The following is a 288,358-nucleotide window of genomic DNA, read 5'->3' as shown; positions in this document are numbered from 1 at the left end:
CACCTACTCAATTACAATATGTTTAAAACTGTTACGTATTAAATAAAACTCCTCAATGATATACGATACGTATGTTTGTGAGTACTGTAGTATATAAACTGTGTTTACATACATAATTTCAACGAATCTTACCTAATAACTAAGAGAATATAAAGGGTTTATGCTGTATAACTGTACGGGGAATAAATATAAACCATGTGGGAGAGTTTATAAGGACTTAAAATATATAAAAATAACCATATAAACATATGGTTTCTACTTCGCGGATTTTCTCACTTCGCGGGTTGCTCTGGAACGTAACCCCCGCGATGGAGGAGGGATTACTGTATATATATATACTAGTGAGAGTTTAGAACCCTTTTGAGACCCTCCCCAATGGGGTAACATGCCAAAACACGATTGATGCATCTGTCGAGGGCTGCTTGTCCGTTGCCAAGTCAACCACAAGCTCACAACGCCTAGTAGGTTTGCAGCATCACAGAGGCAACTGCATGCTCACTGCCTCTGCGCACAAAGCATCTGTTGCCCGATGGGTGATGCAGGGAACATTATAACTTGGCCACTGACCTGGCTCTGACACTGCCCTTTTGCTCAGTCCGTGTGCAGTAGAGTGGTAGCTCCCGCTACAATAAATAACCTTGCTATTCCTGTTTCAAGTAAATAGACTCAGCCTCATCTTTTGGGTGCAAGGCAGTGACTCAGCGTCACAATATATATATATAATGATCGCTGTCATCACCTGTTCGCAGTCTTAGATGGCAGCTGCTCCGCACTGACACTCACTTAAACAGTAAACCAATGGCAAATTAGCACAATTGTTCTTAGAAAACTCTTTCTTAAACAGTATTTCAATGGGAAACAAACACACTCTTTACTTGCCCTTTGCAAGTAATGCTTTCCGCGTAAAGTGCTCATTGCACAACGTTCAGAACATTTAAAGCTGAGCTATTACCTGCCCTGTTGCTCTTTCTCCTTCCCTCTCTTCTCTAGACTGTGTCTGCCCCAGTCGGTGCTTTCTAGCAGCTAAACCTGCTTGAGGAAGAAGGCTTTGTATTTTTTTAATCTGAAGAAGGGAGCTGAAGCAGGACGATTGCCTGCATCACTGCTCATATATTGTGCTTGTGTGCTGAAGAAAAAAACTCCTATTTGGAATAAAGTCTTGAGATTGTTTATGCATTCTTAACAATAAAGTTATTTTTTCTGGGTAAACTGGTTACTCCTTCCTGTCTCTTGTAAAACTCTGTGACCGAAGCTTGATAATTTTTTTATGTGTGTGTGTTTGTATGTGTAGTCATTTATGTTTTTATTGCTTTCATGTTTTAGATGCATGTCCTAAAATATTCGGAAGGTTTTTTTTATAGTTAGTGTAACAAACTGCTGACACATGGATTACAAGCTTTTATTTAGTAACTTCAAAAAAATGATTTAGCAACTTTGGTTTTGAAAATTTACATAAGATAATATATAGGTTAAACCATTGGCAATCACTGAGACACAAGACCAAATAGGCAATGTAGGTTTCTCAAGCATACCCTCCAGTACAATCACGTAATAATGAAGATTTGGTGACACACCTATATTGTGTTTAAAAGTCTAAATGCTAATAAGGTTTTGGCTAATATGTCAATCCTAATTTACGTTGTCTAAGTATAATACACCCTATTACTTATAATTGATTTAGTTTCCATATCATACTTGTGTATCTGTGAATTTCTATGAAATTTTGTATGAATAAAGTGTTACACCTTTGAAATTCAGTAACATTATTTATTGTGATTGTGATTGGGCTGAGGTGTGTTTTCAAGTTCCTTCAATAGCAAGTTACTCTTTAGCTCTTTCTAACTTGAGAGCCCAAAATTATGATTCAATTAAAAAGGAAGTCTAAACCATAGCCAGTTTTATAAGAAGTCTGTATTTCAAGATCACCAGTGACTGCATGCCTAGCGTCAGTTGTATATTTATTCTGCTTTGCTTGAAGTTTACTACTGTCGTACTGATTCAAATTACAGTATTTTATGCTAGCTATGAAAGTATTCAGGGAAAAATACACTTACAGTTCCTTAATAGACTGAATGCTATTTTTGTTTTAGCTATTTTTCTTTAGCTCATTTTCTCAGAATGCAGAATAAAAATGCCTGAGAATGAACCAATTGCTTTAAACTGAAGGGAGAAGTGGAAATATGCTAAACTACACCATCCAGTGGCTGATCTCCAAATTCAAGCAGCTTGCATCTCACCCTTTATTTAACATTGTTGTTAATAAATGAATGTAATTATTTCTGATCAAATGCACTTTGTGACTGTGCTGGACACTGTGTTGGCTGTAGTACAGGGCCTGACTCCCAACCTAATAATAAAATGTCTTCCTTACTCCCCTGTTTTGGGCTTTGAAGGGAGCCTTGTTGTTCCAGTGTTACTCATTCAGTAATATAGGATTAGTGGGCCACTGAAATGAAAAAGGATTACACATAAAAGCAATTGAATCATTAAAGAATTTTAAATGGATGTATTTTCAGCAGTAATTAAAGAGAAAGTTGAATATGCTAGACAATAGTAAAAGAAGGAGTGCATGTTAATCTAAATGTTTAGCTAAATATTACATAAAACACAAGAGCAAAAAGGCACTGCTCTAAATATATAACAAAAATATGAAAGTTAGTAGCACAAAATATTTCTTCTTTTAATGTACAACAAAATTAGTTATTGACTTTATATGTGATCTGCCATTTCCCTTTTCAGTTTCCTTTTTTATTTAATTTTTTACAGATGGTTCAATTTTCTGTTTTATGTAAATGAAACAGATATATACAGTTGTGTTTGCAAAGCAGACAACCAAGAAAAGCTAAAATAAGCATAACTGCTGTACCATATGGCATTCTATCAGAGCAGCTTCATAAAAGATCTATACAGTATTTTAAAAATTTGCTTACACAGACAACTCATTTTGCAAAGGCTAAAAGAAAAGCTTATGAGCCAGATTTTGAAATGTTGACAAACTCAGGCAAGGAAAAAAAATCCAGATGCAGCAAAGTACATTTTGTTCAAAGCACAGAATGAAGGTCCCTGCTGTTTCTATTCTACATACATTTTCTAAGTAAATTCTTTGAGTATTTATGAAATATTCATGTTAATTATATAGCATTAATGATTCCAAGAACTGCTTGTACACATGCTAACTTACCTCATCAAAGTGAAAAAACTGCTTAGCTTACCATAAATGGTTTATGAATCGTATAAAATTAATTGTTGTGTTGAGAACAGGAGGAAACAGTTCACATCTAATTAGGCTGATACAATGAAACTACCACTGCATGTGGCACATACTGTAACCTCTTTTCAAAAATATGAAGCAATGCATAAAAGGGAGACTGCAAAATCTAGCACTGAACTTGTAAGGTGCTGATAGAAATACACAACATTGGGCTGACTTAGCAACAGTCTCACTGAGTGAAAAAGTTGAATTGGTCAAGTGTGTATATATTGTGGCCCAGATACCTTTGAGGTCTCACACTCAAAGAAATAGATACAGTAATTTAGAATATTTGAGCCCAAAATCACATTCAAGAGGTGAGAACTCTGTTGTACTAGCCTTACAATTCTTTCTAGTAATTGTCACCATATAAAGATGTCCATTTCCAAGTAACCTCTTTGGTTTTCTTTCATCTGCAGCTGATGACTAGAACGCTTTATTTTAAGACCGGACTGTAATACCATACTTTAATAAAATAGATCAGAATTTTTATAATTTGGGATCTTTATAAATGTTTTATTGGCCTTCCTGGAGAACTTTGGTGGAATTTAAGAGATCCATATTAAGTTTTGAAACATGTAGACCCCATTTCCATAAACTGATTTCTCTTTGGAATTTATTTAAGTTAGTTGAATTATTTGTGCATCTTCTCTGGGGCCTCATTTTGTTTATCGTGGGGGCCACCATTTTCTGGAGTGGTCTCTATCACATGGCTAAGTAAACAGTCCAGAAATGCAAGTGATGTCACCAACCTGTTGGTATAAAGGTCATGCTGTGCACTTCCTACAGTAGAAAGATGCAAAGATTTGTGCACGTCTGTAGTTAGCGTTCTTGGCAAAACAAATTGAGTGCTATTGACTTTTTGACTATGATGTTGGGTTTTGAGTTTTGTTTTGACAATTGTCTTTCCTGACTTCACAGCTATGAATTCTTCCTCGGTTTTCTTGTTAGCATCTTGCCCTTTTTTGTAGTTTTTACATGAGAGGTTTTTGTAAGTACAACAAATGATGTCATTACCAACTTGTTAGCCGGAAGTTCCTTTCTCTGTTGTTCTTTTTCCGGCTTTCTACATTGATGGATGGAAGGCCAGATGTCCGCATGACCATCAGCATCTAATTCTTCCACGTGAAGCCTGAAAACCAGGAGGACTGACTTAGTTCATTTACGTGGCCTTGGAGCCCTTGCCAGCTTTGTTTTTATTTTCCAGCCCTCTGGAGTTTTTTTTTTTGATTCTATCAACCTGGCCATCAGACCTTAGTTTATTCTTTGTTACTTAGCATTGCCTAATCTTATTTTTATAATTTTCTTTTTTCTTCCTTCATCTTGTAAATCACTTTGAGCTACATCATTTGTAAGAAAATGTGCTATATAAATAAATGTTGTTGTTGTTGTAGTTCCTGAGTATCACCACTACAGTCACGCGACATGTCTTTGTAGAATGCCCAGGTTGGGCAGAACAGCCAAATGGCCTTGGCCATCAAACATGTGATTTAGTATGTTATTGCTGGCTGTGGACCAATCAGAGATTTATTTTTTTTCCCAGAACACTGTAAATATTTTGCTTCTGCCAGGGTTTCAACCCTGGCTTAAGCATACGTTTTCTTTGTTTGATCTTCTGGTTATCTTTTAATTATTACTTTGTATATTGTTCTACTGATTACATTTTCCTATATTAAATATATATTGTTTAATATTACTTTTTTAATGATTATTTTGCATTTATAAGGTAATATGTTTTAGTTTCCTCTGTTTTCCACGCTGCCCTTTTCATATGGCGTCTAAGGGCTACCTGGTGGTGTAGCTGATGGACTGCCGGCAGCAGTATAGAGATGTGCTTTGCTTGTTTTTTTATTTTTGTTTTGTGCTACTTTTTGCTGTTTGAAATTCCTGGCTTTTGATCCCTGCTTTTGCTTATAAGGTTTTGAATTAAGGTTTAGGTTTTGCCAGGCAACTTTTGACTTTTTAAAAACAAATCTTTTCATTTATAGGAGATCTCTCTGTGTGTCCTTGGAACAGATGTTCTCCTTTCCTTGATTTCTGGGCCTTTTGAAATTTTGATGGTTTTAAAGTCTTTGTCTGTACAGGTCAAAGCCCTGCCTTTTGAGTTTGTAGTTAGGCTTCCAAACCTGAGATCTTTTCAGTGTATTCTAATCTATGATGAGGGCAAGACTAATTTTTGGAGGGCCTGCATCTCATATTTGGGGAATGTGAAGTGAAAGGATCATAAGTGTGTTATGATTTGGATTTCCAAACAAGGCAAACGGGTGTGTGCGGCCTCCAAAAAACTCATAAAGCTGGCGAAAACCTTGTTCTGTCCAGCAGAGCCTTATATTAAACCAGCTAGGCCTCAAATACTACCTGCTGGTTTTAGCTGGAGCATGTACAAAAATGGGGAGATGGCAAAACACCTACAGAATAAATATCACAAAAATATAGCAAAAGCCCCACAAGATGAAGGATAACTGTCAATCTTCAGCTTTGACTAATAGCGCAAAAATAAATAAATAAATAAAGGAATGATACAAAAGAGGAACATAGGAGTTGTCTAAAAGGCAATGTGAAACAAACAAAGCCCCAAAACAAAATCTAGTAATCAGAAACCTTAATACAAACCAAGAAATAATCAGGAAACCATTAAACCCAAACAATAAAACTCACAAAAAACAGGCAAAACTCACAAACTCCAACAATAATCAAAATGCACTACTGCTAAATGTTGTTTCTTGCTGGAATATAAAGTTAAAAGGAGGTCCCAGCTGCTTTAACGTCAGAGTGGCCCCACCTCCTGAGGAGCCACTCACAAAGAACAAGGAACATTGGCACATTTAAAAGGATGGTACATAATAATAGACATACTATAAAATCCATAAAAATATGACATGTAATAACTCAAAAATGACAAAATAAAAATGTATTTGTATAATAAGAAACAGAAGGTTTTGTTTTCTGCATTTAAATTGTCAGCTGGTTATACTGTGGAACCTCGGTTTGCAAGTAACTTGGTTTACGAGTGTTTTGCAAGACAAGCAAAAATTTGTAATACATTTTGACTTGATAAACGAGCGAGGTCTTGCAGTACGAGTAGTATGTATACGCTTTGTCTGCTGAGCGTCATGTGATCACAACTGAGCTGATGGTTCTTCTCTCTCTCTCGCTGCGGGATTGTGGGCAATCGTCTCCTATTCTCCATCTGAGTCGGCATAGTCATAGTCACAGTCAACATCCGTACGAGCATATACTGTTTACTACAGTATTAGCATTGTGACTGTGTGTGCGCACGCGTGTATGTGTGTGTACACGCGCGCACTCGTGTGTGTGTGTGTGTGTGTGTGTGTGTGTGTGTGTGCTCGCGCGCACGTGTGTGCTGTGACATGCGAGTCCCCATCTTGCACTCTAAAACACGAAGCTGAGTCTCAGTACTTTAGCAACACCAGCTTTATTCAGCTTGAAACAGCAACAGCGCAGTTATTTATACACAGACACAGCAGTCAGGCAGGGCCCTGCACATTTATAATGTTCCTTGTTCCTTGTATTACTCATCGATGGCAGGCACTTATAGCATGTCCGCGATCTTTTCGGATTCGCTTTTACGGCGAACTGCTACAGTGCTGGGAGACTGCGATTGCTTTGTGACGCTCTTCCGCGTGTCGTCCCGTTAGGTGCAATCCCACAAGAGTTTAGAAACTCACTCACACCAGCCATGATTCTTTTCAAAGGTAAAGTGCAGGTTAATTTGTTTTATGTATTTTTACTTTATATTTTGTATTAATCATTTTTATATGAATAGTTTTGGGTTATGGAACAAATCATCTGAGTTTCCATTATTTCTTAAGGGAAAAATTCACTTTGATATACAAGTGCTTTGGACTACGAGCACGTTTCCGGAACGCATTATGCTCGCAAACCGAGGTTCCACTGTATCTTAGATATTATACTAATAGCACATTATGTTAATTTAGTTATGTTATCACTATTATTCATTATGGTTTAACCCTCTGTTTAACTTAATGAGATTATGTATGTAAATGTTGAGTGGCTTAATAATTTACTTTGTCACTGTTTTGTGTAGGTAGAGTAATATTTTACTTTACTTTCTCCTTTTGTATTATTAATATGTAGTCTTTGTCAGAATGCCTCAGATCTCACAGACTTACCACTGTTTATAAGGTATTATAGTATATATAACGTCTCCCCACCTTCCCTTCTACATGTATAACCTCAGGCAATTAGGTGTAGTAAAAGACAAGCAGGAGTTAAGTTACAATTTAAACAATATATTATTGATAATATTCATAAATAATAACAATATGCAAAGTACATTTGAATATTGGAAACCATACAACCTGATAAATGTTGATGTGTAGTTTCAGGCAGCACACAGACTTGTTAGTTACTTAAAATGTCTCTAGTTAAGGCATCATTTTGTAGTCAGCTTTATTCAGAACATGCAGCATGCCTGTCTCAATATGGCTGCCGAGCTGTGCTCTTCATTGTGTTGTTCTTTTCAGTTCATGATGTGTGATGGTCTTTCAAGCAAATTCACAGGTTTTCTGTCCAATCCCTAGAGCCAGAAGGACGTCATGGTACTTAAAGGCTTCTGATACAAGCCAGTTCCAATCAGCCATACTTCAGACCAATGGGGGAATAGAACATCTTAACACCTGCCCCCAAAACCATATGTTAAGGTAAAGCTTGGCAGTTAAGCAGCCTGGCCTTCCTGTGGGGGTTGAGAGAGAGACTTTAGCAGAGAAACACTTGCCAAACTGGTTTGAGGCACTTCCCCCCCAACCCTGTCGTAAAATTACACTAAAAGGAGGGAAGGAGTTCTTAAACCATCACACTATCGCTGTTATTGTCAATAATGTAACACTAATATTACATTGCTTTGTCTAAGTTACAAATAAAGACATACAAAATATTTATCAACTTGTATGCAAAATTGCACATCACAACAGTCACATCTTAGTTATAAATATGTACAAGCATTCTAAACTTGTAGAGGTGGCGCAGTGGTAGTGCTGCTGCTTTGCAGTAAGGAGACTGTGGAAGATTGTGGGTTCGCTTCCCGGTTCCTCCCTGTGTGGATAGCGCTTTGAGTACTGAGAAAAGCGCTATATAAATGTAATGAATTATTATTAAGACAACACTAAAATAAAGAACTGAATTTAGGTACTAGATATTTGTGTCCTAGGTTCAAGTCCTGTGCCAAAACATCAGCCAGGTAAAGTTTACATGTTCTTATTTCTGTTTTCAGCTTAATTGGTGATTCTAAATTAGTTATGTGCATATTTGGAGCAAACATAAACAGTTAAAACTAGTTATAAATAGCCAATAAACAGGTTACTTGCTCTTACGCAACTATTTATGAGGAAATGTGAGTATTATAATTTAAGACATTGATTTATTTATGCACATACAAAAAAAGACAAAGTATTGTAATTCCTGTTGTTATAGCAATATGGCTTAATAGTTGTAAAGAATTCAGACTTAGCATATTACTGCTAATAATCTGCTAATATACTGCTAATGCTTCTAACCTGTTTCAATAATTAAATTAATATTTTATCTTGTTATTTAAGCTAAAATGTGTAATAGCACAATACGTGTTTAGTATATTGCCATTTTTGTTCTACAAAGAAAACAGCCATAAACCTCAAATGCTTCGCTTCAATAACCCATTAAATGGATAGCTAATAAAGTAAAGGTACTGTGATAGTGATAGCATTATTATAAATTCCTGTTCATGTATTGCTTTAAACACTGACCTAATTTGTTATAATTTAATTGTTTGTAGTTTTTCATAGAGATACTACTTAGCTTGCTTTACAAGCTCATACAATGGATATCAAAACAAAAACAAAATTAATAGATGTAGGTGTACTAATGCAAATTATATATTTGTCTCATTTTGTGTGAATTCATACATATGTTAATTATTATAAGATCAAGCTGGTACCAAATTAGTCTTTTTCAAAGTTCAGTTGTGCTGAGGTAACCATATCTGGCATTAAGCTTTATTTCTTTATATATGCTGCTCAGCATTTCCAAAACTCCCAATAACTATACATACTATTTTAAAAGACAGGCAGACAGACCCTGTGTGCTATGTGGTGGTGTAAATCTGTCTTGTGCTTGATTTGTGATATATGCAGACATCTCCGCTTTGCAGAATTAATTTCAGGGAAATTTGGAGCAGGGATATGCATCTAGAAAAGGGACTGTGAGGACGTGAGCAGGGTTGATGTCCCCCTTGGGGTATCCAGTCCCATTGCCATCCTTGGTGGTTTGGGGGTTGGCATTTGGGATTTCCAGTCTGATGGGGATTCCAGGATGGATTTCTGAGAGACTGGGAATTGTTTTCTGAAGTCTGGAAGAAGACACAGTTTTCCAGGAGACTCCTAGAACTTCTAGATGACTTGGGATGTCTTTATGTGAAACCCGCCATTCTGAGGGGTTTAAAAATGTATTATGCTATGAACTCATAATTGCATTTTTGGATCCTAGTGGTACCACAACAGAGGGCATACATTAAGGTGCACCATTATGAAGTGCTCTCCAGTTACACTGAGACTGGTACCATATTAATGATACATATCACCTAGCAGTATTCAGTTCTTCTTTCAAGAAACAATACAGAGGATGGATAAACATGATATGGAGAGCTCTTAATAATGTTTACATCACACACACACAAACACACACACATATATATTTTCAGTACAGGTTATTAAACAACAAACAGGTATCACTAGTTACAAGATGTACATTTTTTATTTTATTTTCAAATGCAAAGTTAAATAATGTTATAAACAATGTTAACATTTATTTTTCTTAATATGTTCTGAGACTTAAATAATCAAATCTAATCAATCAAAATCTTTATCGTCATTATAGCAATGAGACATTGTACAACGAAATTTAGGTGCAATTTTCCAATGCAAAAATACTGTAAAATAAAAACAAAACAAAACAAAATAAAAACAAAACACAATTGCTCAAGTTAAAGCTAAAATTATCCATTCATACATACATCATATTGCACTTGTCCCATAGCCAATGTTGACTTATGGCTGTATTGTAAACATGAGAGTGTATTGTATTGTAAACATGAAGGTGCACTTGGTCAGATTGACCACTTAGCAGCAATCAGCATGGTGATGGCTGAAGGATAGAAACTGTTTCAGTCTATTTGTCTCAGTCTATGGATCTGAAATGTCTGCCTGAAGGCAAGCGTTCAAACAATGCATGCCCTGGGTGTGATGGGTCCTCAAGGATTTTCTTGATGTTCCTGAGACAACAGGAACTATGTATGGAATTTTGAAATGGAGAAATGGGAGATGGGAGAATGGGATTGAATAGTTACTACAGTCTTCTTCCAATTCAGTTATGATTTAATTATTCACAGGCAACATCACAAGTAAGCTTTTTTCATGGTGTGGGAGTTAATCCCATGATAAAAACAAATCTTCAATCCAGATAAAGGTTTGGGGACCGTCCCTATATATTGTCATAAAGACAATGCAAAAATAAACGGATCAAAGTCTTTCTCAAGTAAATTTGACAATTTTACTCAGGAAACATGGCATTTTTATATACAATGAATTATGGGAACAGGAAATGGTTGGCATGAAGTGACGTTGGAGACTGGAACCGGAACCAACGTCATTACGGTGAGACGGAAGTGGAGTAATCTGAGAGGGCCGGAAGTAACGTCATTATGGATCACCGGAAGTGACGTCGTCGCAGCCATTTTGGTTCCCGGAAGTGGAGGCAATTATTTTTCTTCTGGTTTTCTGTTGAAAGAAGAGATTCAGGTAAGTACCACGTGATAACCCTTTATCTCGAGATAGTTCACTCACCTTTAGGCTCTTTGACTGCCTCCTAATCGCACGTGTGTGACATGACCCCCCCTCAGCCCAGACCCATCGGGTCGCGGTCGAGCATCCGTGTTGGCCTGCAAGGAACCTCTACGATAAATAACACTAAAATGATAAGGTTGAAGATCCAAAAACCACCTAGTGACGCGGGGATTCGACTCCCAATGAAGGGACATCCACTGTAAAGCGGCATGATCCATCACCAGAGTAAATTCACGCCCCAATAGGTAGTACCTTAATAACGTGATAGCCCACTTAATTGCCAAGGCTTCCCGCTTCACCGCGGCATACTTGGTCTCCCGGTCCAGCAGTTTCCGGCTGAGGTACATAACGGGGTGTTCAGCACTGTCGACGCACTGGCTCAGCACGGCACCCAATCCTGTGGCCAATGCGTCAGTCTGGAGGATGAAAGGGATAGAAAAATCAGGAGATTTCAATACAGGTGCTGAAGTAAGGGCCAACTTTAAGTCACAGAATGCTTTATCAGCCGAATCATCCCATACCACTTTCAAAGATGCACGTTTCCTTGTTAAATTAGATAAGGGCGTAGCAATTTCGGAGAAATGCGGTACAAAACGGCGATAGTAACCCGCCAAACCCTACGAGATCAATTCCAACTTGTTCAAAAGGGATATCTATAAGGGGAAGGGGAACGAGAGGAGCTTGGGTCCGTCTCGGAATCTGGCGAAGTTGACACTCCGGACATAAAGTACAAAATCGTTGGACCTCCTCATTAATTCTCGGCCAATAAAATCGGAGTTTTATTCTCTCCAATGTTTTTTCGGAGCCTAAATGGGCTCCTAGAAGGTGAGCATGTGCTAATTCACACACTTGTCGCCGAAAAGTGCGTGGAATTAACAGCAACGCTCACACTTCACCCCCATGTTCTGCAACCCTATATAATAATTCGTTTTTAATTACAAAGAACGGCATCGGTGGCATGGGATTTGGGGTCATATAGCCCTCAGTAGATACTATTGCATTCCTTGCAAATTTTAAGGAATCATCGTTCCATTGTTCTCTTTTAAATGAAGAAGGTGTTAATAAGAATTGAGTAGATAAATTTTGTATCGGGTCTCTTTCGACCTTAATGGGAGGGGCTCTGCCTTCACGTCCTCTACGTTAACTGTACTAGCTCCCGCAGAGGACGATGGGACATCGATTTCTTAGCATTGGGTACCTGTATGGGTCCTTGCTACTGGGGAACACGGCGTGGAGGCAGTCAGAGCAGCATTCTCCAATACTAAGCCCAAATTCTTTTTAGGTACAGTTACGTTATTACTACTGTTAATTTTATTCCAGTCTCTTCCTAATATGACTGGAAAAGGGGGATCCGGTAATACAGCCATGGCCATTCCTGTTACGTTGTGGTTTATCAATACCACACATCTAGCTGTTTTATAATACTGGATGTCCCCATGAATACATTTCAGACTAGTTTTTATTGTTGTCCACTGTTGCAGTAAAACGAATCGGGCAGCAACAATAGAAATGTTACTCCTGGAATCAAACATTGCCCTTACTTTCCTGCCATTTATAATAACTGCACCTGTATATAGAAGAGACAAAGGGTTAATCACAATGGCACAATACCTTTCCCCCTTCACCAATGAACAATCCATGGGTTTGAAAGGACAGTTACGGGACAGATGTCCAATCTCCCCATACTTGAAACAGCGAGGGAGGTTGACCTGTCTGTCCCTTTTACGGACGGCAGGCTCGGGAGCTTGTCGGGTGGGCTCAGGAGCTGCCCCACGTGCCTGTTGGGTACGTCGAGAAAACCATTCTGATCGCCCTGATTTACAAGCCGCCCAGTGATGCTCAGCGATCTTGATTAGGGTGTCCATATCCTCAAAGTTTTGTTTCTGAACCTGCTGGGCGATATGGTCTTGGAGGGCATGAACGAACGCTTCACATGCCAGTAGCTCGGCCATCTTATGAGAATTATTAATGTTTGGCCGTAGCCAGTGACCAACTTTTCCCCAAGCCTTAAAGGCCTGGGTTCTCAATGGCCTCTCGGGATCGAACTGCCACTCCCTCCTTTCTCTCGCCTGCTGTTCCGGTGATATGCCGTAGCGTTTGAACACCTCTAGTTTCAGAGCATCATAATCAGCGGCCTGCTCCTTGGTCTTGGTTAAATCATAATAGGCTCTCTGCACCATCCCCTTCAGGTAGGGAGCCAGTAGGTACGCCCATTCCGACCTCGGCCATGCGTTCCGCAGAAAATAGGTCTCAATGGCATCATTCTCCGTAAGAGTGGTTAGTTGGGTTGGTAATGACCGAGCGGCCTCCGTCTGTACTGCGGCACCGGCACGAGCCTTGGTTTCTGCTATTTGTGTCCGGGTCTCGCCCATCTGTACTTTCAAAGTACATAGATCGCCCATAGTGGAATTGAGTACGGTGTTCAGGTCCTGTTCTTCCAACATTTTGAAAAAAGAAAAACAATCCTGCCGACTACACCAATTGTGGGAGTTAATCCCATGAAAAAAACAAATCTTCAAGCCAGATAAAGGTTTGGGGACTGTACCCATATATTGTCATAAAGACAATGCGGAAATAAATGGATCAATGTCTTTCTCAAGTACATTTGACAATTTTACTCAGGAAACATGGAATCTCTTATATATATTTCTCTTCTGGTTCGTCCTGCTTCCACTTCAAAACCGGTCCTGCCCACACGCAGCCGACATGACATTTCTCGATTCCTATTTGTCGTCTTCCATGTCATGCACTATACTGGCCTGCTGAGTGTAATATATCCAACAAGTACTCGAGGTGCTGCCACAACAGTAAAGTAGTTTTACCACCCTTGCGGGAGCCACCTGTGTCTTTACAACAGCTTCTTACACAGCAAACATCAGAAGCTAAAAATTATCGTGAACACATTAGAGAATACAACTCTTCTCTAGCGTTTGCTTCCACGGATGCACAGAAAACTCAACCTCCTGGCCACGGACCATACTGTTTTAAAATACACGGGCAAATTTATCACCAAATCTCTCCACTATACGCTAACACTTCTACCTCTCCAGGATATGGACAATTGTATGTTTTTGACACAGCGCAAGCTACTAAAGTACGCTTACAAAATAAAGCAAATTCTGCATGCAGCGAAAATGTACTTCTCCAGCTAGATTCCATGATCAGAAGCATCAACCCCTTCGCTAAATCATACAAACACATGCATGAAATCGCTCAGTCCAATCCAACAGCATCTGTACGAATGGTTTTCAAGGAAACCCCTAGGCAGGATTTACAATGATACAATGTCACACCAATGTTGCAGCGATTTTCATCGGAGAAGATGGCGAAACGCCTGCTGAAAGGGACATTTGCATCTATCCCATAGGCAACTCCTGTAAACAGATTTCCACACTCAATATGAATTGCAATCCTATGGTTTACCCACTTTTATTCCCTTACAGAGACATTGGCTGGCACAAAGATTTACAACATGTTCCTGATAAAAGAACCGCCAAGCGAATAAGGCTTACTCAATGCCAATTTTACGCGTATAGATTAGCAATGAGGAATACGTTTAGTATTTTGCACTCCAGCGGCAAACTATTCCAACAGTACGTCATAGATGCGTATGAAAAGCAGAGGGCGCGTGTCTCAACTATCTCAGATTACATCAATAAGATCTGCGCGTCGAAATATCAGACGCACTGCAAGCAAACGCTGAAAATAACAACGTTCACGTATGCAAAATGATCATATTACCGTCCACATTTCCAGGAAGTCCAAGATACATGCAGTAAAACTATCAGGATGCCATGGCCATAGTGCGTAAATTCGGAAAGCCTGATTTATTTATCACTTTCACATGTAATCCTGCTTGGCCGGAAATTCTATATGCACACTGCGTCTTTCAAGAAGTATTTATTTCTTCTTGATTTCTGAATTCCTTTCTCACTGTTTTCCGTTCCTATTCTTACACCGGCGTATGCTACGATGGGAGTCAGCTAATTTTTATGTACAATGAATTATGGGAACAGGAGATGGTTGGCATGAAGTGACTTTTGAGACAGGAACCGGAACCAACGTCATCACGGTGAGACAGAAGTGGAGTAATCTGAGAGGGCCGGAAGTGACGTCATCGCGGATCACCGGAAGTGGCGTCGTCGCGGCCATTTTGGTACCCGGAAGTGGAGGTGATTATTTTTCTTCTGGTTTTCTGTTGAAAGAAGAGATTCAGGTATGTACCACGTGATGACCCTTTATCTCACGATAGTTCACTCACCTTTAGGCTCTTATGACTACCTCCTAATCGCACGTGTGTGACAATGGACATATTGATATTGATTGTTGATTTTCACTGTTGATTCCTGTTGATGCCCATTGTATCAAAACATTTCTTATCTTCATTATCCATAGGAACATGAGATCAACAATTTATGTTCACAATTGATACAAACAACTAGTAACAAATAAAAATATAATTTTTGAATGGAGCATTCCTTTACTCATCCTGGAAATCATTTTTATTTCATTTTTATTATAGTCCCGCTGCTATTAAAAAGAAAGTTTGAAAACGAAATGATAGCAGAAATTTAATTGCCATTACAATAAAAATTGAATTTACAGTTTGTAATATAAAATTTTACAGTTTTGAAATAAAAGAGATTTTAATTTATGACCATTTTAAAACAGAATTTTCCATAAATTCACAACTCTTATATCAGATAATTTGTATTGCACTGAATATGTGAGAGACATAAAGCATATGAGGGAGGCGTGATGAGATTTAGATGAGGGTGTATGACAGCCTTTTATCAATGAATTGTTAAAATTCCTCCATTATGGTTGATGGGCTAATTTTATTTAGGAATTTTAGTTGGGAAAAAAGAAACGATAAAGCATGTTTGTCCTAAGGCACTGAAAACCTCCAAGTACATAATAAAGTAGGTAAAAAGGAAATAGAAGAAAGTTTAGTAGAAATGCCATGTTAGATTAGCCTTTTGTTGCTTAAGCTTGTGTTGGACATGTTAAATTATTCAGCTTAGAGAATGTTGGCTGGGTGTACAATATGTGGATGCTCTGCTGTAAGTTGCTGAAAATGGAGGAAATAACATATGTTGTACTTCATTTTCGTGGCCTCCCTTTCATTTCCAATGAAAAACATGAAATTATTTTTATTATTATTAGCTTTGTTGGAAAATATATTAAGAAAGTAATAATAGTAGTGTCGCATTTAAGTACTTCTTCCGGCTCAGTAATCAAAGCAAACTATTTCTCCCTAAGTCCAAAGTTGAGGGAACCCATCCCAGTAGCCGCAAGCTCAGAGTAGAAAGAACCCCAACAAAGAGCCAGTCCACTGCAATCTCCATGAATGGATTCACTCATACTCACATTCACATATGGCCAAATAGTATTATCAATTCACCTTTAAGGAGAGTCATCATTGAAAATCATGTCTAACACATTTTCAAACATGATCCAAACATACTCTATACGTAAGTGGCAAGTTTGTTACAATTAGTTGCATAGTTCCCCTTCTTTGAACTTAGCTTACAGCTTGTTGTTGATCCGTAACTGAGTCATCTCCTGTTGAAAGAACATCTCATCAAAACACAGCAATAGTCTTGACTTCAGCTTTGCACATTCTGGATACAGCAATAGAAAAAAAAATGTTTCGGATAGACAAGCACAATTTGTGCTCTGAAGATGTCAAACTGTATCTTGAAATACTTGGTGAGACAGATGAGCAGTACCTGCATTCTAAGTGCTGTCTCATTCACACCATTGACAACATCTTCAAAAAAGGAAAAGTCAGACAAATGTTCAAACACAATCTAGTTTTCAAATATATCTGTTTAACTAGCAAAATACCCGCGCTTCGCAGCGGAGAAGTAGTGTGTTAAAGAGGTTATGTAAACATATATATACATAAACATATATACATATATATACATATCTACACATACACATATCTACATATACATATATATACATATACACATCCACATATACATATATATATACATATACAAATTTACATAGCTACATATATATATATATATAGATATAAATATAGACATACATATATACATGCATACATTCACACATATATATATATATATATAAATATACTGTATATATACATATCTACTTATTGGCTCCTGTATTTAGGATATAGCGGGTTGGATAATGGATGGATGGACATCTGTATGCATAGCCCCATTTGCCTGTTTTCGTTTTTTTTCTTTCTTCAGTAATATTTCAGTAAACCCGGAGCTTGTCAGTTCAAATCCTGGTACTGACACCACTGTGTGACCCTGAGGAAGTCACTTCACCTGCCTGTGCTGCAAAAAACAAAAGTAATGTAACAAATTGTACCTCAGATGTTGCAAGTTGCTGGAATAAAGGCATAAGTAAAATAGATAAATATGTATTATACACATAGGAAGTATTCATTTATTTTCAGTTAAGTCATCTGCAGCAAACTTTTATAAATAAGGGTTTCTCATTTTTGGATAGCGCAAACTGTTTCTTCTTCATTGACGTTTTCTCTTGGAGAGGTTTTTTCATTTCATTGAAAATTAAAGCAGCAGCTGCCAAAATATGTAGCTTTCTTATTCATTTTTCAACATTGTGTAAAATAAATGTATAAAGTAACATAAAAGGTTTAAATACTGGTTATCCTTTTACACTAAAATATTACTAAAGAGATACAAAAAAAGTAAAATGGATATGTTCTTTTTCTTTAAGGAGATTAAATATTACTGAAGAAAGAAAAAAAATAAATAAAACAGCCAAATGGGGCTATGCATACGAACTTAAAAGGTTTAAATAAAACAGAAATATATATTTTATTTTTACTTGCTTAACTTGTGGAGGGTGTATCCTGTAGCAAAGGCCTAACTTTTTTCGTGAAAGCCCGTTTCAGTCAATAAGTCTTAAAAAAAGGTGTAAAGATATTGACAATAAGCTAAGCAAACCCAGGAAGACATGGAATCATTTAAATCAAGTATCATTACATCTTCCTTTCTTAAAGAAAAGTAAGGCAGTACTTATAAGCTTACATATTTATATATAGACATACATACATATATATATATATATATATATATATATATATATATATATATATATATATATATATATCTATATCCGAAGCCGTGCAGGCACACTGTTGAGAATGCAACGTATAGTTGTACAGAAGAAAAGCAATCTTGCCTCAAATGAATGGCAACCTTTTGTAGGTGTATGAACTTAATTTAAACTTTAGGTTTACATGGTGCTTTCTTTCCGAAGTACCTGCACTCATGAATATGTCTGTATGTGTCAGTCGGTCAAATCCGCACGCTTTGCACCGGCGAAGTACTGCTTTTAAATTTTTATTAAGAAGAAAAGAAAACCTTTTTAAAATGAGGGAAAATATACTAATAACCGTTTGTTAAGGATCTGTTTTTTTGTGAAGCTGCCTTCACTCGAGTGATCACTTCGACCTGACTTGCTGGCCAACTATAAGCGTTACCTGGTAGGTAACCACCCATACAATCAGATTGTGAATCAGACTACGAATGCCGTGAATGTAATTACCCCGATCTACATGTTGTCAAATAAACGAACCACACGCCGTGGCGTGGAATGTAATTACCCCGATCTACATGTTGTCAAATAAACGAACCACACGCCGTGGCGCAATTTTAGGGGCTTTGCCTGTAGCACTGACGTCCGAGGTTCGATTCCCGTAAGGGAGTGAAGTGAGTGGCTGGTTACCTACCAGGTAATGCTTATGGTTGGCCAGCAAGTGAGGTAACATCAGCCACGGTGCCTTCAGTTGTGAGAAGCAGATCATAGAATGGTTGAAAATAGTTTACTGTCAAATAATGCAAAGAGTACGCGACACGTCTTTCCCCCTTATTCTTGGCTCATCAGGCGTACACACTCACTGCACTTGCTTACGGTAATCGAACCTCGGACGTCAGCGCTAGAGGGGCTTAGGAGCGGTGAAGCATTGCTTTTAAATTTTAATTAAGAAGAAAAGAAAGCCTCAGAGGTTCGATTCCCGTAAAGGAGTGAAGTGAGTGGCTGGTTACCTACCAGGTAACGCTTATGGTTGGCCAGCAAGTGAGGTAACATCAGCCACGGTACCTTCAGTTGTGAGAAGCAGATCATAGAATGATTGAAAATAGTTTACTGTCAAATAATGCAAAGAGTACGCGACACGTCTTTCCCCCTTATTCTTGGCTCATCAGGCATACACACTCACTGCACTCGCTTACGGTAATCGAACCTCGGACATCAGCACTAGAGGGGCTTCGCAGCGGTGAAGTATTGCTTTTAAATTTTAATTAAGAAGAAAAGAAAACATTTTTAAATTAAGTCTTAAAAAGAGGTGTAAAGATATTGACAATAAGCTACGCAAACCCACCAAGAAATGCAGTCGTTTAAATCAAGGCGCGAGTCGAAAAACACCATCCCATAATATTAGTTAACGATTAACACATTTCTATATGTATTGTAAGCATACAATACAACTGATAATATGTTGCGCTTATTTATATGGTGTACCGACATTTTTGTGCGTTTAACGTCTGAAATCTAACGTGGTTTGTGCCCTTCAGAATGAAAACAGTTTCCATTTACCTTTTTAGTAAAAGGCGAGCTTTTAAGCCTGAGAAATCACCCCGTAAATGCACACGTTTAATTGCACGTGTTAATATGTATGCTTACACAGTATTAAAAGACAGTGAACAACGTCATTTACCTTTGTTCCCGCTTTTGATAAAAGGCGAGCTTTTAAGCCTGAGAAATCACCCCGTAAATGCACACGTTTAATTGCACATGTGTTAATATGTATGCTTACACAGTATTAAAAGACACTCAAAAATTAACGTCATTTATCTTCGTTCCCGCGTTTGATTCATGCTGTAAATCTCTTCCTTGTTTTCACGTCACGTGATTACGTAGGAGGCGTGATGACACGATACGTGACTCCGCCTCCTCCATTAGAGTATATGTACAAAAAACAGGTTCCAGTTATGACCATTACGCGTAGAATTTCGAAATGAAACCTGCCTAACTTTTGTAAGTAAGCTGTAAGGAATGAGCCTGCCAAATTTCAGCCTTCCACCTACACGGGAAGTTCGAGAATTAGTGATGAGTCAGTCAGTCAGTCAGTCAGTGAGTCAGTGAGGGCTTTGCCTTTTATTAATATGTATAGATTCATTAAAAAAGTAGAAATGCTATTTGAGAACTGTATTCTGTATTGAAGGCAGTTATATACTGTATGTCATTACTACTTGAAAATAAATTAGACTTCACGCTGCATTTTAAGATTTTAATATATAGTTTAATAGATATATTTAAGTGCTCATTGGTGGCCATTTTAAATTGTTGCATGGGCTGGACTTTGTAAAGTACCCATTTAATTGAATCACTGGAACAACTGCCAAGTCAGCCACATCTTTCTTAAATTTACTATTTACATATCCTTAGAGGAATTTTACTAAACAGTTTCAGCAAGGTGCATTGTCTCCCTTTCATCTACTTAAGGTCTTGTTACAACAGTTTTCATAGTTTGAAGTCCTGGCCTTTGACTGGCAAATTTCCTTGAATGTGTAGGATTATTTTCATGCTGGATTCATTCTTGCCTAAACTTAAACTAATTGACGGAGATTCTGACATTCTCATCTCAAACATGCTGACATGATTTCTGTTTCATAATTAGTTTATTGTCAGAAAGACAGCCCCAAATCACAATGCTCCCATCAGCATTTTTGAGAATAGGAGTGAAGCTATTTCTATCTTATGTTTTTCCTGTAAATACCATTTTGTGTTATGGTGGAAAAAAATGTTTCTTTGGACTTAAACACCTAAATATAATTTTTTTCAAATCTTTAGAACCATTTAGTTTATTTTTAACAGATGTAACATAAACAGCAATATTTTCTTTTGACAGCTGTGACAAGAAGAGACCCGAGACATTGTAAAGGTTTGGGGCAGCCACCCGAATAATGTGTTCCAGGCTGCAAAAAGTAAAAAGATTGGTAGCAAGTAAAGTTTATAAGACAGAGTCCAAAACAGAACTGAGTTCGAGAGGAAGGGAGTGAGGCTTTATAGGAAGTCTGGGGGAAGTGATGTCGTCCTCGGGGCTGGGACTGCAAGTGGCTTCTCCTGAGTTGAGGCAGTGGCTCCTGGTGGGATTTCCCGGGAAAGGTCTGCAGGGAACTTAGAAAGAACGTTAGTGCACCCCGCCACCCCCTGGGCAGATGTGTTACCATTATTCTCCAAGCCTTTCAGCGGCCTCCTATTTACACGTGTGTGACACAGCAAATATTTTCTATTGACTATTCACCCAAGAATACCACTGCTATACATTGTCTGTATAGAGCATGGTTACTGAGTGATCCCAGATGTTAACAATAGAACTTATAGTTGATGTTCTAAGTATGTTTTCAGCTTGTAAAAAGTCCTCTATAGATTGATGCTGCAACATAAAATTAATTTGTTGCAAGTAGAAGTCTTGTCCAAATGAGAATAAACATTGTGTGTCAGAGTGAATTTCATCATTTGTATAATTGACTCAGTGGGTAAATCATGTTGTTTAAGGACATCTCTGAGGATAAGAAACCACTTAATCAAAATTTTCTATAACATTAAGAAAAACACGTAAGGAGAGATCTAAGACTTCATCCTACTCCTTGGAAATGACAAGCAGGGTATGGTAAAGGCCTTAACCACTGCACCTCACTGCCTGGGGCTCACCATTCCACATACAGTACAATAAGAGTCTATATTACCTGCTCAGGTAGTTTTATACTCTCTTCTTTATCCTCTTCATCTTTTCCCACTTCTATGTGTGTTTGATATGCTTGATCAACCTCCTCCAAACAGCTTGGTCCTGCACCTCCTTGCCAGTCAAACCCTTGTCCTTCAGATCTTCTTCTTTATCCACTCACCTCTGATTTGGCCTCTTGCTTTCTCTTTCTCTGTACTTCCATTTCCCCCACTCTTTTGCCCACATATTCATTGTCTCTCCTCATCACATGTCCATACCACTTCAACCTACTTTCCTGTACTTTCTTAGATATCTCTCACCCTTTGTTGTACATCTGATTGTGTCACTTTTTATTCTGTCCTTTTTTGTAACTCATCCATTTCAACATTGTCATTTGTGACACATCAAACTTCTTCTCCTGTGCTCTTTTTACCGCCCATGTCTCAGCTCCATACATCATTACTGGTCTTACAACTGTCTTATAAACCTTACCTTTAACCTTTGCTTTAATACTTCAATCACACAATACCCCTGATACCTTCCTTCATTTGTTCCATCCTCACTGCATTCTGTGGGTTTTCTCTGCATCTAGTTTTCCATCTTGGGCTACAACTGATCCTAGATATTTAAATGTATCCATTCTTTTCAACAGCTGTCTCGGCAGGCTAACTTCTGAATCCTGATCATCATTAAATCTCATATATTCTGTACTCTTTATCTACTACCCTCTACCTTCCAAAGTTCTTCTTCGTTCTTCCAACTTCCCCTCCACACCTCATTGTGTGGTGTTACACCACACAATGTCATTGGCAAAAAGCATTCACCAGGGTAGTAGTCTTTTATCTCGTCACTCAGCACATCAATAGCCAGCTCAAAGAGGTAAGGACTTAAAGAAGACCATTGGTGCAGACCTACATAAACTGGGATCTTGTCTGTTACCCCACCACTGTAGTTCTGGTAGTGTCATACCCGAAACACTTTAAATGAAGTACGCTAAGAAGACTTGATTAAATGCCAGTGTTCTGCCTTATCAGCCTTATTATTAAAAAGGGATAAAGTTAGCACAGGATGGCATTTGGTTAAAAATGAATCAAAATCAAAACTCCAATCAAAACCTCTTAATTAAAATCAAACCTCAAGTGTCGCTGAAACTGAGTATGTGATGGACCATGCAATAACTACTTGAACATCACAGTGTCTCTAAAGCAGCTTGTGTTCATAACATGGACATTTGTTTAGTTTATTTTGGTTGATTTCTCCATTCAGTTTGGTCTTTGGTGTTTGCATAACTCCAAATTACTGTAATTACATCATTAGATATGCGCCAAATGTTATTGCTACAAAAACAGTGTGAACTGTGCATTGACTGATTACAGAAGGCAGGAAAAGACACTGTTCCTTCAATTAAAAAAGATTTAATTTTGTTTTAGGATTTAGCATCAGCTAACTAAAACTGTTCACTGACAACAGCAAGAAAAATGTTTGTTTTTGTCCAGTTGGCTGACTCAAAACCAAGGTAATGGCTGTTTTTTGCCCAATTCAACATTCTGTTCAGGAAAAGTAATGTTTGCCTTGTTTCAGTCCTACTAGCTGTTCAGAAAAGGCAGTTTTTATTAAGCCAAAGAAGATAGCCATCTTGTCAATCTGAAACTTGACCTTTAAGGCTGTTACTTTTCTAATTTAATAATTCTCTGTTCTCATCCAAGAACATCTTTAGATTTTATACTTATGGAATTCTCCCCGAATTTCACTATTAATGATTTGCTATTAGAGCTTTACTGCCTTTTTCAAAGAAGAACAGCAAGTGAAAAATACATACGGGGAAACAACGGGGAAGTCAGGTAAAAGGAAATAATAAATTGTAAATCTCAGGTATGTTTCTGTGCACATGACAGAGGTGTGAAACTCCTTTGATCAAGTGAGACACTTATCAGGCCCTACTTAGTAGGGAGGAAAACGATGGAAAAGAATTTGTGTTTGATTTTTGGGAAGGCCTGAATGACCATGATAAGTACATAGAGCTTTGATTATCTGGCATCAGTGATTGCTAATCCCTTTTAAAAGTGTTGGTTCTGCCCAATGCTAAGAGGATCTGATTATAATAATTAATATTTATGGATTTGTCTTCTTTGGCTGATGCTTTTCTTATAAGTCAATCTACTGTGTAAATTAACTCATTCTATTCAAAATTAAATATATGATCTAATGGTTATTAAGAAAACTTACATTATATTAACCAAATACTTTATAACATAAATATCAGAGAAGGAATGAAGAAACCCTAAGTATATAATGACTTTTGGCATATTAATTAGAATAAACCAAGACAACTGTATTTATAGAACAATTATTCATCAGTTATCCATGGAACCTAAAAGACAATGATGAGACATGTTACACAGAACAGGTTTTCCTGCTGATGCCAAGGTTTTACGAACATTTTCACCTGTAATGTTAACAAAACCAAGAAGCTGGTCATAGATTGCAAGAAGCTGATTGCAGACCACACATGTTTCTTTCTTTTTAGAGTGCAGTTGAGAGGATGAGTACTTTTAAATTTCTAGGAGTGACCATTATTGGTGAACTGATGTAGGCACAACACATTATGTCTCTTGTCAAAAAGGCTCACCAGAATGTCTACTTCTTCAGACATCTAAGGACAGCTCCGTTCTCACAAAACTCTACAGGTGCACAGAAGAGTCCATCCTCACTGGTCGCATCACTTCTTGGTATGGAACCTGTTCAGCTCAAGATCACAACGAGTGTGGTGAAGGAGGCATGTAATATTATATGCACTCAGATATATTCTCTTCAGGACTTATACAACACTTGCAGCCTTAGAAATCAAATAGTATAATTAAATACCTCAGCCATGCTGTTTAGTTGCTTTTCTCACTCTTCCCCTCTGGTATTCTCATCAATAAAAGGACAGTTTCCACATACAGCTAATAAGGTTTCCAGACAGCCAATCATAATAACAAATATTTTAACATAAAAAACACTAAGTATGTAAATATGTATCATAAATACTAGCAAACATGTATTACTATGTAATTACATTTTTATCCATAAACATGCTACAGCATTCTGAGCCTGCACTCTTTGAATAGCTCTTGTATACTATATATTCATGCATGTGTACTTTTTTGTCTGTGTATCTTAAGTGATAGTGTATTATTGTTAGCTCTTCTGAGAAGAGTGTTTAAAATAAGTGTTTTATTGTACTATGTGAACACAACAATAAACTTCAACTTGAATCAGGATACAGACATATGAAAAAGCCTGCATAACTTATAACAAAAAAGATAACAGTGTTATGTCTTTCATTTCCTAGGAATATCTGAGTACTGGGATTTTTAGTGAAGCAGTATTTAGTTGTATGAAATTAAATCAAATGTGAAAAACTGGCAGTGCAAAAATTTAGGTCCCCTTGTAATTTTGCTGATTTGAATGCATGTAACTGCTCAATACTGATTACTTGCAACACCAAATTGGTTGGATTAGCTCGTTAAGCCTTGAACTTCATAGACAGGTGTGTCCAATCATGAGAAAAGGTATTTAAGGTGGTCAACAGCAAGTTGTGCTTCCCTTTGACTCTCCTCTGAAGAGTGACAGCATGGGATCCTCAAAGCAACTCTAAAAAGATCTGAAAACAAAGATTGTTCAGTATCATGGTTTAGGGGAAGGCTACAAAATGCTATCTCAGAGGTTTAAACTGTCAGTTTCAACTGTAAGGAATGTAATCAGGAAATGGAACGCCACAGGCACAGTTGCTGTTAAACCCAGATCTGGCAGAACAAGAAAAATACAGGCGTGGCATATGCGCAGGATTGTGAGAATGGTTACAGATAACCCACAGATCACCTCCAAAGACCTGCAAGAACATCTTGCTGCAGATGGTGTATCTGTACATCGTTCTACAATTCAACACAATTTGCACAAAGAACAATTGTATGGCAGGGTAATGAGAAAGAAGCCCTTTCTGCACTCACACCACAAACAGATTCACTTGTTGTATGCAAATGCTCATTTAGACAAACCAGATTCATTTTGGAACAAAGTGCTTTGGACTGATGAGACAAAAATTGAGTTATTTGGTCATAACAAAAAGCACATTGCATGGCGGAAGAAGAACACCGCGTTCCAAGAAAAACACCTGCTACCTACTGTCAAATTTGGTGGAGGTTCCATCATGCTGTGGGGCTGTGTGGCTAGTTCAGGGACTGGGGCCCTTGTTAAAGATGAGGGTCAGATGAATTCAACCTAGTATCAACAAATTCTTCAGGATAATGTTCAAGCATCAGTCACAAAGTTGAAATTACGCAGGGGTTGGTTATTCCAACAAGACAATGACCCAAAACACAGATCGAAATCTACAAAGGCATTCATGCAGAGGGAGAAGTACAATGTTCTAGAGTGCCCGTCACAGTCCCCTGACTTGAATATCATCAAAAATCGATGATGATTTGAAGCAGGCTGTCCATGCTCGGCAGCCATAAAATTTAACTGAACTGGAGAGATTTTGTATGGAAGATTGGTCAAAAATACCTCCATCCAGAATACAGACACTCCTCAAAGGCTATAGGAGGCGTCTTGAGGCTGTTATATTTGCAAAAGGAGGCTCAACTAAGTATTGATGTAATATCTCTGTTGGGGTGCCCAAATTTATGCACCTGCTAATTTTGTTATGATGAATATTGCATATTTTCTGTTAATCCAATAAACTTAATGTCACTGCTGAAATACTACTGTTTCTATAAGGCGTGTCATATATTAAAAGGAAGTTGCTACTTTGAAAGCTCAGCCAATGATAAACAAAATTCCAAAGAATTAAGAGGGGTTTCCAAACTTTTTCATATGACTGTATAATACTGTTCTGCTATTTAAGATAAGGCCCCCTCTGTGTGAACCACGATGGGCCCTTGTTTTAATGAATAGTTTGGTATACTGTCCAACAGGAGATTAAACAAGATAGTAAGAATGGTGTTTTAGCCTCTTGTTAAAATGTTTCTGCCAGCCTGAAGAACCTTAAATCAGCTGTATATTCTTCTTCTCAGACAGCTGATAGGCTATGTTCTACGAACTTGCCTCCTCAGATTTCTCTTCTATTGTTAAGAGCATGCTACTTCTTTCCCCACTACAGTCTGTCCACCAGTGAAATTTGTACATGGCGAGAGAGCACAGTTAAGCCTCACATCATGCTGTATCACCAAACATTCTGTGTCTTGAGTAGCTAGGAGACCACTGACTGTATATCATATATGGATACTGCATATTGTTGTTTAGAAAATATAATTTTGCTTCATTTGTTATCTTTTATAATAGGTGCTGTATTACACATTCTAAATAGTATAAATGCACTTTTGTATCTTTTCTATTTATCATGGGTTCATAACTCCATTTACTTTTGTTGTGTTCCTTGATTTAATGTGTTCCAAACACACCAATGGTAAACTAAAATTGTAACTTAAATGATCCACTTGGGTATTTTGGAATCTAAAATTAGCTGCCTACTATGGGAGTCTACTAAAATCAGAGCTAAGAGTGCATTGGCAGAAGGAATGCAGCCAAGAGAGAACAGGTCACAGTGCGAGAGACATAGACATGGACAAGGCAAGTACATTGCACTTACAGATTGTAGGTAATTCAGTTTGGGCTGCAAGATATTCATTGTTAAATTTTTGTGTGACTTTTGCAATACCCTTAATCTTATATATAGTGAAAATAACCAGACTCAACACACTCAAAACGGTTTGGGATAGCCACCCGTATAATTTTCCAGGCTGCCAAAGGGTTTTGATGAATAGCACTGATGTGCATGGGTTGGAGTCCAACACTGAATTGATAAGTAAAGCCAAAGATGGCAGCTTTAAAGTGCTTTGCAGGAAGTGATGTCATTTAGGCCGGAACCAGAAGTGGTGTCTATCTTGGGGTAGGAACCGGAAGTGACATCTTTCTTGGGGCCAGAACCGGAAGTGTCATCTTTCTTGAGGCTGGAGCAGGAAGTGATGTTCATTTCTTGAGGGTCAGAACCGGAAGTGACGTCGTCAAGGCTGAATCAGGTAGAATTCCCCGTATGTGGTCTGCAGCTATAACAGAAGCAGGTTTAGTGCACCCTGCCACCCCCTGGCCTGGCATGGAATTACCTTCAATAGGTCCATTCAGCTTCCTCCTAAGCACACGTGTGTGACAATATATATTATTCAGTACTTGTATATGTTTATTGTTTAATACTGCTTGTTCTGGGCACTAACTGGTAATGAGCACACATTTTCAGATTTTAAAAATTACTTAAAACATTTCATTCGCCCTACCTTCTATTTTCTAAGTAATTTTTTCCCATTACATGATCAAAGAACATCAGGTGCAAACCAGGAACTAAAACTGAGCAAGGCAGTAGATATTGGCAGGGCCCACATACAAACCAGGTCAGTGTGCAGATACTCTTTAAAACAATGTGCACATGTCTGGAATTTAGGTAATGAAAATGAAATACATAAAGAAGACACAACAAAAACACAAACACAAACTCTGTACACACAAGAAGTGTGCTGGTAATTGCACACAGATTTCAGAAGCTGTTTAACAGTAAAGCTAACCACTACACCACAACACCTCCATAAAACATTTTCTTTTACAAATGTATAAAATTTACCATCAGAAACAAGTTTTTTTCACATCGTAATGAAGGAGTTATTTTACTCTGAAGTCTATAAAATGTGCACCATATAATATTTTCCTATTTAAAAATGAATTAGTATTATTTATTTTTTAAAACAGTGGGACCTGTAATGCACATGAAGGAAAGGGTGAAATGCATGATAAAGCTGTGACATGTATTCGTTTAACATATTGCCCTGAAGAGTCATCTACAATCGTATTATGAATATGCATGCTTATGTGAAATGGTTTGTTTGAGGGGAATGATTGTTTTATTTATATGAGCTTCACCAATTAACATTTCATGCATGTAAAGTATTCGTTTATCTATCATTTATCCATCAAAATAACTCACATAATACAATCAAAAACTACTTATACAATGTTCTCTAGACTAATGAAAGAACAAATGAAACAAAAAATGTGAAAAAGGTTTTGAGGAAAAGCATTCTGCAGGACAAATCTGAGGAAAAGATGCATTCATATGGCACAAGGCTGCTTATTTCTCAGGAGGCAGCATCCTCTCATTTACACTTCATCTAATTCTTTATTCCAATCAGAGAATGTGCTTCTAAGACATTTTACTTTCCAATGGGAATCTGTGTACAAATTTTAGCTACGTTTTTAATTGATTATATGTCACAGGATGATGTTAATATTAAGAGTCAGCATGTAGAGTTTTTAAAGAACAAAGTATGTCAAATAATATAGAAAGCTACTTTAAATAAACAAGGATAGTGTAATATGTGAATAAAAGAATGTACGAATCATTTCTCTTCACCCTCATATGAGCTAAAGACTTTAGAAATGATAGACTCTTCTCTGATGCTTAATTGGAAACAAAGCAATTTATGTTTTCTCATAGTAATAACTTCAGTGCTTTGGATATTGTAGCAAATGGAATTGCAGAATTACATTGTGTTCTCTTTGAAAGTTGCTATTAACATTTAACGTTTTTACCCCATTCTGATAGCAATATAGTAAAACACAATCATATTGTAATGTTGATGAAATAGGTTCTTTAAATCACAAGAACAAAGGCTTCATACAATCATTCCCACATATTAGTCCTGAATGATTACCGTGGATCACATCTGTTTAGCCAAATAGTGGAGGCTGTTCAATTTTAAAGAGCATCACTATCTTGTTTTCGTACTGTACGCATTCTGTGTTTTTTAAATAGGTTTGTAGTGTTATTAGCAAAAGCCATTTTATTTCTTAAAGGTCAGTTGTTACTCATTTCTGCTCTTCCAGCATTTTTTATTCACAGGCTGTTAATTTCATAGAATTGTATCACCTTTTTCCCTTTATATATTCATTTTAATGGGAAAGTCTAGCTAATTGAAAATGAAGCATCCTTTTCCCCTGGTGCAATTATAGCTGAATATGAAAGAAACAGATAAAATAATGTGGCTTACTTCCAGGCTAAGAAAAAAAAAATAGGTCATGTATAATGTACTGACAATTTGTAACTGAGTACAGTTGAAGGATCTCTTTGATGTTTTCCGAAAAGCTGCAGTCATATAAATAAAAACTTACTTTAAAGTCATAAATTAAATGGCAAACCACTAGGACTTGTATTTTTAATCTCATAAGGTACACATTTAGCAAACAGAGCAGGAAAATGGTACATTAATTTAATGAGAAACATTTTGCTTTATGTTATATAATAGATCCAGTGAATAGAAGCAAACAGATTAATCCATTTTTATTAACATTTTGGAAACTTTATCACCATGAGTTAGCATTTAAACATGTTGTAAAATCAATTGTAATGTTCGCTATTTACTACATAAAAAATGTAAATTAAACAATTATCATAGATTTCACATTTATTATGAATTTTTCATTAAGGAGAGGTTTAACAGAAATAATCGGCAACAGGCTACCATAAAAAGAGGCAACTCAGTTTTCATCTGAAGAGCTGCTGGGACAATGTAGCTATTATCCTTGAATTTGGCAAGCTTTTTCTATCCATTTTTCTGTCCAGCCTTGAAAAGATTTTTTAACAGAGAGACCTTAATTTTTACTTTCACATCCCAGCCTCTGCAAAAACCTCTTAACACCTATAAAACTAAAGTCAGAACCCATTTTTTATTTCTTCATCTCTGTACAGTAGTTATTTGCAAGGCCTTTATTACCTCCTTCTTGAATTACTATAACTTTCTCCTGAATGGTCTAGTATGAATCACCAGTAGTCTTCACCTGCTGCCAAATGCTAGTGTCAGTGCATTCTCATATACAGTAATTCAATGGCCATGCGGCATAACAGATTGCTCGACTATGTTGGCTTTTGACCAAATAATTTTAACATCCTGTTCATTTCATGCAATTCAATACACTTACTTTGTATATCACTTAACAACTGGCGCAAACTGATTATAGAGACCTTGACATAGCAATGCTTTTTTCCAGAAATATATACGGAAAACTCCATCTCAACCTGGTGGGAACTAAAGAACAAAGTTAAAAAAGAAATGCAATAACATTGCCTTATGTGAAACACATGATGATGATATCTACTGTAGATAATGTAAAAATGACCATAGAAAACCTAGTACAGTTTGTTTGAAGTTATGCATAGTCCATGATACAGTGGATTCAGAAAGCATTCAGACCTCTCCACTTTATTCATATTTTGCAGTGTTGCAGCCTTATGTTAAAATCATTTTCCTTCCACACTCAGTACCCCAGAATGACAGAGCGAAAACAGGATTTTAGATATTTTTGCAAATTCATTAAAAATAAAAAAATGAAATACCATATTGACATAAGTATTCATATCCTTTACTTGATACTTAGTTGAAGCACCTTTGGTAGTGATTACAGCTTGGAGTCTTCTTGGGTATGACACGACAGGCTTTAAACAGTGGAGATTTTCTGCCATTCTTCTTTGTAGATTGTCTCAAGCTCCGTAAGGTTGCATGGAGACCATCAATCTACAGCTATTTTCAGTTCTTTCCAAAGATGTTCAATTGATTTCAGTTCTGGGCTCTGGCTTGGCATCTCTGAGACATTCCCAGAGTTGTCCCTAAACCATTCCTGTGTTGTCTTGCCATTGTGCTTAAGGTCACTGTCCACTTGGAAGGTGAACCTACAGCTCTGTCTGAGGTCTGGAGTACTCTAGAGCAGGTTTTCATAAAGGAAATCTCTGTTCTTTGCTCCTATCAGCTTTCACTGACTAGTCTTCTGGATCCTACCTCTGAAAATCAACCCCACAACAAGATGCTGCCACCACCATGCTTCACATTTGGAATGGTATCACACAGGTGATAAACGGTGCCTGGTTTACTCCAGACGTGATGTTAATCTTGGTTTCATCACACCAGAAAATCTTGTTTCTCACCATCTGAGATTTCCTTAGGCTCCTTCTGCAAGCTCCAAGCAGGCTTCCATGAGCCTTTTACTGAGAGGAGGCTTCTGCCTGACCATGCTGTTATATAGTCCAAATTGGAGTGTTGCACTGATTGTTCTCACTCTGGCTGTGAAGATGGAAGGAACATCCAGAAGGACAACAAAGTTCCTTATTACCTCTCTTACCATTGCTCTTCTCCCACAATTGCTCAGTTTGACCAGGTGGCCAGCTCTAGGAAGAATTGTGGTTGTTTTAAACTTCTTCCACTTAAAAAATATAGAGGCCACTGTGCTCTTATGCACCTTCAGTGCTATGCTGCAGGAATTCTTTTGTTCTTTTGTCTTTTGTCCCCTGTCTTTAGGCTCTACAGGTAATTCCTTTGACCTCCTGGAGTTGTTTTTGCTCTGATACACATTGTCAGCTCTCGGACCTTCTATAGACAAGTGTGTGCCTTTCCTGATCATGTCTAGTCAATTAAACTGACCACAGGTGGGCTCCAGACAAGGTGTAGAAACATCTAAGTAATGAGCCAACAATAAAGTGCCATAGCTAAGGGTCTAAATACTTGTGTCAATGTAGCATTTCAGTTTTTAATTTTAATACATTTGCCAAAGATTACTGAAATCCTGTTTTTGCTTTGTCATTCTGGGGTACTGAGCATTGATCAATGTATTGTTTGATTAATTTAAAGGATTATAGTACAAGGCTGCAACATAACAAAATGTAAAAAAGTGAGGGGTCTAAATATTTTCTCAATCCATTGTACATGATTTTCTGTGAGTAATGTTACTTACTAAATGGGCAAAAAATATAATGCAGTATAGTGAAGGGGCAGGACAGCCTTCAAAATCAAAAGTGTATGAGGAAACTCTATTAGACAACATGGCCTTAGGTGGAAGGTGGCAGAGTGAAAATCTCAAGGATACTATTTCACTGATTCATTGTGTAATCCTGAGCAGCTCCCTTAATCTGCCAATAATCAAAACAAACTAAAAATAAATCAATAAAAGTTCTGAGTAACTTTGTATCATCTGCTAAAAATGTAAATATGTGGTAATCATATGTGATAGTTATGTTTCTTTATTTATTTTGTAATTTTCCCAATATTATTTTTCATGTAATGTTAAAACATGTGCTTTGGATTGATTTTGTATTATTGTATTGTGATTTTCATTAAGATTAAACTTAGTGATTATTTTGTATTATTGTATTTTACTTTTAATAAATGTTATTCTGTTTGTTGTCTGCCTTGTCTCCTTTATGTAGAGCCAAAAAAAAACTTTTCTTGCTCTGTTTTTCCTCCTTTGCCTCTCTTCTTTTAAATTAACTCTTAAAATATGTTTAAGCAAATTTGTTTTTGTTGACCTTGGGATTAGCTGTTTTACATTTTCCTTCTCATTCATTAAAAAAAAAAAAACGGTCAAAAGTCTAAGCCCTTTTTATAGGCAGTAGTAGGCAGAATGGGGGGAGGCCATTCCAGAAGGCCTAGATCTGAAATAAGGAAAACATGGTCTTTGTGTGTGTTTTTTGAAGGACTGTTGTGGCATGTATCAAAATAAATACGTGTTATAAAACATGAATCTTATACTTTCATAGGGATATAGAATTTATTCTGCACATACAAGATGTTCACAAAAGTGTCTAACTAGTGTGACTAGATGGGACTTTTCTAAGAAGCAGGGACAACACAACAGACGTTTTATTTATCCTGAAATGGAAGTGGTGTTTTATTTTATAAAATACTAATCTTAAATTTGTTGTTAACCATTTGTACTCTGACAGCAGAGGTTACATCTTTCTGACATCACACTTGGCAAATAGTAAAAACAGGAGAGCTTTCTTAGCCCCCTTTCTGGTTACCAACCCCAGTTTCCAAGTTCAGGAAACATTTCTCTTTAGCTTGGCCAAATTCAAATAAGCTGCAGCCTCTTACTTCTAGTGAATTGATTGTAGTACTACCTGTTCTCTTTTTATCCTCTTGATGTTACTTCAGGGTCTAATGGAACCTTTTTCAATTTGTGGTTGCCTTTTTGGCAGTGTTTCTTTCCATGAGCTTCTAGTGCTCTTCTGCAAAAAATCAGAGCAAGCGTTGATGCATCCTGACTTCCTCTAACTTCTGACTTCTCTATTTCCACAGATTCATCCTGTGTTCCTGTCTCAAATATTTAGAAGCACATTGAGTTTACCAGTGGCATACAGTTGAGCATTAAACATAAATAGGCACAGACTGAGGAGACATGTGTTTTAACAGAAAAAGAATTTATTATACATTGTATGTAGTGTACAAAAGGCTCTTTCCCTGAAATGGATTTAGTTGTGGAATAACCTCCAACCAAATTTGTTTTTAGATTAATAGGACAAACCCTTGATGCCTATTGAAGAACTCACAGTGTGTTGTTGGAAATAAATACTCTCTGTTTTAGGTTATGGCAAGTGTCAATAGTAACAGTTTTCTTTTTATAATAATGAAAAAAAAAATCTCAACATATTAAGTCATAAGTACTTTAAAAGTTCATGAGGAGAGTGGAATTAAGTGTATTTTCATGAAATGGTCTAATATTTTTTATGCTTTTTATTTCAACTGTTATAAAATGTTGAACATATAAATAGGAATGTCAAAAAGTGCCCTCTTTTAACATCATATGCACCATTTGGACATAAGGTTTTGTTCACCAGAACATTGCTATATAAAAGCAAGGATAAACCCTTTTATAAATATATCATTTGGGGCTAAAAATTAGCATTTTCGGAGAGAGAAAAACAACAAAGAAAAATTGACCTTTTAGTGGAAAAAGAAAAATATACAGTTTATAAGGAAAAGTATATAAAAGAAGTTTTGTATTTAGTGGAGGAAATGAATTGGTTAAAATTATACACTGACTTAGTATATGCATCTATAAGTCTGAAGAGGTAAAAATAAAACTATACTGGAAGTTCAAAAGCTAAACAATTCCTAATCCAAGATGCCCATAACTAGTTTCCCCTTCAGAGAGCTGCTGATGCTCAGTTATTCTCCAACTAATCGAGCAGTTAGGGTGGAGTTAGTTTTGACATACCTTTTGTCAGAATATTATCAGAGCCTCTTCTTGTTCAAACATCAAGTGTTCCCTTGTGCTGTCTGACAACAGAACACTGACAAAACAAGTTTAAGTGTCCCAAGAATCTGGCACATTCTTTTTGCTGACAAATGAACTGTAGCTAAAACTGAAACAGTTTGCTTCTTTCTCACTGCATGGCAACCTTCAATTGCCCTGCCATTAATTCTTTACTGATTGTGTTTGACTGAAAATTGCTCTTGAGAAGAGGAAGTGGTCAAGCAACATATCTATCAATACAATATTTATTTTGTTTTTGATTACTCTGTTTTGAGTATATTTTTTAAAACTTACATTTTTTTAAATATAGATGGTACTATTGTTGTGAAACATGGTCAAATTAAAATCAACATTGTACATCGCACAGATTTTTCTTGACCTGTCTTATCCAAAATGTACCTGGATTAAAGACCCTAGTTGTAAGCGATATTGGCAGTCTGAATGAGAATCAAGTTTTTGTAATCTCTGATACTCATATATGACGGGAATAAAATCTTGGATTTATAACAATTCATGATACTCTAATGACATTACCTGAGGCAATACCTGATGGAATTTCACTGCTTAATAAACCATCTGCTGTGATAATTTACACTATATTGCTAGCAAGTCACTTTATTTTGTTGATCTAAAGAATTCTAATGCAATGGGAAAGATAAGTCTTATTTTAATTGTAATTGAAAAAGATCAAATTAACTTTATGGCAAACAGTACAAAATCTCTGGAGATATGGCAGGTATTTATTAATGTTGTCCTCAGGTTAATTAACTTCTGCCAACCTTTTGGATGTCATGGTTTCACTGAGTGATTTCTTCCTATTCAGTATTCTTTCTTTGCTGTCTAGATGGGTAGCTGATGAGCTATCTGATCCTATTTGAATCTGATGTAGCACTGTATGCGTCACTAATTTGTAGCTTTCTCATTTTAATACAAACTTTCGTAAATGGAACCGAGCTAATGACACCCGTTATAACAAACAGAGAGGACATAGACAGCCCTGAATTAAATAAAGTAAAATAATAGAGAACTACCATTAGTACATTGTGAGTTCCCCAAGTCACCTGAGGGTACTGTGGAAAAGAAGCTCTAGGTAATCATCCCCAGGCTGTATATATAATATCTAGACCTCTGTAAGTGATTCTTGAAGAGTAACTCAGAGTAGTCACTGTCCAGGGCTTAAAGGTACCTTCTCTCAACTGTTTTATTCAGCGTAAAGTTAAAAAGTGAAGATCTAGTCAGGATTCAGCTGGTGGTAGGAAGAAACAACAGGGTGTAGAGAAGGAGCATACTGGTTGAAGGTATCAACAGACCAGGCATCCCATACTGCAGTTATTGATTATTACCTGTTCATAAAAGTCTTGTGAAGCATTAGATCTTTGAGCACGAGATAATTATACACACTAATCAAAGTGCCAGAGAGTGGTGATGTGCTTCATGTTGATTAACACATGCAAGTAAGAAATGTACTATACTCTGTACACGGGACAATAATGACCCTATAAATTACCCTGTTTTATCCTTTTGCCATAGTTTGTGTTATCATTGTTGTGTTTAACCATCCTTTAAAAAATGCATCCTTGTACTTTGAGCCTCTTTGCTTGTTATTTGGGTTCAGTATTAACTTGTGCATGTCCATTACATTCTCCACATCACAGTCAATAAAAACTAAGCAAAATTTTAAAGCAATTTTTCCAACATTGCAAACGAAATCCAAAAAAATAATGCACACAGGTTGATTACATCCTATGCAGAAGAGATAAAGGATATTGAAGACTGCAAAGTGGTGGCAGGGGAAAGTGTAGTTAAGCAGCATAGGATGGTGGTCTGTAGGATGAAGTTGGAGATCAGGAAGAGAGTGAGGGCAGAGCCAAGGATCAAATGGTGGAAGTTGAAAAAGGAAGACTGCAAGGCTGAGTTTAGGGAGGAGGTGAGACAGGCACTGGGTGGCAATGAAGAGTTACCAGACAGCTGGGTAACTACAGAAGATCTAGTAAGGGTGACAGCAAGAAGGGTGCTTGGTGTGACATCTGGAAAGAGGAAGGAGAAAAAGGAAACCTGGCGGTGGAATGAGGAAATACAGGAGAGTATATTGAGGAAGAGGATGGCAAAGAAGAAGTGGGATAGTAAGAGAGATGCAGAAAGTAGACAAGAGTACAAGGAGATAAGACGCAAGGTGAAGAGAGAGGTGGCGAAGGCTAAAGAAAAGGCGTATGATGAGTTGTATGAGAGGCTGGACACTAAGGAGGGAGAAAAGGACCTGTACTGATTGGCTAGACAGAGGGACCGAACTGGGAAAGATGTGCAGCAGGTTAGGGTGATAAAGGATAAAGATGGAAACGTACTCACAAGCGAGGAGAGTGTGTTGAGCAGATGGAAAGAGTACTTTGAGAGGCTGATGAATGAAGAGAACAAGAGAGAGAAGAGGTTGGTTGATGTGGAGATAGTGAATCAGGAAGTGCAACAGATTAGCAAGGAGGAAGTAAGGACAGCTATGAAGACGATGAAAAATGGAAAGGCCGTTGGTCCAGATGACATACCTATGGAAGCATGGAAGTGTTTAGGAGAGATGGCAGTAGAGTTTTTAACTAGATTGTTTAATGGAATCTTGGAAAGTGAGAGAATTCCTGAGGAATGGAGAAAAAGTGTACTGGTTCCGATATTTAAGAATAAGGGGGATGTGTAGGACTGCAGTAACTACAGGGGAATAAAATTTATGATCCACAGCATGAAGTTATGGGAAAGAGTAGTGGAAGCTAGGTTAAGAAGTGAGGTGATGATTAGTGAGCAGCAGTATGGTTTCATGCCAAGAAAGAGCACCACAGATGCAATGTTTGCTCTGAGGATGTTGATGGAGAAGTTTAGAGAAGGCCAGAAGGAGTTGCATTGCGTCTTTGTGGACCTGGATAAAGCATATGACAGGGTGCCTTGAGAGGAGCTGTGGCATTGTATGAGGAAGTCGGGAGTGACAGAGAAGTACGTAAGAGTTGTACAGGATATGTACGAGGGAAGTGTGACTGTGGTGAGGTCTGCGTTAGGAGTGATGGATGCATTCAAGGTGGAGGTGGGATTACATCAGGGATCGGCTCTGAGCCCTTTCTTATTTGCAATGGTGATGGACAGGAGTCCCCGTGGACTATGATGTTTGCTGATGACATTGTGATCTGTAGCGATAGTAGGGAGCAGGTTGAGGAGACCCTGGAGAGGTGGAGATATGCTCTAGAGAGGAGAGGAATGAAGGTCAGTAGGAACAAGACAGAATGTATGTGTGTAAATGAGAGGGAGGTCAGTGGAACTGTGAGGATGCAGGGAGTTGGCGAAGGTGATTGAGTTTAAATACTTGGGATCAACAGTAAAGAGTAATGGGGATTGTGGAAGAGAGGTGAAAAAGAGAGTGTAGGCAGAGTGGAATGGGTGGAGAAGAGTGTCAGGAGTAATTTGTGACAGACGGGTATCAGCAAGAATGAAAGGGAAGGTCTACAGGATGGCAGTGAGACCAGCTATGTTATATGGGTTGGAGATGGTGGCACTGACCAGAAAGCAGGAGACAGAGCTGGAGGTGGCAAAGTTAAAGATGCTAAGATTTGCACTGGGTGTGACGAGGATGGATAGGATTAGAAATGAGTACATTAGAGGGTCAGCTAAAGTTGGACGGTTGGGAGACAAAGTCAGAGAGGCGAGATTGTGTTGGTTTAGACATGTGCAGAGGAGAGATGCTGGGTATATTGGGAGAAGGATACTAAGGATAGAGCTGCCAGGGAAGAGGAAAAGAGGAAGGCCTAAGCGAAGGTTTATGGATGTGGTGAGAGAGGACATGCAGGTGATGGGTGTAACAGAACAAGATGCAGAGGACAGAAAGATATGGAAGAAGATGATTCGCTGTGGCAACCCCTAACGGGAGCAGCCAAAAGAAAAAGAGGATTACATTAATGCATGCTTATTTTTTATAATGCTGTATTTTGTACATTTTATTAAAATGTGTTTTGCTTGTTATGGTGTGATTTAAGTTTAATAAAATTTAAATAAAAAAATAAGTAGAAATAAATATTTTGCTCTGCAAACAAGAAAATAGATAGTGAATTAGTCACATTTTGTTAACAAATAGCCTTCATTCGAACATCTGATGAATCCACTTCAACTTCATATAGTATTTAGCATTGGTATATACTGCACTAGTGAGGTGAGCAGAGGAAGAGATGGATCAAAAGATAAAGACATAGTCAAGGAAGAAAGAAATGGTCCAATCTGTTCTACCACCAAGGGTAAACAGACAGAGCACATTGAGGACTGGAGAAGAAAGATGATAAAGTATCAAGGTGAGTATTGGGAGATCAACCTAGAGACTAAACTGGAGAAGGAGACAAAAGTAGTAGTAGGATCAAAAAAGGGTCTAAATCAAAAATTAGATTCAAGAAACACACAGTGAAAAAGATTCTGTAAGGTAACCATAAATTTGGACATTGGAATGAGGTAACTGGAAGGTATTTGTATGGTTGCCTCAATAACGCAACAAAGCATGACATCCAGGGGGTGAATCCTTGCAACCAGATATGGCGGACCCTATACTAAATAAAATGGTGCAGCGGTAAACTAAACTTGGCCAAGGATTCCTAATAATAAAAAAACATAGCGTGTTGTCACACACATGCGATTAGGAGGAACCTGAGTGGAGCAAGTGGATGTAATTGCCCACCAGGCCAGGGGGTGGCAGGGTGTGCTAAACCTACTTCTGTTGTCTCTGCAGGCCAAATATGGGAAAACCTATCTGATTTAACATCAACAATGGCACTTCCGGTTCTGGTGGCAAGACTGATGTTCTGATGTTCCGGTCCTGGCACCAAGAACAACACCACTTCCAGTTCCGAGCTCAAATGACATCACTTCCAGTTTTGGCTTTTAAAGCCGCCATCATTTCACAACTCAAATCAGTTCAGTCTAGAACTCAACCTATGCACATCAGTGCCTATTTCAAAACCCTTTTGCAGCTAGGAACAATATATGGGTGGCTTCTCCAAACCTTTTTCATGTTTTTTCACAGTGTCTTAACTTCTATAACAAAGATGTATTCTTTTCAGAATAAATTTAAAGTGACAATAACAACAAAAACAAAATGTATTTATATATAATTTTTTCATACAACAGGAAATCCATTCTGACATGCTTCAAACCAAAGTCAAATTTTAAAACGAGGGGTGATGTTAAATTTCTTTAGAAAACACAAGCATAATAAAAGGATATAAGATGTTTCCACAATCATGGACAAAGAGTCTGGTTAGTGATATTACTGTATATGACTTGAATTCCAGAGAGTGCAGCCTAGCAACCACTGCTTAAAATGTTAGTTGCCATAGAAAAGCCAAAATGGTGTCACAGGTATTCCAAAACATGACACTAAATAGAACAACACCTCTGAGTGTAAGTGATTCACAGAAAATAAAGTCACCATTAGATTCCCCGCATTTCAAAACAAAAGTAAAAAATTTAAATAAAATTAAGGAAAATACATTCAGCCCCACAATAAATTAAAGAAGCAAAAGCTAATGTAACACATTGAAAATTTAAATATCTCATGTTCATAGCATTAACAGTAAGAGGAGCAAACTCAGGATTTTGGCAGGTTTAGGGAATTGTTTTTTGTTTTATGTGTAGCGTGCGGCCAAGGCTCTTGCCCAGCTGGGACGCCTCCACACTGAGAAGACCGGGGGAGCAAGTGTGGCCAGAGCATTACCTCCCCCAGGATGCTAGATGGCAACCCCCCCTGGGTTGCAGCGGTGCCTCGGACTCCTGCAGGGCTGCATGGGAGTGGGAGTCTGGTGTAGCCCTGTTGGGATCCACAGGCGCCGCCAGGGGGTGCTGCAGCAGGAGCTGCTGAGCCCTTTATGGGCAGTTCTTCCACCACACCTGGAAGTGCTGCTGGAAACGAGTAATCAAGCACCTGGAGCATTACTGGGTGCATTATAAAAGGAGCTAGCAGCTACTACTTGGGGAACCAGAATCGGGAGGAGGAGCGACGAAGCTTGACCCGAGGAGTGAAGGTGGAGAAAGATAAAGAGAAGAGACGGATCGTATTGTAAGCTGTGCTTGTGCTGGGACTGTACTGTGTTGGGACTGTGTTATACTTGTGGGGAACGGGGAAGGCGTTTCCCACAAGGGAAAAAGGAAAAATAAAACCTGTTTGCCGTGAACTTGTGTCCCACGCGTGTCTGTGTTGGGCTCAGCTGGCATTGCCAGCTTGGTATATTATAATGACGTTTAGTATATGCTGTTTTATGATTTGCATACATGTTGTAGTTTGTAATATTGCGCATTAATGATTTTATCCACACTGTAGGTATACAATGGCCATGGGTGTTGTTGCTATATGTAAGTGCCAAAAAAGCATTCTTGCTAGCTCTTTTTTGTAATAAATTTAGAGCTGCTCCAACAAAAATTAAAGAAACATCCTTTTTGTTTTAAAAAGAAAAGAGAAAAGTCGATTTGTTAAGGAGAATAAAACAGAAAAACAAAAAGACTATTAGTTGTGTTTGAATAGAAGACTTTCAGGGCAAAAAAGTTTTGGATTTTTGTGCAATACTTTTAGCCACAATGATCTTTTTGCATGATTGCATGTAAGCACTATATTGAATTTTTCACCTGTTTTTGCTCTGTCAGTAATAAACTAAAGTTTAAAAAGTCTGAAATTGCTGAAGAAGCTGTGATGGCACAATAAGATGGTTGGATGTGCTTCGATGGTTTCTAATGAAATATCACATAGCATAAAATGTAAGAGGTTGAGTGATTTTGTGTTTACAATTGTGTTATCAGATAATGAAAAATTTGATAGTTGTTTTCATGTTGCTTGTCTGGCTTGGCATGTTTGTGTTAAGTTTATTAAACTTCAAAAAATAAAATTGTAGCAGGTGAAACACAATGTCCTTGTATTTTGATAATGTAAGTGCCTGCCATTGATTTTTCTACGAAGAATGAAGCCGTGGAGAAGGCTCATCTGGAAAATTGGTGTTAGTGAAGATACACCAGGCACAAAACACTGAGGAACACCAGCAGAGAGGTGTTGGAGTGAATCACATTTGTCACCAGAGATACCAGTTCACCTAGAGGGTGTAAAACAAACTTGTAAATGATAAAATAAAGGCAAAAAACAAAATATTGTATATTCAAATATTACAGCACATGTAAGCAAGACAAACATATACCAGACTCTTGTAAAAATAATACTAACAATTTAAAGTTATGCACCCTTTAATTTTTCTTTTTTATACTTTGCTGTTTAACAAAAGTGAGAATTGTTTTTTTTTCTGGGAAAACATATATAGAATGTGTTTTCATATTCCAAAAAGCATTTTTCTTATTTTTATCCTGCATACAGTCTTTGATTTTATGCTGAACTTTTCACCTGCAAAACTTCATGTATCACAGCTTCTTCTTTGATTAGCTTTAAAGAATGCATAGTAAATCATTAAACATTTCTAGAGTGGCAGAATAAAATACATTTAATTTTTTATTTGAACAAAACCCTCATTTATATTTATGAAACCTGATAAAAGCTTTAATCTTGCTCTGTCAAAAACCAAGAATAATCTCTAGTTTAAATGCATGTAGGGTAGAATAACCTAGCATAAACTGACATTTTAAATGGAAAGCAAAGTCTTTTTTTCTGGCACATTTAATCCACCTCCATGTTTAAGGTTGCTGCATCAAATGAAATATTCCACGGTAAGTAAGAACATATTTCAAATGAGAAATTGCAAATAGTGTTGCAGTTTCAAAACCAGCAATCATGCCTTAAACAATAAACTACATTTAATCTGAAGGTTCTTCCACATTCACCTTGGATTGTAACATTATAAAAAAGGAATTTCTAAATGTGATTGTAGGATAGGACACATTAAAAAGACATATTCTGAAATGTCCTCTGAAGTAACACTCGTGTATATTTTTTGTTGCTCTGCACTGAAATTTGGAACTAATAGGAAATAACTTTTTACTGAACAATTTCAATATTAACTGATATAGTAGTCAGTTACCAACAAGTCAAAATATCATAGGCTTCTTAGTTATGTGCAGAATAAACTGTACATTCAGTATATCAAACCACCAACTAATTTAATAGTTTATTTTTACCTTCTTTAATTATTTTCCTGTTTTGGTGCATTTATTGTAATTTTTTTGTCAGAAGCTGTCATACATGATTACGTGGGCATTGACCCAATAGTTTGCACTATTTAAAGGCAAAAATTGCAAATGTGAGATAGATAGTTGGGGGACACAGAAACATCAGCAGGGAAAAAATTCAAACATCTGCCTCACAAATGCACACTGAGCCCTTGTATATTTGTAAGCAGTAAAAAGTATTTACAAAGATATTTTAGTCTTCCCCAAAGGAATTCTTCCAAGGCCATTTGGTTCCACTATAGTAGGACGTCTTGAAGGTTTCAAAAGTGTTAAGTAAGACATGCAATGGAGATTGTGTGAGAACAGGAGTTAAGTAGCATGGGAAGAAAATGGTAAGGCCAAGTTCCAAGTCAAGTAATTTTATCATTCCACACTGGGAAACTAATTTTGCCACACTTAAATAAAACCTCAAATACCTGTATAATGCAAATGTAAATTTTATTTGGTCTAATTATCATTCCCTTCCTTGTCCAGCTAAGTTTGTAAGGGAGAGGATAAGCCAGAACATTAAGGATATTTGGATAATCATTAAATGCAACCATTACATTACTAAGATTATGTATGTTTTCAATTAAAAAAAAAGATCTTACCAAAGGACAGAACCCTCTTCAAAACAGATCCATATGGCATTTGTAAAATACACAAATTAACACTAAAAAGGTTTAGTTTATAAAAGAAAAATAATCTTTTTGTTAACTTATACTTAAGAGTACAAGGAGAAAATCTACACTTATGATGAAGCTGTATTTGGAAATATTTGTAGGATGCAACTCATCCAACTTTCTTTAATTTATTTGAATTGATCTCACTACTGTCTTTTCTTTCTATGACTGCTTGCATAGTTTTGTTTATTGGTTCCTCAAGAAAATTTTAAGAGCACAATTTAGTACAATTTCGTGCCTCATATCCTTTTACTGTAATTAAATGTTGGATATTAAAGACCCAGCTGTTATAGTTGTGAGAGACAGGTCCGAACACCACCAGACAGACACCAACACTTTATAAAACACACGTTTATTAAATAAAGTCCACACAACACACAGTGCTCCTGCACCAATCACTGTTAACACTGGCCATCTTCCCAATGTCCTTGGACCACCTTTCCTCTGCTCCCGAGAGCTTCGTCCTGCTCCCGCTCCCGACTCTAGCTCCCTGATTGTAGGAAGGCGGCCCCTTTTATTTCCTCCCGGATGTGCTCCAGGTGCTTGATGACGTTCTTCCGGCAGCACTTCCTGGTGTGGCCCTTGCACCTGGAAGCACTCCGGGCGTTCCTGGAAGGTCCTTCCTTCACCTTCCCAGGTGTGGTGGAAGTGTCGATTTCCCGGGCTCCACGACGCTCGGGGCGCCGCCTGTCGGTGGCCATGGGCCCCAGTGGGCTTGAGCCTCCTTGCTCCTTCCCTGTGGCCCCCTCAACATCCAGGGCGGTTGCCCCCTTGTAGCCTGGTTGACGTATAGACCACCTCCCGGTCCTTCCAGGTGTCCCGGCTGGTTCTGACCCCCAGCCTCCTGTGACATAGTATAATTTGAACACTTCAGATGTTATGAGTTAGAGATGAATATTTCCACTCGTTTGGATGCAAAAATGTGCAGTATTGGGGAGAAGACAAAACCTGGAAGGTCTCTTGTGCCATCTTTATACATGAAACTGTAAGGGATGTCTTTTTGTAGTGCAAAAACCTGTACAACCCCTGGCCTTTGAAGCTTGATCTTGAATCAACAGCTTATGTCATGACACACACATCACAACCCATGATTTTGCCAATTGGCTCTTGCCAACCCTGAATTTTGACTTTTAATCCTTCTCATGGCCTCCAAAAATGTGGCAGATCACATCCCCAGACTTGGCTGCATGCACACACAATGGAATCGCCGGTATCACTGACATGATCTCGACCCATGAGTTGAAGTTGTAGGCTGTGATTTAAGTCCTCAACTCAATATGCAACACACACACACCATTAATAAGAAAGGCCAATACTGCGCAATATGTCACATCACTGACAGAACAACTACGGTCAAGCGATTACACCATAGCTCTGATGTGAAAACAACCTCAGACACAAAACACCATTGCAGTAATCTTGGGAAAGTAACCAGGAGTGCTGTTTTTTGTGAGAAGTGTACGCACCACCTGTGTTACATAGGCTGGCAGTCCCTCTTCAGTGCTCGCATGAGTCTGGCATTTCTATATCTTAACAAAGTCCTTACCACCTTCCCCTCACAAACAAGGTGACGCCATCCTCCATAGTGAGACCTGGGCCTGTGTATCTCCTGACGGACATGTTTACAAACATTTGCTGTGAAGCACAGTACATAAGTATATCTTTTTGTCTCATGGTGGGTTGTGTTTAGCCAAATTGCATTTATAAAAGACACTTTCCCCCCTTTCTTTTCATCTGGACTATCTTCTGAGTCCCAAACTGATTTATGCCATGTTGCCTATCACTACCTTTTATGATGTACAGTTTACATAATCTATATAGTGACATTCGGTCCACCATCATGCAGTTAGCCAAGTGAGCAGTTCATTTTACTGCTTTTCAGTGAGTAAAATTTAAAACTTTGCTTTTTGTCTTTAAATGAATCAACTTCACCGTTATAATGTTCCCAAACTCTGCTATTTGAGATGTCCTATACTATCCCCTGTCCACTGTTTACTGATAGAGCACAAGTAAAAGAAGAATACAAACTAGAAACTAGTTAAAAAGTACTTCCTCAACGCTTTTACACAACACCAACACTGTTATAACACACAGTACTTTAAAGTATTTTGTTTAACGTTTCATTACATTCTTGCATTGTTTCATCATTTGTGTTTTCAATTCTCTTCTTTTCTTAATACATGCATTTCTTTTTGGATTGCACACATTATGCCGACCCTGAATACATTTTCCATTCCTTTTTATTTGAGAACTGGATGATCACATACACAGTATCAAGAACACCTTATCATTCTCATCCATGGGATTCTGTATTGATAATCCAGAAATAAAAAGTGGATTTTTACATTTCTTGTGATGTTTAACAACATCTTTGAATATGAAAAATAAGACACAGTTAAAACAGTTTGCTCCTTGATAGCCATGATGATTTGATTCTAAAAGCAATATTACCTCTGCAAAAAATGTGCTTTAGTTCTGTCAGGTCAAAGACATTTTATCATTTCTTACACAAAGTTGCGCAAAGACACAACATGCAGCTTGCCATCATGACTGTTTGACTGGCAACAGACCTAACAAACAATAAAGCTGTGGCTATCAAATAGTGTGAAACTGCTGGAAAATCTATAGCAAAATAATGCAAAAACATCAAAAATATAAAGTTGAAATTTTATTATCACCAGAAATGCACAATCAAATTGAACCAGAATAATTCAGAATTACAATTTATACCTGTTCAATATCTATTGACCATGAAAAAGTTTCTGGGAAGAATGACTTACCAGTACATGCTCTTAACATTTTACAACTAATTTTACCTGGACCATGGGCTATGTCAGGTTTTACACATGTAAAGTGTTATTGTGGAATGCCAACAGTTACTTTAATATCTCAGACAGCTATAATATCTTTTACTAGGTTACAGTCTTTGTCTGTTCTAAGAAAACATTCATATGTAACCATTTGCAGAAATTATAGATTATCAATTTACAAACAGACGTCGTATGCCAGTAAATAAAAAGAGCAGTAAGCTAGGACTCAATAGTGGTTCATTTGCTCTGAAAGTTAAACATCATTCATGATCTCACTGCCTGGAATTGGCAACTGCTGTGTTTGGTAATGTGTGGCCTAGCTGTGTATTTGCAGTATCTAATTTTTAAAGTCTCAAACAAAGCAATAAGGAATGATAAAGATTATAACTGAGTTCCAAACATCAACAGTTGATTTTGGATTGACCAAAAATGTTCTTATGGCTACCTTTAGGTAACAGCTATAAGAGGAGATCAAAGAGCTAGAAATCCTTAAAGTGGTATGTGAAGTGGAATACACTGTCAAATTTGCCTTTTTCTTCCCAAAGTAAATCACAAATAATATCTAATTGAAAAAGTTCTTCTTTATCTTGCTGAGTCAAAACATTTCTTTTCTTTTTTGAGTGGAAGATATTGATATTTAAGAGCTAGATAAAAGTTGTCAGAAATAGTTTTTTTGTTCTTTTTTATTTGTTTATTATTCCACAATTTGTGAGGCTTTTGTTTATGTGTAACATAAGGGTAACTTGTCTTAGGATGGTAATAAAAATGACCTGTCTGAGGTCTTTTTTTAAGGTGTCGGTTTCTTCCCTACTTTCAGTTTGGTTTCTAGAGGTTCCTGTGTCTCACGGTGCAGAGCCTATCCATTTTCTCATGAGTCCAGTTCTATTGAGCTAGATAAATGACTTTGCAGTATTTTTGCAATTTTTGCTAATAAGCATTTCACAATGCAGTGTTTTATGTTTTATCACTTGTTCTTGTTTGTCTGATGAGCATATAGATATAACACTCTAGCTACTGCTTCCTCAGTGTTTGCTGTGTGGGAACACCTCAGCCAACTGGCACTGCCTTATTCTGTTTTGTCTGCCCAGGCATCCAGCCACCAACATGTGTGATCATGGTAATTTTTCCTGTGTAAATGACCATCTTCCAACTGTTGGCATCTGCCTCATTGCTATTTATCTCCACAGTTGGCACGCCTACTCAGGTGTCAGCTGCTTTGTGTGTTTCCCCATCTGCTCTCTTGTACTCATAGTGATAGTCATTGTTTTGTTTAACTAGCTGATTTAACTAGTAGTGGCTGTCTTGATTGTGGGGTTTGACTAATTCTAAACCTGGCAAGTCCCATGAAACTGAGTGAAGCATATTTTCTTATCTTACTGTTTCTCTTCTCTTCTCTTCTCTCTTCTGCTGTTTTCTACCTATGTATTCTCCTAACACAGAGTCCTGTGTTTTTGCTGTTAAATAATATATGATCGTGAAAGAGCCATGGCAAAGATCCTTTGTTGGCTCCTGCCAACATTTTTGACTACTTTGTTCAAAACTAACCTCTATTATTTGAAAATCAATCAGCAATCCATTGGGTGTAAAAGAAAAAAAATGCTTGTGCTCCTTTTTTATTCAGTTGACCGCCTTGCAATACAATTATACAAATATGACCTATTTATATCATTTGGAGTTCTACACATAACCCAGCGTTTTTTTGATTTCATTAGCACATGTTTTATTTTGTAAATTTCTCATTATTGGCTCATTTATTTTATCTTTCCTTTAGTATGTGACTGTTCCTTTGAGGACATAAAATTAAACCAGACAAACATTTTCTTCGGTCATTTCGCTGGCTCCCAGTAGCAGCATACATCAGGTACAAGTCATTGATGCTTACCTACAGAACAGTCACTGGTTCAGCTCCTACTTATATGGAAACACTCATTTGTTGCTATTCTATTTCCTGCTCACTTAGTGCTAATGAACAGTGTCTAATGATACCACCTCCATGTAACATTAAATTTCAGTCCTGACTATTTTTGCACCTAGTCCATCTCTGGTGGAATGAGCTGCCTGCATTCATCTGATCTGCTGACCCCCTTAGTGTGTTCAAGAAGTGTTTAAAGACTTTGCTGTTTTGTGAATACATTTCTAGTTGATAATGGTTTTGATGCAAGGTTCTTTTTGTAGTTAGGATAAGGTTAACAAGTTTTATGCTTTGGTTTAATGGGTACCGCTTACTTATAAGGTCTAGAACAAGGTCTACAACACTTGCCACTTGTTTTGGTCAAAGTTTGTAACTTGTCACCTCACTCCTGCAGACAATGGTTACACGACCAGGCTCCTAAAAAGACTGGAGTAGCTCCTTACATGGGTGTAAATGAAGATCAAACCAGACTTTCTTGGAGCCTTTCGATCCAGAAAGGAGACAAAAATGACAGAATCTCATTCTCTGTTGATGGGGAGAAGATCCTGATGTTGGCAGAACAATCAGTGTTAAGTCTTGAGAGGCTATACACTGCTGATTTCTCAGACAGTAACAACAACAATTTGTATAGCCCAAAATCACACAAGGAATTCCTCAATGGGCTTTAACAAATCCTATTTTTTAACAGCCCACCAGCCTTAACTCCCAAAGAAGACAATAAAAAGCACCAAAAAAAACCCTAGTATGAAGAAAATGGAAGAAATCTAGTGAAAAGCAGAGAGAGAGAGACCCCCTTCCAGGTTGGTTGGGTGTGCAATGGCTATCAAAAATACAAATACACAAAATACACTACACAAAACAGAACACAAGTAATCCTCTTCACAAAACTAGATGTCCAATCCATCATTGCTACCCCAGAAATACAATACAATAGTACAAACAAGGCAAAATGCAAGAATATAACATATGAGGATACAGATTTATTCAAGTAAATCAAAAACAAAGTAGAAACTAATTAACATAAATGAAATACAATATTTGTCCATTAGTTAATTGTAAAGTGCCTGCCAGATTATAGAAAAGGAGTCAGACAAGGAAAACACAGTCAGAGTCATGGACACCTCGGCCATCAAGCTGCCTCCCCACAACTGGCCATACAGCTGATTCTATAATTATTAAGTATATGTGGGTCTAGGTCTCACCTTTTAAGTAACAGTTTGATAACTGACACTTTTGGTACATCAGAAACTGTGCCATACAATAATGAGCTACTAATAATGCTAAGAATAGGTGCTGCAAGAACATCCACTGAACTATTTACTAGTTTTGTTGTAACAAGTAATAGTTTTCATTTTCGAAATTAAAATTAAGATTTCCTTGTTCTGTGACAAAATAAAAAATTCTAAAGTGATGTATGCAAGGCGAGACAGCTATTGCCAAGCTAGTATTAGGTTTGCACCATGATGCTGATATCTGGGATCTTATATTTTCAGTTTTCTCATTAAATATATTCATAAACTCTATACTGCTAATTTCTGTTGGTCTTTTGCACTGAAGTTCTGAATTCCCTTTTATTAGATTATCCACTGTTCTAAACAGTATACAAGGATTATTATTGTTGTTATCTGTTATTTTATAATAGTAGTGTGGCTTTAAAGGAGTTTTTAATATTTTTTAACACTTGTGGCAGACGGCCAGGGATCTTGCCCCACCGGGACGCATGGAACCCGGAAGGACCGGGAGAGGGGCAATATATTGCCCTGGATGCAAGAGGGCAGCCTCCCTGGATTCCATCAGGGCCATGGATACAGAGCTGGGAAGCTGTTCCCTGTGGGGGTTCGTGACCACCACCAGGGGGCACCTAGATGGTTCCTCAGCCATTGATTGCAGCAGTTCCGCCAGACCAGGAAGTGCTGCCGGAACAGGAACCAGATACCCCCAGCGTGCTTCCGGGTGCAAGGGCAGCATTTCTGCCTCACCAGGAAGTGCTCCCGGAAGATCATCAGGGAACACCTGGAGCACATCCAGGTGGGCCATAAATTGAGCCGCCTCACTCCATTCGAGGAGCCAGAGTTGGGTGGAAGAGGACGGAGCTTGTGAGGAGTGGAGTGGAGGCGGTGATAGACTGAGGAGAAAAGGACTGTGAGCTGTGTTTAGGCTAATGTGTGTACTGTGTTTGTGCTGTGTAGTGTTGTGTAAATAAATGTGTGTGCTTTTGGACATCTGGCTGTCGCTGTGTCTGTCTGTGTCCGGGCATCATTCACACACTCTATGTCCATGCAATTTGAAAGACCTGCTGCTTTGTTGCTCTCCATTTATGCTCCAGTTTTTGAATATCCTTATTTAAGTGCTCTCAGACAAATACATGGCTTCCTCTGTCATGACATGGCTGTCTAGAAGTCTAGAGGTCTAGAAGTCCAAAGCCACCTCCTGGAGAAACTCAAGGTGTAATGCTATCAATTTACCTAGTACCAACAGCTGATGTCACCATTAAAATCGTGAGAAATCTCCTCACCAATAGTACTGAAAGTAGATTAAAATTTCAAAAATAACAATAACATTTGTAGATGGTTAGGTTTTTCTCGGTGCCCCTCCAATGCAGCCCTGTTCAGAAAAAACACATTAGCTAACACTGAAATCACATAACTTAGGCTACAGGCAGGAAAAGGTGAGCCTTGTTTTCAAGCTGAGAGGCTCAAATGACCCTTTTATACAGTTCATACAGGGCACAGATGGAGGGCAGAACAGCATTCGACCAGACTTTCAGGTGGAAGCACCAGGAGATAGTCAGGTGGTTGCAAGAAGGTAGGGCTGGGCTTGGGAGGGAACCAGCTCCCAGTATGTGGCCAAAGGTCACACTGAGAGAGAGGAAAGAATTGGTGGTTTCAGAAGAGATTGGAATGGAGGATAAGAGGTGCAGAATCAAAGCTGTAAGTCAATTGCAGCAAGGGAGGTGGACAAATTGGGAAGCAGTCACATGGGCCAACATGTGGAAGAGTCCTAAGGCAAGACTGAGCTTACTCATTAGGTCCACATATTTCACCCTCCCAAATCCCTAAAAAATACCTTTCTGGTATAGTACAGAGGAGAACTACTGTCTCTGTGACACCCAGCTTTCAGCACATTCTTTCAGGCTGCAAGGCAGTTTTGACCCTTGGCTGGTATGGAGTCCTGTGAAAAATGGCAGTTTTTGGCGGTATGCAGATGCAAAGTGAATAAGACCAGCCTGCCAAGATCCCAACGGTGGATACATTTCATCAGGCAAGGAGCAAGAGCATAAAACATCAACCAGAAGGAGTGTACCTCATGCAGAAATTGTGCAACAATTAAATTGTTGATTGGTGTATTCATGCAGAGGGCAATGCATCATACAGACTATTTAAGTTAATAAAGTAGGTGCTGGATCATTATGAAATTTGGTTTTCCATGTCATGTAAATATGTAATCAGCATTTTCACCTTGTGTCTGGAAAATGACAAAAAGAAAGAGCAATTCATAAAGAAATCAGGCTAATTTGTAAAGTAACATTTTCAATATGTAAAAGATTATGTAGAAGCAAAAAATAACAGAATATCCAATACAGCCTACTTCAAAAAGGAAATTACAAGGTCTCTTTTCTATCTATCTTTCAACACCACTATTTTAACTTTTTTTTCCAACTATACGTCTGAGAAAGATGAAAAAATGAGAGCTCTTAAAATAAACAATGAAGAATCAAATCTCAAAGCTGGTTCAAGAGAAATGTCATACTATGTGCTTCACTTGTAGTGATCTCTTATGAAAGAGTAAAGGCTGTTACTGTTATACTGCTGAGGTTCTTGATTGTTATCCTAAAACATTTGGCTGCCAACAGAATGAATGCATCTATAGTAATTTTATGTTTTTTTAATGTAGTTATTTTCAAGATTTCTTTTTAAACTCTTAATTACCTACAGAATAGTTTCCTTCTACTTAAGTGATGTTCATTATGCAGAGTAATTTTCATCTTACCTTTCCCTTCTCACCTAATGTATTCACAAAAAAAATTTAAAAAATGCTTCCCAGGTCCTCCCTGCGTGGAGTTTGCATGTTCTCCCCGTGTCTGCGTGGGTTTCCTTATGGTGCTCCGGTTTCCTCCCACAGTCCAAAGACATGCAGGTTAGGTGGATTGGCGATTCTAAATTGGCCCTAGCGTGTGCTTGGTGTGTGGGTGTGTTTGTGTGTGTCCTGCGGTGGGTTGGCACCCTGCCCGGGATTGGTTCCTGCCTTGTGCCCTGTGTTGGCTGGGATTGGCTCCAGCAGATCCCCGTGACCCTCTGTTTGGATTCAGTGGGTTGGAAAATGGATGGATGGAGGTAAAATGTAAAATCTGTGATTAGTATTAGTGATACATATAACCCTGATTTAACATACACAGTGTCATAATGAGTAAGCACATAAAACATGAACAAAAACGTATAGCACAAAATATGTCGCTGAGGTGACAAGAAAACATAAAAAACAGCATATGATGTACATCATTACCTTAAAAAAGTTTTCATCTCTCTCATAAAGTCATTGTAAGTGTTACCTCTGAGAGGTTGATTAGCATTAATGATGTTCCACAGATAACAGATAATTCTTACTGTATATAGAAATCAATGTTATGATGCTTTCCATGGTGGGAAGTGCATGTTCCTTTTGTGGCCAGTTGTTTTCAGACCTCTAAACTGCATGTTTTGAGGGGCTCCCCTGTATAGTATTTATATTACATTTAATGTCTAATATATACATTGTATTATTAAGAGAAACCAATCATTAAATGTGTTTCTAATTTTCTCAATACACATGTTATGAATAAATACATTTTGTGAATTGTTTATTTAGGAATGGAGTGGAAGAAAATATGTTTAGGAAAGATGCCTTTTGGCAGTTAAAGTATATCACACATCATTATTGTTTTCTGTAAAACAAAACACTTAAATCACACATTGGATCTCGCACAGACGAGCAGATACCAGTCCTGCTGCTGGGTGGATGCTCTTCTATGGCCTTTGTAACAAAGGCGCTATACCAGCACCTGACCTGCCACAGACAGATGCACGAGGCACACTAATAAATCAAATGTTTTATTTTTCTTTTCTTCTGCCTGTGGGTAACGCCTTCCCTGTTCCCACAGGCACAACACAGTCCCAACACAAGCACAATACCACACAATATTTTTATCCTTGTCTTTTTCTCCTCCACTCCTCCTCAACAAGCTTCGTCCTCCTCCTCCTGACTCTGGCCACCAGAGTAGTGGCTGCTGGCTCCTTTTATAATGCACCCAACAGGGCTGCACCAAACTCCAACTCCCATGAATCCCTGCGGGAGTCCGAGGCACCGCTGCAGCCCAGGGGGGTTGCCATCTAGTGTCCTTCCAGCGTGGAGGCGTCCCGGCCGGGCAAGGGCCCTGGCCGCACACTACACCCTGTCAAGCTGTCCTCGTGTAAATGTCCATCTCTGAGTATCTCTTCCATGCCATTGAGACTGAGCTGGGAGACACAGCAATCCTTCTTGCGACAGCATGTACGGATGTACCATTCTGGAGGAATTGGACTACCTGTGCAACCTGAATCAGCTACAGGTAGCACCTCATGCTACCAGTAAGGACAAGAACACAAGCAAAATGCAGAACTAGAGAAGAATCAGTCAGGAAGGATAAGGAGAGAGCAAATATCTGTAGTCACAACCTGCAAAACCATTCCCTTTTTTGGGGGTTGTCTTGCATTGGCCTCTATAGTGCACCTCTTGTCACTTTCATTTACACCAAAGCAGGTGAAATTGATTCACAATCGCTTATGCTTCCTAACTGGACAGATTGATATCCATGAAACTTAACTGACTTGGTGTTAGATTGTGATTATTAAGTGTTCCCTTGAATTTTTTGTGCAGTGTATTTATAGTCTCTAGATTTTGGGAAGTTCGTTAACAACAGTAATCCATGACAAATTACTAATTTGTTATCTGAAACTGTAATGGGTTTACCTTACCCATTTCTTCCTGGAAAACATAATGCAATGTTTTTATTAATTGCAAAGTGCAAGCATGTATATAAATTTTAGTAACATTTCTAATTAAATGACCTATATATGGCTATGGTTAACTTTTATTTACATAAAAATGATTAAGATCTGATAATATTTATTGGTAGACATTTGGTTGGAAAATTAAGAATATGCAAATATCACCAAACTTTTAATAAATCAGTCTTTTTTATGTTTCTTTACATACAATAACATTATACTTCAAGTAGTTTAGTTTGTAAGTGTTGTCTAACTTTGTTTCTGGTATATTTTTTTATCTAAATTATAAAAGGTAGAAATGTATATTTCAGAAAAACTGGACATTATAGTGTCTTATGCCTCCAGTGTCTGCTCTGTGTTCTGTTTTGTTCTGCTTCCTTTTCCTTTTGATGCTTGCCTAAAATTGTTGGCTGTCTGATTTTTCAGTTTACCTGTGATAGGTATTTGATAAGGAGAACCGGACTAAGGTAGTTTGCACATGTGGAGTGAAAAGGTGAAAAGTAGGAGAAGATTAGACCAAAAGGGAGGCTAAAGAAGTTGTGTTTTGAGCAGTAGTCGTGCCAGGATTTCAGAAAAGGGTGGGCCTAAATTTGTCATAATGTTACTTTTATTACTGTCAAGTATACATTCATGTTAAAAAAAACATTTTTGAAGTCGAGTCATACTAATGTGAAGGGTTTTTTTTGCAATGGTTTTTGTTAACAGTAATTTAAATCCATTTACAAATGGTGAAGAAAAATTCACCTTTTGGTGATACATAAAACATACCAACCCACTGCAAGGCACACATAGCCAAATAAAATCTGTAAAAATTTTGACCAGTATAGCATTATTAAACAAGAAACAGTCTGATTACCATTTTGCCATTCCCTAGAATTTGTCTGTCTGTGCAGAAGTGAATCTGTCTTCAAGTAGATTATTACAAAAAAGCTAAAAAATTCATCCTTTGATGTCCTTTATTCCAGCCATGCTCTGTTATCTGTTGTACCAGGGAGCCAAAAAGACATGCGGGCTAATGGCACTTACAGAAGTTGGACATTTTAATACCGATTAAGTTAATGGTTTGTGGATATCAGGAAAATCTGTGACCTGGATGATCCTTCTACTTTTGGCAGCTGTGGTGGTTGTAGATTTTCCAGCACACTCAGTAGTTGTGTTGGTAGCACATCCATCGCTAAAATTAACAAAGTTAGTGGTGAAGTTTCCACTCGCCATTGGGACATGTCAAAAATTTTCAGTTTCTCAAGACTTTATGTTTTCCTTTAAAAAGACTTAGCCCATCAGTAACTATTGGGAAAGGTGATTTGCGAACAATCCATTCTTTTTGAATGACTCTTTTCAGTGATTCATACGAATGGATTCAGTGGAGCTCAATGGAAGTGCTTCAGTAGTTTAGTAGTTGATAGCCTCCTGTTAATGTTACATGCTTTAAGTGGCTGTGATTGGCAACATTTTAAGTCAATCTTATTTTCTAAACCTTGTTATGCAGACTTGTGCTGCATCATTGCCACCCTTATATACACGTTCCACATACTTTTTAAGAGTTAACTTTATCACTGGAAAAGTTAATTTAACATTTTGCTGTGTAACTTTATAATCAATTAATATTTTAATCAAGGGAGAGATGTATTAAAATGCATACATGCAGTATAGGCTCATTTTAATTTGAGGAAGAAATAATTTTAAAAAGCTAGGCTATAGGCTGGGCCAATGAGAGTCCCACCCAGGCCCAATATTGGCCAGGAAAATATGATTAACAAGATCTAAATGCCTGCCCTTCAGGGATTTTAAAGAGCACTGCATTTTTATGTCAGCGCACAGACCAAGTCAGTAATTTCTATTTTTATATTTTGTATTGTGAACATAAAATACTGATTTAATCCTTGTGACTACAATCGACCCATTTATTACTTTATTGCAAGTGAATATTGTCCCTGAAGGAGTGAATTTCGTTCTACTCAGGAGTGCCATCTGTTTGAAGATGACCCTTTGTCTTATACCTGATATTTTTGGGATAATCCCCAGCTGTTCATTACACTATAATGGAAAAAGCATTCTTAGGAACAGGATATATTCATTTACCAAATGATGTGCTAGTCAGTGGAAAAAAATTGCTTTATAGCATGTGAGTTTTAGCTTGACTGAGCGGAGTTTGCCTGTGTGGAGTTAACATGTTTTCCTTATGTCTGTGGAGTTTTCCCGGGTATTCTAGTTTTTCTTCCACATTGTAAATATGGCTGTGTCAAGAAAACTATCCATGTATTAGTAAGTATGGCTGCTCAGATGGTGTACCTTATAATAGACTATGTAATCTTCGTGTATGTTCCTCATTGCAGATTAATTTTAGTCATTTCCTTATTTAATTGTTTTATTAGCTACAAGCTTTCATTATAATGCATGCATCACAGATTAATAAAAAATACAGTATACGAGGCTGCGGTGGGTTGGCGCCCTGCCCGGGATTGGTTCCCTGCCTTGCGCCCTGTGTTGGCTGGGATTGGCTCCAGCAGACCCCCGTGACCCTGTGTTCGGATTCAGCGGGTTGGAAAATGGATGGATGGTATACGAGGCATATTTAGAAATGAAATGATTTGATACATTTTATATCCATCCATCCATTTTCCAACCCGCTGAATCCGAACACAGGGTCACGGGGGTCTGCTGGAGCCAATCCCAGCCAACACAGGGCACAAGGCAGGGAACCAATCCTGGGCAGGGTGCCAACCCACCGCAGGACACATTTTATATCAGTAACATATTTATTTAATTGTATTGCATAAGATCTCAACATTTTGAAGTTCTGCAGCAGCTGTTACACATGTTGAATTATTCAATTGTGGATAATACTATAATAGCAAAACTATTCAACATGCTGTTGCATTATTCTCTGCTTACTTAAAAATCTGTTGTTTAAAATGACTATATATTACATTATATAATACCTATATATATATACAGTAATCCCTCCTCCATCGCGGGGGTTGCGTTCCAGAGCCACCCGCGAAATAAGAAAATCCGCGAAGTAGAAACCATATGTTTATATGGTTATTTTTAGAATGTCATGCTTGGGTCACAGATTTGCGCAGAAACACAGGAGGTTGTAGAGAGACAGGAACATTATTCAAACACTGCAAACAAACATTTGTCTCTTTTTCAAAAGTTTAAACTGTGCTCCATGACAAGACAGAGATGACAGTTCTGTCTCACAATTAAAAGAATGCAAACATATCTTCCTTTTCAAAGGAGTGCGCGTCAGGAGAGAGAGAACAAAGCAAGAAGTCAAAAAAAAAATCAATAGGGCTTTTTGGCTTTTAAGTATGCGAAGCACCGCGGCACAAAGCTGTTGAAGGCGGCAGCTCACACCCCCTCCGTCAGGAGCAGGAAGAGACAGAGAGAGCCACAGAAAAACAAAGTCAAAAATCAATACGTGCCCTTTGAGCTTTTAAGTATGCGAAGCACCGTGCAGCATATCCTTCAGGAAGCAGCTGCACACAGCCCCCCTGCTCACACCCCCCTACGTCAGCGCAAGAGAGAGAGAGAGAGAGAGAGAGAAAGTAAGCCGGGTAGCTTCTCAGCCATCTGCCAATAGCGTCACTTGTATGAAATCAACTGGGCAAACCAACTGAGGAAGCATGTACCAGAAATTAAAAGACCCAATGTCCGCAGAAATCCACGAAGCAGCGAAAAATCCGCAATATATATTTAAATATGCTTACATATAAAATCCGCGATGGAGTGAAGCCGCGAAAGGCGAAGCGCGATATAGCGAGGGATCACTTTATATATATATATATATATATATATATATATATATATATATATATATATATATATATACCTGTGCCACCACCACCTAATCAAAGCACCATTATGTTCCTACATTGATGGATTAAAAGCCAGAAGTCTACATGACCATCATCACCAAGTCCTTCCATGAGAACCCTAAATACAAAGAGGACTGTTCATTTATGTTAGGTAGAATGCCCAGAGGGGGCTGGGCGGTCTCATGGTCTGGGACCCCTGCAGATTTTATTTTTTTCTCCAGCCGTTTTTTTGTTTTTTCTGTCCTCCCTGGCCATTGGACCTTATTCTTATTGTATGTTAATTAGTGTTGTCTTATTTTAATTCTTACTTTGTCTTTTTTTCTCTTTTCTTCATCATGTAAGGCACTTTGAGCTACATTATTTGTATGAAAATGTGCTATATAAATAAATGTTGTTGTTGTTATTATCAAACATCCTTAATCCATTTCAGGATCATAGTAGGAACAAGGCAAGGCAGAAAACAGCCATATCACGGACCCACTCTTACACTTATCCACACTCACACTGACTCACATATCCCAGATGAAATTGTGTTGTAATCTAAGAAAGTTTATATATTTAGGTCATTTTTAGAAGTAAGACATTAATAAAAAAGTACATGTAATATCAAATTCCCTCATAATGTTATAGAAAATTCTGCTTTTGTTGATATTAAGGCTGAAATCAAAACAAATCATGTCAGATGTTTTAAAAAAGATCTTCTATCTAATATATATATATATATATATATATATATATATATATATATATATATATATATATATATATATATATATATATATACTGTATATATAATCACACTTTTTTGCTGATTTAATTGCAGTATATAATCATAAGACAAAATCATTAAATTTTCTATTAATTATCCTTTCCAAAAGTGTTGCCATAAATAAAAAAAAACCTGTAATGGATTTGTTCTTTGAGTTTTGCTCCTAGCCTTCAAAACTCTGACTTTATGACATGTTTTATTTATTTCTCATATACTGTTTCTTGTTTTAAATTATGCAGTACTTCTAATCATAAATAAGTTTTAAGAATCAATAATGGACGGATGGATGAAATATTGTTGTCATTTGTCTGGAAAATACACTGAGAAGAGTTTTCAATAAGCACAGCAAAATTTCTAAACTTTATAGCAAGAATATGTGATCTATGATATTAAAACCTGCATTTCAGTATAGGATTGTTGTGTGTTGTGACCCAGGCAAAGTCCAAAGCAAAATTATTTATACTTTATCTGTTTTAAAATGTGTTTTGAATTAAAATGCTAGAAATTGATCTAGGTTGATAGTGGAAGAAAATTTGAAATAGGTGTTGTGGCAAACGGCTGGGACCCTTGCCTGGCCAGGTCACTTCGATGATGGGAGGACCGGGGAAGAGGACATATCCACAATACCGTCGCAAGAGGGCAGCCTCCCTGGATTACATCAGGGCCATGAGCTTGGAGCTTGGAGGCTCAACCCTGCTGGGAACTGCTGGTCACTGCCACTGCCATCCTCTTCCGGCAGTACTTCTACGTGTGGCGGAAGTGCTGCAGTCCATGGCTCAGGGACTATCCAGGCACCCCCAGCGACCCTTACAGCACTTCCACCACACTCAGGAGTGCTGTCGAAGGAAGATTGGAGTGCACCTGGAGCACATTCCAGGAGCCGGTGTCAGGAGGTGGTGGACAGAGCTTGTATGGAGGAGTTTAGAAAGAGAGAGGAAGAAACTGAGGTTATTGGTGGTGATTTGTGCACTGTGTGCTAAGAAAAAGAAAATAAAAGGGTGTATTTTGCACTTGTGTCTTTGTGCCTGTGTGTTTCTGGGGCTGATACTCCACAGTGTATATTTTTTTCCAAATGACTGAATAGAGATTATGATTCTGCAGCAGTGAACTTACTATATGACTGGCATCTGTGTGGTGATAAGAATGAATCTGGCTAAATATTCACTTCAGATCATCTGTGGTTATATTTTCAATGTTGCAGTTAAAAATTTAAATGTATCACTAATGCAACATGTGATGCTGCAGTCGTCAAATAAAAAGGGAAATAAAAGGAATGTATTATACCAATATAATAATTAAGTTGAATATGGATTTTTAACATATAGGCTCTATGTCCCAGGGAAGTATCCAAACTGGTTCCCATGGATGACAAAGAAAGAGTTCTTGATACTGTGCACGTGTTTGTCCAGTCCTTAAATAAAAGGGAATGGAACTACCCAGATGCTGTGGAAGTCCAAGAAGAAAGAAATGGTTTATTGAAAAAAAAAAGAAAAGAGAATAGAAAACACAAAGATCAAGCAATGCAAGAATGTGATGAAACAATAAACCAAAAGCTTGAAGTACTGTGTGTGTTATAATGAAGTTGGTCTTGTGTAAAAGAATTGAGGATGAACTTTTTAACTTGTGGAAGCTGTATGGCATCTATCTGTAGTTGCAGTTTTTTATTCTTGTTTAACTTGTGTTCTAACTGTAAAGAATAGGATACATAGACTGAGGAAGTATCTACAGTATCGGGGCAGTACTGGACATTACCAATGGCAGTATTTGGAAACATTATAAAATTATAAAGATTTAAAGTCAATTCGTTTAAAGCCAAAAAGTGGTAAGAATCTTAGCATCAAAGTCTAAAATTAGTCCTCAGTAATTATGCAGTGGCTTTAAATAAACGTGTACCAAAAAAACAAATTACTTTTAGTCAATCAAAAGCACTGTCTTCCATTGGTCTGTTTCAAGGACATTCTGTAAAACAGAATTTCTATGAGCTTTACAAAAAAACCCTGGTTAATTCTGTTTCATTGTGACTTTTATTTTTAATTTTGTCTGTGTTTTTCTTACTTCAAAAAAGTGGCTAATACTTGTTATTGATTAATGGTTATATTCCAGGTGACAACGGTGTTAGCTTTTTCAAAAAAGTAAGGCTGTGCATTTCAGGTTTATTGTGTGGTGTACACAGTGAAATGAAGTGCATGTGTGACTAAGTGTATGACGGAGGGACGAATCTTGCTTAATAGATGATGTCAAATATAACATCATAATAGACAGTTATTGGCAAGGCTGCATAAATTACTCTTGGACTCATAAATTTCACAGATGGCCTAGATGAAAAAAAGGGGGCAAAATTGTCTTTTGCAGATGCAGTTTGGCTAAACACAACACACCATGAGACAGACTGATGTACTTGTGCACTGCATTTCACAGGCAGTGTTTGTGAATGTGGCCATCAGGAGGTATTGGAAACCATGTGACACTGTGGAGGGCGCAGTCACCTTGTCCATGAGCAAAAGGGTTTAGGACGTTGTTAGGGTGTAGAAATGTCAAACTCACATACAGTAAGCAATGAATAGCAGCAGCCAGCCTGTGTAATGCGGTTTGCCTCCAGCACTTTCTGGCATGTTTTTTTGTCCAGTCAGGAATGCGATATTAACAGAAGTACGATCAGGTGGTGCACACACCTCTACGAAAGCTACCACTCCCGGTCACTCTGCTGAGATTATTGTAATGATCTTCTGTTGCTGAGGTTGTTTTTGTGTCAGAGCTGCAGCATTATTGCTCGGCAGTAGTTGACAGGTCAGCTGGAATTCATGAGTTGTGTACATGTCAGACCAGCAGAGGGATCCATCGGCTATAATTGTGGTGTCAGCTATGTGGTAAGGCTTTCCTGACAGTGGTCCATGTGGCTGTGTTCAATTCATGCACACACCTACATTCTGTTTGTGCTCGTCCATGCATTTTCTGGCTGGGGATCACTGCTGTCGTGTCTTCAGTGGCCATGAGAAGGACTCACAACCAAATTTTAGGGCTGCCATGAGCTGGACCCCCAACTCAGGTGTTGCATAGCATGTGTAACTGCATTTGCTGTCGATTTAGACCAAGATCAGGCTTTTAAAGCCAGGGTTGTGTGAGGTTTTGTGGGAAAGACAGACAACCCTTAACAATTTATTACATAAACAGTAGGCTGTTAAAGGTGTATGCTAAAACAGGTAAATCTGTATTATTTGGCACTGTTACTTCTCAGCGCCAGGGACATGGGTTCCGGCCCTACCACTGCCCACATATGCTCTTTATATGTACACAAGTTTTTTCCAGTTACACAAGATTCCTCCCACATTCACATTCCAAAGATGCACAGGTTATTGGTGACTAGTGATGAGTGAAACAGCAGAGTATTGCATACAGTTTTGCTAAGTTCCTCCATAAATCAGTTTTGCATGTGCAATTGTGAAACACAAAACTCAACAAAAAAAAAAGGATTTGGGTTCTTTAAAGATTTTTTGGGGTAGAAATCAAGGAATATCTCTCCCTTATGGTCATTTCACTAACATCACTCATTGTAATTCATGTCAGAGGTGACACCTTTGGTGCTGACTTTCCCTTAAGTCCATAAGTGTTATAACTTGATTCGTAAAGCACAAATTTCCAAAAACATGTCCAAAAATGCCCACTAGAGGGAATTTTACCATCAAACCATGGTTAGATATAAAGGCAAACACAGGATTTTTATCAAATAAAAGATTTCTTTTTTTGAAAATAGAAAAAGATCATAGAGCACAAAAGTCATATATATATATATATACCCTGTGTATATATATATATATATATATATATATATATATATATATATATATATATATAGTGAAGGAAACCTGAGCATCAGCAAGTCCAAAGCCCACCACGAACACACAAGTACAGTCCCAGGTTTAAATGAATGTTGGTTTATTAACCAACTCCTATCAAATATATCACAACAAACACATAAAACACAGGTTTTTTTCTCCTCCCAATAATGTTCTCACCACCGCACTGCCCTCCTCCAGTCAGGTGTTGCCTCTCTACCTCCCAACTCACCTGGATAAGGGAGTGCAGTCCCTTTTATTACAGACCCAAGAGTACTTGGGGTGTCAGGGCGATTACCTGAACAAATTACTTCATGGGTGTCCCTACAGTGCCCTCTTGCAGTACCCCGTGACCCCAGCAGGGCTGTCCTACTGGACTACATTTCTTGGCATGCCCTGCTGACTTCTCACTGGGCCCCGGTAACCAGGGTTGCTGCCATCTAGTGTGCTGGGGGAATAAAAAAGCCCCAGTGATATTTTTTCTTTTTAATGGGTTGTCCGTCCACCCTTTCCCGCCCTTGCTTCCAGGTCTGCTCCTTCTCCTGACCAGGATGCCTGTCCAGCCCATGTGGCATCTACAATATATGTATATATGTATTTTCTATAACAATGTGGATGGCTTGCAGTAGATTTCAGTATTTCAAATGTTTTGCAAAAATATTTTTAAACTACCTACAGAACTCATTAACTACCCTTCCATTCAAAAAAAGTGTTTATACCATAAGTACATTAGAAACTTGTTTGATTCAGCACATCATTATTTAACTAAATATGCTCCTGCTCTTTTCATGCAAAAAAATATAAAAGAATATCACAACTTTGCTGGTGGCAGTTCAATAAACAGGTTTAAACAGCAAGAAATTATTCATGGGACTGTTCTCATCAGCCTTAATTCTAATTTGGGTTTACTTTTGTCTCAGTGCAACAGATGGTCCTATGGATTCTTTAGAGAATTTGCAATCTGTTGTGTGTGATACAAATGACCAATGGCCTCCTTTTCTGTTTGATTTAATGACTTTTTTAAGGACACAAACAGCTTACTATTTTCATTTTTGGAGCCAATAGTCAGGTTACTTTGATAGTATCTCTCAGTTTCCAAGTAGACATTAATGATTTAGCTTGGGAAATCATGTCATCTTCACTCAGATTTTTAAAACAGAAGCAATCCCTTACATATTTTATCAGGACCACTATTATATTAAGCTTGTGATATTTACTTAATGACTCTCAACTACATTTTTTGCTGTTTGTTGTTTAAGTTTGAAGGGAATGTAGGTAATATGTTACGTTTTCAGAACATAAATCAGTTTAAAAAGAAGCACAGATTTTTTACAGGTTTGAAATCCATCTGTCCATCCATTTTGTTATCCACTTAATTCAGTTCAGGGTTCAACAGAGCCAATCCCTTTTCCAGCAGCATTGGGCACATTTGTTTGCACCTACTTTAATGACTATACCTATCTTAATGACTATCGACCAGGCGCTCTCACCTCTGTTATCACAAAGTGCTTTGAATGACTGGTAATCACCCACATCAAAACCTCCATCCCAGTTGATCTAGACCAACACCAGTTTGCCTACCGGACAAACAGATCGACTGAGGACGCCATCTGTGTGGCTTTTCATATTTCCCTCTCACACCTACAAAAGCCCAACACCTATGTTAGGATGCTCTTCGTTGACTATAGCTTGGCATTTAACACCTTTATAGCTTACACTTGAACTTGCTCCCTCCATTTGCAACTGGTTACTGGATTTTCTCACCAACTGTGCCCAGTCTGTCAGGTTGGACAAACACACATCCTCCACCCTTGCCCTGAGCACCATTGTGCCACAAGGCTGTGTACTAAGTCTACCCTTCTAATCACTCTTCACCTATGATTGTCAACCCCATCCACAAATTAAACATTATTGTTAAATTTGTTGGTGATATGACTATCATTGGGCTCATATCAAACAACAATGAAGCTGCATATAGGGAAGAGTTTCAAAACCTGACAGCATGGTGTGACATCAACAACCTAGTCTTAAATACCAAAAAGAACAAAGAAGTTATGCTGGACTTTAGGACCATTAAAAAGACCAATCGTGGTCCAATAACAATCAATGCAGAGGCTGCGAAGTTTCCAGCTATAAATTTGTAAGAGTCACATTTTCAGAGGACCTCTCCTGGGCTGACAACACCTTGGTTGTAATAGGCAAAGCACAACAACACTTCTATTTTCTGTGGAAGCTAAGGAAAGCTAACCTCCCCCAGAAGCTGCTGGTCAATTTCTATACATGCACTATAGAGAACATCTCAAGTAACTGCATGACAGCCCTGGTACAACAGCTGCACCAAGGCTGATAAAGAAGCCCTGAAGCAGGTCGTAAAAACAGCATAGGTCATCATTGAACTCTGATATGAGACTTGCTGTGTGAGAAGGACCAAAAACATTGTCAAAGATAACACTCATCCTGGAAATTCTTTGTTTGAGCTCCTCCCATCAGTTAGATGCTTTAGATCAAACAGCTTTAGAAAAACAGCTTTTTCCCATCTTCCATAAACTTTCTGAACTCTGAATCTCCTCAGTCTGTGATAATTTTCAATAGAATATGTGCAACATGCTATATTGGTACTGTGCAATATACTAATATAATACAATATTTAATATGCAATATACTATTCATTAGCAGGTTCAATAATAATTTATTCTGCTGTACATTGGGCAATAATAATTTGCTCTGGTTACTTGATCACTTAACACTGTATATGACATATCTGAAAATATTTTACATTTTGTATGACTGTTCTATTTTCTCCTTTTTTGATTGAATTCTGTTTTTAAATGGTTACTTCTATTCTTTAAATGCACCTTTAGGGTTGTCCATCCATCCATTATCCAACCCGCTATATATCCTAACTACAGGGTCACGGGGGGTCTGCTGGAACCAATCCCAGCCAGCACAGGGCGCAAGGCAGGAAACAAACCCCGGGCAGGGTGCCAGCCCACTGCAGGGCGCACACACACACACCCACACCAAGCACAATTTAGAATCGCCAATGTACCTAACCTGCATGTCTTTGGTCTGTGGGAGGAAACCGGAGTACCCGGAAGAAACCCACGCAGACACAGGGAGAACATGCAAACTCCACGCAGGGCAGACCCGGGAAGCAAACCCGGGAACCTGGGATCGTGCCGCCCCCCTTTGGGGTTGTCATAAAAGTAATTTTGTTGTGTTACACAATGATAATAAAGAGCTTGACCTTGAATGTAGTATCACTTTGACTATCATAAATATGCTATTAATGTGTTAGTGGTGGTAAATGAAACAACAGAGTTTGGTTTGCATACTGTTTTGTGAAATCGCCCTTAACATTGGTTTTGCATGTGATCTTGCAATTGAAAGCATGAACTTCTCTAAAATAAAGCAAGTTTTTAGTATGTGTTTTGAGGTGGAAATCAAGGAACAGATCTTACTAAGGATCATTTTGAAGCCAAAGCTGTAGTCTGCTTTCTTGGGTTCAATCTAAAGCAGCCAACTGACTGGTCAGAGTGCCCATGCTGACTCCTATCCACCACCGAAAGTATTTACAGTGGGCACATGAGAGTCAGAACTGGACAATGGAGCAATTAAATAAGGTGGCCTGGTCTGATGAATCATGTTTTCTTTTAGATCATTTCGATGGCCAGGTGCACATGCATTGTTTACCTGGGGAAGAGATGACAGCAGTATGCACAATGAGAAGAAGGCAAGCAGGCAAGGGCAGTGTGATGCTCTGAACAATGTTCTTCTAAGAAACTTTGGGTCCTGGCATTCATGTGGATGTTACTTTGACACATACCACTACCTAAAGATTGTTGTAGACCACTTACAGACCTTCTTGGAAATTATATTCCCTGATGATAGTGGCCTCTTACAGCCTTACCACTCTGCAAAAATGATTCAGGAATGGTTTGAGGAAAATGACAAAGAGTTCAAATTATTCTGATCTCAATCCGATTGAGCATCTATGGCATATGCAGCAACTTAACCCTGCAACTTAAAGTTCTTAAGACTTAAGTATCTGCAGCTATTGTCTTATTGCCAGATACCACAGGACACCTTTAGAGTTTTTGTGGTGTCCATGTGTCAATAGGTCAGAGCTATTTTGGTAGCACAAGGGTGACCTGCACAGTATTAGGCAGGTGGTTTAAATCCTGTGGCTAATCGGTATATGCTTAATGCATCATTTTAACTGGGTTTAATAATTTTTTTTGCACTACAGCCTACCAAATTACATGCATCTCCCTGTATCTTACCTATACCTAGGCACAAATACCACAATATACCACATAATGTTACAACATGCGGTCACATTCACCAAAGAAAGTTATTTTGGAAATGAACGAATGTATTGTTTTTAAATTGCAGTCTATAGGACTTCTAAATGTAGTACTATGAATTGACTAAAAAGAAACAAAGTAAACTAAAAAAGAGAGAAAAAGAACAAATGGAAAAGTTCTGAATTGGCTGTCCCAGTCACAGTGATGCATTATGCAGACGCATTGCCGTTGGTATAAAGGAACCCCAGTAGTGTTTCTTCACACACTTCTGCTGAATAACTCATTGGTTGAAAGTCCTCTGTGTTAATGTGTTAAAAAGAGGACGTAAAGCATTGTTCATAATGGTACTCAGTTTTGTTTTAATTCTCTCCTTTTCTGCTACCTCCAGGGGTTCCAGACTGCATCCCATAACTGAGAATTTAATTAGCTTGTTAATGTGTTAGGCATCTCTTGACAAGATGTAACTGGCCTGGCCTGGTCACACTGGCCATCACAAATCTGTAGATGAATTAAAGGATATCAGTACCCACATTAAAGGAGCACAGTCTCCTAAGAAAAAGGAGCCTGCTCTGCCCTTTCTTATATGGTTCCTCTGTGTTACAAGACCAGATCAGCCTGTCATAGATGTGGTTCCCAAAGCACTTGTAGGAGTCCAACACCTCTACATCTACTCCCCGAATAGTGACTGGGCATAGATGCTCTTTGGTATGGCAGAAGTCAAAAATCAGTTCCTTGGTTTTGCACGTGTTCATTTGCACACTATTAGTTCTGCACCAAGAAACAAATTAATCCACCTGACTCCTATACTCTATCTCACTGTTTCTTAATGATACACCCAATAAGTGCAGAATCATCTGAAAATTGCTTTAGGTGGCATGACTTGCTGTTATATTTATAATCTGGGGTGTATAGAGCAAATAGGACTGTTTCTAGTGGTGCTCCAGTGTTGCTAACATCTGTACCAGAGGCACAGTTCTTGAGTCTCATAAATTGCGGTCTGCCTGACAGATAGTCCATTATCCAGGACACCACAGGCTCATCCACCTGCATATCTCTGAGCTTACCCCTTAACAGGGATGGCTGGATAGTACCAAAGGCACTGGAGAAATCAAAAAGTCATAATCTTCAAAATGCTGCCAGCTCTGTCCACGTGGGGTGGTAAGAGTTGTTAATGCAATAGGGATGGTGTCGAGGGACTGGTCATTGGTGGCAGTGGGATGTATAATCTATTAATGTGTTCAGGGCATTCATCTTGTTATTATCCCCTTTAAGCACTTGATCCCTGGATTGCATGAACCGATTAATTATGCCCAGTCCAGGCTTCCTTTATGTTATTTTGAGTGTTTGTTTTCATTTTAGGTTTGTAAGCTTCCATTTCTTAAATCAGCTTTTTCTTCAGTACTCCCTGGACGTTCTTCAGAACCTATTTCTCACCAGATTTGAATGGTCTCTTTTTCTCATTCAGGAGGATTTTTAGTTCCTTAGTAATCCATGGCTTATTGTTTGGAAAACAATACACTGTCTTTGAGGGTACCTCAGTTTCGACACATAAGGTAATCTAGTTTGTGATACAGTGACCGAGGCCCTCTACATCATCTCCATGTGTCTCACACATCATTTCCCAGTCTGTCATTTGGAAGCAATCTTTCAAAGCCATTTCAGCCTCCATGCTCCGCTTTCTCAATACCCTGGTGGTACCATGAGCTTGTAACTAGATAGGTTGAATCACATTATGGTCAGATTTGCCCAAAGGTGCAAGAAGCTTATACTTAAAGGCATCTTTAACATTTGAATAGAGTAGGTCCAGCTTGTTATTTTCTTCAGTGGAACAAGACACATACTGATGGAAGTTTTTCATTGTTCTTTCCAAAGTCAAATGGCTGAAGTCACTGTATATTATAACTGCCGGATCAGAATGAATTATCATTAACGTGCTGGTGGCAGAGTGAATCATTTCCATTGGTGAGTCCCTACTTGCAGAGGAAGGAATATAAACATTAATAAAGTTGACGTAATGCATCTCTCTGGGAAAATAACATAGAAAAATTCCAACAGCGAGAAATTCAATGTCTGAATTACAAACTGCATTTTTAGGTGTAATATACTCGCTTTTACACCATTCCCCATTCACAAAGACATAAGGTAGTCTTCCGGTCCTTTTTGCAACCCCCTCTCAAGTTTGCAGGCCAATCAAAAGGCAGTCGTGACAAGTCCGCACTTTGGTTTGTGTTGAGTGCAGATCATCAGTAAATTTAAAATCTTTTTAAAATCGATGTATCCAATTTCTACTGGCTACTGTTAGTGATAAGGCAGAAGGCAAGTCAAATCTAATCTGATTAAAAACTAGTAACTACTAGAACAAGTTTAGAAACAAAGAGAAAAACAGAGAGAGCTTCTGCACTGTTTGCACAGTGCCTAGACGTCATGATAATTACATTTGCTTATATTTCTGACCAAAGATTAATTAAAACGTTTAACAAAAAAGAAACGAAGCAAAAAAAACAGTGGTCATTTATCTCATATCACAAAATAAAATAAAAAAATCTCTCCCCTCAGTTCATTATTATTTTCCTTCTTATCACTTTAAACAACTTGCCAGTCTCATAGGAAAGTGCTATAGTATTTCTATGGCTAATCTGTTAATTATTTCAAAGGAAAGGATAATCCAGGATAAAATGTGGTTTGTGACCTTGAACATGTAACTCAGCATTTCTGTGCCAAATTGTTTCCAGTTGTTTCATCAAACTGAAACAGCACCCTACTAGAAATACAATGTTGCAACACAGCTGGGCTCTCTTGGGTAAAAAATTAAAATAATAATTTAAAGCAGCAGGGCAATTTTCCCAATGACAGATGCAATGTTCCTAACTAATTCTATAAAGACAATCGAGGTATAAAGAATTAATGCTCTTTTTTCCTTTATGTCATTGTATTGTCCCATCATTTTTTCAAACATTATTATAAATACATTACTAAATAATTTACACATATTTTTCAAGGTTGGTTTTTAAGGATTAAAAACAGCATGCTATCACAGCAGTGGTTGTTTTTTTTCCCCAAGAAGCACAGATATTCAGGAAAGTAGAGAACTGCTAGCTGCAGACTTGATAAATGGGTTTATAATAAACATCTATCATTAACTGTGTTTTCTCAACATGAAGGGCAACCACAACACTCCAGAGGACATTATGAATGAAAGAAATGACTGCATGTTCTGATAATAAGAGAGCTCAGATGCAAGGTGTAAATGTATTCTTTTTGCTTAATTTATTCAATACATTCCTTTTCATCATTTGCATCTTTCAGATAGGGAAAGCAGGGGTGCTTATAGAAATGACAGGGTGATAAGAAAACGTGTTTGAAAGAAAAGGCAGGGTGCTGCACCCTGCCACAAGGTATTAGCAGAAAAACATAAGTTGATCTAAGTTTAGATGCCTTACAAAGTGATAGATCAATATGACACATCCAAAGTAATCACAACAGAATTTCACGTCCTTCTGTTCTAAAAGCTTTATACATTTCATTTGGGACTGTTATCTTTCACTGGGATTCAGTCTGAATGCAAATTAGGTACGGCAGAAAACACAACAAGAAAAAAGGTTTGATTATATAATTTTATCAAAATACCTTGGGATCTCTGTGAACCCAGATGTCCTGACAGCTAGATTCAGCATCGATATGAATTGTTTCTATACCGACTCAAGCACAAATGACCCTTATGTTACAATCACTTCAGGCTTCAGGGGGATTTGAAAGATTTCAAAGAAATTTTTAATTTAAAGAGTTTTTTCTTTTTTAAAATAAAAATAAAGCTTGCAACTTATTTGACATTATCTCACCATTTGCCACCTCTTTGTTGGGTAATTTTATAATCCCATCAATTCTAGGTGTGTTCATTTAAAAAAAAATTACAACATACTGTAAGTAATAAGACATGACCACCAGAGAAGTTCTAGAATTATAAACAGGTAACCAAATATGTCAAAGTGGCTAAAAAATGTAAATGTTCTCTCAGGTGTTAAACTCTTGTACATTATGAGAAGCCTATGACGTCAAAACTTAAGGTGAACAGGAAAGATCTACTATTATCAGTAAATAATGCTGTATGAAGTCTATTGTAAGAAAATATTTTATTGAAAGAACATAACACAAACAGTAAGATACATTTTGGGAAAACATACATTTGTATACACAACACAGTAACAACAGAAATCTCTCTATTATATACTGTAAAAAAATCCTGAGATGAGATGAGACCTTTTAGCCTGGGACGACACGAGACTTTTTTTTTTTTTTTTTAATTTTATTTATTAATTTTATTGTAATCATTCCGTACAAATAGATCAATTTATAACAAAAAAAAAAAAAATTGAAGACAAATCAAACCCCACCCCTGAGAAGGAGAGCTTAGCCAAAGGAGAATTGCTTAGGGCTTTTTAATAAGGCAACAATAAACAAAAGAAAGGAAGAAATATATATAGGTAAATAAGAAATAGACAAGGAAAATAAATGCGGTAATAGTTATTTCTCTTATTCTAAAATAATATTCATTAGATCCTGCCAGGTTTTGAAAAAATTCTGTACAGATCCTCTAACTGAGAATTTGATTTTTTCCAATTTCAAATAATATAAAACATCGGTTTCCCACTGACTTATCAGAGGAGAGTTAGGATTCTTCCAATTTAACAAAATAAGTCTGCGTGCCAAAAGTTTAGTGAATGCAATCACCGTTTGCTTGTCCTTCTCCACTTCAAGTCCGTCTGGAAGAACACCGAACACAGCTGTTAATGGGTTAGGAGGGATTATGACCCCAAGGATGTCTGAAAGGCACTTAAAAATTTTGGTCCAAAATGATGTTAGTTTGGTGCAGGCCCAAAACATGTGACCCAGTAAGGCAGGAGCTTGGTTGCAGCGTTCGCAGGTTGGATCTTGCCCTGGAAACATGTTGGACAGTTTTAAGCGAGACAGATGAGCTCGATATATAATTTTTAGTTGAATAATTCTATGCTTTGCTACCTTCCACTCCTTTTCTGATATATTTATTGATTAAGAGATCTTCTTCCCAATGTCCTCTTGGGTCTTTGAAAGGTAGGAACTCTAATAAGATTTTATATAATGTGGAAATGGTGTTTAATTCCTCGAAATTGAGCAGTATTTTTTCCAGCATGGTGGAGGGTACGAGGTGAGGATAATCGGGCAGTTTCTGTTTAACAAAATTTCTAATTTGAAGATAGTGAAAGAAATGTGTAGCTGGGAGCTTGAATTTGGAACGTAATTGTTCAAAAGATGCAAATATGTTGTCTATATATAGATTTCTGAGCATTTTAATCCCAAAACTTTTCCAGGTATTAAAAACTGGATATGTTTCGAGGGTTGAAAGAGGTGGTTCTCTTGCAGAGATGCCGCAGATAAAAGTATATTTGCGATAACTTGCATTTATTGGAGCGCAGAACAGGGAGTATAAAGAAGTACTACAGGATTTTACTTCTATTGCGAGCCAAGCCTGTGTATGTTCATTTTTTTGTGTCCAGGTTTTTATGGCTTGTATGTTTGCTGCCCAGTAATAAAACTGAAAATTAGGTAAACCATGCCACCTTCTGCCTGAGGTCTTTGTAGGGTCGCTCTTCGGATACATGGGTGTTTTGAGTTCCAAATGAATGAGGTTATTGTTTAATCTAATTGCTTAAAAAATGATTTATTGATATATATTGGAATGTTTTGAAATAAAAAAAAAGAAGTTTAGGAAGGATATTCATCTTAACAACGTTAATTCTTCTGGCTAGAGTGAGATGAAGGGTTGACCATCTATGCAAGTCTTGCTTAATTTTTTCCATACAGACGCCAAAATTTTGTTGATAAAGAGCTTTATGTTTACTTGTGATATTTACCCCTAGGTATTTAAACTGATCTGCTATGGTAAAAGGTAGGGTGTCTAATCTAATATTATATGCTTGTGAATTCACTGGAAAGAGTATACTTTTATTCAGATTAATTCTGAGACCAGATATCTTTTGAAATTCTGTTAGTGCTGTTAGAACTGCAGGCACAGTGTTTTCTGCGTCTGATATATATAAAACCATATCATCTGCATATAGAGAAATGTTCTGTTCCAGTCCTTCTCTGATAATCCCCTTTATCTGATAAGAATTTCGACAGTGAACCGCCAGTGGTCCAATGGAGATTGCAAACAGCAGTGGTGACAAGGGACATCCTTGTCTGGTACCACGTTCTAGCTTAAAGTAGTCTGAGCAAATGTTGTTAATACAAACTGAAGCTTCTGGATTAGCATGCAGTAGTTTGATCCATGCACAAATATTCGGGCCAAACCCAAATTTCTCCAATGCAGTGAAAAGGTAGTTCCATTCAATCATCTCAAATGCTTTTTCTGTGTCTAATGGTAGTAATATCTCTGGGGTGTTTGATTTTGCTGGTGAATATATAACATTAAACAAGCGTCTGAGATTGGAAGATAGGTGTCGGCCTTTAATAAATCCAGTTTGATCCTGTGTTATTACCAAGGGCAGCACTTTCTCCATCCTTTGTAGCTAGAATTTGAGAGTATCTTAACATCATTATTCAGGAGTGATATTGGTCTGTATGATGCACATTGTAACAAGTCCTTATTTAGTTTAGGAAAGACAGTGATTAATGCTTGACGAAATGTTTGAGGTAGTATTTGGTTGTCTCTAGCTTCTGTAAATGTTGCCAATAAGAGGGGAGCTAGCTGAGTGGAGAATTTCTTATAAAATTCTACGGGGTAACCATCAGGGCCTGCTGATTTTTCGCTTTGAAGTGACTTTATAGCATCTAGTAATTCTGTTAGTGTCAGAGGTTTATCCAGTTCCTCAGCACTTAAAGCATCTATTTGTGGTGTCTGTAATGTATCCAGAAATGCATTAGATTGTGTGTTGTCTTCTTTGAACTCAGTAGAATATAAGGATTTATAATAATCTCTAAATGGTCAATGATTTCTTCTCCATTCATGTTGGTGATTACTGGTATTGCATTGCGAACTTCTTGTTTGTGAATTTGTTGAGCTAAAAGCTTATTAGCTTTTTCTCCGTGTTCATAGTAATGATGTCTTGACTTATAAATAAGTTGTTCAGTTTCTTTAGTTGTTAAGATGTTAAGTTCTGTATGCAGGGCCTGCCTTTTCCTGTGAAGAGCTTCACTTGGACGCCTGGCTTGTTCTTCATCTATTCTAGTAATTTCGCTTCTTAGCTCTGACACTTTCTTGGTTTCTAATTTATTTCTGTGGGAAAGATATGAAATAATCTGTCCTCTTAAGAAGGCCTTTAGAGTTTCCCAGAGTGTTCCTGCAGAAACCTCTGTGGACGTGTTTGTCCCTAGGAAGAAACTGATTTGTTTGGATATAAATTCTGTGCAGTTCTCGTCTGCCAATAGAAGAGGGTTAAGACGCCATCTGCGAGGTGAGTGTGAGGGGCTTAATGATTTTAGCTCCAAGACTAGAGGTGCATGGTCGGAGATAACAATTGTGTCGTATTTGCACGATTTAATCGTAGGCAGGAAATTATTATCTATAAAAAAATAATCAATTCTTGAGTAGCTATAATGCACTGGTGAGTAGAACGAATATGTTCTTGAGTTTGGGTTAAGAAACCTCCAGGGGTCTGATAAGTTGTGGTCATTTAAAAACTGTGTAATTGTCTTTGCAGTGTTAGATGTTGTCCCCCCGTCACAGGAGTCCTATCTAAGAGTGGATTTAAAACACAATTAAAGTCCCCAGACATTATAATTTTATGAGTGTTCACATTGGGAATGGATGCAAATAGATTTTGCATGAATTCCTTATCATCGACATTGGGTGCATAAACATTTATCAAAATCATTTTACTGTTAAATAAGTTGCCCATGACCATCATATATCTCCCTTCAGGGTCCGATACTACATCTGATGCTACAAATGGAACTGTTCTGTGTATGAGAATTCCCACCCCTCTAGTTTTTTTTATAAAGCTAGAATGGAACATTTGGCCAGTCCGGTCTTTTTGTAGTCTGAACTGATCCTTGCTTAGTAAGTGGGTCTCCTGTAAAAATACTATTTTAGCGTTTAAGCCTGTTAGGTGAGAGCATACTTTCTTTCTCTTTAATTTGTGATTCAGGCCTTTAACATTCCAGCTCACAAAGTTAACTGTCCCATCATGGAGACATTGATTCTGAGTTTTTAATGTCATTTTATAGTCTTAACTGGTAGTGAGGCAGTTTTAATTTTAATTTCAAAATTCCCCATGAGTTATTGCATTTTAGCCTATTGTTGCATTGATATTTATAGTTATAAGGATTAGAAGAATAGATTAGATATAGACAAGACTTTATCAGAGAGATACTTCAAGTCCCGCTAGACGAGACTTTGTGCCAAGAGATTTAACCACGCCTGGGGCCGGAGATAAAAGATAAAGAGTAGATGACAAAGTATAACGTAGCAAAGAATTAAAAAATGTTACACATACAGAGCAGGTTAGAGATAATGAAACTAGTAAAATTCCAAAGTCTCAAAAAAATGATAGTAAAGATCACATTAGCACGAACAAATGGAAATTATTACTCGGTGAAATAACGGAACTGTGAAAAGAGATCAAAAATATTGTTTGGATTTAAACTTTAAGTTGGAGACTTGTAGATTGTCTAATTCATGTTGCTATCAGGGAAAAGTAGTGTTTATTCTCAATGAAGAGGCGTATCCACGAGAATTAAAAGATTTGTTGTTTGCTGAAAGTGAAATACACATACGCGAGTGGTAGAGACACGAAGTGAGCAGGGGGGAAGAAGCCCCCAAGTTTGTTTAAAAAAAAATCTATCCAACTGACCCTTTCTTCCAACCCAATTTACACAGCTATATGATAAAAGAGGCCAGCCTGAAGTGGTTCCTCATATCAATTAAAACAACTGAAAAGGTTTGTTGTAGACTTAGTACATAATACAGTATTACAGAATTCTTGTCAAATTCTAAAAAAATCTTGAACCATTACTTGCAAACAAAAATGTTTTTTGTTTCTGTTTACTTTAAGATATAACATTGAGTTGCGGTTGGTAGATTAGGATCCTTGCAGTATAAACCAGTTAAGTGTTGAATACCACAATAGATTTTTTCTTTAATTGCATAATATCTATCTATCTATCTATCTATCTATCTATCTATCTATCTATCTATCTATCTATCTATCTATCTATCTATCTATCTATCTATCTAATATTATCCCAACTGGTCTTACTTTACATATTGCTGTTGCAGGATCGAGAGTGATTTGAGATCCAAGGATATCTGAATTTTGCAAAAACATGGACCCAAATGATATATGTGTAGACCATTCCCTAAACATATGACCTACTGAGGCATACACTTGAAAAAAAATGTTCACATTTTTGTATCTTATCCTGGACACATTTTAGACAGTTTTAAGCTAGATATATGTGAGCAATAGGCAATTTTAAGCTACATTAATGCATGAAGGTTTTTTACGAGATGAAAAGAATTTCCCTACCCAGTTCAGTGAGCTATATGACAAAAAAGCTCAATCTAAACTGGTTCTTCATACCTATTAAAATAATACAAAGGATCTGATAGACATCTAGCATATTGAATTCCATTCCTTCTCTAGCAGGTTATACTTGAAATTAAATTGTATCAATCAAATAAATGCTGTAGCTCCGTCAGATTATTCTGGGACTGTCTACTGATCTAGCAAGAGGAGACAAAAGAAACTGCACAAATAATTCTGCCACTATCATCACAAATCTCTTTGCCATATTCTACATGCTGTAGCCACATTATTGCTATGCCAAACAATTTAAAAAACTGGGCTTAGACTGGTATATTCAGATCATAAACCCTGGACTAATACAATTACCTGCATGTACTGGTATAAAATGTCATGAGGAACCTAACTAAAATTTCTGCTTTTAAATTTAAATAATTGCTAGTATTCATCTTTCAGCTTTCTTTGAATTAGAATTAGAATTATCAAACAAGGTTTACGGTATATTCTTATTAACTAATTATTAGAAAACTAAACATATAATTCATTGCATTTAAAACACTTTACACTGAAATTGTGCATTGGTACAGAGTAAATAAACAGCAAATCTCCAAAACAGTGTGTATAGAATAATATGTTGTTGTTTCTTAAGCATTTACAGAAAACACACTTAAGTTAATTACAGCTCCAATATAATGTTTTTTAAAAGATTTTGAATCTACAAAATACTACAAGATTAGCCACTGCAAATAAATTTACCATCATTTAAAAATACAACAAAAGGTCATAATTGTAAATATTATAACTGTATAATGTTTATTCAAAAATTATAATAATTCTTTAATAAATATAATACTCTAATGAACTTACCAAATGTAGCTCCTTTAATCAAAAATATATCAATAAAGAATACTTTTATTTAGGGCAGCACGGTGGCGCAGTAGTAGCGCTGCTGCCTTGCAGTAAGGAGACCCGGGTCTGCGTGGATTTCCTCCCAGTGCTCCGGTTTCCTCCCACTGTCCAAAGACATGCAGGTTAGATGCATTGCCGATCCTAAATTGTTCCTAGTGTGTGTTTGGTGTGTAGGTATGTGTGTCCTGTGGTGGACTGGTGCCCTGCCCAGGATTTGTTCCTGCCTTGCGGCCTGTGTTGGCTGGGATTGGCTCCAACAGACCCCCGTGACCCTGTGTTAGGATAAAGCAGGTTGGAAAATGACTGATGACTGACTTTTATTTAATGCACTGTTAATAGAATTTTGTTGGAATGTGTGCAATTGCAAAAACTTACTTTGTATTAATTATTTTTAAACAATGCTAGCTGCATAGGTTAGAGGAATAAACAATTACTTTTTGATATCACCACCATAGTCTTGATAACTATTCTTATATACATAGTCTGTTACCAGCACTTTAATGAGTACTCATTTGGACACAGAAGTTATAGTATTTGGTAAATTCAACCATGTGAATTTGGAAGGAACTGTGACAAATTTCCATCAGATTGTTTCTTCTTCAACTAGAAGAGCCTGCTCTATTCAAATGTTAAAGATGCTTTTAAATGTAAACTACTGGCACCTTTGCATCTGACCATAATCTGATTAATCTAATTCCTAGCTACAAGCATAGAACATTAAGATACAGAGGAAGTGGAGCCTGGAGACTGAAATGGCTCTGAATGACTGATAGATAGATAGATTCTTTATTAATTCCAAGGGGAAATTCACATACTCCAGCAGCGGCATACTGATAAAAAACAATATTAAATTCCATCCATCCATCCATTTTCCAACCCGCTGAATCCGAACACAGGGTCACGGGGGTCTGCTGGAGCCAATCCCAGCCAACACAGGGCGCAAGGCAGGGAACCAATCCCGGGCAGGGCGCCAACCCACCACACAATATTAAATTAAGGAGTGATAAAAATGCAGGTATAACAGACAATAATTTTGTATAATGTTAACGTTTACCCCCCCGGGTGGAATTGAAGAGTCGCATAGTGTGGGGGAGGAACGATCTCCTCAGTCTTTCAGTGGAGCAGGAAAGTGACAGCAGTCTGTCGCTGAAGCTGCTCCTCTGTCTGGAGATGATACTGTTCAGTGGATGCAGTGGATTTTCCATGATTGACAGAAGCCTGCTCAGTGCCTGTCACTCTGCCATGGATGTCAAACTGTCCATCTCCATGCCTACAATAGAGCCTGCCTTCCTCCAGTTTGTCCAGACGTGAGGCGTCCCTCTTCTTTATGCTGCCTCCCCAGCACACCACCGCATAGAAGAGGGCACTCGCCACAACCGTCTGATAGAACATCTGCAGCATCTTATTGCAGATGTTGAAAGACGCCAGCCTCCTAAGGAAGTAAAGGACTGCCTTCAAATGACAGACTAGGAAATGATATGTGAGTCACAGGTGGATGATACTTGGTTATTGTATCACAGAGTATATTAACTTTTGTGTCGACCCTGTGGTACCCTCAAATACAGTGCATTGCTTCCAAACAACAAACTCTGAATTACCAAGGAGCTAAAAGGTTTCCTGAATGAGAAAAAAATATATATATATATATATATATATATATATATATATATATATATATATATATATATATGCAGTATCTGATGCAGTATTTGTATTATTTGGCAGATACTGTATCACATATCTATGAGCTGCTTCTCACAACTGAGAAGACATGGAGGATGTCTGCCAAAAGCGTTACCTGGTAGGTAACCACCTAAATAATCAGATTGCGATTCAGAAATAGAAATGTAACACACCCTGTCAATTAAACAAACCAGCCACCATGGCGCAGCCTCAAAGGTTTCGCCTCAGGCATTGACATCCGAGGATGTATCCCTGTAACAGTATGCAAAAGTGCATACTCCTTTTCAAGCCCCAAGTAGGGTGAAACACATGTCATGTATTCTTTGTATTATTTGGCAGATACTGTATCATATACAGTATACATATATATTACATATATATGTTAATTCCTTTATGTGTACTTTTAACAGGTTAATATGCCATGATTTGTAGAAGGTCAAACCATTCACTAGAACAATATTTGAGCAAATAAATAGAAATCAGGTCATTTACTAATAAAAACATTATTACCCTGTCCTGTTTCATTTAACAACAAGTGAATTTTGAATCTGTCAAATTTTAAAATGTTCTAGTGCAGAGGACCTGGTTTTATATAGTTGGTACACTACTGTACATCCAACTTATGGAAATCTGACACACAATGTCTTTATCATTCCTTATTACACTGCATTGAATAAAATTTACTTCACTATCCTTATAACCTCTATGTGTAAGTACAACAATTCAGGAAGCTGTACTTCTACCCAATGTCATTCCTAAACGTTGTTTTCGCTGAATGCCATGCTAATATCAGATACTGTTGTAAATAAAACATCAGAAGGTTGAGCTGTCTTAATCCCCTAAATTCGTCAAAATTCCTACAATTGTCAACACTATTTTAAAGCTGCTGTGGTATTCTAGTAATGTTGTGATAACTATGGAATGCAAGGCACATGTAACACTTTGTACCATTTTATGATTCTAAGCATGATTGAAGTTAACTGATGAATTCACTTGTGTGCAAATGCACAAAACAACATGCATATTCAGATGTTCCTTTAAAGACTGTTAGAGGTTTTGATGTAATCTATTATATTAGATTTATTTCAGTGTTAAAAAGTGATATTAAAAATGCTTTTGCTACTTCTCTTATAATAGAAAAGGAATTAAAATTTTTATTGGCTAATACTTTCTAACCAGAAACAGTAGCTAGAGAAGATTTTTACAGTGGTGTTTGGGCAAAGAGAAAGCATCTTTTAGTTCAGGGAAATTGCTAGGTGCCCACTATTGTGCTGATGTTTTGTCAGCTTCCATAATCCTTTGTGCTTACCCTGTCTGCAGTAAAATGTCCATTTTATCACTCATTTCTTTCTGAAGGTGTATACACTCATTAACATCACAGACTGTCCTGTTGGATTTTATATGAAAGATGGCCATAGTGGCTCAGCTCAGAAAACATATATTTAACAGATCTAAGATGACCTCATCTCTGTAAGCAGAGTAATCCTTGATAGTTCCATAGAGTTTTGAATTAAAAACAAAATAACAAATGGACTTTTGAGTTTTGGTTTTATTTCATTTCCTGTCTCTGTAGGTATTCCTAATTATTTACTAATTGTTAATGTTTAAATCTCACATGTATGGCTTATTACATCATACCATATGTTTTTTGAAAAGACACTACAAAATCCATCCATCTGTCCTTTTTGTATATCATATCTCCATCAAGGATAACAAGTTTACAAAATCATTCATTTTATTAGTATTGGTATGCTACACAAAAAAATGTATTATTTAGGTGTACTTTCACCTGAGGCTCTATGTATAAAATTAATTCTAAGAAGAAGACACCAAGGCAACAAATTTTGTACTAACATGTCTACTAATGCTGTAACAGTTGCTTTTAGATCCTATCACAATTCAGAATGTTTGATAATGATTTGTTATACTGAGCTGTTGCAGGCTATGTTTTACTGTTATGTGATCTGTTTTTGTTTCACATCTTGCTGTTATTTCACGCTAAATATGATTCTGAAAGTGAAAATACTCAGTCATCAGTTGCTAATACCACATGTTCCTTCTTTGCACTCAATGCAGGAAATCATTTCACCATATCATTGCATATGTCAGGAAAATCAAGCATGCAAAACAATGTGTACAGATCTCCTTAGCCGTTTAGTTTTAGCAACAACAGGGTCAAAAAATGTAGAAGATGCACATGGTATGCAATACCAAAAATGCCTTATCACTCCTCTGAAAAAGAGCATTACAACTGCATAACTAGGTAGAGTTCAAAAGTGGTTTGTTTACCTTCTGTCTCTGTGTATTCAGCAGCACATGCAAGCTGTGGTTCAGCATAAAGCCTAAATGCTGCCAAGAATACCTGATGCCTTGTCAGAGTTTAACTTATTGACTCTTCAGGCTCAGCAATGGTTCCTGTTCAAAATCCTTTGTTATAGCAGATCTACAGGAAGACACCAAGCGATCCAATGTGCTCTTCTTGAACTTGAACTTTATTGGCAATTGATGAGAATTCCTCTTGGTGTTATATCCATACACATAACAAGGTAAATACAAATAAAGCAAGTCAACATACAATACATGACATATTTAAAATGCATAAACCTATAAAGACATATAAAATGACAGCCAGAAATTAATCATCTTATAAATTGTGGAAAGTTAACTACAATAGTTAGAAACTTAAAATAAACAACTATCACATTATTGAATCGGAACCATTTTATGGCAGCAATCCTCTGTCCTACAGAATGTAATGTATAAATATATACATATATATAGAAAAATATATTTTCTTCACTGCCTACACCCTCAAAAAGAACATGACACATACAAATTCACTTATAGGGAGAGGGGAACATACAAAATCCCTTGTTTAAATGAACATATATTTTATTAAATTAATAAAATAAAACACTTCAAATTTAAAATAAAGTGACACAAAAAAATGAAAAAATAGATCCAAATTCCACATGCTAAGTAGACAATGAAAGGCAATCTAAAAACAACCAAATCAAATCCCCAAAAAAATAAAACAGGAAATGAAGAACAAAATCAAAAATGAAGGCAAATTGAGAAAATGCAAATGATTATGGTACCAGCCAAAGCAGATATAAGGACAAACTAGTTTAGACTAGGCCAGGTGTGATAGGATGAATCTGTTTGGCCTTAGCCCGAACTAGATCATCCTGAAGTCAATGTAGAGCTCCCTGGACAAACTGATTTGGCCTAGTCTAAACTAGTTTGGTCTGCAGTTGTCTCTACAAACCAAAATGACCAACAATGCAACAAATGTAAGAAAAGAACAGACAAGGTAGTGGGAGAGGCTACAATTTTTTCTAAAAAATTAAAAACACTAAAAATCAAATAAACAATCCTAACACTGCATAAAAACTTATTAAACTACCTAAGCATTAAACAAAACATTGTTCTAAAGAATAAGAAAGGCACCAACCTTAAAAAAATAATTAAAGAGGCACACACAACTATATTTACAAAAACAAAGCCTGGCAATTCCAACTTATTAAAAGAGCAGACAACCTGTTATACTACACTTTCTCTGTGACTTTGATAGTGTCCCTAAATGACTTCCACAACCAAGAGGCAATGCTTAATTCATGTCACATGTTCAAAGCATGACCATGAAATCACGTCACGTGGACACACCTATGGACCATTAGGAGGTGGTGGCTATGTTGGTTCCCTGGAAATGATGAGTTTGCCAGCAAACAACACAACAGAAAACTAAAGAAAAATAAACCATAAAACAATGCAAAAATTGCTGTCACTCATCTGCAGAGCCTGCCAATATGTTGCAAAATAGAAAATAATATACCGATTTTTCTTTTGTTTTGGATTTTTATAGGTATATTAAAACAATAGATAGTTATTCTCAGCCAATATGTTTTTTTACCGTAAGATATTTTTGATATTTACTCTTTTTCCAGGTTAATTTCAGTTACTGGTCTTCTTTGAATTTGCCAAACACATTGCAATTACAAGGGTTTATACTCACCATATATAAGCAGAAATGATTTTGTTCTTTTCTCAACTAAAATACTTCCAGTTTTTTTGCAATAAAAGCATTGTCCTTTGCTTCATTGAATGGCTAATGTTCTTTAACATTTTTATTCTGCTTTACAACTGTAATAAAATTTTTAAAATGACCCTACGCTTCATGATTACTGGAGACAATTAGAAAAAAATGCACTGTTAGACTTGTTAAATATCTGACAACAGGCTCTTTCTTTAATCGTATTGATTCATCACAAGATCTTGACACAGCAGTACAATGCATACAGCTGCCTGACTGTGCTAATGAATGTGCTTTAAGGTCTCTTAAAAAGAGTTAGATTGATTTTTTTCCCTTATTGACTGAGTGACTTTAGAAAATATTTCTTTTTCATTGAGTTTTTATGGTCCTTTGGTTTTAGGGATGAATATAGTGTTATGGATTGTAACTATTTCTTCACTTTTGTTAGTGTGAAATTGCTTTGTTATCATTTCTAGAACAGCAACAATAAAGCTAACAATAAAATCTTGACCATGGATTAAGTAAACTTTATTACAATATACTGTACAATTTTCAACCATACAAAGAAATCAATTATTTTAATTAGTTTAAAATACTATATTCAACTCAGTAAGCCTGTTAACTTCAAACAGTCATGTACATATGCCCTAAAGGTAATTTAGAATGTAAGCAAATGGCTTGGTAAATCACTTAATCTTCTGTTTTATTACCTTTTCCCGTAAGTGCAAAACAGTGAGAAATGTTACTAACATTCCTTGGAAACAATAGACACTGCAGACACAAGTTATATTAATCTTAGGACAATATAGCAAGAACATCATAAATATACTGAATTAAAACATAAACATGCTACAAGAAGAAGGAAACACTGTCATATGCAGAAAACGTGTTTGCAGGTTTAAATAATTCTGATTCTGTGATATTTCCAAAACTTTTGTCTAATGTTGAGAAAATTAAGATTTTCTGAAAATGTATTCCCACAACCTGAGATATAATCTGCTTATTGCTACATTGTATTGCTCATATTTCAGATGGCATATAAACTCTATTCAGAATAAATGCTGTATTGGCTGCCTTGCAGCAATGTCCGCAGCATGGCAACACTTAAGACTGAGTGATGTCAGTCCAGCCATCCATCTATTTTCAAACCCACTTATCCTGAGCAAGGTCACAGGGAACCTGGAGCCTATGCCATCAACTGAAAATGCCGCAAATGCTAAAACACAAAATTGTCAATATAAATGCATAAGTCAAACCACTGGCTTGTTTTTCATGCTGCCTCCCTATGTGTTTTAGAATTCTCAAACTTTAATTTTCTGTGAGGCATATGACTATGCCAGTAAGATTCAAAGAGGTGCCAATTTCCATTGATGAAGGCCATGATAAGTTATGGAAGAGGACATTTCTGACAATTGGTTCTTTCCACAATCCATCAGCCTTGTCAAGGTGTCTTTTTCTTTGTTGCAAAGAAAGAAGAAACATTCCAGACATGTAGTGATTAACAGAAACTTATATATATTAAATAACTATACAAGATGACCCTAGCTTACAAACAACTGCATTAAGACAATTCAGGTACATGACTTTTAATATCCCTTTTTGACTTATAAACCACAATAAAGCAGAATTTTCATGGTTACATGGACCATGTCTCTGATCATTTTTAACCTCTCACATCTTTGGTCACAACAGGTAGGGTATTGGTGACATGCAATTGGAGCCGTAGTCATTCTCACGGCTGATGTTGCATTCACATGCTATGGGTCAGTCAAATTGTCACATGTGTTGCATGGGTTTCTTCTCACATTATATTGTGGATTGTGGCTACAAAAATAAAGTGAAGTGGTGAGGCTCTGTAGCTGGTACCAAAAGGTTGCCAGTGGACCCTTGAGCAAGGCCCTTCAAGGGCTGCTGTACAATGGTTAACCCATGCTCTGACCACCAAAGGTCAAGTAAAAACACTATTTCCCCTCGAGGATTAATAAAGTATATCCAAAAAAAAAAAAACGTTGGGAAAGCCCCAAACAATATTTAAAAAGTAATTCTTTTGAATGTGAAGTAAAAAGTGTAGGTAAACTACTTTATTAAACAATATTTAATGAATAGTAATGTCTAATTACGGTTTGTTTTGATGACTTTTATTATTATTAAACTATTTCTCCTCACCATTTATGTGTTCTGGTGTTATTTGAACAGAAATTTGGATACATTTTTGTGGCTTAGGAAAGGCTTCAATGTTCTTTTTTTAATTAATGGTCATTGTGTGTTCATGTCATAATTCACCTTATGAAGGGAAATTCACAAACAAAATAACAATGGCAATAGCAATAAAAGTCAGTATGTTGTAGAAATTATCCAGTGTGCTTATAATATGATTCAGATGAAAGAGGGGATTAAGTGGAAAAAATGGGTTTAATAAGGCCACTGACCACTTTAAGTACCCGGCCATCCTAATATTGCACCGGTAATTTTTCAGTTAATAGTAAGCAAAATTGTTCATAATATCTTAATGGTACTTGTGATAGAATATATTGATGACAATTTAATATATTCCCCTGTCTTCAGATCTCACATTTGTCATGTCAGTAAAGTCTTCAGAAGGCTTAGAGAAAAAGTCCATTTTCCAATTTAAACAAGTGCGTGTCGTTCACAAATGCTCAGTCCTATTTATGGGTTATGAATTTTCGAGCAGGGGATTTGTGAAGGATTTAGCTAAAGTTGAAGCAGGTAATTACACTGCCCCCTCATCAATAAAGTCAGAGCAGAGATTTGGAAGATCTTTCCTGAAGGTCTGCATTTCAGGCAACGGTGTGCGTATTCTGGCCAAAACTGAAGGAATGAAGACTGCTGAAAAATATTAAAACATTTTGATTCATCATGCAGTACTTTAGGACAAATTATTGCTAACGAAAGTATTGTTAAACATGATAATAACCCTAAACACACTACAAACAAAATTAAGAGCTACTGCAAAAACCTGCAGATACTAAACTGGTCACCTCAGAATCACTACAACATGATTCTTTAAATTTGACAGTGACTTGTCCAAAGCAGAGATATTTTTAGGTGCTATTTTCAAGTACGACCCTGGAGAAGGTGCACATTCAGTTTCCATGTCTCATGAGTGGGAAGCATTAGAACAAACTACCACATGAGCAGTGGAAGGCATGCTATTCTGATTTTATTCTTGAGTGATATACCAGGCGAGACACAAAAATAACCAGACTGGGCTTGGGGCTTTCCTCGAAAACCATCTGGAGGTCGGCTGGACATGAATCATAGAACTATATCCCCTCCTACACACCCTCTCAAACGGCAGGTATATCCTGTGAATAGCCCATTCAGTATTTGCACAACAATTGCTACACAAATTGCCGTAATAATTTCGGGTGAAAAAAATTGAACAGCAAGTCAACATCAAATTTCTTGCGAATCTTCTCTTTTTCTGTAAAGCAGTTTTTGATTGACAAAAACATTCCTGTCCTTGATCATCCTCCCTATTTGCCCGATATAGTTCCCTATGATTTTTACTTGTTCCCGAAAATCAAAAGTGACCTGAAGGGAACACATTTTTGTTCAATGGATGAAGTGAAGACAAAAACGGCAAGTCTGTTGAAGCGCCTCGAGAAAGAAGACTTCCAGCACTGTTTGAATCAATGGAAGATACGTATGGAGCGGTGTAGAGATCGGGAGGGGGAGTATATAGAAGGTGACAATGTTTAGAACACTGTAATTCATCAATAAATATATTTTTTTTTACAAATCTGGTTATTTTTGTGTCTCACCTCATATGTCATTGTATTGGATGTTTCTAAGTAACACTGAACTATAACCTAAGCTGACAACTCTCCTGATTGGTTTATTTTATAATAGTTTTGTCTGTGTAACAAGTAATGAGGACTTGCTGGAAAATATAAGTAAGAAGTATGTCTATTTGACCTAAAATGTAATGAGGTGCAAGTAAAAGTAGCACAAAATTAAATTTACTCAGGTACAAATAGTTGAAAAAAGTATATGTACCAAATGTACCAAAGCAGTTGTACTTTCTTATTTTGCACTTCAGTTGAAAAGTAATGCTTCTTATTATTGTACTTTGACAGCAGCACAAATTCTTTAAATTTTTTCTCACGCTTCTGCCTGAAGATCCACAGTAGCAACTGCAGGGAAGAATAATTAATATTCTGGTTGAGACCCTTGCATGGACTTAATGAGAACATAAGAAAAAGTTTGACGTGAGTAGGCCATTCAACCCTACATAGCTTGTCAATCCCTGTTCACTTAATTTATGCAATATACCAAGCTGAACTTTAAAAGTCCTAAAAGTATTATTATCTGCCACCAAATCTTGTATCTTATTCTACTTATTTATCGTCCTTTATGTGCAGAAAACATTTCTAACTTTCTTATGACTTGTGCAGATCCTTTATATCTCCTTCTGAATTCTCTGTTTAATTTCACTTGTATCCTGTCTCCCCATACCAGACTAGTTGCCAATTTGTGTACTTGCTGCTCTGGAAAGCTACCATTCTGCAATATGAGTTGAAATGTGGCAGGTCACTAGGACAATGAAAAAGTGACCAAGAGATAAATGTTTGTCAAAGTATGTAAAACACAAATTAAAAATCATAATTAAATAGAATCAGAGCCTTAGGTTAAAACACCAACAAGCTCAAATAATTTGAAATTATTTGTATCCACAATCTTGGACCACCAGAAACTGAACAGTGTTGAGCTTTATACCATTGTTACGTTTTCTGTTAGAGAATGGTGATGACCATAAAAACAAAATGTCTTTGCTTGTAAGACCTGATACTAATTTAGCATCAAAAATAAAAACTAATAGAAAAATCTGTATTATCACCTTAAAAAACCCTAATGCGAAACACTAAAATGGAATGTTTCATTCATTCCGCGCATTGTTAAACATGGAGTCATAATAGATGCCTTCAGGGCTTTATGTTTATACCGAATTTGAAAGTGTGTCTTCCCTCCGACCCATTCTGTCCTGGAATATTATTTTCAAAAATGTCTCATTTTCGTCCAAAAACCCTAGGCACCATCATATTCAATTTAATTTGTGTACTTGCTGTATCTTACACCCTATAAGGGTTATGGCATGAAACTAGCTACTGACTGTTAATGCAGCCTTTGTTCTTTTGGTGCCTCTGGAACATTTCTGTACATGTTTTAGTTCCTCATTTCTGACTCTATTTCCTCTATACTGAATTACCTCTCTCATCTACAGTATATCCTCCTAGACCTGGCCTGCCTCTCATGTTTGCTTGGCAGTGTTATTTCTTTCTGGACATTTGTTGCCAAGCTGACATGATTTAAAGATTGAATTAATTAAGGTTACATGATACTAGACTCAATAGTTTCACATGAGGTATGCTAAGCATGTGTAATGCAAACAAGGTCTCATCCATTGTGAAGATGGATGTCTAACAGTGCTCTGCTGGCAGGGCTGTTTATTTTACCTTTCATTTGTTTATTCAAGAATTTTTTTATTTAGTTAACCCCAGAGGAATCACCTACAAGTATATTAAAACATGAAAGGGAAACAAAAGAAGAAAAATACATTTAAAAGAAAGAAAAAGCAGCAAAAGATCATCCAAAGTCCTAATCTGGTCTCATGTTCAACTTCATGATACTGTCTACGACATACTGATCTTGAGGAGACAGGTGAAGGAATGGATCAGGCAGGACCTCATGATACAGCATCCACTGTGGTTGACAGCAAATGTGGGGGTGAAAATGGGAGTGAGGTGCCCAATTAAATTTTGCTGATTTCAAGGGGCATATCTGAACCAGGCAGGGCCTTGTCATTCTCGCTGTCAACTACTACCAACACTGCCTACAGGTCAATAGTATTAACTGTTTCAAGATATATAACTCCATCTTCTGTTCATGGACAAGATGACAACGTCTTGTCTGAAGTCAGGGTACTGAGAACTGCACTTGGGCTGAATATAATGGTTATAATGAAGCATATAAAGGGAATGCACTGCAGAATAGATAAGCTGAACTAGGATATTGAGGATCTGGAAGTATGTTTAAAGAAAAACGTTGATGTTAAGTTAAAAGAAAACCTAGCAAAAATGGACAGAAATATACAGGAATAAATAAACACTGTCTTGGGACCTATCTGGAAAATGTTTAAGACTTGCATCAAAGAAGTAGAACAACTGATATCCACTGATAATAAAAAAATAACTGCTGTAGGATCTGAATACAAATTGCTATGTGTTAAACTAGTAGTGCTTGAAGATAGATATAGAAGGATCAACATCAGAATTGAAGGAACTTCCTAAAAATGATGAAAGCCCTAACCCAGTGAGATTTGTAGATTAATTTTTTTTCTAGAATAATAGGAAAAGACTTTAAATCTGACACAGAGATCTCAACTACTTTATCACATATGTATACTGAATGCCTTAAAACCTAAAGGCCTGAATTGTCATGTTTGATAAAATATGGAATAAAGAAAGCTTGATGTCTTATCTCAGACAAAAGAAATATTTGAATGCGGACAAATTTGTATTTTTCCAGATATCTCTCATTCAGCCTTTGCAAAATGAGCTGCATTTTACAGCATTAAACAGCACTTACACAGAGCTGAAACATATAGCCCCTAGTTTCCGGCTAAACTGAAAATAACAGTTGATGGCCAATCATATTTCTTTAGCTCTCCTGGAGAAGCAGACAAGAGCTAAAATAAAGGATTCAAACATCCTTTAATTCCTGAAGATAAGTCATATCCTGTCTCTGTAATGGAAAAAATAATATGATTTCAACTTGATCCACTTTTAATATAACAAATTTACCACAAGTAACCTTTTTTTGGATATTTTCCACTCACAAAATTGTAGTTTACTCTATTCAATATATATATATATATATATATATATATATATATATATATATATATATATATATATATATATATATATTTGTGTGTGCGTGTGTGTGTGCGTTTGCATAACCTTTAATTAATTTTAATTGACAGTATTTTTAACACCAGTGTATATGGGGGTTTATATGTTTACATGCACAAGTATTTATATATTATCGTACAGACTTATTATGCTTAGTTGGAAAAATCCCAAACCACTTTTTGTAACTCAGTGGGTACCTGATGTTCTATATTATCTAAAATTGAAAATAAATCTAATTATCACTTAGACAATTTGTTTAAATCAAAGGTTTTGATTAAGCAGTCTACTTTTGGCTCTCCCCGTTTATCTTTTTCTGGGGTGAGGGCACAATTGTTGTTTTGTTTTTTGCACTTTTTTAGGGAAAAACAAGCACAAAATCACCTCAGCCACGTGAATAAGGGCATAGTAGGCAGAATATACAAGCAGAGCTCAAAATCTAAATGGCACAACTGAAATCTGTAATGATTACCACAGACAGAAATCAATTAAATTAAGGCTAAGTGTCAGTAAACTTTACGACCTAAAAAGACTGAGTCTTGATCCTACATCATATATATGGCATTAAGCAGACATGCCCGCTTGTTATGTCAGTTTAAACTTAACCTAGATTTATTAATAAAGATATCCTTATTACACTAGAGAAATTAATTAGGCAAAGATTTGGCAGGAATAGACATTGTTAACCAAATGTATAGATGTGAAATTTTGCAGTTTTTTCTTGTCTTCTTTGAGAGTCAAGGCTAGGGGGGCTGTCAAAAGGTAGGGCCTGTTAAATCCCATTGCAGTACTCCTTGTGTAATTTTGGGCTATACAAAAATAAATTGTATTGTATTTTATTGTAAATTGTGTTATTTGGTAGATCGAGGGTTAATTTTTACAATAATGTAGCTATATTAAAGTGTTAAAAATACTGCTGCATCCAGGGCAGGCACTAAGGCGATCACCTCATACTTGTGTTCATTTTCTTGATTCATATATACCAACATAGATGCTTGGAGGAAAGGGGAAGATCTGTAAGAAGATCAAATCAATGTCATACCACCTAAGTGCAAATTAATTTCTTTGAGTGGCACTAAAATGAAAGTAAGTCTCTAGTACCTCTGTATTTAACTCTCCAGTCTGTCAGGTAGCTTGCAGTGCTAACTGTCCTAATATAATGACAAAATTCAATGACATAGAAGTGTAATGATTATCCCTACCCATTATTCCAGTATTGCAGTATCTTTGCTAATTTATACAAAGAACACAACATAACCATGCAAATAATGCATGTTGTCAGCTTTTAGGTGAGATAGCTGCTACGGAGAACTTTTTGCATGCCAGAAGCAAAACTGTACATCAGGGTTTTCCAACTTTATTCTGTGGTGGCACACTTTTTCTAACCCTAAAAATCCCAAGGCATACCACAATTCTACAAACTACAAAAACATTAAATGTCATACACACTGTTTGAAGAGTCTTGACTACCGGAGACGATTTAAAAAAATCAGTTTGGAGATTGGCACCCACAGGCACAGCACTTAATGAGCACTCGTATGCCCACTATCCTTCAAATCTGCCAGAATCACTGGCAAACACGCACCCTAGCAGTTGGACCCCCAACACATCTCCTGGCTGCTACAGTGTACTCTAAGTGCTGTGTCTGCAAAACGGAGATCGCGGAGCTACTTCTGTGTCAGCTTCTCCAGGTAGTTGTGTCCTTATCAGACAGGTCTCCGCTACCTGCGGTGTGGGTTTCTCTCATGTCAGGACCCAAGGGCACTACACTGTTATTTCCCTAGTGTACCAGTTAAATTTTTGATGATGATGAACAATTGAGGATAGTATTTATGGAGTTTTAACACAATTTTAATGTTGCACATTTTGGAAATGCTTTTAATTAAATCAGTTTTTAGATTTTGAATTCACTGCTAAAGTCGTTTGGATCGTTTACAGTGAGTTTTATACTCTATGCCACTTTGAGAATTAACAAAAGATTTTTTTTTTGTTGTTATTTTTGTAGGTGCTTATAATATATTGGCCTCATTTTCTTATTGCCTTCTTTTCAACTTACCTTTTAGGAAGGCATTCAAATTCAGGTTGTAGTATTTTGTTAAAAGTTCAGGTTTAAGGTCATTGTTTAATTTTAAGCTATGCCATTACAGTTTTTAAATTCCTTTGTGTTCATTCTACATTACGTTTGTGATTCAGTGTGTATTTACTTCATAATTTAAGTATTTATTTTATGATTACATTTTTTAATATTAGATGCAATTAATCTCAATTAATTTCATTCCATGATGCAATTAAGAAGTACATTTTTTAGTCGATTTCCAGCCCTAGTGTTTGTGTAGTTCTCTTCTTAGAAGACTGACTCCAAGTATGTGCATATATTCACAAACATAAAAAACTGTAAGAAAAAGCAGTAACTAAACCTAACATACCTGGCAAGTGTGAATGTCATTATGTGATATGCTTGGAAGTTACCAGCTAAAATGTGACAGTAGAAAGAAATGTAAAATCGCAAGGGTTCTAACACATTTATTATGTGACCAACAGGGTATTCAAAAACTGTATTGTCAGTGAAATCTACATGGCAGGAAACTGTATGATATTATTTAGAAAAAGAAAGACCACTTTTGTGCTTTATGTCATAAATGGTTAATACAACATGGGAAGATGAGAAAAGCAGAGGTAAAGCTTAAAGCATTAGTGAAATGAAGGAACATAGGAGTTGTCATATGGCATTAGTATCACTACATAAACACTACCTAGGCATATATTTAATATAACAATTACTTTGTGCATACCTGGGAAAATAAACAATTCTGGAAAAGGTTAATTAGCATTACTTGCTCAGAGTGAGAGATATTGCTAGGACATTGTCATAACCAAAGACTGCCTCTGTGTTAGAAATACATGGACTTGGCAAATATAGTTGTTACCTCAATTTTGGAGAAGCCAGTGGTCAAGGACCATTGAATATAAATTAACAAAACCTTATATTATAGGACTTAAATCAGATAAACAACATGTGGCATGTATATACACATTTGTTGGGTTTAAAAATATAGGGGTGCCCCAGGCTCATTAAAATTAGGTCAGACATATATATGCATTATTCTTCACAGCCCCTGTGGTTAGCTAAATTCAAAACACTTCTTTCAGCAATTAAACAAAGAACTTTTCAAATAACATCTCAAATAATAATTCACAATCTCTCTGACAGTGGAACAAGCTTCTGACTATACAAAAAAGGAAATGTTTTTTGGATGTGCTTTTATGTGAATGATCAATAGAGAAAAATGATGAGATCATATATCATATGGGTCAGAGGGATTGGGGAAATGTTTCATTGCTGAAATACAGCCTGACATTTTTTTTTTAGCAGCAACAGCATTGTAGAACCCTAATACCCGAAGGGCACAGGATTTACAAAACTATCAATAATATTTATTACTTCTAATGCTTTTCTGAAAATGTATTTGCCAAACAGTTGTAACGTAACTCCACTGGATATTAAACACAACATTACAGTCACATTAAAGCCAGTTAATATATATGCAATTACTATTAGGGGTGGCACAGTGTTAGCAATACTGTCTCAGGATACCAGCATTATGGTTTTGAATTCTTCAGCTGTCCCAGACCTGCATCTCCCTGTGAGTTATCACATTCTCCCTATGTCTACATGGATTTTTCCTCTAGGTACACCCACTGTTCTCCCACATCGGCAAACAGGTAAGTGTTAGGCTAACTGGTGTCACGACAAAAAGACATTGCAAAGGTTTGGGGCAGCCACCCATATAATATTTCCTGGCTGCAAAAATGATTAGCACAAACAGACATGTTCACGCAACTGAGTCCAAAACAGAACTGATATACTGGAAGCAAAATGGCAGCTTTAAAGGCCAGTAAAGGAAGTGATGTCATCAGGTCCGGAACCGGAAGTGATGTCATTGACTGCCCCAGAAACTGGCGGGATTTCCATAGAATGGTCTGCAAGAGATTGAGAGAGAGATTTAGTACACTTCGCCACCCCCTGGCCCGGCATGGAATTGCATCTATTCAAGCTCTTTAGCTGTCTCCTAAACACGAGTGTGACAGGGCACCCCCCTCAGCCCAGCCGAGAGGCATGAACGCGAGAGAGAGCATTTGTGTTGGTATGGAGAGCGCCCTTCTGATGAATGAATGAGAACTTATAAGGTTGCAGATCAAGGAACCACCTGGTGACTTGAGGGTTGGACTCCTTGTGTAGGGCCATCCACTGTAAAGGTGCATAGTCTGTGACAAGTGTAAACTCCCGACCCAGGAGGTAGTACCCCAACTGTGTAATCATCGACTTGATCATAAGAGCCTCTCTCTCCACCGCCGCATACCTGGTCTCCCGATCCAGCAGTTTCCGGCTCAGGAACATGATGGAGTGTTCAGCACCATCAACGCTTTGGCTCAGCATTGCTCCTAGGCCTGTGTCTGAAGCATCCATCTGGAGGATAAAAGGAAGCGAAAAGTCAGGTGCTTTCCAAGCAGGTGCCGACGTCAGGGCCCTTTTTAAGTCACTGAATGCAGCTTCTGTCGTATTGGTCCATACCATAATGTTGGGAGCCCTTTTCTTTGTTAAATCACTCAAGGGCGCAGCTCTCTCTGAAAACCATGGTACAAACCGGCGGTAGTACCCGGCTAAACTGAGAAATGCTTGGACATACCGCTTGGTTCGTGGACAGGGCCATTTCAAAATGGCATCTACAGTAATCCCTCGCTATATCGCGCTTCGCCTTTCGCGGCTTCACTCTATCGCGGATTTTATATGTAAGCATATTTAAATATATATCGCGGATTTTTTGCTGGTTCGCGGATTTCTGCGGACAATGGGTCTTTTAATTTCTGGTACATGCTTCCTCAGTTGGTTTGCCCAGTTGATTTCATACAAAGGACGCTATTGGCAGATGGCTGAGAAGCTACCCAACTTACTTTTCTTCTCTCTCTCTCTCTCGCGCTGACATTCTCTGATCCTGACGTAGGGGGATTGAGCAGGGGGGCTGTTCGCACACCTAGACGATACGGATGCTCATCTAAAAATGCTGAAAGATTATCTTCACGTTGCTCCCTTCTGTGCAGCTGCTTCCTGAAGCGACATGCTGCACAGTGCTTTGCATACTTAAAAGCTCAAAGGGCACGTATTGATTTTTGATTGTTTGTTTTTCTCTGTCTCTCTCTCTCTCTCTCTTTCTCTGCTCCTGACGGAGGGGGTGTGAGCTGCCGCCTTCAACAGCTTTGTGCCGCGGTGCTTCGCATACTTAAAAGCCAAACAGCCCTATTGATTTGTTTGCTTTTCTCTCTCTTTCTGACAGTCTCTGCTCCTGATGTGCACTCCTTTGAAGAGGAAGATATGTTTGCATTCTTTCAATTGTGAGACGGAACTGTCATCTCTGTCTTGTCATGGAGCACAGTTTAAACTTTTGAAAAAGAGACAAATGTTTGTTTGCAGTGTTTGAATAAAGTTCCTGTCTCTCTACAACTTCCTGTGTTTCTGTGCAAATCTGTGACCCAAGCATGACAATATAAAAATAACCATATAAACATATGGTTTCTACTTCGCGGATTTTCACCTTTCGTGGGGGTTTCTGGAACGCAACCCCCGCGATGGAGGAGGGATTACTGTACTTTAGACCACTGTGGCTTCACAGTACCATGGCCTACCAGGTAGCCCAAATATTTGGCTTCTTTCAACTCAAAAAAACATTTTTTTGGATTTATCTGAAGACCGGCCTCACCTAACATCCGCAATACTGCTCAGACGTGCTGTACGTGTTCCTCCAGGTGCTGGTATAGATGACAACGTTATCTAGGTAGGCAACACTATACGTGTTAAGGGGTCGAAGCACTCTGTCCACCAGACGTTGGAAAGTCGCAAGAGCCCCATGTAACTTGAATGGAAGGACATGATACTGCCAGTGTCCACTAATAGTGCTAAAAGCACCTTTGCGGAATCTGTTAAAGGAACCTGCCAGTACCCCTTGGTCATGTCAAGTGTGGTCAAATATTCTGCCTGTCCAAGCCTCAAGGAGGTCGTCCACTCAAGGCATAGTCTAAAAAGCATCAAATTGGGAGACCTGATTAAGTCAATAGAAGTCATTGCAAAACCTCCAACTTTCGTTGGGCTTAGTAACCAAGACTATTGGACTGGACCAGGGACAATAACTCTCCTCTATGACTCCGTATGACGATAAGGGCGCTCTCGGACTATAACCCTTTGTTCGGTCACAATGTCCTGGGCGATCAGAGAGGTCCTTCTGGATTTTTCGTCTACCACCTCCGGGACGGACAAGATAACTGCTTTGAGTTCTCGCCTCTGTCAGAGATTCAAGTTGATTTTGCTTGTCTTTTACTTGCCTTTTCTGGATTGTAAGATTGCCCTCACTAATTAAAGCAACAGAAAGAATGCTGTTTATAATAATGGCATCCATGTAGATGCATGGAACAAATGGTGGAAGTTCTCTGATGATGCCTTTACAATATGATGAGAAGACCTTCAGAACACAAACAATAATGAAAAGAAGCTTAACACTAGAATTACCAGAGTCTATGAAAAAACTTGTAGATCCGTCCCACCTTAAATCGCTTCTTAAATCCGTTCGCAGCTCTCCGCCAGCATCTTTTGTCTTCTAAATGTGCAGATAAAGACAAGCTGCAACCAGCCAGCTATTCCATCCCCCCACCGACTTAGAACGTGCACAAACTTCTCCCAGCTCATGCCTTGATTGATTATCTGGGATTGAAGTGGAGTTTTAGAGTGGAAATAATAGATCGTTATTTGGAACACATGCATTTCATGTGTGTTCCATTTCTACAGTAATCTGTGTAAACACATTTTTAAAACAGAAACTTTTTTCATATTCTAGTAGTAAAAGAAAAAATGTAGGCATAAACTATATAATGTATGAAGCCTGAAGTCCAAATATCAAAGATACGCTTTCACAAAAGGTACAAATATAACAACAAGTGTACTTTTATTCAAAAATATAACTGCAGGAAAAAAAGCCGCCTTAGCATGCAACATTGACACATATTTATTATGACTGCTGCGGTGGCACAACAGTATCAGCTGCTGACTGGGAATCAAAAGGTCATGAGTTCGATCCTGCACAACTCCCAGTGAACTGCTCTTATTCTTACTATTTTAGAATAAAGACATATGTTTGATTTCAGTCTGTAACAGCCGGTGTAATTTATGATACTTGTAAAGGTTAGCTTTGTCTTTTTTTTATTTTATTTACTTTTCATTCTGTCAGTCGCATTCAGGATCCTTCCCCTCCCATCTCCATCTGGCACTGCTGCTTTCACATAAAGACACTATATAGCTCTGTAGTGTATCACGATACATACTACCGCTGTTTCTTTTGTACTCCAGGACATGCAGAGGAAAGCATAGTAAAGAGCAGTAACTTCAGCGCCATATGAAATCATCAGACACTCCCCATCTGACACTGCTGTTTTCACATAAAGACGCGCTATTATGCAATATTATTTTTTAAACGAACAGCGTCAGATTGGGTGTGAATTTATACTGCCGCTGTTAGAGTCAAATCAGAAGCTGAATAAGCTGAATAAGCCCCTGTTCTGACTCTAAGTAAAAAGCATGAATTAATCAACAGTAACAACCATGATCAACATTTTAAACTTAACGATTTACAGTGCATACCAATTTATAAATTTTATTTTCGTTTGAGGTTAAAAAGAAAAAAAAAACAACACTTTCTCCCCAGCTGGGAATCGAACTCAAGTCTCTGAGGCACAGTAGGGTTGCTGCGCTCTGAGTCAGCAAATCTTAACGTTACACCACGGAAGGTGCTGTATCGTTCTTGAACCTTTTGTGAAAGTGTTTATTTGATCTTTGGACTTCACGCTTCACACTATAGTTTATGCCTACATTTTGTAACATTTATTACTAAAATATGAAAAAGTTTCTGTTTTAACAATGTGTTCACACAGATTACTGTAGAAACAGAACACACATGAAATGCATGTGTTCCAAATAATGATCTATTATTTCCACTCTAAAACTCCAGCAGTTCAGTCACTCCCAGATAATCAAACAAGGCATGAGCTGGGAAAACTTAGTGAACATTCTGCAACGGTAGGGGATGGAATAGCCGGCTGCTTGCTGCTTGTCTTAATCAGCACATTTAGAAGACAAAAGACGCTGGCAGAGAGGTGAGAACGGTTATAAGGTGGGCCGGATCTACGAGTTTTTTCGTAGACTCTGGTAATTCTAGTGTTAACAAATCAAGAAAACGTACAAAAAGAATACAACCCTGTGATGTCCTTATAGTTAAGTTTTTCTTTTCTTTCAAAAGTCATGAAAATGTTTTTTTTCTAAATATTTGCTAGAAAAAAGGTTTAAAAAAATTGCATTCTTCTGCTGCTTTTGTATAAAGTGGCACACTTTCTAGTAATGCCGTTAAAATAACAAAATGTTTTCTGCTGTAAATTTGGAAAAACTTTTCTCCGTTTCCAAAGAAGTAATTCATGGAGATCAGATTAGAATGCAGAAAAATTCTTTATTTGCACATAGATAAGCACAATTGTCTCAGTTCATTGAGTCAGCAATCAATTCATTTGCTTTTCTGCTACCATTACCTCATCTAATACATCACGTCATCTGACTTCTAATATGCATAGCTTTATTATTTCATCCAATCATACAGTCCCACTAGTCCTTTCTAACTCCTTTTGACGTTTCCATTTACCTCAATGTTGTTTTGCTAATAGGGGTGATTTGAGGATTGTACTATTGATCTTAGCATTTCTTCATGGGAAGGGTATTTGGGTTTTCTCATTAGTTTATCCTCACTTTCTACAGGGGTGTTCATTACTCATTTATCACATTCTTACCCTGGAAAATCAAACTGGTGGTTTCTCTAAGATTAGACAGTCCTCACATGCTCAAGCTTTAAGCCACATTTACTTAACTGTTTAGTTACCTTCAGTCCTTTTTCCTTATGTTTTAATAGTTCATTGTTACAACTTCATTTAAGTATATGTTTGTAATAAATTGTAAAACATTATATATTAACTAAAATATCCATATATTTCCCCACTTTGTGGCTTCTTAAAGTCCCTCTAAAACTGTAAGATCTAGTTTCCTACTTTAACTCCATTACTAATTTATAAAACTTGTGTATATTAAATATGCCCACTTTGGGGCTAAAAAGAAGTAAAAGATCCAAAATCAATAGCAGTGAGCATGGAAAATCAAAGTGAAACATAACTTGTATTAAAGAACTTTTATTTCATCTGACTATGTTGGCCTTACATGCTTTCCTTTATAATGTTCAGATTTGTGTGCCATAACCTCATAACTTCTAAGTATGATAATAAAACATTGTAATCAACTACCTAATCAATATCAGAGTTTGCTTTCCCTAAATTAACGTTTTGATTTCTTTCTTGACAAATAAACTTTAACTATGTTAACTTATGAAAATGTACCAAACACTGAATTTTCTATAATCAGCGTAGAATGATCTTCATTTGGTCCTTTTAGCTGCCTCCCATGCGCACATGTATGATAATATATACCAAGAGAAAAGTATTCAATTGTCTCAAAATATTCAAACTGTTGGCGCACAACCTTTGCTGTTATGAAATAAAACTTTGAAAACTAAAATTAATCTAAAATTAATATCCTATAAAATATCATAATAATTATTATTTTATGTTTAGAGGAAATGTGGAGTTGGATGGTATCGGTCAGTAAGGACCCTGAAACTGATCCCATTAATATGACACCTTGACAAGAGACGAATATTATAATTCTACATACAGATAGAACAAATACGTTCAGAGACAAGAAACAACAACAAAAGACAAGAGAATGCAGAGTAAAAGTGTGGAGATTATAATTAGTTGAAGAGCCATGTTCTAATGAGGTTCCAGTAGAAAATATGAAAATTCTAGTTGATTATTCTAAAGTACAAATTTGTTTATCTTTATGTTCACTGTACCCTTTCCCTAAATGGACAGCAACAGAAAACCAGTGTCCTCCAGAGAATATCTATCAGTCAGCATAGCAGGCAGAAATCAAGAAATAAATTTCACACGCTGGACTGGTAAATTTCTAATTATTTTAGAAATAAGATCAAAATAACTCAAAACAGTTAAGCTCCACATGCCCTTCTACTATTTTTTAATTACAGAATATTATTCAAGTATATTCAGTCTTAGAATTTAAATCATTTACAAAAGAACTTTATATTTCACTATATAAGAATATCAGCGTAGTTCATATACAATTTAATCATTTTTCTACACAACATCTCTTAATTATTTTAAAGATTACTTAGATCAGTAGAGATAATTTAAAAACATCTATTTTCATCTCTCAACATTTAATCTTAAAGCTAAATAATTTCTTTATACATATCCTAGATATGTTTCTGTAAGCTAATATTTTACTAATTAAATTGACACTTGCATGGCTTCACAATTTTAGCAAAGTGTCCGGAATGTTTTATTAGAACATCAAATTATAGGAAATAAAGCTAAAAATTCTATCAGCTATGTAGTTATTCAAACAGTAACATTCTATTCTATTTCACATGTAAAGTATACAAGTTATTTCTAACACAAGAAGTGGATGGGGAAAAAAGAAATCAGTATATCTCATTGTATCAAATACCTTATAAATTAAAATCTATTTGTATTTAAAATGCTTTCAGGGTAGTTAGTGCATTACACCATTGCGTACAGTACTGTAGTATAAAAAAATATATATAATATTTAGCTATACTTAATAACATTGATTTCTTTTACCCATAACCTCCTACTAAAGGTAATTGTTCTTGCACACTCTTTGAGGATATCTTCTGTGATGTTTTTTGCATCTTTTCCAGAATGTTGATTCTGTAGAAAAAACATTTTTTTTGTTAGTTAACCCCCCACCCTTTGCTACAGCATATCTTGGTATGGAACACTGCCTAGACTGGAAGCCAGTACTCATCACCAGTTTCCTCACTGTTTTAAAGAATATGCCTACTTTTACTTTAAATTTAATTTTAAAATTACTAAAATAATCTCCTTCCATTTTAAGTGTGGCCAGTACTCAAAAGAAAGATCAAATCTAGAAACTTGTATTGGACCTAATCATACTGTTTGCAGTTTAAACTTAAAACATATACATTTACACACTTCTTCTTCAGAAATAGATTCCTTTGTATTTTGTAATTATTTAAAGAACATTTTTCCCTAAGCCTTTATCAGAGTCTGAAGGAAAGATGTTTTGCACATTTATAAATATTTTTATAAGCAAAAATTGAGACGTTTTCATTTTGCCAAATATTATACATATTCAAAACTCATTTTAACCCAATTTAACTCAGAACTCTTGAAATTTATATCAGATATTTCTAAATTTATGTGCACGATATATTTTCAGCAAACACTTTGAACAGTCAGTTTAATACTAGTACATTTCAAACAAAGAAGTCCCATTCGCACGTCACTTTTAGACACAGTATGACATTTTCAAACAATTTGTTCTTTTAACATGTTTAAAGCATTTTCATATTTTACACCTTTCATTCTTTTCATACATCCTCTCGGTCTTCTCTTACTATCTCGCTAAACTCTCTCCTCGCTTGCATGACTCCGCTGTGCATTCTGATTTTTTAAAGCGTCCATTTTAACCAATCACCCTGGGTTTCAAATCAACCTCCAAATGTATCGATTTCGCAAGCACTTCAATTAAACTTCTCTTCATTTTCCCGATCTATGTAAATGGTAGAGAACCTATACAAACACAAAGAGAACATGCAATCTTATTTTATTGTCTAAACCTGCACTCTCACTCTGGGCTCATGCATTTATTGTTCAATAATTACAGACAGTTATACTGTATCTATGACCTTTTCTTCTTTTTTTATTTTTTTTAAACTAAATCTAAACTCCTCCTTTGAGTGACCTATTATTTCTGCCCTCCCTAATTGGAAACGTCTTTGGTGTTTCACAAAGTGTCTCACATGGCACTGGTCTGCGGGTTAAGGTAACTCTGTGGTAAACTGAGTCAGCAACAATGAGGAAAAATATTCTGTGGTGATCCCATTCTGTGACAACAAGGAAATAATCCAACAATCAGAAAACCACATGTTTCTCACTAAGTGTCTCACCAATTTGGCTCTCCGCTAAGGCCATCCCCCTGGATTCTCCCTGGGACAACCCAGACCTTCGGTATTCAACAGGATTTCCACCTGCTCTTCACTCACTCACTCCAGTGGAACTACTTAGTGTAATTCATTGAGACGGCCTTCTACCTCAGCAACATTTGGATCTTTTCCACAGTGATTGGCTCAATATTACCTTACAACTATAAACCGACTGCCTGAGTAATCCAGTAGTATCAAACAGGAATTTTTGCCTCCAATTCAGTCCTCTACTATTTGTACTGGGAGAGTAGACTCATAGTGAAGTGGTATCTGAGGACTTTCCTAACATTATACTTATTTACAAACAAATTTACAACAATCCTCCAGTTTAATTGTTCAAAAAGAGAACTTTCTTTCCATGTCTCCTTTGGCAGGGCAAAATCCCCATGAAACTGACACAAACAGTTTAACAGCAAAAATGCCTACCTTGAAATAGTGTCACGTTTATGTCATTTCCCGGGGTCTTGCCCTGCTCTCTGGAGACTCCAGCCTCTTCTTTCTCCTGGCTGGCTCACCCAATTATGTTGTAATAAATTGTAAATGTTTATATGTTAACTAAAAATTCCATGCATGGTCATCTCAGCATACAGTAAGGGGGGTGGCATAAAACCAAAAGCAAATGTTGGCCCTCCAATCATGGAATAGAAATAAATGCAAGTTTGGTCATTGATAAACATGATTTATATGCTTTTAATAATCTCCAGTAGGCTCTGATTAATTAGTAAGTTTGAAGGCAGTAAATAACCAACAATGAATGACTAAAAACAACATAAAAGAAATAAAATTGTGTGTATTTGTGGCTGGGCGATGTATTTTAATAAAGCATCCATACTAGATATACTGTATTAAAACAAGTTGAAAGAAACATAGAACTGGGTTGGCTGGAGCTGCCTTAACATCCTCTTGAACCTGGGACATCAGTAAACATAACTGAGGATGAACTGAGCAATGAGGACACATAACATAGCTGAGGTAGGTGTAAAACAGTGCTTTGTGGTTTTTTTTTAACAATAAGGTGTTTTAAAGCAAAATGCAGTGCAGGTATACCATAAATAAATCAATACAAATCCATAAAAAATATAGAAATGGAGGATATAAAAAGTAATGAAATAAATATTCCAAAAATGGTAAAAATCCAGTTTAAAATGCAGATTGGATTGATCTTTAAAAACCAGCAAACATGACCCTTGGTGCACCACTCAAAAACTATGTCTCAGCTGCTCACCTGAGTGGTCTGCTCTATAGCAGAAGGTGACCGCCGATATGTGCAGTCAACCCATAACCTGACTCCTGTCCCTCGCTGTCATCCCTCTGTGTCTGCAGGAACCCTATGAGCCCTGCTCCTTTCTCCCGCCACCAACCTTGAGCCTTTGGCAAAAGCTGACTTGGAGCAGTCAGTCCAATGACAACGTGAAAAAAGTTTACTTGAGGTTTTTGCAAATTTATTTAAAATAAAAAAATTGAGAAAGCACATGTACATAAGTATTCACAGCCTTTGCCATGAACCTCGAAATTGAGCTCAGGTGCATCCTGTTTCCCCTGATCATCCTTGAGATGTTTCTGCAGCTTAATTGGAGTCCACCTGTGGTAAATTCAGTTGACTGGACATGATTTGGAAAGGCACACACCTGTTTATATAAGGTCCCACAGTTGACAGTTCATGTCAGATCACAAACCAAGCATGAAGTCAAAGGAATTGTCTGTAGACCTCCGAGACAGGATTGTCTAGAGGCACATATCTGGGGAAGGTTACAGGAAAATTTCTGCTGCTTTGAAGGTCCCAATGAGCACAGTGGCCTCCATCATCCGTAAGTGGAAGAAGTTTGAAACCACCAGGACTCTTCCTAGAGCTGGCCGGCCATCTAAACTGAGCGATCGGGGGAGAAGGGCCTTAGTCAGGGAGGTGACTAAGAACCCGATGGTCACTCTGTCAGAGCTCCAGAGGTCCTCTGTGGAGAGAGGAGAACCTTCCAGAACAACAACCATCTCTGCAGCAATCCACCAATCAGGCATGTATGGTAGAGTGGCCAGATGGAAGCCACTCCTTAGTAAGAGGCACATGGCAGCCCACCTGGAGTTTGCCAAAAGGCACCTGAAGGACTCTCAGACCATGAGAAAGAAAATTCTCGTGTTGGATGAGACAAAGATTGAACTCTTTGGTGTGAATGCTAGGCGTCATGTTTGGGGGAAACCTGGCACCATCCCTACAGTGAAGCATGGTGGTGGCAGCATCATGCTGTGGGGATGTTTTTCAGCGGCAGGAACTGGGAGACTAGTCAGGATAAAGGGAAAGATGACTTCAGCAATGTACAGAGACATCCTGGATGAAAACCTACTCCAGAGCGCTCTTGACCTCAGGCTGGGGCGACGGTTCATCTTTCAGCAGGACAATGACCCTAAGCACACAGCCAAGATATCAAAGGAGTGGCTTCAGGACAACTCTGTGAATGTCCTTGAATGGCCCAGCCAGAGCCCAGACTTGAATCCGATTGAACATCTCTGGAGAGATCTTAAAATGGCTGTGCACCGACGCTTCCCATCCAACCTGATGGAGCTTGAGAGGTGCTGCAAAGAGGAATGGGCGAAACTGGCCAAGGATAGGTGTGCCAAGCTTGTGGCATCATATTTAAAAAGACTTGAGGCTGTAATTGCTGCCAAAGGTGCATCGACAAAGTATTGAGCAAAGGCTGTGAATACTTATGTACATGTGATTTCTCAGTTTTTTTATTTTTAATAAATTTCCAAAAACCTCAAGTAAACTTTTTTCACGTTGTCATTATGGGGTGTTGTGTGCAGAATTCTGAGGAAGAAAATGAATTTAATCCATTTTGGAATAAGGCTGTAACATAACAAAATGTGGAAAAAGTGATGCGCTGTGAATACTTTCTGGATGCACTGTTATATATATATATATATATATATATATATATATATATATATATATATATATATATATATATATATTATTTTAAAACACTTTCAAGAAAAATAGGAAGATTTTCTTGTGCTGTGTTATGTCTCAGAATTGGTTAAAGCAACACATTTTAACATGTACAATAAAGTACACATGGCTGACGAAGGCATGTATAATATAAAAGAGCTATTGGTAAATGGATTGAACTTATAAAATGACCAAAATCAGTAAATGCACTGGAACAGAAACAGGAGAGTAGGGAGATTATGAGCTGCAAACAAGATAGGTGCCATCTAGTCTGAGGGTTATCAAAGACTATCAGCAAAACAGCATCTGTTTTGCCATTTATACTTTTCCTCTTCTATTTGGCTTCTGTTTTTGGACAGGTATGAAAAATGATCTGTGGACATGGTCATGTCCCTGAGAAGGACTGTAAACTGTACAAAGAGATATCTCTTTCTTTCCCTTTCTAATTAATATCTTTCTGGTATCTCCCTTGTGCTGAATGCGCTTCTTGGATAACCAGAAGCCAAATCATTTACTCTAACTGTATAGACGCTCCTGGCATAGATGTAAAAAAAAAAAAATAAAAATACACTATCATTGTTACAGCAAGTACAGAAAAATAATGTTCAGTTTCTCATCTTTAAAAAGCCTACTCATTTATTTTTTTCTAATATGTCTGGGCATAGAGAGTATTTATAATACTGCACTCTACAGCTTTTATTATAGATTAATGAATCTAAGTAAAACATTTCAAGGACATTCTGCAATGTTTGGATTTCAACTCCTTTTCCGCATCACCCTATACTCAATTGCTTAGCCCGTAGCACACGTTGCCTCAACTTACAGCAGTCTCACGCTTTAATGTCTTCTAAAGGGCAGTTCTTGCTCATTTTCACTTTATTGCTACAGGGGACCTTTTGAGCATGCAGCTGTTGGCTAATTTCACCTGACTAGTTTGTCACAAATAATTTTAATCCCTTACATTAATATAGTAAGGAACTATGCCCTAACCATAATATCATCTTCTTGTTTGAGTTTGTAGCTATTATGTGTATTTAATCAAAACAAAGCAAATAAATGATATGACAAAATTGTTGACTTGGGGGCAGGCAACACTATCTGACCAGCTTTCCAGAGCCAGGCACTTATGTATCCTAAAATATCCTGCCATTTGGCATTTAATTTCTCAATTTAACCTTTTGCTGCTGAGACTCATGCTGGTGTAACAACTCTTAAATGGGTTCCTTTTTGCCAGTTTAAGTGCTTGATTGTCATCTGAAACACTTAAGATATTCTACATCTCAAAATGTCCAAAAATGAAAGAGTGAACAAACCATCCATTTTCATAAATGCTTCTTCTAGTCACAGCGGAAATAGAATGCTGTAGAAGTTCTCATCTCATGATACTGGACACATTCTGCTGCTTGCACACAACAGTCTAATTTAGTAAGCAAAGTAAATAAGTAAATAAATTACAAAAAGTTCCAAATGGGTAGCACAGTGGCGCAATTGGCTATGCTTCTTCACAGCTCTAGGAACCCGAGTTTAATCCCCAGTCCAGTCACTATCTGTGCAGATAAGATATATGTATGCTGTGAAAATTTAAAATGTTCAGTGTTCCAAGATATGCTGAGTTGTCAAACCTGGTGATTTTTTACTCTGCTGCCTAGATATCTTGTCATTTTCTAGTGCAGATATATTTTATGTCTTATCTGCATTCCTTCTCACTTTTCTTAATAAGACTAGACATTTTTGAGCATATCTTGCAAGACAGTTTGTACAACTTACAGAGCATCATGTACTAAAGCTTGCTATCAATAAGTCTGATATATTCTTTTTCATATTGAAGGGCAGCACTGTGGTGCAGTGCCTCACAGGTCCAGTTTTATGGGTTCAAATCTTACCATCTGGTCCCTCTTTCTACATACTGTGTTAACTTCCTATGTTTTTTTCTTTCCACACACATCAAGACTTGAATGTTAGGGTAACTGGTGATTTCAGCTTGGTGCTAGATGGGTATGTGCAATGGGCTGCCTTTCTGTCTGGCACGGTTGTCCTGAATGTAGATTTGAGAATGTTATGTTATTTTCTCACACTGTGCATTAGCTCTCTACAATTCTGTTCAGAAAATGGCCAAGCAAAGTGCATTAACAATCATGCACTGTATAATCAAGTTTATTTTGCTGATGCCTTTAAAATAATTTAAACGTGCTGCAGCAACTACTCTTGGCACTACTTGCACTGCTTTTATAATTTTGTATCCTTCTGCAAATACATAACTTAATGAGCATTGGGCTTGTATTTTAACTTTCTTCATGAACACATTAAAGTACTGAGCAAATTATGTTTATGTAACTACTTTCTACTTTCAAAAATATATCAACCTCAGAAAAATACTTTCTGATTTCATTTATTGCCTTTATTTTTATAGTAAATCTACACCTGTCTTATACTTGAAGTATAAACATGGTAAATGCAAGGGATATAACAAGTAAGGAGTTTTAATGCCAAGGAAGTACCAAAATAAAGGTTTATTTTTACCAGATAAAAAAACACCATGTGTAGTGTTTGTGATCAAAGGAGTCATGTGAAGTACAGATATGTTCTTCTAGGTCTAGCTAAACAGGATTTATTACCCCACCAGAATAATTTTGTTTCCATATCTCCACACATTTTGTCATCATTTCTGGCCTCCCTTCTTTCCAATAGTTGAGGTCTTGTGCCAAAGCCCCAGCCCATCCCCAACACTCATACTCATTTATTGACTGACCAGAAGCTACTTTAGTAGTTTGGGAATAACTTCCAGGATTAAGATTAGCCTTTGCCCATTCTGCTAGAACTTTGTTAAAATCGCCAGCTTTAGCACAGAGATACTCATAAGATACTTATAACCTCTGGTGGCTCTCTGCTGTCACATCTTCTGCTGGAGAAATCAGTGCTCTGCTTATGTTCTCTAACTCTCCTGCTTTTCTGATTACTTAGTGGTAAACTCGGCTGTTGGAACACCCTAATAAATCTAGGACAGAAATGGAAAATTAACAATATTTGTGTATGTGTGGCACTATGGCTCAGTACTTAAAGCTGAAGTCTTGAATTCATATCATGTCCCATGCACTAGTTGTGTGGAGTTTGCATATTCTCCTCATGTCTCATGTGGATTTTCCTCCTGACACACTGACTATCCTCTTTCATCATAAAAACACAGGTTAGAAGAAATGGATAGTTTCCTCATGGCTGACAACCAAACACACCATTGAGTGCAACCAAAGCAGGTTAAATCAGGGAGACCAGAAAATGTGAATAAATCATGTCCCCATGCAGCACTTATTTTTACAGTGTCCCCTTGTTTTTCATATCTTTTGTCTGCATACTTTCTCTTTGCATTTATTTTGGTTTTATGCTAAAAAGTTTGATTGTATCCGATATAGTTCCCACCAAAGGAAATGGTGTAGACAACAATCTATCATAGGGCACACATGTACATATTGTGAGGTTTATAGGAACAACGGGTCGACAAGCCGAAGCACGATAGCCGCATCTGTGAAGGGCTGCTCGTCCATTGCCAAGGCAACCACAGGTTCGCAGCACAGCAGAAGAGCACTGCAGAAGCAACTACGAGTCGATCCCGGTCGCGGTTCAAGTGTTGTCATCAATGGGTGATGCAAGGGACATTATAAATGCAGGGAACAGTATAATTTGGCCACTAACCTGGCTACGACCCTGCCATTTGCTGTGTCTGTGTATAACCGTGCGGTTTTGCTAAAGTACTGAGACTCGGCCTGGTGTTTTGTGGTTCAAGACAGTGACTCAAGAATCACAATATATACTATATACATAGATTTGCCAATAATTCTGACAGCATTTTCTTTGCCTGTGGAAGAAGTGTGAAGCCTCATTTGAAGACCTATATCAATGCTTTTAGAACTTGCATACTTTACACATCAAGAAGCACAGACAGGAATTGAACCAGAGTCCAAACACTGTGAACAAATTAATTTTCTACATTGAGGCTTATATCACATCAAATGCACTCGGTTTTCACAGCTTCTTCAAAACGTTAACATTTCAGCAGCTGCTGAGCCTTTTATGAGACCATGGCAGTAAATAGAATTGAAGTGAAAGTGACCTTTTAAATAGCTGCACTAAAGGATAAGTGTTCCTTTAGGTCACTGAGCAATTTGCACATATCATTCTGAGAATGTAAAAAGTTGACTTTGACCAAGCTTTTGACATAAAGTATCCTTGAATTGCCAATGGAATAAAGGCTTCAGCAGCTTGCAAGCAAAGGCCTTTACTGCCTCTTTTCAGGTACACGTCTAGTCAGAAAGAATGGGTGCTCAGGTCACTTGGATAATCATACTTTTGCTCACTTTTTGATGAGTTACCTGGATGGTTATTAATAATTTTGAGATAATAACTACTCCCGATGAGAATGGATATACTGAACAAATCCCAGTTTCCAAAAAAAGAAAAAATAGTACTTTCTGCGGAACAAAAAATGAAATTCTAGCGACACCAAAGATCTGGCTTGAAGAACTAATATAATGTACTGTATGCACAGATTAATATTTAATATTTATGGGACCTTCCTAAAGCCCAAAAGGATCAGTCATTCAGGAAATTCTACTGAAAATGGCTCCAAATGTAATAATGTTTCACTAAAATTCCTCTAATAAGTTTTTAACTTGCCTCGAAACTCAAAAATAATGCATTTAATGAAATTAATGATAGCATAAAAGTTAGCCTTTCACAGGGCTGGTTATTTTAAGGGTTTAATTATTGTAACATGGAGATTTAGAATATACAGCTAACTGGAAAAATTAATTTAGAAATACAAATTTATGGATAGTAAGCAGTACTATTTCATAGTTCCAGGGACTCAGGTTCAATATCTAATTCATTCTAAATCTCTTTTTGTGGTATCTGCATGTTCTCCCCATGTGCAGGTGTTTCTTTTCCAACTACCAAAGATGACTGATGCTGTTTGGGTAGACTTTGAAACAGAAATAATGGTCTCAGAAAAAGGGTGAGTGAGAATTATGGCATTTGGCAAACATTTTAATTGACAAATATCCAACCATTCTAGGCCTGTTTAATGTGAGTTTGTAGTTGTCATAGCTTACCCCAACAGAATTCTTTCAGTTTAACAGTGAATCACATACTCAAGGACATCAGTGGAAATTAAGAGGAAGGGTATTTAGGACTGAAGCCAGGATGTACTGCTTTATGCAAAGAGTTATAGGACCCCCTTGACAAACTACAGAGACATGTAGTTGAAGCAGAATCCTTGACAACCTTCCAGAAGTATCTGAATAGCTATTAGCTAAACCAACAGGCTTAAGGGAATAAATGGGCTTCTCTCATATGTCAGATTTCTTATGTTCTGATCCCAGCACCATCAGGAACCAGCCCTGTGCAGGAGTCAATGTTTATGTCACATAATGCCTTTCTATAATGAACACTATGCCAAGGTGCTTTACAAGTTCAAATCTATAGTGCAATTATATCCATATCTAATAAAACCATTGGACCATCTCTTATCCGGTGAATGCAGATTAACAACCTTGTGCTTTAAGTCCAGTGACATAGCAAAAAAGGTGTTTCATTTCCAAGTGATAAGAATAATTTATACATCAGCGAATAATGATTGAATTTTTCCATGCATCATAACCATTCATATATCCTAGGTGACTGTTTGAACACAACCTGCTTTATTTTTTTTATTATTTTTTTCAGCTATAGTGATTAACTTATAGCTGATATATTCAGGCAACACAGTCAGGGGAAAAGTGTAACAGTTTTAGAAATATGGAATAGCTAATGCACTGCAAGGGTTTGACAGAAGTTGGTTTCTTGATCTCTTGGGAAATCTGAATGTAATATAATGTCTTTTTGGATTCATTGTATAATCCTGCAGGTCCCTAATGTAAAAGCTCAGTACTCTGTATGTAATTTATTTGCACCTTCGTTCATTAAAACCATACAAAACCACAATTAACTAATTTATCTTTTGCAGTTAAAATAAAGACATTATGAAGTTATATAGTTGCAATGCCATTTTTCTCTCAGATGTAAAACAGTGTGTTTGCTTTTTTAAAGTCTCCATGACTGAAGATACATTAATCTGACAAAATAAATCAAAGAGTATGAGCAAGAAAGGCATAGCTGTTTAATACGCAGAGACTTCATAGCAACCCCAAGGAGAAATGTGTTGCCTTTCATGACTTCAAGGTCATTTTATATGTTTTAGTTTTCAGGAAGGAGGGTTAATCCACCCATTTTCTTAACCTGGTTATCTATTACAGGGTAGTATGAACTGGAACATCATGGAAATATCTCTCTGTTTTGCTTTACTCAATGACATATCAAAGGCATGAAGGTATACATGGGACACTTGCTTTTCATGTAATCACTTTTCAGAAGGCATACAGAACTTTTTCAATGAGCTATACAGTAACTTATAAAATTGTCTGTATGTATATCAACACTAGATCATCTCATTCATGTACTGTTTTCCAAACTATTATCAGGTTGTCATGGGGACAATGGACCGCGTGTGTGTCTGCCTGGGGGGTTGCCAACCAGGATCCTGAGCTGTTTCGTCCTGTGGCGGGTACGACAATGCACTCTACCAGTACATGCCCCCCAACCTGACCTAACCTAATAGGGATCCAAAGTCCATTACAAGGGCAATGGGCACAAAGAACGGAGCCATACTGTATGGAACATCAGATTATCACACATATGCAAAACCATTTTCAAATTGACCCAAATTAGACTAAGTTAGTACCCCAAATTACTTTAAACAACATATCTTGGTATACAGCAGAGTATGCAATTTCTTATCATTATTACGGTAATAGCACTTAACTAAGATATTAACCACCCATTCATTATGAAACCTGCTTAATCTAGTTCAAGATCATGAGGAACTTGATTCTATTCTGGAAGCATTAACCACATGGCAGGAACCAGTCCAAGTAAGGGCATTGTTTCTGCCACATAAAATATGAAAAACGGGTGAAAGCTTCATAAAAACACAAACGTCAGACCTACACTGTAACATTGGTCTGTACCATAAGAACAGGACTTGCCACCAAAGACATCCAAGCTCCAACCTCAGCTGGCAGTCTTCCTGCCTGCACAGACCAAGAACTGGGCCAAAAGCTACAAGTTACAATTAGTCAAAGAAAGTGATGGAAAGCCATAACAATTGTAAACAAAGATGAATTAAGAACTAAACAAACCTCTTAACTTCCTTGGCATTAAGCCTGAATGTGACTCAGCTTGGAATTCTATGCAATTGCAAATAACCACAAGTCACACTTGGGCTGACTTATAATGATTCATTTTACATTTTTGAACGCAGATGTTCTTAAACTTTTTGATATGAGGACCCAAATAACCATGTCAGTATCATAATGGGGCCCAAGAAAAGGTTTATTACCATAATGACAACAAAGCCATCAACAGACAAAAAAAATAAATAACAGCAAACATTTTCATTTTAATTCAAATATATTTCACACAAAAAGAACACTAGAAGAGTAAAGTGGAAAGCAAATATATTATTAATAAAACAAAAATTCTCATTCAAAACTCATATGTTCCTGAGGTATATTACTGATAGTGTAAATGTATAACTCTTTCGAGGTGAATGTCGACATATAGCGACATGTAGGCATGCCTTCACATAGCTGCCGGCAACTACACAAATGTGTTCAGCAATATGATCAGCTAGGGAATGATTAGATGATGCTTTTTTTTTTTTTTTTCAATCTACAGATCACTTGCATCAAAATCAGAGTCCGATAAGTCAGAGTCTGATTCAGGAATAATATGCAAAACATTGTCCATGGAGTATTTTGCTTTGTGCATTCCCTTCACTCTATGATATGAGGATAATATTTTTCAAAGGGCAGTATGAATGGCCACTTAACTTAGTCACTTGACTCTTGGTGTTTGGCAAGAAATAAAGTACTCAAAATAATAATTAATCAATGCAGTTTTTTACCTTGTCTTGTATAACATTCTTTTTTTTAAATAACATTTTCAAATGTTATCAAAACATTCTTCTAAATGAGTTTGCAAATTGTTCAGCACATCCTTGTTATCTTTTAATGGAATACAAAAGTCATGTAGCTATATTGTTTCTAAAAAAATGTGCTATTTTATATGGGCATTAAATGTGCTGTTTTGTATGGGTATAAATCTTGATGAAGAATTTGGTGGACAATCCGGTTTGAAATATTAATACTGCAGATCCACAGTGTGGTAAATGTCAAGTAGTCCATTCTACATCTCGCCTCACTCATTTGATATGTTCTGTGGTTCTTACAGTTCTTAGTGGTCCAACAAACATGTCCTTCACAATACCAAGAGATTGATATTTATTAAAACCATTTCAAAACAGTGTAATAAGAAGGAATGCATCTTCCCCAAGGAATGTTAAGTTTAATACAAAATCTTCTTTCCATGTCTGTTACTGATTTGGATTCAATGTATGACGCAAAGCTGAACATGCAATGTGGCATTGACCAGTTGTTTGTGGCCAGTGAAACTGCATTTAGTATATACAGCACTAATATATACCCCCAGCATAATGACTCAACCTCACAACACCCCGAATATCATTGCATGCTTGTGCTTCACCCATTATGTTCATTTCAATATTTGACACTTCACCTCATACACATGTCTGTCTTTTTCTTTCATGTATCATCTTATTTTGATTGTTACACAGCTTGTGTGAGCAGGGTTGTTGTTATAGGGAATATCAATTAAATGTTTATAACATAAAAATGAAAGCTTTCTCTTATGTGTCAGCATTTTTTTATAAGCTAAGACTAAGACTGCATACAACCTCAGTAAATAGTGCTTCAAGAAGAATTCACTCTTGGACAAACTTGGTTAATCATGTGGTGACCCATCACAAACAAGTCAGTGACCCAAAATTTAAGAAATACTGCTGAAGAGAGTAGCGTGAGGAGGGCACAGGGCAAATGAAATCTAGCCAGTAATACTGCAGCCAGTGTCTTAAAAGTTCAGCCTCAATCAGCTTATCAGAATTTTTAAAGGGTATAAACTGTAGTGGCTAGTGGGGTGGCCAGAATTTTTTGTATGTAGGCTGTAGGCCACCCAATGCCACCTCTTGGATGCACCATTGTGTCCAGTTGCTGAGGATGACACAGGGTATCACAATTTATACGATTTGTTCATGTATGTCTTGTAGTATGTAAATAAAATATATTATTATTACCTTTTTTCTTTTATCTCAGTTTGTGTTGGTTGCTTTTACTGGGACCTGCTCAGGTTCCTTAGGTCTCAATGTCCCATGGTCAGGACTTTAAGAAGTATGTGTGCAGTTCATAATAGAGGGATCTTCTGCACCTAGGCAGAAATCACATTACCTGCCAGTTAATCAAGACAGTCAAGCAGTTCCAAGTGCTTCAATTATGGTTGTTCCTCATGCACTCAATCTCAAGGTCTTTGTATTTGCTGAGTTTTTCTACCTCTACTGTATGTCTGAGACGTTCACATCATCTTTAATGGCTACCTGGATTAATAGGGATTGCTTCTTGCTTCTGTAATGGAGAATGATATCCAATGATATGATCGGTGTTTACACCCATATCATACATAACGGTGATGTTCTCTGTCTCGATAACCTTTTCAGGCTGGTGATCATACCAATAATGAGTTACTGGGTGGCCAAGCTCACAGAGCATTGACCAGTTTAGGCAGCTAGCTATCCATTGATGAGTGTATTCTAGTGGTCGTAGCACTGAGTATATAGAAACAATATGGCTGATATGCTCTTCTTGTTGCTGGTAAATCCTACACTGATGATAGCATGTGTTAATTATTCAGATTATTATTATGATGTAGGAAGACATCCAGCCTGACTGCATATACGTTTTCCAAGAAACCTGCTGGTGAATTTAATTGGCAACTCTACATTTGCCTCAGTGGGAGTGAGTATCAGTGGGTGAATGTATGTGCCCTGCAAAAGACTTGTCCAGGACAGTTTCCCACCTTCTGACCAGTGCTGATGGAATAGGCTCCAGTCTACTCCAGCAAGTGAGACAAGGTATGTACTGTATGTAAATGTATATCACCATGGTAGTTTCTAAAGATTCTTCCAGTGCAAACACAAACAAAAATTAAAGCAGAAAATTAGAACAAAATAACAATCTAGAAGAGAACAGGCCATTCAGCCTAACAAAGCTCACCAGTCCTTCCAAAAAAAATGAAGTTGAGTTTTGAAAGTCCCCAACGTCTTACTGTCTACCACACTACTTTTTAGCTTATTCTAAGTGTCTGTCGTTCTTTGTGTAAAGAAAAACTTCCTAATGTTTGTGTGAAATTTATCCTTAACAAGTTTCCAACTGTGTCCCTGTGTTGTTGATGAACTCATTTTAAAATAACAGTCTCGATCCACTGTACTAATTCCCTTCATAATTTTAAACACTTCAATCATGTCACCTCTTAATCTTCTTTTGCTTAAACTATTATTTTGCAGTTATTACATTTATAGTATGTCTAGTTTATTTGTGCCTTAGCTTTACATTGTGATAAGTCATTTGAAGTCTAATTGAAGAACTGACAGTTGCAAACTATGCCTTACACAACACATTTTCTGGCGTCTTGAATGAATTATGTTAAGAATAATTAAGAAAATACAGTTGAAAGCAAAATACATATTATGCCCATTTACTTAAGACAATTGACAAACCGCCACAAAATTTGTATTATTTCTGGTTATCAAGGTGGCTTTTTTAAAGAAAGACAAAGTAAACAATTTGCAAAAATAAATAAGCAAAAGAAAATTGACACTTGTTCTTTATGACTTCATAATGCACTCCTTTTTCATATAAAGCTTTTCAGCAGACTAAAACAGATGATATTAAATGATATTGTTTAGCTGATATTATTAAGTGTCTTGTCTTTTCAAGGGATTACAGCTGCAGAAAAATACAATTAAAATAATTTTAAGGCTGATAAAGACTGTAATATATATTTATGCTTTTTGATTAACAGAGTCATAAATTAATCACTTATTACAAATGAGTTAACAAGGTTTTGAAGGTTTCTGCATAAAGGTTTAGTGCTGTACTATGCAAACAAGATATGGTATATTGACTTTTAAATACTTCATTACAAAAATACATTAGCTTAATTACCTGCAAAGGCATGAAATATTTTGTGGATCAGTTTTTAACATCCTCTTCTGTGCCCTCTGGTGGTTAATACTTTACTATTGCAATTTCTTATTTAAGAAATATATTGCAAACACAGGCAATTCCATGGCAATCAGTTTTATTTGTGGAACAAGGTCTTTTTTATTCTTTTTGTGCAATTATATGTCTTTGTTATATATGAGACAGGTGACCTCTTATATATATAACTGTTTTCCAGGCTAACCTCTGCACAATATTACAACAGCATGTCATGTGCCGTTCATCACACATCTACCTTCATCTGAATACTTCTGCATTCTCAGTCTTCACATCTGGGATTGTCCTAAAGTACCATACTGTTGCACGCCATATACTCATCCATCTGAGAGCTGCCCCAACAACTCTTTGTCCTTCTATGTATGCAATCAAGTCTTCCCTGTAAAAAAAAAGTGCAGTTCAAAATTCATAAAAGTTTAAAAAATAGGCAGTGCAGTATAAAAAGGTAAAAAAGACTCAATAAAAAAACAATAAAAGCAGCTAAAATCAATTTGTAAAAAATGAGAGGAAAACAGTTTTTTCAGCTGCTTCTCCAAGCCTTTTTTTATTTTCTTCTTTTTTTCTTTTCTCTAAATACAATTGAAAAGAATGCAGAATAAGAAACAAAATAATAAGGTAACCTAGCATTTGCAGTCCAACAACATAAACACTAAAGAATAGAGAAAGAAGCAGATGTGGCTATAGTGGGGTGTTAAGGGAGTCAACAACACCATATGACAGATGAATGTGTCTTAAAAACAATTTATAAAGACAGAAAACTTTCAAACAGCTTTCTAGAGAAAAAGAAGGAATGACAGTGACATATTCTAAGGGCGGGGGGTTTGGGTAGAGAAGTACTTAAGACTAGCAATTGGAGACCAAGAGGGAAATCAAGAACAGAGCTGTTAAGTGACATATCACAAAAGGGACATCAAGTTGACGGGTCATGGACTAAGATAAATGTTAAAATCAGATGCCTTGGCCTTGAAACTGTTGTTAATGAAGATGGTGTTTGTGAAAAGCCATTTAGCACTCAGGCAGGAATGAAACAAATGTAATAAGGCTGGGAAAAATCAAAATACATTTGCTTAAGTATTATTTACAAATATGTTTATCATGCTTAAAAACAACTGTATTGGATCAATATTCTCCTGAAAGTGTTCAACAACATCTCTCTTATTACTGACTCAGGTGGAGCTGCAGTCCTTGTCCTCCTTGACCTGTCCGCTACCTTTGACACCATTGACCATGAAATATTGCTGATGCAGCTTGAACATCTTGTTGGGCTTAAAGGGGCTGCTCTTAACTGGTTCAGGTCATATTTAACTGGTAGACACTTTTCAGTGACTATAAATTCCTCTTTTTCATCTACTGCTCCTCTTAAATATGGTGTTCCTCAGTGATCCATTTTGGGTCCTATTTTATTCTCTATATACCTTCACCCTATTGGAGCAATTTTTAGGAAATTTAACATTTCTTTTCACTGCTATGCTGATGATACACAGGTTTATATTTCCGTCTGTAACTCTGCAACAAATCAACTCCACAACTGTCTTTCTGAACTAAGATCCTGGATGGCTAATAATTTTCTTGATCTAAATCAAAATAAAACGGAGGTGCTTCTAGTGGGTCCATCAGCTAAAGCCCAAATTGGTCTTAGACTTCTCGGTTCTTTCTCTGTCTTTTCCAAACCTCAAGTCCGCAATCTAGGTGTTACCTTTGATAGTAACCTCTCTTTTGAAAAACAAGTAAATTGTGTAGTCAAGAGTTGCTTTTTCCAACTTCGTCTATTAGGTAAGATCAAGTCTTTTTTTATCTTCTCGGGATCTTGAGAAAGCTACTCATGCTTTTATTTTTTCTCGCCTCGATTGCTGCAACTCGCTGTATTCTGGGATTAGCAAATCCCTGATATGCAGGTTACAGTTAGTCCAAAATGCTGCTGCTTGCTTTCTGGTTGGGGCAAGAAAGTCTGACTCTGTTTCTCCTATTTTATCTTCTTTACACTGGCTGCCTGTCAGTTTTCAAATTGATTTTAAAATCTTGCTGCTAGTTTTTAAATCTTTACATGGGCTTGCTCCTGCCTATTTCTCTGAATTGTGTGTTTTACACCAGCCCTCCAGAGTGCTTAGATCTTCTGGTCAGTTGTCTCTGGTTGTCCTTCGCACCAAGTGTAAAACCAAGGGGGACAGGGCTTTTGTACCTGCTGCTCCTCGCCTGTGGAACTCTTTACCTCATTACATAAAGGAGTCATCTACAATTGAACTATTCAAAACAAGACTAAAGACTCATTTTTATTCACTTGCATTCCGTGACCTTCAGTAATACTGATGGTTTCCTCTTTGTGATTATATAACATTACTTCTATTTATTATGTATCTTATTTTATGTTCATATATTTTATTTCTATTTATGTTTTTTATGTTAATTGTTTTGTTTTTCTTTTATTCTATTATTGTAAAGCACTTTGGCCACAGCATTATTATGTTGTTTTAAATGTGCTATATAAATAAATTGACATTGACAATATTAGCAATTATGCCTTTTTAAATACATCATCAAAGTAATTCAGTGCAGCAGTTAGATTCTCAGAAGTAGATGCTTATAAATGTAATGGTGTCATCTTCTGGTGGTGAGTGTGATCTTTGCTTGTGGAAAATGTGTGAGGAGAAGCAAAATGCTGATGTAGAAAGGGAACATTTAAATATCAGCAATAGAGTTGCACTGGAGAAAGTAGGTAGGGTGGTTCTGCTACTTAGGTGACATGTTGAATGCAGATGGAGGTCTGGGCACAGCAGCGATAGTCAGGTGAGAGATGCACAGAAGAAATGACTAATTACAAATTCTAAAGTAGTATTTGTCATTGAAGGAAGAAGTTTTTGAAAGCTATGTGAGGAGTAGCATGCTCTCTGGAAATGTGGAACACAGCAGATTAATCTGGGACATAAAATAAAGTTGGATAAACAGAGATTAGAAGAATCAGATGGCTGTGTGGAGGAGAAACAGACTAAGGTTGTTTGGGCATGTGGAGTAAAACATGGAAGTGGAGGGTATGAAGCCAAGAGCAATGCTGAAGAATACATGCTTGAAGGTAGCTGCAGACAACAAGCGAAGAGTAAGTCTTACCCTAAAGATTGTCAAGGACTGTGGTGATCGGAGGAAAAAGGTTTGGGAGGCAAATGACTAACCTGGGCAAATTTGGAAATTAGCTGTAACTCAAGTAAAGATGATGGTACTTATGATAATGATTCTGTTTTAATTAATTTCTTTCCATAAAATGACTGTGATACACTGCAACATTTTTACTCAGCCACAAAAATTTCTTAGACATTGAACTGTGAGTCATATTTAAATTTTAGTTATTAGTTTTAATATTGATTTTAAACATATTTGATTTTTACATGATATTGATAAATGTTTTTAAGTTTTGCACAATATGTACGGCTCCTATTCGATGAAACTCACTGCCTACAGATAGGTGCCTCATAATATTCAAACCAAGGCTAAAAACTTGTGAATTTTAGAAATGATGTGTTTGTATTGGGATTGATGCTATAGTGGTTAACTCTGCAAGCTCTGTACTTGTAGTGTGTTTGATTCTGGACTGTCACAGGTGAAGGAAAATATAAGCATTCTACCATCAGTAACTAACATTCACTGGCCACTTTATTAGGTGCACCTGTTTAACGGCTTGCTAATATAAATATCTAATCAACCAATCACTTTGCAGTAACTCAATGCATTTCGGCATATAAATGTTGTCAAGACAACCTGCTGAATTTCAAACCGAGCATCAGAATAGGGAAGAAAAGTGATTTAAGTGACTTTGAATGTGGCATGGTTGTTGGTACCAGATGGGCTGGTCTGAGTATTTCAGAAACTGCTGATCAACTAGAATTTACATGCACAACCATCTATAGGATTTACAGAGAATGCTCTGAAAAAGGGATAATATCCAGTGAGCACCAGTTCTCTGGTCAAAATGCCTTGTTGATGCCAGAGGTCAGAAGACAATGGGTAGACTGGCTCGAGCTGATGAAAAGGCAACAGTGGCTCAAATAACCACTTGTTACTAACAAGGTATGCAGAAGAGCAACCCTGAACGCACAACATGTTGAACCTTGAAGCAGATGGGCTACAGTAGCAGGAGGCTACACCAGGTGTCACTCTTATCAGCTAAGAACAGGCAACTGAGGCTACAATTCTTATGGGCTCACCAAAAACTAGACAACAGAAGATTGGAAAAACGTTGAGTATCGATTTATGTTGCTACATTCAGATGGCAGGATCAGAATGTGGCGTCAACAACATGAAAACATGGATCATTCCCGCCTTATGGACTTTGCACCTGAGTCTCCTGTGTCTGACAAGGTTTTTTTCCACTTACATCCACTTCCGTCTTGCACCTCCACAGATGTGTGTTTTAGGTTGGCTTGTAATTCCTTACTTGGCCCGATATGAGTACAAGTGCGAGTGTGAGTTGGTTCTGCAATGGACGAACACTCTCCAGAGCCGTTTGTTTGCCATACACATAGAACTGCAATATAAGCTCTGCTCCCCAAAAACACTAAATTGGATTAAGTGAAGTTTATATACTGTATGTGATTCATTAAACTATGTTGAGAAACTGAGTAAAACAAAACGTATAAATCTTGATTTGAATGTTTCACAGGTAATGGTGGTATACTTTCATGCAACCAGCAGAGCATTAATACTTCATGTGTTGAAGAAGCCATTGTATTTCAAATTGCAGCAAGTATGTGCAGTTATGATCTTAAGTTTACATACCCTGGCACAATTTCTAAGATGTGTACCATACTTTAAAGAAAAGATGACTGATCTGGCAAAACACATTTCGTTTGCTTTTAATGGAATCCAAATTAAACTATAAGGCGTAACAGAATAGCATAACCATTAAACAAGAAATAGTAGTAAGGAAAATAATGAGAGGGTTCCTGTTCAAACGTTTGCATGCCCTTAGTTATTAATATTGTTTTTAGTATGCTTTAACATCAATGAATGCATTCATTGTTTTGTGACAGTTGTGAATGAGGCCCTTGATTTTCTCAGATGGTAGAACTGCCCATTTTTCTTGGCAAAAAGCCTCCAGGTCCTGTAAATTCTCAAGCCTACCTCCGGCCGATTCAACTAATAATATGGATGTGCGGGAGCTGGAAAAACTACTCTAGCCCATACATAGTTTATTTCAGGTAGCGACTTCAATCAAGAAGATCGTGGAGGAAATGGGAGCAGCGGCTGAAGCGCCTTTGAAACAGTTAAAAGAATACCTGAGGCGATTTGGTCGGGAGCCTCCCGTAATGGTTAATTTGGCAGTACAGGTAAGTGTTACTGGTACCGTACATGAAAGAGGGATGCAGAGTGAAATGGGCCCGCGATTAATTAATACCGGGTGCCAAGTAACCTCGAGCCCTACAAAAGAGTCTGGAGTGATGACCAGGTGTCCGATGGAAGGATCATTCGAGCCGGAGCAGCGGGATAGTGCTGCCTTCCGGAGCGAAGCAATCCTGAAGACATCGGAGCCGGTCATTCATAAATATAAAGGGGTGCAAACAGCAAAGGGTCTCTCTCTCACACATAGAGAGACCCAGACTGTGAGAAAGCCCCAGATTAAAAAGGAGATCCTGGAAGAGAAATGGTGGTCTCCTGATAATGTAGAGAGTGGAGCAATGAGCTCATGTGCGGCTGACGGCCCCTCCTTAGCTGCTAAAGGGACGGAGTCAGCATTCCCATCCTGTTTTCAGTCTCGCAGGGGGAGGCTATTGGGAGGTAGGCGGCTGTGCTATGACTGGCCAGGCTATATATGGAGAAATTGTCCATGGAGGACCGGGACAAGTAATAAGTACAATGTCTCCCCACGGTTCTCCTGTGATTGCTTTACAGGGCAAAACCACGGTCTGGCCACAGCCAATGGCACCTCCTGGAGGAAGACAACCCTCGCGGGGCTGGACACTGCATCCCACTGTGCTTCGCTAAGGGTGGGGAACTGTGAGAGATGGCCGGCAGTTTATCCCGGCCAACACCCCCAGGCTGCTAGATGGAGTCCTCCCTGCAACATGGAGGTGCCCCGGATTCCCGTAGGGCATCATGGAAAATGGAGTTCGGCTTCACAGCCCTGCTGGATACCGTGGGTGCCACCAGGGGACGCTGCAGGGAAGCACACGGATTGCTATTTTCCCTATAGCCTGGAAGTACTCCCTAGTCATGGGGACGGAAGAACTGAAGAAAAATAAGAGTTTCCATCTGACCCGGAAGTGCTATGGAATCACATGGACTGAAGGACAGAAGCACTTCCGGGTCACAGACTATATAAAGGACTGTGGGAAACCCAGAAGAGAGAGCCAGAGTTGGGAGGTAGTGTGACGGAGCTTCTGGGAGTGGAGGATTCATTTATTGTATTATTGTTGTGATTTATTGTATTAATTATTGAGTATTGTGGAGGTGGAGGTGCTTTGTGCACATTATCGAAATAATTAAAAATATTACTGGGACTTTTACCTGGTGTTTGGATGTGTTGTCTGTGGGTTTTACGGGGCAACAGCGACCCCTTGTGTCACAGTTGTCTCGGATGAACTGCACATTTGAGATCTCCCCAAAGTGGCTCAATGACACTGAAGTCATGAGACTGTGATGGCCACTCTAGCACCTTCACTTTTCTCTGCTGTAGCCACCGAAGGGTCAACTTGGCTTTGTGTTTTGGATTATTGTCATGTTGGTGCGTCCCATGTGCAACTTCTGGACTGATCAAAGCAACTTGTCCTTCAATATTTTCCAGTAACATAATGTATTCATCTTGCCATCTATTTTCACTAAGTTAGTTGTGCCACTGTAGCTCATACACCCCAAGAACATCAACGATCCATTTACATGCTTCACAGTTTGGATGGTGAACTTTTCGTCATGGGCCTTGTTGCATCCTTTCCAAACACAGAGTTTATGGTTGTGACCATTAAGTTCAATTTTGGTCTCATCACTCCAAAGGACTGTGTCCCAGAAGTTTTGAGGCTTGTCTAGATGCTGTTTGGCATATTGTAAGTGAACAGTTTTGTGGCGTTGGCACAGTAAAGGCTTTTTTCTTGCAGCTGATCCATGCAGCCTATTTTTGTTCAAGTACCTCCCTATTGTGTGTCTTGAAATAGCAACACCACTTATTTGCAGAGAAGCCTGTATTTCGGCAGAAATGGCTCGTGTGTTTTTCATGGCAGCTCGACAAAAGATCCTGGCATTTGGGTTTGAAATCTTTATTTGGTCTACCTGATCATGGCATGGTAACAACAGAACCTCTAACTTTCCACTTTTTTTATCAGAGTTTTAGAACACTACTGACATGCATTTCCAGATCCTTTTACTGATTTTTACAAATCAACAACATTTTCTCGCAGGTCCTTTGACAGTTCTTTAGCTTTCCCAATGGCTTGGTATTCAGTAAAGTCAGTGCAGCTCTGCCTGAATTTAATTTCACCATTTATACACAGACACTGATTACAATCAAAAAGGTTACAGAGGTCTGTTAATTACCTGTAATTTGAACCTGTGTGTGTCAACTTGTGTGTATATTATCAGCCCCAACATTCAAGGGTATGTAAACTTTTGATCAGGCCCATTTGAGTGATTTTAATATCATTATAATTTAAAAAGGGCACACACAATTTTGTGATAATAAATTGCTTTGTCTGAGCACACTCCCTAATTAAAAGAAAAGCTTTCTGGATGATTACTTATATTTTCCAAACAATGGCCAATAATTCACAACTTCCTGCCAGGGTATGAAAATATATGAGCACAACTGCATCTGCATCACTTGGATGTTTTTTTCTAAGTTATTTTTTGTAAACATCTTTAGTATATACAATGTTAAATCCAAACATAAGCAGCAATAAAAAACCTAAAAAAAAAATTATATTGCTCAAAAGGTTTATGTGTATGTTAGGAGCACAGAACCCCATTTGTTACTTGTTTAGATACTAAGAAATGGGTACTTGCAGAAGGTGTCACATTAGGAAGTAATGAAATGGACAAACAGGGTCAGTAACCTGTTATTGTACATTTCACACAAGATGGCTTTCTGCTGTGGTTCATGTAAGCCAAATGTGTTAGGTAATCATATTGCCAAATGTCTGTAGTTAGAAAATTGGATGACTGCTCCTCAATCTGTTGTATCATTCAGAAAATTTCAATTTATTGTAGCAAGAGAACATTGCAGCTCTTGAATGACTCTGGCAAAATATCATGTTCAGGAATTGTGATTCCAAATGTTATGATTTTCGTCAAACTGAAATAAAGCTTAAAAACCTTTGAGAAAACTTGTAGTAAAAATAATGCTACATAATCGCTGAGGACTGTTAAAACTTTGGCTTGTTTGAGTTTTGTATAGATCAGACTCTACAGTTCAAATAATATATTAGATATTAATATTAATGTATGCAGTTTATCAAGACCAGCTGGTTCCTAAAAAATATAGATTAAAAATATTCATAAATGTGTCATAGGCGACTAGGTTTATGGCAACAGCAAGGAGACAAAAAATATGGAAGACCAGCACATGGTGCAAAATCCTATCAAGGCTTAATGCTACCCTGAAAAACTGGAAGCCAATGGTTAAACTGCACTGAGCTCGCAAGATTCTATTGCAGTCAGCGTGGGCACCAGAGTATGAAAGTACCAGAAATTCTGAAAAATATAAGCAAAAAGCACAAGCACAAATGGAAAAAAGTGCTGAGAAAGATCAGAAGAGTCAAGATCTGACCATGTTTCTGACCATGCTTCATTTTTGACAACGAGAGGACAAATTAAAGTTGCCTGATCCCTGAAATGATTCTTCCAGGAAACTGTGGAAAAAATGAAGGTTCTGGAGAGAATCACAACTCCAGGTAGCTGGCGTGTTAGAATATAACAGATCTGTAAATTAAAGGAGATGCTCTTGTACCAACCTATCAACCCAGAATAATACCAAAAAGGCCAAAATATGAAAGTTAGTAATGTCAGTTACACATAAATAGGTATGGCAAATAAGAAATACACAATAGGATGTAGGTGAAAGGAACAAATAAAATAGTCAAAACAAACATCCTTCAAAGACTCTTGGGCAGGTCTATGTCTACTAGCGAGGTGTCTTGCTCACTAGGTGTATTACGCCAAATTCTGTCTAACTTCATTTTATATTTCTATATCTTTCTTTCACATACCTTCTACCTCAAATCAGATTCACACATGTCACTCTTCACCTCTTGACCCCTCATTTAACAAGCCAGTGGTCCATATTGCTTCTTAAATTGGAGTTTAGAGGGGCACACCATGACAGTAGCCAATAAAGTCTAGAAATACAATCCAATATCCCCCGGTTGCTGCCTAAAGTATTTTCAAATATAGCTACAGGAGATTAGGAAAGTTAGTTTCATTTGAAAAAGTTTGTTTAAAAGAAACAGTGTGTTGCAGAAAGTTGACATTTAAGTTGCAACTGATCAAAGGGTTCATACACATCATCAGTAAACATAATATAATGCTGTATTAGTAGTAGTATAGTAGTTTTGTCATATGTACAGAGTACATTGAAATTCTTTACTTGCTTGTCCAAACAATGCTAAACAATAATATGTTGGAAAAACAACACTCCATTAGGGGATATTTTAGCATATTTATTATTTACTATTCACTCCACTCACTGCTGCCTTTATTTTCTCTTTAGTCTCCTATTCAACCTGCTGGTTCCTTATTTTCTAGTGGCTCTCTGATCTTAACAGCTACTCTTCACCTTTCATCTTCTGTTTTTCTCTCTTGTCTGCTTGTCCCTGCTGTAAAATTCTGTGTTACTTCCATTGTCCAGGAATTAGCATTCTCTCGAGCTTCTATGGTCACTTTCATCCTTTGTAGTTAGTTTAGTTCCTGTGATTGCTCATTTATGTGTGTATTTATCATGTGGGTGGATTTTAAACAAAAGGATTGCAATTTTGAAACTCACTGAGTATATTCCAGTATATAAAGTGGTGTTTGAGTACAGTGGAACCTCGGGTCACAAACGTCTCGGACCACGTACAAATCGGGTTACGACCAAAAAGTTTGCCAAACTTTTGCATCTGTTCATGACCACACACTCGGGTGGCGAACAAGCCAGTTTCCCTTCTGGTTCATACGCGCCGATGATTTCCGCATGTGTTCAGTCTCTCCCTGTGCATTCCCTGTGCAGCAAGTGAGCGAGCGAGAGAGGAGAGAGAGAGAGCGTGAGAGAGACAGTTGGCCGCGTAAGGCTGAGAAGGCAGTTAAAGAATGGACCAAGCTTGTTTTTAAAGAGACTGCTTTCAGCATTGTTTTAACCTCGTTGTAATGACGACTTTTTTCTATTGGATTTTAACCTCCACTTCACTTCTGTTTTAATGGGATCATTTATTTATTGAAGGATTCTGAAAGCACTGCACTTTATTTCATTGGAATTTGTTTTTGATTGTTGTTTTTGTTGATTTTAATAAAAGCACTTGGCACTTTTTTGCACCATCCGATTGCTCCATTGTAGTGCCTCACTGTCGTGCTCATCGGTAACATTACTGACGGTGACAGGATGGGAGCATGCAGCAAACCCGCATCGTCACAGACTTGACCTCAAAACTGTAATCTCATCTTCACCCAGTTCCTCCTCACTTCCTTCATGCCAGAACTCAACTCATGCAAGGTTAGTTTATGGTTAGTTTTTGTATTATGAATTTTTGAAATGTTCATTTTTCGGTTCGTAGCGTGCATTGTTGCAATGTTACTTTTCTTGGTTGTTTATTAAATTACGGATTTTTCAAATGTTCATTTTTTTAACTATGCCTAAAACTCATTAAAAAAAGTGTTTACAGCGAGCGGTTCGTAAGGCTATAGCGTGAATTCTTGCAATGTTACCTTTCTCTCTCCAAGGTTTTCTCAGTGTTATTCAATGTTTTTACATTTAGTTTACTACGAGCTGTATATACCCGGCGTTGCCCGGGGCAGAAGTAACCTAATCGGTCAAACACTTACATATATACCAAAGTAAACCTAATCGGTTAAACAGCTTCATATATACAGAAGCGAACCTAATTGGTCAAACAGTTATGAATGTGCAGAATGATTTTACAAACATTATGCATGTTAACAATCATTAAAAAGAAAAGATTGAGGAACTGTTCTTCTATATGTGATGAAGCCACTAATAAGACAGATTTTTTTCAGGACCCAGCTGTTTCATAACTAAACTACAGCTACCCCAAAAGTAATGCCTAATAGTGGTTTTTTTGGGGTAGCTGTGGAATAAAAAGGGTGTTTTATTAGTCAGTAAGAATCTGACAGTACCCTTCAGTACGGGCTGAAGGGTGCCTATGTAAGGTTTTACATCCTTCCCGTATGGAAAAAAAAAACATACTAAACTTTTTTTTTCATCATTACAGATAATCTCAGTCAAATCGAAGTACGCATTCTCAATTTATTTTTATCTAATTTTTACTTTTTTCACAAAGCCATCCCATGCCAATTTGTATGAATAAACTTTTGCTAGAGAGTTAGCAAAAGTTTATTCATGCACATATTTTAATACAGATAATCTATCTCTAATGAAGGTTCTCATTTTCATTCTAATTTAAAATAATAATAGATACTCATTTTTTTCTTCTGTTTTAGAAAAACCAATCTATGCCACCTACGTCTTCGTCAAGTCAGCTTCATCCAGCTTCATCACATATAGAAGAAGAGTTCCTCAATCTTTTCTTTTTAATGATTGTTAACACGCATAATCTTTGTAAAATTATTCTGCACATGCATAACTGTTTGACCAATTAGGTTCGCTTCTGTATATATGAAGCTGTTTCATCGATTAGGTTTGCTTTTGTATTTATGTAACTGTTTTGACCAATTAGGTTTGCTTATGTATATAGATTAGCTGTTTGTCCGATTAGGTTCGCTTCTGTATATATGAAGCTGTTATTATTCCGATTAGGTTCGCTTTTTTTATATATGTAACTGTTTGACCGATTAGGTTTACTTTGGTATATATGTAAGTGTTTGACCGATTAGGTTACTTCTGCCCCGGGCAACGCCGGGTATATACAGCTCGTATATATATATATAGCAAAATACCCCGCGCTTCGCAGCGGAGAAGTAGTATGTTAAAGAGGTTATGAAAAAAAAAGGAAACATTTTAAAAATAACGTAACATGATTGTCAATGTAATTGTGTTGTCATTGTTATAACTGTTGCTGTCTTTTATATATATATATATATATATATATATATATATATATATATATATATATATTATATATATATATATATATATATATATATATATATATATATATATATACACACACACAATAAACATTTATATACATATACACTATATATACATATCTACATATACACATGTACATATATATACACACACATACACAAACACACACATAAGACTTACTGAGTGAAACGGGCTTTCATTGACAATCATGTTACTTTATTTTTAAAATGTTTCCTTTTTTTTTTCTTAACCTCTTTAACACACTACTTCTCCGCTGCGAAGCGCGGGTATTTTGCTAGTATATTATATATATATAATATACATATACACACATACATGCAGTTTTAATAACACAGAAATCAATATAAACATTAACATCATTATCATATGAGAATATGAAGTAATATAAAGAAGCACATTTCATATAAATATAAATTATTAAACAGTAAAATCTTCTTCTGTAATTTGCTACCGTGGCAATTTGTGTGTCTGTCCAGGATTTTAAATGACCTGTAGCTCGCAAACCGTTGCACATATACACTTGAAATGTGGTACACATATAGTACGTCACGTCTACTATCCGCTTTATGGGTGATGATTGTTTTAGTCTTTTATCTTTATTTTATTTTATTGTACAATCAAGTCCTATCTGCGCACAGCAGGGCAGCCGTGGGCGGGTGCGTATGGTGTATTCACTCGATGTTATCGTGCATTGCGCTGTCAGTGGTATTTTGATAAAAGAATTTGAACAACATATAAGAAGCGTATAAATTATTAAACAGTAAAAACATTAACATTTAAGAAGTAAAGTTACATTAAGTACTACTGCTGTGCCTTCGGGTATACCTCATTTTTTGTTTGCCCATTACATGCTTAAATGTATACATTTTTTGGTGCACCTACCCGAGAACACGCGACATATACCGAGCGTGGGAGAAGCATGGATTTTAACACGCGTTGAGTTGATGTGCTGGTCTCCCTCGTGAAATAACTGGTAATGTTTGACTAAAATCTACAGCGAGTAAAAACGACATTAGCTCCTATTTTTTTTTTTTACAATCTATGAGATGTTGCTTTTTTCGGTTCAAGGCTTCATAAGCTCTTTTATGTTGTATGGTGTACTTATCCCACACCGTCATCTTTGAATGTTGCAAGACTTTCGCCTTGTATGTAGATCGGGGTAATTACATTCATTGCATTCCTAGTCTGAATCACAATGTGATTGTATGGGTGGTTACCTGGCACTGTAGGGTTGCCACCCGTACCTTTAAAATACGGAATCGTGCCGCGTTTGAGAATGAAATTGCGCGTCCCGTTTTGAACCAATACTGGACGGGATTCATCCCGTATTTTTTTTATCATTTTTTTTTTTTAAAGCAGCGTCTCATGCAAATCATCCCACACGCATTTTATGAAGATGCCTCCTTTCCTACTTTTGATTGGGTAATACTTGATGTCATCGTTAGTTTTGATTGGTGTTTTTAACTGTCCAGTGAGTAGGGCGTGTCTTTCAACCGTAAGCAGATTTTTTTGCATTGGTATCACTGACCTCGACGACGGCGACGTTATAACGTCAAAATAAATTACGATAAATGGACGTTTTATAGCGATACTTTATTACGACGGCGGCTACATAGACACGATCAAATAAAAACAAAAAAATCAAATAATCATTCTACATTTTCAAAACGTCGAAAAAACGACGGAATGAAAAAAAGGCGCCCACCCGACGACCCACCATTCCATTTTTATATATATAGATTACGCTGTGCATTCTATGATGTAATTAACTATTTTTGTGCTTAATGTTTAAAAAAAATATATTTACATACAGTTCGTATGGTCTGGAACAGATTAATTGTATTTACATACAATCCTATGGGGAAAATTACTTCGGGTCATGACCAAATCGGGTTACGACCAGAGTTTTTGGAACGAATTACAGTCGTGACACGAGTTCCACTGTATATCTTTTAAATAAGAGACTGTTGGTGTGGGTTTCAGGATATATATATGTATTGTCACACATGTGGGCACGGGAGGGCAGCTAAAAGGATCAATAGAAGGTAATTCCATGCTAGGCCATGGAGTGGTGGGTTGCACTAAACCTTTCTCTGATATCCTCACAAATCAAACACAGGAAATTCTACCTGGTTCCATCACTTATGGTTCTGGCCCCGATGACGGTCAGTTCTGCCAACCAGCCATACAAGCCAGGCCACATCCTGCTTTTACTCAGTTTTGTTCTGGACTCAACTCTGTATACATCTGTACTTACCGTATATATACTCGCGGATAAGTTTCTTCCGTGGATAAGTCGGGACTTGATTTTACTGTATAATTTCTGGTAAGTCAAATGCAGAAAACTCATGCTATTGGTCCAAGAGATTATGATATACTAAAGCCCACATGAGAGAGTAACCACAGAGCACACTGCCTTTTTTTTCTATGTGGGTGCGGCAATGCGCTGCATCAGTGCATGTCCCTAACCTCTCTCTCTCGCTCTCTATTATGCCTACATGACCACACGATAATATCCAAACTATTCCGAAGCAATGTTTGTACTGATTTGTGTTTTTTTGTATCTCACACCTCTCATACACCTTTATCGTAAGAGCATCCCTTATCTACAATGGAGTGTTCGATCAGAAGAAAATATGAAGCTGGTATTAACTTAAACATTGTTGAAGTGGCAAAAGAAATGGAAACTGTGCTGCTGAAATAAAATTCAATGCATCTGAAAAACTAATGCGAGATTGACGGAGGCAAGAAGATGTAAAAAAAACAAAAAAAAATTAAGTGTACGCATTTTGAAGGGGGCGGTATAAGTCGGGACTCTCCTCACTCAGTCTCTCGAGCGCCCACGATCAGAACACTCCATTGACGCCGCGAAGATCACAACATCGTCAACAAAGTCAAGATCTGTGAACCTTTAGGCCTTTTTTTTGAGTAGGGGTATAAATACAGCAGTCTTAAGACAGTCTGGGAAGACCTGTGTATCTAATGATGAGTTTACTATGTCAAGAATACTGTCAATTAGCACACCCGGATACTTCTTTGAAAAAACTTGTTGGTAATGTGTCAAGGACACAGGTGGAGGGTCTCAGTTGAGAAATGATTTTATATAAATCAGGTAAATCTATCCTGGTGAAAGAAATTTATTTATAATTGAGTACTGGGGCTTAAGAGGATCAGTGTTGGGAGATGTACTATATTGTTTCTAATATCATAAATTTTTTGATTAAAAAATACAGCAATAGCTTTACAAGTTTCACTGGAAGTATTTTGGAGGCATTCCATTGAGTGACCTGGGTTTAGTAGCGGACGATCAATCGTAGAGAATAAGACTCTGGGATTACTAGTATTGTTATTTATAATTCTAGAGAAATAACAGCGCCTCTCAAGATAGGACTATGTTGTTGTATTCTGTTATTTTAACCTTCAATATCTCATTGTGGGATGGTTAGTTAGCTTTAGCCTTCTTCTCCATTTATGCTCAGCTTCCTGCATGTTCTCTTTAAATAGACCCCCACTCTTTGGGTCTTCAATGGTTATAACAATGCTAGAAGATTTTTTAACTGTCTTTTCTGGTACGACTATGTCAGCAGCAGCTCTCACCTTAGTATTAAAATTTTCCACCTTACTATTTACATTATTCTCGCTTTTGTAGTTAGCACTGCAAACGGATTAGTAGCTTAGAATGTTTGTAAATTTTTAAGCTGCTGTTGAATCAAAGAAGTGTTTTTTTAACAATATGCTTCTCGTGAATATTTTCTATCATTATTTCTATATTAAATAGTAAAAGAAAATGGTCTGATAGACCAATATCAACGATCTGCTTCACATCAACTTTTAGTCCTTTAGTAATTACTAAGTCTAACGTATGACCTGCTTTTTGTGTAGGCTGACTAATGTGCTGGCTCAAATCAAAAGAGTCCAGGAGGTTCATAAATTCTTTTACTTTTGGGTCACACCGATTATCGATATGAAAGTTAAAGTCACCAACTATTAGTAACGTGTCATAGTTCATAATTATAACTGATACCAAGTGTGAGAATTTCTCAAAGAAAGGCGCATTGTATTTAGGAGGTCTATACACGGATAAACAAATTACCTTAGCAATGTTTTCGGAGAGGACCCGGCTCTCCCGAATCTATTTGGATGCAGACCATCCCGCTTGAAGAAACGCAGCCTCTCCCAGTAGAGGTCCCAGTTTGTCTAAGAACCTGATGTTTTGGCTCTCGCAGAAGCCTTTCAGCCAGATGTTTAATCCCAGCAGACAACTGTAATACTCGTTTGATCTTCTAACGAGAGGTAGGGGACCCGAGATGATGATTCTTGCAGCCGGGGTCTTCTCCTTTGTGGCTTTGATTAGTGCTGTGAAGTCTGCCTTGCAGAATCTCCGACTGTCGGTATCTCACGTCGTTTACCCCAGCATGTATTACAATGGATCCCACTGTCCTGTTCTCGTGCCTCTCAAAGACTGTCGGCGCACGTTTCATAACATCTTGGACACGAGCACCGGGAAAACAAGAGACAAAAGATTTCTGATTAGGGCATGAGATGTTTAGGTTTCATATGATTGAATCTCCAATCACAAATACATCACCCGGGGTTGAAGGCAAACTGGGGGCACAGAGAGGGTCAAACCGGATCTGGATGGAGATGCTTGCCTGTGCCGATGGAGGTGTTCTAGCCTTAAACCCCCATCTGCATAGCTGAAACAAGCCGAGGTCTTCATCGTTGATGTCGTCACTCCGATGACAAGGCGCGGGGGTAAAGCACACTTGGCCTTGGAGGTGAGCGGCACATCGTGGCGTCGATGTTACTGGACCTCGATGTTGCTGCGTCGGTTTCAGATGTTGGGGATGATTTTTCCAGCAGATAAGCCTTCAAATCCCTCAGGTACCTCCGTCTGGACAGGAGTTTCTGGATCTGGAGTTCTTTGACGACGCGGTTCATCTCACTGTCGACCATTGTCTGTTTCCGCTTCGTGCACTAGGAAAGAATGAGAGAGAGAAGTTAGGTAATACTTGCCTTTTTGCACCCTGGATTCAAGTATACTGGTGGCTGCCCAAACGTTTTTCATGTGTTAAGGCTATTCATTTCACAGTATTTATATGTATATGTGTGTGTGTATATATATATATACAGTTCCCTCCGTAATGTCTGGAGCAAAGACACATTTTCTTGACTTGCTTCAATGCTCCTTAGTTTAAAATTGCCAATCAGACAATTCAGATGTGATTAAAGTGAACACTGCAGCCATTAATTTCTGGGTATTTGCATATGTTTTGGTCTCGCCATGTAGAAATGACAACAATTTTTATACATGGTCCCCCCCATTTAAGGGCACCATAATGTTTTGGACATAGCAATGGTATATTAAAGCAGTCATATTTAGTACATTGCTGCATATCCTTTGCATGCAATGATTGCTTGAAGTCTGTGATTCATAGACATCACCAGGGGCCTCATGCATAAACGGTGTGTACGCACAAAAATTTTGCGTAAGAACGTTTCCACGTTCAAATCACGATGTATAAAAATTAAACTTGGCGTAAAGCCACGCACATTTCCATGGTAGCTCATACCCTGTCGTAGACAAGTTCTCTGCTTGGTTTTGCAGACTGGAGGCACCCAGCATCAAAGCAGTGCTACTGTTCCTGTGTGGTTATCCTTTCTTTTTTAGATCCACATCCCTGACACAGCTTTATAAATACATTGAAATTAACCGCATATTGTTTAATAGTTTAATGCATCTGATTGTAATTAACCTGTAACAAAATAATGGTCCACAGAATCGTCAAACTATTCCAAATACCATAACTGTTTTAGCATTGTTACTCTCACTGCACCTTCTTCTTCTTCTTTCAGCTGCTCACATTGGATCATCTTTTTCCATATTACTCTCACTGCACCACTCGGAGTATTTATATCACTATATCTCAGTGTGAATCACAGCTGTACAGCAGCTGATCGGAAAGACAATTATCGGTATACAGCATCAAGTACACGCTGCCTCAGCCATGCTGTTTATTAAACTGCTCTCATATGACAAACACTTCAGAGACTTTCCTGTACTGACCTCGCAGTTCAGAAACAATTTCATCCCAAGAACTCTAAATGCACTCAATCAGTCCATCAAGTGCTCCTTGTAGAACTGTTTGTACTTATAAGTACAATTACCTCACTGTAAACTTGTGATACAGTTATAATATTGCACAACCTCAGCCACTTTATAAAGCGCGTATTTACATATGATGACAATATCATTTTTAAGATGAAATGCAGCAAAATATGTTTATTATATTATACAGATAAAACTTTAACTTTAACTACAGGGTGCAGCAGGGCTAGCGTTCACGGATTGTTCCTGCCTCGTGCTCTATTCTTGCTGGTGCTGACGCGACACTGGAAGGGTAGAAGGGTAGACTAATTAAACACGTACTATGAAGATATTTCGATGTTCCTTAAAAGTTTTGAAGAATCTGCGTTCTAAGCTTACAGATGGCTTAACGTCTATTACAGAGCTGATTGTGTGGCGATTGGATATTTGGAGAAAGAAAAGTAAGGACAGGAATTAGAGGTTAGTACGTTTGAAAGAGACAGTACTGCTACAATAAAGTATTTCATCGAAGGTCGTGCATGGCGCAGCAAGCATCTTGCGTGAGACATGAACAATCACTGCGCCACCATGTTCTCATGTTTAATAACACGCTTTAACTCCTATCATCATGAAAATGATATCACGTATACATCTCAGTATTTTAATTATTCAGAGAGCTGTTGTATTTCGAATGTAATGGATTCTGTGTCCTGTACGTAGTGATTCACATACATAGAGCACATAGAAGATCAAATACAAAACAAAGCATTTAACGTGCTACTTTAGGGATTGAGAGACTAGTAAATTAAACAATTTTAAGATGAAGTTTATAATGTTCTACTTCAATGACAAAATAAACTACATGAATAAAGTGGAAATTTAGAGATTAAAGTTGACATTTTATGCTTTTTTCCCACTGTGTGCCTTTTTTTTTCTCTGTACCCTAATAAGCTTTCATATGACACTCAGACGTTGGGCTATGACTCGCCTTTTTCACAGCAACTTTGATATGTGACAGCTTCTTTTTTATTTCGGGCACTGTGTGACTTTGTGAATGTGAGCTTTTGAGTTTCTCCTACACACTAAGTCACTCGATCAACTTCCTTTTGTTGATTATATCACTGTTTTAAACCAACAAATAGTATGTTTTTCGCTGAAATTCTTCTATTTTCCCTCTTGCTTTTGCCATTGCCTTTTCACAGAAGGCTGAGGTTAAGGGCTATTTATATTGATTTGCATATTCAAAGAGGGCGTAATTCTGGGAGGAGTTGGGGTGGGACAGAAGGCACGTGCATGTGTGTTACTTTTCACGCTGACCGGAATTGGTGGAACGGAAGAACATGGAAGGTTGGGGTTCGCACAGATTTATACTTCTGGATTTTTTTGTGCCGTAAGCACATTTCCGCTTTTGTGCTTATGTCATGTTATAGTGCGAATTCTACACACGGTGTTATGCATGAGGCCCCAGGTGTTGAGCATCTTGTCTGGTGATGCTCTGCCAAGCCTCTAATGCAGCCACCTTCAGTTTCTGATTGTTTCAGCGGCTTGTCCCATTAAGTTTTCTCTTCAGCATATGAAAGACATGCTCAATCAGATGACTGGCTTGGCAGTTCAAGAACTTTCAATTTTTTAGCTCTGAAAAACTCATGTGTTGCCTTAGCAATATGTTTAGGATAATCCTGTTGTAGGATGACGCACCATCCAATGAGTTTGGAAGCATTTATTTTTCTATGCACCTCAGAATTGACTGTGCCACTGCCACCAGCATTTCTAACTTCAATGAAGGTGAGTGTGTCAGTACCTATGGCAGCCATACATGCCCAGGCCATAACACCCCCAACTCCATGTTTAACAGAGGAGATGGTATGCTTTGAATCTTAGGCTGTTCATTTTCATCTCCACACTTTGCTTTTGCCATCACTCTGATACAAGTTCATTTTTGTCTTGCCCGTCCACAAGACCCTTTCCCAGAATTCTGCAGACTCTTTTAAGTCGTTTTTTTCGCATACTGTAGATTGGCCATCCTATTTTTGTAGATGGTTTGCACCTTGCAGTGTGAAATCTGTATTTCTGTTCATGGAGTTTTCTGTGGATGGTAGTCTCTAACTCATACATATCTGCCTCCTGAAAACTGTTTCTGATCTGTCAGACAGGCGTTTGGGGCTTTTTCTTTGCCATAGTCAGGATTCTTCTGTCATCAGCAGTGGAGGTCTTCCCTTTGCAATTACTAAACTCACCAGTGCGTTCTTTCTTCTTTATGTTATTTCAGACAGATGATTTAGGTAATCCTAAGGTTTTACCAATGCCTCTAATGGTTTTATTGTTGTTTTTTAGCCTCATAATATCTTCTTTGACTTTCATTGGCAGAGCTCTTCTCCTCATGTTGAACAATAGCAACTAGAGACTCCAAAGGTAGTCTGTAGGTAGAAGCAAGATTTGACCTACCTTATGCCGGCACTAATGAAACAATGAGACACACCTCAGGAATCACAAATACCTGTGGCCCAATTGTCCCAAACATTATGGTGTCCTGAGATGGAGGGGCCATGTAAAAAAAACATTGTAATTTCTACATGGTGTGAATGAAATGTATACAAATACCCTTAAATGAAAGTCTCTAATGTGCAGTTTAATCACGTCTGAATTGTCTGATTTGCAGTTTTATACTGTGGAGCAAAAGGGTATAGAAAAATGTGAAATTTCTCCCAAACATTTTGGAGGGCACTGTATATGCATGTTGCAAAATATGACTTAAATAGGCATGTCCAAAGATTATGTCTTTGTTTATCATTAAAGCATTACAGTTTTCTTCTTGTAGTTAGAATATGTTAAGTGAAGAGGGGAATATCTGAAGGTGTACAACTGAATGACATTCAGACATATATTTGGGCAAAGTGAGTTATTTTAGTTACTATAACAAACATAATATATAGAACATATACAAACATATGGCTTCATCTTAGTTACTTTAAAATATTTGTTATACTAAAATTATGTCTTCAGACTTATTTTAAATTTTCAGTCTAATTGGGCTTCTGTATTATTGCAAGGTAGATCCTATTAGTTTGGGAACCTTATAGCTAATGGCTTTGTCTCCTAAGACCACTTTTATTTAACTTGTGACTTTTAAGGACTCTTGAATCCTGAATTGCAATGTATACTCCATAGTAATGGTAAGATGATGGACGCAAACCATTTAAAACATTTTATTTGAGAAGGACAATTATTAATCAGCTCTAAATTTAATTGGAAATAAACAAAGTGATTTACGAATTGGTGTTATAATATATAGTCATACTACATGCTTTGAAGTATGCCAGTGAACCAACAATTCAAAGCGCTAACCACAAAGCATTACTTGTGTGCTAATTTAGTAAAACTGACGTTCATGTCCACTGAGTTAAAGACAGTACCTTATTACTGTCTGCAACACTGCCACCAATTAACAGAATTTTTGTTTTTTTTCCCTATATTTAATGACAAATAATTATTTTACATTCAATGAACCATCTCATTGAAGGAACTCTTTATTTGCTTAACAGGAGAAATTGCATTGCATGAAAGCCTAGTTGTGTATTATCCGTATATGAGTTTTTAAACTATATAACAGGGCCCTGAAGGACTCCATATCTACCCTAACTGCAGAATGTAATGACAGAGTGCTATCATCACATTTCTGTACATACTAAAATCGATTTTGTAAGTATGAACCAAACCATGCAGGAAAAGAGCCTAAGAGCCCAATATAATTTCAAGCCTGTGTAATACGTTACTGTGGTCAATAGTGCCAGAAGCAGCACTCAAATCAGTTTAATAATTGGAGAATTTCTTCCATTACAAAACTGTTTAAGTTATTTTACAATAAGAGCAAAAGGTGGAAAAGCCAGGATGAAATGTTTCAATTTAGTTGTAATGATTAGGGTATTAATGTGGAACTCTAATGTGGAGTCTATTGAGCAACTTTTTGAAATTAAATTATAACTACTGAACATATTATAGATCTAATCTCTTTACTAAATGCCTGAAAATAGTCACTTTTGTGCCGTTTTGTTACCTGTTAATGTTAAGAAAGGTTGCTGAAAGTGCAGGGACGGAATTTTCCCTAATTTTGTTGGCAATAGGACTATATGACAGGTCTTCATGTTTCATTTTTGTAATCAAAGTTAAAATTTCCTGTTCTTTTATGATCATTTGGAAATATTTAGAATATTATTATGTGAATACAAAATCATTTTGTAGCATAAAACAAATACCGTAATATCAAATAAGAATATACTGTATTGTATTTTATGTTGTTTTATATTATTGGATGTTATTTAAAGGAAATGTCATTATTTTTGAATATGTTACATAGTCAGTCTTCTAAAATAGCTAAAGAAAGAGTATCTTGCTGCATTGATTGAAGATAGCAGTTGAATGTTTTAGCTGTTAATGGATGTTTTTTGTCATTTATTGTTTTTAGCATTTCATCCTTTGTGCTCTGTGCATTAAGTGACTTACACTGGTCAAGATCTGAATAGGTTGAACTTGTTATAATGGAAGTTAAAAGGGTAGCGTGGAAACAGTTAATGGAGATGAGTTATAATGGGAGTTCAGGGGTTTATTGATCTGGCTAATGCAATGTACTGTAAGTGGAAGCTCCTCCCTTCATGCCCTCCTTAAATCCACTTCACCTCCCCACCTAATTTTTTTTTTGCATTTATATAGCGCTTTTCTCACTACTCAAAGTGCTTAGCGATTGCAGGTTAAGGGCCTTGCTCAAGGGCCCAACAGAGCAGAGTCCCTTTTGGCATTTTACGGGATTCGAACCGGCAACCTTCCGATTGCCAGTGCAGATCCCTAGCCTCAGAGCCACCTACATCTCTTACATATATTAATCCCCTCCCTATTTGAACTCAGACTAGCATTATGTGTTCGAAGTTTGGTAAGGAACTAAAAGACAAAGAGCAGCTTTGTCCAGAACGGATTCTGATTGCTGTGACTCTGCAGTGTTACGTATTAATCCAGTGGGTTGTCTTCATTACATAAGTATTAAATAAATATTTTAACAGAAATAGGTGGAAGGAGAACAACTCAGTAATCCACTTTAAGAATGAAAGCAATTCCGACCAATTAATCCAGAGGTTTGTCTACATTACATAACTATTAAATAAATATTTTAACAGAAATAAGTGGAAGGAGAGCAACTCAGTAATCCACTTTAAGAAAGAAAGCAATTCAGACCAATCCGAATACGCTTTGCAGAGTTGCCTTTACAAACAATTAGGATAATTTTAACATATTTTAACACAGATTCTATATGTAACAGAGAGAAAAAAGTGCCATCATTGATGTCTCCTTTTGTTATCCTTTGTTAAGTGTGTTACTCAGTGTTAAACCAAGAATCACTGTCGCCTTGTGGCGCTCCTAAGGATGTACATACAATGCATGGGCAAATTCAGCTCAGTTAGGGAAAAGACAGGAGCAGTTGTCCAATTACAGGCTTGCTTCCACAAATCCTGCATTAGGACATCCATCAGATTACAAGGTTTCTGTGCAGTAATAATGTTTTATTTATAAGCCATCCTATCCATCCTTTTTTGTAGGCACCTTTTTCCAAATGAACATTGGAAGGGCAACCCCCAGAGGTAAACACTAGTCCAGTGAAAAGCATACATCTATACACACCTAACCATATCTTGTGAATTTATAATCACCAATTAGTTACAATCCAATTTTATTCATTCATTCATTTTATGAAATGGCCGATTTCAATACAAGGCTGCAAAGGCGGCTAATGTTTTTAGACAAGAAATTAAATAGGGAGCTATAACGCAAAATGTTCTGTAATAAATTGTGTATTTTTATAAAGTATCAGTCATCAATAATCTTACTGCAGACCGGAAAGGAAACTATATCAAGATCAATTAAAACTGGGTTCAGAGTTAATGATCTACATCAGGGTAAGAGGTTACCAGAGGCAAGGGATAATTCTCACAAGAGTCCTCCAGGGCGTGCTTGCATTGCACCAGAAGTCCTACATATGCCAATGCAGCCAGATACCCTATATGCGTGATGAAGGTATTAGGAAAAGGCATACCATGTGACAGGGAGAATGTGTGATTTGGGCATGTAATGCTCTCACAGGCCACTAGAGGGCATGCATTATCAGAATAAAATATATGGCACTATTCTGTCTTTTTAATAGAGCAGGCAGTATAGCAGTTGACTGGGAGACCCGGTCCTTTAAGAGGAACACATGTTTTAGGGACACAAGGTGCCACTAGAGAGTGTTCCACACTTAGCATCCTGGAAAAGTTTAGGGCAATTCCTAATTCTGAAAGTAGTTCTCAGGGAAAAGTCAGAAGTGACCTTGTGATGAGGTTTAAAGCTGCCTCAAGGCTTCAGGAAATTTCATCCAGAAAAGAATGGAGGCCAAGACTGAGAGGTTTAACAGGTTTGGCATTTGACTGAGACTTCTGAGAAGGTCGTTCACTCAGTGCAACTTCCCAACATTGGTTTCCATTTGCACAACGGACAGGCAACAATGCAATTTCTCATCATGGTCAGGCAAGAGTGTGCACCAAAGTGAGGTTAATAAATAAGTACAGGTGGATGGGGAGCTATGGTAGCAGTAAGAAAAAAAAATAAACAAATCTGAACTGCAAAAACGATCAAAATTAGCAGGAGTTTAAAATATAAAACAACCTGCAAAGCTATCAAAATGTTGAAACAAAACACAAAATACATGATATAAGCAAACAGATCAAATGTATTTAAACACTAAACTCTAAATAGTATAAGCCAAACTCACAAGGCAAATATACACAACACTAAAGCAGAGACAGAAAGCCCAGCTCACTCTTTTATTTCTCTTTTGGTGCCAACACATGACTGCAGCACAGTCACCACTACCCAGAAAATGAGTCTGCTAGGTTGGATCAAGAGCAAACTGCGGGCTGGAGCCCAAACCTAATCCTGACTAAAGGAAAGTGACGGAAAAGATGCCTTCGGTGTGGGTGAGCCACTGCACCAGATACTGTAGATATCAGTTTTGAAACTATTGGGGAGGCCCAGAGAGATTTCAGACATGTTGTTTTACATTTGTTTATTTGTACTTTGTGCTCTCCCTTTTGTATAATCCAGTCTGTCAAACGTGTGAGCCTGTGTTATGGAGAGAACTTTAAGATCCCCAAAAAGAAGTGGAATATCAAATATGAAAGGTGATCTGTTTGTTAGCTTGATCAACAGAAGCAGTGTTACAACCTCAGATGAAGATGAGCAGTAACAGTTAACATGACTTCTCCAAATGAGGCACAGCTATAAAGGCATCACAGCCCTACCAGCAATTGTCTAACACTTTGGGAAAAAGTAGGAATAGACTTTGTTGAAAATGAAGCACAGCACTGAGAGAGTGTTTTGTTACAAACCAGCCATATAGGTCTTTAAGGTGGCTGCTTATCTGGACATCATTTTTGTAGATAAAATGTAACAAGTCTGGTACCTCAAACCTTTCCCTTATGTCTCCCCAGTTACCTGGCAATTTTATACCAGATGTCCTGTGGTGGGTTGGCACCCTGCCCGGGATTGGTTCCTGCCTTGTGCCCTGTGTTGGCTGGGATTGGCTCCAGCAGACCCCCGTGACCCTGTGTTCAGATTCAGCGGGTTGGAAAATGGATGGATGGATTTATGCCCGATTGGTCTGTGACAAATGCTGTAGAAGCAAAAATTACCTAAAAAGGAATAATTGATAATCAAAGCAACATTTAGAAGCAGAAGTGAAAGTGAAAGGAATAACTGTAAAGTTGCAATTATCAGGTCTTCAAAGAGTGGTCTGCTGGAAGTGGGGTATGAAAGAAGTATGCTAAATCTGGAGAAAAGTGGTCAGGAGGTGCCAAATTAGTCCTGCAGCTAGAAGTTTTGATGTGTATTGGGAGTGGGGGGTGTTGTTGTTTTTATTATATTTATTTATTTTGGACCTTCTGTAAAATTTTAATTTCCCCATGAGAACAAATGAAGAATAATATCAGCTAACCTAGGAGGAGTGATAGATTCCATCCATCCATCCATTTTCCAACCCGCTGAACCCGAACACAGGGTCACGGGGGTCTGCTGGAGCCAATCCCAGCCAACACAGGGCACAAGGCAAGGAACCAGTCTCGGGCAGGGCACCAACCCACCGCACAATGTTAAATTAAGGAGTGATAAAAATGCAGGTATAACAGACAATAATCTTGTATAATGTTAACGTTTAGCCCACGGGGTGGAATTGAAGAGTCTCCTAGTTTGAGGGAGCAACTCCTCAGTCTGTCAGTGGAGCAGGACATTGACAGCGGTCTGTCGCTGAAGCTGCTCTTCTGTCTGGAGATGACACTGTTTAATGAGATGTTCATGTAAGATGCTGTGGAACATGTTATCAGATCTGACTTTTACAGCTGCTTGTCTGTTACAAAACTAGTCATATTTCACCTTTGTGTAATCCAGTTACATACAGAAATAGCTACAAAAATGAACATGTATAGTAGTAGTATTAGTAGCAGTAGCAGTAGCAGTATTGCCATTTGTATATAGCAGAGTGAATTTCTTACTGGCATTTCCAACCATGCAAATTCTAAGCAGTGTACAGATACATAGTTATGACTTCAGTTTCATCCAAGGTTCAGTCATGACCTGGAAATGTATTACTGTTCATCTTGCAATTTCACACATCTATGCAATTGTTTTGTATATTTCATTCTTCTGTTTTGTAACAGACGTACGTAAGTGAAATATTGGTGACAAAATGGTGGCTTGACCTGAGACCAAATGAATTGCATACATTTCATTACTTTAAAAGGATTCTAAAGGATAAAAAATGTTTAATTAAAGTTAAGAAATAAAGTCATCGTAATATTTTAAAATTTAAATTAGAATGAAGCATATTTATAATGAAAACATTATTTCAAGATTAAAGAAATCTTGATTGTTTTATTTAATTAAATTAAAAATCAAGTACATTTGCAATATATTTAATTCAGTGTCGTGGAAGGGGTAAACAAAATTTTTTATTGTAGTATAAAAGCATACTGTACATAAACATTATGTAAGACTGAAATTGTGAATTTAAATTAAATTTATGAAATAATATCAAGGAATAGCTTGCTACATTATCCAAAAGAATTTAGCAAAATTCAGCTGTAACTTGTAAAACATCTCCACACATTTATTTGAAATAACACGCATGATTATTGCAAAACCACAAGGTTTTTAGAAATTGTAGTACTCAAAATTTCCATTAGATGGCATCATTAGGTTATTAAGGTTGCTGCAAGTAGCTGAAGACTTTTTTTCCACATATTTTACTTCCTTTTAGATTCAAGTTAAAAAAAAGTTTTAAAGTCTTATTTACCTGTACAATTTTTGTTTTATGGTTTTATTTTGAAAAACTGTGGATAATCAATACAAAAATATAAATGGTATTATTTATAACCACACAATCAAGTAGCAATAATCCTAACAAGATAGTCGGCAGTCTTCTGTTAAAAAAGCAGCAGCAACAGGTCAGAAACTGATATAAGCCACAAACAATTTTTTTTAACTAATCACTTTTATAGAATGTAATACAATGAATGCACTTGTATATATTTGGATTAGTAATATGTGTGCAAAATAAATACAGGCAATAATTTTTTTGAAAACTGAAAAGAAGACAATGGCACAATATATCATTAATGTTTAATCAGAGGGAGCAACATGCTTGCACAATAAGTTATTGATTATCCATTGATTTATGCATTACTGCTGAGACTTCAGTCAGTTCTGTAGGAAAGGGCGCAAAAGAAAAGGCATACAATGGGATGTCTGATGTTGCAAAATATGCTTCATTGCAATAATATAATTACAAACATATACTGTAAAATGATTTGTTTAAATCATTATCTGTAAAGGCATCTGCTAAATGCATTAATAGATAATAATACTAATAATATGCATATATTTTCTAAGTATATGTTTAATCAAAGCGGAGAGATGCAGGGTTGAAGCCTGTGTCAGAAGCACTGGATGGGCCTTTGGTTCCTTACAGAGTGCTCTCAGGTTCGCATCATCTCTTAGAAGGTCCAGTTTTGAGCCATCAATGAATTTATCATGCATGACTTTATAATGTGGCAGGAAAAGAAGAGCGCCCCATAAAATGGGAGCACATAGCGAGGGCTGGAGTCTTTTGGAGATCATGCCACCTTGAATTAACCTTTTTGGCACATGAAAATGTACGGTACCATTATAAAGAAAACTATGTGTTCTTCTTACTTTGTGGGTCTAAATATTTATTATTATTTACAGTAGATGACTCTCATTTACTTTAATTAAAGATGTATGTGCTTAACAAAAGAAAACACTGAAGACCAAAAATGGGAACTGAAAAATAATACATCAGTCTTGTATAAAATATAGTCTATCTCTAATAAAACAGTATTTCAAATACATTACAACCTGTTAGCCCTATGTTTATTTAACTATGTTGTGAGAAACAACTAAGGCTGCAGGTTTTTCTTCTAACCAATATCTTAATCAGATTTCATTATGTGCCTTAAGCTAAACCCTTTTTTTCCAAGTTCAGATAAACTGGTATAAAAAAAATGTCCATCCACCAATTTTTTGAAATTATGTTATCTATTACAGGATCAAAGATAGCATCAGTCTATCCTGGTAGCATCCGACACAAGTCAGGATCCAACCTTGAATAGAATGTCAGCTCATCACAGGACACATTAAATGAATGCACCAAGACACACTCATACAGAGATAAGTACATCAACAAATCATACAGTGTAGGTAACATGGTGGTACAGTGGTCTGTGATATGGCCTTCACAGTCACAGGAGACTGAGTTTAAATTCTAGGTACATGCATTGACTGTGCAGAGCACACATTGCCTATACACAATATCCCAGTCTCTCTGCATGGATTTGTCTAAGTATTATGGTTTTCATGTCACTTTCCAAGGATGAATGGGTAAAATTAACTGTCTATTCTAAAGTGGCCTAGTGTAAGAGTGTACATGACATGATCCTGTGACACAGGAGGAGTGCTGCCAGCTTTTTGTCCACTGCTACCAGAATGGGCGTCAACTCACACGTCCTCAACTAGGTAATTATAGAAATAAATTTTACTTCTCAACAAATCTTTGGAATATTAGAAGGAGCTAGATTACACAGAAAATACACTAGGGCACAGATAGGAAGTAAATGTGACCAACAGAAATCACATGATTGGTTTAGTGAGGTGAGGTGACTACAGAGATGACTGAAATAAGTTCAAGTTATTTTTCCAAAAACTATAATGGGGTTATTGCTGCAATGAAAGAATTGCACCTGATGGGTGGCAGTTGCTCCCATGTGTCATTTGAACTTCCCCTACTTATATCAGATGCCTTAAACTCATCCACCACCATTGCAAGACTACTATCATCCGGCATTTTAGACACCCTTGTTGCATTTTGACATATCTTCTTTACCCTTCAGCATGAATCACCAAAAATGATGATCCAATTTTTGTGTTTCCTAGCTGACTGAGACCATACCTTCACATCTGGCTGACAGGAGTGGGGCTCTTGAGCCACCATATCTGTTCCATGATAATGTCTGACACATTTGTATTGTGACATTCTTTTTTTAGCACTACAGAACTAGCCTATGGACTATAGCCATTCACATATAAACTCAGTCAATGTCACCCCCTTTCATCAACTGTGTATTTCTAACTAACTACAAGATATATAGGTATGGGAACGAATGGCAGGCTCACTGTTGGCTAAACTTTTTTGGAAGTGATTACACATCTATGGAAATCCCAGTTGGGTTTCATGTTTCTGATGCAATCATATCAGTACAGTATGTCTGGCACCCACTAACATGCAATTATGAAAAACAAAATTTAATCTGTCCTATTCTTGGAAAAACACATGATCTGTTGGTACCTGCTTTAAACAGAATTGTGATTCTTCTGAATTAGCAGTCATTTACAAGTGAAGGGTATGTTCAACTAATAAAATGGATGCTCAGCCCATTTATTACTTCAACATAACATTATTTGCTCTGTAAATCACCTTGATAATAACTCAGTATTTATTTACTACAGCACCATGAACAGCATGCACCATAAGAACACAACATTAAGTTTTCCAAAGACTACACCACTTACATGAATTCAATTTAAGTCAGAAGTGGGCCAGCACCAGCCATATTAACAGCCAAATGTCACTAGGCTGCTTTGTCACATCAATGACATGTAGTGAGGTCTGTGGCTGTAATTAACATCAGACTACCATAACAAATAAAATCTTGTTTTCCTTATTGTAAGAATTATCTATCCATCCATCCATTATCCAACCCGCTATATCCTAACTACAGGGTCACGGGGGTCTGCTGGAGCCAATCCCAGCCAACACTGGGCGCAAGGCTGGAAACAAACCCTGGGCAGGGCGCCAGCCCACCGCAGGGCACACATACACACACACGCACACACACACACACACACACACCAAGCACACACTAGGGACAATTTAGAATCGCCAATGCACCTAACCTGCATGTCTTTGGACTGTGGGAGGAAACCGGAGTACCCAGAGGAAACCCACGCAGACACAGGGAGAACATGCAAACTCCACGCAGGGTGGACCCGGGAAGCGAACCTGGGTGACTTAAAAAATGTATATTTATTTTAGCTTACTTTAAGAAATCTAAATAAAAGCAAAACAACTCCCATTTAATTTTTTTGTCTAGTTTTTGTATATGCATTTTTTGCAGTGTACACTGCAAAAACGCACATGTCAAAAAGTAGGACAAAAAAACTTGAAGGTGGGAGTTGTTTTGTTTAATGTGGTAAGGAAAATTTACTTGACAAAATAAGATAAACTAGCTGAGTGTGGTCTTCAGGACAAATAAACAACCCAAAGACTCCCTAGCAGTTTTATTATATTCGTGATCTTGGAGAGGTGTCAGCTTACTCTTAAGAATTACCCAGGACAGAGGACATGGACCTGCCTGTGCTTGCTGCCCCACTGGCTTTCGTAAGAAGACACTGGCGATGCCATATCTTAGCCGCATTGCTGTCATATGAGTCCTATTAATCTTTGTCTCAAGAAAATATCTCCAGATGGACAATGTTTTTAGTGAAAACTTCAAACCTTGCCCTCTGTTGCTGAGGTGTTCAACTTGCACGTTGTTTATTAGAGGCATTTACTTTATTTCGATGTTGTGTCTCTTCATCTGTGTCATTAACACAATGTTGTTGTTGCGTGGAAGCATCATTCCACGCAAGAAAAATAATCTTGACTCCTCTGCTTTTGAAAATTTTAGACCTATTTCTAACCTGCCTTTCTTAAATAAAATTCTTGAGAAGGCAGTCATTATGCAGCTTAATGATCACCTCAATAAACATGCTATTCTTGATAAGTTTCAGTCGGGTTTCAGAACAAATCACAGTACAGAAACTGCACTTGTTAAAGTAGTAAATGACTTGCAGGTAAATGCAGACAGAGGCCATTTATTTGTTCTCATCCTCTCACATCTGAGTGCCACATTTGATACCATTGATCATAATATTCTTAGAAATCGTCTTAGTCAATGGGTGGGCCTCTCTGGCAGTGTCTTAAATTGGTTTGAGTCCTACCTGGCAGGTAGAAAATTCTTTGTAAGTTGTGGTAATTATACTTCAAAGACCCATGATATTCTATATGGTGTTCCACAAGGCTCTATCATGGGTCCGCTGCTCTTTTCGACTTACATGCTTCCGTTAGGTCAGATTATCTCGGTGCATAATGTGAGCTACCACAGCTATGCTGATGATACACAACTGTATTTATCAATAGCACCTGACGACCCAGACTCTCTTGATTCACTGACACAATGTCTTACTTGTGTTTCTGAATGGATGAGTAGTAATTTTATCAAACTAAATAAAGAGAAAACAGAAATTTTAGTGATTGGCAATAATGGATATAATGAGGTTATTAGAAATAAACTTGATGCATTAGGATTAAAAGTCAAGATGGAGGTAAAGAATTTAGGGGTAACTATTGACTCTGACCTGAATTATAAATCACATATTAATCAGATCACTAGGACAGCATTTATCCACTTAAGAAATAGAGCAAAAGTTAGACCCCTTATAACATTGCAAGATGCTGAGAAATTAATCCACGCTTTTGTTTTCAGTCGACTGGATTACTGTAACGTTCTCCTCTCAGGACTACCCAAAAAAGACATAAATCGATTGCAACTAGTGCAGAATGCAGCTGCTAGAATCTTAACTAGGAAAAGAAAATCCAAGCACATCTCTCCAGTTTTGATGTCACTACATTGGTTACCTGTGTCATTTAGAATTGACTTTAAAATCCTGCTTATAGTTTACAAAGCCTTAAATAATCTCGCTCCCTCTTATATTTCGGAGTGTCTGACACTTTACACTCCAAATCATAACCTTAGATCTTCAAATGAGTGTCTGCTTAAAATTCCAAGAGCTAAACTTAAAAGAAGTGGTGAGGCGGCCTTCTGCTGTTATGCACCTAAAATCTGGAATAGCTTGCCAATAGGAATTCGCCAGGCTAATACAGTGGAGCATTTTAAAAAACTGCTGAAAACACATTACTTTAACATGGCTTTCTCATAGCTTCATCTTAGTTTAATCCTGATGCTCTGTATATTCAATTAATTACCATTATTATTCATGGTATTCGTATTCAAAATCCGTACTAACCCATACTTTCTCTTCTGTTCTTTTTCCGGTTTTCTGGGGTGGCGACCTGCGCCACCACCACCTGATCAAAGTATCGTGATGTCCCTACATTACTAGATTAAAGGCCAGAAGTCCACGTGACCATCATCATCAAGTTCTTCCATGAGAACCCTGAATACAATGAGGACTGATTGAGGTTCATTTATGTTAGGTAAAATGTCTAGAGGGGGCTGGGCGGTCTCGTGGCCTGGAACCCCTGCAGATTTTATTTTTTTCTCCAGCCGTCTGGAGTTTTTTTGTTTTTTCTGTCCTCCCTGGCCATCGGACCTTACTTTTATTCCTATGTTAATTAGTGTTCCCTTATTTTAATTCTTATTTATTTTGTCTTTTTTCTCTTTCTTCATCATGTAAAGCACTTTGAGCTGCATTATTTGTATGAAAATGTGCTATATAAATAAATGTTGTTGTTGCTGTAGTGAGAAGTGAGGTGCATGCAAGTGCCAAAACAAATTAAAAGTACATACATGCGTCATCTAGTGGCTGTGGTTATGCGTGAGCAGAGCAGACAACTCCATGCACACATAGGACTTTTGTTTATATATGTTTAGTAATTTTATATACAATTTTCTTGATAAGTCAATATTTCTTAAAATAAAGAAAACATGATGTAAGGGCTTGATATAAACACTTGCTTAGATTTAATTTTTTCAGTGTATTACTGTCACAGCTAGCTTTAATATTTCACAGGAAAACCCAAATGATGAACCCATGGCCATCAAAGAACATAATGGAATGAAACCACATCTCCAAAACCCTTGTTGCTATGTGCTGCTCTTTAGAAGCATTATCAGAAAGAAGAGCACTTATTGGCATTTGCAGTAATCCAGCAAGTGGTCAGACATCATTTTTATGAAAAGGTGATTACTTGTGCAAAACAAATTTTGAGTTGGTTTGTGTCAGTTATAAAAATCTTTCTCCATTAAAAGCCCATTCATTCACCCATTATGATCTTAAGCTACTACTTTTGTTTAGACCCTGCACATTCTGGAGGCATTCAAAGAAAATAAGAATACTATTCACCTCTACAGCATAGTGTTGTCACCTCTATTTTTTTAAACGACTGTAGTTCAAATGAATGGGAAAGCTTTTTCTCTAAAACGTTTACCTGGGAAAGTATGGTTGCAAGGCTTGAAGCAGTGAGTTATTGTTCCTTCTGCTTTTGAATCTGAAGTGATGCTGCAACTAATAAACAATCCAAGGATAGACTTTAACTTGCTGCTGGTACTACGCAGTTCAAACACATTCTCTTCTCTTTTTCTTGCTTGCTATAACGAGATCACTGCCAAGGCAAAACTGCTGGTGTCAACAGAAGGAGTGCTGTGGTTAGAGGCAAAGTTATCTGTCAGTTGGTTTTCAGATCATCCTGGTGATTTAGTGTTTAATGGATTTGTGGATAAATTTGGTATTCTGTCACTATGTTTGGATTAACTGGTCACTACAAAAAATGAATACAGTATGTTAACATATTGCATCTTTGTAACGCAGTTTATCTGCTATTCACTAGGGTGTGCCGCAGCTCCATTAGCACTTCTACTTTGTGCATCCTTGCATAACAAAGCAAATTATAGAACAGGCAAAATTATTATACAGTATGATATATAAAATGGCACAATACAATAAGGTCAGTGCAGGAAATGTAAAAGTAAATTAAAAAAAAATGCAACATCTACAAACACCGGGAAAAGCTTGGCAGTATGCCTGACATAGTTTAACACTAACTGTCAAGAGAGTTTTAAAAAATCAAACACAATTATGGTATTCACCTAATGGAAATGTCTGTGTGATTTTGTGTTTTAGATTTACAGCTTAAGACCACAGAAAGGTAACAACGCTACTGTGCTAAACCAGAGATGTTATGATAGCAAAATGTCTTAAATTTATTGAGAACAGAGGATTCTAATATTCCCAAATCCAACTCATCTGGAAAGATGGCTTATGGAAATGGCCTCAGGTCACATATTTTTAGTTACTTTATCCTCTATCTTGAAGTCAGTCTGAACAACAATAAAAAAATGAAAGGGCAGTGAAGCAGATCAAATTTTTCATAGCAGTAAATAAGGTCACGTTCTTCTCCATAAACAGAGAGAATGACTTTTATGTTACTGACTCGGTCATAAAAAAAACAACTTTAAGTGGATGACCAGTTGTTGGGGTCTGTGGAAATGGAAGGCTGTTTCTGTACTGCAAACCAAAGAAAAATCATGTAACTATGCTAATGAGATTTTATAGAACGTAATGCTGTTTATTTTTAATTTTATTTTCATAATGCATATACACATAAGTTTGTGTAGGTATTTTAGGTATTTTTAATATTTAAAATTTTGTCCATTTTCCAAACTGTTTTTTTTCTGTTCAATATAATGTGGATAACCTTGTAGCTATAACATTTGTTTTTATTACAAACTCAATTTAAGTAGTACTAGGGTGTTGTACCGTGTTAGCCATTATGAATGTAGAGAAAAGCCAAGCAAAATCTTGCCTGAAGAAGGGGCCTGAGTTGCCTCGAAAGCTTGCATATTGTAATCTTTTTAGTTAGCCAGTAAAAGGTGTAATTTTGCTTGGCTTTTCTCTAAACTCAATTTAAAAAAAAATTATTGTTGTTCCTTTTATTGGGTCTACATATACTATTAACCAGTGAAATGTAATCACTATTGTAATGCATTATTGTAATCAACTTAACTAACAATGGCCAGAATTGGTAGAAATACGGTATATACCACTAACATAATCTTCTAAATAAAAAATAAAAATAATTTGTTATTTTTTTTCCACATAACTTTCCTTTCCAGTTAACCTAAATCATTTAATAACCAGTAACGGCGCACTGCATGATAATGTGCAGTGAATACACTTGACTTGAGCATTCCTAGTTTTCATCCTCTTTCTCTGTACGTTTAGCATTCATTTGCTCAGAGGTTGGTGAGCATGCTGCTTCCTGAGCAGATCTTCTTTTCTCCACCCTAGTGGTCCTCTTCTTCTCTTCTTTCGTCTGCATCTTTTTACTTTAAAACTGATTAAGTCAGTGTTTGTGTTGCAATTACTTAATACACTTTCCTTAATTTTTCACTTAAGATGGCACTTAAGTCTTCAATCTGCCTCAAGAATGATTTAAGATATGAAGAGGTAAAGGAAGTGATGGTGAAGGTGGTAGGGACAAGGACATCGCCCGTATCCATGTACTGCACAGCCACCCTGCTGGTCCCTGCCGAGAGCTGATTCTACAATAAAAAAAAATAAAAATAAAAAGAGGAATAACCATGGAGGTCAATCATCACCCTGAAAGCACATACTAAATGTCATGTAGTATATGTGTACCAAATTTCAGGTCAATAGTTCAAAAGGTTTGCGAGCTACATGTGATTTAAAATCCTGGACAAACAAACGAACAGCCACGGTAGCGTATTATATAAGAAGATATGGTACTAAGATGTTAAGAGTGCCAATGGCAACAACAAGGAAGTATCTGGTTAGCATTAATCTAAATTCTGCAGCCCCCCTGCCATCACTCACATCATTGATTGGCTCTATTAACAAAGACTGCAAATGAAAAGTGATGATTGACGCATAATGAGAAATAAATGAATTCTGATGAGTGATATGTGATGAGCAAGAATTGAGTAGTGATGAGTGATGCATGACAAACAATAAGTGAGTAGTGAAGAATGATGAGCAAGTATTGACGAGTGATGTGTGATGAGCTACAAGTCAGTAATGATGCATGATGAGTAATTACTGATACATGGTATAGAGTAATACTGCTATTTGATAGCTGGAGAAGTGAAAAATGATGATGTTCTAAAATTGACACCATACTGCCTCAACATGTTGCGTAGGCTACATTAAGATGCACTTGGAATGACAGCTAGATGATCTGGTGTTAGCACCAGTGGTGCACATTTGACTCCATCCTTCCCAGATTCTTCATGTACAGTGGTACTTCTGGTCACGACCGTAATTCGTTACAAAACTCTGGACACGACCCGATTTGGTCGCGACACCTGAACATAATTTCCCCATAAGATTGCATGTAAATACAATTAATCCGTTCCAGACCGTACGAACTGTATGTAAATATATATATTTTTTAAGTACAGAAATAGTTAATTATATCATAGAATGCACAGTGTAATAGTAAACTGAATGTAAAAACATTGAATAACACTGAGAAAACCTTGAACAACAGAGAAAACTAACATTGTAAGAGTTTGCGCTAGACCCTTACGAACCGCTCGCTGTAAACACTTTTTTTATGAGTTTTAAGCACAGGGAAAAAAAATTAAATGCCACTTCTCTTGCAAAACTTTTCAAACCATCCTCTATTGGCTTTAAATTCCTCACCTTCGTCACTCGAAGAAGGATTTTTTTTTCAGCAAATCGCCATGAATCTTCCTGGCTTTCTCGCATATGATTTTCCTCACTTACACTATCCCCTGCAAGTTGCTTCTCGTTCAACCACACTAGCAACAGTTTTTCCACCTCTTCCAGCACTTGAGGCCTCTGCTTGTTTAACATTGTAACTCCTTTTGCAACATCAGCTGTTTTGTTAGGCTCTGTATATGCAAACAAAAAAAAAGGGAAACGGAGAATGGGAAATCATTGGTGCATACAAATGCGCATAGAGAAACTGGCCACCAGTGTTTTTGTTCGCCACCAGAGCGTGTGGTCACGAACAGATTCAAAATTTTGGCAAAACGTTCGTGACCAGAGGTTCTACTGTACATTAATTTTTAATAAACAGGGGAAACCCGTATTTCAGATAACTGAGTAGAGCTGAGTAGTGACAAGTGATGCATGACAAATGATAAGTGAGTAGTGAAGAATGAAGAGCAAGTAGTGATAAGTTATGTGCAACGACTGAGTAGTGATGAGTGATGTATGATGAGTGACTACTGGTGTCTGGATGTTTGAGGACAGGGGCCAGGAGACGGAGATATGAAATCCCAATCTATGTTATTTCCACTGCTGATGCCACTGCATTTAGACAGCGTTGTCACTGCATCTGTTTATCCAGAGAGAAGCTATAACGTATCCCAGCAAGCATCGGGCATAAGGCGGGAAAAATACTTAGACAAGGTGCCAGTCCATTGCATGGGATAGGATAAAAAAGGAACTATTAAAACAACCAATTGTTAATACAATAATTATAAAAAGTTTATGTTACAGGAATAATTATATTAGCACATGATTGTATCCACTATCTATATGTTGTTAAGATTTATGCTTGTGGTATGCAATTAAGTAAGCTTGCGCGAAATATCACAGTAACTGGCTAAACATCTAATTGTTTGTAGTAAGACTCTATTTCTTCATAACAGTCACATAGCATTTAAGACAATTTAATTGTAGGGATGGTTTGATGTTAGCTCTTTTTCTGACAGAATTAAACAAAACAATGACTGCATTTGTGAGTTGTTTATCTTTGTTGCCTTTAGCCAGTGGTGATTTACATCGGTGCAGATGAATAAGTGCGCCACAATCCAAATGAAGTCACTCTAAAGACTTGTGGTCAAAGTATGCCTGGAAAAACAATAGCTTGTGAATTCCTGATAAACAAAAATAAATAATACTGGGTTGGGGTAGTGCATTGCTTGTTTCCACAGTCTAACCTTGGCTGACAACAAGATCAGTTTAAAATTTGAAGAACAGACATAAAACATGCAAACATGGTGCAAGCCTTTACACTGGCAAATATAAGATGAACGAATCTACAAAAAGGTCAAAGTGAAACAGTTCACAGTAAATTGATATTTTTGGGAGAGTGTTAAAGCAAGCTGCCCAAATTTGCACAATGTGAGGAATTCTATTGCAAACTGCTACACATCCATCTTCTCCAAGATGAGAAAAATGATCACGCTGTTAAAGAAAAGTTTTACAAGTTTATTAAATGTAAATTTTAAGCATTCCATTTTCCAAAATAAAAGTAAAAAAATATATTTGTTTTTTTCAAAGATAGATAATTTTTCATAAAGCATTAGTCAAAAGTTATTTTATCTCAATTATGGTGTATGTTAATTCGTCACAGCAAATTGTGTTCTAATGTGAATATTTATTTATGAATTTCAAAAAATACACTCCCTGTGTTTGCATTTTAAAATGGAATCCAAAAAGCACAAATCCAAAGGTACAACAAAAGCCTTAAAATCTACTGAATACAAGCAGCCAAGTAGTTCAACTAAAACATCAGGGAACATACGCTCTTTATTGAGATGATGCTCAACAATAAAATAAGCATTATACAAATTCAAAACCTCTTTGATTTACTCGGCTATTTCTTAATTGTGAAGACCTAGCAAGTTAAGCAATTTTGAGCATATCACAAGTCATTTAAAGAAAATTCAATTAAAGGCCACTATTAAATGGATGAGTGCATGCTATGTGAATCAAAATATCTGAATTTAGAGTATGCATTTGCAGTATACAGTGTAAGACCTTTATTACAAAGTGCACATATTGTTAAGAATGAGTCAAGTCTTAAGCAGTGCCTCAGGAACACTGACACGTTACCTACAGCAATCTACTTCTTTTAAACCTGAGCTGCTGTTAACAGAATGCACACTCAGGCCTCACAATGGTGACACAACATAAACGCAGGGACAATAGGCAAGTAATTACAGAGCACAAACAATGCTGAGTAAACTAATAACTCAATAAAAGTAAATGAAGAATTTGGCTAACTCTGAAAAGTGAAACCATAAGTAAAATGTTTAGAAGGTTGAAAGTGTACAGTACTGCAGTTTGTACTTAAAGTGAAGTGGTGTTTATCCCATTCTTCATATTCTGAACAGTAAGATATGCCATGTTTTTTCTAAAATATAATTTCTGTGCAGAATGGGCCTCCTGCTCAATAATCTGTCTTACCGCAGTGGTTTCACAAATATTGCATTTATCTCTAATCATATGCAGTATGGTAGTATCAAGTATGATCACAATGAACTGGATGGACGAATGAAACTTTAACAATTTAAAGAAACAACATGCATAAAGACAGATACAGCTTCACACATATACGCAAAATGAGTCTCAAAGAAAGCCTGAAATGAACCTGTGATGGTGTGTGATGTTATTGATGCTAAATAAAACAAAAACTGATTGACTTGCTTTAGGGTCCTCATTGCCCAGACTAGGTTATGCAGGTCAGATAATGAACGGTGAAACCATGGTGAACTGAACGATGCTGTAGTAGTTTAATTTTCTTCACAATACAGAACACAATTTGCATTATGTTCTTCCATAATGTGGTTGTAGTCTGATTTCAAAAACTAAAAAGCCTTTTACAGCATCTAGTAGGTGACTCAAGCATTACGTTAAGCACATCTTACTCACATTGCACTCAGTTCAACAGGACAGATTTTTAAGCTATATGGGTTGGAGACGGTGGCACTGACTAGAAAGCAGGAGACAGAGCTGGAGGTATCAGAGTTAAAGATGCTAAGATTTGCACTGGGTGTGACGAGGATGGACAGGATTAGAAATGAGTACATTAGAGGGTCAGCTCAAGTTGGACGGTTGGGAGACAAAGTCAGAGAGGCGAGATTGCGTTGGTTTGGACATGTGCAGAGGAGAGATGCCTGGTATATTGGGAGAAGGATGCTAAGGACAGAGCTGCCAGGTAAGAGAAAAAGAAGGCCTAAGAGAAGGTTTATGGATGTGGTGAGCGAGGACATGCAGGTGATGATTGTAACAGAACAAGAGGACAGAAAGATATGGAAGAAGATGATCCGCTGTGGCGACCCCTAACAGGAGCAGCCGAAAGAAGAAGATAAAATATTCTTCTTCAAAATATGTAATGTACTGTAATTTTTGAAGTGCAAAAAAGTTAATTCCAATTTAGAATTCCATCCATCCGTCTTCTCAATTCACTTATCCAAAGGTGGGTTGTAGGGCAGCTGGAGTCTGTTCCAGCAAGAATCTGCCACAAGGCAAGAACAATACCTGGACAGGGCACTAGTCCAATGCAGGGTGAACACACACTAGGGCCAATTTAGCAACGTCAATTCACCTAACCTGCATGTCTTTGGACTGTGGGAGGAGACCCCCCAAAACACGGAAAACATGTAAACTCCACACAGGGTGCAAACTCTGGTCTCCTTATTGTGAGACAGCGACACTAATACTGCACCATCATGCTGCCCAAAGTTCAAACACTATGGTAGAATTTTTTTAGCTAATGATATAAAATGATCATGAGAATATGGAATTCTGAATACAACAATGATAAACCATATGACCAGTAATAAAAGGAGTTTGATCTTTATTATCACAGGATGAGCATTAAGTAACAGACCTTTAGTTTATGTATTTCACTGTGCTTATTGTATGTTACATGTTTAAAGTTGCAAAAAAATCATTTAATATGTATATGAAAATGAAAACAAACAGGAATTCAAAGCACAGTGTGCAGAAGTGTGTAAAATTGGCTTAAAAACAGTATGCGACGGATTATGGTACCAAGAACCTTTTATGAGTCAGGTGATGTTAAAAGTGGTAACCCTTAAGGATCAATGCTGGGTCTGATGTTCTTTTTCATTTACAGTATGTAAATCATCTAAATAAGAAGATCATAGTACTCTGCGCTAGTGACAGTAAACTTTGAGATTTATTTGAGCTTAAATAATCCTGTTGAATGTGCAGATGAAACTAAACTGGGTGGAATAGTGGATACATAGAGCCAGCAAGATCATTATAGTGGTATATGGAATTAAGTGTTTGGCAGAAACAGTATGTGGCAGATAAAGTTTATTGTAATGAAATCAGTGGTGGCAGAATTTTGTTTCTAATATATACATTTTTAAAATGAACAATAATTACTCATTTTAAGAAACTGTGTGTTTAAAATGTGCAATAACATGTAATATATAAATACTAATTATATTTGGGGGAACTTCATATTCATCCCCTTCCTCTCAATATCTTTTCTGGGGGACTGTGGACACTTTAAAAATTGCCCACTTATTGCAGCAGTGTAGTCAATCACTGATAAAAGATGCCCACATAGCAACATAAATTTACAAATCAACATCCTTAAATCCGATGCCTAAAGGGCGATTAATTTATTATTTGATGTTTTCCAGAATACAAACAAACTGTTATTGACAATGATGAGCGTGCGTAAATAAGATATGGGATTTCAGCCGTCTCCAAATTCAATAAGATCTCTTCTCCAAAATCCATTTTAGTGGAGAATTTTGGTGGTAAAACAACAAGTCAAAGAGCTTGGCCCTGATCAACCGGACATCAAAATCAAACAAAAGGCCAGCAAACAAGGTAAAACCTACTTGCGACATGCAGGCTTCTCCTGTAATTGGTACAACAGAAAGGCTTGGATATCTGGATGCAGTCATGTAAATGCCATATTTTGCTTCCTATACTTAATTTTTAAAATGGTGGGGACATATACAACATGGACTGTTTCAGGAGTTAGGCACATGGAATATTTATCTGAAAAGATTAAAAAAACATGAGTGTACACAGGCACACATGGAGAATACGGTCAAACTTGCCTTAGTAGGCAGAGTTAACATTGCTACTCAACTTAATGAAGGGCACAGGCATGGGGTGAAGAAACACAAAGAAGAGGTGGATAAGTACAGGCACATGTCTTTCAAGATAACAGACTGTGTTAAATTCTGCGGGGCCTTTCAGAAGGCCTTGCGCAGCCACAATGAGGCCAGAGTTTAGTTATCCTTGCTGCATCACTTGACAATGTGTTGAAGGAGCACCTTAAGACTGTTACTGTTTTCAATGGCACCTCAAAGACTGTACAAAACGAGCTTTTGGTCTGCATGCTGTCAGTTATTAAAGAGTGCATTCTTGAGGATATAAAAAATACAGATTGTCTTGCTATTCAGGCAGATGAGACAACTAACATTTCCACCCACTGTCAGTTGGTGCTTGTGCTATATTGACATCCATAACAATGTCCAAGAGTGTTTTTTTCGAGTTCATCCCTCTTCAGAATGTTGGAGAGGCTAAGCACTATCTTGTCTGAGGGTAAAGAGAGCAAACTAATCACTCAGGCCTATGACAGGTCTGCTGTGATGAGGGGAGACCCAGGTAGAGTGCAGCATAAGGTAAAGGATGTCTACGGAAGTGTAGAATACATCCACTGCTATGTGCATCAATTGAACCTCATCATGCAGAAAGTAACATCACACATACCCAGGATTATTTTTTTGAGACCTTGGTGGATTTGCTGCATTCTTCTCCCAGTCATTCAAGCAAACCACAATGCAGTGGATCAAGTAATGGCAGACAGACTTCCTGGCACTTCGACAACATTGTGTAACTTCCACAGTCGTGCAATTAACACTACGTATGAGTACAAGGATGACCTTATAATGTGTTTCCTGACCATCAGAAACTTTGGTAACTTTTATCCCCAAACTGTCAGAGAAGCCGGGAATGTTGAGAGAATGAACAAAATGTGAATTTCTGCTTTTTCCTGACACAGTTTAAAAAGATCATGCCACACTGATATACCTACACAATTATTGATATAACTACCCAAAAAAGATGAGACTCAGAACTCCTATTTACAATGAGATAGTAAACAGAATTGATTAAGAAGGCTAACAGGATGTTGATTTACACAGTGCACCGTATTGACTACCAGTCAAGGGAAGTTATGCTTATGTTTAAATTTACCAGTTATAAATCCAACTCCATCTCCTTTTGGTTATTGCTGGGCACCTTTTTATGGTGTAGGACCACTAACTGAGTCCTGGAAAATCATGCAATGGGTTACTCCCTCAATACTAGTAAAATGTGTTAGACTACCAAAAGAAATCTATTACTTAAAGTCAGCTGGCACTCAGAATATTTTAGATAACTGAGCTACACTCTTTCTTAACGTAAAGTGCTAGAGGAGCTTTATGAAAAAAAGTAACAAATACAGGAGCAATACAGCTATAGAGCTCACCCCATAGAATTCCATGAAACCGGGGTAAAAGTAGGTAGTCTGTGAGGGAAAAATGAATACATAAATCATGAGTGTAAATATACACTGAATCACAAAAGTGATGTAAAATCAACACAAATGAATTTTTAAAATATACTGTAATTGCATAGTTTAAACTTAATCAATGACCTGAAACCTTACCTTTTAACAAAATACTACTTGAGCAAGTACAACCTGAACACTGTCCTAAAAGACAAGTTGAAACAAAGGCAATAAGAAAATGAGGCCAATGTATTAATTCTCAGATTGGTATGGCAAATGAGACAGAGATGGGTCAAAGTAAAATGAAACAATCGAAATGACTGTAGAGCTTGAATGCACTGCTAAATTGCGAATTTCCCCTTGGAATTAAAAAAAGTATCTATCTATCTATCTATCTATCTATCTATCTATCTATCTATCTATCTATCTATCTATCTATCTATCTATCTATCTATCTATCTATCTATCTATCTATCTATCTATCTATCTATCTAAAAGCTGACTCAACTGACCTAAGCATCTCTTCAATGGGCATACATTAAAACTTGTGTTAAAACTTTGCAAATGCCTTCCTCAATTGTTCATCATCACCAAAGTCTTCATAATTATACTCTAATTTCAACTGGTGCACAATGAGAACTACCCAGGTGTGCTGTAAAGGACCACCTTTATGAACGGCAAAGGGATTAAAGAAGCTAGGAAAATGGGTCCAAAGTGCTCACCAAGTGCTGTACCTGTGAACGCCAAGCTTTTTGTTTTTTGCCAGCATCTCTGATAGTCTTAGCCCCCTTCGGACAGTTTAGCAAATGTATAGATTTCATGCTTTTGTGGTTGGTAGAATTGTGGTGTGCCTTGGGATTTTTTAGGTTACAATAAGTGTGCCACCACAGCAAAACAGTTGGAAAACACTGCTCTGCCTACACCTTTGCTCCTGGCACACTAAATAAAGTTCTTTTAGCAGCTATCTTGCTGAAAAACGGACATGGTGCATTACTTGGGAGGTTATGTTGAGCTCTTTGAATAAATTAACAAAGATATTTCAAACTGGAATAATGGATTGGGATAATCATTACACTTTTGTTTTGTAAAATGTTGTCATTATATTAAGACAGTAAGCACTGTGAGCTACCTGGCAGACTGGCAAGTTAAATACAGAGACTTATTTTGGATTTAGTGCCACTCAAAGAAATATTTTGCACGTATGTGATATGACATTAATTCAATATTTTTACTGAAAAATGACATGAAAAAAGAAAAGAGAGAGCATAATTTTTACCTTCGCTATTTTTCTTTAGTATTACTCCAGGACTACCATAAACCCCTCATCCTCCCACACCCCTGCACTGATGTCAGTTTGTTTAAATCAAGGTAATGAATACCGGTACCACATAGTGACACGTGGCAAGACGTTGTGAAACGTGTAATTTGAAACTTTTAAGTAAACTTTTATTTCTCAACATTTTTAAAGGTAGTATATGAATACGGTACTGGGTGTGTATGTAATTCTTTAGGCTCACACTTAACTTTTTTGTATTATTGTTTCATAATGTTAAAATAAAAAAAAATAATAATAAATGAAAATGCTTGCCTGACCAAAGCACTGCCTGACACAATGGCCTGGATGTGACAATATTTTTTAATATGTAAGATTCTGGTTTTTTTTGATAAAGTTCTAAACCTGATAATCCTCAAAATCCAAAACATGTTTTTAACCTTTAACCTCACATATCCTAAGAGACAAAACATCAAACGTCAGACAGAAATGACTTGTATGGCAAGTATGTAGTGAGCAGTGCCTTAAAGTCTGACTGAAGTTTTAGATCTCTGTAGCTGAATGTTGTCATTGATAGCGTGTAAACTTAAGTATAAAAATGTTTTCACACCTAGCAATTATTTTAAACTCTGGAGTAATTTCTCCCATAGTCCATGTCATTTAGGTAGATGTCTACACACCGATTGTACTCTGGTGCAGACCAAAACAACCATACACCAAGACGCTTTAGAAACAGCGATCTGTTCACATTACCATGCAAAACTTCGAAAAGTTAACATGTGAATGAACAAGAGACCAATTTAATTATAGAAAATGCTATGCATTATGGGTAACGTGTGCATACTATGCCATGCTATGTGTGACAGATGGCCGGGATCCATGCCTGGCTGGGACGCCCCTTCACCACATCTGCCAGGGGGACAAGGGTGGGAAGCCCATTATCTCCCCCTGGACGCTAGATGGCAGTGTCCCTGGGTTTCAGCGGTGCCTCTGACTCCCCCAGGGCTTCATGGGAGTTGGAGTTCTGTGCAGCTCTGCGGGGTTCCGCAGGCGCCGCCAGGGTGTGCTGCAACAAGAGCAGCTGGCCCCTTTTGGGCACTGGTTTCGCCTTACCCGGAAGTGCAGCTGGATGTCAACAATCAACCACCTGGAGCACTTCCGGGAACCCAATAAAAGGGAGCCAGTGACCAACCTCAGCAGCCAGAGTCGGGTGGAGGATGACAAAGCTTGCTGTGGAGGAGTGGTGGTGGAGGAGAGGAGAGAAAGTGCTTGGTGTACTGTGCACTGTGCTTTATTTGGGACTGTGTTGTGGCTGGAGGGATTACGGGGAAGACGTGCCCTCCAGCTGAATAAAATAAACAGTTTGTTTTATTTTACACGTGTCTCCCGTGTCCAATTTGTGTCGGGTGCAATATAGCACCTATTACCACATACGCTATTGCAATAATTAGGCAATCTCAGCATAAAAGTTAATACACTACTACACAGACACATTCAAATATATTCAAATGTAAAACAATTTTCATTAAACAGCTTTGTAGAAAATATCAGTTGATCTGGGCAAGTCTAGCATGTGATTAAGGCTCAAACCTCTCAATCTCTTTTGCAATCAGGCAGTAGTTGACCAGGTTAAAAAGAAGTGTAAATTCACTTGTGATCAGATTGATCAAACCACATATTGAGGTGGTGAGAAATGAAACGCAGTGCCCTTTACAACCTGCAACCAAAATCCCCTACCCCATATCCTTATACTGAAAGATTGATGCGCTCAAGTGGGATATCTTCTCAATCTGGTCGTTCTTTGAGCAAGTTGCAGACACTGGAGGCACATTAACTGTAACACTGTATTATGTAGCAAATAGTAAATCAAGCATTCCAAAATTTATTTTATTAACAAATATTTACATACCAAAAGAATGTAGACATGTGATTACGGGTCATTAATATAGGAAACATAAATAAATTAAACTTACTGATCTGTCTACTGTCTAAATGGCATTACATCACTGTATGCCCTTAGCAGAGCTTGAATTATCTGTAGGATCCCCCAAAAGAAACATGTTCTTTCTGTATCATGTAAAGTAACTCATAATGTTCATTTTCACTTTCAGCTATCAGATAATAGCTATACTGAACACAGACCTGTGTTTGATAAACAAACCACATCATTTTTTCTGAAACTGGAGGTGCACAAAGGCAGCTGTTATAGAACCTCATTGATGACTGTTCCTGGGATAAATTGTTTCTGCCTAATAAAAAGTCAAATACACGTCAATCGGGTGTTTATTGCTACTTCTGGTTCACTTGAAATGTTGCTTTGTGAAATTAAGATTAACTTAATTTAAGATTAAAACAAAGTAACTAATCATCTCCTGATTTGGCACAAAGTGTGTTCAATCCTTAAAGTATGATGATTGTAGCATTTTGTGAAGTACAGAAAATTAAGATTTGATTTACATTGTGAGTTTAAGGTGTTTACATGTATCACTACAGAGACGTGCCACAGAGTGGTGCTATCTGGCATAGTGACCACTAAACTTTATTGATTCCAAAGTTAAATTGCTGGATTACAGCAGCCAGCACATAAAAATCACACTGAAGTAAGACATGTAAAACCAAGCCAACAAATAAATAAATATCTGTAAATGTAACATATTAAAATGGCAGGAAACATACCCGTTGAAAACAGTTAGTTCGGGTCAGTTTTCCATGGCCTGATCTCTCATTCTCCCTTGTTGTGGAAACTCTCATTGTTCTTAAGCAACTCAAAGGTTATAACTTATCTCTCTATAATGCACTATATATGATAAACAATGATTGATTACATATAGAAATTTAAAGTTGATTATTACTTTTATAAAAATTATTAATTACTGACATACATTATTAGTAATATTTTTACATAATATATGTACTTATTTTTATCATATTAAAGCCATTGGATAAAAACATAGTAATGAATATTGAGCTTTGCCCAGTTACTGCTAATTATGTGTTAGTGATTTTGTTCTCAATAAATTATATCTATTTTTTATTTGATTTCAGAAAATAGGAAGAGGATAAAAAAAACATTTATAAATTTGAAATCCACACACCCCACCACGGAACTATATAAAAGAAAATAGAGTAGAATTAAATTAATAAAACGTACAGGTCACTGAAATTCCAAAGGCCCACACATCCGGCTGAGCAAAGGAAAATTGATGTATCAAATTGAATCATGGGCTCGCTGTCATCCATGATTTAATCAGGTAAATAGTGTCTTCAATTTACTGATAGTTTGAGCTGGTACCCCACTGATCTATGCGGCTGCCAGTTCTAACAGAACAAAGTTATAAAAAGAGGACTTCCAGACAGAGAAAGTAACAAGGTCATGGTAGTTCCATTGCGAAATTATAATAACTTTGGCTGCTACTGTAGCTATTGAAATAATGTGCTGGTAATGAACCAAGAGAGAAAGACTAGAGGAATCTAAAAGGATTAGAGTAATACGAGAGCAAGGAATAGAGATAGATAAAATGGAGGAGAGCTCATTAAGCAACTGAGGCCCAAAGAACAACAATAGTGGGACATTCCCAGAACATGTGGAGTAACATTGAGGGAGTACTGGTGAGTGAATCGGGAGCTAAACCTATCAGGAAACACTATCTAGGGTAATAATAAACTCTACAGACAATTTTATTTTGGATGTGTTAACAATTTGAATTTCTAGAGGAATTTTTTAAGTTTTTAAAAATTGTTTTTCCAACACAATGGCATTGACAGGGGTAGATCAGTGATCCATTTCTTAGTGGCTAGGACAGGTGTGATTATGAAATCACAAAGGTAGGCATACAAAGAGGAAATGTGTTTAGTGGAAAATAAAGACAAGAAAAAAACAGTCAAATAATGAATGGTTGGGAACAGGGGCAGAAAAACATCTTCCACATGTCGTGAGAACAGATTTAATGTGTAAATATAAAAAGAAAGAGGAGGACGGCTGGATCCGTCAAACAAATCGCTGAGAGTGCTGATACCTTGTGGAGCCCAAGTTGGATAGGAGATAGATGGGTTGCCCACCAATGTTTAGAGTGCTATTGTGAAACAGTGGTGTAAGGGAGTGTCAACGTGAAATGGAGGCAAGGTGTTTTTCTATCCTGTGCCAAACATACAGAACATAATTTATAAGAGGATTGAATTCATCTACTCGATTTCTTTATTTTAAACTTCATAAATGGTAACTTCTGCAAACAGTGATGGGAGACAAGGTTTGTTTCTATAAGTAGCCGGGAAGGAGGGGAAAGTGAAAGGTTTAACCATAAGCAAATCAGACATAGGTCATATACCGAATGGTACAGTTCAAAATCGGGAAGAGAAACAACTCTGCCTGTTCCGGCTCGAATCAAAATGGAGTGTCTGATAGCAGGTCTTTTAGCAGTCCATAAAAAAGAGCTAATGGCATGATGTAACAATAAATTATATCTTTATATTACTTTAAATATTATAGACCTCAGTTAAACTCTTTCAGGTGAAAGTTCCTGATAAACACTCAGTTCTTTAGAAAAGATTAAATAATTGATCTTAAGGCTTTGGACCTGGACTGTATGAAACAAAGGAATAACTTTGTTTCCTAGGCAATGTAACACCCCCTCAGATATAAAAGACACATATTCAAACCTACGACAGCAGTGCAATGTGCTGTACCAAAAAACACTAAGCAAGTGATTTGTAGATGTTCGCACTGTTTACACATTCACTGCAAAAAGAAGCAAAAGGCTGTGGAAAATCAGGTGGAGTTAAGCCATTTCCTTATTCTTACACTTATAAAAACAATTAATAGTCAGTGTTGTCATAGTTACAAGAGAGAGGTTATATCGTATTCTGTATATTATTGAACAGTTTGCTCACACAGAATTAACACTTTTCTATGCCACAGATTTCACTAGAATACATTTCCTAATATACGCTTGTGATGGCTTTAATTTGGGATTTTTTTGTTAATGATTACTAGGCAAGGAAGATGGAAAAGTTAACACTTAACTAGGATTCCAAGAAATTGCAGATGTCTATGTACAATATAAACAATCAGCTAACTAATGCCTTCTTGCTTTGTTGGTCAGTACATGCCATTTTTTAAATTGGTTTGCACTGCCAAGGCAACATGACGCAGAAAGACACTGATGGCTAATCATCATACATTCTACTATTTCCACATAAAAGTTCATAAACCTGCCTAGACCTTTGAACATACTATCTGCAAGATTGCACATTCTACCTCTCATCTCCTTGAGCGCATTAACAAACAGGCACAGATTTATTCAGAGGTGAAAAAAGTTACAAAGTGCTTAATTCAGTTAAGAGTTTGAGAAGCAGTGAGCCTTAAATTTCTCTTTCAAAAACAGCTGAAATGTTTTTTCAATCCTGTAAACTTTGATTTGATGTCAAATCCACAACTGAAACAATTGTGAGAACAGGCCATTCAGCCCATTAAGCTCATTCACCCTATTCACCTAGATTGTCCAAAATAACGTCAAGTTAATGTTTGAAGGTCCCTAAAATTTTACTCCCCACTGGGTCGCTTGGTAATTTATTCCCTGTGTTTGTGGTTTTTTGCATAAAGAAGAGCTTTCTAACATTTGTGTGAAATCTTCTCTTAACAAGTTTCTGACTGTGCCCCATGTTATTATAGAAGAATTTATTTTAATGTAACATCTGGGATCTCACTGTGTTAATTTCAAATATCTTGATCATGTGACCTCTTAATCTTCATTTGCTAAAACTGAAGAGGCTCAGCTCCTTCAATCTCTCCTCTTAGCTCATACCTCTTAGTCCCAGAATCGACCTAGTCACTCTCCTCTGGACTTTTTTGCAAAATGGAGGCAACACTCTACCCACTATTACAGGTGAGGCCTCACTAATGCATTAAATACTTTAAGCATAATGTTCTTTGACTTGTACTGCACACATTGTGATGTATAACCTAAAATCCTATTAGCTTTCTGGACTGTTTCTGTACACTGTCTGAATGTTGATAGTGACAAGTCCACTGTAAATGTTATGTCCTGATGATCTGTTAAATTTCAGTCTACAATTTTTAAATCACTAAGTACCACCTTAGTATTCCCTGTTACTGTTGGGAGGTTTGCTATCTTCATAACACTTAAACTTCAGAAAAATGCAAGTTCAAAGCTGTTCCAAGTTTCAGTTTCACTGTTTGTTTATGGTTGACACTTTTACCTAATACTCTTTACCTTCACATTGACCATTCTTGTAACTACTAAAATATTGAAAGAATCTCTTTGGTCATCTCTCTCTTGTTCTGCAATGTTTCTCCAACTCTCTTTTAGCTTTCCCAACCTCATTTTGAACTACTGATGTCATATGCCCTTTTGTTGAGAAACCAGATTAGCCTGGCCCATGAGTGAAAGCTCAGCCTTAAAATTGGGCCAGAAATGAACAGGAAAGACTCAGATAATAAAATACTAAAATTGATTTGTGAAAATGTGGCTGTTAGTTTGGAATAATGAATGATAAGCTGAGCATGAGGGTTAGAAAAGTTAACTACAAACCACAGTTTTTAAAGTACCACACAAAGAACTGATGTTTTTATTTGTAAATCATTTGTCAAGTCCAGGGTGGGACAACAGTTAACCAAGAATTACAACAATCTGGGTAACCGTGGACAAACATTTCTTATATAAATAATCAGATTTGTAATGAAGTACAGATCATTCTGAAGACTGAGAGGAAGGTTTGATTCTGTGTCATCACTGGTGAACTGGTATAAAAATATTTTTGATATTATTTTTGTTTTGTGTATTTGATTGGTTTGAAATGAAGTAATGTACTTTTATACCGGTGTTATGCAAATTATCCTCAGTCTTTATCAATTCAAGCTCACCCACATTTGTTAGGATTTGTCACAATGAACTAATCTATTCAAATAGGGCTGCTCCTGTGTAGTGGGAATGTGACGTCAGACTACACTTCGTATATGTTGTAGTTCATGGACCAAACAGGATCAGGGGAGAGAGGGGACACAGACATACTGTAAATGTTGGCAGAAACAATTGTGAAATTTATTTATAGAGTGTTGTACAACAAGAAACAAACCTGTCTCGTGCTGGCTTTTTTACACAGTCCTTCAACAATGACACACAAATAAAAATAAATGGAAAAAAGGACAAAGACAAAAATAATGAATATTATTGTACAGTGCACTCAATACTAAGGTTTAATGGAAAAAAACACACACACACACAAACACAAAGGCCATCTTCCTCTGTAAACATAGTTCAGGAACCCCTTTTGAAGAACAATATGTACACTGAAAAAAGTATAACATTGATGTTGTTCATTCAACGTAAATTTTCTCTTTCAAGCAACTTAAGATTAGTCATTTAGTGTTGCAGCTTGAAATATTTGGTTTCAGATCTCAATCAAAGTAAAAAGATTTGTTTGTACCAAATTAAGTTATGGTGGAGGGAATAAACATAAAAATCCTATTTCAGTTAACTTAATATTTTAGGTTGTTCATGTGCTGTGTTTGAGGGGCCGTTTGTATATTCTTTCGGTCGAACTTTCCAGTTTGATGACTTTCCAACTGCCAAAAAGAAGAACAACTTAAAAAATAGATTTACTTCAGTAACAAGACAAGTGAATTGCACCCAATCACTCTAAATGATTTTCCTTAACTTAAAAATTGTGAGATCAATAAGCTAAAAAGAATTATATTGGTTCAGATTGAAAATATTAACTATGAATCATCACATTTTTTTTTTCAGTGTACAGGACAAAAATATAGTGTGTGTATATACTGTATACAAAAACAAAACAATTGCACCAAAAAAAAATCCTACTATACCTGTATATATATATTTGTTTTTTCTAGGATACTTTTATAATATAATATAATATAATATAATATAATATAATATAATATAATATAATATAATATACTGTGGTGGGCTGGCACCCTGCTCAGGGTTTGTTTCCTGCCTTGCACCCTGTGTTGGCTGGGATTGGCTCCAGCAGACCCCCGTGTCCCTGTAGTTAGGATATAGTGGGTTGGATAAAGGATGGATGGATAATATAATATAATATAATATAATATAATATAATATAATATAATATAATATAATATAATATAATATAATATATATTTAGTGATGGACGGTACAAATGAATGGTCTTGGACAGGAACAATACTGGCCAGGAAGCCAGAGAGTGATGGAAGGACAGGGGGAGACAAAATGTTAGAGCTAATTGCCCCCCCCCCCCCCCCAACATGGTAGGTAATAGCATCCCTGGGTGACATTATCTGGATGGACACCCACAAAGCTTGCTACAGGTATTGAACCTACGCTGAACAAAGGTTCAATGGGTAAGTCTAGTTCTTCTGCAATCTCTGCTATTCTTTTTGTCATTTAATTATGTTATGATATGTTAAATACAAGGCTTAAAACAGACAAGGTTCTGTTCTGTTTGTGATTTTCAAAATACTCCCTTGTTCTTCGTCACTACAGTCTATGCATTACACTTGTGGATGAGCATTCATTGGTTGTCAGCTCTCACACACACAGAGCCCACCCCTAAGACTAAAGTCAAAACCAATTTGATTTTATCATGATGAGTCATAGGCTAGTTGGAGTAAGTTTCTGGGCAAGCATGTCAAAAACACGGGAGCACACCGCTGACTACTTCTGACTGGCATAAATTATGAAATGAAGACTCTGAAAATTGCTGTAAATGTTGCAAAATGTGAAAAAGCCTTAAGAAGTTGCTCTTATCATACTTGATGAAAGTGCTTATCTGTTTTCTGTATTACATTTGAACCATTCAGGTCATTATGTACTCTTTCGTTATCCAGAATTAACTAGTCCACATTGTTTACTATTTTTATACTTGTCTGGTTTCTGAAGGAAAATGATCTTCCAATTTGAAATTGCTATACAAATGTATTATGTGAGTGAAAAAAAATTATAATGACACTATACTTTAATTGTTGTAAAACTTGCCAAAGCGCATACGAAACTGACTGTCTTTTTTATAACTAAAACGGGGCTCCACAACTGCCAGTCTGCCAGCTAGAGGATGTAGAAGTTGAGGGTCAAAACACCTAATGAAAGCTGTGTTCCACCTGAAGACATCTTCTTCTGGCCAAGACACCAGTTACAAAAGATGAGTGGGACTGAGTGCACCAGATGGTGTATTGCAAAGGTGCATCAAATATAACAATTTTAAAAGAACACATTACCATGGAGCATACACCCTTTGGCTGAATACACCCTGTTTGGTCATTGCATATACCCGCACCCTACTCTTACCATCGTTGAGGTGCATGTTGGGAGCACAGGTGAAGAAAGGAAGTTGAAAATTATAACTGCCTTCCAGCCTGTTCTGCTTGTTTTAGGAGGACACAGGAATAGTCATTTGACAACCCCCTGTCAAAACAAAATATATAAAGGTGACAGAAGGACGGATCAATTACTTACAGAGCAGTAATTTAACTCAAATCCTTAAGGTGCCACAGAAGCTGCTGGTTTTCATTCAAAACACATGTCTAAATAAAAAGAAAAAGTTGCAGGTCTAAGGAATATTAATATAGATTTTGGGCCACAAGACATGTTAATGGTGGTCTCAGTAAAATCAACAGTTTTAGAAACGTTTGGTGTGGCAGATTGAGACCACTAATAAGCCATAGAATGAAATGTGTTGCATTAAGAGTTAGAAGTGGCTGCTATCTGAGAAATTGATTATAGCAAAAATAGTAGTCTTCCAGGAATTGAGTTTGACACCTCTGGGTAAGCTGTTGGCTCCCTTTGCATCTCATTATTGTTTGGCTAGTAGTTAAGAAAAAGAGAAACATTTATGAGCTCTGAATCTTAAAAAAGCAAGATCATTAAAATTAAGTCAAAAGAAGTATCATTCATTAGCAGGAGTAATTGGTTACTATTATTAAAGTGACTGGAATGAGTGGCTGGAAAGGCCACCATTATGATTAAAAATAGGCAAACTTGTCTTCTAACTGCAATGAGCTGTGTATACTTTTAAGTTCTTTTTCTTAGCTGTCTCTGTTAATTGAGGAAAAATGAAATGAAAAAGAGATTGGTGTTTGGGCTTTGCTTTAAAAAGGAACATCTTTGTCTTTTAAAAAATTAAAAATCATGCCGCAATCCAGAAAGTCACCTGGAAAATGGAAGATGTTTGAACTGTACTAATAGAAATTCTATTACTGTAACAATGGTTGCAATAAATACAATAAATTTAACAAATGTATTAATAATAGATCATAAAGTTTATACAGATTAGTCAACTTTTAGGCCAAGGTTTTAGTCTGGTAGTTGTGGATATTAGTTATTGAGATTCAGTAAAAGGCTAGAGTGTGGAAGAAGTGCAAAAAAATATTTTTGATTAGGAAAAAGTAAAGGATTTTTTTTGTATCTGGTGGGAATACAAGCATTGTTGATTGATGGGGAAATTTAGGAGATTTTATAGAATAAATTAGCTCGAATGAATGAAGCATACTGAGACTTGAGCCTGGCTTTAGCATGTGTAGAAGACATTAATCTGGGTGTGTGTAGCGTACACTATGCTCTGGTGTGATAAATGCCAAATAAGTTTATGAAAATAGATACCTGAATTACTTGGAATGGGGAACAGGGTTAGAGAATGTTTTATGTTTTTGGGAAAGCTGACTTGACTTGAGGGTTTGGGCCCTCTTTACTCAGACAATGGTTCACTGACTCTGGCCTTTGTCTGCTTCTAACTAACCTCATTGGCGTTAACCCCGAGCATGACATTAGCTTGGAATTCTAGGTAATTATGGTTAAAACCTGAGTCAGTTAAACTGGGGTATGTGTAATGAAGCCAGAATAACTCTCATGGTAGTGTTCTGCATCTAGTGAATGAAATAACATTATGATGCAAAAAAAATAAAATTTGTCTGCCACTTTATGGTAACTCATCGATATTCATTAGTGGAGCCTCCAAAGAAAAACACAATAGCGAATGAAAAACAAAAGGCTTTTTTAGAATGAACTGAAACTGAGCCATAGCTCAAATCGAGTGAAACTGATGCATGATATGGGACGGTACAAATGCACCACTCCATGATATGCCTTTTGAATTTGGTTGCGTGAAGCTTTATCATGATTACACTAGCTGTGCAATAAAAAGGCAAAAAAATGTGATCAAGTGCGAGGACAAAGAAAACGTTAACCCCCTAAGCACTGTTCACAATGCAGCAACTGTTAATGTTCGTGTCAGGGGAAATATGGAAGTCACTAAGCCTTGCACTGTGACAGCCTTGAATATCACAAGGGGTACATCAATCATGCAGATCAAGCAGTGACATTCTATCTTCTTATGTGCAAGCAACAGAAAAATCATTATAAGTGTGCAAAGAAACATGCTTCTACTGTAATGTTTGCAAAAGTGGGCTGTGTGTTGGTGACTATCTCAAAACATGTCACATGAAGGACGTCTACTAAATCTGCATCACTATGGCAGTTGATTCTAGACAAACCTTTCCTACTACATTTATGTTGACATTTTGGTATTTACATGTTTCTGTTACATGTAATAAACTTTTTTCTTGTTCAAAAAAATTCAATGTTTTTGGTTTGTTTTTTTCTGGCAGAAACATAATGTTAAGGAGGCTAAGACATAAGCACAAAGTAATTCTAAAAGTATACATTATACCTTAACAAGATGAAAAATTAATAGTTAATCCAACTTCTCAGTTGAAATCAAGAAATAGCATAAATATAATTTTCCACAGATAGAATTGTCACATTTTAACTGCAAGAAAAAATTGTCTACCAGATCACTGATCACTGGATCCATTCACTTTGGAACAGTTCTTGTATTATTGAGTGTTTAAACAAATCTGTGTCTTTATGTTTACTCATTATGTAATTAGTAATCTGTAAAGTTTATAATTGTATCTCACCTGTAATTATCATACAGTGCTCTGAGCTTGCACTTAGTGAATAGTGCTATACAAAAATAAACTGAATTTAACTTAATATAAATAAATACCTGGACAATAGGCAAAATCGTAAACGTGATATTACAAATAGCAAAACACAAATAAAACAAATAACAAATGTCCAAAACAAAAACAATACACAGTCAAAATTTACAAAAATAATTTCTAATTCCCTAATATCTTGAGAACAACCATTCAGTAAGGTTTTGATTATAGGATAACATAAAATAACATTTGCAAATAATGTTACCCAATTCAGGGCCATGGATTGCCAGAAAATCTCCAGGCTCCAGTGGTACATTAAACAGGACATTAGTCCATCTGAATGCCCATGTCAGAAGCAGAAATTTATCTAATACTAACAATTGTCTTCGGGACTGTGAGAGAGTCTATATAAATAAAATGTATTATTATTCTACCTCTATATGAACTTGGCAGATAGCGGCAAAGTGATCAAAAAATTAAAAAGGATAAGTTTAAAGTAAAAATGGGTAATGGTCAAAAGCCATAAATACAAACAAAATTGAAGCACCAAAACCCAAAACACTAATCAGAAATCAAAGTGCAAAGTTCCTGCTAAGTTTTCTTTTAATTCTCTTAAACGATGCCTAGCACGATAAAGATCTTTTAAGCACACATTCAAAATCTTGGATATCAGGAATCACCACTTCTGGGAGTCACATGGTAGTGCTAGCAAAGTGTTGCTAATAGCAGCAAAACCAAACTTCACAGGGTAACACTAAACTTGATATCATTAAACAAAAGATAATTCAAAACCAGATAAAACTATGTAATTTTGCTTAAGCTTCAAGTCCCTTGCAATGCTTACCTTTATTTTCAAAAAGTTTAGTCACCCTTTAAACCACAACAATATTTTATATTCTATGGCTGTTATAAAATCAAACATTATATAACACATGTATTACGTGTCTAGTGCCAAAATGGCAATGATCATGGCATCCACTGTCATTGGGCTATATGGGTGTTGCTTTGAGTTTTGTTTTGTATCTACTTGAACTTGAACTGATGTTTAAATTTTGTTCATTTGCTTTCCTACTGTTGTTTCCTTTTATGGTTTATATTTGTGAAAAAACCTTTAGCATAATTTTGGACGTTGTATAATTATGTGTTTATTTTTCTTGTTGGACATCGTTTTGATAATGTTATTATATTTTTTTTGTGCTGCCATTTTGTATGTATCAGTATTTAGATAATAGCCAGCACAACTTTGTTTTTGTTTTTTTTTTTGACTGTGGTAGATTTTTTAGTTAATATATCCATTGACATGACTAATGCTATTGCTCCCTGCCTATATAAGATAGTGGCACCTTATTTTCTGTATCCAAGTTTCTGGATTCTAAAATTACTTTCTTTGTTGTGGTTTATTATTACAGATTCTATAGAAGGAATCAATATTTTTGTTTGTTTCTTCTCAGTACAAGTTTGTCTGTACTTTGGCACTGGTAGTTTGATACTCTTCAACTTTTGACTCCGACTCCAGTCTGATTATTTGTCAAAAGTAGCTTTCTCATTTCCTGATCTAGATGCATATGTTTAGTCTTTTTTTCTGCCTTTTCCCTATTGTTATTAGTTTAATTATTTTTCCTTATATTCTCATAATTATGTATTTTTTTTTAATATTTCTGATGCTAGCAGGCCAAAGTTATTTTTGCTCACTCTTTGAGTGGATTAGCATTCGATTCTGTCAATGTTCTTGCTGTCTTCTCATTTTTATCTCAAAACACAAGGTGAACTACTACAGCAATGCAGATGAGACACAGCTTTATTTATCTATACCATCTGATGATCCTGACACTGTTGGCTCTCTGATCCAATGTCTTACTGTATTTCTGAATGGAGGAGTAGTAACTTTATCAAACTGAATAAGGAAATAACAGAAAACTTAATGACTGGCAAAAATGGAAATTGTTGAGGGTATTAGAAATAAACTTGATTCCTTACCATTAAAAGTCAATGTGGAGGTAAAGAATTTAAGTGTAATCATGGACTCTGACGTACACTTTAAATTGTACATTAATCAGATTACTAGAACTGCATTTTTTTAAGGATTTTTTAAGGATTATTGCAAAAGTTAGACTTCTTATAACACTGCAAGACACTGAAAAAGTAATTTACTCTTGTTTTTAGCTGACTAGATTACTCCAATGCACTCCTCCATCCATCCATCCATCCATCCTCTTCAGCTTATCTGAGATCGGGTCACGGGGGCAGCAGAGATGCCCAGACTTCCCTCTCCCCGGCCACTTCTTCTAGCTCTTCCGGGAGAATCCCAAGGCGTTCCCAGGCCATCTGAGAGACATAGTCCCTCCAGCGTGTCTTGGGTCTTCCCCGGGGCCTCCTCCCGGTTAGATGTGCCCAGAACACCTCACCAGGGAGGTGTCCTGGAGACATCCTGATCAGATGCCCGAGCCACCTCATCTGACTCCTCTCGATGCGGAGGAGCAGCGGCTCTACTCTGAGCCCCTCTCGGATGACTGAGCTTCTCACCCTATCTTTAAGGGAAAGCCCAAACACCCTGCGGAGGAAACTCATTTCAGCCGCTTGTATTCGCGATCTCGTTCTTTCGGTCACTACCCATAGCTCATGACCATAGGTGAGGGTAGGAACGTAGATCAACTGGTAAATTGAGAGCTTTGCCTCGCGGCTCAGCTCCTTTTTCACCACGACAGACTGATGCAGAGCCCGCATCACTGCAGACGCTGCACTGATCCGCCTGTCGATCTCACGCTCCATTCTTCCCTCACTCATCAACAAGATCCCGAGATACTTGAACTCGTCCACTTGGGGCAGGATCTCGCTCCCAACCCTGAGAGGGCATTCCACCCTTTTTCAGCTGAGGACCATGGTCTCGGATTTGGAGGTGCTGATTCCCATCCCAGCCGCTTCACACTCGGCTGCGAACGGATCTAGAGAGAGCTGAAGATCACGGCCTGATGAAGCAAACAGGACAACATCATCTGCAAAAAGCAGTGACCCAATCCTGAGTCCACCAAACCGGACCCTCTCAACGCCCTGGCTGCACCTAGAAATTCTGTCCATAAAAGTTATGAACAGAATTGGTGACAAAGGGCAGCCCTGGCAGAGTCCAACTCTCACTAGAAATGGGTTCGACTTACTGCCGGCAATACGGACCAAGCTCTGACACCGATCGTACACGGACCGAACAGCCCTTATCAGGGGGTCCAGTACCCCATACTCTTGGAATACCCCCCACAGGATTCCCTGAGGGACACGGTCGAACGCCTTTTCCAAGTCCACAAAACACATGTAGACTGGTTGGGCAAACTCCCATGCACCCTCCAAGACCCTGCTAAGGGTGTAGAGCTGGTCCGCTGTTCCACGACCAGGACGAAAACCACACTGTTCCTCCTGAATCTGAGGTTCGACTATCCGATGGACCCTCCTCTCCAAGACCCCCGAATAGACTTTTCCAGGGAGGCTGAGGAGTGTGATCCCTCTGTAGTTGGAACACACCCTCCGGTCCCCCTTCTTAAAGAGGGGGACCACCACACCAGTCTACCAATTCAGAGGCACGGTCCCCAATGTCCATGCGATGTTGCAGAGACGTGTCAACCAGGACAGTCCTACAACATCCAGAGCCTTGAGGAACTCTGGGCGTATCTCATCCACCCCCGGGGCCCTGCCACCAAGGAGTTTTTTGACCACCTCGGTGACCTCAGTCCCAGAGATGGGGGAGCCCACCTCCGAGTCCCCAGGCTCTGCTTCCTCATTGGAAGGCATGTTACTGGGATTGAGGAGGTCTTCGAAGTACTCTCCTCACCGACCCACAACATCCTGAGTCGAGGTCAGCAGCGCACCATCCCCACCCATATACAGTGTTGACACTGCACTGCTTCCCCCTCCTGAGACTCCGGATGGTGGACCAGAATCTCCTCAAAGCCGTCCGAAAGTCGTTCTCCATGGCCTCCCCAAACTCCTCCCACACCTGAGTTTTTGCCTCAGCAACCATCAAAGCCGCATTCCGCTTGGCCTACCGGTACCTTTCAGCTGCCTCCAGAGTCCCACAGGACAAAAAGGTCCTGTAGGACTCCTTCTTCAGCTTGACGGCATCCCTCACCGCCGGTGTCCACCAATGGGTTCTGGGATTGCCGCCACGACAGGCACTGACTACCTTACGGCCACAGCTCCGGTCAGCCGCCTCAACAATAGAGGCATGGAACATGGCCCATTCGGACTCAATGTCCCCCACCTCCCTCGGGATGTGGTCGAAGTTCTGCCGGAGGTGGGAGTTGAAGCTACTTCTGACAGGGGACTCTGCCAGACGTTCCCAGCAGACCCTCACAACACGTTTGGGCCTACCAGGCCTGACCGGCATCCTCCCCCACCATCGAAGCCCACTCACCACCAGGTGGTGATCAGTTGACAGCTCCGCTCCTCTCTTCACCCGAGTGTCCAAGACATGTGGCCGCAGGTCTGACGACACGACCACAAAGTCGATCATCGAACTGAGGCCTAGGTTGTCCTGGTGCCAAGTGCACATATGAACACCCCTATGCTTGAACATGGTGTTCGTTATGGACAATCCGTGACGATTACAGAAGTCCAATAACAAAACACCGCTCGGGTTCAGATCGGGGGGGCCATTCCTCCCAATCACGCCCTTCCAGGTCTCACTGTCATTGCCCACGTGAGCATTGAAGTCTCCCAGCAGAACGAGGGAGTCTCCAGAAGGTATGCCCTCTAGCACCTCCTCCAGGGACTCCAAAAAGGGTGGGTACTCCAAACTGCTGTTCAGCGCATATGCACAAACAACAGTTAGGACCCGTCCCCCCACCCAAAGGCGGAGGGAGGCTACCCTCTTGTCCACCGGTGTAAACCTCAATGAACAGGCTCCAAGTCGGGGGGCAATAAGTATGCCCACACCTGCTCGGTGCCCCTCACCAGAGGCAACTCCAGAGTGGTAGAGAGTCCAGCCCCTCTCAAGGAGATTGATTCCAGAGTCCAAACTGTGCGTCGAGGTGAGCCCGACTATATCTAGCTGGAACCTCTCGACCTCACGCATTAGCTCAGGCTCCTTCCCCTTCAGAGAGGTGACATTCCATGTCCCAAGAACCAGTTTCTGTAGCCGAGGATCAGACTGCCAAGGTCCCTGCCTTCGGCCACCACCCAACTCACACTGCACCTGACCTCCTTGGCCCCTCCCAAAGGTGGTGAGCCCATGGGAAGGGGGACCCATGTTACCTCTTCGGGCTGTGCCCGGCGAAGCCCCATGGGTGCAGGCCTGGCCACCAGGCGTTCGCCATTGAGCCCCACCTCCAGGCCTGGCTCCAGATGGGGGCCCCGGTGACCCGTGTCCGGGAAAGGGAAAACATTGTCCAATGGTTTGATTCATCATTGGAGGTTTGTTGAACTGCTCTTTGTCTCATCCCTCACCTAGGACTAGTTTGCCTTGGGTGGCCCTACCAGGGGCATAAAGCCCCGGACAACAGAGCTCCTAGGATCATTGGGACACGCAAACCCCTCCACCACAATAAGGTGGCAGTTCAAGGAGGGGCCAATGCAATCCTAACAGGACTAAATAAGAAAGACATCAATCAGTTACAATTAAAGCAGAATGAATCTTAACTAGGAAAAGAATATAAGAAAACAATTGTTACTTTGTTAGAATTAACTTTAAAATACTACTAATGGGGCACGGTGGCGCAGTGGGTAGCGCTGCTGCCTCACAGTTGGGAGACCTGGGGACCCGGGTTCGCTTCCCGGGTCCTCCCTGCATGGAGTTTGCATGTTATCCCCGTGTCTGTGTGGGTTTCCTCCCACAGTCCAAAGACATGCAGGTTAGGTGGATTGGTGATTCTAAATTGGCCCTAGTGTGTGCTTGGGGTTTGTGTGTGTCCTGCGGTGGATTGGCACCCTGCCCAGGATTAGTTCCTGCCTTGTGCCCTGTGTTGGCTGGGATTGGCTCCAGCAGACCCCCGTGACCCTGTGTTCGGATTCAGCGGGTTGGAAAATGGATGGATGGATACTACTAATGGTGTGCAAGGCCTTAAATAATTTTGCTCCTTCCTATATTTTGGAGTGCCTGTCGCCCTACACTTCAAGTCGTAACCATAGGTCTTATAATGGTGGTCTGCTTATAAATCCAACAGCCAAGCTTAAAAGAAGCATTGAGGCAGCCTTTTCCTCTTATGCATCAAAAATCAGAAATACTTTACCAACAGAGATTCACTAGGCAATTGCTGTGGAACATTTTCGAAAACTGCTACAACCCATTTTGTATTTGACTTTGTCATAGATACAATTTATTTTTTCTCTTAATAGACTAAATAGGCATAGAATTATATTCTTCAATGATCTGCAGTCTTTACTAATCACTACTTTTCTCTGTTTTCTTTTATGGTTCTTCTGTGGTGACATTTTTGCAACACCTCCACCTGATAAAAGTCCTGTGCAGCTGCCTGTGATGCTGGAATAAAGGTGATTGCCCCAGCTGTCCACAAGACCCACTACATTGAATTCTCTGGGACAAAGCTAGGAAATAATGAGGAATGATTTAAGCAACATGTGAGGTAGAATGTCCAGTAGGGGCTGGGTGGTCTTTTGGCCTTGGAATCCCTGCAGATTCTGCTTTTTTTTCTGCAGGTTAACTGCAGTTTTTTTTTTTTGTTGTTCTCCCAGCCATCTAACTTTATCACCGGACTCATCTTTAGAGACTTGCAATATGATATTGCAGATAAAGACAAAGATAAAAGGTTTTATAAGATTGTACAGATTTGTGTATTCTGCGGTGGGTTGACGCCCTGCCCGGGGTTTGTTTCCTGCCTTGCGCCCTGTGTTGGCTGGGATTGGCTCCAGCAGACCCCCGTGATCCTGTAGTTAGGATATAGTGTGTTGGATAATGGATGGATGGATTTGTGTATTTTTATTTATTTTTTTTTCTTTCTACCTTATTTATTATTATTCTTACCTAAACTTTTTTTTTTCTTGTAACTCTCTCTTAGATATCTTGTAAAGGTCTTTGAACTACATTATTTGCATGAAAATGTTCTATAGAAATAAATGTTGTTGTTGTTTTAACTATTTTGCAGTTTGTTGATCGTTAAAATTGCTTTTTGATTCATTATTTGACTTTTGCTTTGTTTATGGCCTCAGTTAAGGAATGTGATTGTTAATGGTTTTCTTTCTTTAGTAGGGTAATTTAGTGATTATGTATTTTTGAATTTGGTATTATTTTAATTTTTTAAATTATTTACAACAAATCCAGAAAATCTTACTGAGTGTTCACAGTATTGCTCACAAACGTTTGTCAAGGTCATCTAATAAAAAATGTACTCAGTCTTTGAGCCATTAGAGAGGAAATTTGTGCCCATTAAATGACTATTGAGTATGTCTTGATGTTCATTTTCAAAATTCAAGAATCTTTCAGAAAAGGTGATCTGATAAGAGGATACTATAACGTTTATTTTCAAAAAAAGTGTTTGTAGATTTGAGAGGAAATTAACCCAGCCACAGGGGATGCACAAACCAGTGTGTTTCTTCGTGCTGGTCCCAAGCCCAGATAAATAGGGAGGGTTACGTCAAGAAGAGCATCCAGTGTAAAATTTTGCGAAATCAATATGCGGACAATACAAATTTCCATACCGGATCGGTCGAGCCCCGGGTTAACAACGACTGCCACCAGTACTGTTAGCCATTATTTTTATTTGCAATGGTGATGGACAGGTTGACAGATGAGATTAGACAGGAGTCCCTGTGGACTATGATGTTTGCTGATGACATTGTGATCTGTAGCGAGAGTAGGGAGCAGGTTAAGAAGACCCTGGAGAGGTGGAGATATGCTCTAGAGAGGAGAGGAATGAAGGTCAGTAAGAACAAGACAGAATACATGTGTGTAAATGAGAGGGAGGTCAGTGGAATGGTGAGGATGCAGGGAGTAGAGTTGGCGAAGGTGGATGAGTTTAAATACTTGGGATCAACAGTACAGAGTAATGGGGATCGTGGAAGAGAGGTGAAAAAGAGAGCGCAGGCAGGGTAGAATGGGTGGAGAAGAGTGTAAGGAGTAATTTGTGACAGACGGGTATCAGCAAGAGTGAAAGGGAAGGTTTACAGAACGGTAGTGAGACCAGCTATGTTATAAGGGTTGGAGACGGTGGCACTGACCAGAAAGCAGGAGACAGAGCTGGAGGTAGCAGAGTTAAGATGCTAAGATTTGCACTGGGTGTGACGAGAATGGATAGGATTAGAAATGAGTCCATTAGAGGGTCAGCTCAAGTTGGACGGTTGGGAGACAAAGTCAGAGAGGCGAGATTGCGTTGGTTTGGACATGTGCAGAGGAGAGATGCTGGGTATATTGGGAGAAGCATGTTAAGGACAGAGCTGCCAGGGAAGAGGAAAAGAGGAAGACCTAAGTGAAGGTTTATGGATGCGGTGAGAGAGAACATTGAGGTGATGAGTGTAACAGAACAAGATGCAGAGGACAGAAAGATATAGAAGAAGATGATCCGCTGTGGCAACTCCTAACGGGAGCAGCCAAAAGAAGAAGAAGATGATTTGAGAGGAAATTGCCATATGACATATTAAGGGAAATTATACAGCTAGTCCCAAATATAAGTACTAGCCTCGAGCAGCTAAACCTTATGTTCAATCCAAAGCTCACATTGTCTCAGAGTTGATAAGTTATTGATTTTGATAAATAGTCTCCAGTGGAATAATGAATGCTGTGCTGAACCCTCCATAAACTGGTACAGTGTTTGGTGATCCTCATACATGTGTTTGTTGCCTGACTGTGGTTTTAGAGGCAGTCCCTTCTCAATATGCCTTCCCATCCACAAATTTCCAGATAAACAACTTGTACTGCTAGAATGGTAAGTAAAGTGGCATCCCATTAAACCTACTAGGTTGCACATGTTTTTATGAAAGCTCAGATCTGGATTAACTAAAAACTGAAAAGCCATATTAAACTGGTAAAAGAATACTGATATTTGCTGAGCCACCACACTGCTCTTCAGTTGACTACCTCTGCTCACACGAAGCACATTTGCTCTACTGTGTAGATCGATCGATCAATCACCGTCTTTATAAAAAGAAAGCTCTTTCTTGCTCACCTTTCCTACCTCATATTCTGAGCGGTACCAAACGACAAAGTGGGAAACAGCTTATTGTTTTTACATTTCCCACAGTACTGGAGCTCTTGAAACAAAACATAAAGACACACAAGTTCCAGAAAAAGCACTAATTAAAGCGTTGAACTGAAACTGGAATTCCTGAAGCCCTTGCTTCATCCCAAGCCAATCAAAGCTAGTCCATCCATCAGCCTGCTGACACTTGGCCACGGCACCAGCTCACTTTAAACTTAGGTAAGGTTATCTATACACATACATATGCAAAAACCTGTTCAGTCTAGAAATGGCTTGGATGCATACAGACTGCCTGTAAGTAAAAAGTACACTGTAAATTAGATACTAAATAATAGTACTAGGGTGTTGTACCCTTTTAGCCATTATGAATGTAGTGAGAAGTAAAGCAAAATGACACCTTTTATTGTCTAACTAAAAAGATTACAATATGCAAGCTTTTAAGGCAAATCAGTCCTCTTCTTCAGGCAAGTGCTCGACAAGAATACAAAAACCTTAGCTCTTTGGAAAAGTTGTATGTTGCTTGCCAAAGTCATTATTTCCTAAACAATACAGTATAACAACTGTTTACATAACAGTTACATTGTATTAGGTAATGTAAGTAATCTAGAGATGATTTAAATCATATGGCAGGATGTGCACAGGTTATATGAAAATATTATGGCATTTTATATAAGGGACTTGAGCATCTGTGGATTTTGGTAATTGCAAGTGGTCCTGAAACTAATCCCATAGAGTCACAGATGGCAAGGTCAGGTTGGCATCTTGGGTGGGATGGATGGTGGTTCCTATTCTGGGTAGGAGGTCTTTATAACAGAATGACATCCTCCCAGAGATGTGTTTACCCACTACCCATTTGTGCACCCACAGGGCAGCATGGGAACTGTAGTCCTGTTGGGGTACTTGTGTACCACCAGGGGGAGCTGCTAGAATGACTCAGTGCTATTCTAGGGAAGTTCCACCGGACCCAGATGTGGTTGTTGGTGGCAATGTTGTTGCACCAGAATTACTCCCTGGTTTATGTTGAAGAGGAGTTTCCCACCTGTGAGGGGTGGAGGGGAAAGAGAAAGGAGAAGAGAAGGAATTATTTAAGAAGGAGGAAGATTGTTTGTGAAGACCCAGTGAAAAAGTATTTTCCAAAGTAAAAAGTTTATTTGAACCTAGGGAAGTGTATTTGAAGTTGTGTTAAAGGTTTGGGACGTTCAGATGCTCCAAAATGGTCACAGCATTTTCAAAATTCTCAGACATAAAATCAAGCAAATGTAATCCAAAAGGACACTAGATAAAAATTCAGTCCAAAAATGTCAATGTCAATTTATTTATATAGCATATTTAAAACAACATAGGAATGTTGTGGCCAAAGAGCTTTACAATAATAGAAGAAAAAAACATACAATTAACATAAATAACATAAATAGAAATAAAATAAATAATAAATAGAAGTAATGTTATATAATCACAATGAGGAAAACATTAGTATTACTGAAGGTCACGGAATGCAAGTGAATAGAAATGAGTCTTTAATCTTGTTTTGAACAGTTCAATTGTAGACGACTCCTTTATGTAATGAGGTAAAGAGTACCACAGGCGAGAAGCAGCAGCTGCAAAAGCCCTGTCCCCCTTAGTTTTATACTTGGTACGAGGGACAACAAGAGACAACTGACCAGAAGATCTAAGCACTCTAGATGGCTGGTGTAAAGCACACAATTCAGATAAATAGTTAGGAGCAAGCCAGTGTAAAGATTTAAAAACTAGCAACAAGATTTTAAAATTTATTCAAAAACTGACAGGCAGCCAGTGTAAAGAAGCTAATATTGGAGAAAAACACACAAAATGCCATAAAGTATAGCAAGGTAGACAAGTATTAAGTATGGAAGGAACTTAACTGTGGGCTTTTGCTAAGACACTCCTGCACACTGCCCTAAAGACAAGGCACCAGTTGATTTCCCCCATTTATTTTATCTCTGAATGCAACATAATTAGAGTTGCCTAACAACAGACATAGATTCTAGGGGCCAAGGGTAAAAGCAGGCAAATGAGAGGGATTGGGACAGAATCTTTGCCAACATCTAGCAGGCAGAGAAGAGATATAATGATTTAAGACACAGAACTGTGTGGCTGTACAGTAACTCACCCATTGCAAATTGTACTAGGTATGCTCAGTGATGTAGACTGCTTGGCTATGGAATAGAACTCAGACATGGAGCAAACAGAATGATTCTTTTATGGGCACATTTTTTTTGTTATCTTAGACAGGTTGGGAGCATGCACTGACGGTGCATTGCCGCACCCACCACACAACAAAACAGCTGGATTGGGACCCGAGTGCAGAGGGTGACACCTCAGCACCACACTGGAACAGTGTGAGGTTTTATACAGTGGCTGGAGTGCCAATCCTGCCACCAACCCCCAAGTTTTCCCTTTAAGATGGAGGTTCTGCTTCCAGGGCTGGATGCTGATTAACGTCATACCCAGGACATAGCAATTGTAGGTTAAGGGCCTTGCTCAAGGGACCAATAGAGCAGAGTCGCTTCTAAACAGTGCAAAAGAATTTGTGGAAAAATATTATGCAATAGATATGAAACATCCATAGCATGCTTGTTTTTCTCTGTAGGAGGATTTATGTCAATATTGATGGAGTAGATTCATGGTGAGATCTACCATCAGGATGACTTGGGTGTTCACTCTGGGACCTTGATCACAAGGGGACATTACTATATGCAAGAAAAAAAAAAGTAACAGGAAAATTTCAAAGTTTTCGCCCACAGTACAGGCACATACAGCAATCCGCTATGCAGCAGTTACCCTAAGTATTCACAATTATAAATCTATTGAATCAGATGTAAATAAAAAGATTTTAAATAAAAGATTTGAGTCCTGATTGCTTGATATGGGCATGGTATGATCTGAGAATGTGTCTAATAGGACACCTTTTATGAGATCAAACATTTAATCTGTTACTGTGCTGTAAAAGAAAAAATGGAAGTTCATTCAAAGTGAGAGCCCAGTGGTGAAGCAAAAAGTAAAATAAAAAAATGAGAATGAGACAGAGGCAAAAGACCCTGTTTTGATGAAAAATATACCTGACATTTTCAAAAATTAAACAAAAATACTAATGAGAGTGACCTTACAGATAGTAAAGAAATGCCTAAAATCGTCACTTCTGGAAGAAGTATCAGCCCAATTCTGCGACATCCCATAACAACGGCATAGAGGTGAGCAACAGTGTGGCAGGTAACAAGGCCACTGCAGGAGACAAGGCAAACGAAATGTGAAGGAATTGTCTTTTATTTTATTTGTTGCAAATATACAAACCCAAAATGCTCAGTTACACATCATCTTTTTACCACAAAGTGTCACAATCATTTTAGAAATTTAAGATATTTATTAAGTGTACTATCAGAAGAAAGTTGATTTCCTTTCATTGATTTTTCATTCATTGAAATACACTGCACAATTGAACAAAAAAGGAATACGAACTTGACCCAGTAAAAAATTGGGGAATCTCTTTCTACTTCAAATCCTTAGCAGTAGACTGTTGTACCGTGTTAGCCTTAGATTGATATAGGAGAAAGTAGGGTGAAATGACAACTTTTATTGGCTAACTAAATAGATTACAAATGCAAGCTTTTGAGGCAGCTAAGGCCCCTTCATCAGGGTTACACCTTGCCTGATGAAGGGGCCTTAGCTGCCTCGAAAGCTTGCATTTTTAATCTATTTAGTTAGCCAGTAAAAGGTGTAATTTCACCTTTCACCAATTGGCTGTTTAACCAATAGAAACTGAATTTTCTCTCCTGTGTAGGCTTTACTCACAAAACAAACAATAAGAAGAGTTGAGTTCATGCATTTCTGGTTAGCACCACCTCCTAGCCTAATATTAGCTTATTTTGGTACATTGTATTACTCCCCGAGGGGAAGTTGTCTTTTCGCATTAACTTTGGAAGTATTGTAATCCTCAGCAAGAGTAATACAACAGGGAAAATTTGATTGAGGTTATTTGAGTTTTGGAATGTGATTTGTAGTTCCATGTGTATGACTTTTGTAGTCCTGACTTTTGTGCCTAATCGTGTCAATGATGGTGGTGTGTGAAACCCTAAAGTTCCAGTAAAATTTATAGTGTGGTGAGGAACACCATTTAAGCACCTTTTCTTTGTTTTTTTGGAAACCAACGATTGCTAACCTGGCAATGAGCTAGATGGCAATGATCTTGTGCCTCTGCTAAGCCCACAGATGACTATGCTTCTATTCATTGATGTTACTCCTCACAACAATCATTCTTCAATATCTGTTTATTGTTTGCAGGTGATCAACAGTCAATTATTGGACAACTTCCTTTGTCCTGGTTACCTACTGAGCTGACTGCATGCCTCAGCATCAGCTGGCTTTTTTATATCCTGGCTGCCTGTCTTCTCTTTGGTGGGACATTAGTGCTGGAACAATCTGTAAATGTAGGTTTTGACTGATCTTGTCCTAAATAATATTTTGGTTTCTGCCCTTACTGCAGAAGCCTTGATTTATATGTTGAAGGATTATTATAGTTCTTACATGACTCTCACTTCTTCAACACTTTGACGCTGCTATATTATTTGATTCTGGAATGGAGTGGATGTTATTAGATGTTTTCCATTCAAAAAATAACAGAAGTACTCCAAGCAAGCATCAGATAGGAAATTATTGTTCTAGTTTTTGTTCACAACTTTGGATGTTTCCATATGTACATTTTTAATGTGGATTTTTCAAAAATCGCTGCATACTGTAGTAATATAATGAATAATAACTGTTCTCTAGCAAATCTAATCTAATGTTATATATATTAAAAAGTGTTTGGGCTAACCAAGTTAGCATACCATTTACCTTAAGAAAACTAATGGAAGCAATGTGAAAAGACAAGATAGAGAACTACCTTTCAAGAGCAGGTTTGTTAAAGGACAGTCAACATTTATGACAAAAGAATTGAATCTTTCTTTTACACTGTCCTTTATATACTAATAATTCTGTAGAGTGACTAGAAGGGGTGGATAGCCAGTTGGCTCAGGTCATCAGAACTGTGCCTGTGACGTTATCTGTTATATTTGAACAAGAAGCCAAATAAATTTATTTTTCCTTTCCTTTGTTGTCATTTGGCTATTTCTCAGGTTAAGAGCACACACTGATAGAGCACATTGCTGCACCCACCACATGACAAATCAACTCAGGATCCCAGATTAGGACCTGAGTGCAGCCATGCAATGGGTGACACCTCAGCACCACAGTTATAACATTCATTTAAATGTATATAGTCATGCTACATCTAAATGTTCTTTAATGTAATTTGGGTGTTCATATATGTAAATGTTCTATGGTTTAGCAATTTGCATTTGCGTTGTGGATTTGTGCAGTCACAAGTCAGAACTTATACTTAATAAAAGAAAGCCATACAAATTTAATTGCATTAAGTAGGTTCAGAACAGTACATTACACAAATAAGAAGAAAGTTCTCAGTTAACACGCAATTGTGAATGAAAGGTGAAGTAAGATATGTAGTACTACAGGTAGTCACTGTCAGGTACATGGTGACTTTCTGCACCAACAGATGAAAGCAGGCAGGGAGCCACCGGGCAATGCACCAGAGAGAACAGACTACTGTGTACACTCAGAACTGAATGAAGATCCAAGAGAGGCCACGGTAACACAGTTAAGCAGACATATTAAAGGTAATAATATATATTTGACATCTAAGCCAGGAAAAAAGAAACCACTCAGAAGTAGAGCTGTAGATAAGCTTTTAAAGGAATAAAAGGAATAAAAGGTACCACTCAAGCAGAAGGATTATATGAGTTACCCCACTTTCAGTTTTCTGTTGTATAGCAACAGGCACAGATAAGAGGCATCAAGAGCTATAGGTACATTGGCCAAAGAAAGGACTAGAGGCAGATCCCCTATAGAGTAATGGTAAATGTCCCATGGGTTTGTGCCTCAAAGTCAGATTTAAACTGAGGAACTGTTGGAGGTTAGTAACACATTTATGGTCATTGTCAAGAACAATGACAGCTCATCTAATGAGATTTTCTGTCAGGAGAGATTGGGCAAAATCTGTGTTGTCTCAATCTGTTGGGAAGGAGCATAGCCATACCTCAAAGACAGAATTATAATGATAAATTAATCCCTTACCAGCTAATGGTTGCCTTTCAGACCTTTCTGTGCATTCCAGCCATAACAATAGGTTGATCAGAATTTGTTACAGAATGCACCTGGGAAAGATCATTTTGTAGCAATTGCGCAACGCCAATAGTAAGACTGAGCTATGTCATCTGGGAGTTGAGGAAGTACTGTACATTTAGTATGTAAGACTTTTTTCTTTGGACTGTGTCATGGCTGGGAATTCCAAAGCAAGTAAGGCCCAAAAGCACTTCCAAAAATGACCACTAGAGGGGAAATACCAAAGAGATGAAAACCTGTCTAGACATGAAAAGGGCCTTGTAGAATCTTTACAAAATGAAATATTTATTCTTCGCAAAAACTTCTCTGTAATACTGTGAAGTTCTCAAGAGCACAAAATTCATACAATGCTTGTTAAAGGTAATTCCAAAAGCAAAGTCCCAATACAGAATTCAAGGAGAGTTCAAAAGAACAGAGCAGAATGCCAAACAATTTAATAATATCAAAAAAGCACTAAGTACAACAAAACTCAAGGACACTCACCAATTCCAGAGCACACTCCCATTGAACAGCAAGGACCTGTGGAAGACCCTCCAGATTCATAGGGCAGAGGACAGTCCCTTGAGGTGACTGGTGCCTTTAGGTGAACCACTCGCAAAACAAATTGACCATAACACAGACAGTTTACATACATAGACAAAAGCAAAAATAAACAATGATGCACATAATCAACCTAAATAAAAATTTAATTATTAATAAAAGAGACATAAAAAATTAATTTGAACGCCAGTCAGGCTGCTTCTTATTATCAGAACACTAAAGGTAAAGAACACTTCAGCTAAATACAGATACATATTTTAAACCACCAATATGGTGAGAGTTTCATGCAACTATTGTAGCACTTAATATAAATAGCTGTATGTTTGAGTTTTTATTTGTATTGTAACTGATTTATATGTTTTCATTCTTGTTTGCACATTTGTCCGACAACTGTTCTTTTTATTACCTCTCAAAATCACATCCTCTACAAGCTTTTGATCGTCAATGTCCAGTGGAAGCAAACAAATCCATTAATGTGTCATAACTGAGACCCAGGCAACATGCCTTAAATGCCAAAATACTCAGAATGCAAGAAACATTTACGGCAGCACTATTCTTTTTGTTGAAACATAGACATGTAAATGTATTTATATGGTTAAAGCAAGAAAAGCATCACTGCGCCAAGATGGTCAAAGAACCCAAAAGAAGAGTAAAAGGATCATGAAATGAAATATCCAAATGTGTAAAAGGCAAAGACAAAGAGAAGTAAAAAAAAAAACAAATCAGGGGTCTGAAGTCAAACAGAACAATACTTTCAGCCTCCAAAATCAAAACGTTAAGCAAAATACTAAAAAGCAGGTTGAAGAGGTCAAAATGGTTGCTAGAAAAAGTTTCCCTGACCAAGTGAAAAACAACAGTAATTCCTTAAGATTCTCACTTTATCCCAAATCTAGGATAGTGGTTGCTGTGCACCCCTGTCTTAAATAGGGGAAGGCCAATAACGTCAATAACGTCATGAACCTTTCCCATGTGACAATTATGGATGTCATATCTATAAAAAATGTTCTGGAGCTCCTGCCACAACACAGGAAAATGGTGTCACCAATGAAAACTAACGGGTGACATGATATCACCACAAAAATATTCATTTTAACCAAAATATCTTGTCAAAAAGCATTATACACAACAGGTACAATGCACTGCACAGCATAAAAGTAACTTCAACTGAAGATAACAAATTGCTCACAAAGCTTTAATTCACATTATTTCCCACAGCATATGCCTTGAAGTCTTGCTGCCCTGTCCAGGATTTCTTCTTTTCTTTTGTATCTTGCTGTGGAGATAGAATTGATAGAATATTGCCGGTATTTATTGTTATTGAGTTTTGTAGTACATACAGTAGTGCATTTCAGAGGAGGTGCCACTCTTTTAAAACAAGTTAAAAGCATGTCCATCACATGTGCATACCAAGAGGTCACTGGTGGTTCATGCAGCTGATACAAAAAAAAAACATAGAATGTACAAGTTCAAGTATAACAAGCAGGATAACAAATATAGTGGATTTGCAAATCAATACAATCACTACAATAGTATATTCAGAAACTATCACTGGTGAGAAATCACTCAGGGTTCTTCCCCTCTTTATTTCAAATCTTTACACAGACAGACTGGCCAGAAACTCTGGGCTTCTGAGTGTCATCATTTTTACTTTATTTGCATGTCTATACTCGCTTTCAGATGTATTTTGTTGGTTTTGTCCCATTTACTTTGGTTATTATGTGAAACGTGTGCTGTCATTTTGTGATTTTACTTACTTTTGTTTTTGATGCCACTTTGTGTTTTGAAAATAGCAGCTGCTTGCTGTGGACATGGTACAGCACAGTACTCATGTGATCACCGTGTTTTGTGTGATGTCATCAATGAGTGCCTGTATAATATGGCACTGCAAGTTTATTATATGATTTGTGGGAAAATCATTATAAATGACTTCCTTGCATTTTGTTTTTCCTAAATAATTTTCTGGGTTTCTGACTTCTTCTTGTGCTATTTAACCTCGCTTTGTGCTTTCCATGTTGGGTTAAACCAGGGTGGGTAATGTCGGTCCTGGAGAGCTGCAGTGGCTGCAGGTTTTTGTTCCAACCCAGTTTCTTAATGAGAAGTCAATTATTGCCTATGAAACACTTATTGCTTAAGTGACATTTTGATGCTTCATTTTTGTGGTCTCGCTTGTTAAGGTTCCCCACCCTTGTTTGCTTATTTCAATCTTAAACAGCTGCATTCATTGTTTTAATGGCTCCTTATTAGCAATAAAATGTCCAGGACCAACATTGCCCACCCTTGAGTTAGGCCATTTTAGTTTACATTTAAGTCTTCTTAGACTTTGACTTTAGGTATGCTGCCATCCCCTGGTCTGATTATTCCTAACTGACAATAAGATAAAGCGCCAGCTTACATGACTGAGCTAAAGCTTCACAGAGACGTGGCTTAGAGCTTAAACTCTGGAGTCCGTAGTTGCACTGGATGAAATTAAACTCATATAGACAGACAAGATTAGATGTGAAAGTAAGTGGAAGAAAGGAGTTCGACTAGCTCTTTTTGTATATGAAAAATGGTGCAACCTTGGACACATAACAATTAAAACATAGGTATGTAATCCACACGTTGAGCTATTAGTGGTGGGTTTACAGCTGTATTGCATGCCAATAGATCAGGGGTGGGCAAATTCATTCCTGGATGGCTGCAGTGGCTGTAGGTTTTTGTTCCAACCCAGTTGCTTAATAAGAAGCACTTATTGCTCAAGTAACACTTCTGCTTCACTTTAGTTGTCTCGGTCGTTAAGATTTTCAACCCTTATTGCTTATTTTAGTCTTAAACAGCTGTTTTCTTAGTTTTAATGGCTCCTTATTAGCAATAAGATGCAATGACAAAAGAAACCAGCATTTCTCCTTTTAGCTTGTAATACCCTTTACACCTGTGTGTATTTATCGTGCACTATTTGCTCTAATTAAATACTTGGAAGGAAAGTGAAGAGAAAAAAGTGAAAGACTGAGTCCATGTTAGACTTCAAATCATTTGGATGATATCCTTAGAAAAGAAAAAAAATCTAGGAAACGAGAATGGCCTGACATGGCAGAGTTAAAGCACTAACAAGCCAGGAAATTTAATTATTGGCAAGGATTGTATTCTAATTAAGCAACTGGGTTGGAGCAAAAACCTGCAACCACTGCGGCCCTCCAGGACTGATTTTGCCCACCCCTGCGATAGAGTTTTCAAATGCCATTGTGCTGGCATTTTACATCCCTTAACAGATGCAGCAATCACAATAGACTTAATTTTTACCAGTTTGTGAACTGCATAACAAGGGCAAACAGGACCCCGTACTTATTATATGCCAATGTTAAAGAGGTACTGTATATAACACTGTGGCTTTGCCACCTTTGGGCAGATCTGACCATAATGTGGTGTGCCTTATACTCACACATAAACCCACTGTCCAGCAGCTGCCAGTCACCAACAGGACCAAGCAGGAATTGACATTAAAGGCTGAGATGGCTATGAAGGATGTGTTTGTGAGAACTGACTGGTGCATACTTTGTGTGTCACACGGTGAGGACAATGAGGGCCCACTGTACCACAGACTACTGTACATCAAGTTTTGTGTCGATAACACCATTTCCACAAAGCTGTGTGATGGTTTTCCAATGGCAAACCAAGGATCACAAAAGACATGAAAGCCGTAAGAAGAAGGCCTTCAGATCTGGAGATAAGGTGGAGATTAAGTGGTGCAGTAAAAACTGAGCAAGCAGCTCCGTGAGGGGAAAGAGCATTGCTGAGACAAATTTGAGCATAAGTTACTGCAGAACAATGTAAAGAAAGTATGAAAAATGATGAGGACTATTAATGGTTACAAGCAGGCTATAAAACCTGCAAAGGAAGGGAAGAAGAAAAGAGCTAATGAACTGAATCAAAAGGCTTGACTTATTCTTGTCAGTTCAGTCCTCCCCCAACACTGCAAGCCTCTGTGTGCTAGCTGAAAAGGTTCCAGAATCCCAATTGCCATCTCTACCACGCAAGACCTTCCCCTACAATGACATCACAGCTGTGGTCTTCAGCAGCCTTCAACCACCAAGACCACCTGCCTCTGTTGATCAAGTGAGAAGAGAGCTGGGAAAAGTGTGCCCAAACATGACTGCAGGGGTGGAAGGAATTGGTCCCAGACAGCATTTTGTGAGGCTGAGGGACTGTACATCAGAAATTGAGGTGTTCAATACTGGAACACCTCAGGGTTCTGTGTTTCTTTCTTGTTTACCCTCTACATAACAAGCCTCCAGTATAATACCAGCACTTGCCATCTACAGAAGGTCTCAGATGATATCTCCATCATAGGCTTTATTAATAATGGAGACAAGTTGGAGTACAGGAGGCTTGTGGAGGAGGTTACCTTGTGGTGCAGGGAGAACCACCTGCAACTCAATATCAGCAAGACAAAACAGTTGGTGGTTGACTTCAGGCATGCCAAACAGCCTTTAAGACCAGTCACTGTTCATGAGGAGCACATGGAAGAGGTTCAGAGCTACAAGTACCTGGAGGGGTCACATAAACAGTAAACTGGACTGGTCTGACAATCCAGTGATGATGCATAAGAAGGGTCAGCGCAAACTGAAGAGAGTCAGGTCTTTTGATGTATGCAGCAAGCAGCTGGAAATGTTCTACCAGGCAATAGTAGCTAGTGCATGGTTCTACACTATGGTTTTCTAGTGAAGCAACTTAAGTTCAAAAGACACACAATGCCTGAAAAAACCTATCACGAAAGGCAGCACAATCACAGGTCTAACCTTGGACACACTAAAAGCTGTTGTGAAAAAGAGGATGGTTGCCATATTGGATGCCATCATGAGAAATCCTATCCACCGTCTCATCTCTTTATTAATTGGCTGTTAATATTTGTCATGTGAGTCTGTATCTTATTTTTTATGTTTCTGCTTGTTGTGATGTGAAATTTTGCAAACAAGTTGATAAATATTTTGTATGTCTTTATTTGTAACTTAGGCAAAGCCATGTAATATTAGTGTTACATTAGTGAGAAGCATTCATGTTTACACCCCCTTTTAGGAATGGGTGTCTTTGAATTTTACGACAGGATTTGGAGGAAGTGCATCAAACCAGTTTGGCAAGTGTTTCTCTGCTAAAGTCTCTCTCTCAACCCCCGCAGGAAAGCCAGACTGCCTACTGGCAAGCTTTACCTCAACAAATGGTTTTGGGGGATGGCAGGTGTGAAGATGTTTTCTGTTTCCCCATTGGTCTGAAGTATGGCTGTTTGGAACTGGCTTGTATCAGAAGCCTTTAGGGCTTCCATGACACCCTATTGGCTCTAGGGGTGTGGACAGAGAATCTATAAATTTGCTCAACCCCTCACTCTCTCTCTCTTACCAAACTGATGAATGACCATCTCACACACCATGAGTTAGGATTCTTCCAGTTGAGCAAAATAAGTCTATGTGCCACTAGTGAAATAAAGGCAATTACAGTTTGTTTGTCCTTCTCCACTTTAAGCCCATCTGTAAGTACACCAAACACAGCTGTTAGTGGGCTGTCTGAAAGGCATTTAAAGATTTTGGTCTTGAATGATGTTAATTTGGTGCAGGACCAAAATATATGGCCCAATGAGGCTGGAAATTGATTGCAACGTTCACAGGTTGGATCTTGATTTTAAGTTGAATGATTGTATGCTTTGCACATATGGAGCTAGAGTGAATTCTCTGCATTGCTGCCTTCCATTCCTTCTCCGAAATGTTGAGTGAGAGATCCTTTCCCCAATGTTGTCTGGGATCTTTAAAAGGAAGGGACTTTAAAATGTTTTACATGTTACAGAAATGCTGTCTGAGTCCTCGAGACTGATCAATATTTTTTCCGGCATAGAAGTAGGTGGGAGGTGAGGAAAGTTGGGCAGGTTTTGTTTAACAAAGTTTCTAATTTGGAGCTAGTGAAAGAAATGTGTTGCTGGAAAGTTAAATTTGGAGTGTAATTGTTCATAGGATGCAAAGATGTTGTCTATGTACAGATCTCTAATTGATTTAATTAGGTAGAGCCATGCCACCTTCTGCCTTAGGTCTTTGTAGGGTCGCCCTTTGGATGCGTGGATGTTTTGAATTCTAAATAAATTAGATCATAATTGAATCTAACTTCTTAAAAATGATTTGTTGATGTGTATTGGAATGCTTTGAAATAGAAATAGAAGCTTAGGAAGGATATTCATCTTAACAATGTTAATTCTTCCAGCTAAAGTGAGGTGAAGGGTGGACCATCTATGCAGGTCTTGCTTAAGTTTTTCCAAGCAGACAGCGAAATTTTGTTGATAAAGAGCTTTATGTTTACTTGTGATATTTACCCCTAGGTATTTAAACTGATCTGCAATGATAAAAGGGAAGGTGTCCTATCTAATATTGTATGCTTGAGAATTCACTGGAAAGAGCACACTTTTATTCAAATTAATTCTGAGACCAGAAATCTTTTGAAATTCTGTTAGTGCTGTTAGGACTACAGGCACAGTATTTTCTAGATCTGATATATATAGTACCATTTTATCTGCATATAGTGAAATTTTCTGTTGAAGTCCTTCTCTGATAAACCCCTTTATCTCATAAGCATTTCAACAGTGAACTGCCAATGAATCTATGGCGATTGCAAAAAGCAGTGGTGACAAGTGTCATCCTTGTCTGGTACCACGTTCTAGTTTGAAGTAGTCTGAAATAATGTTGTTAATACAAACTGAAGCTTCTGGACTGGTATACAGCAGATTAATCCATGCACATATGTTCGGGCCAAACCCAAATTTTTCCAATGTGGTGAAAAGGTAGTTCCATTCAACCATATCAAATGCTTTTTCTGCATCTAACGATAATATCATCTCTGGGGAGTTAGACTTTGTGGGAGAATATATTACATTAAACAGGCGATGAAGTTTGAAAAACTAAGTGTCTGCCTTTAATAAATCCAGTTTGGTCTTGTGATGTTATCAAAGAAAGAACTTTCTCAATCCTACTGGCAAGGACTTTGGAGAGTATCTTAACATCATTATTCAAGGGTGAGACTGGTCTGTATGATGTGCATTGTAATAAGTCCTTGTATTGCTTAAATAAAATGGTAATTAATGCTTGGCGAAAAGTTTGAGGTAGAATTTTATTGTCTCTAGCTTCTGTAAATGTTGCTAATAAAAGTGGAGCTGGCTTAATGGAGATTTTTTATAAAATTCGTTAGGGTAACCATCAGGGCCTGCTGCTTTCCCGCTCTGAAGTGAGTTCATAGCATCTAGTAATTCTGATAGTGCCAGAGGTTTGTCCAATTCTTCTGCACTGAGAGTATCTAGTTGTGGTATCTGTAATGCATCCAAAAACACATTAGATTGTGTCTTGTCTTCTTTAATCTGAGTACAATATAAGGCCTTATAGTACTCTCTAAATGTGTGCATTATGTTTTTATGGTCAATGACTTAGTCTCCATCTGTGTTGGTTATTGCTGGGATTGCATTGCGAACTTCCTGCTTGTGGATTTGTTGAGCTAAGATCTTGTTAGCTTTCTCTCCATGTTCATAGTAATGATATCGTGATTTAAAAAATGAGTTGTTCTGTTTCTTTTGTTGTCAAGAGGTTGAGTTCTGAATGCAAAGCCTGTCTTTTTCTGTGAAGTTCCTCATTTGGACAGCTGGCATGTTCTTGATCTATTCTGGTGATTTCACTGATTAGCAGGTTTCCGATTTATTTTTGTGGAACAGATATGAATTAATCTGTCCTTTTAAGAAAGCCTTCAGAGTTTCCCAGAGGATTCCTGCAGAGATCTCTGAGGATGTAATCATCTCTAAAAAAAAATCAATTTGCTTGGGCATAAACTCTGTATAATTCTCGTCTGCTAATAACAGTGGGTTAAGGTCTTTAACAAGCATTGTATGAATTTTGTGCTCTTACGAGCATCAGAATATAACAGAGAAGTTTTTGTGAAGAATAAGTATTTCATTTTGTAAAGATTCTACAATTCCCTTTTTATTTCTAGTCTGTTTTTTGGTATTTCCCCTCTAGTGGTCACTTTTGGAAGTGCTTTTGGACCTTACTTGCTTTGGAATTCCCAGCCAGGACACAGTCCAAAGAAAAAAGTCTTACACACTAAATGTACAGTACTTCCTCAACTCCTTGATGGCATAGCTCAGTTTTAGTACAGGCATTGAGCAACTGCTCAATGATCTTTCCCAGGTGCATTCTATAACAAATTCTGATCAACCTATTGTTATGGTTGGAATTCAGAGAAAGGTCTGAAAGGCAACCATCAACTGGTAGGGGATTTATTTCTCATTTTAATTCTGTCTTTGAGGTATATCTATGCTCCTTCCCAACAGATTGAGACAAAACAGATTGTTTCCATTTTCTGCTGACAGAAAATCTCATTAGATGAGCTGTCATTGTTTTTGACAATGACCATCAATGTGTTAATTTAAATTTAACTTTGAGACAAGCATAAAACCATTGCCATGAGACATTTACCATTAGTAAAAAATGAGAACTACTCCATAGGGGATCTGCCTCTAGTCCTTCCTTTGGCCAGTGTATGTATAGCTCTTGGTGCCTCTTATCTGTGCCATTTGCTATACAACACACATAGTGCAGAAGTCACTTGTTGGAGGAAAGAGAAATGAAACTGGGGTAGCTCATATAGTCCTTCTGTTTGAGTGGTGCCTTTTATTCCTTTGCAAAAGCTTACCTAGAGCTCTACTTGTGAGTGGTTTCTTTTTTCCTGGCTTAGGTGTCAAATATATATTACAGTAATCCCTCCTCCATCGCGGGGGTTGCGTTCCAGACCCCCCCCCCGCGAAAGGTGAAAATCCGCGAAGTAGAAACCATATGTTTATATGGTTATTTTTATATTGTCATGCTTGGGTCACAGATTTGCACAGAAACACAAGAAGTTGTAGAGAGACAGGAACTTTATTCAAACACTGCAAACAAACATTTGTCTCTTTTTCAAAAGTTTAAACTGTGCTCCATGACAAGACAGAGATGACAGTTCCGTCTCACAATTAAAAGAATGCAAACATTTCTTCCTCTTCAAAGGAGTGCGCGGCAGGAGCAGATAATGTCAGAGAGATAGAGAAAAGCAAACAAATCAATAGGGCTGTTTGGCTTTTAAGTATGCGAAGCACCGTGGCACAAAGCTGTTGAAGGTGGCAGCTCACACCCCCTCCGTCAGGATCAGAGAAAGAGAGAGAGACAGATAAAAACAAACAATCAAAAATCAATACGTGCCCTTCGTGCTTTTAAGTATGCGAAGCACCGTGCAGCATGTCGCTTCACGAAGCAGCTGCACAGAAGGGAGCAAAGTGAAGATAATCTTTCAGCATTTTTAGACGAGCGTCCGTATCGTCTAGGTGTGCGAACAGCCCCCCTGCTCAATCCCCCTACGTCAGGATTAGAGAATGTCAGCGCAAGAGAGAGAGAGAGAAAAGTAAGTTGGGTAGCTTCTCAGCCATCTGCCAATAGCGTCCCTTGTATGAAATCAACTGGGCAAACCAACTGAGGAAGCATGTACCAGAAATTAAAAGAGCCATTGTCCGCAGAAATCCGCGAACCAGCAAAAAATCCGTGATATATATTTAAATATGCTTACATATAAAATCCGCGATAGAGTGAAGCCGCGAAAGGCGAAGGGATAGCGAGGGATTACTGTATTACCTTTAATATGTCTGCTTGACTGTTTCACTGTGGCCTTTCTGGGATCTGAATGTGCATAATAATCTGTTCTCTTTGGTGCATTGCCCGGTGGGTCCCTGCCTGCTTTCATCTGTTGGTGCAGAAAGTCACCATGTACCTGATAGTGACTGCCTGTAGTACTACATGCCTTACTTCACATTTTGTGCACTATTGTGTGTTAACTGTGTATTTTCTTAATGCAATTAAATGTGTACAGTTTTCTTTATTGAGTATAAGTTCTGACTGCACAAATCCACAATGCAAATGCAAATTACGAAATCATTCAACTTTTGCATATATGAACACCCAAATTACTTTAAAGAACATTAAGATGTAGCATGACTATATATAGTTAAATTAATGTTATAACTGAGATATATCCAACTGATGACAAAGGAAAGGAGAACTAAATTCCTTGGGCTCCTTGTTCACATATAACAGATAACGTCACAGGCACAATTCTGATGACCTGAGCCAACTGGCTATCCACCCCTTCTCGTCACTTTACAGAATAATTAGTATATAAAGGACAGTGTAAAGGAAATAGTCAACTCTTTTGTCATAAATGCTGACAGTCGTTTCACACACCTGCTCTTGAAAACTAGTTCTCCATCTTGTATTTTTACATTGCTTCAATTTAACTGGTCTGCAGAGAAGTGAGATAAAGAGTCAGTGCACTCTGCCACCCCCTAGTCTGGTGTGGAATTACTCTCATTCAGGCCCTTTAGCTACCTCCCATGCACACATGTGTGACAATGTAAAAAGCCAGTTTCCCCTCGGGGAGTACTATAATGTACCAAAATAAGCTAATATTAAGGCTAGGAAGTTGTGCTAACCAAAAATGCATGAACTCAACCACTCTTCAATATTTGCTTTAGAAGTAAAGCCTATGCAGGAGAGAAAATTCAGTTTCTATTGATTAAACAGCCAAAGACCCCCACGGGCCCCTGGGTTTTGAAGCTGAAAAGGACCCTTTGACGTCATCTCATCACCCCACTCATCACCCCACTTGGCATATGTATGTACTCACATTTTATGAACAGCATATCTGTCAATAATAAATTAGATACAGGATTTGAAGTAGAAAGAGACTCCCCAATTTTCTACTGGGTTAACTTCGTATTCCTTTTTTGTTCACTTGTGCACTGTATTTCAATGAATGGAAATCAATGAAAGGAAATCAACTTTCTTCTGATAGTACACCTACATTATCTTGCATTTCTTACAGTTCTAAAAGGCCTGTGTTACTTTGCGGTACAAAGATGACTGATGAAAGAGTGATGGTTTATAAAAAGACGTTTATAAAAATTTGACAAATAAAGGAGGGTAAATGTTCCGCTTTTTCAAAATTTGGAGAGTGTGCCAGGCTGATAAGAGGGAGCCACACTGGCACAAAGAGAAGCCCTGCTGTGAAGGAACCAAGGTATCAACAAGCCCCAGACTCTGAACATGAATACACAAAGAGTCCCGGGTTCAAATAAAGGATAGGTTTATTTACCACTTGTCGCACAAGCACAAACACAGGTTTTTCTCTCCACAATACTTTCTTCTTACCACGGCCCTACCCTCCTCCAGTCAAGTGTTGCTCTATTTCCTCCCAGCTCCATGTTCCCTGGATAAGGGTGTGTGGTCCCTTTTATTAAGGACCCAGGAGTACTTCTGGTGCCAGGGTTCCTGCCCGATGGAGTATTTTGGGATGGTGATCTCCCTGCAGTGCTGCTTCTCCGGTATTCCTTGTTGGATACTGAAGGGGTACCGACAGGGAGGGTTGCTGCCATCTAGCACCTAGGGGAAATGAACGTTCTCCAGGGACAGTCCTTCCTTGTCCTCTTCTTTCATGGCGAGGGAAGGTATTAAATCCAACTGGGGTGCTTTTATGTTCCCTCAGGGCCTCCCACCCAGGAATAGTGTTTTTAATAATCTGTAACTGGTGATTACATATTATAAGCAACTTCTGCAAATTTGATGACTTTTTAAGATTTCTTTCAAAGGTTTTTAACAAACTCAGGGGCTAACATCATACTTATCATTGTAAATGAATAACGTATATATCAAATTAACACTTGCTTCTAATACACTTTTATGATTTCGTATATGTTTATTTTTATTTGTTAGATTTTCATATTAGTGAGGCAGACAGCAGCTTGATAAAATTGTTGAATTCTCATGTAATAATTAACAGAAATTCATGGCTGTTTGTGGTTGTGGCAGGCAATTTTAAGTAAATGTTCATGATTACAAACCCCTTTCCTTTGAACCTAGAAATAACCATTTAACGGACAGCCGGGACGTCTACCTGGCTAGGATGCCTTCATAAGGAATTTACCAGGGAAAGAGCTTGCATGTGGCAGTTCCTCCTCTGGGACAACAGGGATCAGTCATCTTGGCTTGCTATGGTGCCACAGGTTTGGAGCATGGAAGCACAACCTTGTTGGGGCCCGTGGCCACCACCAGGGAACTCATCAGGAACAGCGGAGCCCTTCTCTGCAGGACTGCTGCCACAACTGAAAGTATGCTCAGAAGGAGATCATGGGACACTTGGAGCATTTCTGGGTGTTCTATAAAAGGGATTCACCTCACTCCGTGCCGGGAGCCAGAGTTGGGAGGTTGAAAACAAAGCTTGCTAGATGAGAAGTGGAGGCGGAAGGTGACAGAAAGAAGGCAAAGTACTGTGTTGGTTATTGGTGCTTACTGAATACTGTATACTGTGTATTGCTTGGAAACTGTTGGGAACCACCATTGAATGTGTGTTGCTGGACTTGTGCCTGTGTCTGCTGGGTGTTGGGTGTGGGGAAGCTGGAGCTTGTTATGCAGATGTTTTTATATTACTTACAGCATAAAGGAATATATGGAATTAGTCAATGGCTGTAGCAACATGCCTCTGCAAAAGAAAAAATTGGTAGAAGTTATTTAAAACCTGAACAATGAAATAAACTAGATTAGGGACACAATGTTTTAGCCATATTTTGCTTTTGCTGAGTCTGGGCAATGCTTTTTTAATGTCTCAATAATGGTATGCTAAGAGCTATGCAGCTGAAGAAGATTTTATGCTACAGTGAATTTAACTAGAATCATATTGTGCTTTGCTAGATGAACCTGGTAATACCATACCAGTGCTTACAAATCCAAAATGTGCATTAACATCACCCAGAAAGTGATGTGGCAGGGATAAGTATGTAGTCTTAATTTTAAAACTTTAAATTTCAGTGAATATTTAAATAAAAGCAATTCTCTCTTTTTTGTGAATTTTATGAAAAATGTTTAAACTTGGAAAACCATGAATTGCTATCTGGAAGTTAAACAATTGGTATGGCATAGTGGTTCTACTGTACAAAAATGTACATCAAGTACATTAACTTATGTAATCTTTATTATGTACACATAAAATGTAGAGTAAAATGAGCAGGATATTGAATCAAGTAAACTTTTTCAATAATGTTTAATTTGAAACAAAACACTGTCACACACGTGTGATTGGGAGGCAGGTAATAGTAGTACCACGCGAGACCAGGGGGTGGTGAGCTGTATAAACTCTCTCTCTCCATCCTTTGCAGACAATCTCCAGGAAATCCCACTAGGTGGCGCCGCTATTGATGACATTAATTCCGGTACCGGTGCTATTGATGACATCAGTTCCAGCACCAGCGCCATGGATGATGTCATTTCCAGTCCCAAAGACGTAACTTCCAGTTCTGGCACTATGGATGATGTCACTTCCGGTCTCAATGAAATCACTTCTTGGTCCAGTTTCAATGACATCACTTCCTGTCATGGCCTTTAAAGCCGCCATCCTGTCAAACCAAAATCGGTTCTGTTTTGGACTTCAACCTGAACACAACTCATAAAAATTAACATTTTGCAGTCTGGGCACAATATATGGGTGGCTGCCCCAAACCTTTTTTGATGTGCCCATGTCTTTCTTATAACAACACATTGGGTCAAATGAAGTAAACAAGCTGCACAGATAACAGATTGGTACAGGGGTGACTTAATGCCTCTATGCATGTCAGCCTTTACAGATCTAGATGTGTGTGTGGGTATGTGTGTTCCTTTCTTTCTGCTCAGCATCCACCATGTACACTGGTAGGAAAAACTAGCTGTACACTATCTATACTTATATGGTAAATTTCTTTGCTTGTGCCTCTGTGTGCATACACATATATTTAAATGAACCATGTATCTCAAAAATTACTCATACAGAATTTTGAACATCAACAGGCCTGGTTCCACGACTAAGTGACTGCAAAAAAACTCTGATAAATGCAACAATTTCTACAGCACTTATCAATGGACATAGGTCACAGGGCCGTCTTAATGCATGGGCACAATGGGCAGTTGATCGAGGGCCCCATGAGCATAGGGGCCCCATGCTAATCTATGTATGTTGTGACTTGCTGTCAATAAATAAATACTATACTAAACTATACATATTTGTTATTGTGTTACAAGTTTACATTGGCATTCGCCTCTGATTTAGTATCATGGTCACCTCTATAACCTCATGTGCATGTATGTGTACGGATCTCGTGCACTACATAACGTAAAAGCGTATATATTAACATCACTTCAACTCAATTCTCTGCAAATAAATTTCGTGAATATTTGTGTTGAACACTTGATTAATAATAAATACAGGTAAAATTCCATTACAACAAACTGCCAGGGACCTAAAAAATATTTTGTTGTAATGAAAATTTTGTTGTAATGAGATTCTGTATTTGTTGCTATAGTGCTTTCTTTAACTTGCATCCAGGCGTTTGCAATCATTTCAATAGCTTCTTTTGCGTTAATTTTAATCTTCTCCTGTCTACAAGTTATGCTGAAAAGAATTTTTCTCAGCATTTCCTTGTGATAATACACTTTCAGGGTGCGAATGATGCCCAAACCCAATGGCTGAAGCACTGCTGTGCAACTGAGTGGAAGGAATTCAACGCAAACATTATCTAAATACGGAAGCATGTTGTGGGCAGCACAACTATCAATCAGAAGCTGAATCATCCTTTTCTTCTTCTTCATATTGAAAGGTTTCTGAAATCTTTTGGGATCCCCCCAACCCAATGGGAACGTCATGCTGAAGTGCGTCCCGAAGTGTGATTGCCGCTTCTGTGGAAGATTGTTTGACCGTTACCGGGGCAGGGCTACAGCAGGCTCACAGCACTGCAGTGAAGTGCCACAGAAGGAATCCTAAAAGATCGTGGGTGCATTATAAGTCCCTGCCTTACACCCCAAAACACGAGGCTGAGTCTCAGTACTTTAGCAAAACCAGCTTTATTCAGCTTGAAACAGGAAAGGCACGGTTATTTATTGTAGCGTGATCTGCCACTCTCCTATACTCAGAAACAGCAGTCAGGCAGGGTCGTGGCCAGGTTAGTGGCCAAGTAATCCTGTTCCCTGCATTTACAATGTTCTTTGAATCACCCATCAAGATCTCCTCTGTGTGCTTCAGTGCCGAGCCGCATCAGAGCTGTGAGCCTGCTGTTGCCCCGGCAACAGATAAACAGTCTTCCACAGACGCAGTGATCGCACTTTGGGACACTCTTCGGTGTGTTGTCCAGTTAGGGGAGGTCCATAGAGAGTTTAGAAACCTCACATTTTCTTGAATGAGTGCCGCATTAATAGAAATGTTGAACAAGCATCACTGAACCACATAAAAATGGCTTTTTCGGCATCTTTAAATGCAGCACTTTGCATACATTTGCAACCCGAGATTTTTCTTCTTTTTTTGCTCGGTTTTTCAAGAAAGTTGACAGTGTCAATGGTGAAATTCCAAATTCACTGGCAACATCTTTTTTCGTTTTGCCGAAATCAAGAGCTGCAAAAATGTAAAGTTTTTTTTTCTAATATGAACTGTTATCGTTTTTTCGTGTCTGCTGTTTCTATAGGAGGATGACAATGAATTAAATTCCAATGGATGTTTTTCAAATGTTGACAAGCAATAAGCAAAAGTTATCGCTGAGAACCACCAAAAACAAAAACAGCAAAAAACAGGAAAGTGAGAAGAAAGACATTTTTTTACAATGTTTCTGTTTGGGGATCGTTGTGCACAACTGAACTGCGACCACAGAACTAACTGCTCTGTGGATGATTCATTCAAGCATTTCAAGGTCATTTGGGCACTTCATTGTAATGAAAGTATCTGCTGAATGTACTTCGTAGTAACAAGATTTCTATAGACTCGTGTCATATGGGAAAACTGTCGGGACCATCAAAATACTTTGTTGTAATGAAAATGTTGTTGTAAAGCTATTCATTGTAACAGAATTTTACCTGTAATTCATAGTAATTTCATACTGTGCCATCTCTGTCAGTGTGGTTTACCAATTGAGCATCAGTTATATGTTGAAATTTTTGTGTCTTTTAAAGCTCATGTTATATTGTTCAAACGTTTTTGTTGATTAATCTTTGCTGTACAGCATGTTTTTTTAATGTTTAAACACTGATTTTGCTAGAAGTACCAATACAATAAACATATGTTTAATTTTATCGACCGTTTGCATATTTATTCCAGTGAGTGATTGTGTAGGTAGGGGCCCCAGTGCACTGCTTTGCCCGGGAGCCTATAATGCTGTTAAGATGTCTGATAGGTCAGACAGTTTTTGAAGGATATGGGGAACTGTAAGAAGGCAAACACAATACAACTTTTTTTGAAGAAGATAGATCAATATTTTCAGAACTTATCATTATACATAGGCCTCAGCATTCATGGTGGATATCTCAGAAACTGTTTGTTCTAAATTTGTGCATTTTTAGAATATAATAATCCATTCTACACAACACAAGAAATGCATAGTTTTCCATTGAAAAATGTAATTTCCATTTTCCATTGACACACATACAGAAGCCATGAATCTGAATTTAACTCAATAGGAAATTTGTAAAATCCATCACCAAACTTTCATTTAAATGGAAGTACCGTATATACCCGAATATAAGCCGAGTTTTTCAGCACCCAAAATGTGCTGAAAAATGTCACCCTCGGCTTATATTCGAGTCAGGTCCTGCTGCCACCGTCAACCCGACAGATAGCTGGAGTTTACAGTACACACACACATGCACGCGTGCACGCGCCAGAGAGAGACACACACACACACACGGGCGAGAGAGAGAGAGACACGCGTGCGCAAGAGAGACACACACACACGAGAGAGAGCGAGCAAGAGAGATACCATATTGTTTTTGTTGACCCCCTTATCCACTTACAGAGCTAGTTTACTGTTTTTCTTTGAAATAAATACTCAAAAACATTTAACCTATTGATGCCTCAATTAATGTATGGTAATTTTATTGGTATTTATTTTGATTATTGAAACTTACCAGTAGCTGCTGCATTTCCCACCCTAGGCTTATACTCGAGTCAATAAGTTTTTCCAGTTTTTGTAGGTAAAATTAGGTACCTCGGCTTATATTCAGGTCGGCTTATACTCGAGTATATACAGTAAACTGCAAAAATAAAAAACAAGTTCAATTTTGGAAGTATGATATGTAAACGACAATCATTCTTCCAAGTCAGCAAGGTAAGACTGTGCACTTAAATGTTAGGAACAGCATGAATGGATGGTTGTATGGAGGATTATTAGACCCTGCAGAAGAAAGTGAATTCAAGGTAGTAATTCTATAAGATGGCAGCATGATGGCACAGTGTTTCTCCTTCACAGATCCAACATCCTTGGTTTCAGTCCTAAGCTTGGTCATTCTCTGTTTTATGTGTCCAAAGATTTGTAATTTAGGTTATCTGACATTTATAAACTGAACCAACATGAGTGTAGATGTGTGTGGATATGTCGTGAGAGAAAGGCTCTGCCAAGGATTGGTTGGTGTCTTGTCATATGTCTGATGTTGTCAGGAAAGTGTCTGATATGTATTAGATAAAGTGGGTTTGAAAATATTACATACTGATTAGTAAGTCTGCTGCACAGAAAGGAATTCTTTATTCTAATACATTTTTGTTTATCATAGCACCATAGATTGGTGAAGTGTTGCGAGTTGGTTGGACATGTAAGAACTTCACTCAAGTCAGAACACATAACAGCACTACTACTACTAAAATTGCTCTATGTGGTTTAAAAAACTGCATTTTTAAAGAATTACATCTGTCAAAATAAAGTTAAGCCAGTATCTCTTTTCCAAGTTTCCGTTCCTTCCCTTATGACACATAAACAATATAAAATAGACTTTCCATTTTACCACAAACAAGATACACAATCACAAGGTTATTTTCTAAGCTGGTAAGATGACCAGACAATTTGAATTCTTCTTTGTGGATTTCTACATTCTGTATGTGGGGATTTGCTTTGGAAGTTTCAGTTTCATGTCCGCAGTCAGGAGGAGAGGAGGAAGGTAGAGAGACTGGAACTGAGGATAGGAACTTTGAATGTTGGCAGTATGACTGGTAAAGGGAGAGAGTTAACAGATATGATGGAGAGAAGAAAGGTTGATATATTGTGCATGCAAGAAACTAAATGGAAGGGGAGTAAAGTCAGGTGGATTGGAGGTGTATTCAAATTGTTCTATCATGGTGTGGATAGGAGGAGAAATGGAGTAGGGGTTATTCTGAAGGAACAGTAGGTCAAGAGTGTTTTGGAGGTGAAAAGAGTGTCAGACAGAGTAATGATTATGAAGCTGGAAATTGGAGATGTGATGATGAATGTTTTTAGTGCATATGCCCCGCAAGTTGGGTGTGCAATGGATGAGAAAGAAGATTTCTGGAGTGAGTTGGATGAAGTGATGAATAGTGTACTCAAGGGACAGACAATGGTGATTGGAGCAGATTTCAATGGACATTTTGGTGAAGAGAACAGAGGAGACGAGGAGGTGATGGCTAAGTATGGTGTCAATGAGAGGAATGAAGGAGGTCAGATGATAGTGGATTTTGCCAAAAGGATGGACATGGTTGTGGTGAATATGTATTTTAAGAAGAGGGAGGAACATAGGGTGACGTCCAAGAGTGGAGGAAGATGCACACAGGTAGATTACATCCTATGCAGAAGAGTCAATCTGAAGGAGATTGAAGACTGCAAAGTGGTGGCAGGGTAAAGCATAGTTAGACAGCATTGGATGGTAGTACGTAGGATGACGTTGGAAATCAAGAAGAGGAGTGAGGGCAGAGTCAAGGATCAAATGGTGGAAGTTGAAAAAGGAAGACTGCAAGGTTGAGTTTAGGGAGGAGGTGAGACAGGCAGTGGGTGGCAGTGAAGAGTTACCAGACAGCTGGACAAGTACAGCAGATATAGTAAGGGTGACAGCAAGAAGGGTGCTTGGCATGACATCTGGACAGAGGAAGGAGGAAAAGGAAATCTGGTGATGGAATGGGGAAGTACAGAAGAGTATACAAAGAAAGAGGATGGCGAAGAAGAAGTGGGATAGTGAGAGAGATGCAGAAAGAAAAAAAGAGTGCTAGGAGATAAGGCACAAGGTGAAAAGAGAGGTTGTGAAGGCTAAAGAAAAGGTGTATAATGAGTTGTATGAGAGGTTGAACACTAAGGAGGGAGAAAAGGACCTGTACCAATTGGCTAGACAGGGGGACCAAGCTGGGAAAGTTGTGCAACAGGTTAGGATAAAGGATAAAGATGGAAACGTTCTCACAAGCGAGGAGAGTGTGTTGAGCAGATGGAAATGGTACTTTGAGAGGCTGATGAATGAAGAGAACAAGAGAGAGTAGAGGTTGGATGATGTGGAGATAGTGAATCAGGAAGTGCAACGGATTAGCAAGGAGGAAGTAAGGACAGCTATGAAGAGGATGAAAAATAGAAAGGTCCAGATGACATACCTGTGGAAGTATGGAGGTGTTTTGGAGAGATGGCAGTGGAGTTTTTAAACAAATTGTTTAATGGAATATTGGAAAGTGAGAGGATGCCAGAGGAGTGGAGAAGAAGTGTAATGGTGCTGATTTTTAACAATAAGAAGGATGTGCAAAGCTGTAGTAACTACAGGGGGATAAAATTGATGAGCCACAGCATGAAGTTATTGGAAAGAGTAGTGGAAGTTAGGTTAAGAAGTGAGTTGATGATTAGTGGGCAGCAGTATGGTTTCATGCATAGAAAGAGCACCACAGATGCGATGTTTGCTCTGAGGATGTTGATGGAAAAGTATAGAGAAGGCCAGAAGGAGTTGCATTGCGTCTTTTTGGACATGGAAAAAGGATATGACAGGGTGCCTTGAGAGGAGCTGTGGCATTGTATGAGGAAGTCGGGAGTGGCAGAGAAGTATGCAAGACTTGTATAGGATATGTACAAGGGAAGTGTGACAGTGATGAGGTCTGCAGTAAGAGTGATGGATGCATTCGATAAGGAGGTGGGATTACATTAGGGATTGGCTCTGAGTCCTTTCTTATTTAGAATGGTGATGGACAGGTTGACAGATGAGGTTATACAGGAGTCCCCTTGGACTATGATATTTGCTGATGACATTGTGATCTGTAGCGAGAGAAGGGAGCAGGATGAAAAGACCCTGGAGAGTTGGAGATATGCTCTGGAGAGGAGAGGAATGAAGATCAGTAGGAACAGGACAGAATACACGTTTGTAAATGAGAGGAAGGTCAGTGGAATGGTGGGGATGCAAGGAGTAGAGCTGGAGAAGGTGGATGAGTTTAAATACTTGAGATCTACAGTACAGAATAATGAGGATTGTGGAAGAGAGGTAAAAAAGAGAGTGCAGGCAGGGTGGAATGGGTGGAGAAGAATGTCAGGAGTAATTTGTGACAGACGGGTATCAGCAAGAGTGAAAGGGAAGGTCTACAGGACGGTAATGAAACCAGCTATGTTATATGGGTTGGAGATGGTGGCACTGACCAGAAAGAAGAAGACAGAGCTGGAGATAGCAGAGTCAAAGATGCTAAGATTTGCATTGGGTGTGACGAGGATGGACAGGATTAGAAATGAGTACATTAGAGGGTCAGCTCAGGTTGGACGGTTGGGAGACAAAGGCAGAGAGGTGAGATTGTGTTGGTTTAGATATGTGCAGAGGAGAGATACTGAATATATTTGGAGAAGGATGTTAAGGATAGAGCTGTCAGGGAAGAGGTAAAGAGGAAGGCCTAAGAGAAGGTTTATGGATGTGGTGAGAGAGGACAATGCAGGTGATGGGTGTAACAGAACAAGATGCAGAGGACAGAAAGATATGGAAAAAGATGATCCGCTGTGGCAACCCCTAACAGGAGCAGCTGAAAGAAGAAGAAGAATTCACTTTACAGCCTGGTACTGTTGATTTAGAGTAGATTGTAGTGGTAGTAATGGTAGAAGAAAACATAGTAGTAGTAGATCTGTTTTAATTTGCACAAGAGGATTGTATTTCATAATTTTAATGAGTGGTCATTACTTTTTGCATAAAAAATTAATTTTTTTAGATTGTTTACTTTAAAGTTAGGAATATTTCTGGAGAAGGGGGTCCATAGCTTTCATCAGATTCTTAAAGGAGTCCGTGACTCAAAAAAGGTTAAGAATTACTGTTTTATGTTTTTCTTTTAGCAAAAAACATATTCTGGGGAGAAAGAGTTGGTCCTCATTTGATCATTATATGACACAACATAGGCATTTCATACAAACAGCTGAACATGGATGTTATTCTACCACCTGTACTTAATGTGAGCATCCTCTTGAGGCAATGGCACACCTACAGCTCTTAAAATCTGATAAAATCATAGAACAATGCTGTCTTTACCATTTTCAGTCTTTTAATAACATGTATTTGTAACAAAGGCAAAAGAAAGTTTCTTCTGGAAATTCTGTATATATCAAATAAAAATATGGACTTTTAGTAGTAGTAGAACTATATCACTGAAAGTCAAGGCTGCTGTGAAGAATAACAACACTTTATGGCTACCTACAATAAAAAAAATGAGTACATGTAAGTGATACCCTTGTGGTTCCCTCCTTGTGTCTGGTATTACTAGCTTCGGCTCTGGTCCTTGAAGTCCTGAACTGGTCCATTATTTAACTGATGCTCTGCACTGATGTGAATTCAAAATGACTTCATATTATTCATCAACAAGGAGCATCCATGAATATTCAAGCAATACCATTGTATCAACCAATCCAACCTCACTTTCTGTCATTTTCAGGTGGTGTAATTCAAGTGCTGAAAGTAAGCACAATGGTTGAGGAACAAAATGTGCTAGATGAACTGATGTAAGCAACAAGAAGAGGCTGTATGTAACTTTTGTAAGTTTAAGAGCCCAATATAAGTGATAATCTGAGAATCTGCATAAGGAAATGAAAACCATAAGGAAATGAGAACCATCACATTTGTAAAAGTAAAGTAAGTAGGAAACAAGAAGGAAGAGTGTGATTCTAGAATGTGGTCAAGAATGGAAAACTTCCTTCTGTGAGAAGAAGCATGACGTATGAGGAGAATGAAGATGTGGAAAATACAAGAGCAGTGAGACTATGCAGAGTGAGTGTGGAGGAGCTTAAACTCAGTTTAAAAAAGAATGTAGAGATGCTGTAGATGATCCAACTTGAAACTAGTTTTTTGGTTTGTTCTCCGGTTTTAACAAATACTTTAGTGTAATAGATGTTAATGCTTGCCTAGATTACTGGAGATAAGTGGAACTGTTCTGAACATTAGACTGTTTTCACTGCTAAAAAATACAACATGTGTAAATAGCAGCTGTTCTTTACATGTGTGTGTGATCAGCTAAGAACAACCATGAAATAGTTTGAGTCAAGCTTCTAGCGCATCAGGGCTTCTGTAAAACATAGTAAGTAGCCAATTATGACTGCAGTAAGAGTAAACATGAATGTTGAAGGTAGAGATCTGCCTTGGCACAGATTGGAGGTCAAAATATATATAAGTGTATAGACACCTGTGTCCTTTTAGAGAGAGAGAAGCCAACGGGAACAATACGAAAGTCATAGCTATAATTATGCTACAGGCAAGGCAAGGATTTACAGACCACAATGTATATGAGTGTTCAAAAACATCAAGGCAGTGCATAATCCAGGTAAATGGTGCCTTCTTTAATAAGGGCTCAGATGGAAATCAGGTGACTGAAAATGACATCAACAAAATAGAGAAAATACCAGAAAAAATAAAGAAGTGGCATCTGCATCACACATGCACTGACACAACTAGAAATCCTCTTTTCAATCCACGTAATTGCTTGTATCTGCAATGTTGAAGGACACTGGCGTCCCCAGGGGAACCTTATAGACTCCACATAGAAGGCACTGCAGATAAGAGTTGAACCATGGACTGCATCACTGCACCAGCCCAAAGCTTGTAAGTAGCGTATTGTATTAACTAGGAAAAAAAGAAATTTTAAGACTACTATGAAGAAAATGCATGGTATATGTGTAAAAATAGAAATTGTCTTATATTTACTTTTGAATTACCCTAATAAATATAATGCAGCACAAAACATCTGGATATTAGAAATATAGGGAAAGCAAATAAAATGTACAGTATTGTTAATAATAGATATTCAGTGTTTGTAGTATTCTGTAAAATCAACATTAAAATATTTTTTCTACTGCTCATTTATTGTATTAAGTTTATATGTCAAACCTCCACAATACTATATAATGTGTATATACTGTATATATATATATATATATATATATATATATATATATATATATATATATATATAATATAACAGTATATACATATATAATATGTGTGTGCACATTTGTATTTTATATGCAAATGTATATTTATACTTAATGTTACAGGTATATTCAGCTAGGTAGTCTACTTTTAGGCTCTCAATTAATTTATTCTTTACTGATGCCCATTAGTTAGGAATTCCATGTAGAGAGTGTGGTTTTCTCCCTTCACTGTAGGATCTCCTTTTGACAGCTGACTGTTAGGCACTTTCTATTTTTATCCCAGTGGCGCTGTTTCTCATCTTACAACAATCTTTGATTACATGCAGGAATAAAACAGATCAAGGACTCTCTTTTTTGCGTTCTTTAGGTGCCTTAATATAGCATTCGAAATCGTGATCAGCCTGCCCTTGAAGGCTGTGTATAGCAAAAATCAGTTGGGGGATTATGGATTGTTACAAATAGTCACCCTCGCCATCCTTGCTTTGGCTGAATTAATGTGTTACTATTTTTAGATACCCAGTGTTTCCAGGGGAAACCTAATGACGCAATGACGTCAATGCAGGTCAATAGCAGACTGGAGGAATTGAGTGCTTCCATTAGATTTTGCAGTATTTTCAGAAACGGGGGTAAAGGATAAAATGGATGTGTTTTAAATCCACTAAGAAAAAACAAGAAAATATGTTTAAATAGTAATGTTAATATATAATTACCAGGAGAGACATAGTTATTATATTGGGCTGAGATTTCTGTTTGAGTACTTATTTATTTATTTAATTGTTGTATAGATCAGTGTTCGGACCACTGTTTGCAAGGAGAAATGAAGATTTATTTATGTGCTGTATTTCAAAATCTTCAGCGCAGCCTGCTGCGAATGCACTGCTTCTGCTTTTGAAAAGGTATGTAAGGTTGTGCAGTCAATGCTATTTGCGCGTGTATGATGCTTTAAAAAGCGCGAGTGGGTTCACTAACACATTTTCCCCCATTTTAAAAAGGCAGCTAGCTATTCGCCATAAACGCGTCTTGTATTTTATACGAGTAAAAGTTGCTTAGCTATTCTATGCATTTTCATCTGAGGAATACTACGATGTGTTAAAGTGAAACGTATTGTAATGCAATGCACGTGCGCTTTTCTAAGCGTATATCACAGCTTCATATGGGCATAATTGTTACGAGATATGGCAAGGTATGGTTGGAATCTTACTGTCAGGCTGAAGGTGGCATAAATATGACAGTGCCACTCTCCATTTTCTTATATGTTGAAAAGTTATGTATTTTTTAAATCAGATTTAAAATGTTATATTTCTAACGTGTAATCAATAATTAATAATATGTTTATTCATACTTTTGTCAACAGTGAAAATATGTCTAAAATGTTTAAAGGATTGCCTAATCTTTTAATTTTTTTTACTTATTTTGTTGCTTTTCTTATACATGGTAGTGTGGGAAAAGAAGGGATTTTGGAAACTGAAGCGTTGTCGAGGGGATTTTCCAACTTGATCGTTAAAGATGCTACACTAAAGTCCTTATGACGAAGTCCTACAGTCAATAATGCAAACAATAAACTAATAGAATTAATTTCTTTGTCGAAGAACATTTACAGTTTGTCGTATTGGTGCTTGCCTATTAATATATTAGCTTTTATTTTAATATTTAGATCGAACCTGTCTTAAGAAACGAACAGAATTTTCTGCTGGAGGGCGTTCACCAGCGTCTGCGAGAGTTAATTTCAGCACCACAGACAGCTCATTCTCATTTTTCCTCTGCTCTGTAGTCCAGCTGCTGCAGATACTTCTTCTTTCAGAGAATCTTACGTCATTTAAACAAAAACACCTAGTGAGAGGTGTATATATATATATATATATATATATATATATATATATATATATATATATATATATATATATATATAGTGTGTTTGTGTATTTGTATACCACAAGCTGAAAGATGTTAAAATTGCAGTGACTTCACCAGTGTTACCAGTGATGGAATCTTGTGACTGGGGCAGTAAGAATGAGACAGAGAGGTGAAGAGTGACTAATGAAAGGTACATAGTCAAGGTGTGACTAATTATAGAAAGAGACACAGACAGACACAGGACGGTGACAGACTTTGAAGTGTAATGATGATATGATTTCCAATTAAGCCCAGTACTGTCTGCGGCAAAATACATTAGTAAGATAAGCATACAAAATGCACACACACACACACACACAAATGCATTCTTTTAGCATGGTAGGTGTATAGATATTGTATTTTTTTAAAACAAATTCCAGTGTTAACTACACCAACATTTGCTAACAATTGAATTATATATCACATTTTAATAGATTTGTGAGACATCACTCTTCACAATAAGGAAGTAAGAACAAAAAAGTATACAGATGGAAAATATTAAGACTTAACAAAGTAACATTATAAAGCTTTTTTATCCTTAATTTCAAAAGACAGGTTGGAGGCTTAGAATTGTCCAGATATAAACAAAATATTAGTGGTTGGTCACTAAGGTAAATGTAATGATGTTTGTGTAATTTAAGAGGGCTTTATATATTTTGATAGAGTGTTTTATTGTTTATAAAGCCATGTATTTCATACGTATAAATGAATCAGTTAAAGATGCAGGTATAAAAAGCACATTTTGATGAAAAACAAAACTTGTGAATGAGCATAAAATTTGTGAAATTTAATATGATATGACTGAAAGGTTGACTTTACCACAAGCTGCACTATTTTTTACAGATTAACAATATATGGTCTTATAAATGCTGTGCTGGAGACATTTTAGTGTGTTGTTTTAACAAATTCAAACAGTAAAAAATAATGTTCGAAGGATTTATGCACAATATTTGTTAAATAAAAGTACTTTTGCATTAAAGGAATACTGTACACACCCTTTTTAAATGATTGAAAGGGTAAACAGCTTAGGTTTAAAACACTACCTATGTGAAGTTCACACATTCCTCCCATTTCTGCATGTTTTTTTGTTTTGTCATTTTTTCCTCCCACATCCCAAAACTGTTCATGCTAGGTGTAATTTGTGGCTCGAACTGGCCAGTTATAATTGATGGTGAGATTGTGTGTAAGTGTGCCTTGAGACTGTCTGGCACTGCACCTAAATTTTGATTCTGCCTTGCATGTAGGCTCTGGTTCTACTTCACTGTGAAGAAGGAAATGGGTGGATGGATTAACTTTTAGTTTTAATAAGTTATAATAAAGTTACAAATACATAATTATATAGAATTGGATGTAGGTGTTATTAATTCATTACAATCTGCAGCACACAACATTCTGTTACTACTCATCACACACCACCCAGTTTTTGATTTCACTTTTGCCAATACATGGCTACAGGGATTCATAAACAACTTTGTTTAAATGATGCCCATCAATCTATGTCAATACCTACTGTACTGTATCCTACACAATCAAATCTATTCAAGAATAAAAAATAAGAATATATTTTGAAAGATATTTCACATACGTGACGTATATTAAATAATACAATTTTTAATCAAAGGTCAATGCAGTACAAACCAAAGCACCTGAGCAAAGAAGTACATGTACTTTTGATTATTTTCTAATGATTTTATGAATAATTATTATTCCAAATCAAGTTGTTTAATTTACCTGTAGTGAAAAATTTTAGCAACTAAAGATTGCCATTATATTTGAATTTTCTTTTCATTTTATTGACCAACTCTACATTTCATCTAGTAGTATTCTGATATTTCTATATTTAATTTTAATTTATAAATACATCTACATACTTCAAACCTGTTGAGCCCAGATATGAAGAAATAATGCACCCATTCTGTAACAACATAGATGTAAAATGAAGTGTAAACAGATGCTCAAGTAAGAGGATCACCACATAAGGTGTAAGTAAGTAAGTAAGTAACGCTTATAATATGTGTGACATTATGAATTCTCCTATTATCTAAGAAATTAATTTTAACACTTATTTGAGCAAATAAGCTGCCTAACAGAAATTAGGAAAATTCTAGCTTCTAAACCCCAAGCAATAGCAGATATCATACCACACCTCTTACTGAGGGCGCTGTATCAGTGCAGAGGTGTCCAGCAGTGGTCCTAAAGAACAACAAAGTCTACACTTTCAATCTGTAGGTTGTACCAAACCTCAGAGTACAGCAAACTTCCTAGTTAATAAAGGCCATATTACCTTGTACTTTGTTTTATTGGGTTTTTACTAAGTAATTAATCATTATGTGATTCTCTTTCTGACTAATACATTCAGATTTTTTGGTCTTTCTATGCAAAGGTGCTCTGTAAAAGAGACACAAGGGCTTATAGCAGTGTATTGTGAAGAAGAGAAGAAAGCTTGTTGCTAATTGTGTTAAAGTCAGTTCTTTACAAATAACCACATTTTTAGATGCAGCTTCATAAATAGAAAGTGCAGCTGAATTTTTTAAAGAAATTTGGATGTGAATGGTGTCCAAAGAAAACAAATGGCAGGGTACAGCTCATCTGCAAAGCAGAGGGACAGATCAGGTAAAAGTGCTAAGGAATTCAGCAAAAAGTAGAAATAAATGTAGTCACAGAAATCTTTAAGTAAAGAGGTAAAATATTGATAATGTTAACATATTTAAGGAATTTATGTGACAATGCAATTATTATTATCTGTTAATAATAACATTGTGAGAGCAGGATTCTCAAACTGAGCTGCTTGAGGGCATTACTGACCTCTGGCTGCTTCTCCACCCTAACATTTGAGCTTTATTGTGCTTAGACATCACATGATACAACTGCATTTTCCTAAAATGCAATCAGTATAATATTAACAAACAATTATGATTCAAATTAATTCATACTTAAGACTTAATACCCTTCATCTACACGATTCAGAGAGCTATGTGAACAGAGAACCCATTATGACATAGTTCCTCAGGTATATGGAAAAAAAGAGAAGGTTGACTAGAGGCCCAGCAAGCTTATTTTAAAACATCAAAAATTAATTATTGATAAATTCTAAATAAAAAAAAAACCAAGAAGCTTTAGACCTTTCCTTGCAAAGAAATTATGAAATTATGGAGGGTGGGATAAGATTCTTCAATTTGAGTAAGAAAAGTCAACGCACAAGTAATGTAGTGTAGAATATGAAAACTGAGTTTAATTATATCATCTTATCCATCCGTGTTACTCCAAAAAGTGATATTAAAGGATGAAGAGCAATCAAACTTTTACTTGAAATCTTTCATTGGAAAACTGCAAGCAGGTCGAGGAAACACCTCTTGTTGTTTATTATAAATGCACAGTTCTTCAAAATATTTCAATTAGTAGAACACAATTGATGAGAAAATACTTAATGAAGGACTGAAATGGACTAAGATGTTTCAGAAACTTAGTGGATATATTTAGGGCCGGCAGCAGCAATTTTGCTACCCTAGGTGAAGCTGTAAATGATGCCTAATGGCAAATCATATGACCCCGTCTGTAACTTTAAAGTGTCATTAATGTAGGATTATTTCAGTTTTACCCTGTCAGACTATGATTATTATCATGAACTAATTTGTGCATTCACATGCATCTATGTAAAGTATTTTATGTAGGCAGTAAGTATGTATTTGTTTTAATGAATGTCACAATTCATGGTAAATGATGCCACAGAAAACTTGCAGTTTACAGATACTGGGTAAATCAATGCAAGTTTGACTTAGCATTTTAGAGTATATTTTATTTACTAAATGTGTATAAACAAATAAAGTAAACAAATATAACAATATACAATAATAATAAAGAGTTTAGTCATTTACAAACAGACCACCCATTAGAAAAAGTAAGTAATGATATTGTTTAATTAAAGTTATTGACAATGATAATCTATCTATCTATCTATCTATCTAAAAAAATTTAAATTGCTGAAACTCAAAGCTGCTTTTTAATTGTCTTCATCTTTAGAATAGTAGAACAATTGTTATGTGAGCAGGCCAACAAGCTCACCAATCTTAGACTCTCCAAAATACCATTAAGTTGAGATTTAAAGGTCCCAATAGTCTTCTCTCCATCACACTACTTGGTAGTTCATCTCATTTGTCTTTGGTTCTTTGTGAACTTTTACTTTTAAATCCATTATATGGTATGTTCAACCCTTTGCTGATAAGGCTTCTGAGAATTACATGAATCATAAGGACGTGTGTGTGTGTGTGCACCACTGTATATATAAACCATAGAAATGGCCACTGCTTTAAATGATAGAGTTTTTCTCAAATTCTCGCTAATTTCACAAACTATTCATGATAAAGCTAATGTAGAATAATAATAAAAATAGTTAATTAAAATAGGTATGATATATATAATGGGCGGCACGGTGGCGCAGTGGTAGCGCTGCTGCCTCACAGTTAGGAGACCTGGGTTTGCTTCCCGGGTCCTCCCTGCGTGGAGTTTGCATTATCTCCCCGTGTCTGCGTGGGTTTCCTCCGGGCGCTCCGGTTTCCTCCCACAGTCCAAAGACATGCAGGTTAGGTGCGTTGGCGATTCTAAATTGGCCCTAGTGTGTGCTTGGTGTGTGGATGTGTTTGTGTGTGTCCTGCGGTGGGTTGGCACCCTGCCCGGGATTGGTTCCTGCCTTGTGCCCTGTGTTGGTTGGGATTGGCTCCAGCAGACCCCCGTGACCCTGTGTTCGGATTCAGCGGGTTGGAAAATGGATGGATGGATGATATACATAGCATTAAATATAAAATTCAAAAAATGCCATGGCTTTATGCTGACCAGTTCAGAGATTAAGCAAAAGTGCATCCTTGGAGGATTTTTGTTCCTCATCTGGTGATGCTAAATATTGTGAGAATTCATTACAGTCACAAAAAAAGTCCTTCTAAAGCCACTTGTAATTGCAATGCACAGTGCTTGCAAAAAAAAAGAAAGACAAGGAATGAAAAATGTGTGTATGTATCCAAAATTGGCATCAAACACATATCAAAGAAAGAATGGAAAATAAAACAAAGAACAAACTTGCTGAAATAGAAACAGCCGTAAAGCAAAAGTAAAACTTTAAGCTTGCATCTGAAAAAAATAAAGAAGGACAGCAAAAGGTGAGCCCCTGTAAAGATGAGTGAGCTGCATCCTGACATGGAAGACCACTTTGCAAAGGGCTCTTGTAGGTTGCCAGACATTAGGTCCATACATTGCTAATATGGATCACTTTGACTATGACTCCATGATGACAGAAAAAAGAGACTTAAATTAAGATTTACTTTATTCATTTTACCTGTTTTAATTTAATAAGGTTTTGTATATATTTAAAGCTATATCAGATAGTTCATGCTGTTATTTTCACAATATAAATTAAAGACTAATAGTGGAAGAAAGGCTAATTTTTTTTTATCTTCTAGGAGATGGCAGCCTTTGGTAATTATGGAAAAACATAAATACAGTATATAGTAAGCAGGTCATGTCACTGTACAATTTTATTTTAGACACTTACTCATAGACAAACTAATGTATTCATTGTGCAAAGGATTTAAGAGTTAAGTTAGACTGGGAGGGCCTAAGCTTTGTTCATGGAAGTTTGTTGTGTCAGCCATAGGCCTGAACTCTGCCTATAGCTGCACCTTGTATGTACAGTATATTTATTCCTGGCCCTGTCCAAGTTCATCTGTTGTCAGACAATTTTATTTAATTTGTCACCTGATGGGTTTGGTAAGAGAAATAAAGTGGTCCGATTTAAAAGATTTTGCTTCAGCATTAAGTTTTTTTGAGGTTGTGCAACTGCCTTTCCTGCTTTCTTGATACTTTTGCCTATTATTGTCTATTTTGTTTTAGCATGTTTTCCTAGTCTGGTCATTTTTTGGTCTTTGTGGTTTTTTTTTTTAAATTGGTATATTGCTGATTTTAACAAAATACACCTTCAGTTCTATTTGCTGTCATGACTCATCTTCTTGTTACATACCTAAATCAAAACATTCACTCCAGTCGCCAGTTCCAGTCGAGTGTATTTGTGTGCTTAGCTACACATTGTTTCTTTTTCATATGGTGGCAGCTGGTCTTGTATTTTCATACAGCCCCTGAGGATGGGCTTGAATGGAGGATGCAACAAGAATATAAACAAGCAGGTGATATTCATTCCATGTAAAGATGGTGCACAAGTCTCCTAACCTGTAGCTTGACATAACTGGTCAATAGAATACAATAAGAGGCCTCAAAGTTACTAATATTATGGAGTTTGTCTATGATGCCCTCAGTGCATGTGTGATAGCATGCACCAAGTTTCTCTTAATACCTTACGTTCAGCTCAGTTATGGTTGCAGTACTAATTAAGGTGTGGGCTCAGTGTATAAGAGACTCAATTGTAATTCCTGTAGTGGGAAGGATATTTCTCTCAGTGAGCTTCTGTTGCCAGTTGTTTGTATGAAGAAGTTCATCAACTTAAGAAAAAGTTCCAGGAAATTAAACCAAATGAAGTAGGAGGAGAAAATTGGCACTATTACCAAACCACTTGGATCCTAGCTGTGCCATATGATCAATGGGAACAAATCAAATTTTTCTGCGTAACGTTTCTCTAAGCTTTACATAACTAGTACCTTTGAGTTCAGTAGGATGGAATGTTGTGAAGATGGGAGTGACAAAAGTAGTGAAAAGGTGTTTTAAAAAGACATCCCACATCTTCAGTACATGACTCCTATTTAGGCTCCTTGGTTTCTCTCTTTCTGAAATAATATCTTTGAAATTGTTTTGAATCCACATTTCATTTTAGTATACAGATCTGTATTCTCTTCAGTGATCTTTTCCTAAAGAGACAAGTCATTTACTTCTGATTAAGTTCTGCCATTTGTAATAATACATCTACTGTAGTGTCCAGTGTTCAGACACAAGTTCACAGGACAAAACAACCCGAATATCTGCAGCTAAAGTGATGTAGACTGTGTGTTTAAGCTAGAGTGTCAATTTGATTTTAGAAACTGACCCTAAAAACAAGCTCAAGAGGAACAGAAACCAGCACCCAGTGCAGGAGTTGTGTTTGAGACTGTTTATTTAAATTAATGAAACAGATATCGGATAATAATGAGAGTTTTTTTAAGTAGAATATACCTTGTATTTTCTTTACAATTTCGTTCAGTATCTCAATTTGATAAAAATCAGAATGGATCTGCAAATAATAATGAACAGTTAATGTACTGATACATACAGTATATATACAAAATACAAAATTTATATAAAACATATTATTAATAATAATATAATAATATTATTATATTATATATTTTTATATAAAATATAAAAAATACAAAACTCATCTTATTTCAATAAAGTGCATTTTAACTGAAAGCCCACCATGCCACTGTATACACTGATTTGCTCCTGACATTGTGTTGTGTCTGTGCACAAAGCTCTCGGTTTACCAAGAAGCCAAAATGAAGTCCTTGCATTGGGTTACTGGGCTCTGTGGCAGTATGGCAGGATGGTGGAACAGAAATTATATTTTTTAGGATCGAGAGGAACTGGATGATGTTGTTTTTGGCATGTACTGTACTCAGGATGCCCAAAGTAAGTGGTCGACCCAGGCCATCCTGGAAGAATTATACCCCACATTTGTCTTGGAAAGCAGTTGGGTATTCCCCAGGAAAGCCAAAAGAAAGTTGCTGGGGAAAGGGAAGCTTGATCAGCCGAGCTCTGCATGTTGCCACTGTAACCTCCACTAAGAAAAGCACATCTTAAGGAAAATGATGATGGTGACTCTAGTGTACTCTACTTTTCTTGTTTATTGCTTATAACAAAGAAGTACTTCATATTCGATATTCCCAATCTCAGTTATTTGTCTGTTGATATTTGTCACCCCTACATTGGTTAATAAGTAGCTAGTGCCATCAGTTAATTCCCATATTTATTTCATTTCTCAGTTGTTTCTGCACTCATTCATTATTGTCATAAATACTTATCAATGCGAGATTCACATTTTTAGTTAATTGTGAAAAATATTAGTTGTCATAGATTAAAGCACACGCAAACTTTCACACTCTTTGTTATTTATGTTTTTTTGATTGTAGTTTCAGTGTTGCTCTTATATCTTTTAAAAAAGCACAGATCAGTGGCAAATACTTTTGCAGTCTAAAGAGAAGTGTCCTTCTTCTTACTATTTTTATCTGATTCGTTTCAGATTTTAAAAGACATAATAGACAATACACACTTATTCAGAAAACCTGAAAAGCAAAATAATACTTGTTGCCCTGTTTCAATTAGTCATGTAGCAAGTGGAAATTTTTCGCATAAATACGTCAAAATGTGCACCAGAACATAGTTTTGAGAGTTTAGGTTTATAGGGTCACTATTGTCACATGTACAGAGTACAGTAAAATTCTTACATGTACATCCAAATCACCACTGAAAAGGATAAGCTTAAAAATGTGTTTTAAATCATAATGAAACTCTGATTATTTTTTTCATTTGTTTACTCATATTTTTATTTTACAAGGGCTGTACAGCACAGGAACCTCAAGGCTAAGAGAATATTTCTGATAGAATCCTTTGTCCTTAATGTTTTAATATGGTAATTACTTAACAATAAAAAAATTGTTTTAGGTAATGCATGTTTGAGCAGTACTAAATACGACATGCAAAATTGTTAATTATGTTTTCCCAAAAACGTGCAATACATTATTTTGTAAAAGTATAGCTTTTGGAAGTAAGATATCTCACTTCTGGACACTTTTATATACCTTTTTCAGTCCACCTTTCTAATACTTGCATGCTCAAGACAATTGTTTTGAAATGCTTGGCTCCCTTTTTACAATACAAAGGAGAAATTCATGAATTTTCAGAGCAATGTAAACTGTTTAGTATCCATTGCTAAATGTCCAGTTAGCATAAAAGGATTAATTTATTTAGAGGAAGACAGATTCATTTTACTGGAGATCACTAATATTTGTCCAAAGCTGATTCCAACCCTGTACCCTTTTTTACCCCTTACTTAATTCAAAAGATAGATGGAGTTTTGAAAACAAATCAGTGGATGGGTCTGTTATGTGCTAAACCTAAAGAGGATGCTCCTTGATGTTGGGAGGTCTAATGTTAGAAGTCACTATGGATAATCAGTTTCCACTGCGTTGTAGTAACCTCCAGTGTATAGATGGCACCCTAGAATACAATAACATGAGAATACCAAATCAGGGATGTGAGGTTCTGTTCTTCTAGATGGCTTCCCATAGTTCATGTGGTAAAATACTGTTGAAGCAAAGCAACTCAAGTTCCAACTTGGATGCCAGGAATTTTAAAAGCAAGACAGGGGTCCAGAGAAAACAGGCTTGAGAAGTGACTCTGAGCTATCCTGAAATAAGTTGTGGTTTTGGTATAAATGGCTTTCTATTTGGAGGAGTACTTCTGCCTGGAATGTGGAGGTGAATGGACGAGCAAGCTTTACTGATAGGAAGATAGTTTAGGCTGCATTGGACATTTAGAAAGGAGAAAAGGGAATAACTCAGGGATTTGTTTGGAGGACAGCTAACAGAAAAGCCATGCGACCAGTCAGTAATTTGGTGGAAACTTAAGTCTATTGGGGCAGGTGAGATTTTTGTTTCTACTTATTTATACTCAGTTACATCATTTCGACATCCCTGTGTAATTTGTAATGTTTATGAAAACCTTTCCACATTTGTAGTATTAGCTGAGGGTGCTACAGTACCTGCCTTACATATGTGATGTGGTTGTGTAAGCAAAATTATTTTTTAGTGGAACTTGATGGCAATTTAAAGACAACAGGCCACGCCATTCAGTTTAGCTCAGTATAGCTTCTCAATCCCTCTTCACCTAAATTCTGCAAAATATCATTTAGATTTGAAATTCACCTAAGGATTACTATCTACCACGTTCCTTGGTAATTTACTCCATTTGTCAAGTACAAAAACCCTTTTGTAGTGTTTCTGCAAAATTTATCCTTAAGCAGTTTTCCTCTGTGTCCCCATTTTAAAGTAATAGCTGGCATCATTTTTACTAATTCCCTTCATAATCTTTGAATACAGTGAGACTATATTTACCTTCACAAGTCTTCAAACATGAGTAATAATAAAATGGCTACAAGATAGTGAAATAAAAAAAATATCTCTCAGTAATGCTCCCAGTAAATCAACAGCATTCTCAGTTAAACGTGTCTAAATATTAAAGAAGTAAGCTTCTAAAACACATAATAACAACTGGTATATTTATGTTATGCCTATTTAAGGAACAAATAAGTTTTGAAGGTAAAATTGATTAAAGTGTAAAATTAAGTGATTACCTGCGGTGGGCTGGCACCCTGCCCGGGGTTTGTTTCCTGCCTTGTGCCCTGTGTTGGCTGGGATTGGCCCCAGCAGACCCCCATGACCCTGTAGTTAGGATATAGTGGGTTGGCAAATGGATGGCTGGATGGATTAAGTGATTATTTGCTCACCATTGACCATCTTACATATACTGTACTCTGACATTAATGCCAAAAATATCTTGTAATGGCGTGTTTATACTAATGCATTTTAAATGTTTATGTGATTATTATTCAGTAAAATTGCTAGTCAGACATGGAGCTTCTTAAGCATATCTTGGGCGACATAGTCAACAATGCCCTGCATGACTATCATAATAAGCTTGACTATCTGTTTTATTTAATTATTAATATCACATGTTTATGTTCAGTTGTTTTCTCTTCATATATTAATTTGTTAAATGAATTAATGCAACTATTTTTCAGAAATGCAGAAAGCACAGTGCTCCTCTTAGGGTCTTTACTCTTCAATCAGACCTCAAGGGCAATAAGGTGTAGAAAGCCACGGAGTAATCATTCAAACAATCATGGAGAGAACAGGCCATTCATCCCAACAAGCCTGTTCATCCTATTTGCCTACTAGATTGCCCAAAATAACATCAAGTTGAGATTTGAAGGTCTCTAAAATCCAACACTACACCACACTACTTTTTATTTATTTATCCTGCGTATTTAAGGTTCTTTGCATGAAAAAAAATCTTAGAAACATTTCTGTGTAATCTCCCCTTCTCAAGTTTCCAACCATAGCCCCTGTGTTACTGTTAGAGAATTTATTTTAAAGTAACAGCTGGGATCAACTGTACTAATTATCTTCATAATTCTGAACACTTCCATCATGTCACCTATTAATCTCTATTTTCTTAGCTTCCCGGGTCCTCCCTGCGTGGAGTTTGCATGTTCTCCCCGTGTCTGCGTGGGTTTCCTCCGGGCGCTCCGGTTTCCTCCCACAGTCCAAAGACATGCAGGTTAGGTGGACTGGCGATTCTAAATTGGCCCTAGTGTGTGCTTGGTGTGTGGGTGTGTTTGTGTGTGTCCTGCGGTGGGTTGGCACCCTGCCCGGGATTGGTGCCTGCCTTGTGCTCTGTGTTGGCTGGGATTGGCTCCAGCAGACCCCCATGACCCTGTGTTCGGATTCAGCGGGTTGGAAAATGGATGGATGGATGGATGAAAAGGTTATTCTCCTTTAGTCTCTCCACACCCTTTTCACCCTTTAATACAAGGTCAATAGGATCTTATCTTTATTGTGCTTTTTAAGGCATACAGATAGTTTATATTTAATTGGTTATACTGTTAAAGAGGTGCATGTAATAATTTGTGGAAGAAATTATACTTTAAAATTGTCCTCAACTTGCTATGCTCTAATAACATTCAGACCAATGGGTCTTACTGCAAGTGCACCGCCTTACGATGTAGCAGACAAGAAGCTACAGCCACATATGTAGGACTCATCTGAGCAAAATGCATTGCTCTCCAGTCGATTTACACTTTGAAATCAATATGGTGTGAATAAGTGTTGTTGTACCCTAGTACGTCACGCGTAAACAAAAAGATCAAAATTACCAATGGTAGTGTGGTCTGTCGAACACTATAAAGGAGCACTGCTCCATGAGATGCTGAAGAAACATCTAAAAAGAGCCAGAAGAATGTGTTGTTTTGGAAGGCAAGGACCAGTAGCATTAGGCTGATTTCTAATGTCAGAAGAGGACTCTCTTTAGTTGTTCCAAATCCAGAATGAACATCAAAGAGGCTGAAATTACATATAAAATTATTTTATTAGTTAATATTACAAATGAGGAGTTAAATGAGGAAAAACTTGAATATGTCAAAAACGAAAATACTGAAAACAACCTGATACCCCTCTGGGTTTACCCACACAGATTATTGACCCCCAAGCTTATTTGAGAGGTGTCTAGTGCAACTGCACACTCCACACACCACAGAATGCTGTACTATCTCACCTTCCATACCTTCCTTAGACTCTCTGATTCTTTTCCTCCTGCCAGTCAAGTGGTTATCATTTGTTCTTCTCCCAACACCACACTCCAATTGAGACTGTTTAGATGGAGATTTTAAGCCTGCATCTTAAAAATAATGGTTCCTTAATGACACTTGATATGTGTTTCTTTGTAGAACATTTCCTTGGAAAAGAATCATTTAATTTTGGGAAGGGTTATTTGCATATCAGATTGCTTCTTTGGGCTTTGAAATGGTTTTTCATAGTGGACAAAACAAAAATCTTTAATATATAGTAGGCTACCTAGCAGAATATGAACAGATCAAGAAACTCAAACTTAGCTTGTACTGTGGTTTACAGCAAGAGTCCTTTTAAAATCACAAGTCCATTGGTACAGTATTTCACAACTTTGTTACTATCTATTTATGATTATTTATGGAATGTGTTGTGGATCTAAATAAATATAGGTTCTTTCTAGAACCTTCATGTGAATGGTTCTTTTTGGAACCAAAAATGGTTCCTCTGTGGCACCACTCTGAAGAACTGCTCTTGCACCTTTATTTTTAAGAGTGTTGGCTAAATAGAACTTCTAGGTAAGCCTCAAAATGTGCCTCTAGGGTCATATAAGCTGTGCTGAAACCCCAGATCTCCCTCTCTTATGCTCGGTTTGTATCAAATGAACTGTAGGTGTTTCAATCAGTTTGCATATACACTGGTAGCCTGAAGAAAACTCAGAGGAGCCAGTAACAAAAATCAGAGCAATTGACTTGCCAAAGGAAAAACAAAAAAATGAATTCAAGTCAGAAACAAATGCTGAAGTCAAAGTTTTAAAATTTTCTTAAGTTAGAAATGAATTTGCAAGTTTCCTTTGAATCAACCAAAGTGTGAACCCCTCCTAAATGGAAGACACCACAATACATACAAATTATGTGGTCAGCCATGGGCACTGAGCCCAGAAACCAAATGTTGGCATCCCTAGATAACCAACAGACAAATCTCTTTTATGTCTTTTATAAGAAAAATACTGTATATTGCTCAAATTCATGAAAACCTCTGCTGGCCACAGGTGTTCCTACTCTTCTGAGTTCCATCATTCTATTAAAGGTTTGGGCAAATACCGTTTCCAATGATGGAGCCTTCTGTAGGAGACAGTAGCACCATGTTGTCACCCACTGAACTGTACTAACATGTCACTCTATCTGGTTTTGAAACTGCATTGTGGGCAATAATGACTCTTTGCCGTGGCAATCTATGTTCATCATTCCATAACTTGTAGCACCAGCTTGGACCAGGTCCCCTGTCTTCTAGTATGTAAAAAAATAACACGACAATTAAGTCTATCCTAATATAGCAAATTACCTGACTTCACAATAAGATTGTAACAAAAGTTAAGAAATAATGCCTGCATAACATGTCATGTTTTAATATACTGTCAGGTAGTGTTCTAAACAGCTAAAACATTGCCTATTAAGCTGTGAGACTATCTGTTATGAAACTAGATATATCATTTCATTTGTGTCTTAACCAATGAACCATTCTGCTTATTTTGTAAACAAAAGCCACAAGTACCTGTGAAGTAACCCACCAATATAAACATATGTGTTAAAGTTATCTGCCTTAATACAACTTTGAATGTCATGCGCTCAGCACTTACTGTATTTTCTATTGATAGAGCTAAATGCATTTCCAAAGAACTCTTCTATTTTAAAACTTTTATTATTGTTTAAACACACTGTTCTCACATACATTGAACATGGACATGGACTCGAGAATCAAACCTGATAACTTTGGACTCAAGTTGAAAAAATGAAAAAGACTTGCAGCTCAACTTAGACTTGAACATCAATGACTTCAGCTTTCACTTTGTGACTCGGGAAGACTTGATGTCGCAAGCCAAATTTGTTTGCGCGCCAATGAAGGCAGGCAGAAAGGCCTAGAAGTGTACTCCCAAGGATCATCTCCTTTTGTTACTAAAACAATAGTGGTGTCAACAGGAGAAGAATTGTAAGGTGCTAAACATTTGGGATAAAAATCCCCCTTGAATTTCTTTGCTATTTGAGGCTACACAAAGAACAGAAAGTTTGGTTTATGTAATAAGTAGGATTAGTGAATCAAGGATATGAAATGTACAGTATGTTAGCTACACTATAAGCTGGTAATTGTTAAATAATAGCCAGTTTAACTTTAGAGATTCCTACTATTGATTTGATGCTTTTCTTACATTTGCATCTGCTACATGCACTGGACTGTGTGACTGTTAAGGAACAACTAGTTGGGGAGAGAGCGTGTCTGAGTATCATCAAAGAAATTCTCAAACCAAAAAGGTTGGTTTTATGAAAATTGACAAAGATGTGCACAATCAACAGCAATATCATGGCACTGTGGCGACTCATGAAAAATAACTTGTCAGAAAATAGATTGAGTCCAAAAAAATTGTTACACAATTAGCTGATAAAGGAAGCCACAGTATGTATATATTTTATATATATATATATATATATATATATATATATATATATATATATATATATATATATATATATATATATATACTGTATACAGTATATATATATATACTGTATATATACACACACACTATATATATATGTATATATATATATATATATATATATATATATATATATATATATATATATATAAAACCCACTGTACTTGTCTGAAGTTGGTCATTTTTTAATTTCTTACACCACTTGTAAATACTCAATTATATTTAATATATTTTTCATACTTTATTTTTTACTTTAACTTCAAATTTCATACACCTGCATATAAAAAATATTAAATATACTGTATATATATTTTGTATAATATATTAAGTTCATATACTGTATATACGTATATAATTGTTATATTTAATGTATGTTTTGTCCTTAAATATTTTCACTGTATATGTTTTCTCTGTTGCAAATATCTATCAGTTTTGGTTGTGATGTAACTGTGAACTTTTTCATTATTTTAAAAATATTTTGTGATTGCTTATATTGTTTTCTTTCTTCTTGGCATATTATTCCTTTACATTTACTGTATATGTGTTGTCTGTAATAATTAATATATCTTATTCTTTTTTGTTTCACTGCTTTTATTTTAATTAATTGTTACACTTTACAGTTTTGTTATGATGCAACTAGCCAAGAATGATTTATTATTATGATTTATTATTCCTTATAATTGTAATTTCCTTTGTGTTACTTTCAATCATTACCTCTATCCATGACCGGCACAGTTGGTACAGTGGTGGTGCTGCTGCCTTTCAGCATGGAGACTAGGGCTCAAATCACAGGTGCTCCTTGTGTTGAGCTTGCATGTTCTACCTGAGTCAAAAAGACATGAAAGGTTATGTGATTTGGTATTGTTGAATTTGGCCTTTGTGTGCGTTCACCTTGTGATGGACTGGTAGCCGGCCCAGATGTTGTTCCTCCTTCGTGCAAAATATTACTGCGATAGACTCTAGGTTCCTTGCAGCCTTGCCCTGGATAAATGAGTTAAGGAAATGGATGAATGGATTGCTCTTTTGTCTCATCACACATGTAATTTGAGTTATTTATGACATACATATAGAAATACTGTATATTTATGTTAACACAGTTATAGTTTTCTTTTTGTTAAAAATAGTACGTGTTTCTTGGGGTGGGGGTGTCTTGTTACACTCATATTTTTTGAAAATAAATATTTTTAATTTCATGGGAAATAGATAGGCCTGCTAATTTGTTTGCAGTACTTTGTATTGTTACATTCAGTGGCATTTTGAGAATTGTTTCTCATTATATATATTTTTTTAACTAATTTTTCCTTCTTTGTTCATTCATGTATTGACATGGAGTTAATAGTTTGCAAATGTAATAATACATGTAATAAATGTTTAGAAACCATTTATGATTCCTTTAAATTTAAGAAATAGCACTCAATTTGGTGGAAATGCATTATGACTTATTTGGGACTTGAAGTTTAAGACTTGAGACTTGCCCATCTTGACTTGGGACTTCAATTGGACTTGGGTGTAAATACTTGATACTTACTTGTTGCTTGAAAAACAGCCTTTCACTACATTTTTAATAAAAGAATGACAGTTAGTCTCAGGGCACACTTATGAACACACCAACACACAATTAAACAGAATAATTTGGAAATGAATAAAATAGAATTCCCGAAGAAAACTCAGAGACACCTCAGCATTATGCAAACCACAAAGGCAGTGACTGAGGTGGGCAATTAATCCAGGGGTCCAGTGCTGGGATGAGTCTCTGTGTCATCATGTCACCTAGAGAAGGAAGTTAAAGTGTTTTTAACAGTCTTGTTAGGGGATACTATACAAAGGTGAGAATAGAACAGGCAAAAGTAAAGCCCCTGTCAAGGATTTCCTGCTGACAGAAATCAATTAATTTAGACCTTCTGCAAAGTGAGTCTAAAGACATTGTTATTTCCTAACTTATCTAAGCAGAATTTTTTTTTTACCAGATATGTTTCTGCTTGAGCAACAGGTTAAATATGAACATTCATCATTCATCCATCCATCTGTTTTGCTGAAAATGCACAGTCCATTTTGGAGTGTTATACTGTATGCTGTCTGAATGTATCTTGGCAGCATTGGGTAATCAGTCTTTATTTTAAAATATCATCAGTATGACCCATCATAATGTATGTTACAGTAAATGCAAGGATATAATACAGTACAAAAGTGACAAGAATAGTAATACCATTAAAACAATAAAAATGCAGCATTTTCAGATACTAGGGGGTTGTTTGGAAGTGTACCTGGCAAATGGTATTAAAAGCAGCATTACCATCACATACAGTCACAATTTAAAAGTGACAACACAGTGGAACAGGACTAAGTTACAGTATGAGTACAAAGATGAAGGAATATTAAGTTAGCATCATATCAAGTGTGGCATTGAAAGTATCATTCTTCTCATTCATGGACTGAATGGTCTCCTCTAGTTTGTGAAACTTCATTTGGTCTTATGCTAAACATTACTAAAACTAAAGTGAAGCAAGATATCAGTTAAAACAACACAGCCAGCTCCACAGAGTGAAATTACCATTAAAGAATATCAAGCTTCCTAAGCAGGGGTTACGATGATGTTTATACGGATCTAAACCTAAGCTATACCTCTGCATTCATTTCAGGTTCTTTAATTTAGAAATGTAATGGTTGATAACCAAAAGTACACAAATCCTTTTCTGAAAATTTAAAATCTGTTCCTTAAGTTGAATTTCCAACTTGGAAACTTGGGGCCGGTCTGTCAAGTCTGAGTTTGTCCGACTTCAGATCATGACGTCAATCCAAAATAGTGATGTGCATAGTAAGCTTTAGTGAAAGTTGTAGTATTTACTGCATATTAACAATTCTGTTTATTTGTGTTTCTTTAAGTCACTCGTATACACAGTACTGCCCAATGTCAATCTGTGGGCATGTTGCTAAGGGGTTTGGATATGCAGAATACTACGTAATGCATTATCAACTGGTATTTATTCCGATGGAGCAAGCACAACAAAGATTTTCCTGCGCGCGTCAATATAGTTTTCCAAATGTCTTACTGGAACGTGGTCAATTTGGGTGTGACGTAATTCCCAGCTCTGCCATCCAACTACCGAGATAAATGGAACACAGCAAAAGTAACATACATTTACCAACATTAGCAACTGTTGAATAAATGTTTCCTCTATATTCAGCACACAAACAACAGCATGAGCATTTCTTCTCTAAGGCATAGGTTAGTAAAATTCTAACTGGCCCTTGCTTATTCTAAATTTGTATATCAATTTTAAGATGAAAGAACACAAAATGCCAAAAAAGGACACTTTTGTAAATTTGAAATACAGTATACAGTAAATCCATCCAGCTATTATCAAATCTGCTTAATCCAGTTCAGCATTGCTGGGGGCCAAATATCATGGCAGTCATATGAAAAGCTAAGTACACCGTTTTTTTCATTTGTAATCCAAAAAGTATCTATTGCAATAGCCATGTTTGTGTGTCTGCATGAAACAATGTGGCTCCTGTTGGACAGATTTTGTTGAAATTTGGTATGCTTATTCTTCAAGAAAATTTGCAAGAACAGTTCAATTTTTGTTGAGATATATCTAATACAGCATATATTTTTGAAATTTCTAAAGCATTTGAAAAGCATTGGCGAATTTGCAAACTTGTCAATTCTAAGCGATTTCTACGAGGGAAATTCAAAAAGTTTCCGCACTTTTTTTTAACTCTATTTATTAGGAATTTAAAAAACAAATTACAGTACTTTTCTAGAGAAAAGCCAAGCAAAATGACACCTTTTATTGGCTAACTAGAAAGATTACAATATGCAAGCTTTCGAGGCAACTCAGGCCCCTTCTTCAGGCAAGATGTAATCTGATTACATCTTGCCTGAAGAAGGGGCCTGAGTTGCCTCGAAAGCTTGCATATTGTAATCTTTCTAGTTAGCCAATAAAAGGTGTCATTTTGCTTGGCTTTTCTCTACATTCATAATGGCTAACACGGTACAACACTCTAGTACTACAGTACTTTTCTACATAGTCACCTTCATTTGCGATGCAATTTTCCCAGCGTCGTACCAACTTTTTAATGCCCAGTTACTACTCCTCCCATCTTCACCATTTCCAATGAAAATATGAAAGTGCCTCGTACTACAAATTAGTTTACTGTTTCAATTTTACCTTGACAGCGGTTATTTATTTTTTTTTATATTTACTGTTTTTTTTTTGCTTGTTTGGCAGCCTTTCCTGATGAGAACACAGTGACACACCTGCAGTTGTGTGTACTGAATCAAGTCCACCTTGAAGCAGCACGCAAGATGGGGCAGATGCAGGAGGGTATGGATGACCGAAATTACCATAAAATGAAGGTACGGCATCACACAACTATTTCTTCATTTTGCTAATGATGATTTTTTTTTTATTCAATACGGTAGTAATGATATTGATAATTTACTCATCACTTTACAAGGTAAGTACCATCATTTACTGTACTAGAGTGCAGGACTAAGTCTTGTCATATGCTAATAGTCTGGCTTCTGCACTCGTATGTGAGGCTGCACGGAGTTTTGTGCAAACCTCAGTAACAGCAGCTCACTTCTCCTTGAAACTGAAGCAGGTAAGTGATATAATGTCCATGTCTGTAAAAGTAAAAAATGCTAGCAACTTATATGGAAATGCATGAAAGATGCTTCTATGACACCTTATTCTACAGTCTCTAAACATGTACTCAATATTTCCATTATGCTAAAATCAACCTCATGGCTGCACCATCTAAAGATATTAATGACTTTGTAATTTATCAGTAATGCCCCACAATGATCTGCAATATCTCCATCAGGTACTTATTTGAACAAATTTACGTTTAAGAGATTTGAACTACCCTGTGATGAACTTTAGAGAAGACGCAAAGTGGTTGGTTCATAGCGCAGGTGGGGGGATGTGGTGGGCAAGCAAAGAGTGTAGGGGCAAAGCCCCCTAATTAGTTAAAAGGATAATTACAGCCTGGTGCTGCTAACAAACTGTTCTTGATAAGCTGATGATTAGGAAGTGATAATCCCTTTAAATAAAATTAAAAAAAAACCTTTTGGCTGAAATATATTTTTAATATTTATATTAATTGTCAGTTATTAAATAAAACCCAGAAAAAGGATATAACCACAAACATCCAGCTGAAATCTGCCTGCAATCATTTGGATTTTAAAAACAAAGAAATATGAAAACTACATATTTCCCATCATGAATAATACCTGGGGGCATAATGTCTTCAGAAAGGCTTGTAATACTCCATGTTTCACTCCTTTGGTCAGCATGGTTTTCTCTGTGAAATCCATTTTCTCTCACTATACAAATGCATGCAGTCATGCTGAATGACAAATTTGTGTACCTTGTGACTGAGTAACGTTCGGTTCGGTTATTTCCTGCCTTGAGTCTAATAGTTCCACAGACCTTGTGGTAAATAATGTGGTCCAGAAACCAATATCAATATGATAAAATCAACAAAGGAAGAATTTGACAGTTTGCAGTGTTTAATTAATTTTATTGCATACCAAAAACTGTGGCAGATGCAATATGATGTTTCAAAATGTTTTAAAAACTTCTGTGACCCACATGGAAAATCATCAATTTTAACGTCATTGTCTTATCTTCTGTCTTTTTCAAGTTTACATTATTATGGTCTTGCAAAGTGTTAGGAATCCTGCTATTTAAAGTAATTTATGTTGTGATGCTCTATGCTAGGGGCAGCACAGCACCACAGGGGGTTAGTATGCCTGCCTTATGTATACCCCTTTCTGAGCTCAAGTCTTGTACTCACCCATTGTATGTGTGGATTTAAGTTAACTGCTGATACTACATTGTCCTCTTGTCATCTTCTGGTCTGACATCTGCCTTGCATCTGATGCTGCCTGGATAGACTTGGACCCCCTGCAACCCTTGTTTGGGATAAGAGAGTTTGAGAATGTTATGTAAAGATTTAAACAAATTGCATGGCACATGCCAGTATGTAACTTAAGGTACCATCTCAGATTCATCAAAATATACAAATGAGAACATTTAAATTGTATTTGTACTTGAGAGATTCATTCATTTTTTTGTGAGCTATACATAGGTACATGATTTAGACATAAAAATTGTACATTTCGATGAAGGTACAATAAATGAAACATATTGTACTCAAAATGTTAACGCAAAGTAAAGCTGTTACATTAATATTTACATTTATAATTATTTGCTTGACAGACGCTTTTATCCAAAGCAACTTACAAAAGAGGTAAACACGATCAAGTAACATAAGGCTATGTTGGCATGTTTCTTCAGCAAGTGCAGTAAGCCAAGTAATAAAAGTTGATAGCCACAAGTGAAAATACATAACAACTAATACATTTATAATCATAGATTAACCACCAATATGAAAGATCACAGAACAAAGTTTTTTTTTCAGTCAGTTAGACAGATATTCACAGAATTTTCAATCACTTCTTAAATACACTGAGGGAGTCCGCAGTTTAAATGTAGGTGAATAGCTCATTCCACCAACTAGGAACTACACAGGAAAAGAGTCTGGATTGAGACTTGATTCCACAGAGAGGCGGGATCACCAGACACTGTTCAATGGCAAACCTGAGTGGTTGAGAAGGATCATAGCACCTCACCAGTGTCTTCATATACTCACGTGGTGACCAACTAACTTCTCTGTAGGTAAGCATCTGGGATCTGAACTTAATGTGTGCTGCTTCAGGGAGTGACCTGAAAAGAGGATTGACATGAGTCCGTCTTCACTGGTTAAATACAAGATGGGCTGCTGCATTCTGGACTATCTGCAATGGCTTGATAGCACATGCAGGTAATCTAGTAGTCCAGACGTGACAAGACCAAAGCCTGGACTAGAGGTTATGCTGCATATTCCGTTATATAAGGCCTGATCTTGCAGATGTTGTACACTGTGAACCAGCATGAATGAGACACAGTAGAAATGTGGTCAGAAAAAGATAGCTGCTCATCAATCACCCAGTGCACAGTGACTTGGCAGGTGATGGGGTGTTGAACAGACTGGCTAGCCAGGATCACAAGAAGCATGGTTTTTTCCAGGTTGAGCTGTCGGTGGGAGTCTTTCGTCCAGGTCGAGATATCAGTAAGACCATGTAGAGACTCTAGCTTATACTGTGTTTTCCTCAGGAGGGAACAACAGGTATATGACAGGTGTGTATCATCAGCATAGTACTGATAAAAGAACCCATGGGATTGGATGATGGAGCCCAATAAGGTGCTTTACTGAGAGGACAGTAGAAGACCCAGCACCGATCCTTGGGGCACCTCTGTGCATGTCCTCGCCAGGACACACTGTAGGATCTTCCCAAGATGTAGGAGTCAAACTATTTGAGAGCAGTCCCAGTGATGCCAAGGTCAAAGAAGGTGGCAAGAAAGATGTTGTGGTTGACTGTGTCAAAGGCAGAAAAGAGATCTAGAAGGATCAGTACTGATGATATGTTGGTAGCTCTAGCCAATTGTTGGTGGTTGACCACAGTCAGTAGGGCAGTCTCAGTTGAGTGGTTCCTCTTGAAGCCGGACTAGTTGGTATTGAGCAATCCAAATCTGTACAAGGAAGGAACATACCTGGTTAGAAACAGCACATTCAAGTGTTTTGGAAAAAAGGGAAAGGAGAGAGACAGACATGTAATTGTTTATTTGAGATGGATCAAGTACAGGTTTTTTGAGAAGAGGGGTTATCAGAACATGTTTGAAGATGGTAAAAAATGTGCCTGAGCTGAGTGAGATGTTAATGATTTGTATAACTGCAGAGGTGAGTGAGGGAGAGAAGGCCTGAAGGAAATGTGAGGGGATAGGATCAAGTGGACAGGTAGTGGGGGTGATTGGCGATAAGGTCGGAAACATCAGTGGCAGTGAATGGAGAGAATGTGGAGAATGTTGGGTGATGCTTGGGAGGAGGTATAATGGGTGGCAGTGAGGGTTAGAACTTATCCTTAAAAAAGGTGGCAAAGTCATCAGGAGACAAGGAGGATGAGGGAGAAGGTGGAGGAGAGTTATAAAAGGGTGGTTAACATGGAGAACAGCGAGTGTGTGTCAGTGGTGCTGTTAATTCTGGTCTGGTAGAATCTTACCTTAGCGTTGATGGTGGCAGATGAATAGGATGCAAGGAGAGACTGATATTTAGACAGGTCTGCCTGAGCCTTTGATTTCCTCCTTTCCTTTCAGTTATCCTGTGCTCAGTCTGTTGATTGTGGAGTGCTTCAGAAAAACAGGGACAGGAGGGTCTTTTGCATGCAGGCCTGGAAGAGAGAGGACAAACACTGTCAAGACAGAAGGGCAGAGTACAGCATAGGGTGTCTCTGTCAGTATTGGTGTCAAGAGAGGAGAAGTGGTCAGGAGGAGGAAGAGCAGATGGAAGAAAAATGGGTGGGAGAGAGGGAGCGGAGGTGACACTAGAAGGATACAATAGGTGGTGGGGAGAAGGGTGAGAAGAGCGAAGCAACAGAGAGGACTGAATGAAAAAGTGGTCAGATGTGTGTAGCGAAGTGACAGTTGTATTTGTGGGAGTGCAGTTGCGTGAGAGAATGAGGTCAAGCAGTTTGCCAGTCTTGTAAGTCTGTGGAGCTGTGCGACTTTGAAAAAGGAAAGAAGAGTGAGAAAGTCATAAGCAGGAGGACTGTCCAGGTAGATATTCAGGTCCCCAACAATTAGAAGTGGGCTGCCATAATCAGGGAGGGAGAAGAGCAGTCCATCCAGCTCACTAAGGTGATAAACAACAAAATATTTTCATGTTATTTGGAAAGGAGATTGTAATAGCATGGTACTCAAAAGTAGTGAAAATCCTAAAAAAAAGTAATATACTCCATGCACACTCATGTCAGCATTTGTTAAGTAAAAATTCAAATGTGACATGAATTGCTTTTTAAGCCCGTTACACATGCTTTGTGTTGGGATAGCTGTAGTTTAGTGAGATGTTTTTACTGCAAGGCACCACCTTTTCAATGAAGTGCTCGGAAACTGAGCTTCAGTCAGTATTATCCACCTCTCAGGGATTTGAGTTTTCTTGTCAGTGATCATTATGGTATCAGCCACAACATTGTGGAATAATAGCTTGAATGCATTAAAAGGCTAACCATTGTAGTCCTTGCATTTCTACGGACAGCTCTGTGGCTTGCCTAAGCTTCAGTGGCCCTCTCACTGGAGAAGAGTTAGTTGGGATCCAATTCATGTCTTTTTAACTTTACTAGAGGCTCTAGTCTAAAATACATGAAAGTAACATAAACTGAAAGTTAAATCATTAGCAGCTTTAATGCGTTCAACAGAAATAAAAAAAACACTGTATATGGTACACAGGTTGGACTGGTGCCACTGGTGCCTTGCACTGACTGCAGTCGGGGTAGGCTGTGGTGGTCCAAAGACAGGTAATAGAATAATTAAGAAATATTTGCTGTTTTTTGCCCTATGCATACTTTCAGCTATTTCCTCTGTATTTGCGTGTGTCTGAACTTCTCTTTACAGGCACTCCCTAAACTCTTCAGCGAGCTCCCATGAAACCTGCTTCTAAGACTCTGTTGGTATTTTCGAGTTGCTTTTCTCGCTTCCTGTCCTGTTTTATACTTTCTGTCTTTAAAGTGACTCTCTCAGCATGTGCCTTTACTAGTCTCACACTTGCACTTCTTCTTTCATTGTGATATCAATGCCAAATTGACCAATCAGATTGCTCTGAGGGACTGGACACACAGACTTCAGTGTTTATTATATAATAGATAAATTGCATTTGTATGTTATGTAATAATTCACCTTAGATTCTTTGTGTGTGCAGTCACAAATATCTTAAATGAACAGGGTTCTTTGCTTTGTCTACCAGGGGTGATTGTTCTCCCTTTTCTTACTTTTTCTATACCAGAAAAAAATACTTCATCTCTCATCCAGGCTTTGTCTTTATGTCTTTTACAGATTAATATCCAGTTTACTGTAAAAATGTCTTTTTAGCATTAACTTAGTAATTGAATTCCTGACCTGGTGCTTGTTGGATCTGTTTATGTTGGCTAGTACAGCTGTCTGGTAGGGTGTGATGGTGGACAGTAACATGCTCACTTAGTATGCTGCTCAAAAAAATAAGTGAACACTTAATCATCACAGTCTATACACCAAGTCAATTAAGCTTCAGGAATATCAATCTGTCCAGTTAGCAAGCATGACCAATTGTGAATTAACTTCACCTGCTTTGGTGTAAATGAAAGTGACAACAGGTGCACTGGAGAGGCCACAGCAAGAGAACCCCAAAAAAGGGAATAGTTTTGAAGGTGGTAGCTGCAGTCAATTGCTCTGTCCTTATCTTTCCTAAGTGATTCTTCCCTAATTTTGCATTTTGCTAGTATTTTTGTCACTACTGGTTGCATGAGGCAGTACCTACAGCCGATTCACATTGCACAGGTAGTCCAGGATTGCACAGGTAGTAAAGTCCACCAGGATTGAACATGTCGCAAGTAGGTTTGGTGTGTCTCCCAGCAAAGTCTCAAGAGCATAGAGGAAATACCAGGAGATGGGCCGCTACACAAGGAGAGCTGGACTGGGCCATAGAAGGGCATCAACCCAGAAGCAGGACCAATATCTGCTCCTTTGTGCGAGGATGAACAGGAGGAGCACTGCCAGAGCCCTACAAAATGATCTCCAGCTGGCTACTGGTGTGCATGTTTCTGACCAAACTGTCATAAACAAACTCCATGAGGGTGGTATGAGCACCCAAAGTCCTCTACTCGGACCTGTGGTCATAGCCCTTCGCCCTGCAGCTTGATTGGCATTCGCTAGAGAATACCACAATTGGCAGCTGTGCCATTGGCAACCCATTCTCTTCACAGATGAGAGCAGGTTCACACTGAGCACATGTGGCAGACATGAAAGAGTTTGGAGACGCTGTGGTAAACATTATGCAGCCTGCAACATCATCCACCATGTCTGGTTTGGTGATGGATCAGTGATGGTCTGGGGAGGCATATCCCTGGAGGGTCACACAGACCTCAACATGCTTGGCAATGGTACCCTGACTGCTGTTGGGTACCAGGATGAAATCCTCAGAGCCATTATCAGATCTTATGCTGGTGTAGTGGGTCCTGTATTCTCTCTGGTGCAAGACAATGCCCGTCCTCATGAGGCCAGAGTGTGTAGGTAGTTCCTAGATGATGAAGGCATTGATGCCATTGACTAGCCTGCACGTTCTCCAGACCTGAATCCAATTGAGAACCTCTGGGACATTACAGTATGTATTCGTGAATCTGACACTACCAAATAGTGCCGCGGACCGTCCAGGAGCTCTCTGATGCCCTGATCCAGGTCTGGGAGGAGATCCCTAGGACAGCATCCACCGTCTCATTAGGAGCATGTTCAGACTTTGTCGGGAGTGCATACAGGCATGCGGGGGCCGTACACACTACTGCGTCACATTATGAATTGCTATGATGAAATTCACCCAAGTTAGATCAGCCTGTGTTTTCAATTTTTGACTTTGATTTTCGTTGTGATGTTGAATCCGGACCTTAATGGGTTGTTGATTTTGGATTCCACTGACCATTGTTACATCATTTTGTTCTCAATAAATTACACAGTATTACTCAGTAAAGATTTTCCACTTGAATATTTTGTTCATCGAGATCTGATTTGTTATTTAAGTGTTCCCTTAATTTTTTAGCAGTGTATATCTATGTGTCAGCAAGACAATTTGATATAACTCTTTAATATAAACATATGTATGTACAAGAATATGATGAAATAATTTTGTGTGAAACTGGCCACATCATTTGCCATTATGATAAAACTGTAGATAGGGAGGCACATTCACATTCTTTTGTAAATTCTATACTTGCAATTGCTGTTTTAATCAACTATGCATTGCAGATTCTATGCTTGCTTCAACATGTAAAACAGCAATGATAATGAGCCGTTTCTGAACACACAAAACTAAAGACAATTAAATTTGGTAAAAAAAAAGTGTGCAATGTTTGGCAAGTATCATTTGTGGGTGGTCATGCATAATTTCAGCACAGAAAATCTACTTTTCACTAGATGGTGATATTTTTATTGCAAGGATTTCTTTTTTCCTCCTACATTTTATAAGGTGGGCTTTTCTGCAAGATGAACTCCGGAGTCTGTCTATAGAGTCTTAGTTGTCTAATGCTGACCTACCTATGAAACCATTCACGGTTTGTGTAAGTACCTGCTGCCTGACTTTTAGTTGAAGATGGTTTTTACATCTATGCTGTGATTTGCGTTTTGGTTCTTATTTATATATTTAATTGTTTGTTTGTTTGATTGCTATTTTTGCTTTGCCAATTTCCAAAGCAACCTTCTTAATGGAGCCAAACTCACATGTTCATTGTCACATTTCTGCAATTTCACTAGCTAAAAGCCAGTTCAATACATTCCTTTCTCATGAAAACCATTATGATTATTTTTTAATTTTATAATGGTGAAATCAAATATTAAAATATCGTAGTAATACAAATAAAGAAAGGTGTGCAAAAGCACCCTTGGCTATTGATATAATTTTTACTGCTCTGTCAGACAGGTGCATGCTCCTGTAAAGTCATTGTCATAAAGACAACATAGATATATTAATGTTAGATATCAAGTATGTGCAGTGGCCACATATAAATGCTCACAATTTCACAGATCCCGGCCTCCTGTCACATCATTAACCCTTACCTTAATTACTTATATATTGGAGTGTGGGTTATAGCAAGTGATCAGGCTTCTGAAGGAAGTACTGGGGGTGGGTGTGTGAGTGAGAGTGTTAGAGAAAAGAATAAAATTTCACCTGGCAAATGGGAAAGTAGCTGCATTTTCTGTTTGCAGATCTGTAGGTAGCATTTGACATAGATGGTGAGGTGGGCATTGAGAAAGTTATTTATGAATGAATTGTTGGTGTCTACAGTGACGTCAATGTGAAAGGAGGTATGACAGTGGTCAAGACAGAAGGGCAGAATTGATGGAGTTTTAAGGTACAAGTGAGTGGGAGCTCTTCTACACCATAATCTCTATTGATGTGAAAAGGTGTAGTGGAACTAAGGAAGAATACACTGAAATGGAGAGCTAGTTTGAAAGTGAAAGGCTTCAAGGTACTGCAGAAAGAGCCAAGGTGATGGTGGTACACAAGAAGGCATGGAAGAGGTGGGTGCGGGGACATAACATGTGTGCGGTAAAGTTGCTGGGAGAAACTGATTCCAATTCATGGGTTTTTGGTGGTTAGTGTAAAAGATAAAGTGGTGTGATGAGCAGTCTGTAGGTGGCAAGTGCAAACATTGTTTGTACAAAGTGTTACATGGGTTCAGAATGCTTATATAGTAAGAGTAAATTTAAGTATCTGAGAAAGCTGGGAAAGTACAGAAAGTTCTACTACTTAGGTGACATATCCAGTTCAGACAGATATGCAGCACAGCAGCGATAGTCAGGGTGAGATGTATATGAAAGAAATTCCAGGAGGCGTTGAAAGGAAAACTTTATGAAAGATGTGTACGGAGTGATATGCTTTGTAGGAGTGAGACATGGCCAATGAAAGTGGAAAATGAAGCGAAGGTACAAAGAACCAAGATGAGAATAATCAGGTGGTTGTGTGGAGGGTCATTCAGTGACAGAAAGACAAATGTGTTGTCCTAAGGAGAAACAGACTAATGTGGCTTGGGCATGTGTAGCAAAAGGCAGAAGATGATTGGATGAGTCATGATCTGAGACTGCATGATTTCAGTCTGTTATAAGAAATATACAGTGGAACCTCGGTTCACGAATGTCTTGGTACACGTACAAATTGGTTTACGAACAAAAAGTTTGCCAAACTTTTGCCTCGGTTCACGACCACACATTCGGTATACGAACAAGCCAGTTTCCCTTTCGGTTTGTACATGTTCAGTCTCTCCCTGTGCATTTCCTGTGCAGCTAGCTAGAGAGAGAGCGAGAGAGCATGACACACACACACACACACACAGGCAGCGCGAGAGAGCTGCGCACATACACAGGCAGCTCAAGAGAGAGCCGCACACACACACAGGCAGCGCCAGAGAGAGAGAGAGAGACGCACTCACAGGCAGAGCGAGAGAGAGAGCTGGACGCATAGGGTAGGAAGGCAGTTAAAGAATGCACTGGGCTTGATTTTGCTTTCACTTCTGTTTACAGCGATCGGTTCGTAGCGTGCATTGTTGCAATGTTACTTTTCTTGGTGGTTTATTAAATTACGTTTTTTTTCAAATGTTCATTTTTTTCCCTGTGCTTAAAACTCATTAAAAAAAAAGTGTTTATAGCTAGCGGTTGGTAGCGCTATAGTGCGAACTATTGCAGTGTTAGTTTTCTCTGTTGTTCAAGGTTTTCTCAGTGTTATTCAATGTTTTTACATTTAGTTTACTATTACGCTGTGCATTCTATGGTTTATTTAACTATATTTGTGCTTAAAAACTTAAAAAAAATATATTTACATACAGTTTGTATGGTCTGGAACAGATTAATTGTATTTACATACAATCCTATGGGGGAAATTGCTTTGGTTCACGACCAAATCGGTTTACGATTAGAGTTTTGGAACGAATTATGGTCGTGAACTGAGGTTCCACTGTATATGGTATTAGATAGGAAAGGTTTTTCATTTGATAATTTTTGTACTGATCTATAACATATATAGCATATTGAACTGCTTGTGTCAATAATACGGGTGAAGAGATGCATGAAGATGGAGTTGGAGGGGATAAATCCAGAGGGAGGCTGAAGAAGTGGGCCTGAAATGTCCAGATGCTTTGATAAGATCTGGGCAGCTGACTAGCCTGGATAAACTTGGAAAATGGCCTATAAACTGTTGATGATGATGGTGATTATGATGATAGTTGGTTTGAGCATCCAGGCTTCTTCCTAACTCCAAATGAATCCACTATGGAAAAAAGTAAATACATAGAATGTATTAGGTTTACTGCAGGTTGGTGGGAAACAGAAAGCTGATTTTTACCAAACATTTATGTAAAGAGAGTTTTTTCATTTTTCAGAATATTAGAATATAATATTCAAATGCATGAAGGCATGGCTTCTCACAACTACTGCTTGCTATTACGTTTTAGATTAGATTAGATTAGATTACATTAGAATAGATAAACTTCATTAATCCCATGGGAAAATTCAGATGCATACAGCAGTAGAAACACAAAAACAAAGACAAATAATAACCAATCAAACAAAAATGTTATTTCAATAAATATAAACAAATAAATGTGCATTGTTCAGATATGTCAAAAATGTGCCCTAGGAAGAAGCATTGAATATTGCATTTATATACAGATGACCCCCGAAATTCACGGGGGTTACATTTCTAGAGCACCTGCAAATTGTGAAAAACCGCAAATTTTGGATGTGGTCAAAAAATGCCTATAGATGCCTATTTTTAGAGTTTAAACCCTAAATATGCCCCCAAAACATTTTAATTTCATTTCAAACTCGTCTTAATACATTACCCTAAAAAAAAGAATGTAAAGGTAGACCCGTATACTGTACACTGCTATGTCTCCTGCACTGCTAGAATGTAAAATACTGATGTTACCCCTATATGTACTGTAATTCATGCAAGCACGTTTTCTTTGGTATGTGCTGTTGTTTTCTTTGGTATAAGAAAGGTAAATGCATAATAATTTAATAAAAATACAGTAAAATGTATGGGTACTCACCAATAATGAATGATATTGATTGAAGATGATGATGAATTAGCTGTACAGTACGATGAATTTATGTAATGAAGATAATGACTGCACAGCAAAGCAGAGGATTTATAGCTCCTCGGGTGGTGCCTCTTCTTCAGGTACTTCAGGAGGAGTCGTATCTTCTGACGGGTCTTCTTCTGGTGGGGTTTCGTGCTGGCTTTTTCTTGATAGGTTTGAGGAACATTGTAATGGGATGTTGCAGCATAACTTTTTAGTTTCCAGAGCAAATCCAGTAGTTCAACCTTCTACTGGAGTGTCTTAAACTTCTTCTGCCGTTTAGATTCATTGAAGCCTTAGAAGGTGCAGAGTATTTGGGCGACATCTTACGGCTATAGAAGAACAAAATGAAAAACACGAGAACACTCAGCGAAACACTCGAGATAGCTACACGCAGTAACCTGTTATGATACGGGAATGCTGGGCTGCATTTGTCGGAGATGTGCCACAGAGCAGCAGCCAATCAGAAGGAAGATTGAAATGAATAACGCTCTCGGATTGGCTACTTTCACCATCCTAAGGCATGTTTTCCTCTACGGTTGCTTTGTGTTCTCTCTACAGTTCAGTATTGCCACTAAAAAGACAGAAAAATTACGGAGGATATTTGCTGTTTCCGGTAACAATTATTAGTTAGGTTCTAAGGAAAAATCCACAAACGACTGAAGCCACAAACTCTGAACTGTGACTTTGCGGGGGTCTACTGTACTTTATAAAGTATCTGTTCCTGGTGAGATCTATGAATGGCATTATATGAAACAAAATATGATTGTTATAGTCAGCATAATCTATAACTTTGTAAAGAACCACCAGACTGATAAGGAGTAATCCTTTTTTTTACTACTGAATCGACATGGCCCCAAGTATGATGTGATATTTTACATGTGGTGGCATTAGCTGGATGCATTATTTATTCATTCACTTATTTATTTATTCTTGATCATTGTGCAGTGTGCCAGCCCGATGTCCTCCATATTTTCTTGTATCACTGCAGTGGTTGTTGGGATCTTCTGTGAGGTTTGAACCCAATGCTGGCGTGTGACGTTTAAAGGGGATTTATAGCAGGTGTGTTGTCAGCTTTTTCCACATTGCTTGCATGGTACTGCTAGGTTTTATCTTAATAACATTTGCTGTGTTTTTTTCTGAATGATACTGGGTTTTTTTTTGTCTTTTTGTCTTTTACTTTCTACTTCTATTTTTTGCTTTACTCCTTCCATTTTTACTGATTTTTCAGTACAATTTTTTTTGTCTACTCTTTGGAGTAATTTTGTGTTAAGGCCATATATTCCTTCATAGAGCTGTAGGAGCAAAGAAGACTCTTGCTACTCACTTTACAGAGTCTGGCCACCCCCTCCTCTACAAAGAAAAGAGACCTGCAGAGAAACATTTATTTACATGTCACTTAAATGACAATCACAAGCTTTCACAGAGAAAAAAAGACATAGAAATCTACTATGCAGATATTAAAAACAGGCAAAAAATGCTTTAAGAAAAATTATTGTTCCATCTATCCATTTACTGAAGTCACTGGAGGATATCCTAGCAGCATGAAGTGAAAGGCAAGAACCAACCTTGAACCTACTAGCAGATGGGAATGTATCTTAAATGATTTATGGAAGATATGATAACAATTAAAATACATGCAATAAAAGTACTATAAACACACTTTAATAACACATAATATACCTATATATTCTGAACATGTCCGTATGTATTCTGTACATTTAATATGGACATACTGCTGCTACTGCATGTGAACAGGACTGAAGCACATTGCCTAGCTTTGTTGTATGACAGCTCTAAGGACATGAGCATAAATCTTGGCCTTGTAATTATTTATCTATACAGATTTCATGCTCTCCCCACACCTAAAGTGGTTTGCTTTAGGACTCAGAATTAGCAAAGTTTGAGTGAGTGTGTAGATGAATGTGAAGGTGATGGGCTCTTGTCCTACCCAGGTTTGATTTCTGCCTGGAGGCTGAAGCTGGTGGAAAAAATATGTAACCTGTAAATAGGTACAAATGTAATTTTATGCGGTTCAATTTTCATGAATATGCTTAGAATATAGGGTTGCCAGATTAGAAAATTAGAAATACAAGACATTCTGAAAATCTCTCTCTATATTACTATATATACTGTATAAATTTAAATCCACTCTTAGATAGGACTCCTGCCACGGGGGGATGACATCTAACACTGCAAAGACAATTACACAGTTTGTAACCGACCACAACTTATCAGACCCCTGGAGGTTTCTAAACCCAAACTCAAGAACATATGTGTTCTACTTACCAGTGCATCACAGCTACTCAAGAACTGATTATTTCTTTATAGATAATAATTTCTTGCCTATGATTAAATCTTGTAAATACGACACAATTGTTATCTACGACCATGCACCTATAGTTTTGGAGCTAAAATCATTATAGTGCTGAGGAACTGGATAAACCTCTGACCCTATCAGAATTACAAGATGCTATAAAGTCACTTCAAGGCGGGAAATCAGCAGGCCCTGATGGCTATCCTATAGAATTTTATAAGAAATTCTCCACTCAGCTAGCTCCCCTCTTATTGGCAACATTTACAGAAGCTAGAGACAATCAAAATCTACCTCAAACCTTTCATCAAGCATTAATCACCGTCTTTCCTAAACAAAATAAGGACTTGTTACAATGTACATCATACAGACCAATTTCACTTCTAAATAATGATGTTAAGATACTCTCAAAAATTATAGCTAGAAGGATGGAGAAAGTGCTGCCTTCGGTAATATCACAGGATCAAACTGGATTTATTAAAGGCCGACACTTATCTTCCAATCTTCAACACCTGTTCAATGTAATATATTCACCAGCAAAGTCAAACACCTCAGAGATATTATTATCATTGGATGAAGAAAAAGCATTTGATATGATTGAATGGAACTACCTTTTCACTGCATTGGAGAAATTTGGGTTTGGCCCGAATATTTGTGCATGTATCAAACTACTGTATACCAATCCAGAAGCTTCAGTTTGTATTAACAACATTTGTTCAGACTACTTTGAACTAGAACGTGGCAAGGATGCCCCTTGTCACCACTGCTGTTTGCAATCGCCATTGAACCACTGGCGGTCCACTGTCGAAATTCTTATCAGATAAAGGGGATTATCCGAGAAGGACTGGAACAGAAAATTTCTCTATATGCAGATGATATGGTTTTATATATATCAGACCCAGAAAACACTGTGCCTGCAGTTTTAACAGCACTTTCAGATTTTTCAGAATTAATTTGAACAAAAGTATACTCTTTCCAGTGAATTCACAAGCATATAATATCAGATTGGACACCCTACCTTTTACCATAGCAGATCAGTTTAAATACCTAGGGGTAAATATCACAAGTAAACATAAAAATATTTATCAACAAAATTTCACCATCTGTATGGAAAAAATTAAGCAAAACTTGCATAGATGGTCAACCCTTCATCTCACTCTAGCCGCAAGAATTAACATGGTTAAGATGAATTTCCTTCCTAAGCTTTTTTTATTTCAAAACATCCCAATATATATCAATAAATCATTTTTTAAGCAATTAGATTCAACCATAACCTCATTTATTTGGAACTCAAAACATTCACATATCCGAAAAGCGACCCTATAGAGACCTCAGGCAGAAGGTGGCATGGCTCTACCTAATTTTCAGTTTTATTACTGGGCAGCAAACATACGAGGCATAAAAACCTGGACACAAATAAATAAACATACACAGGCCTGGTCCGCAATAGAAGTAAAATCCTGCAGCATATATATTCTTTATATTTCCTGCTCTGCGCTCCAATAAATGCAAGTTATCACAAATATACTAATAACCCAATTGTGCTTCACTCACTCAGAACATGGAAACAATTTAGAAAGCAATTTAAGATGGAAAAATCTTCTATCTGTGGCACCCCTGCAAGAGAACCACCTCTTTCAAGAGGATATTCAAGTTTGTCATTTTAACAAGGGTATATTTCTTGTCTGAAAACAGCGAGAGTTAAAGTGGCCCGATTTTGGATTTAACTCTTTAGATGCACATTAAATCCCACAGTTCATTGGTGTAGAAAAGCGATCGAGTGTGCCAGGTTTACCAGTGCATTAAAATAGTGAACCCACATTGGACTGCATAAACTTCACATGTACTCAATACGTGAAATATGAATTCCTTTCGTAACTTGTGTGAATAAGAAGCTGCAAGCTAGTAAGTAGATGGCTAACTAATGTCATTTCCTTTTACTATAAATTAGTGCAGTGGTTAGTGGTGCTGCTTCGTGGATTTAACGATTTGGGCTTGAATGCATAGCCTGCTTTTATAAACTTGCCAATATCCATTTCTGTGGACTGTAACTGTGTGAGGAAAACATCAGACTGTTCAGTGATATGTCCTGTTTCCAGAAAATGATGTACAGTAGCACGCAATGGCATTTGGTGCTCATCTGAATGTATGAGGAGCACACGCAGTATTGGCCGGTGCGACCTTAAACCACCTGGTGCACAGGCTATGGTACAGTGGTGGGCACGATATATATACATGGTGGGCATGAGATAGTAAGTTGTACGCACTAAATTGTTTCCCAGGTAGAAAAAAACACCATATCTCCTCAGGTGCTCCGTACGAGTGAGCAGACGAATATCTGTAAACAAAGCACGTACACAAACCCTTACCCCTCCACAAGCCTAATCTTAACCATAGTGTAACGGGGTATGCGATGGGCATTTCGTGACTAATGTTCTGGGCAGTACCTGACATACGTCACAGGTATTGCAAGCTGCAGTTAAACCCATCTCCTACCATCCCACACTCCTTTAATAAATAAAAGCCCAGCCGTCTGCTTTATTATATCACCGCGCTACAAGACCTGGAAGTGACGTCAAACTGAAGCGCCAAAGCCTTGGTAAAGGCATAATTAGGTAGCCCCGAAGCACATTTTTGTAATATTTTAATGTAACTTTATCTCGTACATACGTGAAAACATGTCGTACGTACGTGAAAGTATTTCGTACGTACGTGAAAAAATGTCGTACGTACGTGAAAGTATCTCGTACGTACGTGAAAACATCTCATACGTACATGAAAGTATCTTGTACGAACGTGAAAGTATCTCGTACGTACAAGATATTTTCACGTACGTACGAGATAAGGGTTGTCCCAAATTTTTTTTTACTGTGCAGTTCAGAGTTTCTGTATGATTGCAAGCTTGTCCTAGGGTAGGCATGTATTAAATAGGGCTAGTGGCCTCGCGTGTGACGGAGTACGAGCGCGAGCTTGAGCGCAGCCCGATGCGCTCCCATTGGACGAGCCAGTTACGTTCCTATTACAGTAAGTTACCTTTCTTGAGGATCATATTCTCACACTAAGGCATGCACAAAGTTATGTAAACGCTTCGCAGCTTTTCCTTTCCTAACGGCAGGCAGCTAAAAAGAAACGCTCGACCTGATAACGGGGTACGCTTGCTCCCTCCAGCAGGCCTGACCTGGGGGTGCGCTCGACCCGTTGCCGGCGTCCCACTGCGTGTACCGCAACCTGCACTTTAACGACTTAAACAGGTAAGTGCTTTAACTTTTATTTTGCAATAAAAATCGACTTTTGTTTAAACTGGTAATGCTTAGCAGGTACTATGTCAACCGATCAACCACGTCCTTTTGTCAAAACCGGTAGTGCTTCTAAAAATAAGAATGGGCATTCTTATTCATTCTATTAATCCAGTCAGTCATTTAGTCATTTTCCAACCCACTATATCCTAACACAGGGTCACGGGGGTCTGCTGGAGCCAATCCCAGCCAACACAGGGCACAAGGCAGGAACAAACCCCGGGCAGGGTGCCAACCCACCGTAGGACACACACACACACACACACGCACACACACACACACCAAGCAGACACCAGGGACAATTTAGTATCGCCAATGCACCTAACCTGCATGTCTTTGGACAGTGGGACGAAACTGGAGCACCCGGAGGAAACCCACACAAACAACATGCAAACTCCACGCAGGGAGGACCCGGGTCTCCTTACTATGAGGCAGCAGTGCCACCGTGCCGCCTTTCTATTAATTCAATATTCCTTTTTTGTAATGTTGATTGGATATAAAGAATATACATGTTTTTCTCATTCATTTACTTGTTCATTAATTCATTTCGGTTCATCTAAAAATTAGCTATTTAAAGGGACTGTTTCTCTCACTGTGTTGCATGTGCATTTTCATGTGGTTAAAAATAAACTCCGACTGTCTCCCTTCTTTATTTTCTAAAAAATTTCTTTTAATTGGTTTGTCTACTTTTCTCACTAGAAAAACACACATTATTCAAACAGAAAAATGCAGATAACGTGGAGTTTCTGTTGAATTATATTGTTATAAATTGTATAATTTGAACCAATTCTGGCCCTGCATTTATAGAGCTCTTTGGTCACAATGATTTACACATTTAATCTTCAAATCATGACCCAAGAAAAGTGCTATCTATCTATCTATCTATCTAATGTTGCAAAAGAGCATAAATCACAAAATACACTAAAAACATCTGAAATTAAATTCCACACTTTTTCACACTTTTCTTTCAAAGTTATTAATTGTCTTAATTAGATTAAAAAAATAAACTACTGTAATAATATTATATTCATATTACACAAACAAGCAGCTTCCTGGTACCAATGACAATGTCACTGACCTTAAAAATTGTTATCAGTGGATGCTCAGCATCCTCTTACACATCTTCAATATGGCACAGCTATGTAGCACAAGAATGAAACTGGACTGAGTGTGAATTTTCCGCCTGTTCAGTAGCAATGAATATAAAAACCCGTTCATTCTTATTCAATTTCTTTTTGAAGCACTAATTGCTACTGTTTGTTTTTCTTACCACTATCACTATGGCAAAATTAGATTTGAGCTTCATAATGAATATTAACACAGTATAAAGGACTGTAGCAGCATGTACCATACTGCATGTTTGCAATACATCCAGCCCTTGTACATCACTAAAAGGAGCAGCTCAGCTAGAGGAAGAAATGCTTGGGTGGTCATTTTGTATTTTATTTTAAGGAATCTGCAAATATACCAGTTGTAATTCCAACTGAACTGAACAGCTAATGACATGACCAGGATAGAAAAGAGTAAAATATAAGTAAACATAACAGAATTATTAATAATAAATATGAAAGCATTCAAAAGCTATATACTTCTCAATAAGTAACATTATTGACCAAAATGCTGATATCATTATTTTATTTCCTAATAAAGGAAAACCGGTTCTTTTGTAGAGTAACTGAAAGAATTGTCAGCTTTATCTTGAACTTTTAAAAATTTTTATTCATCGTTTTGCATTCTTTAAAGGTAGAGGCTATCATAAATTTGCACATATCCTTTTGACTAAAAGTCTATTTAGATATGAAATGTGTGCTTAGTGTAGTGGTCCATCTATCCCTTTAAAGACCATGATTAATTATATAATGGATGCAGCCATGGAAATCATTGGGGTCCACCACTACCTCCCCAGTTCTTCCCATGTTCTGCGCAGTGAAGATCAGCTGTTACATTCATGGAGAAGGTTTGGAGTTATATACTGTAGATTAAAGTGTTATAAGTTGTCATTAAATGTCATAATGCTAACAAGTGTTAGAGCCAGGCTATAACAGATAATATATGTCATTGCATATTAATATATGTGTTTGTTTTGTCAAATGTTCTGTTTTGTATGACAATATATTTTGTTATGAGGTATATTTTTGGCCAATGATACACTTTGTCCAAAAAAAAAATGATATGAACTTTGTCTTATGTTATAATATTTTAACATTAGATCAATTTGTTTAATAGGCAGATTTACTTCAGTCCTTTACGTTATTCACATTATTTTCTTTATTTAAAGCTTTCGATAATAGTTTTCATTGCAAATGATAGCTTTATTAATCCATTCCATTCATTTACTGAACCTATGTAATCAAATGATAGTGTTAGATTTAGCCTTAAGGCAGGAACCAACTTTGAACAGTATGCCATTCCATCACAGGATACACAGCCACAAAGTTAATGACTAGGCCGTGACTTGAACCAAGGTCCCTGACACTCTGGAGAAGCAGCACTAATTACCTGTTCATGGACACTGAACACATGTAAAGGTGGGAAAAAGCAAGAATTTCAGCAGCAATAACAGCATATTTACCATGTATTTTAGGATTTCAACCAAGTCTTTGGCAACTATGAGGAACTATCGGGTAGTGCAACATTTGCCCTATCCTTATTTGAGTTATTGAACATCTGTACCATGAAGTCCTCTGCAATAGCTTGATTCACAACTGGTTCATAATGATTGTTGAATTCCAGAATAAATGTCTACTTCAACCCAATTTCTTCAGCATGTTTTTAGAGAATATTATGAATGACTCACAATGAAAAACCACTGAGGATCAGTCAGTGTAGGATGTTGAATGACCAATCTCTATATTGACAATACCATTGATTGCCTGGCTAGAGAAAAAAAATAGCTTGGTTGAACATCTGGACACGACATCAAGACCATAATGTATGGAATTCTTTGCAGAAAAGAACAAAGTGATGACCAGTAACACCAACTACATCAAAGTCAATGAACAGACACTTGAAACAGCTTCAAGTATCTGGAGAAATCATCTCAATATGAAGTTTCATTGCCAGAAATTCTTGCAAGGATAGCAAAAAAACTGAAGCACTACCCTTAGACAAATGAGGCCCCTTGGTATGTCAGTATACAGTATTTACATGTTTTGTGAAATGAGGACCCTTACAGCAAACCTGTAGAGAAGAATTTAACCATATCACCAGATCATCAGACCTTGCAAAGACCATCATACAATACACAGTGCCAAGAGGCAGAAGTGTGGCAGACAAAAGCAGAGTTATGGGAATAATGTCAAAGTGTGGATGGACAGGCACTTTGACTCCCTGGTAGCTGTGTTGAACAGGGAGAGATGAAGAGAAATACTGTCCCAATGACCCACTTGTGGGTTAAGGGATATTTGATGTGATGAAGTACTCTACATAATGTGTTTGTAAAGTCATATTTATACGTTTTTACATAAATGTCATAGATACAAATTTAAGATCATTTACAGTAGTTGCAGTCTGTGTGGTAATGTGGTGAGGTGGTTAGAGTTGCAGGTTATGAAATGAGGCTTGTGGCCTGACTTGCTCACTTTATGTGGTATTTGCATGTTCATTCCAGCCTGTATAGGTTTCTGAAGATCCCCTGGTTTCCTTTTATATCAGAGTCATGCAGGTTAGGTTAAATATAATCTTGAAACTGAACTGTGTGCCCTGTGGTGGACTTATATCTGATTTTAGGACTGATTTAAGCAGGATTGGAACTCCAGCCTCTGTTAAAAAACCTCATACTGTTCAGTGTGGAGCTGAGGTGTCACCTGTTGCACGGCTGCACATGGATCTCAATCCGGGTGGTACGCTGTGTGGTGGATGCGGCAATGCACTGTAATCAGCATATGCTCTCAACCTCTCTCTAAGCCTTTCACTAAACATCATGAAGAATCACAAAATGTTTGTGAACTTTGCTGAACTCATCAAAATGCATTGAGGTCAAAGGGGAAAGAGGAACTCAACTAATTCTGAGTGGATTATAGCACAATGTTCCTGAGGGTTAAGGAAGTGTCTGTCGACTAAGGATGGGCACAGTGGCAAGTGAGAGACATAAAATAGATCTTTCAAAGAAAGGGACAAAATTGTACAAAAGTTAAATGTGCAAATGTGAAAGTCAACAAATTAAACAACTCAGATAAATCATTAAAATGTTCCAACTAATTCAAAGAATGGTTGACATTCAGGTAAGGTGTAAAACCACAAATTAAACGTCTTTTTAAAATCAACTAAACTTACCACATAATTATTATCATAAAGAATCTTTCCAGTTTTGCTCCATTTTCTACCTTCATCAGCCATATTTGAACTCCACACACAAGCTGCCTAAAATGTGTCAATCACAGTGGCTCTTTTGGAAGGCTGGAGCATAACTTCTCTACTTTTTCTAATACATTTCCATTTCTGATATAAACTTTCATTTACAATAAAGGGAATAAATACACACAGATAAGTGCTAATACAACTACCCGTAATTATTTATTTTACATTGATATAAATACCATAAAGTTGCATATAAACAAAGGAATCAGCATAACGGATATATGTATGCTGGTGTTTTGGTATTAATAATAATAATAATAATTCATTACATTTATATAGCGCTTTTCTCAGTACTCAAAGCGCTATCCACACAGGGAGGAAGCGGGAAGCGAAACCCACAATCTTCCACAGTCTCCTTACTGCAAAGCAGCAGCACTACCACTGCGCCACCTCTGAGGATTATTACTTATAGGCACAGCTAGACCTCCGATGTACTTAGTACATCTCCTCTATCCTCTCTTTCACTTTTACTAGAAATACCCAGAAGATGGTGCAGAAAAGAAACAAAATCAGAAAGAGAAAGCCAATGTAATAAATGTGACTCTTCTGATATATGACTGCCTACCTATCAATTGCTTTGACTACACTGCAGTGTAACGAGTGGCAATGCCACCTCACAGCACCTTTGAAACCAATCAGTTACCCAGGTTTGTGACTCTAAATTAGCTTGGTATGAATGTGTATTTCCCTTAGACAGATTTGGTGTTTCTTTTTCTGCAGTGCTGCATCAGGTAGGTTCCAGCTCTCCGTGACCTTAAATTACAAAAACATTTTCGAAAACGCATGGAGGGAGCCTCTCTATACCGGTGTCAGCCACAGAGGTGGTATTTGTAATTGTGACTTTAAAGTCACAGTGTAAAAGGCATTAACCAATATAGGATCGTACCTGAATTGTGTCATGGAATGGAAGCAATGTATTCATAAACAACAACTTTTACTTTGAAGGAAGAGGAGGGACAGCTTAACTATTAGCTAAATAAACTGAGCTGAATTGTTTCCTGTTGCTTATCAAATTTCTTATGTTTCTAAGAGTATGTGCTGTAATATATGACAGGGGATTGTTTATAATTTTAGACAGTAACTTAAGACACACACCTGACAAATGTTTTAATCAGTTAAATGAAAATAGTCAGAATTATAAGGTAAGAGAACATTTGGATTAATAAGGAAAGAAAAGAAAGGATCATTTGTCTAGAACCTATTAGAAACACAGTAGAATGGCAGAGTTTCTAATTTTACACTACACACTGTACACATTATTTAAATAAATTAAAAGCAAACTTTGTATATGTTTTGATAGACTATCTTGTGGGATATATTTAAAGAACAACTACAGAGACAACTCCATGGATGGGTGGAAGAGCGAGAGACATCCATTTGATTTCCTGTTCTCTCTTAGTTCAACTCAGGGACACAGTGAGCCACTGCATACCCCAGCAGCATCAGATGCAAACCAGGACCTAACCTTAAATGGGGTGCCAATCCCTCATAGAGCACAATTATACCTATGCCAGCACTCAGTTCTTCATACAGTTGTCAATTTTGAAATTTTAAAAGAAAAGCCAGAGTCCTCAGGGTAACCTCCGTTTCTCTTGTAGAATGTACCACACATAAAGTAACTCAGCCATTTTAAAACTTCATCTCCTGAAGCTACAAAGGAGCAGCATTTACTTCTGTGCCATTGTGCCATTCTTTCCTAGTTATTCATAGTGTTAAACCACCAACTTTGGGACTGTGGAGGATTCAGAAAAAAAGTCAAGAGACTGCTTCTTCTGAACAACAACTAACAAACTTTATTTACTGTACTATTTACTCTAGCCTTTTTATAGCAAACACAGCAGAATAATATGTGCACATATACCTGACACAAAAGTTCACAGCTTCCATCCATCCATCCATCCATTATCCAACCTGCTATATCCTAACGACAGGGTCATGGGGGTCTGCTGGAGCCAATCCCAGCCAACACAGGGCGCAAGGCAGGAAACAAACCCCTGGCAGGGTGCCAGCCCACCGCGGGTTCACAGCTTCATTTTCTAAAGAAGTGTAAGCAGGTTAAGTGATTTGCTCAAGAGTATATAGTCATAGTCGCGGACTGAACTGACAAGACTGTGGTTTTGCATTGACTTTAAGAGCCATTACCTGCAATGAGTGGGGTGTCCAGGCTTTTAAACCATTTTGCTTGTTTCACGCCCCCTTGGTATTATTTTTAATTCTAATATTTGGTTGTGATTGGTTAGAATATCATTAATCTTTGCATTTTGGAATATAGTGTTTTTACCCTAATTATAAAGTAATACAATTCCTTAATTCTTGCATTTCTGTTTATATGGTATTTTAGAAAAACATTGTTTATTAATAAAATGAATTAATACAGTATAGAACAACTATCTCTTTGCCATATACTTATCAATGTTCTGGACCTGCTTTTCATCCACACAATACCAGCCACTTATAGGGCAACACACACTGTGGAAATTCTGATTTAATTATTTAAATTATATACATCTTTTTTGAGGAAAGTGTAATCCACACAAAAAAATCTACACAGGCATGGGGACAATAAGTACAGTCCATACAGATAGCAAATGGGCAGGGAATAAAGCTAATGTCTCTGGTATTGGGATGCAGAAGAACCATTTTGCCCCCAAATGCGAAACATCGGAGAAATTTGATCAAAAAAAAAAGAAATGAAAAACATTTCACTGAATATTTTGCTCTTGCATAAAGCATTCATTCAATTATCATAAAATTAATTTAGTAAGAAATAAATAATGTAGCTCAGACTAACTACCCATCCAGCCATCTTTTTTCTAACACATTTTGCCATTTTGGGGATGTGGGGAATTGACAACTGATCCCAGTTAGAAATTTTGGAACTGACATTGCATGGAGTGCCAGTCCAGCACAGGTCTAAGTAACGATCTCAATGAAATTAGGACATTCTGCAGACTTAATGACAATATGAGAGCACTCACCTCCTTCTGCACTGTCTTAAGATATTACTTTACTTGAGAACCGTACATTGGATTAGGTCACAAGTTTTACATATAATAATTTAATATATTAATTTTTTTGGGTGCATCTAGTTTTACATTTACATCATTTAGCAGACGCTCTTATCCAGAGCGACTTACAACAGTGTTTGTTAGTTTTTTCGCATACCCCTTGGGGTCAGAGCGCAGGGTCAGCCATTGTACAGCGCCCCCTGGAGCAATTACAGGTTAAGGGCCCTGCTCAAGGGCCCAGCAGAGTAGGATCTCTTTTGGCACTGACGGGGATTCGAACCGGCAACCTTCGGGATACCAGCGCAGATCCTTAGCCTCAGAGCCAGTTTTAACCTCTGAATGAATCTCTGTTATATATCTTGTATATTGTGTACTGTTTAGACCCTAAATACATGCATGTGAGGTGGCCAGATCTTCTAAGGTAACGTAACTTGGTAAAAACAGAATGTGGACCAGAAGTTGCCATTGTTATGAATACTTTAAATAAAATCTTGGAACAGCATGACTCTCACTGTACTGGTGATTGAAGTAAATGTTGATATTTGATGATAAAGTCAGACAAAGAATGGTCAAAAATAAGGAAGTGAACAGTAGAATTACAAGGAAATAATAGGAAGACATCATTTAAAGGTATTGCGAAAAATATTTTAAAAGTTGCAATGTTTTCGTTACATTTTGCCTCTCATAAACCAGCAATGCAGATGGCACCAGTCTTTGTCCATTTTAATTGTAACACTTGTTAACCACCAAATACTTGCAGGCAGTTCATTTTAGTGTGTTTTGGGTAACACTCCAGGAATATGCAATTGATTTAAAATGTACTTGTCACTGTCACAGTTATAGCAAGGCAAGTACATTAACAGATACTGCGAGAAAGATAGGTATGATTAATGCCTGCAGTCACTTCTGAATAATTGTTCAGTCAGATAATGCCGTGCTGGCTATGAAATTTATTATCACATTCTGCATATTGAACAACAAATTTTGTGGAAACCTGGGCATCCTGATGAATATGAAATGCCTGAGCATCTGGAAGTACTACCAGAAATGAGTTTATAATGTTTCACTAGAAACAGAAAATGATTAAATCATGTGTCTTATTGGTCATTAACAGAAACAGTTAAAGTGCACCCCATGATAAAGAGGTTGACATTTTGGAACAATGGTCAGTTCTTGTGTCTCACAGTTCCAGGGTATGGGGGTCAAATTCTGACCAAATTATGTTTCATGTGGAGTTTGCATATTCATTCTTAGTCTATGTGGCCTTTTTCAGGCACTCCAGCTTTCCTCCCATATCTTAAAGATAATAGGCTGAGTGATTTGCACATTTAAATTGGCCCACTTTTTAGTATTTGTATTTAGTATTTTTAGTATTGACTGATGCCACATCTTTTTTCATTCTTGCATTTTGTTTAACACGTCTATAGTATAGTATTAACTACATCTATACTTTTTCTATCCTTGTCACATTAAAATTGGGTTAATATATTATATTTACGTTTTTAGGTAGTGTGACAGTTTGACTAACTATCAGATATCAGGGACAGAAGGGATGAGTTCAACAATACACCAGAGGCAGGTATGGCAGGATACATGCAGTATTTCAAAAGAGAAGCCATCACTGGGAAATGACAGTGTGAATACAATGCCTTCAGGAACAGTGAACAAGTGCCCCAGATATTGTTACTCAGGGAGTACCAAATAAAATGAAAAGTCAAGGGGAACAGCAAGATGCCAAAAACGTTATCTTAAACAACAATGAGCTGCCTCATGGTCCATGAGGACAGATCATCTATAGAAGGTGGAATGGTGACATAATGGTTAGTACTGCCTCCACACATCTACAGGAACCTGGATGTAGATCCCAAACCAATCACTGTCTGTTTGAAGTTTGCTTGCTGTGCCAACATTCCTGTTAGCTTCTTTTGGGTAAACAGTGTCCTCCATCATCCCAAAAATGTTGGGTGAATTGCCATCTCTAAAATAGTTCATCGAAAATGGGTGCGGAACAGTCATTCTGTCCAGGTTTGATGATGTTTTGTGCTGAAATTGTCTGTGGCTATCTGAAAATTACTAGATATTGTTAACTATCCTGAAACCTATGGTTCTGTATACTCATATAACCAAATTCAGGTACAAAACAAACCACTTCTTTGTAGTTTGTGTTTGCCTACACTGGCAGGTAAGAACCTGTTAACCAGTGTGGGCCTCTCACTTTTTATTACAAATACAAAATTAAGGCTTTGCAGTTTGAAATCAAAGTATCAAAGTAATACATCATTTACACCATCTACTGTTTATTTCCAAATATCCCAAGACTTTAGTGAAGCAAAATGTTATGTTGTCCAAGGTACAAATGCTTGATATGTTCTGATGGGGTCAACAATAAGTTTCCTAGTTTCATTTGGTTTTTGGTGCAGCCTTATATTTTCTTACACACCTCTTATTCAGTAAATTACTAAGAAAATTCGAAGCAAAACATATATCATTAGCTAGCACCTTCCAAATATTCTAGGTTCTTAGAATTATTAATTAATTAAGGATAGGTAGAAAATGTTATGCCCCGAGAGCATAAGTGAGTTTGGACTTGGTTAGACATGGCATGTAAAATGAAAGTTCTATATTTTGTTAACTGCATTTTGGCTACATAACCTTTATTTAGACCAAGGCTTTATTTAGACTGGAATTGTTTAGCACTTTCCCATATTCCAAAATTATGTATGTTGCAGATTTGTTTCATGCCATCAATGTAAACTGTTCTCTACAACAGTCATAAAGTTCAAAAGGAATGGTCTGTTTCTCAGAGCTATTTGTAAAGTCACCCATCACAAGTCATAGGTACTGAAAATATAGTAGTACAGTGGAAACCCCTATACATCTGACATTTTGGAACATTTATGCTTCCCAGCTGTACATGGAGGCACTAGGTTTAATCATTACTGTGATTCAGAATAAAGCTCTGACTAGTTAGATGTCCCGATACTGTGATGATTATGCCTCTTTCAATCTGTCCGCTGGTCAAGTAGCTTGCTATAGTTAAATATTCATTCTGAGAAAGGTAAGGACTACAGCATTCAAACAGATAGCGAGCTGTTGGCACCTGTCCATGACACGGTCACTTATATTGGGGAGTGATTTATATACTAGTACATTTTTAGAATTTCTGGTTAGTGGTGTGTGTCCTTATTCTAATTTTTGCTATTGTTAGTTTGGTGTGCATAATGTGTTGTCTATGGAACATTAATAACATAGCATGTATGATCTGAGTAGCTTATAGGAACTTGCTCTATTTCTGTGATGTTGTGTTATATGTGAGTAATTGAAAGATAAATGTATTTTAAAACTGGCATCATAAAACAGGCAGAGAATTAGAAACTGAAAAAATGTAATTATTCTGAATCACTATAAGCTACCCAACTGTAACTATATAATATTTGCATTTATTTATTTGGCCGACACCTTTATCTGTGGTGACTTACAACATTTATGACACAACTGGTTACATTTCTTTTTGGTTTTCCAATTGGTGCACAGTCTGTTCAAGTGACTCGCTCGTGGTCACGCAGTGTCAGTAGTGGGGATTGAATCCACAACCTCAGGGTTTGAAATCCAAAGCCTTAACCACTACACCACATTGCTTGCAAAATTTAAGCTGTGACTCCAATAAAGAACTTACCAAAAAGATCCACAAACAGACTACTATGTTACAACAGCTAAATACAACACCAAACGTGAAACAGTATTTACAAGGATAGACTGTAAATTGTCTTTCAGAGGCTGTTGAGTGTATGTGCCCTAATAAAAATGACATGAGCACTTACATATTTAAACAAACATGCCTATGTTGTCTTGCTTTGATTTGCCATATTAACATGTAGTATTCCACAGGACACTGAAAAGGGCCAAAAGTAGAGCGCCCTGTAAACTGTTGATTGAGCTGCCAATGTTTTGTCATAGTTTTTACTTGAAATAACGATTGCTTATTCTGAATGGACTGGTTTACTACATACAAGTAAGGTATTTGCAATTTAGTAATTTAAGGTTTGATAAAACTTTTTATTTTTATTTAACTTTTGTGATTTATTCTGACATGAGCTTTTTGTACGGGGCACATGGATATACTGTAACACCATCATTTGGCCTTTGAATTCCCTTGTAAGTTGCATCCTGGCCTACTAGGCCAGAAACTTGTATAGACAAACACTAGGGATTTACTGTGTTGTTTTGTATGTTGTCATTCATGTTTAATGTGCATGAATTTTACTACTTGTCTTCAGGAGTTAGTGCTGTGAGCAATTCAGTCTGGAGAGCAGGGACTGTTTCCAAGTTGCATGTGGGTGGATTGGGATTTGGGAAAGCATATGTTATGTTTCCATTTCTATTTTGTGATTTGCTATGGATAGAATATTAAGGCACACCCAAGGATTAGAGAATCTGGTTATTAAAGGCGGCATGTCTGCGTGTTCCAGAAGATGTTTTCCATCTGGCCTCAAACAACTCTGAGAAAAAGTTGAGGTACTGGAAACTGAATGCGACGTGATCTTTAAACGTTATGATAAAGGTTGGTTGTTCTCTTCTGTTGAACTGAAGGCACAGCTGTTCTCAACAGAAGTGTTTATGAGAAGATCCTGGAGTGTTATTCATAAATGCAGTATGTGTGTGGAGGTAGATCATGACATGGAAATTGGAATTAATTATGTTTATCTACAATTTGATGAGGTAATGTTTGAGGTAATGAAAATGAGAAAATAATGATTACAATTGACCAAAAACAGGTTTAGAATTGCTGGATGTAGTCTTCATAATTATTTGTTTAACTTTGAAATTCAGAAGTTCTTAGATGTTGTTTCTTCTTATCATGAAAAAAAAGTTTAAAAAGCTAAAGCATCAGGTGCAGATGCCAACTCAGAGTCTGCGATTGAAGGTGTAGCAAGCATGGGTAACTAAAGAAAGATCTGAAGAAGCATGGAAAATGATGAAGGGATAATATGTTATGATTAGCCTAAGTACTGCATGTCTAGAAATCTCCATAAAGAATCCTGGGGCTGTTAGTGCAGAAAGGAATATCTTGACTATTCCATGCATGATGCTTTCAATGCAATCCATACTAGCATAACCAGCACTAGACAGTGGATGGGAACAAGTTTTTTTTTCCTTTTCTGAGTTCTACTTGGAGGAAACATTAGAAGTCAACATCTTCTGTGCTTTGGAAGTTCTAGGAATTATGATCTGATATTCTATGGCCCAGTAAAAAAATAATAAAACTCTCAATCCTGCTTAATCCAGTTTGGCAAATTGGAACTTTCAATTATCTAATCTGTATGTCTTTAGTGATATGGAGGGAAAACACAAAAGGAAAACATACAAGCTCCAGATAGTCAACCACCAGGGGAAGGAATTAAAGCCAGAACACTACATTTGTGAAACACCACCTAACTCTGTTCTCTAATTCTGGCTGGTCAAGGCAAGGAAGAATCAATAAAAACACAGTTGTAAGGGAAGTATGCAAATCTTCCACAAAATGGCACTTTACATAAAGGAAAAATTGTATCAGTGACAAATAGAAGTAATAATAGCAATGTGAAGTGACTCATATGAGGCAAGCTAAAAATCACCTGGTGATAGTAAAGGCAAAATCGTACTGTAATTATAAAAATACTTTACTTATTTTATGCATTTACTTAATATTTAAGAATAGAGTAGAATGAGGTACAGTGGTTAGCAATGCTGCCTTTCAGTTCTTACGGACAGGCTTGAAGCAGGCCACTGTCTGTGTTTAGTCTGCACAAACTCATCATATCTGAGTGAGTTCTCTCCATCTACTTCGGCTTCCTCCATAATCCCACAAACAAGAAGGTCACACCTAAATTGTGAAAAGGTGGGCACCCCCATATATGAACTTAACAATGTCCTGCCCACAGTTAGTTCCTCATTAGTGCACAACACTCTGTGTGACCCCGCAGTGGGATAAGTGGGTTTGAAAAATGAATGAGAGAATGCATATTTATAAACAGTGCCGTTCATATCGACATTTTATAAAAATAAAGCTGTTTTAAGAAAAAAAAGATACTTGAAATGTGTAATTCTACAGGACTAGAAACTAAATGTATACACTGTAATTTGTGACCATTTTTATTTTAATTAAATACATTTTTTGTTTAGTATATAATTGTGTGAAGTCTATATTTACCTTGCCTTCCATATCACTGTTTAATATTTTTTAGTTATCTGAGAGGAGTTCTTGTGGGAGGCTGGATTCCTTTAAGTGCTTTTCAGATCTTTTTGCGGTCTGGGCTTGCTGTTCCTAGATAGTGTAGTCAGGAAGCCCTTACCCCAAAAAGTATTTGCAAAGTACACGGTCAACGAACCTGGGCTTTTGTACATGTGGATTGAAAAGTAAGTTTCATTTAATGTTATGCGTTTATCTTTTTATATAGTTTACAATTAGCTGTATTTTTAGTGAACTTTTTACTATATAGTTTTATAGTTAAATGGCTATAATTTCTACCTCTGTATCTTTAAAACTCATTGTTATCACTAAAGCTTAATAATTTAGAAAGTGCAGGTTTATTCATTCCCATCACTCAATTCAATGAAACTACTTCCTGAATTGCAGAGTTGTGGGCAGTCACCGTTTATCCTGGCAGCACTTAGCACAAGGCCGAAGCCTATGGAAGTCCATCACAGGATGCCTTCATCCGAGTAACACAATCGCTCATACCACAGTTGCTAACTCACCATGCATGTGTTTCTAATGTTAGACACTACAGGGCTACTGAGAGAAATCCATAAAGACACTTGGAGAATATGAGGACTGTACAAATACATTAACAGGTTCTGGCAGTTCAACCCATCTCAAAAGAGGTGTTATTCCAATCACAAGAAATATGAAAGCCTGCAACATCGGTGCCTACTGTTTGTCACAATGTTATACGAAACTGATTGGGAGATATGCTTTTACCACAAAAGCAAAATACAGATATTTTTTTCAAAGACTGAGCAATACAATCCAAGACAAAAGAAAATCTATTTTTTATGACCAAAGGGCTTAACTATGATTGTAGCCAGAACAGAATTACAAAAGTCGTTCACCAAGAAATCCTATTAAATAACCAAAATCCAATTTGAGACAAATGGGGAGAGTCTAAACTAGAATGTCAAATACTAAACTATCCCCGAGCACTAGCTCACTGATTGAGCCCATATATTGGACAAAGCAGCTGATATCGCTGCATCATAATTTATCAGCTAATATGGTGGGGGGAGGGGGGGGTCTCTAGCATATAGGCAAGGTTGCAGCTCATGGCTTGCTTGCGGTGGTTTTCAAAGTGAGCATCCATCTATCCATCCATTTTCCAACCAACTGAATCCAAACACAGGGTCACGGGGGTCTGCTGGAGCCAAACCCAGCCAACACAGGGCACAAGGCAGGAACCAATCCCAGGCAGGGTGCCAACCCACCGCAGGACACACACAAACACACCCACACACCAAGCACACACTACGGCCAATTTAGAATCGCCAATCCACCTAACCTGCATGTCTTTGGACTGTGGGAGGAAACTGGAGCGCCCGGAGGAAACCAAAGTGATCATGTGAAATGAAATTAAAAACATATTCACACAAAGAAATAAAATTAAGCATAATGAATGAAAGTTTAAAAATATAAAATTTGCATAAAGTAAAACAAAAATTTTTCAGAGCACAAAAGAAAATTTTAAACACATAAGACAGGTATCCCTGTTGTCAAGAGAAGGTGCGAGGCAGTAGCATGAACCACTTTTGCCTTCATAATGCCCAACTTACTGTTTTTCTTTAACTAAATTAAATAAAAGACATGTGAAACATCTTAACCTGATAAACGTTATTGGAAATTTGGACTGTACATTATTAATGTATTCATCTTTTAAATTAGATTAGCACCACTAAGCATCAGGGTAGAGAGGTTAGTGCTTCTGTTTCATGGAATCAACATCCTATGTTTGAGTCCCCATGGTCAGATATTCTCTGTTTTAAGAGAACAGATAGACTACGATAAAGAGTTGGGGCACCACCCTGGCACCCCCCGTATATCTGGAATGTACCAATGCAAAAGAGAACAAGCAATAATTTTTAAAAAGTCCTTCTGGGCTCGGGTTCCAAAGTGAACTGTTTCAAGATGGAGGATCTTCTGGTCTTAAGTCTTTCTGGCAGGAAGTTCAAGCAGAAGGATAAAAGAAGTGATGTCAGAAGTGTTACACCTGTCAATCTTTCAGTCTGCATGGGGAAGGAGGAGAAAAGGCATTAGAACTCACTGCCAACCCCTGAAGCGGTGGAGAATTACAATCATCAGAGCTCCTAGATGGTCCCCTATGCATACACACGTGACACTGTGTTATAAACTAGACCGTTCTAAGCCCTAACTCCCAAAAAAATCCCAAAAGTGTCCACTAGAGGGGTGAAAAACGTAAAATCCTGGCTCATTACAAATAGGGTAATTAAGAATCTTTGTAAATAAAAAGAATTATTTTAATAAAAAGCAGTGTTCAATATAAATACGCTCAGAGGAGCAACAATTGTGCAAATCAGGAGCAAAGTCCCAGTACACTGCACAGCGAATGATAAAAAGAAAAACAGAGCAGAAGAGGTAAAAAATTTAGTAATCACAAAAATAATAAAAAAGAGTAATAAACACAAAAGAACTCACTGACCACCTAGTACATTCAATGAACAACAAGAAACTGTGGGTTTTCCTCAGACCAACAGTCTCCTTTGTTGATGAGCAGGTGGACCTACTTCTTGAGGAACCACTCACAAGACACATGGAACATTATGATACATAAACATAAAGACACCATATGATTGACAAAATAGTGATAAAATAGGCATTTGAACCCTAGCTGGGTTGGTGGCCTGAGTGAAACACAACAGTCTGTGTGGAGTTTGCAGCTTCTTCATGTGTCTGCATGGGTTTTCCGCCATATACCCAAAATTGTGGGATTTAGCCTAACTAGCAACTCTGTTGCAGCTCTATGTGAGTGTAATTGTGCTTATAACTGGGCTCTGCTATAAACTTTTGTGCTGTCCAATGCTGTTTCATACCTTGCTCCTCATAAGCCTACATTGGACTAAGCAGGTATGAGAATGAGATGAGATTGCAATGCATCTGATATGTAGAGCTATAATGTGCTGTAATTTCTTGAAAATATAAATAGATCAATAAAAATGAATATTATGTCAGAACAGAGTGTTCTGCATACATTTGAAGTGACACTGAAATGTGAATAATTTATGATTAATAAATTGTGGTCGGTTTCAGTGTGTACTTCGGGCAGGGTCTTAAATCCTTTGTGAGCAACAACTCGGTCAGATAAACAGTCAGTTTGAAGTACTAAAAAATCTCCGACTCATAACATTACTCTCTCCTGGTGACCACAAAAGCATTACAACAGCCTTCCATGTGGAACACTTTGTGCATCATAGATCTGCCTATTACATATCATATATACAAGAACAACATGCAAGCCAGCTTATTTTTTATGGCTTTAAATAATTTATCACATACAGTGTGGCCTACTTTGATTGATTCTGTATAGTTAGTTACTGCAAACCATAAGGTTGCCAATTCAATTGCAACCAACTGGCAGATAAAATATTTGCATTTATCAGCTAATTGTTCACTTTTAAAAATATATACTGTCTGGTTTTTGATGACTACTTCTTGTGAGCAAATGGTGTTTTGTCTAAAGTCAATTATTACTTCTTCAGTTTTTGTAACATGATGTTGTAGAAAAGACTTACTATACCAATTAATAAAAACACTACAGGCCCATAACTCATTTCATTCTCAATAATAAGGCATAAAATCAGCCAATTTTGAGAATGTTTCAAATGTCCAACAATGCCCAGTACCGCACAGAATATACAAAAGATGCAAAAGAACACAACCTACAAGAAATCCTGTTTATGAGGGCAGACTGTCTGAATAACAACCCTTTACTAAATCTTTGAGTCCAGCCATTCTTATCAATTTGAAGTCCAAATTAAAATCTTTAATAACCTCTTCTGCACTGTAAAGCTGCATGATACTTAATGCCAAAGTTTGCATATAGCCTTGTATGAGTCTTGACATGCTCAAGGTCATTATTCAAAATAACAGTTAGACCATTAGACTGGTAGGCAAACTGAAAGAGGTCTAACAAATACTAAGTTTTTAAAGTCAACTTCATTTGTATAAGTTTTTCAATTGATTTAATTCCTAGTGATATAGATACTTTCGTTTATAGCCATTTAAAGTATGGTTGTTTTTGCTTTTAGCTACAGGAATTACTATAGCCTATTTTTCCAGCTTTGGGGGCTTCTGCTATTTTAATGACAAACTTAAAATAAGAATTTAAAAAAATAATGTCCTCAGTACCTATTTGATCAAAAATATTTTACCTTAACAGAAACCATCTGCTTGATGTACTACACTGGCTTAATAAAATCTCAAATCTAAAGCAAAAAGCATTAAATCCATTAGATAAATCAAAATTAGTATTAAAATTAGAAGCACTTTCATGATTACTACTTTTTGACCAAAGCAGGCCAGCACAACAGTTTCAGTGGCATAACTCATGTTACATGGTGACAATTTCTATTCCATTTTTTTTTGTTATAATCAAGTTTAGATATTTCTGTTCCAAGTTTTAAATCCCTCTGTCTGTGCCTCATTAGGAAAACCTTGTTTAAAAGCCATTTTCTTTTTATTTAATAATAACATTATGGAATTGACGACCTGAGGTTTGTTGTAAGGACAGATGTTAATGCTTTTATGCAACTGGCATATCTTTACAAAATCTAATATAAATATTGGCAACAACAGAAGGTTCATCTAAATCTGTGCTTGTTTTTTGAAAAATATCCCAATCAGTATATTGAATGCATCTTTGATTGCAAAGAATAGAATCTCCAGATGAGAGTTTAACTGTTTTTGTCTACTTTTCATTTCTTTTCAAGGCAGCCTTGTAAATGGGGAGAAGATAAATAATGGTGGCCAGCACAGCCTAGCAATGGTTTGGCTATGAATTTGTATGGTCTATGGAAAGATCAACAGTTTTATTGTTTATTTTTGGGCAAGTAATATATTGATAGAAGTTTGTCAGAGATTTCTTCAGGATGCAGTGGTTGAAATCCTAAAGTACAAAATGTAGACTATATGGCAAGAGTACTGGCAAACATTGTACTACATTTATAATCATATAATCATATCATTAGCCACATCCATATCTGCCCATTTACACATCTTACATTTAAAGATTAAAATGGTTATGAGCCAGAGTCTCATCCCTGACTTAAGTGTGTTTTTCACTTTGTTTAATTTTAATTTTATTCTTAAATTTTTGTATTTTTTTCATTTTGTTTAATTTTTAATTTTATTTTAAAATTTTATGTATATTGTGTTTGTGATTGTTTTTTTAATTCGATCTGCATTTCATGTATAAAATATTGTGTTGTTTATTCATTATTTTGCAGTTCTCTATTATGTTATTAATGTTTGTATTTGTGTCTCATGGGTTCTGTCCTATCCCCTTTATTTTGAGCCTGAGGGGATGGGGCCACCTAATGCTGCAGGTATGACACTGTCCTTGAAGCATCTAAGAAGGAGCAGCCATTAAAATGACTTCCTTGAGACAAGTGTATTTAATCTGAGATCCATTATGAAACACAGATGAACTCCATTGAAATAATGATGTTACTGTAATTCTAAAGATAATTAATTGACTGCAGCACCAGCCTCAATTTAAGTGTGTTATAGCACAGAGATACATTTCTGTTTTCACACAGTTAAGTCATAAAGGTTAGCAAAATTTTGTTTTCATAAAGTTTGTGTTGTACAGTTATAAGAGATGTGATCATCCAACAGTTTCTGAAACAATCAAAAAATCAATGGAATGTAAAATTGATGGCAGGAGACAGGAAACAAAAGAAACACCACACAAGATATATATTTAGTGTGCATAAAGAATGAATACTGCAGAGTCTGTAAAGAACACTGTGAACTATATAGGATATGTGTCGTGTTTGAACCCTGGCTTGTGTTTAAATTCCTTTATCATGTTTGAATCTTTTGCTTATGTTAATATAAGTATTGTATTGTTATGTTGTTTATTTTCATAATTCTGTATTTTTCATTAGTTTTGTGTATTATTTAGTTTCGATGTATTCATGCTTCTTCCATGTTCCATGTATTTTATGAGTGGTTCCCCAAGAAGCGGGGCCATCTGTCCATCACCATAAAGGAACTGACTTCAAACGTATAAAATCTTAGAGAACGCACAGTCAGTTGGAGTACATTGCATGCACTAGGAGTTGGTGAGTTCTCTTGGAGTTTTGCTGTGCTCATAGTTGCCAGATTGGGTGGTTTTGCAATCCTTGGGGCTATTTTTAAATCAGTTGTGCATGGGTGCAACTCCTCATTTTGGGCTATTTTTGTTGAAATTATGTGCAATTCAGTAGTAGTATATAGTATCTAGTTGTATTTTCATGCCTCTTTATCCTATGAAACCACTTCTTTTTCTTTACAACCTAATGACAGTGACATGTCACACAACCTCCTTTGTTTAAACTGTAAAATGTATGAATTTCAAAGACAGTTAAAGTTCATTCAACCAATGACCTGCCAGTCCCAGCTACTGCTACCCAATTATTGGTAAAGTTGAGCAATGCAGTGAGAATCAACCAATTACGGCTGATGAAACAGTCCGTCTAAAAAAGTAAAGCACAAATGGGTGTTGAAAACAGGAATGCAGAGGTGGAATAACTCCAGTAAAAAAAAAGTATTTTCACAGTAACTCAACAAATGTCAGATCACATTTTGTAAACACATTTTAGGAAAAATTTTAAATATTTTTTTAAAATAGAAAAAACTATATATTTGAAGGCGATTTAAAATAATTTATCACTTCTGTTCTTTGAAACAATATGAAAGTTAAATCTTACGGCTTTGTTTGTAAGGAATTCTTATTCGACTGCAACATTTATAATAAACCATTAAATTGGTTAAAAACAATTATGCATTAGGCAGCATACTTTTTAAAAAGACTAAAAGTGCTAAGGGGAAAAAGACTGTATAAGTAAAATATGTGTCTCTAGCAATTTACCATAAAATTGTCAGCTAGCAAAAAGATACAGAAATACATGCCCAAAATTTTAAAACAAAAAGAAACAAAAATTTTTGTTACACTTTATATTGACAACCCATTTAATAATTCCAAAACACTGAAGCAGTGGCTTGTAGCACTGAGATTAAATGTTAACAGACTAACTGAAGAAGAGTGGTGTGCTGATCTACAAGTTTGTAGCACCCACGTCTATCAGAATTATGGTTTATTGACTTATTAATAACAAAAGACTCTCCTGATGCCTGCTTCAGTTTAAAATATTGCCTATATAACTTATTGTAGTATAGTAATGGAGCTGGTGAAGAATGCAGTGTTATTAACTGGTGATGTAAACACAGACAAAAGACTGGCATATGGCTGTTGTGGCCAAGCATGAACAGGTGGGAACTACCACATGCCAAATTTAAGACAAGTGTAGTATGAAATATCATAGAAGCTAGTAGTAGTAGTATTATTCGCTGTCCTAGGTCCTGTTTATTATTGGGAAGAAGCATTGCCTTACTATTTCGTGCCCTTCATTTTCTTTCATTTTTAATTCTTTAATTGTTAAAATTGTTATTGTTTATGTTAATATTGGTATTTATGTTTTTTCTTTATTTGATTTTTTTCTTCAGTTTTGTTAATTGTTTGGTTTCTGTGTGTGAAACTTTATTGTCCCTTGTTTTTTGTGGGTGGTTCCTAAAGAGGTGGAGCCAACTGTCAGTCTCCATGGAGAGACTACTCCTAGTCCTATAAAGGCTCATCAGAACTGCAATCATAGTTGCCAAATTAGAAGGTCTCATGCCCAGTTAGGCTATTTTTAAATCTGTTGTGTGTGGAAAAAAACACTTGGATGGAATTTTGACAGTGATTGGGCTATAAAGTGCCTGTCAAATCTGGCAACCCTGTTTGCAGTCCCTCTGTGGTACATTGTATGTGCTTGGTGGTTGGTGAGTGTTTCTATTTTGTTATTGCTTTTTATTTCTTCTGGATTTTTGACCATTTTGTGTACTAGGACTCTGTTTGTGACTGGATTACCTTTCTGCTCTTTTAGCTTTCTTTTGTATTTTTAAAATAAATATTTTATTTATAAGGATTCTCCTAGGCAAGTGTTTATGGTCATAAGAATATACATTTGGTCTTTGTGTAGGTTGAAGCAAGCCAGTCTTGTTACATCTCAGGATATCTTTGTCTGTTCCCCCTTTGAGCATACCAGTGGAGTGTCTGGCCTGCTTTCCTGGCCATTTTGGAGGCCTCATGTCACTTTGGCCGCTTTGAATAAGTGGATAACTATACACGTGCTCAAGCTTGACTCCAGCATGGAGTTTATACAGTCTTTCCATGTTATGTGGGTTGAGCAGGGCATGTGTGTAAGTGTGTCCAATGATAGACTGGCATGCCCCAGTGCTGGTTTCTGTCTTGCACCTTATTGACAGATAAGATTCACTGGTGACTGTAAAATGTGAGTGGAAATGTCTGTATGACTGTGTTTCATGATGCACTAGTGCTTCTTCCATGTTAGGTTCCTAGCTTGTGCTGATCAATTTTCTGTGTCCTTGTAATGTAAATAATGATATAAAAATCAAAACATATATTATTTATAATTAATGCATGCAGTCTAAATTAAATAAACAAGAATCTGAGACCTGATTATTAAGTTGAATCCATCAGTGGAAAATAAGTTGCATAAATAAAAGTTTCTTGAGGATCATTTTTAGATCATGCACATCAATACAGTATAATGTTAGACTATTTTCTTTAGTAAGAAAGAAAGAAAAAATGCATATACCTATAAATTTTATGTAAGAATGTTGTAGCATTGTGTTTGTGCCTAGCCATCATGGCTCTTCCTGCAATGATGCAGTAGAACAAATGTATTTGGATACATACTCACAGCAATAGCCTCAATGATAATAGAGGTCGAAACAGAAAATATAACAGAACATTACATTAAAGTTTAATTTTGCCTGAATTTATACAGCTTGTAATTTATTACAAATATCTGACAAATTAAAGGGATTATCAAGTGTAACACAATTATGTTTTAGATTCACAGTTAACCGTTAAAACAACAATTTATGTATTAAAGTATAAACTGAGAGATTTTCAATGTAAAGAGTATTTACTTTTAAGAATGATTCATGTACTAAAAATCACCTAAAGACCTTGTCATATTAACAGAAAAGTGTAAAGCATGTAGTTCAAAGAAAAAACAAACCCAGAGCAGAGTACCAGGGCTACATTAGAAATAAACAGGGAAACCCACATGCCATTACCTTAACTTCTTCTTCTTTCTGCTGCTCCCGTTAGGAGTTGCTACAGCGGATTATCTTCTTTCATATCTTCCTGTCCTCTGCTTGTTCTGTTACACCCATCACCTGCATGTCCTCTGTCACCACATCCATAAACCTCCTCTTAGGCCTTCATCTTTTCCTTTTGCCTGGCAGCTCAATCCTTAATATCCTTCTCCCAATATACCCAGCATCTCTCCTGTGCACATGTCCAAACCAATGCAATGTGCCATTACCTTAACTAAAATGATTAAATCTAAATTTTTGATTCCTCTTGGCTCAAGGTCTCTAAGTATTCTAGTAGGGATCAGACAAGTGGACATAGGTTAAAGTTACCTTCCTCTTGTGCCACAGAAGTCAACCATATTCCTGTACTTAAGTGGCACAGAATTCACATGTACTGTCTGGTTGCCTTGCATATATAGTAACCAGCATGCATCTGGGTACTCACTGATCTTTAATGTACCTTGGTACTCATAAATAATATACTTACTTACATTTCAATAAACAGTGAATAGGTGGCCCCATGCTTCCCATCGTTGCAGTGAAGCTTTCTTGTACCTGTGTAACAAGACATAATAGAGTATTAAGAGTAATTTTCAATGAAGGTTTGCTTAGACTTTTTCTTAATATAGAGTGCTGTAAGGCCTTATGTACTGGCATCTCTACACACATTCAGACTCCAGGCATCAGTAAGGTACCCAAACAGACCAGTGGTGTAAACATGGCAGCTCAGACTCCAGAGAAAAAAATGTTAAAAAAAAAAAAACAAAAGAAAAAAAAATGCTGTTTATTACAGTGCCAGAAAACAAATCCAGTGTCATACACTTTGGAATAAATATAGTCCTCTTAATATATTTAAAAAAATAGACTAAAAGAAGTGATGGTGAATTATTTAAAATATGTACAATGGTTCTCAAAAAGAAAGGCGATGAAAAAACAAACAAACATTTCTTCTTTATCTTCCTTTATGCACAAGACCAAAATCAGCAGGGACAAAAAAGATCAGTTATCAAAATCAAAAGTGAAGACAAACAGTGCAGGCTCAAAACACACAAAAAAAATCAGTAGAAACTCTATACATACAGGAATGCTTTACAAAGGATTGCACCATGCTCTCTCTACAATAGCTTTCTCTCCCTAATGCCAACCGGTCAAAAGACAAGTCCTGCCCTGCTGGGCTTCTCTCAGTTTTATATGCTGGACTCATTCATCTGATCAATTACTAATGATGGCCCAGAATTACCAAATCAATGATGCTGTGACAACTTTCAAACCACTTAGCCTCATTTTAGGCAGAGGTCTCCTATTTTTCAGGCGTCTCTACTTGTGCTTGTCCGTTGCTGCAGTCATAAAAACATGCACGCGACCACTTTCAGGTAACTTCCTGACATTTCTCTTTCTCTGTGATTTTAACTCTTACGACTCCCTGCATTGCCAGCAGACATGCACTTATTCAAGCTGGAACCTTCCATAACACATATGGACTTAATTGGACATCCTTCCCAGCAGGCACAAAGTAACGCTGAGCTGTTGGCAAATTGACGCTTGAAAGTTTAAGACGAGTGACAGGTCTCCTTGCTCAGAACTGAAGCTCCCAGCAATGCGTGCCACCATGCTGCTGCCTGCCCAATGCCTCCTTACACCTACCACACAAGTAAGTACACCTCTTATAACTAATCATTCAAGGAAAAAGTTAGTTATTTCCCATAACAAAATGATTTCTGTGATACAGCTTTTCACAGGCCTTCATGTATAGAGTAAAAAACAACTTCATTTTGTTTGTTAATTTAAATATTTCTAGTATAAGTACATGGTTACATTAAGGATTTTTTTCATTCCCAGTTTATCAGTGTTATCAATTACCAATATCAATATTAAATTTTATTTAGTCATATGGTTTCACTTTGTACAGTTATTTGTTAATATTACTGTCTAATAACTAATTTGAACTGTTAGTCTACTCTTCTCCTAAACTCATTATCTGTCCTCCCAAAAACATTTTAACTGTAAAGACTAACCTACACCTAACCCTAAACGCTAATCACTCTTGAAAATGTATCATTTGACATTCAGGAACACTCCAGGGTAGACTCTAACCACCACAACCCTGAATAGTGTACATGTGGACAGAGAATGGGTGGATGGCTGTTTCCAAAATACAATTCATTTTTACCTTAAAACCAATGAATATCAGATCTGTGCACACATATTGTGGCAATGTTGTTACTGTTAATGGGCATGCCTTAAATACCCATAGTAAACATTCTCCCTTTTGATGTCATCCAGGTGATGAGTTATCATCCTGGTGTATCCAAGCATGACAGATTACTCCAAGATCTCGATTGAAAAAACGTTATTTTCTTGACTTTCTGGCTTTTGTTTTTAACTCCGAGTTTTTGATTGTGCTATTGTCTTTGAAGGAAGATCTGTTGGATTCCCTGTTTTGACTTTGGCCCATTCCTTGACTACATATCTCTTGGTCATTTCTCTTTTTTTCGTATTACTGTTGCTATTATTTGCTATTATATATGGTTGCTATTACTGTTGCTAATGTTCACTACTGTGAGTCAGCATAAAAAGTTTCAGCCTTCCATGGGTGGCTCAAAGTCACGATGATTGGTCATAGCTGCACAGCTGACTCAAATTTCATAAAGTGGAAATTATTTTTTTGGCTTAGTTTTTTGTGCCTTTCAGTTTTGTTTTGTACACTGTTCTTTGACGGACAATCTAGCTTATTTCCTTGTTTTTGACTTTTGCTGTTGCTCTGACTATTCCCTAATTTGTCTCTTCGACATTTCCTGGTATACTAATTAAAGTCTTCAGCACAATCAATCATTCAATTAAAAAAAATTTTTAATTGTGCTTGGGCGGTTTTAACATCCTGTTCAATTTGAAGGAGTATTTCATGCTAGAACATTTTTAATTCAAGTAGATTGAATGTAAAATGATGGTTTATATAACATACTTTTCCAAGTAGGACCAAACAATGAAATCCATTGCACATACAGTATCTTAAAAATGATTTTTTTACCCCTTTCACAATGATGGCCCAAACAAAGCCTTCTAATAAGACATAATTTTAAAAGCATTTCTTGCATGTTGCTGGCTATGTCTATTTTTTTTCAGTGTGTTTGAATCCAGGAATTCAGCTTAACACCACGTATCATCTACAAAGCAGAGACCTTTGTGTTAAAAAGACCCTGCTCCATCTGGGTGGGCAATAAAGGAAGGACTCTCTCTGCGCTGCAAATGGGACAACTTCTAAGAAATAATTCTTGTTACTCATAATAAATAACTAACTTAAAATAACCCAAATTTATCATCTACTCATTTATCGTCTACTCATATTTTCTTAACTAGTTTAAGCTGGATCTGTCATTGTAACGTTACTCTAACCACATCAAAATTAACTATTAAAGAACAGCCATTTACCTTCAGTTAGTCAGCCTCTGATATCATAAAACAGGAACTGCACGAAAAGGCATGCAAAATCTCCCAGTACTCTCTGTTTCTCACTCTCATCTCATTCATCTTCTACATATGTTCAGCGGGGTGAGTGAGGCCCTGGGGAATGTGGTCCACTACCGATTCCTGTCCCTGTCACCTAACCTCTGTGTCACCTGAGATACCCTGAGCCCAACTCCATTTTACCTCAGCCTTCATTGGTGTACATAGTGTTCCCTAGAATCCTTCAATCACTTCTGCTTTCACTGTGCAGCAGGAGCGATCAGTCTACAACTGGAACACCTCTCACTATGCTCCTCCGTGGGTTTTCTCTGACTGCTTCACCACCTTCTCGCACCACACTGGCCCCAATTCGATTCCTTTCTCTTTTTCTTCACCAAACTTGCCCAATTTTTTTTCTTTCTTTTCATTCCCCTCTATCTTTCCTACTCAATCCCTTTATACCTTGTGGGTGCAGAAGCTTTGCTTAATAACCCATGAAGTGCCAACAAGGAAACTGGCCAGGTTGAGCATGTTTGCATCTGTACGCATGATTAGCCAATTTCCCTATTGAACATTCTGGGGTGCAGGACACTTGCAGCAGCACACACTCACTAGCCTGAGACACACTGAGTTTTATACTGCCACTGAACCTTTACTCACTTCACCTCAGGCCTTAATAACATACTTTTACAAGCATTTTCAAGTAGTAGCAATTATTTATACAAGCCAAAATACTAGTTTTAGTGGAGAGAGAGAAAGTTGTACAGTACTTGTGATGTACAGAAGATAAACCTGAACTCAAGTATAAGGAGCACTGAGATTCTAGTCAGTTTAAAGATGTAAGAAGTGGAGTACATTTGAATTTCTTCCTTTAAACCTAAATAATCATTCTCAAATTCATTTTCAGATTACTCATTAATCATTTTCAGATTGACAGCCTCTCTTAATTAACCCCGTTGAAACTTCTATTTGCGCCTTTCTCAAGCATTTACCTCTTTCACCCTCTTAATTGATTTGACAGAAACTCTCAGGGTTCAGGATAACTTGATTACAGTCCAGTTGTACCAAGATTTTCTCATTTTCCATGAAATCTCAACTTCAGTTTTATCATAAATCATTTTTATTTTAGATTAGGTGAACTACTGATGCGTTATGATGGATTGGTGCGCGATCCTAGATTAGGTCCTGCCTTGTACCTGATGCTGTTTTTAACCAAATGGGATCAGAAAATATATGAATGAATGAACCTCTGCATAGTTTTGGCTTGCATATCTCTGGATACACACAAAGATCGTTGAAAAAAAGAGTAAATATAAAGATCAAGACCGAATATGAATGACAACATCACCTAAATGGGTTTACCTATTACTTAATGATATGCCATTTTCTTTATAGCATCTAACTTATCCCTCTTTACATTTTTTCTTTCACTTTTCATTGTCTTTGCCACCTTCTATGCTTATTCCTTTTAGTACATATCTCCTGCCCATGGGTGGGTTTTCATTATTATCAGCTGGAATCAAGATGTGTAGGGAGCCCATCGCAATCTACTTAATACTGCCTGTTATTCTTCATCCAGTTAATATGCCAAGGCAGGTCTGGTATCTTTTCTGTCTTTCACATCTTAGTTGCCACTTATTTAAAAAGTATATTCTTCTCCTTCATAAAACAGCAGTACAAAGTGAAAGAGTTCTTCATTTGATATACACATAAACTTGTAAATGTCCACAATATTGTGTGTGTGCAAATATACTGTATTTATGTATCTGTCTATTTCAAAATTTCCCCCTGTAGAAAAATAATCTATTTATCTATCTATCTGAAATACAAACCTGTTTAATCTGTTTTAAGGCCATCTCACCTTTGTCAACCTCAGTTCTCTCACCTATAAACAATACAAAATTATCAATTATATAATTCAGCTCTGTAGTCAGTATTTGCCATATCAAAATGATTTCAGATGACAAAGTAATACTGCCTTTAGACATTTGTTTTCAATTGTGTCCTGCCTAGTCAAAGAATAAAAAATAAGCCCATTGAACCTCTAAATATATTTATTGATAGAGGAAATAAAGACCATTGAATTCAGCCCTGACTTCTAGGTAATGTACTGCACAATTAAATCAAAGGAAACACAGTTTTACATTTGCTATTATATAACTAACAATTCAGTATTGTAGTTTGAGCAACAAAGCTACAAGACTTGATCATCCTGTTGTTCATCTTTCAAATGCAATTATTGTCAGGGACTGTCAGTCCATCTTGCATAAATATGAAAGGAAGCAAATACTATTGCAAATATAATTAATACTTTATATAGTATTTTTGAATGAAGTAAAACCCAACAACCTAATAGTGTTTACCTTCAAGAAATGTGCAACATTTTATATTTTCAGTTTTGGTATAGCCTTACTGTAATTCATACACAGGTAAGATGCAATACTGTAGACAGGCTGGTAATAGATTAGTTATGCTAAGAGAAAGAATTACATAGCAGCAGCATGAACCATCACTGAAAAGAAATCTCTTGTTAAGCCAAAAACAGAAATAAAACAGAAGCACATTAATCAAACAAGAAAAATCAGAAGACAAATGAAAAACTAAAGAGGTAAAACATAAGGTTAGCCATGACTCAGGCAACTTGCCCAGAATGAGAGGTACAACACAAATGGATCTGAACTGCTTAAATATGGAAGCCTCTTGTATCATGTACAGCTTGATAATTAATTTAACCAAGGAGAAGGGTCAGGCCAAAGACAGAAATAAGAAGGTGGGCACGGCCAGAATGTAAGAGGCAAGCGACTAGAGGCAGAACTACGGTAGCATGTCTAATACTGTGCTTTATCAAATACATTTTGTGAAATTGTAGAAACATATTGTCACATACATTAATTTATTGAGGATAGTGAAAGTATGAGTAGTTCACATTTTTCTTTTCAGTTTATTTAGAGAATGGGTTAAAAAATTGAATACTTTGAAAATGTATAATTCTTAGAATTCTTAGATTTTTTTAACAATTTTTAGTTAATGTTTTAACTGAATGAAAGGTTTTATCCAAATTACAACAAATGTGGCATGAATGATTGCTTATAACTTCAGCCAAAATCTTGAAAACATGAAAGGAGGCAAAAATGTTACAGATATTTTTTGTCTCATTTCATAATGCTTTTAAACATTATGACCTTGATTCTGTATTTAAAAAAATCATGTCTGTCCAAATTTTTGATAGTTCTCAAATTAGATAGCCTAGCTCAAAGCCAGTTTCTCCAGGTTGTTTCTTATGCACACATTTTAACAGGGTTAGCAATACTGCTGTCATCTTCACCATAGACATTGTAGACCAGCAACATGTATGGGTAGCTTCTTAGTGTGACATGCTTATTCTGTGTATGTTTTATTCTCATCAGACCTAAAGCCTGTGTTGCCCTCCATTTGAGGACATTGCATACATAACTAACTGCAAGTGGGGTATTCAATCAAGCAATATTTATCTAACTAAATATTAGATATTCACTTTTTCTTTGATACTTTATGTTACTTTTCCTTGTTATTTAAAGTACTCAAGGGGCTGAATCAAGGGGACATTCTATTACAGTAGTTACATCTTAATTCTTTTTCAAAGCATTTTTAAATAAGACAGTACTATGTTCATGCATAACTTTAGGAGAAAACCAATTTCCTAATTGTTCCACGAAGACTAATTTCTGGATAATGCAGCTACAATATACCATAGTAAAAGTTATTGTGCAATGGGATTATATTTTTTATATGGGAGAAAAGTGTTGTGTATTGTACTGTAAATACTTCAGACATTTTCATATTTTATATTTTTTTATTGTGCATTTTCATTTTTTATTTTGATTGCTTCAAAACTTAATGCATCATATAAATATAAAGGTATTGACAAAGTAATTCAAATATTTTAGTTGATATAGGACAGAAAGTATTATGAAAGAAGGTTTTCGAGCTTTTGAGTTATTCAAGCAATTCACTTTTTTTTAAGAATGCTTAGTGTATTATGAAATTAAATGCTGATCAGGACAAGTTACAAAGTATTCTCTCTAGCTTAAGAAAAGATCACCTCATAGAATCACAAGCTTAGCAAAAGGAAGATCCTTGCATGCCCCAGATTCAGGAACCACTCTGTGGGAGCAAACTGTATGAATGGACAGTTACTGAGTTATTGAGCTTCTGCTATCAAACAGTTAGATGACAGGCAGAGATCAAAGGTCTTTCTTTTATGTGCTCTTCCACAAGAAAGTCCAGAATGTTTGCTAATGTTGAAACACAACAGTTATTAGATCAATGGTCAGGGTTTAAAGGGAAAAGTCAAAAATTTAAATTAGCAACCAGACACACAAAATGTGATTGAGTCCAGAAACACAAAATGGCAGCACCAATGCAAGCAAGCACAAAATGGCAGTACATATGAAAGCAAACACATAAAATGTTTATAAAATGGTGCCCCCAAAATTATAATAAAATATAATAAGCAAATAAAAATGACAATTATCTATCCATGAAAACAAAATCAGATATTATAAGCAGATTAATAACATGTTCTTGACAGGATTTATTAGGACAAATGCAGAATCTGCAAAGACTATTTTGTTCTTACATGGACATGTCAAATGTTGTGTTGTGTCGAGTTTGCCCAACACGTTTTCATGTGGTTTATAGTACCTGAGATAATTTACAGTATTACTACATACCTGTTGTCCAAGAGCCCAACTAATTGTTAGTCTTCATATGAGCTGGGCTTCTGTAAGCTGAGAACTTAGACACTTAATCAACAATTTCAAATTAACTCATATAATACTTGGAAACTAATACTCAACAAGCACAATTGTCCCATATGTACAGTATATCTACATTTAACTTGATCTCTCTGGATTTTATTTAATTTAAGGGATTACACTTTCCAGTGTCATTATTACTAGGGTGTTGGACCGTGTTAGCTATTATGGATGCCTGAGTTGCCTCGGAAGCCTGCATATTGTAATCTTTCTAGTTAGCCAATAAAAGGTGTCATTTTACTTGACTTCTCACTACAGTGTAATTATTGAAAGATGTTTACTCATAAACAAATCAGAGCCTACTTGTAAAATAAAACTGAACTGTATTTTACAATTCACTTTATAGGCTTTGGCATATTCTTACATATCTTGCAATTTGTTAATTATTTTCCAAAATCATAAGGTAAGTAAATAAATGGTGTACAGGATTCAAATGACTGCAAACATATGGTCCAATGATATTGTATGGTATCATATGGTATTATAAAAAGATACAAGAGCACAAGAGAAGATAAACTGAAGAGCAAATAGGATTATTTTAGGACTCTGAGGTATGAGTAATGAATAAAGATTAAGGAAGTTTAATCTTTTTATTTTAAGAAAACAGAGATTAAGACGGGCAGCACAGTGCCTCGCACTTAGGAAACCCAGGTTTGCTTCCCAGGTCCTCCCTGCGTGGAGTTTGCATGTTCTCCCCGTGTCTGCATGGGTTTCCTCCGGGTGCTCCAGTTTCCTCCCACAGTCCAAAGACATGCAGGTTAGGTGCATTGGTGATCCTAAACAGTCCCTAGTGTGTGTGCTTGGTGTGTGCGCTCTGTGGTGGGCTGGCGCCCTGCCCGGGGTTTCTTTCCTGCCTTGTGCCATGTGTTGGCTGGGATTGGCTCCGCAGACCCCTGTGACCCTGTAGTTAGGATATTGCGGGTTGGATAATGGATGGATGGAGATTAAGACATGACATGATAGAAGTGTTCAAAATTATGAAGACATTTAGGAAGGCTGATGGTGGCTGTACTTTGTAATGAGTTGTCCAACACAAACACTGGGAGACAGATGGGAAGATATTTAAGGGCAAATTATGTATGGACGTTAAGTAATATTTTTTAATTTAAAGAAGTGTTCAATAAATGAATGTGGAATAAACTACAGACTACTTTACTTTAGGGACCTTCTAATTTCAATATGAAAGCATTTTGGAAATGTTAGATGAATATGGATGACAGACTATGCTGAGCTGAATCACTTGATCTCTTCAAAATTGTTCTTTGTTTTCAAGTACAATTAAAATAAAACTAATTTTCTGTCTGTAGCTTACAGATCTTTTACTTTTCATTTTGAAGACAAACAGTAGAGGGTCTTTTTCAGTCCAGTAATGGGCACATAAGCAACTGCTGCCTTCATCTACTGCACTCGACACCCTGTAATTCCCCTTATTCTTTATATTACAAGTATAAGAGCCTTCCTCTGGAAAGCGCTTCTTTTTACATAAGAATTATAGCTGATTTACTCTTTAGCAGGGTACAATAGCAACACAACTTAACAATCTGATAACGGAATACTGTAGTCCTGTAAAACATATTCCCTTTGTAAATCAGCAGTAAATAAAAGTAAGACTCAAGCACAGATTGGGCTGTAGAGATGAAGTTAACATTAACTTATCGAATAAAGAATATGAAAGATAGTACTTTATTATACGTTGTACAACAAAAATTCTCAGGGTTTTTTTCTTTAAAAATATATACAATGGTGTGAAAAACTATTTGCCCCCTACCTGATTTCTTATTCTTTTGCATGTTTGTCACACAAAATGTTTCTGATCATCAAACACATTTAACCATTAGTCAAATATAACACAAGTAAACACAAAATGCAGTTTTTAAATGATGTTGTTTATTATTTAGGGAGAAAAAAAATCCAAACCTACATGGCCCTGTGTGAAAAAGTAATTGCCCCCTTGTTAAAAAATAACCTAAGTTCAATTTCCGTAGCCACCCCCAGGCCTGATTACTGCCACACCTGTTTCAATCAAGAAATCACTTAAATAGGAGCTGCCTGACACAGAGAAGTAGACCAAAAGCACCTCAAAAGCTAGACATCATGCCAAGATCCAAAGAAATTCAGGAACAAATGAGAACAGAAATAATTGAGATCTATCAGTCTGGTAAAGGTTATAAAGCCATTTCTAAAGCTTTGAGACTCCAGCGAACCACAGTGAGAGCCATTATCCACAAATGGCAAAAACATGGAACAGTGGTGAACCTTCCCAGGAGTGGCCGGCCGACCAAAATTACCCCAAGAGCGCAGAGACGACTCATCCGAGAGGTCACAAAAGACCCCAGGACAACGTCTAAAGAACTGCAGGCCTCACTTGCCTCAATTAAGGTCAGTGTTCACGACTCCACCATAAGAAAGAGACTGGGAAAAAACGGCCTGCATGGCAGATGTCCAAGACGCAAACCACTGTTAAGCAAAAAGAACATTAGGGCTCGTCTCAATTTTGCTAAGAAACATCTCAATGATTGCCAAGACTTTTGGGAAAATACCTTGTGGACTGATGAGACAAAAGTTGAACTTTTTGGAAGGCAAATGTCCCGTTACATCTGGCGTAAAAGGAACACAGCATTTCAGAAAAAGAACATCATACCAACAGTAAAATATGGTGGTGGTAGTGTGATGGTCTGGGGTTGTTTTGCTGCTTCAGGACCTGGAAGGCTTGCTGTGATAGATGGAACCATGAATTCTACTGTCTACCAAAAAATCCTGAAGGAGAATGTCCGGCCATCTTTGTCAACTCAAGCTGAAGCGATCTTGGGTGCTGCAACAGGACAATGACCCAAAACACACCAGCAAATCCACCTCTGAATGGCTGAAGAAAAACAAAATGAAGACTTTGGAGTGGCCTAGTCAAAGTCCTGACCTGAATCCAATTGAGATGCTATGGCATGACCTTAAAAAGGCGGTTCATGCTAGAAAACCCTCAAATAAAGCTGAATTACAACAATTTTGCAAAGATGAGTGGGCCAAAATTCCTCCAGAGCGCTGTAAAAGACTCATTGCAAGTTATCGCAAACGCTTGATTGCAGTTATTGCTGCTAAGGGTGGCCCAACCAGTTATTAGGTTCAGGGGGCAATTACTTTTTCACACAGGGCCATGTAGGTTTGGATTTTTTTTTCTCCCTAAATAATAAAAACCACCATTTACAAACTGCATTTTGTGTTTACTTGTGTTATATTTGACTAATGGTTAAATATGTTTGATGATCAGAAACATTTTGTGTGACAAACATGCAAAAGAATAAGAAATCAGGAAGGGGGCAAATAGTTTTTCACACCACTGTATGAAATAAAAGAAAATATTCTTTATTTATTAAAACATGGCAAAAAGGAAAAAATATAATCATGCTTCATAGTTTTTTTAATTTTGTAACATACTTTATATAATTATTCAGGACTCAGGAACTCCTTTGTGGAAGACAATGGTGGTGATTAGTGTTTGTGTCCTGGCATAAAAAATAGAGAGTGTCCATGAAATAAGATCATTAACTTGATATGTGCCTGGAATTATTTCCAGATGTAAGTATTGGGTTACACAATTCACATATAAGGGTATTCATAGTTGCCGGGAAATATCCCCAATGGTGTATTTAAAAGACAAATAAAAATAAAAAAGGCATGTCTATTCCAGCAGTTTAAACAAAGTAGCAGTAACAGCCAACCTTGTTATTTGTCAACTTCCTTTTCCTTTTCAAGGAAAGTCACAAAAATAACATTTTTTTTTCAAAGATTCAGCATGTGTTTCAAATACATCGCTATCCCTGCTGTGTATTACATTTAGTCTGACTAAACGTAGATTGTGTAATTGTGCCTTTCATTCAGCAGTTCAATGGATGTGCAATAACACTGATCTTTTGTAAAATTTTGTAAAAGAAATTATGCATGTGTAATCTTGCATCTAGGCAAATTGTCAGTAATGACCTATCATGTTAATTATTTTAATATGCTGTTTACAAAAGCATATCATTACAAAGAAAAATGGCTATCTCATCCTTATAAAAACAATATTGTGCTCCAGAATGTGGATTTCTTGTACTTATGTTCATTACACCCTATGAAATTGAGAGATGGGTTTATAAAATCTGCATCAGGGAGATTTGTGGGAGCATGCTCTGCTTTGGACTGGCATCCCATCCAAGGCTGGCGCTTGTCTTCTGCCCAGTGCTGCCAGATATTTTTTGCCTCTCCATGTCTCTGAACTGAAGTAAGAAGGTCAGATAATGATAACAAGAATACTTTTCATGTAGAAAAGATGAGGCTCTTTACTTATATTGGCATTTGCATGTAGACTGTAGAAATGTGAAAAAAGCCTCTGGCACAGGTAAGTAAAATTCTATAATATTCAGATGATATTGTGTCATGGATGAAAATCTTTTTGTACTTCTTGGCATTGAGGATTCCATTAATTCTAACCAGACTACCAACTCTTCTTGCAGAAATTCCACCCCAAACCAGCAGAAGGCCATTGTTGTGCTTCACTGTTAGCTGCAGACCCTCATCCATTCAGTGAACTCCTGCTCTTCTGGACAAACATTTAAATTCTGACTTGTCAGTAAGCAGCACTTCCTGCCATTGTTCAGAACCCCATATCCTTGTGATTCTGTGTATAGGTGAATGTTTTGGCTTTGTTTCCACTTCCAAGGAAAAGCTTTGTACCAGCAGCTCTTCCTACTAAGGCGACTTCAGACAAAGACTTTACCAGACTGTACAGGGGTGTTCTTGGGATCCTGTAGTTTCTGAGCTTATAGCAGTGCTGGACATCTTCCAGATTCAAAGGAGCGTCAGTTTGATGTATCTCTTGTCTGTCACATTCAATTTCTCCTTGTGCTTCATAAGAAGAACTTGGACATCATATCTTGAAATATCTTTCTGCTGTAACGGTTCTGTTCAGGTAATAGCTTGCTGATGCTGTGTCTTGTGTCTTTTTGTTATACACATCCTTGCTATAGTGTAAGAATTGATGATTTGAAGGTTAAACTGTCTCATCTGGCACACCCTCACATCTAAGTCTGAATGTCCTTTGACCAGTTTAATGTTTTCTAAAATAAATAAAATGCATTCATTTAATCAGCTTTGATTCAATCAGCTTGTTATGTTTTTCCATCATTAGTACCTGTTCATTATGTTTATTTAATCACATACCAGGGTATATACCTACAAAGTAATCAAGGTATATCTGAAAAGTGGTCCATAACTTAATATGATGCTTTCTTTAATGAACTGCAAACACTTCTGTGTAACATTTGTTTTTTGGGAAAATGAAGGTTTCAAAATCTGAAATTCTGTGGTGGGTTGGCACCCTGCCCTGGATTGGTTCCTGCCTTGTGCCCTGTGTTGGCTGGGATTGGCTCCAGCAGACCCCCGTGACCCTGTGTTCGGATTCAGCGGGTTGGAAGATGGATGGATGGATGGATGGAAATCTGAAATTTGTTCTTTTATACAAACAGAGTAATGCAAAAGACAAAATAAACATCTAAATTGAGATAAAAAATCTAGGGTCTCTAAGAGTTTTATACAGTGATGTTTAAGTAAACATGTAGAGCTGAGTGCCTCAGTGCATGAACTTGACACCTTTTCTTGAGCTCAAACACACTATTACTGCTGGCACACTAGGAAACCTGCATTTAGAGCAATTATAGTGCAGAATATTAAGGTGTATGCCTACACTGAAAATAATCTGTCCTTTTATCCTACATTTCTCTTTCTCTTAATTTGAAACAGGCTTCAATCAACAACAATGCAGCATGCCCACATTTAAGAAATTGGTGGTAACATTTGTTTAGCCTAAGGTCTCTAGTTGCACTACTGCTCACCTACAGAGCTGCTAAGGGTAAGGATGTCGTACGTAGTAATCTGTGTGCTAACAACGTCTATCAGCTTTCTGACGAGTGTATCACTCTTCATTTAGCTTGGTCTACTTTTCAGCACTTGCACTGTGATACCTACCTGACACAAAAGCATTACTTATTTGGGACTTACAGACAGGAACAGTTTCACTTCACAATTTTCCTAACTGCACTGCTTTATCAGTTTCTCCACTGGCTAGAAGAAGATGTTCTTTCATTTGAACTTCTTTTGCCAATTTTTCAGTTTAATGACTAACATAGTGGATGTCTGTTTTTAGATTCTTCAGTGCCACTGTTTCCACTGCATGTAGCAGTTCACATTAGTTATATTTTTTTCAAGAAGTTGCTACTTCATCTATATTCTTTCCTTTTTCATTACCTAAGCCAGTGATGGCAAACCG

Source organism: Erpetoichthys calabaricus, chromosome 1 (genome assembly GCF_900747795.2).
Source record: "Erpetoichthys calabaricus chromosome 1, fErpCal1.3, whole genome shotgun sequence".
In the NCBI taxonomy this organism is placed as follows: domain Eukaryota; kingdom Metazoa; phylum Chordata; class Cladistia; order Polypteriformes; family Polypteridae; genus Erpetoichthys; species Erpetoichthys calabaricus.
This window is presented reverse-complemented; position numbering follows the sequence as displayed.